General features: G+C 32.7%; 11 protein-coding genes and 1 pseudogene across 20 annotated transcripts; 8 read left to right on the top strand and 4 right to left on the bottom strand.

The window, feature by feature from the left end:
* Positions 1-6,473: 6,473 nt before the first annotated feature.
* LOC143915956 (uncharacterized) lies at positions 6,474-7,430 on the top strand. The gene is made up of 3 exons (XM_077436777.1): positions 6,474-6,615; positions 6,707-6,900; positions 7,020-7,430. The coding sequence occupies exons 1-3, from the start codon at positions 6,474-6,476 to the stop codon at positions 7,428-7,430; spliced, it is 747 nt and encodes a 248-aa protein (XP_077292903.1).
* A 23,980-nt stretch (positions 7,431-31,410) lies between these two features.
* Positions 31,411-34,633, top strand: LOC143915664 (uncharacterized). Of its 2 annotated transcripts, XM_077436380.1 has the most exons (6): positions 31,411-31,525; positions 31,638-31,796; positions 31,880-32,076; positions 33,149-33,232; positions 34,175-34,425; positions 34,507-34,633. In XM_077436380.1, exons 1-6 carry the CDS (start codon positions 31,411-31,413, stop codon positions 34,631-34,633), a joined length of 933 nt encoding a protein of 310 aa, XP_077292506.1. The 2 variants fall into 2 exon arrangements, with proteins under 2 accessions (XP_077292506.1, XP_077292507.1); XM_077436381.1 differs by lacking the exon at positions 33,149-33,232.
* A 4,424-nt stretch (positions 34,634-39,057) lies between these two features.
* Positions 39,058-40,204, top strand: LOC143915052 (uncharacterized). The gene is made up of 3 exons (XM_077435464.1): positions 39,058-39,390; positions 39,457-39,588; positions 39,655-40,204. Exons 1-3 carry the CDS (start codon positions 39,329-39,331, stop codon positions 40,010-40,012), a joined length of 552 nt encoding a protein of 183 aa, XP_077291590.1. The 5' UTR covers positions 39,058-39,328; the 3' UTR covers positions 40,013-40,204.
* On the bottom strand, positions 40,141-48,841 carry LOC143915051 (uncharacterized). 2 transcript variants are annotated; one of them, XM_077435462.1, is made up of 9 exons: positions 48,300-48,839; positions 44,571-46,155; positions 43,923-44,480; positions 43,689-43,840; positions 43,419-43,607; positions 43,094-43,336; positions 42,523-42,577; positions 42,050-42,162; positions 40,141-41,964 (listed from the first exon to the last, which is right to left on the bottom strand). In XM_077435462.1, the coding sequence occupies exons 1-9, from the start codon at positions 48,660-48,662 to the stop codon at positions 41,806-41,808; spliced, it is 3,417 nt and encodes a 1,138-aa protein (XP_077291588.1). In that variant the 5' UTR covers positions 48,663-48,839; the 3' UTR covers positions 40,141-41,805. The 2 variants fall into 2 exon arrangements, with proteins under 2 accessions (XP_077291588.1, XP_077291589.1); XM_077435463.1 differs by lacking the exon at positions 42,523-42,577 and having other exon boundaries at positions 40,247-41,964; positions 48,300-48,841.
* Positions 48,842-51,209: 2,368 nt separating this feature from the next.
* LOC143915955 (uncharacterized) lies at positions 51,210-52,905 on the top strand. Its single transcript, XM_077436776.1, has one exon. It carries the CDS (start codon positions 51,210-51,212, stop codon positions 52,548-52,550), a length of 1,341 nt encoding a protein of 446 aa, XP_077292902.1. The 3' UTR covers positions 52,551-52,905.
* On the bottom strand, positions 52,695-56,811 carry LOC143916058 (ribokinase). 4 transcript variants are annotated; one of them, XM_077436942.1, is made up of 7 exons: positions 56,524-56,811; positions 55,616-55,700; positions 55,019-55,151; positions 54,482-54,766; positions 53,464-53,591; positions 53,241-53,391; positions 52,695-53,164 (listed from the first exon to the last, which is right to left on the bottom strand). In XM_077436942.1, the coding sequence occupies exons 2-7, from the start codon at positions 55,672-55,674 to the stop codon at positions 52,967-52,969; spliced, it is 954 nt and encodes a 317-aa protein (XP_077293068.1). In that variant the 5' UTR covers positions 55,675-55,700; positions 56,524-56,811; the 3' UTR covers positions 52,695-52,966. The 4 variants fall into 4 exon arrangements, with proteins under 4 accessions (XP_077293068.1, XP_077293069.1, XP_077293070.1 ...); XM_077436943.1 differs by having other exon boundaries at positions 52,707-53,164; positions 56,280-56,524; XM_077436944.1 differs by lacking the exon at positions 56,524-56,811 and adding an exon at positions 56,243-56,497 and having other exon boundaries at positions 52,707-53,164.
* Positions 56,812-67,045: 10,234 nt separating this feature from the next.
* Positions 67,046-74,591, top strand: LOC143916057 (cytochrome b5-like). Its single transcript, XM_077436940.1, has 5 exons — positions 67,046-67,205; positions 73,287-73,491; positions 73,789-73,877; positions 73,958-74,035; positions 74,122-74,591. Exons 2-5 carry the CDS (start codon positions 73,375-73,377, stop codon positions 74,201-74,203), a joined length of 366 nt encoding a protein of 121 aa, XP_077293066.1. The 5' UTR covers positions 67,046-67,205; positions 73,287-73,374; the 3' UTR covers positions 74,204-74,591.
* LOC143915954 (histone-lysine N-methyltransferase SETMAR pseudogene) lies at positions 67,217-67,594 on the top strand (annotated as a pseudogene).
* LOC143916056 (uncharacterized) lies at positions 68,564-71,093 on the bottom strand. The gene is made up of 4 exons (XM_077436939.1): positions 70,739-71,093; positions 70,329-70,585; positions 69,679-69,810; positions 68,564-69,599 (listed from the first exon to the last, which is right to left on the bottom strand). Exons 1-4 carry the CDS (start codon positions 70,881-70,883, stop codon positions 69,171-69,173), a joined length of 963 nt encoding a protein of 320 aa, XP_077293065.1. The 5' UTR covers positions 70,884-71,093; the 3' UTR covers positions 68,564-69,170.
* Positions 74,450-235,135, bottom strand: LOC143916055 (alkaline phosphatase-like). 2 transcript variants are annotated; one of them, XM_077436938.1, is made up of 10 exons: positions 235,093-235,135; positions 78,726-78,874; positions 76,549-76,751; positions 76,289-76,481; positions 76,025-76,188; positions 75,720-75,933; positions 75,486-75,619; positions 75,213-75,411; positions 74,890-75,120; positions 74,450-74,815 (listed from the first exon to the last, which is right to left on the bottom strand). In XM_077436938.1, the coding sequence occupies exons 2-10, from the start codon at positions 78,793-78,795 to the stop codon at positions 74,625-74,627; spliced, it is 1,599 nt and encodes a 532-aa protein (XP_077293064.1). In that variant the 5' UTR covers positions 78,796-78,874; positions 235,093-235,135; the 3' UTR covers positions 74,450-74,624. The 2 variants fall into 2 exon arrangements, with proteins under 2 accessions (XP_077293064.1, XP_077293063.1); XM_077436937.1 differs by lacking the exon at positions 235,093-235,135 and adding an exon at positions 82,855-82,913.
* On the top strand, positions 89,670-94,872 carry Sym (symplekin scaffold protein). Its single transcript, XM_077436931.1, has 13 exons — positions 89,670-89,853; positions 90,357-90,550; positions 90,625-90,820; positions 90,905-91,098; positions 91,177-92,705; positions 92,793-93,044; positions 93,116-93,307; positions 93,404-93,510; positions 93,595-93,697; positions 93,783-93,901; positions 93,982-94,128; positions 94,212-94,430; positions 94,500-94,872. The coding sequence occupies exons 1-13, from the start codon at positions 89,800-89,802 to the stop codon at positions 94,596-94,598; spliced, it is 3,405 nt and encodes a 1,134-aa protein (XP_077293057.1). The 5' UTR covers positions 89,670-89,799; the 3' UTR covers positions 94,599-94,872.
* LOC143916054 (uncharacterized) lies at positions 176,329-283,336 on the top strand. Of its 4 annotated transcripts, XM_077436933.1 has the most exons (11): positions 176,329-177,077; positions 177,862-177,918; positions 195,427-195,483; positions 213,897-213,968; positions 215,925-216,012; positions 216,183-216,306; positions 270,853-271,027; positions 274,388-274,408; positions 279,443-279,591; positions 279,661-279,939; positions 282,372-283,336. In XM_077436933.1, exons 1-11 carry the CDS (start codon positions 176,756-176,758, stop codon positions 282,708-282,710), a joined length of 1,683 nt encoding a protein of 560 aa, XP_077293059.1. In that variant the 5' UTR covers positions 176,329-176,755; the 3' UTR covers positions 282,711-283,336. The 4 variants fall into 4 exon arrangements, with proteins under 4 accessions (XP_077293059.1, XP_077293060.1, XP_077293061.1 ...); XM_077436934.1 differs by lacking the exon at positions 274,388-274,408; XM_077436935.1 differs by lacking the exon at positions 177,862-177,918 and having other exon boundaries at positions 176,392-177,077.
* The last annotated feature ends 5,022 nt before the right edge of the window (positions 283,337-288,358 follow it).

Here is a 288,358-nt window from a genome sequence, read left to right as displayed (position 1 = left end):
CTAAATATTCATATGATAGATAGTGCTCAGATCTTTTTTTGAACAATTTTTTTATTTGGTAATTAAAACATTTGAGTTCAGTTGGTAACTTATCTTTGTCTATTTCTGGGTATGCCGCCAACAGAAGAATTCCTTTTTCTTCTAATTATTCTATTGACAATGACATTACGCCTTTCTGAAATTAAGTTAAACAAAAAAAATATAAATCTTCCGTTATCTGTTGAATACAGTGAAGACGATTATCAAAGTTTATTTAAAATGAATGTTGTCTATAGATGAATGTGATCATGTATCTATTGTACTTCAGGTTCAAAATCATTTTGAATGTCATTGGTTTGGAAATTTCAATTTATTTAACAATTTTCAATAGAATCGATCATTTTTGCGCGAAAATCCAATTTTAATTGTAATTGTAAACGTAATTGCGTAAACCTTTAATAAAGGTATCGTACATATGCCATTTTTCGTCATAAAAAAGTTTTGTTTTACGCTCCGAGCGCCCTTTCAGATTTTTGCGCCCTTGGCAAATGTCCCGTTGCCAATGCTATTTTACGGTTCTGCAATATACATATGTACATATGCGTTTAAAATGCACCTAAATATTACGTACATATGTATACGCATACATATGAATACACTTGTAGAAAGATTAATTGAATTGAATTGAATAATAAAAGCGTTGTGAGTGATGTGATTATGGATGGGATAGTGGTAGAAGTAGTATGTGGATAATATTATGTATTTAGGCATTTATTTGGATTTTAAATAAAGTTTTAAGGTGCACGCAGATTATATTATTAAAAAAAAGTTGGTGTACTTTGTAGGTTAAGAAATTTATTAAGTATAAAAAGTAAAATATTAATATATAATTGTATTGTACGGCCTCATACAATTATATATTAATATTTTATTATAACAATTATATATGTATATTGCGCTACAGTGCTCAATCTATTTAGTGAATTGTGTATTGATAAATTGCAGAAAGTGCAGAATAGAGCAATGAAATGGTTGGGTATTAGAAATAGTGTATAAGTATATAAACTAGACAAGAATCTATTACCCATATATTTTAATAATCACATAGTTAGGAATAGAGATATACATAATTATAAAACTATAAATAGGAATAAATTAATTATAGGTAGAGTTAGGAAGCAAAAAGTGCAGGAGGTGTTTTTCACAGAGGTGTTCAAATATACAATGAATGCCCTTCCTGAGAGCATTAGAGGTGCTTTAGAGGTAACATTCGTGCTTTCTTGGGGGGTGTTAATGGATACCTCTGTGGAAGATGACGTCATTATATTATATGTAAGTTTAATAAAATGCTATGTTTGGAATTATATTATACTAGTTGTTTTACCCAGCTTCGCTCAGTATTTGTAATAATATTTTTAAGCTTAAACATGGCGAATTTAATAGTAAATATTCATTTGTTTTTTTATTAATATTATTTTAATCGAAAAAAATATAACATTCCACCAATTGAATTGGCGTCATAGAAAATTTGTTTGGTTTTCGAAATTCACAACCAAAGATACAAACTTAAATACAAAGTCTTTTTCGAAATTATATATTAGATTATTTTAGGGTTGCTAATTACATATAGTTTTGTTTGATTTTGCTAACTATATTATAGTATAGTTGCTAGTTTTGGTTTAAAATTGTTAATTGTTAAATAATTCATTTGCAATTAATTTTCAATTTAATAATAAATAAATAAATAAACTATTCGGTTACTTCCCGCCACCTTAGAGAGGGAATAGAAAGGAATTCATGGAAGAAATAACCATCTCCAAAGTTAAACCAACAAATAATCTAAAAAAATCAAAGTCAAACTTTGAATGCATCAAATTTCATGGCCGAGCCGATTATCGAAAAAGAGCGATTATATTGGAGTATTTGAATAACAATAAAATGTTTAAAAAGTGTCATTTAAATCCAGTTACATGAAACGCCATAGCTTCCGAAGTGTTTGCCATCATAGCCTTACCTATAATATATTATACTAGCTTTATTACCCGACTTCGCTCGGTATTTGTAATATAAACCGCTTAAACATGCCTAATCTAATAGTAAACATTTTATTGAATTTATTTGAATAGTTTTATTTTATATAAATTAATTTGAATACTCCTTTGTTTTTTTTATTAAATTGACTGTCACTAACAAACAAACATATATAGTAAGTCTCTTATGAAAAATTATATGTACACCCCAGGGCTCCGCCCTCAGCGTCTGCGCCCCCTAGGGGACAAAACCGAATCCAAAACTTCGAATCCTTTGAATCGGAAAAAAAGGAATTATTTGTTCGATGACGTCATAACAATAGACTGTTGACGTAAAATACGTAGGTACATAAATATAGGAACAAACTTTAGTGTTTTATATAGTAGATACCTATAATATGTGAATATCAAAATAAAAGTGAATAAAAGTGAACCATTTGGTAAGGTGGGGGTGGTTATTTCGCTGAAATTAGGGTCAACCGGTGTAATTGCATCCGCGGCATGGTGTCCACCTGATTTACGTTGCGCATTCTCGGAATACAATATTAACAGAATACGTCTTGTCGCCGATGACAATATCGTAAAGCAGCCTTGCCGTGCTCATATCGGAAATAAGCCACGGCTCACAGACACACATCTCTGAACCAAACCCAACCCGACCCGACCCGACCCGACAGCGATGCTCAACCGTTGCGATCTCCAAATTAAATCCTATACACACATACATATGTACGTGATGATGGAGGGTTGATCAATTCCTCTCGCCGGTGAAAGAGTACGCGCTTCTCAAACTGTCACTCTCGAGTTGATCGTTTCTCGTGTGTGTGTGTGGTGTGGGTATTCATCTACGTATGCATGCATGTTCGTACACATGCACAGGAGATGTCGTAAATAGTGTGTAATGTATGTACGTCTGTATACATTACATGCGATTCGAGCACATGGACATGGAAATAATGTTTCAGCTCTGTGTGGTGATTTAATTTATATGTGACAACGAAATAAAACGTAAACCACTCGCACGCTTTACTATATATGTATGTACATACTCATGTATCCATTCAGGTAGAGTACGTATTTCATGTATGATTAGTGTATGTACCTGCATTTAGATACCTGTTATATAATATAATACATTGGGGTATCGTTACTCTATTTTACATTCTTAATTAACAACAGAAACACCTTACCATCTACATAAATATGTGTGTATATTCCATGGCACTTGATGATAAAAATCTATTATATGTACATATTATAATTATTAAAATAAACACGAGAATATGAGGAACAGTTTTAATATTTCGGTTCCATTATATTTATATACATATTTATATAAAAGTATGCTTACATTTTACATGTACATGTAATTGTGCATTTTCAGGGTAAGCAGCAATTTTCATCACATTATTATCACTGACTAATTTTTATCAAACAGTCATCTGTATTTATATACATATAATTATACATATGTAAATATGTTTATTTTGCAAGACACTCCCTATTATGTATTGAGTTTATTTGATATTTTTATTTTATCGGCTATTATTACAATGCTATTGTTTTCTTGTGGATTATGTACATATAAATGTATATGCACATATAATTTTGCACAATCAATTAATGAAATAATTAATCAAAAACTGAAATCCTGAATCCTTTGAAATGGATGAATTGATACGTAATGCAGATTGGCAAATGTAGGACATTTGTAAGGTATACATTCACACAATAGGTTTGATTTAAACAGGTTTTCAATATTCTATAGAAAAATTTTTCAATGAATTAACAATAAAATTATTTAACTCCATCCCAAGCCGCATAACCTTCGGCTAACTTGATAAGCATTTCGTACATATCATCAGCATCCGTCTCTTCCCATAGTTCCCTCTTCCTCCTTCCGTAAGTAAACTGCGGCTTTTTCTTCTTGACAGTACCAGCCAGGACCATAACAGGCTGTGAAGTGGCAGCCATCGAAGGATCATAAGGATAACTCTTGCTCTTGATAGCCTGAACGATCAAACACAACAAATAACCACCAAAAGCCAAAAACGCCAAAGAAGTCACAGACAAAGCGAAGAACTTGTTGATTTTACCACCGCCACCACCTTTCGTCTTGTGCAATTTGTCAGTCCTTCGGATCGGATATTCATCGTCCGCGCTGAGTGCCAGAGCTTCGGTGCCTTCGATTTCGACAGCATCCACGGGGACCGTTTCGTTGACGTCGTTGAACTCTTCGATCGAATGCTTGACCTTAAGTAGCTTTTCCAGTGACAGTTGAGCCAATATCTTCTGGTCGTCTTTGTTCAACTCGTCGTAGGAGTTATTTATTGTGACGTTGTCTTTTGTGTGACGATCGCCTACTGCACCACCTAGTATTCCGAAAATTGTCCACATTGTCATGACGAATGCTACCGAATCCATTTCTAATGACCTTAAATTTCCATATATGTACGTATGTACGATCTTATATGCAAATACATATCATATATGACATAATGAACTTATTCGCTATTTACGATGTTAATCACTTACCGATTTTTCAATGCCATACAAAAACGATGACTAATCTTGTTATATACATTTGTATGTATAAAAAAAAGCAATCTTTGTCGCACGAACGTTGCACTTGTTCTGTGTAGAATTGTCGTAATGTTAACTGATCGCGAACAAACGGTAAAGCCTATGAATGCGTAATAAATTTTCAGTGGCTTTACATAAGAGGCTAATATTTAATATTAAAAAATATATATCTATGTAAATACATACATACATAAGTATATCCTACCTATACATATTACGTACAAATATCTAAGACGATGATCTTGTAAAATTAACTAATTTTGGCCTTCCCCGTGACACGTCTCATCCTCTCGCGTTTCCTCTGCGTCTAGAGGTTGTGATCGAGAAATCTTGTCTCGAGATTTCTCGAGAATTCTCGAGAAATTTTGATTCTCGTTTCTCGAGAATATTTTATTGTAAAATTTCGAGATTCTCATTTCTCGAGAATATTTTACTATGAAAATTCGAGATTCTCATATCTCGAGAAATTGTTTATTAGAATCTCGAAAATATCGAGAATATTCTTAATTTATCACTACATGTTTTTGTTCAATAAACTGACTGATTTGTATACTTTTTAACTCGTAAATAATTTTGTGAAGTATTGTTATATGTATAGATGGTCAGTATTTTTATTATTTGTCCGGTAAGTTATTATTCGGTCATCATATAAGTACATATACACATGTTACAACGAAATCACACCATTTTTAAGTTACATATACATATGTATGTGCATGTAGGTACTAGTCACTAGTGCGAAAGTATTCGGTTATGATATCACTAAAACGCTAGTGAAAATATATTTTCACTGACAATATGACCCCACTTAACACACATAAAACAAAGATTTTTGATTTATTATTTATTTATTCCTTAGATATTAATCAATTTAAAGTCAGTATTTTAATATGCATAGATTGTCAGTATTTTTATTATTTGTCCGGTCACAATAACACGGGCAAAGCCGGGTAGTAACACTGGGAATTTTATAAAATTATTTTTTACATATTGTTATTTTTACTATTTTAAATTACTTTTGTATATTTTTATTTTCTTTTCATGCCTTCTTTTAAAATATTTTTTTTATATAATTTTACTTTTTTTTCTATTCAATGTTCTATTGTATCTCTCTATATCTTTCTTTCGTCATGTCTTTAATAAAATTGTAAGCCCCTGATATTATATACATATGTAGTGTTTGTGTCCTTTTGATTTTTGTATGTTGTCAAAAAAATCAATTCATTATATTAAAAAAAAATTATACTTTCTCGAGAATTCTCGAGAATCTCGAGAAACAAAAAAAAGAAAATCTCGAATTCTCGAGATTCAAATATTTCGAGAAAATAATATTCTCAAATCTCGAGATTCAAATATTCCGAGAAAAGGAGATTCTCGAATCTCGAGAATCAAAAAAAGTCGAGAAATCACAGCCTCTATCTGCGTCGCCTCGCTTCCTACAAATTTCATATTGAATTATTGGTTTTTCAATTCTCCAGTGACATTTTCCGATACACATGTGACGTTTTCATTTTTTATAGACATTCTTATTTCATTTCATCAGCTCTTTCCAGTGCTCACAAAAGACCAATATTCTTCCCATATTGACTTCTAAATTTCATGAGCGTTACCCGGTCGAAACTTTTCCTAAATCTAATGCAAATTTCCAATTCTGATTAAATTGCAAATATTAGCAAAATAATACTCTTATTATTTAAGAATATTTTTAAAAACTGTGACGCTGGATAAAACCGTTGAAGTAAAGTGTCGATTAGTGAATTTACAGAGCGTGTGCTTAGGACAAGTTAAATAAAACGTTACTTTCACGGTCACAGCACGCTAAAATGACAAAGGCATGGGTAAAATCTTCATTTTAAAATCAGTAGAACAGAATCTTCCGAGATGAAGATACACAACACTCTTCTCACCACAATCTTCATATTTACAATGATAAAATTGACCAAACAACAAGCGCAGGTGACCAAAGAAGACGGTGTAATCAAAAAGTTTCGCAACGGGCTACAAATGGCTGGAAAATTATTGGGTAACTACATAAATATGTACATTTCGGTTTGTTTCAAAAAATAAGTATAATTACATTTACAGTTTTGAATTTATATCGTTCGGTTGTAAAGGATTAGATGCAGCTTCCAACGTTGCTCAGTTAATCACCGAAGCCTTCAAGAAAAACAACGAAAATGAAAAATTGAAAGAGGACGATGATCCAAAGACTACAGGACTAATAACAATTTTACTAAAAATGTTAAGTTTTGACACGACAAAAATAAGCGCAGTTGTCATCAATGCAATAATTTTCCTCGCACAAATGGTAAATATAACTTTGTCATTACATATGTATTTTATTACATATATTATAATATTGTATGTAAGAAAAATGTTTGTCTTTTTGAACGACATCTATGTAGACATGTACGTATTATATTGTAGATCAGCGTGTCGCTTACTTCGAAGAAACCTGCTTTGCCCGAACCAGCCGAGCGTCTGAAGAAGATAACAGATGGCTCACCGATCGAATGGATCTTGGAGAACAAATCGAATCGATTGAAGAGCTTGATGGAAACCGCTGAAGACAACAATCTGACGGATAAGGTATTAGAAGAGGTGAAAAATCGCAGCAAAGACACGGCTTGCGTCCAGCAATTAATATGCAGGATATCTCCCTTTGTATCTGGGATGCAAAAGGCATTAGTCGATGCAAAAAATAGCGATAATAAGAATCAGGAACCGGACACCAAGCGTACGAGTGCCTTGTTCCGGTATCTTCCTGAAATGGCAGAATTCAAAAAGCGTGGTGAAGAATGCAAACACCAGCATCAGGAATGTAGACTATTGGATTAGGCTAAACGACACAGTTAGAGTGTATCTATGTACATACGTACGAGTATGTGCATATGTATGTAGGAACATGACACGGTTGACGGCTTTGCATTCCGACACAGGACTAGGTAAATTATTATACATACATACATACATACATATGTGGTTATTACTATTTGATCATTTTCGCTGAAATTTAACAAGCAAAATCGGTGTAAAAACGGGTTTAGCGAATAAATTTTCGCCGAGTGTCTGCCACTCGAGTGGGAAATTTACCGTTCCTACAATGAATTACTAGATTCCCGTTCATGTCGAATCGTAAGTATGCATTTTTTAAATTTCATCATAAGTACCTGTGCATACATGTGTATGTATGTGAAAAGTCACGTGATTTCACAAGATTTGATGCTTTGATTCAAATTTTTAATTTTCATTGAAAAGTTGCTAAAAAGCCAATTATTATTTACAGCCCACTCAATTCCCATTTATAACTAAATATCAGTATGTCAGTTCCATACATATTCAGATATTTCTACAATTTTCGCTAATCGGGACTATTAGGTATAAGCTATTGCCACGCAATGCTCAGTGTGCTGAAATGATAAGTACATAATTCTAAATGCATCATCATCCCAATTTTATTTAATTTGTTAGATTTAACTTTATTTTTCTACGTACTGGTGTACATATGTACTAGAGTTTCTAATCCGAATATTCGAATATTCGAAAATTGAATATATTCGCCCTATTTTTAACTTTTCTTTATTCGAATATTTGAGCAATTATTCGAATAATATTCGTGAAATTTTTTAATGAAATTTTAATGAAATACAATTTTATTTTTAACTCGAAATGTGTAACACAAAAGTGTATTGTGTGAAAGCCGTACTAGTCGTCGATTCGGAGTCATTTTATCGCCTCAGTGCAATGGATTCGTAACTTGACATTGGAATTCCTCGCTTTAGAAATTGAACTTATGTATTTTACGAAAGAGAACTCATTGCAGCGTTTATTTGAAACGAAAATACAGTCCAAGTGGAAACGCAATTTTTATGGATAAGCAGAAATATTTCGTTTCATTTATGTTGTTTTGAACTTCAGTAGGGTTTCGGAATTCGTAGTGACACGTTTTCGATCCGGGTATTTTTTCTCAAATTAAATAAATTGATTGAACGCGCGTGCACGTTATAAAAGTTTTTGTTTTTTAAACTCCAAGATAATTCCAAAAGGTTAAAAAAAGATTTCGAGTACTTGGATAACTTTAAAAAACGAACCGAAGCTTAAGATATCCTTCTAAAAACTTTATTAACAATTAAGCCAACGTCAACTGCTACTGAAAGAGTGTTCTCCACAGCAGGAATAATAAAAACAAAATTAAAGGCAAGATAAACGCATTATTATTTATAAAATATGTATTTTTAAAATTAAAATAAAGTTTATGTATGACGATAAATTTACTTTTACTTTTTAATGTATGTGGACCCCAACCCACTCATTTTAATTATTTTGAATTAATACTTCACACTGTTTTCTATTGTTTAAAACTATTCGAATATTATGAATTTTACTATTCGATATTCGAATAGTTGATGAAGTCGAATAACTGGAAACACTATTATGTACATATGTATATTTACGCACATTCAAACTCTAATTATATCATTTAAAATACTTCATGGATATCAATCCTAGATTCAGTTTGATAATAGTTTTTAGTTTCCATATATGTACATACATATGTATATATATGTTTTGAATCAATGAAATATATGATATTATACGTGTGTATAATATTAATATTATATATGTACATATGTACATATGTATATATACATATAATCTAATGTTTCGATAGTATTATATTATACATATAATAAACCAGATCAATATGTATACATATGTTCAACTTCTTAAATCTCTAAAAACACTGTGTAGGCAAAATCAGAAATAAAAAAGTACCTATGTACATATATAAACTGAGCTTTCAGCGGATTGAGCGGATGTCGCGGTTATTTTTCGTGGTGTAGCCTGTAGATAATACATATGTCGATTGTAGCACGCGTGATTGCGAAACTTTTTTTTTTCACACAAATTTTATAATGTGTTTATTGTTCAACATTTGTTGGAGTGTGTCAGAGACAATGTTGCCCCTGATGTCCCTTGTCGATTACCAAACTGACAATCCCGTACGTGACGTGTCAACTCTCATAATATGTACGTACATACATACATAAATCTAGTGTTTCCGCCAACGAGTGTGCTTTCTTTCAACAGAATTCAATATTTAAGTAATAAAAAAATCATTCTACCAAAGCTTACTTCCGAATTCTTTTGTAATTTTGTTTAGTTGGTCAATCGAGTTTCAATAGTTGGAACTGCAACAGATATTAAGACATCGAAGTATTTGATACTTGGATGTGGAATATTTGAGAGCCACGGTTACAAGGAGGCCAAGTCCTGTATCCGCATTGCGTAACGCATCTGGTAAACGAAGCGAATTAGTGCGTCACAGGTGTGAGTGAACCCACACACGAAACTCTCTCAAAGTGATTCACATTCCGGCGAATGCCTTCCGGTTCTTCCTTATCGATTCTCAAACCACTGACTCGCCATTTTGCACTTTCAAATGTCTATTTCATATTGTACTAATAATAATTGTTTTAATACCTAACAATTCTTTGATACACATACATATTTAGAACTAATATACATCGCTATATATGTATGTACATAAATATAGTTAGTGCTTACACAACGAACAAAATAATCTCAATGTTATACTTATTACATTTTTTTCATAAAACCAGCCACAAGTTTTTGAGTTTCGTCATGTGTATGTATGTTCATATGTACATTGTATGCACATACTACATATATACATATGTATGTACTTAAAAGATGGAAGAATTTTAATACGTTCACTGACCATATAAAAAAAATACCACTTAACAATGAAATTGTCTTCTCGATTTTAATGACTAATTAATTAATGTTCATCAAAAAGGTTCCATATATAATACATATTTGTGATATTTCAAACGTTAGAAACTGATATTTACCGAAACTTATAGATAGATTTTGCTATTATACATATATGTATATATAAAATAATAAACTTTTAAGAATAATTATCATATCTTAAAACCGGATCGTGTGTTTAGAATAAAATTAGCCCAACCAATTCAGAATCCTGCAAAATATTTTGGTGAAAGTTTAGTTAAAAAATCAGTCGAAACGTCACGAAGCTCAAACCTTTTACATGTTTAATATAATAATAAGTATTATTGATTGAAGTCGTTTTTAGATATACCTCATAAAGATGGTTCAATAACTTTATCAACTTTAGATATACACGTGTATGTATGTATATGTATATACACACATGCATAAATTGTATGTGACCAACCCGACCGACACAAAGTAACGAGCCGGCGATGAAAGTGAGCGTATTTTCCAAACGACAGTCCAGAGAATCTGGTCGAAACCTTCGTACGAGGATGTTCGTTTCGAGGGTCAAACGAAGACTAACTTTCCCGTCAACTGGTTTATTTTATCACCTTCGTCCAGCTCCAATATATGTATGTACGTATGTCATATGTATAAGAATTTAAATATTCCATCAAAGGATAAAATGCAACGATAATTGAAATCGATCAATTACCTGTTACATATGTATGTATGGTAGGTGTAAGTTGAAGAGAAGGCACGTTGGAGCCACAAAGTCTCAGAGTGCAAAGCCCTTGACCTTGTTCGATTGTGGTGGATTCTTGTAAAAGGCATTCGACTTCGACTTGGAGTTGACCACAAGAATGAGAGCGTTGACCGCTCGTCCGCCGAATTGTAATTAATTAAACCCAGGGAAAGTTCCCCTCGCTGAGGCATTCGTTAAGAGTTTTCGTTATTTCAGGTATACAGAAATGCTACATATGTACATATGTATACATACATACCAGTGGCGGACGGTGGGTGTTAATACCGGGTGTGCTGTGTATGCCGTAGGGCATAGGGTATAAAATTAGCAATTAAAAAAAAATACTCGTTTTGCATTACAAAAATGTTTAATTTATTAGTTATTTATACATAAGTTCAATGCGACGTTTCTGAGACATAAACTTTTCAATCACGTCTGCATAGAATGTGTCTTTCTGTTTTAATTCCACCAATAACTTTTTTTCTATTGAAATTAAGCTAAGGCCACATAATCTATCTTGACCTTGCGTACCTCTATAGCAAGTTTTTATTCTTTTCAGCGCCGAAAAAGAACGTTCTGCTGAAGCTGTACTGCTTGGTATCGTTAATATTAATTCTCCCAGCTTAAACACCTCTTTAAAACCAGATTTGAGGTTATTTTTTGTCATGAATTGTATTAATTCATGAACAGGTTTCTCTGAAAATTCAGAGCTGGAATATAGCACAATGAGTTCGTTTTTCAATCGAATATAATCAAACAGTGATCCATAAAAATCTTTTAATTTATTAATTAAAACATTTGGAAAATTTTCTTTATATTCGTCATATTTATCATTACAAAGAAGGTGGAAATATTCTAATTTGGAAAGTGAAGAATATCTACATTCGACTTGTGCGATTATGCTATCAACTATTTTGAAATATAATTGACGAAATGAAGTTTTATCTTCTACTTCTGAATAATTTTTTAATCTTTGTGGCCTACGATCATGATCATCATTTTTTTCATTTAAATAATTATTCCATAACATTTCAAAATTATTATCCCTTTCGTATTTCAGTTGCTGCAAAACATCATTAATTTTTTTACAACAATATAAAACGTCCGAAGATTTAGATTGAAGAATGTTATACAAAACATCAGTTATTCCAAACAGTTTTGAAAAAATTTGAAGAAGTTTAATTGTTTGAAAATCCTCTAAAAAGCCTAAAAACCCTCGTGCTTTTATAACAGTATCTGTGTCCCATAATTCACAATTTTCTATAACATGTCGAAAAAAATCTGTAAATTGACTTCTGTATTGTTGTACTGTGCTACTTAAACGAGATGTAAAATTCCACCTTGTGGGTGCTACAGAGGGAAGTCTTTTTGTCACAAATTCCTGTAAAGCGAATACTCTTTTGGAAGATTTTGAAAAGTATGTAGACAATCCATTTAAAGTTTGAAAAAATGATTTACTTTCTTTAATATCAGAAAGACCTTGCTGCAATACTAAATTCAATACATGAGCATAACAGTGTGTAAAAAGAGCAAAAGGATAAGCATTGAGGACTTTGGATTGCAAACCATTTACGTGTCCACTCATTACACTTGCTCCATCATAAGTCTGTCCAACCAATTTGTCTTGAATTTTAAATTCTTCAACTATGTTCACCACGTGACGGAATAGACCATTAGATGTTTTATCAGCACTAACGTCTGTAAAACTAATAAACCGTTCATGTACATTGCCTTTACATACAAAACGTAAAACTGTTGAGAGCTGTGATTTTGTCATTATATCTGAAGTTTCATCGAGAATAATAGCAACAAAACTTGCTGACTCTACTTCATTTTTTATATGAACTTTAATAACATGAGCGATTGCTTCGATTATGTCATTTTGTATACTTGGAGAAGTACCACGAAAGGTAGTAGCAGTATTTAAATGAGTATCTAAAACAGAATCATATTCTCGAAGAGCATTTAGATATTCAATGTAATTGCCTTTGTTTACGGAATTACATGACTCGTCGTGACCTCGCAGGGACAGTTCTTGTTTTCCTAGATAGATTATTGCGTTAATAATTCGTTTTAAAACATCTCTATTTTTATTTACTTGTTCATTATGTCGACTTATTTCGGCTTTACGTTGACTGTCAATTAATACGTCGATTCGTTGTTTGCCAAACATTTGTATGGAAAGAAATGATTGAACGTGTGCCTGCGATCCTTCGTGTTTCTTCAGTGCTGCTGTCAAATGGTTGAGATCAGCAAATCCTTCTTTGTTCCACACATTAATATCTTTGGAGAACAATAAACATGGCCAGCAGAAAAGTTTGGATCGAATTTCACAGCCTGTAATCCATTCGAATTTTTTATAATTTGAAACGCAAAAATGTCTAGTGTAAACTTTTGTTTTTTCTTTATGCAAACTGGATAAATTTGGAAGAGACGGACACGGTTTCCCATATTTAATTATTTTTAATTTTATCTCAAAACTTCTATTTGAAAACGGAATAGTTAAAATGTCTTGAACACTGTTAGCCATTATTAGTTATTAGAGGTAATAATATGACCATAAAAATACGAATGTGCGAAAAAGTACGAGAGCACGTGTCGCATCGCATTCGGTCAATTGCCGAGTGGTGCGGTGCGGTGCGCGGTGCTCTGAAGTCGTAGCACACCGTGCGTCTTAATATCGCGAACAAACCTATACAAGCGAATATCCGCCTGCACACTCCAACCAAACCCACCAATTTGCTGCACGGCATAGGTATTCTCTCGTCGCGGCGCACAAACTACATACACACAACACGCTGCAGACTGCACACCACACCATACACGACCAAGCGCACGCGGTAAATACACCATACACATCAATGCCTGTTTATACAACAACACATTATTTTGTATTAAAATACTACTTTATGTGGTCTTTGGTTTTCACGGGTGTGCGCCGCACACCTAGCACACACCCAATATACGCCACTGATACATACATATGTACATAATTATGTATATGTAGTTTTGTTTATAAACATTCATTCTACAAAATAAATAACATGGAAAACATCATTTTTTTATTTGAATCCTCTTTGTTAATCATTAAAAAAGTTCTTTTTGAATTATTGCTTTCAAAAATGTCTATACATATACATATAGCCAGCAGTATAGCTCAGTGGTTGCGTTTATGTTTAGCACCAAAAGATTATTGGGTTGGATCCCGAGCTAAGCTTTAATATACTGCTGGTTAATCCAAGTAGATCGTTTCTTATCAGTAAAGCCCGGACCCAAAGGGTGCCGCGTATTGTTCAAATGTTGTAAATGCATTGTTAAAGGTTTGCCGAACCTTTTTTACAAAGGATTTACAACAATGGAACAATGAGCGGCACCTTGGCTATCCTACCTCTACTTAACAGAGTTTGTCAATTTTATCTGATCATTGTTGAAACGGTTCCTTAAAATTGGCAAAAAAATCATCATACCTTCTGTATTAATGTATGTAAAATTTGTAAAAAATTTCTAGTCTAAAAATCCATAGATGTCTCCATGGATTAATTCATTAATTAATTAATTAATTGTTAATTTCGTGATCTTCAGCTTCTCCAAATACAGTGATTTTTTTTTATTATTTTACATAGATTTATACCAGGAAGACCCCAATGTGCCTTACTGGACAATTAATTAAAAACAATGCAGCATTTTTATTACATGATTTATGTAATAAAAATGCTTCATTTTTTGTAATTAATTGTCCAGGAAGGCGCATTGGGGTCTTCCTGTCCAGCCTTCCTGGTATAAATCTATGTAAAAAATAAAATAAAATATGTATGTATGAATGTAGGTATAGCATATAAAACCGTAATAATTCGTCCGAGTTTTAAAAGTCCAGATTGAACGCATTAGTTCAAAAATTTCTAAACATACATATTTCAGTATTCATTAAAATTACTCAAATCATATTATAATTGGTTTCAATAGCTTTTCCTTTTTTTTTGTATTACTACAGACCTTCAAAAAAGATAACCTTCAGACAATCTTATACATATAAAGGTGCATGTATGTACATACATAGGATGTATATATGTATGTATATGCCGACTAATAATACCGGTCTCAATATTATGTACATAACACGATAGATTACATAGATGAGTGTACATACATATATTTAAAACATTCAGTAAAATTCTCGATTGTTATATGTAACCCTGAAGATATAATTTTATAAAAACTTCATCAAATAATATCCTTAATCAAATATTTATAATAAAATAAGTAGTGTAACATGGTATTCTATTATGTATGTATGTACATATTTTATTGAAATTGGCACACATACAGAATAAAATATAAAAAAAGAAAGCAGTACAGTGAGACAAAAAATATACAAATATAAATGAAAATATAATATTCCATGTACAGTGAGCACCACATGGTAATATAAAAAAAAAAAACAAAAAAAAAAATTACAAAAACATATTAAAATTAATAAACATTGAAGGACAATGAAGGCGAAGAAGCAAACCAAGCACAGATTTGCTTCTTCACCTTAGCCCTATAAGTACTGAAAGAGTCGGGAAAAAAAAGGTCGGGACAATCATCCATACCATCGTAAAGACTATTAAATGTACTACTAAATGAAGTGTTGTTATGACAAATTAGTGGATAGAACAGATTTCTACATCTAGTGAATCGGGCATTAACGTTAAAATTAATTTCGTTCAAAACAGATACATATGTCAAGGATACCATTAGCAATCTTGTATAAATCAGAAATCCTTCTGCGATGAGACAAACTAGTGATATTGAGTAATCTTACAAGACCAGTCTTATGGGATAAATGGCGCAGAAAACGCTTCTGAATTGTCTCTAAATGATCTATGTACATATAATATATGGGTTTGGTAAAAAGGAGACCATATGAAGCATACTCCATATTACTAAGAACCAAACTATTCACTGTAAGAGCAATATCAGAGTATGCGGATTCTTAAACGGCTTCACAACTCCAATAGCTTATATGAATTAGTGACTACACATATGGTTAAAATGCTCATTAAATGACAGTTTGCGATCTATTAGAATACCTAGAAGTTAGAATTAGAAGTCTCTGGCACAGTTTTTCGCTATAAGGTCTTCGTTATTAATATTGTAAATGAAGTTAATTAGATTATGATTTCTGGAAAGTGTCAATGAGAAACATTTTGAGATATTGAGATACCCAAGGTATACACTATATGTACATACATACGAGTATACATATATGTATATTATAGATTGGCTTTCATAAAACTTTCTAGTTGATTACGTTTTTACAACAGTTTCATATAAAACATTGATTTCCATTTAAAATAAAATTTTACACATTATATTCACATATGTCATGTACATATTACATATGCGGTCTTATCCGATCGTTTTCATACTTTGCCACATTGCTCATTTTGGTCATCAATATAAGTAAATGGATCGTCCGCCATTACGATAGAGATAAAATATCGTTTAAGACGCGTTTTAAGTTTGCAAATTTTAAATCTAGGTGACGTCTTTGTAATCTTTAGTTTTATACATAGATGGCGGTAGTAAAATAAAATTATTGGTATTTTTATTCAAAATAATAATTATGACAATATGTATGTGAAATAGTCCGTTTACCATGCATACATTATTTTCGATCTTTCGGCTTTCGACTTTCGATGCAATGACCCAGACCCTTAAATTTGTATATATGTATATATACATATATTTAAATGGAATTAAGAAGTACATATGTAGAGAGCTATTAGAGTGGTCCTCGCGTGCAGAGGAAGTCTGGCGTGCGCAAATTACACTTTCGGCGCAACTGTAACTCACTCTCCTGCCCGACCACTTTTTTTTACGATAGAAATCACAATCAATGAAACCCATGTGCAAGAAAATCTGCACACGCTCTTCACTATCCAGCAAATGACCCGTCACAGAGGGTATCAACCCCGAAAACCCAAAACACCAAACATCCTACACACTATTTCGAAAACTCGCATCTATCTATATATGTACAATATATGTACATAATTCATATGTATGTATATTCAAATATTGTTATGTGGCAAACCAAATGTAATACAATGTCTAAAAGTGCATACATACATATGTATATCTATGTAATTACGTACATATGTAAGTACGACTTCAATACAAAGAACAATCGCACATTTTTCCGAAAACCCAGCGAATTTCCGTTCCTGTCTTTGTTTGTTTTGTTAACTTCCTTAACTTTTTACATAATCTAATATTTAGAACGACAAAATCGTTCAAATAAAAATATATGTATGTAGTAGCACATATTTCTAAAACAAAATATTGTATTGAATTAATCAAAGCATAAGAACGTATAAAACGTTTAATAAATAAAAATTACATTATATCGGAATAGAACATGCTTTTAGTGTTGCTATGACGTCAGAACTCCAATATTTGACGTCACAATACGTACAAAACTCAACTTTCTATTGTGTATTCCGACTTTATACTTCAATATGTATGTATATATACGAATTTTCGTATTCGCGTCAAATTAAACACGCTCAAAATAAATTATAAATTACTAATCGTGTAAGATTAAAAATCGAACAAAATCAAAATTTGCATCCACTTTCCCATACGCTTAATTTTAATGTTCTCACTTCACACTTTTTTTATTTATGCACCAATGCATCAATTTTGATTTCAAATTCAATGCGCATTAAATTTAAACATTTTTTGTTTCCAAAAAAACATATGTACACACATATTTTCCACGTATGTGCATGTACATACGTAGGTATGTATGTAGATATAAATTCACATGGAAGTGAGTGCGAATAGTCTCAATAACACGTGATTAGGTACCTTCCACATTACAATTAGGTACAAACGTTCACAATTACATACATATATACAGGTAAATGTTATAACATTTCTCTGCATATACATATTTATGTAGGTATATGTCCAATGCCTTCGCAATTCATAAGCAAATTATGCATTACATTATCGGACGTATTACGGATTATAATTACAGCGTACAGAGTTAATCATTGAAAAGGGTAAAGTATGTACTTATGAATTGTACTTATAGATAATTGAGTATAGATATATGTATATGTATGTATTTAAGTGAGGTACCTACTAAGTACATAGGTACATATATTCGGATGAATATTTCGAACTTTCACGAAACGCATTACGTTAATTTCATCATGCCCCTCGATACCCACCGATCGAATTAATGCATTTCAATGCATCGTTCAATACCAATCGAACAAAATGCATTCGTGTCCGACACACAAGAATTGGACCGCACAAGAATGTACATTTTACATTTATGTATGTATAATATACATACATACATAATCTATACACACTCCTCACATAGAACCATCTTGAGGCGAAGAAGACTTTCATTTCGCCAACGAATATTCATTCTATACGATGATGCACCTTCTAAAATGCTTTGCGGCTTTTTTTTCTTTTCAATACGTTCACTCGAAAAATGCAGTATGATGAGATATCATTTATAATTCTATATAGATATATAGGTACATACAAATGTAGTCTCAATTAAACGCACAGAATTACAATACATATCTCTCCAAGTTACTGCCCGAATTTGATACATTCCATATTTAATAAACATGGAATATATAAAAAAAATTAAAAATGGCTGAAGATTGGTATAGGTGCATCCTTTTGAAATTCACCAGCAGTCAGTCGACTTACTGTTACTGTTTTAATTGGGCATCAAAAACGGATTGTATTGGGCTTGAAATTTTATTTTCAATGGATTTTTTTTTATTTTTCATACAAAACTGTTCCGTTAAATTGGTATTTAGCCTTGTGTATGTACATAAGAAAAATTAAAAAAGTCATTAAGCGTTTTAAAAAAGCTGCAAATAAAACGTTTGACAATCTCCATTGTGATTTTATTTGGCGCTTATATAAAATTGAGTGAGTGCTACAATAAAAATGGACTTTTAATACTTGTCATATAAGCGATCGGTCTTTAGTTTTACGCCTAAACCTTTCTAAACACCCATTGAATAGTAAATAATGAGAAATTGAACCACATCTCGAGCGGGCGTACTCTCGAAATATTAAAAGCTCAAAATTCATACGAAGAAAGTGCATATGGTAATTTTTTTCTACCATTCTGATCACACACCCAAAAGAGCAAGTATAATACATATACATAAGTATGTACATATGTACACATAATAAGCATACGCGAGTGATCGGGGAGTTCGATGACCGGTAACATTACAGATGGGTGGCCTACACGCAACGGTATCGAAAAAAAGTGTAATGATAATGAATTAAACTATATCATTTTTTTTTTTTCGTGTTTGTGAACCGTAAGCGTTAATGCATACGAACTTGTCAAAATTCACACAACAAACAACAATGAGATTAATTACGGTGAACATAACCGTACTGCAGCCGAGAAAAGTCTCTCACAACATTGTTCACCGAAATTAATAATAGATATAATATATTTAACTGCCAATGGGAGACTTAAATTAAAACGACAATAACGGCAGTCTAATTCAACCGCAACGGTACTCGCATATTAAGGTATTTTATATTTTTCGAACGGCGCCACCTCGTTCAATAATAAAGTTGTACAAATCGGATGGAATTCAAATTGAAGGTTCATGAACAAGGTCAGAAGAGATAACGTGCAAATGGAGAAAAACTGGTTAACAACTGTGTATGTAGTCTACAAAAAAAAACCAGTAGAAAACCCAGAACTAAGGGCATCCAAACACATATGATAAAATTAACACACCTACACTGATTCATCAGTGAGTTACATAGAATGATTATCTGTAAATATATATGTATGTAGCTAGCATTTACTACAATAAGTGACAATACTCGCATTTTACTAGATTACCATTTACATATTATTTGATTTTCATACCTCATTTTCAGATTTCCTGCAAAAGTTCGACAAAAGTTAATCCGAAGATTCTATAGTCGATTATTTACAGGAGGTTAAAATTAAATCAAGAAGACAATTGAATTTTACAAGAGTTAAAATTAAAATTTTAAAGGACATTCAAATAGACAATAGAGGTTTAATCTTTTAGTCACGATTTAATATTTGTTTTATAAATCATAAAGTTTCTCCTTAACACATATGTACATATGTATGAACATAGGTATTAACGTACTGATTATTTGCAGTGATAAATTTAGAACAAGGTTAAAATTCGTTTACGATGACAATTCATGTAAGGTTCCGATTTCAAATAAAATAAATTGTCTTTAATGATTTGATTTGATTTAATGAATTATGTACATACAATATATTTTTCGATGATAAAATTAATATTGTCATATATGCATGTAGAAACATCAACGCGCGGCTACATAGCAAACCCGGTATATTTTTCTACAATTATTTCCATACAATAATGTTCAAAAGAACTAACTAGTGAAAAACAAATTAATTAAGCAACATTGACCTAAAACGCGTTGGGAACGGTTCTTTCGTGTGAAATGAAAAAAAAATCATCTGAGCCTGTTATACCTAATACACTCGGGCTAAGTGTGAGGCAACAGGCAATAATTGTGAAAGTAAATAATAACGGAACACTGGCCGAGTAATTTCGCTAAGGATATATAAATCGGATCGCAAATTGGGTACTAATAGACACGCCGAATAAACATTGTACGTATTGCCCGGGGTATGTGGGACGGAGGCCGATGTGTTCGCATTCGTATCTGACCAAAAGAACAAATAAACAATTATTGCATATATGTATGTATAATACATATGACATATACCCACTGAAATAGGTACATTTATTTCCATTGCGAATCGCTATAAGTAAAGTCAAGACCTCTTTCAAATTTACTAGATTTTATTTTATTCCAAAAAATACAATATCAATTCAAAGTGATTTCAAACAACATGGACATTATCAATTATAAATAATTTGGGTCAAAAGGAAAATCTACTTCTCGGAAATTAAAATAATACTATGATGTACAAACACGATTTCTTTTCGTTTGCGATTTCAAAATATTGGTATATTATATCCCTTAAAATTACTCTACATTCAATTTTTTTTTAACAAACGACCACATCCGCTCAATTTCCTGCCAATGAATTCAAACAACCCGATTTAATTTAATCAAAAATAATAATCTTCAATCATTTAATAAATACATTAATTATATTTACTATAGTAATCAGATCCAACATTGGACAGTTACAATTCTTTTCAGTGACTCATTCACACGAAGCCTTTTTTTTCCTTGTACATATGCATGTATTCAACAATTCAACGATCCGATGGCCCATTTCATGGACTATAAATAAATAAATGATTTATTAATTTCACTTAGGGAGAGTGATATTACAAATTTCCTACATTTTTCATTCAACTATAATATTACTAGTGGGTACTTACCATTTCACCGTTACGGCAAAAATGTTTATGCAACACACGCTATGATCATAAAATTTAAACGCATAATAGCAACTTGCTTAAACCTTTTTTTTTCAGCATAACTACAGTATTCAAATGATAATTTGTACATAAATAATGAATTCGAACTCTGAAAAAAGTATTTTATTATATATGTATATATGTATATATATATATATATATATATATATATATATATATATATATATATATATATATATATATATATATAATATCTGTTTCTTACATAAGCTTTCCTTTTTCTCTACTATTTCACATCAATCCTATATTATAAAGCTTATTCTTAAACATATTAATATTATCAGAAATTACAATATTATTGGGAAGACTATTCCAAACTGAAACCATTCTGTTTGAAAAGACAGAATCTCTGATCAATTAATTAGATTTGTCTTTTTGTAGTCTAAGCAAGTGACCTCTGGAGGTGAGTGTTTTCGTTGAATGTTAATAAGATTGGACATATGACATTTATAATGATTATTTAGTATTTTAAAGACTTCGATTAAGTCGCCTCTTATTCTTCTCGTCTCCAGTATAGTGAGAATCATTCTTTTCAATCTTTCAATTATAAGAATGTGAATTAAGTTCAGAAGGAATCTTTGTAATTCTCCTTTGCACCCTTTAGATACATATAATATATTTTTTAAAAATGAGGATTCCATATGCTAAAATATGTTTATGTTATCTTTTAGGACTATTCCATATTCATTTCCGTACAAAGCTATAATTGTTAAAATATTGTCAAAAGAGACCAATAAACGTATTAACATATTGTTTATATCTCAAAAACTAGAGTAAAAGTACTACTTCCGGTTCAGATAAAAATATTAAAAAAATAGATATACAAGGTTATAAAGATTATTACTTCTATCACAAGTAAAAAAAAATTCAGTCCGATTCAGTTAGCGGTTTGGGAGATAATTGAATTCAAACACTTAAAATAAGGGGAGGTAACATTTCCGGTCAACTTAAAAATTTGAAAAAAAATGTACATCGTGTCGATAAGAATTTCAGTAACCGATACTAAGTTTCAGTTTGATAGGACTAACGGTGTTCAAAAAATACTCAATATTTTTTCTAGATCATGAAACCGTGATCAGTGATCGATGATTCCGAGTTCGAATCAGTCAAAATCTCGAGTTCGAATTTTCGCATGATCACAAAACTTCATAGATTGTTACTACGTACATATGCAGATAAAGAAATAACACGATCTACATAAGTTTTAAAAACTTTAAGCTATGATTATCTCCATAATAAGAAGACCCTTCAAATAGCACGGACCTGAGGAATTTGTCGTCTCCCTCTGATCAGGCTGAAACAACACATTGAAATGCAGATGAGATAAAGAGTCCCGGACGGTCCACGACGAGTGGTCCGCCGAAGAGGCACCTGAGCAGGTAAGGTAAGGTAAGGTAAGGTAAGGTAAGGTAAGGTAAGGTGAGGTGCGGTGCATTGCCGCCAAGAAAGTGGGTCACACTATATATAGACAAGTTCAAGGCGGTGCTCTCTTCATTAACAGTCGGCACGTCGTACTCACCTCACGCGCTTTCTTAACCCAAACGCGAGTTCTTTCACTGGAATCACACTCCCCCGTACAACACACACACCCACCCCTGCAACAGGTAAGGGCATCAACCCCCACCATCAACCCTCACCCACCCTTGTCAAACGGAAAAGCGGAAAAACAATATGCACATGTATTTAACATGCATACGTACATTCGTGTAATTTTAATTATTCATAAACGCATTTTTTTCACATTCATAACGAATCGCTTTCAGTGCTGTCGCATTTTACTAATAAATTATGTAAATTTTATGACTCAATCCAAAAACATAGTTACTACGACCCATAATTAATAACTAGGTTCATTCATTGTCATCAAAATTAACTACTGCCTAATATAGTATTTGTTTAACGTAATACCTGCATATTTATGTACATATGAATAAAGTTTCAAATATTCACCAACTCTGTGTTGGAGATTTGCGTTGTAAAATTAAAACATTTAGCAATACATTGTTACTGAAATGTAATAAAATATCACACATACATATGTATGTGGTGATACATATTTTTTTTTTGACAGTCTTTTTATTTTAATTGTCGTCGAGAGTAATTATGGCGAGGCGAGGCGACGACACGTAAAGTGATAAATCAGTGTTTACATTAATGGCAAATTGACTAATGAAAACGAAGTAATACAACTCGAAAGTGAATCACACACAACGAGAAAGTTTCAAACGGACTTTCGAATGACATCAAAAGTTACGGTGCGCGAGCGAGCACGCGTGCACTCGCCGAAAATGCACTCGCACACACACACGCACTTTTCTTTTTGCAAAACTTTTCGAATCCAAAAATTAGCCTAGCCGCCGTATATTTAAATCTGAATACAATAAACATTATAATATAATATAAAACGTGCACGAACCGTGGCCGTGAAGTAAAATTCATTTTCACCGCGTCGAAGAAAGCTGGACGAGCGTGAAGAGGCAGCTTCTCTAGAACGCGTTGCTTACTTACTCTGAAATACATATAATACATACATACATACATGCATTCGCATATATGTATGTATTTTTACTTTTTTTTACTTCATCAAGAAACCTTGACGATAAAAACCTGTCTCCTAGCGGTAGTATCCCGGTACGGATTTCGATCTAGCGGTATAAATGTATTGCGATTGAACATCATCGTGTGTCGATATTCTTGCAATCCGTTATGCATGTAAATCATACATACATACATACATATGTACCTATACATTAAAAAATAGGAAATAGAAAAAAAAACACTTTTGAACTTTTTATGACTACCATTGAAGTTGTAGTTTTACATTTTTACATTTAAGAACGGAAATCCTTTCGACTATTTAAATACAAAACTGGGTTATCTGTACGCCTAATCGAAATCCTTCAAATGTTTTAATGCACCGATAAGGTTCACAGAAATTAGATAAAATTTTGGGCAGGTACCTAGAGTACCTATGTAGATATTTTAAGAGTGACTATACGCATGTATTTATATATATAGAAACACATCCAAAGAGCCGAAGTTCTGCTTGAAATTGCCTGCTATGTACATTATAAAAATTACACAATTTTTATTCTCTTAATAAAACATCGTTGAATTTACGTATGTAGTCTTTTTAGTTTTTTTTTAATAGAAAATATTTCTTTTTTAGAGAGGATTGCAGTCTTTTCACCATTATATTGTAACCTTTTAAACTTAAGCTTATCTTGCAACCTTTGACGTTAAAGTCGATAATTAGTCTGCTACAGTTTATTAAAAACGGTGTACATAGATATGTTTTTTCATTATGCACGTATGTATGTATGTATGTACCTAGAAAGGATAGTGAATTTTGTATTACTGGCAAATTAACTACTTTTGTTCCAATTTGTAGCACTTGCCACGTTTCAAATTTAGAAATCACACACATCGAATCGATGCAACAATCAATAAGCAACAACAATAACAACAAAAGCGGTCTCAATCGATCGTGCACTTTTCAGCAGCAATTTTGCATCGCGAATCGCGTCTGAATTTCATCGTAGACATGTTTTCGCACGATACGTTCTCCCATTTGTAACGAAAGTAAAAGCGATCCATTATGATGCGCGCTACAAATCGCCAGATGATGATTATTCACGGTTCGACATAATCGGAATCGAATATATTTTTCTAACCCCATGAGATTTATTACATATGTATAGACGGGTGAAAGCGTGAAAGACAATGGACGAATACGGCACACGTATGCACATATGTATGTATGTATGTGGATATCCACACACATGTGTACATACGTACGTGTCCCGCTAACTGAAAGCTTAGGAGAAATCCTCACCGATTGACGCTTTCGCTGATGGCCAGTCGCGAAATTTTAAACGACCTTGCACGTCTCATACAAGTACATAATAAACAATAACAACAAAACACTGGTACAACTATTGACTATTCAATCTTAAACACAATATCTTCCTACTTACTTACATTAAATTGTAATATAACATATTGAGGTCAAATGTACGCTAATGAAATAAAATAGGCAGTCGTGAATTTTCATGAAAATATAATACACATAAAACTATGCAAATCGAATACATATGTACATATATTAGTTAACTCTCACTCAAAGACGTTCTCTCTGTTGTATAATTACCGATGAAAAATATAACATCACTGCTGCTAAGCGAGTGATGTAGTCGGGCCAGGTACTTACATATTTTTGAGCCCTGGTACTTTTGATATAAAACTTGTTTTTCGAGTACATTTTAAAAATATATGTCCTTATATTTCATATAAAATTTTATATATCAAATATTGTGAGAAGAGTCGTTTGAATATTTGGTGAAATCGAATCATCTAACAGAATTTTCAGAACTGTATATTATATTGCAAAAAATAATAAGCCTTACTCATACAATTTTGATTGACTTTTCAAGTTAATTAGTATTTGATTTTTTTATAAATAATTGTACTACCAATATTAGGATACATATTTTTTAAGTAACGGAAAAAGCGGGGGGTGGGTCGTTAAAATAAAACACCACCCTGGTACTTTTTCATTTGGCACTACACCACTGATTATAACAATAGGGTGGTCAAAAGTCTTCGGTGATGTAATAAAATAATTCATCATGAAAGATGCTGCAGAATCTGAGATGAATTGAATGAATAAAAACGAGTGTGCGATTGCATCTATGTACATGCATACATATGTACGTATGTATGTATGTACATATATCGCACGGTCTGTTGCATTCGAAAGTGTTCTCAGTAGTTGACAAGTGACTCGATGGAGAGTAATGTATTATTTTTTATCGCTCGATATCAATGGGTATCAAATTCAAGGTCACCCATTCACCATCACATCGCATTCATAGAATCGATGTTGTTCGTATTTTCTAAAAATAAACTTTTCAAATTTAATTTGTGATTCGTCTTTTTAAGACTTACGTATACACTAGCCTTATGCATTATATGTATTTATTTATAATTATATACATACATACAAATATATAAAAATGTCACATAAACGAGGATACGGTCGCTCTTCTGAATAATTAAAATTTCAATTCTCTAAAACAATAATGCACCAACTACCACCTGTTTTCCTGAAACTAATGTCAAAAATCCCAAATACAGGTATCACGATGATGCGTCATCAACCTAAGAATTTAAAGTCGTGAATTTAGGGCATCTAGGCAAACATTGAAAATACGTGAAGAATTTTTTAGCCCAAACTTCATTGACGGGATTCTCCTTGGAGAGCAGTCGTTGTCATGTCAGTTGTATTTTTTTCAAAACGATTTAGTCTTACATTAACAATCGATTTGAAAGCCTTCCTACTAAGGCTACCAATATTCAAATAGTAAAATCATTCAGATGAAGTTTTAGAAATATTATTAAAACCCCAATAGAATCCTAATCTGGTACTAAAATTAAATTAAAAAAGTATTCGAATACACGATTATGTACATATGTACATACATGTGTAGTAGATACTTAGTATTATTGGCGATCTAAAAACTCTTTTCTTTATTTCTTTGAACTTCAACATCTAATCCAATACCGTTAGCAATATTTTTCATATGCTAAGAGAGTGGACTTGCTAATTTTATCAACCGGTACTTACACCGAACATAAAATTATTTACACATCGCATTCTACGAAAATAAACGGAAATCATCTTCAAAATCTGAACTGATTTCTTCTTGAGTCTGAATACCGAATAGCATGAATTTAAAACGATTAATTGGTAATTGGTAATATTATGTTTAATCTACGACCTCACTTGTCAGTAATGTTTTTCATCGCGTTTTATTTTCTAGTTTTATACTCAACATATTATTTAATACTATTATATATGTATGTATGTATGTACATATGTATACACATTAATACATTTTTGACAGTAAATAAAATGTTTGTAGACTTGAAAACATATTATTAATACATTCATAAGTGTGCACATATCTATGTATGTTTATACATAATAGTGAGTAATATTACACACAATTCAAGACAAAAATAGAAGTCGAAAGAAAACAAGGTGACAAATTCGTCACATGGTCGATTGTAATCCACTGACACGAATTCAGAATTGGTGTTCGAGAGGAGCGATAAGGAAAATTGCACGGGTCGTTATTCGTGTCGTGGTCTCTTCGGGTATTCGTGTCGAATAACAGGACAGCATTTGTCGGTCAAATTCAACGTTTCGTTTTGGTTTTAGTTTCAACTCTGCGGCCTCCGATCGACCTTTATTTCACGGCAAAGGGCGAGAGTGAAAGTACTCGGATATAATGTCATTTATATGTAGTATATTCGATCGACCAAAATTCGAATTGTTGCAATTGCAAATTACCCCACATACCACATACCGTGTACATTGTGATGTACATATGTACCACAGTCATCACACATGACAATTAGGGTTTTTCCATACATATATACATACATATGTAGGTCGTAATATGGACTTGCTTATTCAAGTGTTTAATTTAAAACACATATGTATGTACATAAAAAGCTGCAAATCTATCAAACAAATACTTAATCTTAAAGCTTCTTAAGATTACGTCTTAAAAATTATTTAGACAAACTCCCTCGGCCAAAATCCATGCGCAAAGATAAACCAAACACATTTGAAAATAATTAAACGAAAAAAAGGCAAAAGGTGGATCGTTGCCAAAAGGTTACACAATACAGTAACTATTATAAAAAATGCATAATTGTACAAAGTTCGGTCATCGATTGTACATTGATTGTACAACGTTGAAAGTGTAAGTTATCCATGTTTACTAAATACCTCACCGACTAACGGAGCTTCCGCAACTTTTTTCGCGATAAATTAACCAACGCCCATTACATAGTGTAATCGGTTCAAACTGGTCGGCATACAAAAAAAAAACGTAAGGAATTAATCTAGCAAATTCTCCATTTAAAATTAACATTCGAAGACAATTTTCAGATTTGATATTTTGATCACCTATGTATGCAAGTAGGTGCATTGGTATCGGAATCTTATGTATGTATTATATGTAATTGCAAGAGCAAGAGCGTATGCAAGTGTGTGCATCGCATCGACATTGCCCCGTGCATTGGATCAGTTTGTGGGTCGCCTGCGCTTCGGGCCTCTGACACCAATTCTACAAATATGGTCAGAGAAAAAGTTCCGTTACACCACAAAACAGTACTTACTCAGCGATCGCAAATCTACGGTACGCGTAATCATCCCGCGAAACAAATCTACGATTGACTCGTGATAATAATTCTGAACTCTGAAAAGATTAGCAACATTGCCATTCTACTGTAAAACCCACGTACATATATGTATATACACTCGTTGTTTTACCCGGCTTCGCTCAGTCTTTTTAATATAAACAGCTTAAACATGGCGAATATAATAGTAAATATTTATTAGTTTTTTTTTTATTAAATTTATTTCAATCGAAAAAAAATAATATTCAACCAATCGAATCGTCTTAATAGAAACTTTGACTTGTTTTCGATGTTCTCAACCAAAAATACTTACATGCAAAGTCTCTTCCGAAATTATATATTAGATATTTAGGTAAATAATTAAAAATTGTTAATTTACCAGTTCAATGGGATATTATAATTTAAATAGTAAAATTTTTCGTGGTATGACATCAGCTAAATAAAAAAAAATACTTGCATTGAAGCCTAATATTTAATAATAAATTTCATTTAACTCGAAGTAAACAATTTTTATTGGTAAATAATAATAAAAAAATGTTTACAATCTCTATCGAAACGCAGTGCAAGGACGGAGACGCGTCCTCATTTTAGTTGATTTCTTCCGTACTGACCTAAGCTGGTTAACAGGTAGAGTGTAGACCAAAAGCAGGTGAAATACGATTCATTCATACAGACCGAACAAACCATCAATTACCTTGTTAAAAGCGCGTAAACAAATTTAGCGTTTCCCATTATGTCAAAGCACAATCATTATGTATGTACGTAATGCATGGTAATAACCTCGATACTTTGAATGATTGAATATTCTTTAACTGTACCTATGTACCTTTTGTGCCTATTAGTTAGTATTTCCTTGAACAGTGCGAATACACAGAATTGCAAAACGACCGAAAATTCACTAGTGGGGAATTCCAAAAATGTACGCATGTACATAGTAAGCGTGTACGTTCGTCGAAATTCGAGATGCATGGAAAGGCAAATGTGGAGCATTTCTCCGCCGGGTAAAATTTTAGAATGTCCAATATCTTATTACGTGGAATAAAAGCTGAAATCGTTCAGTGGTCATGGAGGCCGACACGCTTCTCTGAACAATCATCTGTTTATTTCGATTTTCAATCCCAAAGCGTACTATTCTGACCATTTTTCCCTCATACGTACACACATATGTATGTAGGTATAAACAAACATACAGTACATATAATGAAGCATGAAGGACACGTGCTGAAGTTTCTATGCTCTTGTAACAAAACTTACATAAATAAAAATGTTTATTCTATGGTTAGTTCATCTCGATGACGACGAGCTGTTAAGACACATGTGAGCATATAGTGGGTCGATAACGGACCGTCGTATTATCATATCGACCCGAGCACCTGTTAATCAACCTCGAATACCGGTGCAAACAAATCTCCGTGCTCTAAGATGCGAACCAAAACGCGATCGTGCTAGTGCTCCATTAACGCACTCGCTCTTACGGTAAATCGTGGCAACCGTTCATTGGACACGTACATACATATGTACGTGTGGTGATAACGTGTGAACAGATCCACACGATAACACTCATGGAATCTCTTCTCGCGAAAAATCAATTAGAGTTCGCCAATTAAATTAGCGCCACGTGGGTATTTATTCGTAAAAATTTAAGTATTCGATTCATAAATTTATAAAAAGGCGTAAATACACATGACAAAAGGCCGAGAACAGAATTCCTAATTTATTAGTCTTTTAAAAGAAACGGTGAAACGTTTCAACGGTCATTTGTGTACATTGTGCAGCAATAGAATCTGAAGAAGCAAATCGCTAAAAGGTGAAATACGAAAACGTAAAGGTAAAAATAAAAAGTTCGGCGCCAGAAAGGTAGACTCAAAGAATGCGGCTAATTGAAGTTCGCTTTGCCATTGACGAAACGTTGCAGGTAATCATTTACCGGTAAATCTCTTTTTTGCCGAAGCAAGTGCCGGAATGGTTCTTTATCTATTATATGTACCTAGGTAGGCTTTGAAAGTGACCGACTTGTATTTGAACAATTCAATTATAATTGAATTACAGAGATCGCTTCAAATAGACACATTTGTCACTTCGACATAATCCCCATTGAATGGGTACGTCGGTCTACGCTTCCTCGACTTTTACCCGCAAAACAACTAGGAAGACCGTTCGTCATTGTCCGGGTGAAGTACGCATAACGAAAAAGCCATTGTTTGTCATGATAATGTATAGACAATCAAGTTCCTCGCGCGGATGTTTGTCAACGATGTACATATGTACAAAATTTCGAACGGCATTGCAGAAGAGAAAATATTGTGCTGTGGGTTGCGATATATACCGTTCGTTCAAGTCTCTGTGGAAAAACCCGATGAATAATATTTGATTTACGTCAAAATTTAAAACTTTCTGCCATTCAATTTCACATACATATTTTATTATGCAGCTTCGCCACTCTAAAAGTTTTTACATGTTATAGTTATATGGTTGCAAAAATTTACTCAATACAAATTTTATTAAATTTAGAAAAACTAGAATTTTAGACGTCCAAATCCTTTAAATATGTAAATATCCAACTACATATAAACCAAGAAGTGTGAAAAAAATAAATATATTTTAACTTTTCAGAATGTTTAAGCAACAAGCAATGGGCTGGACTCTGCTGGCCCTCATCAGCAGTAATTGCCTACTAATGACCTTCGCCTACCCTCAACAAGCAGTTCAAAATGCACAAATCGCACAGAGTCAAGTAAGAACATGGAACTACTAAAATTTCAAAAATAAAATTCGTTCCAAAGTGAAATAAAAAAAAAATTGTATGTTAAACTTTTCAGCCTGTCGCCGCACAGGGAAGAGCACTGCCACAATACTACGGCAATTCCAATCAAGCGTTAGACGCCGACAGGAAATTCGCCGAGAAACCTAACGCCATGAAGAAAGTAGCACTGGACGACATCGACGACATACAAACGAACCAAATCTCAGAGAGTGGATTCTCATGGTCCAACATGCTCGGTAAATCGAACTCGAATTCAAAAGTATTGCACTACCTAATCTCACAACGTAACAAAATTGTAATCGAATCGTTTAAAACAAAGGTATGGTGATGCAAATGTTCTTCAACGGTGGCCCGACCGGTCCCAACAAGAGCGACAACCTGGACACGGACGTCGGAGTAGCACCCTCCCCCTGGGCCAATTTGCTATCAATGGGTCTCAAAATTCTCACCGCCATTTTAGGAGGAGGTGCTTCCAACGACGGGATCGACAAAGTCGACAATGGCTCTCCAATGCAGGTCAGAATTCAATTGGAACAATAGTAAAAATGCATTTAATACACTGCAGCAATCATACACTCATTTTTCGTGCGCAGGCGATCGATGTGCATTCGCATGTTTAGACCGAAGCGACCTCCAACTTTTCCACGTGTGGAATTCAATTTTCCAACGCTACTGCTTTTCTGCTATACCTGCGTATGTAGCATACATATAAAAATGTAAATTAAAACAGTGTGTGTGTGTGTGTGTGTGAAATGTTGGACGCCGCTGATTAGATCGATCGCCGATGCACTTATATATTTATATATCAATTTCACACGATTTAATCACTATATAGGTGCAATGGCTTATATTCCCATAGTGTATGCATTAACAACATAATTATTCAACAATGAATAAATTAAAATCCTATATTGAATAAAAACAACACGCTTTTTATACATACATATATTATATTATACAATAGTTCTTACTACACTGTTCTACATTATAAAAACTAATATTTTTCTCGCCATTAATTGAATAATTATTCATAAGCGTTGAATCTGAAGTAACGTCGCATACTTCGACAGCGAAAAAATCGCATGATTGCCATCGAAGTCGATCGAATACAAACAAAAACCAAAAAAAAAAAAAAAGAAAAGCCGCAAAATATACCGCTTTCACCGGTCAAGTGTCCAGTGAAAGGTAATAAATATACTTGAACAATAATCTTTGAAATCCATCAGAAAAAATATATAAAATTCCAGAACACATACATACACATATGTATTTATTATTATTGTACACACAATGTGTGTATTAACGATCGTTTTACTTCGGATTCAAACGATTATTAGTATATTATTAAATAGTTTTTAAGTACCTACATATGTATGTACATGTATGTACGTATAATATAGTTACTAAATACATAGTTTTACGATAGTTTCGCGTTCCGTTTAGCAGTAGATAGATCACAGTAGAAATAATTTCTTTCGAATCACTCTCTCACACACACACACACACACACACACTATTTCTTAGAATAATTCTGTACATAGACATGATGTGGTTACGGTACGAGTTTGCTTTATTTCGATTGCTTCAGAGTATATTGGCTGCTGTCCTGTCGGCCGTACTGGGAACGAAGGACCCCGATCAGGTTTCAACTATGGCCAAGCAAGCGGGAGAGGTATGACGACATATTATACATACATACATACATACATATAATTAATTTTAATTAAATCAAATCGATATGTGATATGTGTGTATACTACCTATACCTGCATACATAATACGATTACCTACGTGTAAGTTTCCGATCGAAAAGGCGATTGTCGAATCGCACGAAATCGATATTGGCTTTTCGATCAAGGCAGTGCCTCTCAAATGTCACACTTTTACAACAAAAATGTCGAAATCATCAATATACGAATATGTATAAGACCTAATAGAGAAAGGTTACTCTAGCTCATCGGTGTAAAAATTTCACTAATGTAATATTACGATCACCATACACAATTTGAAAACCAATTATATATTTGACGATGGAAAATTCAGTCGTCCTTTCAATAAAAATGAAGAAAATCGAATAGTATCGATAAGAATTTTGTATTCATAATAATTAACGATGATCCTAAAAAATAATATGAAATCAAATATGCATCCCAAACCTTTTGTTCCAATGGAAGATTTAATTTTCGATATGGACTTGTCACTACAGCTATTATAATATATGCATGTACATACTTGCAATATCTCTTCGAGTGAAGATACATTTCTGAAATTAAAAAAAAAATTAGCCATTGAATTGCTTCCTCCAATAAAAAATATAATATATTATTAATTGCGAAAATAGCATGAATTACATTTGAGCGACACTACCCCGAATGTATGTGTATATGTACATAGTGTGTATAAAAAATATTAACAAATGGAATGGTTATTTAGTGTATGAAATTTACCTACTATAAATTTAACGAATCACTAAAAACATTAAAATATTATAATATACATTTGTATATCACGCTTCATTTCAATCACACGACACTAACGTACTCAAGTACCTGCCTATCGAGCAATTGGGGCTAGATTTAAACGAATAACGATTGTTTTAATATTTTATGCTCAGTTCATCAACATCGTAGTGAACCTTTTGGATGCCCTGAAGACATCTTTCTCCCATCGATCGATGGCAGCTCGCTCGATCGGCAGAAAGGACTCGACCAGTGATGCCGCCATCGCTGGCATCGCCATGCTGAAGACATACGTCAAATCTTTCTCCACCAACAACGACAACTGCCTGCAGAAGTACGTCTGCGAAGCCAGCACTGAGTGCTCCTCTGATGTGGGACCCAAGAGCGTCTTCTGCCAATTGGGAACGTGAGTACCTACCCCTACCCCTACCTACTGCATTTCGTTGTGTTCAATCAAAATATTGTAACGAAAATGTACCTTCCACAGATACGCAACCAGTTTCATCCTGGAAAGGCAATCGGGATCAACGTTCGACCAATATTACGAAGCGGGACGACGAGGAAGATCGGGCGTCGACTGTCGCCAACTTTACTTGCAGTGCAACGAAGTCTAAAAACAATAAGCCGAATTTAATCAGAAGAAGCCATCATTTCTTTTTCACAATAAAATCACACAACAATAAATAAAAAAGTCAAACCAAATATATTAAAAATATGAAAGAGCGACCAAACAGTGCGATCGATTCGTATGCAAGCCGAAATTTTTTGAAGTTTCCTAATCGTTCGGGATGTGCGTGCATTTACTTAGAGAGGAATAAAAAATGGTCGTTCGTCCATCGATGTCGAATCTTAGTGATATATAAATAATAATAATTTATTTAATTATTTATTGACGGGTGTGCGGCCGGCGACACTACTTTCCGGCCGTGCCTGTGTAGTTGTAGAGATCAGGTATTTTGTTTAGATGAAGAACGCGTCAAACATTTCTTTAAATTATATACATTCATACATATATATATATATTTATTTTTTTCTTTTGTTTTCGAATGACTGATTTACATATGTAGGTACATATATCGAAAAGAAAGCGAAATATGAGCGACGATGTATGAACGAAGCGCAAGAGTCAACGATGAATGAGTGACGATTGAATGTGTCATGTTTTAAATAAATTAATACAAATGAATTTATTGAACTTTTATTTGAACACACCCCGTCACAATTTTCCATATTCCCAGCACAGTATGATTGCAGCAGCACAGCAAATTAGAAATAGGCATTTATACAAACACCTTCCAAATGACGATAGAACTGATTTTTTTTTATTGTAATTTTTTCCGTTATTGCTTCTATGAAAATTAGTAAAAAAGAAACAATTGAAAAGCATTATTGAAATTTCAAAGTGAGAGAAATTATTCAATTTACAGCCATATCCTAAATTTTAATTCCAACAGAAAAAAATATATACATCGATATACACACATACATATGTATATACTTGATGAAAATAATTTATGTATGTACACACTGCTAAATAAAACTAATGATAATAACGTATTTTATATCATACTTAACCCGAAAAAAAAATCACAACTTGTATTTTAATCAATCAAATTACATGATTAAATCCATATTTACCAGGGCTGTGGAGTCGGATCAAAATTTACCGATTTCGACTACGACTTTATTTTATGATTCGACTTCAACTCTCATGTAACCCAATGTTTTGAATTATTGGCAATGAAATATGAATAAATAAAAAGTAAGTACATTCTTAGTGTACGTGTATAAATTTCATACAATAATAAATCAATGGAAGTAAAAATCAGAATAAAAAAAAGTCTGAGACGGAGAAAACAATGGGGTTTGGCCACAAAACATTAAAATACGTGCAATTCAATGACTTTATTTATAATGTAATTTAATATCATGATTTTTATAAAGAAATTATTAAATTTAAATTTATTAGATTTACTTCGATAAAATTGCAGACTAGTTGACACATGCCGCAATACTATTAATTAAAGAAAATAATAAAGAAGGAGTCGGAGTCAGTTGATTTTTTACGACTCCACAGCCCTGATACTTACTAACCAACTACGAAATATTCTCATTTATTGATTTTGAAATTAATACATATGTATTAACACAGTGGCGGACTGAGACCGAAATCAGTGCTTGCCAGGAGTCAAAGGGGGCCCACACAGGGTTAAAAAATTTGTCTCCCCCCCCCCCCCCTACATAGCAAAATTTTCTTCTTTCCATCACGCTAAAAATCAAGAGTAAAAATAAATAAAATTTTCAAAAATACACGAATCAAAAATTAAAAGTGCAATTATATTTTACAATTTTTTTTATTTTTATTAATTAGAATATACAGGTACTACACTTATTACTGGCAATCAACAGAAATACAAAATTTATATAGGAAACAGAAATACAAACCTATATACATCGATTAATATTAATCGAAAATCAGGCTTTTGGGAAGGGGGCCCCTATCCTGTATTTCTATATATGTACATACATGGATGTGTCTAGATTAGGAATAGATTTTATATTCGGAAACCGTGATTATGTATTTAATTCTTACTATATTGATTAAGTATAATCAAATGCTATTTTGAAAGTATGAAGTAAATTTAAAAAGATGGTTGATCAACCAGCGTCCTATTAAAATTTACATTTCGATCCTTATAAAAAAAGTTAACCGATCCTTGGACTGTAAAATCAGGTATTAGCTCTTTGTGTATATCGTAAGAAATTAACTTTGTTGAAATACCCAAAGTGCAATATCCTGTAAATTTTTACACACGTAAATATAAATATTTAGTAAAGTTATTTAATTTTACTGAGGGCCCATATTTTCTAAAAGATAGTGGGGCCCACTTGCCATCAGGCAATGTCGCTTGTATGGCCATTCCACCACTGTATGTACATATATGTAGGAGAAAGCAGGGTCTAAAGTACATAAGTCGTGACATTTGTGTTCGGTGTGAAAAAATGAATAAACCTAAAATAAAAGTGATTGCTTGTTAAAGTAGCTTATATAATATTATGGGGGACAGTTGGACCCGACTATTCAATATGACGGGCGGAAGGAAGTAAAGTCACTCCACCAACATGGTCGAATCGGTCCTAGGGTTTCTGGACTCAACTCGACCCGGCCGGGTAATGGATTCGGTTAAAACCCGGATTCGGGATCCGGGCTTCAAAACCCACCGGATCCGGGTATTTAAAATTTCGAGTATTAACGTAAAAATTAAAAATGATTTTCAGTCGATACATTGAAAATATCCAAATATGTATGTGTTATTTATAGATTCTGCGTGTACATGATTTATAAATGACCTTATTTGTTCGAGAGCTTGATTTTAAGACTTGTGAGTTCTGAGAAAACTGCGAAAAATGGAACGGATTTTGCAAATACTGAATAATATAATACTATGATTACTAACAAAATTAAATAAAAATTGTAAAATAGAAAATGATCAGTAGATCAGTAGCTATTAAAATAGATATATTGTGAACATAATTTAGTAATAATAAAAAGCATTTGAAAATCAAAATATACTGTATTATATTTGTATTTGTTTATTATATGTTTTTTATCACCTTCTATATTTTTCCAGAATTGTATAATGAAACAAAATAAAAAATAAATAAAATTTGAATTTAAAATCTGGTTAAAAGTTTTTGATTTTGATTTTGGATCCGGATCCGTTGGGCTTTTAGAAACCCTAATCGGTCCCAACTCACAAAATAGTCCCAAACTCGACCATATCGTATGGCCCCCACAATATATTTGTTAATTATTCTAGATATACTTTTTCTGTTTAATTATAGGCATTTGGAAGCTACGGACGATTTTCAAAGACATTACCAGTTAGACATTGTTATTTTGTAACACATTCAGGGTCGAAAGTAGCATCGTAAAATATTCCATTTAACCGAATTAAAAACAAGAATAATATCAAATAATTTAATACAAATGTCCATGAATATAGTGGAAAGTAAATGGAGGTTCACCACAGATTTGACAAAAACATATCAAACAAAATTACAATATACAAATTATTCCGATTTAAAATTCAGGCATTTATAGTTGATTAATCCCAGGGTGTCAATCTTCATAAGCCCAATCCTTACAATCAAGATATTGGATCTATTTTTCTCATGATCAACTAGATGTGTACTTACATATATGTATCTCTGTTCATCTATGCTTTGTCAATCTTCGCTATCCTTTTATATTTATATTTCTAAACATTCTGAAAAGAAACAATCATAGCAATCAGGCAGGTTGAAGTCAGAAGTGACGCAGAGTTCAAAGTAATACAGTTACTTTGGACCCCAACCACCCTTTGTCCGATTTATATCAAATTATTGAAAAAAGACAATTGTTATGTTAAATCTGAACACTACTATCGAAAATAACATGTAAGACGCTAGAAAATGAAACTTTAGATAAGATTACCAGTAACTTGTATCTTTGGGTATTTTTTCACAAAAACCGTACTTACCCGAGATGTCAAAATTCACAAAATATAATCAACACAACACGACTGGTGATTTATTGGCAGTGTGGGCTTATGAAAATTGATTCGACCATCATAGTCGCTCCGACTGTTAAGTGTACATTTACATACATATGTGAAGAGATAGAGACGTTGTTTCTTTCGACCCTCTCCCTTACATGAAATATGAATCAAAGAATTCAATCAACTTAACGTGTTTAAATTTAGTAGGCTGAAAAATAGATCCGTTTGATTACATAATACCTAATTACAGAATTCAATTTTAAAAGGTAATTGATAATCACTGAAAAACATATCCTTTCCTATAATACTTCATTATGTAACACAATGTCACAAAATGGTCAATTTCTTAAAATTTACCTTCTCGTGTGACGAATAAAAATCAGCCGACCTTCAATTAGAGAAGAAACAACCGAAAATTATGGTACGTAGCCCTGAAATCTTTTTTGTGGAAAACGACTTCACTAAAAAAGATTGTATGAAACGGCTATGATCGGTATATTACTATAAAACTTGGGAATATCTTGAAGTTAAATATATAGATGTATGTACATATTGAATTAACAGCGTGTAACGATTTGAGATAACCTGTCACGGTGCATTGTTAATGTAAAGGGTACAGTTTAAGATCAATTAGTTCCAGCTAAATATGGATGTCGGTGAACTTTGTTGACATGGGACAGCTCACTCACAAGTCATTCCAGAGTTTTCTCTCGTCGAGGAAGGACAAAAACTTGGCTGATCATACAGAGACGTTCGAAGATTTTTAAAATGACAATTAAAAATATACTCCAAAACCCAGGATTGAGTGGTGTAAAAAACGCTTTCGATAGGTAATGGTGTTTTATTATTTTATTTCCCACTGAAAACGTTTTAGTGTAATTTAATTTCTTGAATAGATTTCATCATAACGCTCCAATGGATCATGGTTACTACGGAGGTCCAAACAATTATAATGGAGGCCTCAATGGTTATAATTATCACCCGCCTCCGAGCTATCAGGCTCCCCCAGCAGGACCGATTATCAAACAGTAAGTCGTTTCAAGCACAAATAAAACTTTTTTTAAATAATGTACATAACTGTTCTTAAATTACAGTTACAAACAATCTTCCAGTGGCGGAGGAAATAAAGGTGCCGGAAGTGCTGCAATGTCGGCTTTAACGTTACTGTCGTTCTTGTTCTTTCTGAACATTTTGCAACAGTGTCTCAAAGATCATATGATGACATTAAATCCCCAAGTGACAATCATGAGTGCCGGCAGGGAAGATCCCCAGTTGAAGAACATCAACGTGAGGACGAGCACGCACATTGAAAACTCTGGCGAACATACCTTGGGTGACGGCATAGGTCGTGCGTATCCATCGGAACTCAATGAAGATGCCAAAGATGTCAGAGGACACGAAGTTCGAATCGACGCGTTAAATATAGAACAAGCTACGGGTGAAATAAAATAGAAGAAATGAAACTGACTCGTACAGTCTTGAATTTTTCTTGTAAACTTGGGGTACATATGTGTGAATTTGAATCCAAAAATAAAAATCATAGTGTTGGTTACATCCGTAAAACAAAACTAAATATGTTTGTGTATCAAAGCGAATTGAACGTATGTATATTTTTAATGAGACATAAAATATAATGTTACACGCACTTTTTGTTTTCTTTAATTTAAGAATCAAACAATTCGTTTTTAAATCTGTGAAATTTTATTATGACACAATGTAAACATGAAACTACATATGTATGAATAACATTAGCTTATTGAGGAAGATACAGCGAAATATTACTTAATCCTGCAATACACATTATATTATAATATATAAACTTACGAACGACTAACGAAACTTTACACCCAAACCTTAGCAAACGTAGTTTAGTTTTCAAACGTACATTCTTTAGTCTAATTATTATAATTAGATTCGGATTTTGTATAGCTTACTCACCATTGCATCAACTCAAAATAGCGTATGAATACAATTGTACATGACTCTTAAAACATACAATGTAATACTAAAATAGTCGTTAGTTAAAAAAAATCAATCTCACATCTAGTTAAAACTATCATTGCAAGATGAAAATAAAAAAAATATGAGTAATTTTTTCCACGACGACACAAAAAATTTTTACGAAACGTTCCATATATGTAATACTTATGTTCGAAACATTTATCAGGTAGCGTTACGATTATTGCTAGATTCAAGCACTTTACTTATAACCAAACCTAAAATGAAAAGAATTTCGCAAAAATTCATACGGCTTTCCCATAAAACGACCGTTTATCTATTTATTTATTGAATAACATATCGAAGTGTACTATAATATAATGGAAGATGTCAAAGTATACTGTATGATCCGTTATGTTGAAGTAAAAAATATGAAGGAAGATGAAACACGATCACATGAGCTCGAAAATTTGTACTTGTCAAAAACACTTACAGGCGCTTTTACCATACGAAAAGCAAGTAAAACTCTCAATTCTTAACATTTTAACGTTGTACAAATAATTATATTTCATTGAAATATAAAAAAGCTACTTATGTTACTCTAAGTGTCGAACAAACACATTTCATTCAACAATAGGAAGATTGTATCACTTACGCAATTATGTAACTTCAATACATGATAGATCTTCATATGTACATACATGCAATATTGCAAATATAAATCTGAGGATATTCACAAATTTCATTTAAAAACGTTGAAAAAAAACGTTGCATACAAAAATACTTTTTGTGTTTATATTACATATACATATGTATGTATACACATGTATTAAATGATCTTTAGATGCGAAATTTTCTATATTGATTAATAAGCACATGCACTTTTTTTTTGATAAAATGTGTTATTAAAATCGACTAAAATGTTTTCCTATACTAAAGAGTGTACTAATTCTAGCAACAAATTTGTTCAATCTATATCGGAAGGATTGGTGAAAAATTACATATTACATATTTTATATAAAATACACTCTAAAAAATTTGTGTTTCTTCAATATTTCATATGTTAATTCATAGAATGAAAGAAAAAAAAAATGGCCCAACATACTGAAAAATATCTTTATATACATACTGTTCTGATTTAAAATCTATTATGTATATATGTATATGATAAGCGTATGTATTATGTATATGTAAATTACAGTTTTCAACATACCGAAAAAGAATAAAGACACAAAAGAGACAAACACAAAACATAATCTTTATGTACAAATGAGCGCAAACTTTCAGTTCACTTGTTACAAATGTGTTTAATATTTAGGTATACGTTCTATGTATTTAGTTTGGGTTAAAGCGCTGGAACCCTGCGTAGGATCGGTCATCCTCTGCCAATCGGTTTGACCGACGACGAAACCTATGGCTCGCATTTTGTCTTGCTGGCGCCGCTCTTCGATGTCAGCCCACCTCACCTGAGACAAGAGAGAGAGAGCAAAAGCGTAAACTTATTATTCTATTATTCAATGTGGACAATAAATGCGATACGAAGCAACTCACAGTCTTCTTTCCGGGTTGGGCATTCTTCCCGAGACCCCATTCGTCTAACTGGAGGAAGTCTTCCATGGTGCCTGTTGTGTGTCGCAGTGGTTTGCTAGTGCCGTCGAGTCTCGCTACAACAAAAATAATCTTCATTTAATGAGTGTTTTCAACACACATCGTAACGATACTTGAAAGCTGAAAATATAATTTTTCACACACGCACACACATAATATAAATTTGCAATCATCATTCATTAGTAATTGTGTCTCAATATCTCAATAACATTCTCGAAATTTTTACAAAAACAGGTTTTTTTAAATAAAATAAAATTTAATTATCTGGTACCACTCGTACATAGAGTGGAGTACATAGAGTGGAATACAATTAAAATAGACGACTTAATTTTTTTCATTGTTTCAAAAACCTTGTTTAAGATAAGTGTTAGATAAAATGACATTGAATAATTTATTCATCACTATCGAAGACCTACCTAATTTGTCAGTGTCATCCATATGGTCCCACTTTGAAGAAAACGGAGCCAGCACCTGTGTGACATCTCGCATATTTAGCTTTCAAGATAGACGCTAAAGATTTAGTGGATTATATAAGGGTTACGATAAATATTGTTAGATATAAACTGCAAACTCAGGGAAGCTATAAAAAAGGATTATTAAAAACATTTCTGGCAACGACTGCTACCCCTCTGCAAAGAGTTTGATCCTGTGATGTTGAGAATATACATATGTAAACAAATTTTCATAAAATTATGCCATACTATCCTCAAAGCGTACAAATAAAACTTGAATAGATTGAAATGAAGAAGAAAATAAAAAAAAGAGAAATCAAAACTTGATAATTAAATATGTATGTATATGCAACTTGATAAAAGAAAGAATATGTAGTTAAATGTGACCGCTTAAATACATGTGTATGTATCAATATAAAAATATAAACCGAATATATATATATATATATATGTAAACAAACAGTAGCAAATGTCATGAATCGTGATGAAAAGAAATGATTCACCTCTGCTTTGGAAATTTTTGAAAATAACTTACCTCTTCTTCGTCATTTGGGGTGGGTTCGGGCGGCTGATCGTCTATATCGCCATCTGAAACATCTTCCATTTGTACGTGGTCAATACCGGCGACTTGCAAAAGCGTGGTAGTGTCCAACGTCGTGAATCGGGAAGGAATTGGACTCCAATTGCTATTCAGCATCTCGATATCTTCCAATTTTCTATCGTGAATATTTCGTTTGTGACAGGTGTGAACATCTACGTCCATTTCACAAATATACACCTGCAAACGTGCAAACGCAAAGTTGTAAACATTTTAAATGCGATTACATCGATTTCCGCACACAGCTCTGTTTTAACGGTACCTTAAACCCGTACTGTTTAGCTATGTTATCCATTTCGGCGTAATGATCGTATTGATCGTTTATACTGTCCACAATGACAAATGGGAAAAAGCCATCGGCAATAGTTCGTTTGAACGCTTTAGCGAGCGACGATATATAAACTGCTTCCATGGACTCGTCGTACTCGTACTTCATCTCGCGTTTTTTAGACTAAAAAATAATCACAATTAAATGGTGTCTTGGTTTGGAAAAAAAATACATTAATGACGATTAAAAAATTTCAGTCCATACTCTACGACCGGTGTCGGGATCTTCTATACTGACTTCCGTTTCCGACATAAAGTAATCGTCCATCGACAGAATGCGAGGTGCCGAACCGCCATTTTCAATCTCTCTGTCTTTTATTAGTTTAGCTAAATACGATTTACCACTTCCGGGTAAGCCTGTAATTTTCATCGTCGACAAATTCTCAATTGTTGTACAAATTAATAAAATGCAAAAAAAAATCACTCAAAATTAAATTACCCCTCAGAATAATGACAATTTTTTCCGGCCTCACTTCTCTTCCGGGCGATTCGAGGATGTCGTCAATCATAACTACATTTTGGAGATCCATCATGTTGGACATTTTATCATCTTTTTTATCTGAAAAATCGTCTCTGGGACTTTGTGATTTGGCGTCTCCCGGTTTTTTGAGCGTTCGTTCTTTAGAATTACTTTGCCTATTGTATTTATCTCTTCGGTCTCTGTACCGATTACGATCCTCGTTGTAACGGTTTCGACTCCGTTCATCTCTCTTATCGTAGTCTCTATTTCGGCCACAGTTTCTGTCAGCCCTTCGAGATCTATCACCATCGCGGTATCTCTCTTCAAGATTCTTCGTTTTATAATAACTGTTATCGTTTAAATTGTCGTTATCATTCAACCCTCTATTTTGAAAATCATTGTTTTTACTATCGTTCTTCTTATGATTGTCGTATTCCGACCAAGAAGAATTGGATTTGGTGTCATCTTTCGCGATACCCTTATTACTAGACATGTGTCCATAATCGAATGTCTGCACAGGCTCCAAAAAATCTATGCCTAAAAAATATAAATCAGAAATGTGAATTGGAATCACATGCAACGTGTTTTATCGCACATCCATATACGTATATAATTAAAAGCACTCACTCGGTCCTAAAGATTCGTGTTGATAGTCTACTATGGTCGCCGGCTCCAAAATTGGATAGTCCATCCAAAGCGGTCTGGCCGCTGGCCCGATATCGTTCGGAGGCCTATCATTATCGACGTTAAACGAACCGTGATCTGCCTCTTCGTAATATTCATCCTGGTTTCCGTATTGCTGATCCGTTCGATACGCGTCATGTCGATACATACTGGGTTCATTGTAATCCATTTCAGAAGAGTCATTGGCTCGTAAACGAGACTGCGCACTGCTGAATTTATCGGCTTCGGGCTGAGCCGAAGTTTGGTTGTTGTTTTGTAAAAACGGCGGTGGAAACGGAAGCGGGTCGAGAAGACTCGGTATTTGACTAGTATTACTGTAAGACGTCTGCGGATAAGATTGTGCGGGAGAATCACCGTAGCTGTACTGTTGCGTCGTGTTATTCGAATACTTGGTTTGTGAATTACTAGAATTTGCATTTGAAATGTCGTCGATCCACCTGGATCCGGGTCTTTTACTACTGTGTGCATTGTTTCCATCGTTTTTGTGTTGACTCACGATGGAGAGCATGTTGAGTAGCTTTTGGTCACCGAGGATATTGTTGATGCCTTTCGATATCGCTTTCAAATCTGGTCTTTTGGAAGACGCGGGTTTGTCGTCGGTGATGTCGACGATTTCAGTCACGTTATTTCGCCGAGAATACTCTTCGGGAACTAAATCTAATCCGGGAATACTTTTGCCGATCCCCTGTTTGCCGAAGACGTTGGTGTTATCGGACACGTAATTGTCGACGTTGTCTCCTCTCATGGCGTTCGAATCGTAACTATGAAAATTTTTGTCGACGGAGCCCACGGAGCTCTGTTTCGATACGAAATTTTGATTCGATTGATAGTACGGTATCGCCGTCGAATTTCTCATATGGTCGGGGATGAGCGGAGGCTTCTGAGACATCATGGTCGCCATCCTCTTTGCTCTCATCTGTTCTTTTCTCTCCATGAGTTGAGCGCGACACGCTTGAAATTTTTTCTCGTATTCTTGATAGGCGACTTTGTCCGGATGATTGATATTTTGCTGTTTCCACGCTTCGAATTCCTCTTCCCATTTTTTAAACTGTATATCGAACTGTTTCTCCTCTTCGGAGATATTCACGACGTTGTTTTGATATGCGTACGTCGCGGCCGCCTGGGTCTGATTATACCACGAGTTATCGTTCGAATAGCCGGCTTTCGCGTATTGATGATAATCGTTCTGTCTAGTGTCGATTTTGACCGTGCCGTCTTCGTTCCACTGCACGCCCTCGGCGTATTTATATTCGTCGGGCGTAGCGTTCTTTCCTTTCTTGGCTCCGTACTGAGGTTTCGCCGTCGACGTCCCTTGATACGAATAATAGGCTCGGTTGGAACCGTTCGCAGAATTGAAGCCGTGCGCCGTCTGATTCTTCGACGGGTCTGGGCCGTCTGGCTGTTTTGGTATTTGAGGAGGCGGACCGTCCGGAGGCGGCGGAGGTCGAGCTTCCGAAGGATTCGCCGGGGGCAACGGCGGTTGAGTTCCGACTGCATAGTTGTTCAATGTGGTCAATTGCTCCGAGTACTGAAAACGATAAAACGTCTACATGAAAATATATATTGGACTGAATTTCTCTGTCGATCGTGAAAATCGTCATTTTTATTTACTTTATGTATGTTACACGAGATATTGACTTATTCGATCAAGATTATTTGAATACTGTTAGTTCTGCCGAAGTGAGATTTAGTATCAGTTATTGAAATGTTAATTGACGTGATTACTTTCAAATTTTTAAATCAAGTCGAAGTAGTACTTTCCCTAAAAATTGTCCTCCTAAGATGCTTAACAGATAACAGAATTAAAACTTGTTTATGGGTATGATAAATTATATAAGCTAATATTTTTACTTCAACTGAAAGTAGAGAATGGAGATCTTTTGAGATTTTCCCTGAAACTTTTCATATTTAAAAAGTTTTTGCTTAATACCGAGTTATATATACAGCCGCAAGACGGCGAATTGTGAAAACTGGTCGTGAGACTAATGTGCACTCTGTGAGTCTTGGAAGATAATAAAAAATGGCAAAAATAAGTTCATTTTTTTGTGAATGCTTTCTTATACCCATCTTATTTACGTACAAAAGTTTTTATGTACAAGTATTTTTATATTTGATCGGGTGAGGAGATTCATTTAGTACAGACTATGCGAAAAGAGTGTTTGGAAATCGAAATGGGTATTTTTGATTTTTGTATACATATATGTATATTTACTGAATATTTCAAGTAAGTTTTAGTGTTTCAAATTTTAAAATGAGAAATTATCATTGTTTTTTTTTTAATTTCTAGTAAAACACCTTCTTGTTATATTATATATTTTTTAGATCAGAAAGAATAGAGATTCGTCTACCCAAAAATTTTCGAATGTTGCAATGCAATATATCGCCAAAAACGAAGGAGTTAGCCTAACTGTACGCAGGGTGTATAATGTTCACAATTCGCTGACCCGTGACTGTAAAATTGAATTTTCCTACTATTTTTATTTTATTAATTGAAAAATCAACAGACAGGATGTACATAGATATGTATAAAAAAAACAAATAGTAAATAAATAATATATGTAACATCCGAGTCCAATAATAGATTTTTACAAAAATGAAAAAGATAAATATAAGGAAAACAAATTAAAAAGTAAAGAATAAAGGCATGACAAAATATGTAGAACATTGCATAATTAAACTATAGTATTAAAATATTTGGAAAAGGTTATAAAATAGAATATAAGAAGAAATTGAAATTTACAAATATAAAACAAATGAAAAAGGTAAATACAAAATAAACAAATGAAAAGGAAAAGAATGAAAGCTATAATATGATTAAATAGCACATTACATAACTAAATTAAAGTATAAAAATATTGGAAATATTGGAAAAATAAAATAGGAGAAGAAATGAATCAATCGGTCAAGATTCTCTTGATGTTAGACCTGAATTGATGTAGGGAAATACCAAACAGATCAACCTCATTCAGCTCTCTGTTAAACATACGATAAACGCGCTGCAGATAAAAATATTTTTGGGAATTAGTATCGAAAGGATCAAGTGAAAAGAGTGTAACGCGTCTAGAGTACCGAACTGGGATTCTGAAATTAACCTTATTCAGTAAATCAGATCAATCAAGGAAACCATTTATGAGCTTAAAGAAGAATATAGCATCAGTATGTCGTCGCCTGACAGAAGGATTTTTAAAATGTCAGAAACAGTAGAATGGGTATAGGTAGGAAAAAGGTAGCGTAAGGATTTAATAAATTTAAGTTGAACTTTCTCAATACAATTAATATGGGATAAATAAAAAGGTGACCAGATAATTGAGGCAAATTCCTTACAAAGGAAAAATAAAGTAATTTTAGTACATAAGGATCATTAAAGGGTTTTGTTGAGCGGAGTAGGAATCCAATCTATGTTTTAGACCCTCGTATTCTAACCGAATACGTCGTTCGATAACAAAAATAAAACATTCAAAGTGCACATAGTGTGTACATGTATGTGTGTATAAAAATAAAGTTTAGCCGAGAGTAAAAGTTTTCATACTAAGTAATGTTTCGATAGGCGAACGTCCCGTATGTATTTTCGTGTGTCGTGTGTGTTTTCGATTGGCACAAACGTGACCTCGATACAATTGTGTACTAGAGTAGATAGTGGTGTGGTGTGGTGAGGTGAGGTGTGGTGAGGACCTTGTCGCCGTACTGCATCTGCCAGCGGGCGTACTGCTCCTGCCACTGCGCCCACTGCTGCCAGTTCTGCTGCTGCAGCGCCGCCCACTGCTCGGCCGAATAGCCGGCCATCGATCCCATCATCAGCGCGGGGTTCCAGACGGGCCACTGCATCGAGGCGGCGGTCGCCGATGCCGATGCCGATGCCGATGCCGATGACGATGACGAGGCAGCCGCAGCAGAAGTGGTCGCCGTCGCCGTCGCCGTTGCGGTCGCGCCGGGCGCTCCGCCCCCGTAAGCGGCCGCGTTTCCCGCCGCCGCCCCCAACGACTGGCCCAACCCGGAGGCGGCAGCGGAGGAACCGCCCGCCCCGACGCCGCTCATTCTCTGTCGCCTCGTCTTCCCGCTTTCCCGCCTACCCACCTACCCGTCTCCAGGGTCTTCGGGGCCGGACACGAGACGAGAAGAGACGAGACGAGCGCCAACGCCAACGCCAACGCCAACAACGACAGCGACAGCGACAGCGCCGGCCGCAATTCGACCGACACACCCCCTCACAACTCTTTACACGGCCATGCTCGACACACCGCGACATGCATCACTACACTGTCGACGATGGTAAACGGATTGGCGAATACGGAATACTCGAATGGCACTCGAGTTCTCGTTAATACAATATGTACTTTTCGGATGCCAGATGTTCCGTGATCGAGATTTTAATGACGTGTGCGAGATCGTTTCTTGCGAAATAATCACCTAGCCATCGACGATGAATTAAACTTAAATTTCAACGAACGCGTAAAGAGACCCATAAACAAGCAACATTTCCAACAAAATATATTTTCTGTAATATTACAGTAACGTAGTCATGTAGCCCGACGACATAGTCGCGTTGCCGGCAGCTATTATTCCGTACATTTTCCAATTTAAAGTTCCGATTTTAGGGGAAAGCTGCGATGGGTGTCAAGTATTTTGGGGCGCTACTCCATGTGCTTGTGTAGCGCCCCAAAAGGCCAAAAGCGAAACTTAAATTTATAGGGGATGGAACAAATGAGACGACTGACATGTTGGTGCACGTGCTTTTATTATGGAAATCGAAAGCGAAGTGAATAGCAACTCTGAAACACGGGCGAGTTGGTCCCAACTTGCAGGAAGATGACCGAACTCGACCATGTCATATAGCGAGCCTCCACAAATTGATTAAAATTTATCTCTGGTCTACAATGTCACAAAATAGACATTCAAATTTTGAAATTCTATCTACTGAAAATGTTGATTTTTTCAGCTTTAATTAAAGATTTTGCTGAAAGAAAGGCTCGGAAAGTTCACTTCTAAAAAACATTTTTTATATTTATTTTTAAATCCACCTGAGGTTGGGAAACCTTGTTAACCACTTTGCTGCCGGTCTCAAGTTCAAGTCTCTGGAAAAAGGAGAATGATAACCCATTAATATATAACATATTGGGACACACATTATGCGTAAAATATTGCTAGTTACTTGTCGAGTTGTTGTTGAAAAAAATGATTAAATATTTTGTTCTCTTACGGGCATCCTGATATTTTTAAACTGCATAATTTCATCACCTAGCAAAAAATTGTATATTACTTTTTTGGAAAAATTCTGTTTATTTAAAATATTTGGATACACCCTCGGCTATATCCGAACGAATTTATCTAAAGGAATGATTGGTTTAACTAGTCTAGCATCTAGTCGTATATTACGACACATTTTGTGTACTTTGTTGAATTATTTATAATCTACCGATTCTTCAAGAATTCACTTTATATGTACTTAAAAATTATTTTACAGTATACAAACAAGTGTTATCGCCTATTGTTGCGAAATCTAGCATTCTCTTCCATTATCCAATATGCACAATCATATAGATGGATCTCGACACTTTTAATATGACTTATGGTCACTTTATTAGCTCTTTACAACACATTGTTTATGTTTTTGTTTTAGGGCGTCTGCACACTTGCCGGATCGGCCGGTGCGGACCGGCCGCAGCGGTTAGCCTCAATACAAATGAGCGGTAGCCGCAAGTCCGTCAGTTTGGCGGCTATCGCTCATTTATATGAAAGCGGACGTACTAGCCGCAACGAACGGTCCGGCAAGTGTGCAGACGCCCTTATATTACCATGTGGTGCTCACTGTATTTGGAATCTAAATATTTGTATTTTGTTTCACTGTATTGCTTTCTTTTTATATTTTTATTCTGTGTGTGTGCTATTAAAATAAAATAAATTGTACCTAATAATGTATATTCGTGTAGCGACAGAAACTTTCAAAACAGCATACAATAGAAGAATTCCACTTCGAAGAGGACAGTCGCGTGGTGCTGTTACCTCAATGCACGCACCTGACCGCACATGTACTCACCTCAGTCTTATTCCATTCCAGTGAAAGTAGTAAGGATAGTGCGTGCGGGATAGAGGCGAGCGTCCTACGGCGGGACATGGCCGTGCACGGGAGTGTTAGGTTCGGTCGTGGCCGTTGTGGCGGTAGCGGCAGCGGCTCGTCCCGCGCTCCGTTGACAGATACTCGCATTGCCAAGCACACTCGCACACATTTGGGCATTCGTCTCGCCACATAACGTTCGCCACGGGAACATAAACGGCCGCAAACTGGCGGCCACCGCGGGTCCTCGCCCGCTGGCGCTGCACAGGAAGGGGGGGCGGCAGACGCGTCGCCAGGCGACGGCCGTCGCCCGGATCCGACCCCCCGCCGCCGCCGCCGCCCCCGCCGCCCCCCGCCCCAGCATTGCCGCGCGCAAGGGTCGCGCCGCCCCCAAGCAGTACCGACTGCCGGCCGCCCTGGCCCGCCTGCAGCCGCCCCCGTCCCAGCGCCCGCGCCCGCGCCCGCCCCCGCCGCCCTCCCTGTCGCTGTCGCTGTCGTCGTGCAGGCCGTGCTCGGTGAGTCTGCACCGGATGAACTTCGAGCGCTGGTTCCGAGAGCGCGCCTCCTCCCCGACCTCGTCTCTGGAGCGAGACGCCTCCGACAACCGACTCGTGAAGCAGGAGAACGGAATGGTGCTGCTGCCGAGGACTTTCTACAACAAACACCCGGCCAAGGCGGTGGCGCAGCGGCGGACGAGCGCGCGTCTCTTCGACACGCCGCCCAAGAAGAAATCCCCGCCCAAGAAGAAGCAGTCGCGAGACGTGGAGCCGCGAGACGCCGTCTACGAGTGCGAATACCGTCTGGTGTTTTGCGACCCCCACCGAGAGCCGGTCGAAGCGCCTCCCGCCAACACCGACTTCACGCTCAAGAACCTCTCCGAATTGATCGACACGGAGCGCCTCCCGTCGTCCATGTGGGAGGTCGAACGCATCCCGCCCTTGATAAACTTCCAGGGAAAGACGGACAGCAGCTACGACGCGATAGCCGCCGAGCTCGAAGAACTCATGGGCGAGTCCAAGAAGCCCGAAGAAGAAAAGATGGAGGTGGAGCCCGCGCCGCCCGAGCTCGAGGTCGTCGCCGATAAACCGGCCGCAGACGCGCCTCAGGATCCCCCCGCCGAGCCCGCCCCCAAATCCGAAACCGAAAAGGTGCAAGACGATTACCCGTCGATTATGGACATCCTGAACGAAATTCCCAAAGAACCGAGCGCCGAACCGGTCCAAATCAAGTCGAACGACGCCGATGGAGAGCCGGAGAAGGCTGCCGAGCCTCAAATCGAACAGCCCGACGACAGACCCGCCGAGACCGACGTCGCCGACGAGCCGACGGAAGAGGCTCGAACCGATTCTGCGGAAAAGTCCGACGACGTTGTAGAAAATAAATTAGAAATCGACGTCGCCCCGGTGACGGATTCGACGAGCGAGCAGATTCCGAACGAGAACGACGGCGAGACGGATGAGAGAGAGGCGGTCGAAGCCGAAGAGGACGCGCCCGAGGCCGAAAATCTCGATACTCCTATGGAAGTCGAGTCTTCGGTCGAAATCGATAGCGTCGCAGAAGAGACGCTGCCCGCCTTGGAGTCGGAAGTTACGATCGAAGTCGACGTTCCCACTAAGACGGAGTTGGAAAACAATAACGACGATTATTTGCTGAAGAGTGTCATTTTCAGGAGACTCACAGAAGATAAGCAGACATACGACCGACTCGTCACCTTCCAAGAAAATATGGAATATTTTATAGCTATCAATGATAGAAAAGTTGAACTTTTAGGTGCACCCGAGTTTATAACTAGCATAGACGATTTGCAAATATTATTACAAATTGTAGACGACGTAACCTTGAACAGCTTCAACGTGATCTGTATGAGTTGAAAGGAAAATTTTATTGTAAATAGATTTTGTTGAAATCTAATAGGTTAATATACCGCGTACGCGTCCACTTTATGTGCAGATGAAACAGAAACATTATTTACGTGAAACTTTGTCGTGAACACCGCAAATACAAAAATATTACATGAAACATTCTCCAAGATGGAAATTCAACGAGTAACTTTTATTTATTAAGAAAATTTTTACCTAATTTAACTTTCAGACTCTTTTATTTAATCAATTATGTATGTATATCGAAGTGAATTACAAGTTTTAAAATAAAATTAAGGTACACGTCTACATTTAAGATAAGAATGTATTTTATATAAAATTGTGAGAGTCAAACCAATCTACAGTTTCGATTAAAGAAATATAAATTACCTCACGTCTATTACAAACTATGGTCCATTTCATAAAATTCATAGAATTTTTTCAAACACGCATTTGTCCGACAACAAGTCGGCACACGGAATGTGAGGATAACTAGTTTGGGTCCCTTCTTTAGTGACGGACACGGACGCCACTTTGCAGGCTGATGCTATCGCATTTTTCAGAGGTGTGTCAGGGTACACGGCTAATAATGCAGCCAATGCGCCGAGAAATGCATCTCCTGCACCCTGGAAACAGAAAGCTGTCGTCGTGTAATTTGTCCCTCTCGATGAAATATAACAATACCCCGATTGTGCAACTCACGGTTGTATCGACGGCGGTGACTTTGTCGGACATCACGTGAAGCGGCTGTGGGTCATCTATTGACGCAAACGCGGCTCCGTTCTCTCCCAAGGTTATTATGACGATTTTGCAGCCGAGTCGCAGCAGATCTTCGATGGCTTTTGCGATGTCGCTGAATGATGCTACATTTTAAATTCTGTACAATTATGATACTTAATGGATGACAATTGTTCATGCCTCATACCTCATAGTCACCGCTGGGTTTCCAGTCAGTACGGAGGCTTCAGATTCGTTTACACAAAGTATGGTGGTCAGTGACAGCAGTTCTTTGTCCAGGTGTGATGCTGCAGGAGCGGCATTTAATATTCTTACCTACATAATATTCGAGCTGATATTATTCACGTCTACATGTTTTTTAATCGATGTATGCTTGAACAGATGACCATATAAAAATATTGTATGTATATAATTTGCATTAAAAAATCTTCAATTATATTTATAATAAATTGTAATCGCGCATTGATTCAAACATTTAATTTTTATTCAAATACGTTTTCTTTTTTTTTTCCTTAGATTTATTACTGATTGTATTGTAAAAATAAATGATTTTATATACGCTGTTACTGTTAACCTTTTTGCTGTCGATGTCAAATACGAAAACTGCTTAACCTTTCTATTAGTTAATATTAATTTCTGTATATAAAAATGCTTATATCAAAACATTGTATGTAAATATTGCACACGTATTATTTAATAATATTATAATAACACAATTTTTTTAATTGTTATTTTTGAAAATGGTTGGGAAATATAATAGTATTTTATAATGTTTTTATTATACATAACTCTGCATGCGAGAAAATTTATGATGTAAAAGTTTATAAATATCATATTGAAAATAATGTAACATATTACAGAAATGTAAATCGTTAACAGTTTTCGAGCGAGTGTGTTATATCGACCAGTCGGCAGCGAGAAGGTTGTGGCATTTAATTTTGTATTTAAGTTACTTTTGTAAAATAAACCTAAGCCCTGGAAAATTATACTGTTTAATAAAAATGGGTAACTTGGTTTCACTTGAGTACGTTTTATAAAAAACTATTTTCTTCTTTTCTATTACTTAATCTTTTGACCATCTGTATATAGTCCAGAAAATAAATTCTAGAAGTACAAATATTTTAGTATATATCTACATTTTATGTATAAAATTGGGGTAATTAAACTAATCTTATTATGATATATATCATTAATATGTAACTCACCCCTTTGCATAATTGGAATGCTTTTTTCGTAGCAACAATTGGAGTTTCCAGCTGGCATAATAACACAGAAGCGTTGCAAATCAAATCTTTTGCTATTTCAACATCATCAACCGACAACACATCGTTCGCTCCGGCCACTATCACTATTTGATTTTCTCCCGACTTGCTGACGTTTATCTGTGCTATGCCGGTTCCTCGATCTGACGTGATGTGAACATGAGTTGTATCGACGTTGAATTTTTTTAAATTTTCCACATAGTCATTTCCCCATTTGTCATCACCAATCTAAATATTATAGTTACATATTATATATATATAAATTTCATTTATTATGGAATGATTCTCTATTGTGTTAATTGATTTGAATGATTATTTTTAAATAAAGATTAGAATAAAATTTTGTTGCTTTTTTTGTGAAATTTCACATACGCATCTAATTCTTAATTAACCAGTGACCTTTCTCCTTTGAACAATCATAAGCGTGATTCTATGTAGTGGTATCGTAGATCTAATGATATTTGAATAGTGGAAACGTACCCTCGCCACCATAGCTGTGTTTCCACCGAGCTTTGCAGCTGCGATACATTGATTTGCACCTTTTCCACCGTAGCTGGTCGTAAATTTGTAGCCATGGAGCGTTTCGCCCGGTCCTGGTAATTTTGGAGCATATCTAAAAACAAACACTTGGATTAGATGATATATAAAATTTAATTACAAATAAATAAAGGCCACGAAACAAACAAAAGCTTAGCACATCTATATATGAATGTAGATTTGCAAAAATGATTCGAGCCACGTATGACATGAGTAGAATTCGGAATTCCCTAATAGCCGTAAGGTAACAAGATATTATTGCTACTGTTCTTGTTATTCTTCCAGAATTTTTCAAGTTGAAGTTTTACTGAACAGAGAATATATTATTATTATATATCAAAATATTATTCATGCTTTGAATTGTTTTTGCATAGCTACACACATGTGTATGTCCAAGTAATGCCCAGGCCATATAATACAAAACCAATCCTATAACCCTATATATACAGCAACTTTCATGAAACGCATTCACAAAAGGCGCACTTGACTCAAAAGAAAGACACAAGACATTTAAACGTATTTCATAGGCTAGAGACTTACGTAGTAAAATCAACACTACAGGATCCGAGAACAACAATTCTGGACAAATTGGCAGCCATAGTAATTAAAAAGATACAACGCACTTCTATAATCAAAAATTAAATCAACAATACAAATGATTTATTTGGTTTGAAGTTTAATTTGTAAAATTATATAAACTAACATTATTAATATTCAAAGTCAAACATTAATATAGATTTGATATTATAAATCTTATACATATATGGCTTCTATATCGTGAATAACTTTCAATTTTATGTTGATTGATATGTAGAGCTATACAATAACGATATGAATAATGAAAATTTAGTATAGAATAGAATACAATATTTCCCATTTGTATGTATAAAAGAAGTTAATCAAAATAGTCTTCCTTCCAGTTGTATAAAATCTTCTTGAAAATGAATAGAAGGTACAAAAAAAGTATAAAAACAATACTGAATCTGTTGTTAATTTAATAATAACATCCAATCGTTTGCTTTCATATATGTATTGAATATTTGAAAAATGTAATTCTTTTGTTTGTGTTGTAAAATAATAGATAATGTATGTAATATAATAATTTAGTTCCCCCCCCCCCCCCCCCCCCCCCCACCCCCACCCCTAGCCCTCGGTTATAATTAAAACCTTTTCGAATATTGGCACAGACGTCAGAGCAACCTACATAGATGGCAACGGTTTCATAGAAAAAAAATATCTGGCATTATATAAGGCGAAGCGCAACGTCACTGCGAGACGCGCCTGCGAACGTTGCCGAGAACGGCAGCCATTGGCGAAACATGTGACATTGCGTTCGCCGTTCGTGACGAAGAAACGGGGCGCGCAGTGAGCAAGACGAGCCGTACACGATCGAACATGACTCCGACGAAGCCATCGTGGCTCAAAAATTTATTTAAAATATTAAATACCATCGGACGAGGGAGAAGACGTACGCACCGGCCAGGTGCTCGGAACCTTTTTTCCGATTCGAGAGCCGTATCCTGACCGGTCTAATGTTCGACATTTACGCGCACATATACATCTTCAATTGTTGATCGCAGGTAAAGCGATCCGAATCTACGAGAATTGAAATTAGATTGTTCTGTTTGTAAACTGTCGCTTTAAATATCATTCAGAGGAAGAAGACTTCTTATTTTGTGATATTCTGCAATTGATAACATTTTTACTACTTAAAATCAGTCAACAAATATACAACTAAGCATTGTTGTTAATCATGGTTTGTATTTTGGTAAGAGAATAATCCAAGCTGTCTATAAAAAATAAAAAAAAATATCACACTGTACTTAGAAGTAGAAATTCAATATTACATTGTTTTTATATAAAACTTAAAATTTGTAGTCAAATTCAATTTTGAAAAAACCACTATGTAGTATTAGTTACGTGGATTTTTAAATTAAAATCAAATTTTATATTTCTATCGATTTATAATGAATGAGAGTACCATTGTAGTCACATATAGCTTCCCATGAATACTATTTTTCGACTTAAAAATCAAAATATCATAGATTTCTCTCCAAAAATAAATCTATATTGGGAAATTTCGTTGAAAAAGATAGTTGAAAAATAATTTTCAGAATGCCTTAGGATGGCTTTCCGTAAAATAATTTTCTCCTAAGTATCAGTTACATAAAATACTAATGGGACAACCCTGGATCCGAGAAAGGGCTAGGTTTACTAAAGAAGCAAAAGGTAGGTCTGCAAAAAAACCAACAAAACTTAAATGTCCACAAATTACCCCGCATACCAGCCCAATTTAACCTGCAGCCCACTAGCCGCATGCGGCCAGTGGATATTTGCCACAGGGACATAATTTCAGCATTATCCAGGGGGGAGGAAAAAATTTGGCCAGTTTGTGGTTGTTTTTTATAAATACAATAGTAAAAGCGAAAAGAATACTTCCTATTCAAGTTACAAAGTATGTAAAACTATATTCTTAATTTTAAAAACACATATATTTAACTGGAGGTATATATTAGAAAATCACAGGTTTTAGTTACTGCTGGCCTAACTTTTAGTAACGAATAATCAACTTGATTAATATTCATAGTATTTCATCAAATGACATGCATATTCCTGGCCTGGCATAATGTAGGGAGGATAGTAATAATCTGGCAGAATCTAGGCAAATGTCTCCCCCCCCTTTTAACCTTAAAAAATAGATGTTTAAATTATTATAAACTAAACAAGATGGAAATAAAATGACGGACCAGATGTCAAAAAGTTTACTGTATTTCTAAAAAAGAATTTAGCATGATTAAGTTTATTCAAAATTTTAAAAATGTTTGCAATTTTTCCTATTGCGTATTTTTCTTTTTTTGACATTTTTCCAGTGTGGAATTATTCGCTCACTCCAAAATTTATTCCTTTTGTTACTAGTTTTAGATATAAAATTATTAATCGTTATAAAAATTCTTCCAAAAGTTTTGAACATTACAAAATACTTTCTTCTAAAAAACTTTATTTATTTTTATTCCGGAACTGAAACAGTAATCGAAACTAAAACAGTAATCGAGGGTGCCTCCCCGAATCTGCCGGCTCGAGGCTGCCGCCTCGGGTGCTAGCTCTGAGGCTAACACCCGAGGCTGCCGCAAATCGAAATCGGAACGGGTGGTGGTTCCGAAAAGAATTGACACACGAATTAAAATAAAGTGATATGTTATATATATAAATATAATGTAAGGTAATCTATAGGCGCGCGCACGCACGTATCATATAATAATAATGTATATATACAGGGCCATAGATAGATAATCCGGGCCCCGGTGCAAATTTTAAAATCCGGGTTCCCCCCCTAGACCCATTTTAGAAAAAAAAAATTTTTTTTTAAATATGTAAAAAAAGTGATGTGGGTATTTCAATAAATATCGTTGCTAATAAATAAAAATATATTTAATATTAATTTATATACATAAATACAATACAGTGAAACAAATTAAATTAATTAAATACAACAATAAACTATAACAACACATATGTTAAAAATTAAATAATTAAAACATATGTATACACACGCTAAAAAATAGTTTCATTTTAAAAAATAATGCTGTCATACATGAAATAAAAATTAAACATTTAACATAAAAAAACCTGTAAAATATCAACTTATATTATCGATAAAAAATAGGTAATATTGTATTGAATTTGGGATGATTTTTTCTGCGAGAGTTTTTTAAAATGTCTCTATATACATATACATAGGTTGACACATGTTCATTATGGGTTAAAATAATCAACATAGAAAACAGTTGAATAATAAAAATGAATTCGTAAACGACAAATATTATTAATTTTAAAACTAACTTTGATTTGAAATATTCTAAATTCAGTCTACCGTTCGCAATTACACAGCAAAATTTTAAAGCGGGCTCTTCACTCGCCCGTGAACATCGCACCGCGACTCAATGAGTGTGGTGACATCTTTTTACTACTTTTTACTAACCCTTTAGCGCCAATGGCGTAGCTAGAAAATTTGGGGCCTGATGCAAAAATTTCTCCCCAATTCCTGGCCAATTTGTTTGCTCCTGATTTTATTTCTTCGTATGAATTTCGCAATTTACTAACATTCTCATATATACGATTCAACACGAAAGTGATTTCGTCTAGACTTTAAAGTAAGATCTCGTTTCTGCAATATTTTCGTACTCGAGCGGCTACACGCCTGATTTGTTATTGACACGCCTACTTAGCTTATACATATGTGTATAGCAGTGGCGTACGGTGAAATTTTTTCATATCGAGCATTTTTTCATTCTGCGCAATGGTAGCTACGCCACTGGACTTCGCGCAAAGTTCTCCGCTAAAAACGGGGATCTTCGCAAAGCGGTATGCGACAGCTCGGCGACGTGATTCCTTCGTCGTCGTGATGTGGTCCCTTCGTTGCGGGACAAAACACGGGGGACGCCGCGAGGCGCGAACCCGAACGCGCGAAACGCACACACTCACATTTCGACTCACACGCATGGTGTTCACTGCCGCGCACGGCGCGAGTGTAGAGCCCGCTTAACATGTTTGAATAACGTATTTTCGTAAAGTCGAAAGACAAACTGATACTTTAAAGATTAAAATAAATCATTTATTAGTATACTTTGGTTGAATTATTTTAGGAATAGCACGTGCATCACATTCGCAATTTTAAGTTAAAAGTTTCATAGAAAATTTGCAAATAGTTAAATGTGAAAGATTTTTTATCTTATTATGGATGTAAAAATGTATTAATCTCGTACTTTTAACTGTCCGCTTATTATCTGCTTGAATCGGCCAAGGGTTATTTTACTAATTTGTTTTGGATATTGTGACGAGGGAACTGACCATTTTGAACACCATATCTTTCTGGTGTTCAGAATGGTCAGACCATTCTGAGCACCAGAACAGATCTTTCCCTAAATTATATTATGCCATAAGTAGGTAAAATCCGTTACTCGAACACAGTTATCCCATTTTGCTTAGTGTCCAAAAAACCCTAAGAGTACAAAGGCCAAATAATGCTTTTATACTTTTGCTAAAAATGTATATATTATTTGCGGGGGCCCCGGGCCCCCTTCGAAAGCCGGGCCCGGGTTATTTGCAAACCCTTCCTTCCCCTCTCGTTGGCCCTGTATATATACATATATATATAAAAACGGTGTGTCGGTAAATATGTATATTTGTATGTATATAAATATGGCAGAACGTGAGGACAGTATGGGGATTTCGAAAAAACAAATTTTAGAATACCAGGAGCATATGCTATGCAAACAGGTGTAGCGCGATACTCCGCTATCGTAATGCAGGGTAGCGGGGTAGTGTGGTAGCAGTGATGCAAATGACGTACCACTTCGTAATTCGTAATTTTTAATTCGTGTATCAATTCCGTTCCGAAACCACTCATTTCGAAACCACCACCCGTTTCACCGAAACCACCCGTTTCGATTACGATTTGCGGTAGACAACGAGGCTGCCGTCTAGGGGCGGCAGGCTCGCAGTGATATCCTTGGAGCGGCCGTCTAGGGGCGGCAGGCCAGAGGCTGGCCGTCTAGGGGCTGCGGGGGCCAGGGGGTGGCAATAGAGGAGAATGAGAAAACAGAAAATGGGGGTTAAACGTGGAAAAATTCATCCACTAAAACATTTTTCCCGGAAGGCGCGAATTGGCGCCTTAATAATAAGTCTAATAATAATAAATAATAATAATTTAATAAGTCTAATAATAATAATTTAATAAATCTAATAATAATAAATAATAATAATATAATAAATCTAATAATAAGTGTAATAATAATAATTTAATGTCTATTCAAGGCGGTTGGTGGAGTAGTTCCATCCATCGAACATACAATGAAGAATGCAAATGAGAAGATGCAGCAGCAAGAAGACAATTAGGTGATAAAAATATACGAAGGCGTAGAGAAGCCGCTCTCATCCTGAGAATGGCTTCAAAGTGAGGCACATGCCCTTCCACAAACATTTGCGACGCGCTGCAGCTCCTAGGTAGCCCGAAAAGAGCACGGTAGCAGTTGTTGTATTATACCTTTATCTTTCTCATCGTCTCCCGCTTGTATCTGGTCCATAATTCACCAGTATAGAGGCTAGTACAAAAGGACATAAATAATTGTCTCTTAAACTCTACACTGGAGTGGAAAAACCGTCTAGCCAGCATATTTGCCCTTACACAAATAGCTCTTCTTTGTCTTTCGATGTCACGGTCATCATAGAGATTCTCCGTCAGCAGGTGTCCCAGATACTTGACTTCCCTAACGGTTTCAAGATTACGCCCATCTAAAATAATGTTGGGGACGAAATGAGGACCTCGACCGTATCGGAAAATCAATACTATGGATTTACTCGTATTATACGATCGACCTGGAGTAACAAATATCTAAGTCTGACCAGCAGCACTACAGATATACCCAGAAAAATTATTTTAAATCGAGTTCAGCTCATGGGATCGAACCCGGCTCCTCTCGGTGTTAGGCAGAAGCTTAACGACCGAGCTATGCTGCTGGCTAATATGTACCCCATTGTGCCCTAGTGGTGATCCCGTTGTACCCCGGCCCTGGGGCACAACGGGTAAAACGTACTTTCTGCCATCCTTGTTTTTTTTTTTATAATCATGCTTTTACTTAATATTATAGATGAATAAATAAAGAAGAGATATGAATATTAAATTTGTTACATTTTTTATTACTACCCCCCATTTTTTCCATTTTCCCTTAGGGTGTCCGTTATGCCCCGGGTTCCCTTATATGATTGTTGATAGGGCTTCCAAGCTGCTTAAACCGAAACCGAAAAACCGGCTTTTTTCAAAAAACCGAAAGCCGGCTTTTTGGCTCAAATCAACGGCTTTTTAAGGTTTTCTTAAATTAATGTTTTTTTCCTCAAATTTCTACGAAAGATCAAAAATGTGTATATTTAAACTCTCATTGGTAATAGGCGTATATTTCAACAACAAAAAAAAGGTACAGCACTTAGCGGTTTATGTGAGATTTAGTAATGGACGAAGACCAGGTCATAAATCAATAAAATATTATTGAATGTACATAGTTTCAATAAACTACACAATTTCAGGTATAAAAGTTTATAAAACATTACCTTGTACTTGACAACAAAAAGTCGGCGAAAAAAAAGGAATTTCCGGAATATAATTTTTCTTCAGAGGAATTGGAAGCAAATTAAATTTCGAGGCCACATACTTACTTTTTATTATGGTTTTAAAATGTTTGTGATATGCCGTTTCTAATGAATTCGTTTACGAAATTTGAAACAGTTTGACAAGCTTTTGAATTTTTAAGCTAAAACAGATGCGTAAAAATATCTTTGAAAGATGGAAGTTTTCTGATGGTCCGTACGCACCAAACCAACGACGATTTTGGGCCAACTTTTAAAACCAGTAGCGTACAAAATATTGAAATAAAAATTAAATAAAAATTGAAATAAAATATCAAAATAAAGCTAACGAGCGAGATTGAGCTAAAATTAGATCATCGTTGATGTTTTGAATTACAACAATGTTTTGAATTACGACGATACGCATTACAACCAGAGAAATAAAATAATTACGAGTGAAAAAATCCTTGTTATTGTTTCTTATAAATCGTCACGACACACTACTGTGTTTCCCCCTTCGGAAATATTTAACCAACGACGATTTTGGGCCAACTTTTAAAACCAGTAGCGTACAAAATATCGAAATAAAAAAATTGAAATTAAATATCAAAATTAAGCTAACGAGCGAGATTGAGCTAAAATTAGATAATCGTTGATGTTTTGAATTACAACAATGTTTTGAATTACGACGATACGCATTACAACCAGAGAAATATTACACCCTTTTTTTTCAATATACTTATACATATATGTATTATAGTTTAATATTAATTAAAATACGATTTTATAAAAATTTGTCATGCCTACTATTGTATGTATAAAAGTTTCAATCCAATATATGTATCGGCTTATGAGATATAAAAAAAAGTGTAGACCCTCATACATATGAGAGAGGGTAATGATAATTCATCTGCAGAATTACTATTAATTCAGAGTGTATCAATAATCAATAATGTAAAATAAAATGGATTATTTATAAGATATATAAATACATACATATAATGTTAAGTAATCTATAAAGCGCGACGACGTATTAAGGTTAGAGTTTCCAATCCGAATATTCGATATTCGAATATATTCGGCCTATTTTGAGCTTTTCTTTATTCGAATATTTGAGCAATTATTCGAATAATATTCGTGAAATTTTTTAATGAAATCTTAATAAAATATTTTACAAATTTAGAATTTTTTTAACATAATACAATTTTATTTTTAACTCGAAATGTGTAACGCAACAGTGTATTGTGTGAAAGACGTATTAAGGTCTGTTCATACTTAACAGCACTGCACGGCTTCAGCACTGCACGACACCATTTCAAATATGTCATTTTATTACATTTCTATTCATATCTACCTACACGTCGCGGTCACGTCATGTTAACAGCAATTTGGCCGAATGCAAGGCAAAATCGTCTTACTTATACATTAGAGGCGCAATATTGCTTACGTCGTATTGTCGAGTACTTGCAATATGAATGCATACACGTGCATTCGTAGCTACGCGTCAGAATACAAGTCAGTAAAAATATTTCGACGTTTATCGAACGAAAAATTATGTATAATCGCGCTGTTGTTGAAAGAAGAAGCTCAAGAAGGCAATCAAAAAGCACGGAGGCGTTTTGATGTGCATCCCATGTTAAAAAATAGAAAAACCGAAGGAGAGTTTTGGACACTGTATAAGGAGCTTGTGTATGATGGACAAAATTTTTTTAAATATTTCCGTAAAAAATTAAAAATTTTTTTAATATTTTTTAAATATTTGCGCCAAAACCATGTCGAAAGATTGAACAGCTGTCAACTATCACTATCGATAATTGGTTCAAAACAGCAAAGCGGCAGACTCAAGGCACGTAATTCGCGTGTATATTTCCACGATGGCCAAAAAAACGGATATGATACGTTGACGGATGTTGCTTTAAGGTATGAACAGGAAATGTCGGGTAATGCTGTAAGCCTGCCGTGGCATAAACGTGACGGTTGGTATGAATATACCCATACAAAATGTACCAAAGAATACTTTTCGTACGGCCGGATAACTGCTGAAGTCGGTACGTGCTGACTAGGTATTAACAGACCTTAAGTCGTCGACGCGGAGTCATTTTATCGCCTCAGTACAATGGATTCGTGGAACTTGACATTGGAATTTTTAGAAATTGAACTTATGTATTTTACGAAAGAGAATATTTCGTTTCATTTAGGTATGTTGTTTTAAACTTCAGTTGTGTTTAGGAGTTGCACGGAGTGACACGTTATCGATCCGGGTATTTTTTCTCAAATTAAATAAATTGATTGAACGCGCGTGCACGTTATAAAAGTACGTTTTTCAAATTCCAAGATAATTCCAAAAGATAATTCCGAAGCTTTAGATATCCTTCTAAAAAAATTTTTAACAATTAAACCAACATCAACTACTACTGAAAGAGTGTTCTCCACAGCAGGAATAATAAAAACAAAATTAAGGGTGAGATTAAATTTTGAAACATTTAACGCATTATTATTTTTAAAATATGTACATATTTTTAAAATTAAAATAAAGTTTATGTATGACGATAAATTTACTTTTTATTTTTAATGTATGTGGACCCCACTCATTTTAATTATTTATGTGCCGGAGGTATCGGGGACAGTGGGGGCAAAGCCCCCAGGGCGTCGGCGCTAGGGGCGAAGCCCCCAGGGCGTCTTAGGCGCTGGTGACGTCAGTGATGCACAAAACGTATCACTTCGTAATTCGTAATTTCTAAAGGTCTGTTCATACTTAACAGCACTGCACGACTCCGTTTCAAATATGTCATTTTATTAAATTTCTATTTATATCTACCTACCCGTCGCGTTCACGTCACGTTTACAGCAATTTTGTTTAGAAGACAAACACACACATTCATTAATCATTTCGAACGGGTGAACGGGTTGGATCGGTGAGCGTGTAGTGCGCGCACTCAACTTTTTCTATTAATACGTGCGCGCGCGCCTATAAATTACCTTACATTATATTTATATATAACATATCATTTTATTTTAATTCGTATATCAATTCCTTTCTGAAACCACCCGTTGAAATCAACGGGCACAACACAAGTATTGCATAATTACAGTTCGATAGAAGTAGCTAGTATATTTTCTATAACGATATTTGAAGAAACGCTATTAATTTGAGTTAAAGAAATTCATAATATTTAATCTCTAATGGCAAAAATAAGTAGTCTAAAGGACTGAACGCACTATGCGTCAGTCGACTGCTACGACACGGCAAAGTTAATATAAAAGGCAACTCTGTCGCGTGATGTCTTATGGTCCGTACGCACCAAACCAACGACGATTTTGGGCCAACTTTTAAAACCAGTAGCGTACAAAATATCGAAATAAAAATTAAATTAAAAAATTGAAATTAAATATCAAAATTAAGCTAACGAGCGAGATTGAGCTAAAATTAGATCATCGTTGATGTTTTGAATTACAACAATGTTTTGAATTACGATGATACGCATTACAACCAGAGAAATATTATAATTTCTCTGATTACGAGCGAAAAAAACCTTGTTATTGTTTCTTTTAAGTCGTCACGATATACTACTGTGTTTCCCCCTTCGGAAATATTTAACCAACGACGATTTTGGGCCAACTTTTAAAACCAGTAGCGTACAAAATATCGAAATAAAAATGAAATTAAAAAATTGAAATGAAATATCAAAATTAAGCTAACGAGCGAGATTGAGCTAAAATTAGATCATCGTTGATTTTTTGAATTAAAACAATGTTTTGAATTACGACGATACGCATTACAACCAGAGAAATATTATAATTACGAGCGAAAAAAACCTTGTTTTTGTTTCTTATAAGGCGTCACGATATACTACTGTGTTTCGCTGTCGATGAAATATTTAACAAAAAAAATTTCGGTGATTTGTCAAAGGGTTTTTTTTTCTTTCGTCGAAATAAAATTAATAATCACACATTATCCGACAAATTTTACCTCTGAGATGGATTTCATTATTTGATTTATTTCGACGAGAGAAACAATTGAAGACATTATCCGATAAAATTTACCTCTGAAATGATTTAATTAACTGATTTATTACGACGAGAGAAACAATTGAAGACTAAAAAAATTTCGTTTGATAAACCGACAACGTGCCGGGTTGGGACCATCGCTCGGTCACCCATACTAACACATGATATATTCTCAGTAACTGCGCATTACGGAAAAGTAAAAATAATAATTCTTTGATTTTTTTTTCGATCTTAGTGCGTATCTTCGTAAGTCAAAACATCTTCGACAAACAAAAGTCGAGGATTACATGTATGTGATTGTTGATGATCTAATTTTAGGTCAATCTCGAAAATTTATTTAAATTGGGCATGTTCTGTTTTAACTTTCAATATTTTATTTTAAATTTAATATATTGATTATAATTTTATTTTGATATTTTATTTTAAATTTAATATATTGATTATAATTTTATTTTGATATTTGAATTTAATTTTAATATAATAATAATATTTTAATTTTGATATTTAATTTTTATTTCGATATTTTGTACGCTACTGGTTTTATCCTGCTGGTTAAAACGTTGGACCAAAATCGTCGTTGGTTTGGTCCGTACGCAGCATTATACAATTTCATACAAACAATATTTGGTCGCGTACTAACGTGTCGTGTCGTATCGTCGACTGACGCATAGTGCGTTCAGACCTTAAAAATGTTAAAAAATAGACATTGCTCGATGGTTGGCTACTACTGTTGATGAAACACGTCAATCTAAAGACGAAAAATTTTTAGGGGTAACATTACCAATATGATCTCATACATATATTTCTTTGTTTTTACAAACCTTTTTTTTCATGTATCAGGTCAGTCCGTAAGTTCGTGCGCATTAATAACACGTGATTCGCGATGACTCATTACTAAATCAAAAAGATTTCGAACCTGTCGAAACTTGTCATCGCTTGACTAATGTATTAGTCAGTCTGTCACCAATTTTCGTAAACATCGGATGCATATCAGTACCCATAAGTATGTAAAAAATGAATATCGATAATCAATACAAACGTGCTGTTTTATACTTTTTATTTTCGTGTGGCGAATCTGCCAGATCTGCAGCGATAACAATTAATAGTGTGCATGGTGAACATACTATCAGTGTAAGGACTGCCCAGAAATGGTTTAAAAATTTTAAAGTTGGAAAAAGCAGCATTCATGATGAACCCCGTTCAGGACGTCCTGTTAATTTTGATAACGACGTTCTCAAAAATCTTGTGGAGTCAGAGCCGCAATTAACAGTGGATCAGATCGCAGAAAGGATAGATTCATCTCATGGAACAGTCCTTCGTCATTTAAAGGAGATTGGGAAAGTATCTAAGCTTGGAAAGTGGGTACCTAGGGTTGTCAGGGGTCCCGATTAATCGGGATTGTCATCAGTTTTAAATTCCTACAGAAGTTTTTAACTCAGAATTAACATAAACTATACACAAAAAGTCGATGTCTAGACCAGAAATGAACTATTTGTCTCTGGCTTATACTTTCTGGAGAACTACGTGTAGAAGGGAGACAAAAAATGTGTATCAGGCATCAACCAATTTATCTTGCATCGATAATTTTCTCACACAATGATTCATCACACGCAGACGCAGAATAGACACCGTCAGAATAGAAAGACTAAAAGATTTCTGTGATTTTGATAATATTGAATATAAAAATCTACTCTCACAATCAAAAACTAGGTGGCTATCACCTGCAATAGAACGCACTCTAAAGCTATTTGAAGCTTTTTTTTTAGCTGAAGAAAAAGCACCAAAAAGGTACCGCATGAGCTACCTGAAGCCAATTGCCAGCAGCGAATAAACATCTGCACTTCCCTTTTATCACGCTTCGAAAGAGAGCCATTTTTAAACCGTTTGGTAACAATTGACTAAAAATATCCTTTGTATTTGGTGGGATACGTACGGTGTAATTTATTTTGAACTGTTAGAACCAAATCGAACCATTAATGCAGATTTTTACAGTGAACAAAGTCGTTTAAACTTGAATCGATTAAAAAATGCCCGCAATTGGTGAATATGAAGAAAGTGTTGTTTTATCATGATAACGCTAGACCGCATACGACCCGAATGCTGCAAAAAAATAGTTAATTTAATTGGGAGCTTTTGTCGCATCCTGCTTATTCCCTGGATATTGCCCCAAGTGATTTTCACTTATTTTGTGCCTTACAAAATTTTACTAGGGAAAAAATTTAATTCAAAACAGGATACACAAAAATGAGCTTTCAAGCTTCTTTGCATCAAAACCAGTCTTTCTACACCAATGGAATTAAAAAACTACCTGTAAAGATGGCGAGAAATTGTAGATAATGGAGGAAAATATATCATTGATTAAAATGTTAAATTGTTTTATTTACACTATTTAAAAATTTCCTGAAAATGCGATCGTACTTATGGACTAACCTGATATTTACCATTGATTATATTTCATTAGTTATTGAATATTTTGATTGCAATATAAGAAATTAAGCACAAGGTACCTGTTTAAAAAATAAATCTTGGATGATAAACAAAATGGATCAATCTTAATGCTGAATTTTTAAAGTCAAAATAAATAATTCTGTGTAGTTCAGAAAAATATTAAGTTATTCTTTTTTGATTTATGTGAAGGGTAAAATTCTCGTCATAATTGAATATTTCTCAATTAAAAAAAAATGCCATTACTTGTAGTATATATGCGTATTTGTAATTTTAAAGAATTAGACACATTAACACCAAAGGTACCCTCGATACCGCACCCAAAAATAAACAAATAAAAATAAAACCAGAAACTTGGTTTTTAGAAAATAAATCAAGATTTTCCAAAACCAATTTGACTCGAAAATTTTTAAACTGAAACTGATTCGCAATTGTTACAAGTCAGGAAAGATAAAGTGTGTTTGAAAAGCACAATCAAGCAAATGTGATTAGATATAATTATTAAAACAAAGAAAATTGAGTTTCATTTTATTACATATAAATACATATCGTGAAAATCGGCTTCAATATCGTCATCCAGTAAAAGCCCATTTTCATGTTGGTGAACAGGAATAAGTTTTAACCAGTTTGAAAATTCTTCATATATATCTAAGGATACAAATGTTTCTTCCACAGAAGGGATGGTGACTACCAAGCAATTTTTTTTCAAATTATTTTTCAAAAATCGCCAAATAACAATCTGCTGATTGGATTCTAAGAAGAATTCAAAAACGTTATTTAGTATAACTATGTCAAAAGTATCAATAATGTCCCCTTGATTCAAGACGTCATCATGAATCACATATATTCGATCATCCATTTTGTTAAATTTGATAATTTCTTGTTGAACATTACATAGTTCTTTATTCATTTCTATTCCGTAGATAGTTTTAGCATTTGAATAAAAATATGCCTGAAATTTTAAGATATCGTTTAGACATTAATTACATATATGTATAAGAATTATAATAATAAAAATTATATAATCATACTCCATAAAGAACTGCGCCAATTCTAGAACCAACATCCAATATTTTTAAATTACTACAATCTAATGGCAGCATTACATTAAATAAGTATTGAAGTTTTGATCTTGATAATGAATGTGATATAATTTCTGTGTCCTGTAAATATGTATAAAAGTATCTATTGAAAAACAGCGAAATAAATAAAAAAAACATAATACACATGTATGTATGTATCGGTGGCCGTCACTGATCGAAAGTCGAAAAACCAAGATTTTTAATTACAATATGTGAAATAGTCCGTTTACCATGCATACATATGAAGAGCGGGTTGTATTACCATTCATATATGGTACCGTTTACCATGCATACATTCTTTTCGATCTTTCGGCTTTCGACTTTCGATGCAGTGACCCAGACCCCAAACGATGCTAATAACCAGAACCCGGTCCTCGAAAGGACCCAAGCCATATTTTATATTTAAATTATAGTGAATTTTTATGCGAAAAGCTTATAATTAAAAAGTCCGGAAAAAAACAGCTTACGGTTATTGAAAACATAAATAAAATTGTCTTGTGTATATGTAATGAAAAAAAAACAGAATGGTTTTTTAGTTACACAAAGGCCCAGATTTGCTTGATTCAAGATTCTTGTTGGTTCTACTTATACATACATACCTTAATGTTATTTGATTCACAGTCTTCACAGTATTTAATCTTTTCAAAGAAATGCTTTTCAAGATCATCATCATCATAAAGGAATTCATCGACATGGAGCGTATGTTTCATATCGCAATCAGAATTCGGTCCAGATGTAGGACCGCAAATATTCTCACTCGGCAATATAGCATCCGAAGGCATCGTCTTTAAAAGTTGTTTTACAATAGAATCCAGTTTTTTTTCAATTTCATTTTTCTTCTGCGCTTTCTCCAAATCTATATGATTTTTTTTAAATAAATGTATTATGTATAGTATAATAGTAAAAAATAGTCGATAATTTTTTTTTTGTTCTCTTGTAATGGAGAGGTCTATGTCATTTTATGGCGGCACCTCTGCCGCCGATCTCTGATAATAAGTATTAGTTTTACCTGAAATATATTCTCGAGAGGCTATCCATTTTTCAAATGATGATATTTCTTTATCGTTACATCCCCCTTCATAATTTTTGAGCAAATCGATAACTTTCTCTTTAATACGATTGATTTTAAACTCGGATTTCAATTTGTCAGTCATGGTCCGACAATAAAGAAAAACTTGTGTATAGCAAAAAATTCCAATCACCACTCCAACGAACCACGAGGTTTTGACGTTTCGATATTATATATTTGGTCGAAATTAGTATTTTTGCCAGCCAAGATTTGTTTTGAAATACCAATTTTAAACCTAAGTAAAAAACTGTGCAAAAAAAGCTGTAATTGGATTATTAGTCACATTGCGGTGGTCAAAAATTATAAAAAAAACCGATTCTCAATCAAAAAATAGTCATACTGACAATTGAGATTTGTTACTAACCATTTATGAAATATAATATTGATTATTTTTTTGATTAATACTGACAACATTTTAAAAATATACTTACATATTTATGTTAAATTTTCTACTGAAATTTTAGTATTTTTTATAATCAGATTTTATATATGTCACAGTGAAATCATATTAAGTGAAAATATTGTAGGAATCTCGTCGTCGTCATCGTCATCGAAACCTTCGAGAATATACCGCAACAACAAAATACATCGAGCGGAACAGCATCAAGCATTCCAGAAAATTGGACGCCTCGACGAAAACAAAATTCCTCTCGTACGCGTCAATAACCACTTCCATCAAGCATTCCAGAAAATTCGACGCCTCGACGAAAACAAAATTCCTTTCGTACGCATCAATAAACTAAATGCTCGTACGACCACTTCCATCAAGCATTCCAGAAAATTCGACGCCTCGACGAAAACAAAATTCCTCTCGTACGCGTCAATAACCACTTCCATCAAGCATTCCAGAAAATTCGACGCCTCGACGAAAACAAAATTCCTTTCGTACGCGTCAATAACCACTTCCACCAAGCATTCCAGAAACCATATAAAAGGAGGTACAACCCAAACAACGCGAGTCGACCCACAGCAGCAAGAGTCGACCCACAGCAGCAAGAGTCGACCCACAACAGCAAGCGTCGACACACAGCACCAGACCAGTCGACCCACAGCAGCAAGAGTCGACCCACAGCAGCAAGAGTCGACCCACAGCAGCAAGCGTCGACACACAGCAGCAGACCAGTCAACATACAGCTCCTGACCAGCCACCACTACACTACGCGGACTTGGAAGATCAACCAGCCGGACGAGCCAGCAACACACTGCCGTATCCAGAGACCTTCCGTACATAGCTGAATGCTGAGCCAGCGACACTCTACCATATCCAGAGACCGCTGAACGACATACTTTTGCCCACAAATACCATACCTTTGTACAACCATAGGCAAACAATAAAACTTTATAAAACTAGCACAACAGTGTTTCGTTAGGCCGGGATACGGTCAACACACATGTAACCCGCCTACATTGGTACTAATCCGACGTGATCTACGCAACCTTCTGATCATCCAACAGCGCTGTCAACACATCGCTACCCCGCCTACATTGGTGACCCCATCTTTGAACCACACAACAGTGTTTCGTTAGGCCGGGATACGGTCAACACATCGTACCCCGCCTACATTGGTGACCCCGACGTGATCTACGCAACCTTCTGATCATCCAACAGCGCTGTCAACACATCGCTACCCCGCCTACATTGGTGACCCCATCTTTGAACCACACAACAGTGTTTCGTTAGGCCGGGATACGGTCAACACATCGTACCCCGCCTACAATATATTTTCACTGACGTTTCAGTGAAATCATAACCAGTTGCATTTTCAGGATTGGTTTTATTCATTTAAGATTAGATTGTTATGGTTGGTATTTTTTAAGGGTTAGGATAGGTTAGGTTAAGTAAGGGTTGGCTCTATTAATTTAAGATTGGGTTGTTAGGGTTAAATTTATAGAGTTAAACGCATTGATGTATAATACAGTAGATGGGCTCAGACGTGTTATTTTGGTCGGAGATCTTGTCTTCACTAACTGAGGGGTGCGGGGGGTTTAACTACCGGGGAATTTGGGTTTTTTTGCCTACGACGCAGCGGTACCTACCTACCTACTTAGAGAAACTGTGCATGCGCCAAAAGGGAGACAAGTATAACACGTGAGGGCGGATCTAGTGTATTCTAGATTTATGGTTAAACGTTTTAAATTAATTGTTTGATACATTTTCACTGCTTGAATTGGTGAAAATATATTTTCAATAGTGAAAATATATTTTCATTTGAAATATGCTTTCACTTCACATACATATAATACTGATAATTTTGGAATAAAAAAAAATACTGATCGTTAAAAAATATGTAAATACTGATCAAAATATATTCATCTGAAAATAAAGTAACGTGTTCTTATATAATGAAGAAAATTGAATGAACGAACCTAGAACTTTTCAGTAAATACTTGCTGTTTTTTTTAAACCTGCAATCTCTTTCTGTAATCGTTGTATCAGAAATATTGTTCATAAGTTGAAATATCGATTTAAATTTCTGATTGTTGGTAGAAGTGGGAGAGTAGGATGACATTTGAGTGCCGAGCAAAAGTCAAGTTCTGGGTTAGATTTGTGGCAGCTTCTCGTTTTCGCTTGAAAAATGGCAGAAACCACTAGGAAAATTTCTATAGAAGAGGTCCAGCGCCATAAAACACCTGAAAGCCTCTGGATGATTATCTTTAATTCTGTCTATGACGTTACTGCTTTTCTTGAAGAGGTATAGTTTCATCGAAACGTATTTGCACTGTTGATTTTTTTTTGTGGAGCATGAGAAAACCGAGAAAAATGATCCTTATGTACATGTACTTTGAGATTTTATTTGTTCAACCCGTTCGACTAGTGTTACGATGTGTTACATTTTACATACTTTAAATTCGCATAGCAAAAAAACCATAGCCTGAGGCTTGTGATGATTGTATGTATGTACTGGTGTGAATTTTGTTTCGAACTGGTTCTGACCGCAATACTTTCACTTTGTTGACTGTTAATCAAATGTGCACTATTGATATTTTAGCATCCAGGCGGAGGAGACGTCTTAATTGAAAATGGTGGTATAGATGCAACTGTAGCGTTTGAAGATGTCGGTCATAGCAGCGATGCTAGGTACTTATCAATACTTAAATCCATAATTAATATATTAATAATTAGTTGTTGTTTTATATGTATTTATTTTTAATTTTCAGAGAATTGATGAAAAAGTATAAAATTGGTGATCTGATTATAGATCCTGCAAAGTGTAATAGCAATTTTAACGTTAAAGAGTAAGGCATTCTTCTAGTTCATTTTGTGTACTAATTTCATATTTTCTTTATTCTAAAATTTTTAATATTTACTTTTTACCTTTTAGATATATTCCTCATATAATATTGGCCTTTGGAGTGGGTATAACAATCGGTTATGCAGTCAAGCGTTTCTGCTTTCAAAAGTAATCAGACCAAACGGGAGACAGGGTAGATCGGATGTTAGAAAATTTATTACTATGTAGTAGACAATATGATGAGACTCGACTGTTGAGTATGTATTTTATGATCCTGTTGGATATTTATTTTGCTATGGATATTTCTATGCATTTGTTGTTTTTATGTATAAAATGAGCAAAGTAGCAAACTGCAATAGTGATCAAAAATATAACAAATTAATGTGTGTGAATATAAGATGATGGATAAAAATTGTTTGCTTGCTTATAAAAATTGTGTTGAATATTTAACTGTTTATTGTTTGTACTTTATTGTTATTAAAGGAATATTCATTGGAAGCAACGAAGATTAATTATAACATTTGGTGTATAATATACATACATATATTGGATATTTTAAAATGAAAAAGACTCGTTTTATTTCAAATCGATTCCTAATTAATAAATAATTTTACAAAGTTGACTAGTAGACAGAGCAAAACGAAAGTCATTGTTAAATTATTTGATTGTAGAGTTGCACTGCTGGGTCTGAACTCTATGTAGTCACCAATTCCGGCTGCATAGCTCACAGCATGCATTACATAATGCTGCTCATGCACATTATGAAAAAGATGTCCAAAAGGCCCTGGAATTAATCAGACCCATTTCACAATAGTATAATGCAATAATATATCACTCACACACACTATTTAAATTTACCTTTCGCATATACTATTACATCACCGCCACCATGCGTATTCTCATCTGTGAGTATTGCTGCTTGTGATACATAATCAAAATCTGTGATGTCGTCTTGGCTAGGATCTCGTCTATCAACGGTCATACCTTCGCTGCTATTCACAACTGTATATTGAAAAGTGCCCGGACCACCAGTGGCATAGGTTAAAGTTGTGTAGTTTCTACCATCTGCTTTTGAGGGTGTAGACAAGCCTATTGTGTATACAAGACTCATTTTTACTTCGTATTCAAATTGCACACTTGTACAAGATTTCAAATACTTGGCGAAATCTGAATGTTCTTACCAAAAATATTAGCTCCTCGTTCTGCATAACCGTTTATTGATAATGTATGTGTATGATCGCTCGTAACTACTATAAGTGTATCGGATGAGTCTGTAAGTTCTAATGCTTTTTTTACCGCCTCGTCCATTGTGGCTGCTTCATTGATAGCTCTTTTTGCTGTGCCACGATGATGAGCCATATCGATATTTCCACCTTCTACCTAATAAACGAATTATTTATTTTGGCTGTTGTGGCATCGATCAATGATATCATGTCAAAAAAATATATATTTACCATTAAAAAGTATCCATTCGGATTGCGTTCTAATATTTTTATGGCAACCTCAGTCATTTTTGTTATAGACGGCATTCCCGTATCATTTTTATTCCGTTCATGTTCCATCTTCATATGGCCGTTTGCAAATAGTCCTATTTTGGATTAATTGTGACAATTATTCAATGAACATTAACTGCCTTATAATTTATATTTATGCATCATTTGTTTTATTATTATGTACATATGTATTACCTAAGAAATAATCAGTTTCGTTTGTGGGTGTGGTTTCTAAATCTATATTATTCATTGCGACTGCATGACTTACAGATTTCAGTTTCTTGTCTTCGATCCATGTTTCAATTAAATTTCTCCCATCTTTTCTAGAACAAGTCCACGAATCGAGGGGATCATCAGCAGTGATTATTGCGCTTGCAGTCAAACATTGTCTACCTCCTCCCATAATAACCTATAGTAAAACTATTTATGTATTCTACAATATTCTTCAAATAGAAACTTTGAGTTGATGGTTGACTTAGTAATTGGACTTAAAAATTTACATTAATATTTTTGCCTGGTTCATCTTCGATTAGTTGCCGAGCGATATCCTTACAATTTTCTGTACCTGGAGGCATTTTCCCATCACATTCCCATTTCCTGCTAGCCGTGTGAGCATATAGAGCACTCGGTGTGGCATGTGTTACTCTCATTGTTGTTACAAAACCTATACGAATATTAAGTATTGTATGCATTGTGTCACACGAAGTTTTGTATTGTCAATAGAATTAGGTCGTATCTTCATTGTTAACAAGAAAATAAATTACCAGTACTCATTTTGGCCTCGATAGCTAAATTTATCAAAGATTTCAACTTTGGCTCTTCTTTCAGGGATGCTTCACAATCATTGAGTTTTACATTCCCTGTGACACCTGCAGTTTCATAATTTGTTTTAACACCCGTGAATAAAGCAGTTGCTGTGCTCGCCGAGTCGGGTACTTGCTTATCATTACAATATGTCTGAAAGTATCAAATGCTTATCAAAGGTACTAAAATATTTAAATTAAATTTTCTTTTATACACTCACCTTTAGTAAGCCAACGTGTGGAAATTTCTCGAAAGCTAATTTTCCACCTTCTCCATGTTTGAATATTCTCGTAGCCGTTACCGTGTTTGGTCCCATTCCATCTCCGACAAATAAGATTACGTTTTTTGCTCTATTAGTATTCCATTTTAATTTTAAGGCTTCTTCAAGCTCAACCGTGGCGATATCATTCCAATAGGAAACGTCTGAAAAATTTATTAAACCATACACCTTCGATTTAAATTGAATTTCGACGCTCAAATAATTATTTTCCTACAAAATCCTATTTTTTTGATTTGTAAAAAGCGGCGATTCTTTTACAGTTGTCACATTTATGAAGCCGCGTGTTCACCCAGCGGTCCCTAACTTTTGTAAATTTGATAGATACGATTTTTTAAAAGCAATGGCGATTTTTTATCGATAGACTATTTTATTCTATCTAATCTACCTATGTATGTACATATGTATATATGTACATACATACGTATATAAAAGGCTAAGCCCTCCGATCTGGAAAGTATAATATTTTATTTTTATTTTTTTTATTTAATTTACACCAAGAAGGCCTAACAGGTAAACCCAATGCACCTTCCTGGCCAAAGACAATTATATAAACATATATGTACACCATCCATATATACACAAATTCTTACACGTATACACAAATACACATACATACATTCATAAATATAAAAATACACATATATACATATACATACATATACGTAATATGTATGTATGTACTATATACATACATACATATTACATACATATGCAGGGCTTATTTAAAAAAAAAAAAAAGGTGGCGGAACTCATTTTGAGTTTGGCTTCACTCTTCGAGATCAGCTTAGGACGTTTCAAGAACATCAAATTGTACCGATATTTCCATATTTTATGTCGTCGTTTCTGTTATTGTTTTTGGCTTTTTATTAAGGGAACCGGGAGCAGCATTTGAGAAGTAACAAGATATTTTTTCATTTTTATTAAACTTAAATGCTAAAAAAACTAAAATGCAAAAAAAAATATTCGTTTGAAGCATAAAAAAAATGCCGAGAAAATAGGTCCCGGAACGCCGTTCTACCGAGTTATAAAACAGCCTTGCATATACATAGTATGTACATATACGATATTAATACTTTTTCATACTTCAAATAAAAGCGCGTTTCACATATCGTGGAGCTATGTGAAATATTCGAGTATTATTTTAAATATATGATATAGATTTAAATATATTTTATCTACAAGCACGAATTTTCGTGCACCTGACCACTAGTATTATATGTATAAGTCATTCGGTAGCCGTTTCCTTATATTTATCTCTAGTGCTGATTTATATCAATTGATGGAGACAGATTAAAATATATACAATGTGCGTACACATGTACACATGTTTACAGTTACTGGCTAAAATTAACATTGAGGCGTATTTATAAATTAGAGACATTACATATATTTATATAGGTACTAAGTCAAAGCTTCCGAACAGTTGTCTTAATTGAAGCTGTCACGAACACTTTCGAAGGATAATTATAATTATATACTTGGCCTGTCGATTTAATTTCTTCACACAGCAAGTATCATGTTTTAATATTTAAATATGTACATATATATTTATGTATACTAATTAATTTTTAATTGAATTAGTATTGATTACACTTTATATGAATAAGCGTGTTCATTTTATACATCTTTAATATGTCGTAAATTATATGCATTCAAATTTGCATACTTGAAATATTCGTCTTATCCATACGAATTTTGCGAAATAATTTGGACTGGTTAAAAAATATGTGCATAAGACAAGTGCCGACTTTAAATACCAAACAGGTCAGTCGATCATTGAGAAATTTTCAAGATATATAATTAAAAAAAAAAAAAGTAAATATGTACATATTGTAAATATTTGTTGATGATAATTTGAATGTTTGTCGATGTATTTTGAGACAAGTTTTATTATCAGATTATTTGAAAACCTGATTTTATATACGTACATATTTAGGTATGAGGCGTATGTAGAAAAATGATGAAATATTTGAAATGGATATTGATTTGAATTGAGCATTTGGTATTGAACGACGTGCCGTGTTGTTGAACTGAAATATGTATGAAAGTAGCGTTTTGCGCGGGAAATTCGTTTTTATCGGTTGTTGTTTGAATCTTTGATGATTGGCAAAAGTTACCTGGAGTATCTGCTGCGCAAACAAACAGGTAGGAAATACAGCAGAGCAGACCAACAACGAAACGGCACATGGTGGAGTCAATGACGTGCACTGCCAACTCGCGGACAACACTTTTTACCCCGTCTGTCCAGTGCACTGGGCCACCAGGCCTGTTCAAACACACACTTATTATATTTTATATTGATAATTTTTCAATCAATACTAATATTTATCTATAATAGAATTTATTTGTGTATCTATAATAAAATTTCATTTTCTGAGTTGATTATGGTAATACATTGTGGTAGAAACTAGCATTATCTATTACATACATACGTCCAAAATCAATTGAATTGAAAAAAAAAAAAATATTTATTTTATTTTAGTTAAAGTGGCACACATACAGATTAAAATATAAAAAAAGAAGCAGTACAGTGAGACAAAAAAAAAATCCAGTTCGATTTAGTTAGCGATCTGGGAGATAAAATTGAATTCAAAAACTTAAAAAACACCTATAAGGGGAGTTGTAACAGTGCCGGCCTTACACCCGATAGCGCCCTCAGGCAATGTTTTCTAAACACCCTTAGAAAGAACTTTCACCTTTGGCGCTCTAATCTAAAATTTTGAATGGCTTTTGGGGCTCTAATTTAAAATTTTAAAGCGCCTTTAGCTAACTTATTTGGCGCCCTCGGGCGTCGCCCAACCTAGCCCCCCCCTAAAACCGGCACTGAGGTCTGGTCAACTTAAAAATTTGAAAAAAATTTACCAATTCAGTAACCAATACTAAGTTTCAGTTTGATAGGACTAATGGTGTTTAAAATATCTCACAAAATACACACACATACATTTTTTTCTAGATCATGAAAACGTGATCAGTAATCGATTCCGAGTTCAAATCAGTCAAAATCTCGAGTTAGAATTTTCGCATGATCACAAAACTTTATCTATTGTTACTACGTACATAGATAAAGTAAAAAGAGATAAACATGTGAAAAAAATTACTTTTTTGAGATTTTTGTAGAGATAAATCAATGTGCAGTGCCGGTTTTAGGGGGGGCTGGGTCGGGCGACGCCCGAGGGCGCCAAATAAGTTAGGGCGCCGCTTGATGCGATAAAGGTGCTTTAAAATTTAAAATTAGAGCGCCAAAGGCGCCTCTACTTTCGAAACTAAGTATTTGTACTCGGAAAATTCTATTCATTGGGTGAAGGCGCATTCCCTTTTGTATTATAATTAACGTTTCCCTGTAGCAGCCACAATTTAAATCTTGTGCTATACTACGTTGCGAAATCTTCTGCAACATTGCAAACTTTTTTCGATATTCTCCAAATATCGTTTACATTATTTTCAGTTTCAATATATCGCTTGAAGATTCTAACTGATTACGTGCAATTATGATCCTAAAGAAATCCATTGGGTATAAGGCCGGCACTGATTAACGGTGTTCGAAAAATCCCCAAAATATACCGACACACACATATTTTTTCTAGATCATGAAAACGTGATCAGTGATCGATTCTGAATTCGAATCAGTCAAAATCTCGAGTTCGAATTTTCGCATGATAGATAAAGTAAATATACAAAAATAAATGAAAATATAATATTCCATGTACAATGAGCACCACATGGTAATATAAAGCAAACAAAAAAGAAAAATTACAAAAACATATTAAAATTAATTAACAATGGAGGTGAAGAAGCAAATCAAGCACAGATTTGCTTCTTCACCATAGCCCTAAAAGTACTGGAAGTGTCAGCAAAAAGGTCGGGACAATCATCGCAAAGACGGCATATATGTACGTGCGATTGTACTATTAAATGAAGTGTTGTTATGAAAAATTGGTGTATAGAATAGATTGAGATTAAAAACGAGATATTATGATAATTTATTCAAATTGAATATACCTGCCAGCTGTGAATCTCTTGCGAAATAGTTTTTGTTGCTTGTAAAAAATTGCATGCAAGTTTATAATGCCTCCGCATTTTTTTTTTAAATGACAAATTACAATTGAAAAATGAATTTTAGTGATAGATCGAAGTATTTTCAGGAATAGTGAATTTCCTCTTAGTGAGTTTTTGATAATTTTGATACACAATTGTGGATTTTCGTCGTTTCAGATATAAAAAAATTCGGATGTGACTAGCCCATGACTTTATCTATGTATTTGAGGAATATTAGAATATACATACACATTTACGCATACCGGTTATGAGATAATTTTCGATGCAAATTGAGCGTAAATGTAGGGAAACTTACACAAGTCAAAAGTTCTTCTTCCGGCTGTCGGATATTGTTCGAAATTTTTTTATTAATTTAAATCACTCTCATATTATTATACACATTAAATATCAAGCAGATAAAAATAATTTAAAATAATGAAACGTTGTTTTTAAAAAAAGTATTACTTCCGTCTTATAAACTTTGACCAAAGCCTTACCAACTCGCCTTACAAAGTTAGTACAAAAAAAAAAATACAAATATAAACATTTAGATCAAAATATAAAATTATATTTAGTAAATATTATACGAGAGAAACGATGTGGGACATTGATAATGGAACGGTTTTTAAATTTAAAAAAAATTGTAGAATTTTTATATTATTTTCTACGGATTCCGCATGACATCCGTAGAAACCAAGGCTGCTTCAAAATTTCAAATTTCGCTGTTTTCATTCTACATACAATTGTACATTGTAAGCAAGTATTCAAACAATGTAATCTATATGACTATTTTTACCAGAAATAGATAACCATTAATAACTTACATAGGTATATTAATTAATGACATGATATGTAATCTCTTTTTGTATTGACTTCTCTGGTAGGTATATACATACATACATACATAGATGAGCGAATTTAGCATACTTTTAGCAATTTATGAAAATAGTATGTACAAAATAAATATACATATGTACATGTACATACATACAGGGCCGCTGAGAGGGGAGAGGGGGGAAGCTGGGGTTAAAGTTCCAGGGCTCGGACTACTTGAGGGGCTCCGTGCTGGGACGTTCGACTGATCGATATTGATATTCTATATTATTCTAAATAAAAATACATATATTCCTTTAATGCTAAATGTTCATTATTTTTCGATCCGCGCATTCGTACCTATTATATTAATACTTTCGTATTTGATTATTTCAAAAAATAACATTTACCATATATGTAGGTATTTTTCTAATAGTTCTGATAGATTTTTCACATATTAAAAATAATATTTTTTTTCTGTTTATCATAGGTAAAGGACGGCGCTCGGGTTTTATTTTCCAGGAAAGAAGGTTGATTAATATTATCCCTACAAAGCTAGAGAAAAAAAAAGGTTAACAATAGACATTGATAATCATGAACCCATTTTTGTATTCTGGCGCCAATCCTTAATCATAGGGTATACGATTTATTTTTCCAGAGCCCGGGATTCCTCTCGGCGGCCCTGCATATATGTATGTATATGCATTTATGTATGTATGTACAAATATGGATTATACATTTGTTCAGTTATTCAAGTCCGACTAGTTTTACAAATCATACGTGCATGGAAATTTATTTAATATAAACTTAAAATTTGAAATCGCGAAGGTTAATCAACAGATACTATGGGTATGCGTTGGGGACTACGGGTATGTTTAAATTGTTAATGTACTTTAATTTACAAAAAAAAAATGCCGTTGACTTTTGAAAATAAATAATTTATTTAAATAGAAACATAAAAAAGGTCAATTTTGTGGGGTTGATTCCATAAGCCGTTTGAAATTGGAGGCCAAAATTTGGGCCAATGCAAAAATGACAGCTTATGGGAAATGTCCAGTGGGAGGGAATTGAAGAGTGATGGCTTCAGGAGCGGACGTGGGGTCTGTTCGTATATTTTAAATCCGTAGTCCTTCGCAAGACACCCACCGCGTGGAACACACAATGGATTAAATTGGACAAGTTCTCCCATTCATCGCATTGTCCCACACGATCAACTAGAAAATTGTGTGTTCACTGCGACACCGTTTTCATTACCAATTCAAATGCACACACTAACCAACCGGTAGTACGTACACAGCTTTGTGTTGCGAAACACTCCCGCCAATTTAGACCAATCAAACAAGAGTCAGATCCGACTTGACCTATCATGAATATGTCGAAGACGTCTTTAAAACTTACCCGTAATGATACGCTGTTGTGGAATGCACACACGTGCAAAGAGATTCAAGATACCAGACATAATTAGCCGCACAAGCAGGGCTGACCCAAGGAACGAGTACTATGGACACGCTGGCCGCTAACTTCGAAGGGATGTGCCATTTATTTATTCTCGGTTAGTTTTAACCAAAATCAAAGAATTTATTGAAAAAAATGTTGAAAAACGAGCAATTTTCAAAATAAAGCACCGTTACATTATCCGATAGCGATACTTGGTAGTGCATCGATACCTGATCCTGTTCACGGTAGTGTTTCCGGAAACCTGTTGTTGAAAATCAAAAGTTTCCGGAAAGCTGTTGTTCGAAATCGGAAAATTCCAAAAACCCGATATTATTTTTATAATTATACCAGGCGCGTAATTATTATGCCGCATGGGCATGCGGTGCATGCAGACTATTTAGATTTTGGGGCCTAAAAGGTTTTTAAATAAAATGATTCATATTGCTAATAAGAAGCACTATTTAAAAGTTTATACTCCAAATTTGCATGTCGAATTTTCACGATGTTATACTCCTTCTCACGATATTTAATAGTTTTCCGTTATGGTACAGTAATAATAATTGTCTGGGGTTATCTATAAAAACGATGTTAAAATTAAAAAAAGTATGGTTAGTAAAATATTTTCGTTTCATTTGTTTGTATTGTGAATCTTCAATTTTCTTTCGGAAACGCCAGAGACACATTTTCGCATTTTATATCGTTCGAGATTTTTGGATAGTTATTTTATTTTAATTGAAATATTCGATAATGTTATTTACTAGTGTTTTTTGTTTAACATAATTTTTGAATGCCTTTTCTTCTCAATTAATAAAATAAATTCAATGAGTCAACTCAAGCTCAGTGAATTAGGAATATTATTGATTGAACATGAAGAACCTTCTAAAATGTCTTTGAAAGATGAAATTGCAGAATTTGCGACGTTGAAAGCGAGGAAAAAGAACATTTAAATTTTGTGATTTAATTATCAATTTAATTTTTATAAAAAAAATAATAAATAATAAAAGAGGGGCCTTTTGCTAACTTTTGCCATATTTTTATACGTAATTTGAACTACAAAAATAGAGTATGAAACATATTGTTCAAATTGTACGGTTTAGAACGGCCATTTTTGAAGTTTTAAATCTAAAATATGAATTGTTTATCGTAAATCACAATAAATGTCATGTGCGTGCGCATTCTTGCAATAACTTTTTAGACATGTAATTTTAAACTCCGTGAAACGTCGTGTTGCATAAAGTTTCTAAGAATTTTCCTATTTACGACGAATACATACGTTCTTTCAATATTGTTCAAGGCGTGTATAAAATATTATTTTGTTAATTGATTCTGTCACACGTTTAAAGTTACATGTTCGAATTTTGAAGTAGAAATCATAATAAATGTCAGTGATAAGCGCTAACTTCTTTATTTCTCTATTTACAACAATTGCTTTCGCTTGATAAAGGTATTTCATCGTGTAAAACCACTCTGTTACTAATACACACGAATTGCTAACATAGCGATTGTGTATGAAACAGTTGAAATGTATCTACCAGTTTTAATATATTTTGACTAGTTGGAATATATTACATCTCACCTTGTACCAACTACCGTTACACGCATTTGTTTCCAATACATAGATAAGACTTCATCAGCTAAAAGATTTTCAGGTTTGCACGAATCAGTTGACATTTTCTTCTCGGTTTTCTTGTGGAAATCGATAATAAATTGTAATTATTAATGATCGTGGTGGCGATTCTGCTAGGATGCTACACCGGAATTTTGATACTACGCAATTTACTTAAAAAATTATGGCCTACATATACTACTAATTGCACGTCACTTTTAATTGCAGTGGTTTCCATAGGTTTCCCGTTGCTAAAAATCAAAAGTTTCCGGAAACCCGTTATTTAATCTAAAAATTCATATAATTTTTGTCAAAAATTGTACAAGTTAGACGACAAAATATATTTTCAAAATAATTTTATTTTGGAAACCGGCTGTTCCAAAATTGGGGTGACACCACTGCGTAGGTAATAACAAAAATGTCCACAGAAACGATCACAAAGGCAAGGAAGACATTCAAAGTTGATTAGGTTTGGTGATGGATAATAATAGAGTGCATTTAATGTGTTAAATTCTGAAAGGAAATGGTTCATAAAACATTATTAATTGAATATAAAAGATATAGGATTGTAAGCTGGACCGTTGAGAACGATCCATATAGAAATGGGGATCTGTCTTGTACAAAATAACTGACTTTTTACAAACCTCCTTTACGTTTCACTTACGATTACAATTCAGGAGAAAATTTGCCTCTTATCCGATCGTTTTCATACTTTGCCATATTGCTCATTTTGGTCATCAACATAATTATAAATTAAAATAAAAAGGCGATCCTCTATGCAAAACTGTTATAAATTTAATAAAAGATTTTAGAAACACGTGATTAATTTAACAATGGTTGTTCTATTGAATTTTGCAATTTTCTCATTTACAAATTTATTTTCATTAATACTAGATAAGAGATCATGGTAGTTTTGAAGTTATTTATGAGCAAAATACCATTTTAAGGATAAATATTATAAACGTAGAGTTAATCAACGCGGGTGATTTCGATATAAATGAATAAGTCGAAACGAAATGTCGATTACGGAAAATTAAATTAATCGATAGTTAAAATAGGGCTTAAGTGAGGGTACTGTGAGTAGGTTTTTAATTAATTACAATAAAACAGCACGATTCACGAGGCCTGCGGGAAGCGGAAAGACGAAAAACTCTCACTTGAAGGAGACGAGTCATAAAACGTATCGTTTTGCTTCTGCTTTTAAAATTAGAGACGAGGTTTGTGCTTCGACGTCTACAACAGTAAGTATAATATTAATATTAATAGGAGGCAAAATAAAATTGGATTTCGAGCGATGAAACCAGTCAAAAAGCCAGTCAAAGTTGTAAATACATTGTTAAAGGTTTGCCGAACCTTTTTACAAAGCATTTACAACAATTGAACAATAAACGGCACGCTTCCGGTCCTACCTCTAGTTATAAGGAAAGTTTAGAAATTAAATCCCTTGCCTGGCTTGAAACAGTCCTGACCTAAACATAATAGAAAATTTATGGTTGATTTTGAAAAGGAAAGTCATGGAACATAATTTAAAAACGATTAGGGGCCTAGAAAAAAACCATAGAGAACACATAGAATAACGATATAGCACGAAATGTTATAAATAATTTGTATGACTTTATACTAAGAAGAATTTCATGTGTTACTAAGAATAAGGGAGGAATAATAAAATATTAGTTATATTTTAATAAAAAAAACTTAAATCCATTATTTAGAATATATATAATAATAATAATAATAATAGCTTTTATTCCAGACGATGAGGAGAATAGTGCAATCCCCAACGCCTATATAAATAAAATATAGATAATAAAAAAAGTATTGAAAAATAGTAAACAAAAAATAAATAAATAAATACATAAGTAAATATATAAATATTACTGATAAATAATAATAATAATAATAAATAATAATAATAATAATAATTATAATAATAAATAAATAATAATACTAATAAGTCTAATAATAATAAATAATAATAATTTAATGTCTATTCAAGGCGGTCGGTGTAGCAGTTCCATCCATCGAACATTAAATTATTAAATTTAATCGAAACCACCCGTTTCGATTACGATTTGCGGTAGACAACGAGGCTGCCGTCTAGGGGCGGCAGGCTCGCAGTGATATCCTTGGAGCGGCCGTCTAGGGGCGGCAGGCCAGAGGCTGGCCGTCTAGGGGCTGCGGGGGCCAGGGGGTGGCAATAGAGGAGAATGAGAAAACAGAAAATGGGGGTTAAACGTGGAAAAATTCATCCACTAAAACATTTTTCCCGGAAGGCGCGAATTGGCGCCTTAATAATAAGTCTAATAATAATAAATAATAATAATTTAATAAGTCTAATAATAATAAATAATAATAATTTAATAAGTCTAATAATAATAAATAATAATAATTTAATAAATCTAATAATAATAAATAATAATAATATAATAAATCTAATAATAAGTGTAATAATAATAATTTAATGTCTATTCAAGGCGGTTGGTGGAGTAGTTCCATCCATCGAACATACAATGAAGAATGCAAATGAGAAGATGCAGCAGCAAGAAGACAATTAGGCGATAAAAATATACGAAGACGTAGAGAGGCCGCTCTCATCCTGAGAATGGCTTCAAAGTGAGGCACATGCCCTTCTACAAACATTTGCGACGCGCTACAGCTCCTAGGTAACCCGAAAAGAGCTCGGTAACAGTTGTTGTATTGTACTTTTATCTTCCTCATCGTCTCCCGCTTGTATCTGGTCCATAATTCACCAGTATAGAGGCTAGTACAAGAGGACATAAATAATTGTCTCTTAACCTCTACACTGGAGTGGAAAAATCGTCTAGCCAGCATATTTGCCCTTACACAAATGGCTCTTCTTTGTCTTTCGATGTCACGGTCATCAGATAGATATGTATAACAAATTTATGTAGTTACGTTAATGTATGTAATTAGAGTTCGTCAAAGATGTGTGCTCTCAACGCTACTGTTTAATTTACATATATTACGAAAATATTATTGCTGAAGCCTTGGAAGAAATGGATTCCGGAATTACAATAAATGGCACAGTATAAATAACATTCGGTATGCGGATGATATTCAGCATATATCATAGCTCTAGAGCGGGGTTGACACTGAATATAAACAAACCAAATGGATGATATTCAGCAAGTTGACGCACAATATGGTCAACTCTCATATAAAGATTAATAACAACGTGGTGGAAAGAGTAGATAGTTTCAGATATCTTGGGTGCTATCTGGGTGAAACGTGTGAAAGGAAATTTTCGTTAGAGTGGAGCAAGCAAGAGATGCATTCTTAAAATTGAAAAATGTCCTAATCACACGTGATCTCAGTATAGCACTCCGACTTTTTAGACATCTACGATGCTACGCAGTTCTTCAGCATCCTTCTGTATGAGACAGAAGCATGGACTCTGACAGATTCCACCTGTAAAAAACTACAGACCTTTGAAATGTGGACATACAGAAGGATGCTGAGAATCTCATGGATGGCGCGTCGTACCAATGCCGAAGTGCTAGCCCTGATGGGAAGGCTGTTTCTTCTGAGTTATAACTCATAACAGTCATAACGCTGTGTTTGCTTGAGCGCGAGCGTAGTGAGTCATCATGCGTACGTGCTCCACTAGTACGAGTTTTTAGCTCGAAATTTTACCGATTTAAAATTCAGCACACTTTTACAATTAACTCTTTTAAACGAAAACAAAAAATAGTGTGGCCAGAACACTATCCCAATAAACATGTTTCAATAGAAAATAGTATTAACAGTGGGAAAAAATCCTTAGTTAAAATACGTACTTTTGGCTTTTGATTTGAACTGGACGACTACTTAGAGAGATTTGAAAGCTGAAAAGTACGACAAATGAAAGATAAAATACCCGACAATAGATTACAATATTCACTCTGAACAGAAAATTGACAGATTTTGAGACATCGACCGAACAACACCAAGTTATAGAAAAATCGCGCAATTTAAAAAATACATATATCGCCGAATCTCAAGCCAATCAACATTTTTTATTACCAGATTCGTGTTTACTGGGCATAGATCTATAATAAAAGTCATATTTCGTCTCTGAACCATTTTTCGTATCGAACAGTGTAATCCAGGGGAAACTCGTAGGCCAACGTAGTCGGGGCAGGCGGAAAACATCTTGGCTAAAGAATCCTCGGCAGTGGTACATCCTCAGCACCCGAGCACTATTTCGAGCAGCCGTTGAAAAAGTACGAATGCGACATCTACATAGTTGCCGACGTTCTAAAAGCATATGGCACGCGAAGAAGAAGAAGTTAAATGAAATAAAAACGCTTAAAAGTCCCAAAAACCAATAATAGATTTTCCGAAATAAATTCAATATCTAAATAAACACATTGATACAATTCATAATTTGCCTTGTTATAATCCTAGTTGTAACGCGACGTTCTCCCGAGTGTCCCTTCAGTTGACAACGATAGTAATACTTAGGGTGGCGTCCATGACTTTACCGCGCCAACGACTATGCTCATCTCGAGCGCCTCGAGAGCGAGCCTCTCTACCGCCATCCCCCGCCGAAGAAGGATCTCTCCTGTGCACGTCTCCACGGGGAGACGGGGCCCAGAGATCCGCCATCTTGCTGAAGAACCGCTGTGAGGTCGAGTGCAGCATCACTCCCTCGCAAGAGTTCCAGCCAACGTCCTCGTATTGCTCACGCCGTTTCCGGAGATACATCAGACGCGAGTGGACCGTTTCGAAGTGCAGAGCCAGCTCCCGACCACGAGGAAGCTGTTATCAACGAGACGATTTGCAGTTAGGAACCTCCCCGACTATATAAACTGTATCCCAAGGTTAGTTCACGTTTCCCTATAACCCGACCCTTGGAAGAAGAACGACGTATCCGCCCTCTGGATCTCCCACCGTGAGATCAGATAACGCGCGTAAATCCGTTCGTCACATAGTTATAATTTAACACCTTTTTATTTCAAAAATACTGCTGCAAACGAAATGAGATTATTCGAAAATTTTCGAGTGCGTAGGTTTTTGTGTTGCTCACGGTATAATATGTATATTATTTTTTTTCTCTCTATATTATATTTTCGACCATTTTAGTGCATTGAGAATTCCAATATAATGCCATAATCATCCACCAATGGACTAAAATAAAATAGATATATGGGCGTGGATTGGTGTGTTACGGCCATCGGCGTGCTCAGCTGGTTGACATTACGGATCTGGCGTCTGGCAGTTGGCGTCGGAGCCGGTTTCGTCTTATTTGGGACCATGTTTCGCAATATTCACCACTTCTGATTCCACTAGCTTCAAACATGGCGCAAAACATGGACACTGAAGATGCCACTAACGGTAGCCCCGAAACTCAGGTACGCTCTTTGGCGGGATAACCTCAATTATTGTAATACAAATCCTTCAATGAGTAGCCGGATTCTTAATCAATATGACTCCATTTTGTTTATTTGGTGCAATATAAATTTTAATATTGAAATTATTTATTTTTTTAGAGCTGTACAGCTCAATACAAGTGATCATAATAAAGATAATCTTATTTGAAGATACCATGCCACCCTTTTATAAATTGGGCCATTTCTTTTTATTTTTTTTTGTCATTAAACTAAATTTGATCTTTTAATAATATAAATATTCATAAGATAAAATTTTTGTAGTATTGCAAGGCATTGATTAGTATTGCCAAAATGTGTTTGTTGTTTTCGGGGACTTTCACTGCGCAATTTTTTTTTTTAATTAATTGCCATATCTTAAAGCGTAGTGATTTCCAGTCTATTGTGTAAAAATGTTCAAGGATTTGTTTACTTACATATAAATTTTTACATTTAGCAGTTATTTTAATGTATTTTTTTATTTCTAGGTCGTCGAGTGGATTAATCAGCTCGATTTTTCTGCTCCTGGAAAGAAGGTGAACCTGTTGAGAAAAATTCAAGAATTGCTCATACATCAATGTCCTCATGCATTGCCGGGCTATTTGGATGATGTGCTGTGTCATGTAAATGACCGTAATCAAGATGTCAAAAAACTTCTCATCGGTTTTATGGAAGAGATAAGGTTATTATAATAATATACAAATACTAAAAAAAAAAACACAAAAAAATTAATCCAACGATTTTTAAATATTTCAGCAAAATAAAAATTGAACTTTTGCCACGGATGCTAGGAAATTTGCAACTGCTGTTAATGGATGCTTCTGTCCAAGTGCAGAAAAGAGTAATACAAGCTGCTAATATTGTATATAAAAATGCATTTGTTTGGATTTGTTCGTCTTCCGATCAAGATGATAATATGGAGAAGTCGTGGAATATTCTCAATCATATCAAAGTGTGTTCAAGTTTTTACTTTATTTTTTGTGTATTGTCGTTCGTTTTGTGCATGTTTTTTTATCATTTTTTGTTCACTTTTCAGCTAAATATTTTGAATATGGTCGATTGTGAAAATGAAGGTATTCGTACGAATTCGATCAAGTTTTTGGAAGGTATAATAATTTTACAAACATACCGAGATGAGAACTGCGAACGGAAATCTGGCGATTACGCTCTCGATGACATTCCCCCCATGCTAAGTTTCATACAAAGAAGAACATTGGAAGAAGAGTCAAAGTAACGAATGATTTCTATTAATTTTCTGATTGTTTAGCGAGAATTGAGTAATATATTCTATACTTATTGTTGTTTCAGCCACATTTTTAATTTGTTGTTGAAATTTCACAATTCTCAGCATATATCAGGTGTAAATTTGATGGCTTGCATGTCTGCTCTGTGTGAAGTTGCCAAGCTCAGGCCGAAATTTTTACCTAAAGTAATTCAATCGTTAAGTTCTCTTAACTCGTCATTGCCTCCAACGCTCTCCCAATCCCAAGCGAATTCAGTTAAAAAGCATCTCAAAATGCAAATTTTAAATTTGGTCAAACATTCGTCGACAAATGAAATGCTGCCTCAATTATATCAGATATTGACAGATTTAGGCATGACTACACAAGAATTGGCCAAAGCTCTGCCCAAGGGCGACAGACGCTACAAGCGACTCCTCGATATTAAAAACGGTGAAGGTGTTGCTAAAAGAGCGAGGATTGACTCTCCACAGAGTAACAGCCAAAGCAGCGATAAAAGTGATGTCTCTGCACATTTCGAACCGACAAACGAAGACGCTGTGGATAATGTTACGGAAAAATCTTTATTGGAAGGACTGAAGAATATCGACAGCGTAGTGAATCTAGTTATAGTGACGATGAAGAACGTACCCGATGAAATACCACAATATTTTCCAACGTTGTACGAGCCGATTTCAAAATCTGGAGTTATCGTCCAGCAGTCATCGTTAGCTAAGCTTTTAATGCATGTCATTAAATTGGACTCGAAAGACGCGTCTGCGACGGATACGGCTAAAATCACAGACGAAGAAGAAAGGGCGAAACTGAAAAACGCACTGGCGAAACTCGAATCGAGCAAACTTGAGAGCAAAATCGAAAGCGTGCTCAATAAGATGATAGATGATAATAAAAATGAGGAGTCGGCTAGAGATAAAGAAGTTTTTAGCAGTTTCGATAAAGACAAAGGTGACAAAGGGTTGATTTGTCCACCCACTCCGACGATACCTAAACTGAAGCAGCGAGTCAAAACGATCAAACTTCACGAAGTGACAAAACCGTTGTCTCGAGAGGTTAGAGAAAAGCTGATCAACGGTGCCGTAGAAAGAGTTTTGCGCGCCGAACGACCAGCTCAAGAAGGCGGTGCCACGGCATCGAGAATGAAAATGCTCGCAACTTTTGCCGTTTCATTCGGCGACCAAGTGCGAGAAACGATCCTTTCTTTCATATTGGATGATATTGCTTCCCGAATTGATCTCGCCCTGTCATGGTTGTACGAAGAGTATTGTTTCATACAGGGCTTCAATAGGAAAATTGTCGGCACGACAAACGCTTCCAAGATCGACGAAAAATCCTTTCAAAATTATAACAACGTACTTTGCGCTTTAATCACCGATATAGCTGAACTTACAGATCCTTCTCAAGAGATTCTCAGGGAAAATCTATTTCGGCGCGTATATTTAGAAGCTCCGTTCATTACGGGAGATGCTCTCCAGTACTTGAAGCAAGTATCTATTGAACCTGACAAACATGCAATGGGATTAAATTTGCTGAGGGATTTGATCATGTATCAACCGCCGAAAGCTACAAAGCACATTTCAGCCCTATTACCTCTTACGAGTAAGTTATAATGTTTGCTCAGCTCATTTACATATTAATGGAATCGTTTAAATTTCGATAGGTACGTAATATGTGCATTTTATGTAGTTGTTAAAGATAATACTGTGCGGGAGGCTGCCATCGATAAGGTTGTCAGCATTTACAAACAACCAAATGAATTTACCAAAAAAGCTATTGACAAGCATGCCTACTTGCATTTGGGATTCATCGCCCTGCCAGATCCGCCTAGAGATCTCATGGATATCGGTTCCGATAGACCGATAGTGTCTTGTATTTGGGACGATGATCTTTATAAAGTTTGTCTGCAGCTGTACTTGTCGCTACTTCCGCACAATGATGGTAATTACACTACTGTTGATTGATTGTCATCGAGGTAAATGTAATTTTACATTGGTTCGGTCTTCTTACAGAGCTATTAGTCGAATTGTGCAGAGTGTATGTGAGCATAGGAGCTGATGGAAAGCGATGTGTTTTACGTCTCCTAGAAGCTCCTGTCCGCCTTTTAGGGCACAACAATGCTGCTTTACTTTCGCTCATCGAAGAATGTCCCAAGGGAGCTGAAACTTTAGTGACGAGAGTCATACATATTTTAACTGAAAAATGTTTGTCCAATATAATACATATAATACATACATGTTTATATTTGTATACCCCTGATTTAATATGAATTTTATATCATTTCATTATTTTTTTAACAGCACTTCCTTCTCCAGAATTGGTTTCAAGAGTGAGAGATTTATATGCAAAGAAAGTACCAGATGTTAGATTCCTCATACCTGTGATAAACGGTTTAACTAAAGCAGAGGTAAATTTGTATTTCAATAGTACATATGTACAATTTAAAAAATCAATTTTAATCATAGTTTAAATGATATTATATGATTTTTAGATTTTATCTGCTTTGCCGAAATTGATTAAATTGAATCCGAACGTGGTCAAAGAGGCTTTCAACAAAATATTGTATACACATGGCGAGCACCGACAGTCACCTGGTATGTTCGTTAAACTTACATATCTATGTACAATCTAAATATAAAACATAATTACTAATCATAATTTTCTATTATTTTTCAATAGTATCTCCAGCTGAATTATTAGTAGCTCTTCATTTAATAGACACGACAAAGACGGAGCTCAAATTCATAATTAAAGCGACTTCGATGTGTTTTTCTGAGAAGCAAATTTATACATGTGAAGTCAGTTTTGTCATTTGTTTTATTACATGGTTGTATTATATACATGTGTACACATATTAAAGTGTCAACTTTATTTTAAGGTTCTTGGAGAAGTTTTACACGAGTTGGTGGATCAGCCCCAACTTCCCGTACTGCTTATGCGTACGGTACTTCAAGCAATGAGCAGTCATCCGACTCGACTGTCTTCTCTTGTTGTCTCTATATTGCATCGTCTTATAAACAAACAGGTGTTGATTTCATTAAGAGTTCTGTGATGTTGTGATTTTTGATATTTGACATACATATTGTAATCGATGATTTTAATCAACAGATATGGGAGGAGAAAGTCGTGTGGGTCGGTTTTTTGAAATGTTGCCAAAGATTAAATCCGCAGTCTCTCAGTGTCGTGACTATGTTGCCACCGGAACCGTTGCGACTTTTATTAACAGCATGTCCAGACATATCGACGTCGTTAAGGCAAGCTTTGCCAAGTATGACCAACATTCTACCACACGTCAATATTGTACTATCGGAGTGCAGCAGAGAGCCGGTAATTAATATTTTATCCTTTCTATTTGAAATTTGTACATGTTTACTATATTTTTTAATACTTTTATAGGAATTAAATTCTACAAATAATATTGAAATGTTGAATAAAATTGATACGGTGATCGATGTGATGATACCGAATGAGCCGTTGCCACCGGGAATGGATTAAATATTTTATACATTGTATGTGTATTGTGCATAGAACTAATGACGTTAAGCACTGGTGTTATTTTGTTAATTACGTGTCTTAGTTAAGTTATATTCATGTAATTGTGCAGTATTAGTTGAAGAGTAGTAAATATTCACGAATACTACCTTTGAAATATACATATTTAGTAATTTGTTATAAATTGATAATTGTCATTGTTTATCATGGTCGATTGAAATTTGTACATTTTCATTTTTAATAAAAAAACAAATATTCATATTTATTTTTATGAAGGAAGTATTATTAATTTTAACCTAAGTATATACCTATTTATTTTAACTTTCATAATCCAAAAATTATTACGTTTTCTTATTCATATCATATGTATGCATTGAAGTATAATGTATAGAATAGTCATTCCTAACAAAAGTATCGCTTAAAAGCGAGCCATCGAAGAGAGAGACAGAAAGTCAGAAGAGAGACAAAAGAGTGAGGAAAAAAAATTCGTGGAAGTGATCGTCCCTTACAACAACTGGACAAAACAGCTGACATCTCGGGGCACACAGATATTTTGTGGCAACATTTTTAGGGCTGAGAGCAATTCTATGCATACTACTTCAATGTAGATAAAGTAATAATAACTGTTTTTCAATTAGTGAGGCTGGTCCGAACATCTAGCACGTGCACATACAGATGTTCGGACTTTGTCGAACTAATACTACCACACAATTTCACTAGTACAGCCTATTTCAAAGAGATCCTACTGCTACAGAGTTTAACAATCAACCGAGCAAAACAGCCGAAATCTCCGTTTGCAAGGAGTTTTTGTAGCAAAATTTTTGGAAGCTAAGAGCGCTTCTACCCATTCTACTTCAATGTATGTATGTATATGTATTTCGAACCAAATATGGCTGACTCTCTTTGGCGAAGCTCCTTCAACAAAAGTTTGCTTTTCCATTAAGAGGAAAAACGTTTTATAATGCATGATACGGTATTCCAGTGCGGTTGCAGTTGATCATTGAAAATGTATAATTTTCCCTTTGGCAGAATTTTTTTCGTTGTTCAAATACAATGCTGAAACAAAGGGAAATTCACATATGATAATGAGCGCAAAATTATACAGCGCTACGTTACAACGCTTAACGTTTGAATATGCAGCAATCAAAGTGGGACATTGTCTCTTTAATATATTCGATGCACTATATGTACATATGTATGTATGTATGGAATTCTTAAAGCGAAAACTCCTATTGTACACTAGTTTTCAATGAAATCTGTTTTTCTTTTAAATAATAATGATTTTTTAACGTCTATTGCATTATTGATATATGGCAAAGAAAAAGCACCCGAAAAGTACATAGTGACCGATGCGTTGCTTTTACGAATCCTGAGGAATGAACATTTCTTTCACCATTTTTTTCATATTAAACAAATATAAATATAAAATTAAATACATTTAAAAAATATTTGAAAAAAAGTGTGCCGCGTGCAGAGAAATGTTATAATAATAGAAGTGCCTTTACGAATAAATAAATTGTGTCAATAATACGCGGTACGTCTCCATAACTACGCTACAACGCACGAAATATAATCAGGGTCATCACATATTTACTACAGAAATAAAAGTTTTATTCTCATATAGATTTATTTACAATTTGAATATATGGTGGTGTTGGGCGTGGCGGCCAATCCGTTTCTTTTCTCAGTTGGTGGATTATTTTCATCCAATTTTTTGTATTTGTCTGTCCTTTGGGAAGTCTTAAATTAACGTGTATTGTATAGTTTCAACAAAAATATGTATAATATAAAATGAACGATGTTTATATTAATTAAACTTATATAAATGGTTATTAATATAATTGAGTATTCGGCGCTACCAAGAGAAATGTTTTTACATTTATTTAAAAATAATTTTTACATTTCTCTGGTGCCACCCCTGAAATTTATTTAGAATGCGGGCGATCGCCATGACACTTAAAAACTGTCAAACTATGATTTTAATTGAATAATATGTTACTTAAATGATCAATTTACTTATAAAAATGTATCCCATGTTGTTTATTGTGTGTTCTTGAATGCATTGTGCAATTTTTAACGATGCACTTGCCCATCTTGCGAGTAATATAAACAAACAGAGAAGTTTTTATGGGATATATGTACGTCGAGCACCAAGCGATTCGGTGATTACTGGTCACAAATTACTCGTCACAAAGTCACTAAAATCTCTATAACGGAACATCTGGCAGCCGAAAAGTCCATCATACTAACGATAACTATCATAGTAACGAGAACTTGAGTGCCAAATATTGTGTATTCGCGATTTTCATGGCAAAAATTGTCTTTGTGACCACCCCAATGTGACGAATAGTCCAATTACCGCACCAAGCATCAAACATGACTGACGCCAAAATTATTTGAAAAGGTCTGTGGACATTCCTCACTTGACGTCTAAAGGTCTGACCGCACTATGCGACAACCGAACGATCCGACTCTTCACAACAGTACGTGACCAAATATTGTTTGTATGAAATTGTATGAGACATAACGCACTGCGCGACAGTCGCATGACGTAGAACGACACTTTGCGTCAAAGTCGACTTTTCGATCAACTTTGACGCAAGTGTCGTTGAGTGGGGGTTGCCTTGCGACAATTATTCTCCTTCATATCGTGACTTTGAAATAGCATGTAGCCATAATCTTTTGGTTTTTCTCGACTGTTCTTCTTCCTCGCATATCAAAGATACTATAATAGCGTCCGTTACGTCCATCTTGCTCCGAGGTACCGAACGAATGATTGACATAATTTACTGCGTAGTGTCGCATCGCTGTCGTTCAAGTGCGGTTTACCTAATATTGTCGCACACTGTTGTGAAGTGTCGGATCGTTCGTTTGACGCATAGTGCAGGCAGACCTTAAAGCCACTTCTATTGTTATAACATTTCTCTGACCGCGTGCGGATCGAACACAGGACCGACACCTTTCTTTTAATTTGTTATTTATTTAATAACTTAATATGCTAACAGCCATGCGATGATATTTCATCGGGTACTCGAACTCTGTATTCTAAAAGTGTTAAATAAGTATTTATTCAGCGTAGGTAGGTGGTAGATGAATAAAATTGGCGATGTCGAAGTGTGACGGAGTGTGACGAGTGTGTCGTTATGTGCCACCATGTAGCCCGAGGTTGCCCCGTTCATTAAATGAACAATTACGTTTAAAAAACACTTGGGCACTTCTTTTTCCCGACATACCGTGGCTTGGAGTGGGTGAAATGGGAGGAAGGGTGGGTGGCTTGGAGTGGGGTGGGTTCTGCTGGCGCTCTTGATTATGATTTCGCACTTAACCCCTTGACGCCTGGCGCCGCCTCGGTTTGTTGTGCTAACGGCCTGGCCGTTGACAATGGGGCTCTTGACGTGTTGAACGTGTCTTATCGTCATGGAAAATTTATCATCAGACCTAGCCCAATCCGAACAAGCGCACGCCACTCCTTATTATCCTATTGCTTTGTGACGTCTTGTGCACTATGTTAAATGTATTGAGATAGTCTAACTTTATTGAAAAAATGGTATATGCCTGTCTAATTAAGATTGAAATTTCATTCTAACACACAGAGACAGATTGGGCATATCAGGAAGAGGAAAATTTTCCACTGATCCTACTGAAATTTAGCATACAAAAGAAATATATTGACTAATTCTACATACTACCCAGAGGATTTTCCAAAAACCACAATTGGAGATTATGACAGGATTTGACTTACATATGAAGAAATAAAATTTGTACGTACAGGTCTGTTACTGAGAGTTGGCGCGTTCTCATACACAGACAGAAGCGCGTGGAAGGGACAGAGTGTTTTTTCATTATTGAATGCAGTGTGAAAGTGTATTCACCGACACAACACAAATGTATTTGTTCGCGCCAACTCTCAGTAACAGACCTATATGTATATGTAGGTATATTCAAGGCTTTTTTTTTGAAAAAAAAGGTGCCAGAACTCACTTCTTGTCAAGTTTTTTTACTAGAAAAGATTATATTCAAACTATATCATATTGAATACTAGTTTTTGTTACTTTATTTGTAATATAAACAGCGTAAACATGGCGAATCTAATAGTAAATTTTCATTTGTTTTTTTTTATTAAATTTATTTGAATCGAAAAAAAATAATATTCAATCAATCGAATCGTCGTCATATAAACTTTGACTTGTTTTCAATGTTCCCAACCAAAAATGCTTACATACAGTTTCTTTCGAAATTATATATTAAAATATACATAGATTCGTTTGAAACATAAAAAATGATGAGAAAAAAGGTGCCTGAACGCCGTTCCGCCGCGTTACATGAGGAAAAAGTCCTGGGTATACTTAATTTTATCACTGAAAGGGTGAAATTCTATACTACTTATCTACCAAAAATGAAAATAAATTGATACTTTCTTGTAACGGTCCAATGGGAAAATTTCCTGGTCGTTCAATTCATTTTATGAAATGTTGAACTTGATATATGTATACTGTTTACGTTTTTTTTTCATTAGTTAGGTATCTTCGAAAGTTTTCATCGATATTTGTATAATATTAAATTTATGAGGCTTTCTTTTGAATGATTTATGATTTAATTTTAAAGTACTAGTTATTGTTTAGTCATGTACGTACATATGTACATATATTCTGCATCGATTCAAAAAGGCAATAGGTTGGAGTTGGTTGATGAACATGGGAACGTTTTAGGGTTTTTGATTTGGCGTTCACATTTGCGAATAATTAATTGCGTGTCTATTGTGTGAGGAGACAAGTCCCCTTATAAATATGCAAATCAACATTTGCGCTCTCGAGCACAGCCCGGCTGGTGTCTCCGTAACTCCTGACGAAGGGGGACCTTCCATCCACTATCGTCATGTGTACGTACATCAACTATGCATGCATGTGTATCATCAATTTGCTTTAACACTTTCGGTAGTAATGACCACTCGACACTTCGGCAAGTGTGTCAGTGTCATCCACTAAATTGCTCATATTTTAAAAATAGGTAAGATGATATTTAATTACAATGAAAGTCAATCTATTTTGGAATTAATTCGTACCAAAAACTTTAATTGTTTTGTAATATAATCCATTTGAACGTATGCATATATAATACATACATATGTAGTGAGAAAAAACTATATTGAAAATGAATTAGCTGGGGAAGTACCTACTACATATGTACATGCATAATAGAGAAGAGAATAAAGGGATGAATAGATGATCATTCAAAGAACAAGTGAGCTTAATGGTTTCTCACAATTTTCAACAATCGTTGCTCTATTTATAGCATGAAAACTATAAATTTACATATTATTATTGGCATCAGATTTACTCGATGAACGCCAGTAAAGCATTTAACCTTTTAATTTTATGATTACAACGGAGTTTGATTCAAGATACGTTTTAAATCCTACATTATTAAACGAGCTAATCTTGTGCATACGTATGTATATAAAATTATACGTATTTTTAATTTATTTTTCTAAAAACTGGACTAATGATTTTGCTGAAACTTTTCATTTAGTCTAATTTTGCCTTTAAATTTCAATGAAATATGTACATATGTATATCGTATAATTCGAACAATATTTTTAAGAAGCGTTTTTAAAACTAATTAATTATTATATCTAATGAAGCCGCGCATCTAAATACATATGTACGTACATGACTTTTTATCGAAGACAGACTTTTGAAATAAATTAATTCATATAAAGTTCGAAAATGAATAAATATATGTATGTAAATTAAAATTGATTGCTATTCGGATGGTCAATAAATAAGATTTTTACTAGCCTCTTCTACACTTCGTAATTGATTCAGTATATTTTCCTACAGTCTTCCGATCGTTTTGATACTTTGCCATTTTGTGCGGTTTGGTCAATGATAGTTCGATGGTGAGAAATAATCGTAATAATCACGTCCAAATTAGTGAAAATTTTGATCATGGTGACGTTTAGTAAGTAGTTGCTGTATTTTTATCAACTAAGAACGCTCTAGTAAATTATCGAACAATAATATCAACAACGAAATATACATTAAACAATAAATCATATAATTTAGTCAAATTGCTCAGTTTTAAAGAAAATTTTGTATGACATCTTTTTAATATAACGAGATGGTACACACATTTTAAAAACAGTTATGTGTATAGTACTGTTATATAAAATTTGGTAAACCTACTCTCTGACAACTTTAGCGAGCGATCTTTCAATAATGTGATGTTACATATATTAAGAAAATCATAAATTTTATTTCAATAGAACTACAATAGATTCTTGGAAATATGCAACGAATAAATTTTTGAGGTTCAAATAGAATCAGTTCAAAAGTTTATTCAATTTATTACATGGGCATAGAATTGCTTACAATATTTTTACTTTATCTATGTACGTAGTAACAATAGATGAAGTTTTGTGATCATGCGAAAGTTCCAACTCGAGATTTTGACTGATTCGAACTCGATTACTGATCACGTTTTCATGATCTAGAAAAAATGTGTGTGTGTCTGTGTATTTAGGAGATTTTTTGACCACCGTTATTCCTATCAAACTGAAACTTAGTATCAGTGACTGAAATTTTTATCGACACGACGTTTATTTTTTTCAAATTTTTAAATTGACCGGAAATGGTACCTCCCCTTATAGGTGTCCCCCCTTTTTTAAAGTTTTTGAAATCAATTATCTCCCAAACCGCTAACTGAATCGAACTGAATTTTTTTTACATTTAATAGAAATAATAATAATTATAATCTTATATATTTTAAATATTTTTATCTGAACTGGAAGTAGTACTTTTACTCTGGAGAATCGAGGTTTTTTATGTTTTTCTCAGAAACCTTTTGGTTTATTGAACCGAGATTTCATATCTATAAGTTTAAGCGTAATAAAAGTTATGTATAAATTTTGGTAAGCATCTCTCAACCGGAAGTGGCAGTTTACTCTTGTTCGATTTTTCTTCCACTATTTTTTTCGACCCCCTAAACATGTGTGTTCTTCACGAAAAAATTCAAGTATAATTATAATATGAATGTGATGAAAATAAAAAAAAAATAACTAAATTTTATAAACCAGAAGTGGGATTTTTTCCTCTTAGAAAGGTCAAAAATGTTGTCGCATCGATTCTGTCCACACCCCTGAACGTATCAAGCTGAAAATTTATATTTGTATTATTTATTTACTAACTTAGAGCTGATAAGGTTTTGGTCAGGATTCGCAAGCCGGAAGTACAGTATTTTTTTAAATTGAATTCAACCTTTTTCTATCGTATTTGTTTAATAAAAAGATTGGTTAATAAAAGTTGACGACGTCTAACGTTCTTCCTAAATCTTATTCATTATCCATCATCATCTGGCTTCCAGAGAAAAGAACGATTAACACTAGAGCGTATTATTTACCAATAATTGTAAACAGTTATTCTATTGGTTCGGATAAATATTTGATTATATTATGTTGTGTGTATGTTTAGGTTCGTAAGACATTTGAGGGTCCATGACACTTGAGGCTTCTCCCCTATTGTCGCCGCACAAGAGGTCTACAAATTGGGTTGGCGACACCTGTTAATTTGCCGGCACGAACGCCTATGCATAAATTAAGGCGAAATTGCCCCGATTATTTTTTCACACTCATGCTATGCATGGATTAAAGTAAAGGGTCGGTCATATCGATACTGCGAAAATGTAATCACCAAGCATTCAATAAATACATATATTGTACCTATATAATTCAATTTTATTTATTTGAAACGAAGATAGTATCTACTGAACACAATATTTTAAATTAAATTTATGTATATGAAAAATTTGTATATTTAATCATTGAAAACTTATCAATGCGGCAATAGTTGTTATTTTCAAAAATAGTACGTAGTATTATAAGATATACATACATACATATATCATTGTATTATGAAGTTTTAATTAATTCAATTATCAAATTTCCCTTAATTATATGAACATATGTACATATATGTATATCAATAAAGAAAATGATGTATTTTTACGATATTTAAAATTTCGATGTTCTTTATAATGGCCACTTCATGTGTATGTATGTATATATGTATGTACGATACATATATATTTATTTACATATGTACATGTACCTACCGAATTATTTATTTATTAAAATACGTGGGGAAGGTGGCAAAGCCGATAGGCACTGTTAAAAAAAATACCTTAAAACAGTAACGTCTAATATATAATTTCGAAAGAGACTTTTTATGCATATACATATGTATGCAAGTATTTTTGGTTGTGAACTTCGAAAACAAAATAATGTTTCTATGACGACGATTCGATATATACTTATTTAGATTCAAATAAATTTAATAAAATAAAAATGATTATTTACTATTATATTCGCCATGTTTATGCCGTTTATATTACAAATACTGAGCGAAGCCGGGTAACAACAACTAGTTTTAAATAAAATAAAGCAAAAATATAGAAATATATTGGGAAAGAAGAATTACAGAAATCACAAAAAGTTTAAAAAATACATCAAGCTTTCATAAAATATGTACTACATTATTGGAAAGACTATTCCAAACTGAAACCACTCTGTTTGAAAAGAAGGAATCTCTGATCAATTTATTCTTTGAGATGAGTGTTTTTGTTTCTAAATGTAATTTTCAAAATCTCCAGTTATTCAATAAATATTATACACTTTATTTTATTTATCATGACAAGAGAACTTTTTCAATTATAACATTTTAATGTTCCATTTAAGCGAATAGAACCTTCAATTTTAGGATCATCTCTTTGCTTGGAGATAATTTTTGAAATAAAGTTAAATACAATTTTAGGGCAGCATAAGAAGTATAACAATTATTTGGAAATAGTTATTGAAGAAAATACGAGTCTTTGTTTTTTGCTTTGCTTATAGATGTTTATTAATATTAAATATTATCAGCATCTCACACAAAGCTATATATGTATGACTGAATAAATAATTAACTGGATATTACAGTAGTAAGTAACATACTGGTTATAATTAGAATATATTTTATCTGATTCAAATGAATTAATTGCACGAAAATCTTCAAAGTTTTTTTTTCAGTATTAATATAGCAAATAATTCATTTTTCTTTCAACATTCAATGTAATGTATTGCTAGATTTTGAAGTGATTCAAAATTTTATTTATTTACGTGCACAATAAGTATGTTACGATTTTGTAAAGATGAATTTTCGATATATTTGTTGCGAATTTTCCGGCAAATCGGAGCGAACTTCGCATGGAAAGGAAATCGGTGCATATTTTTATTATGTCGACTTCGAGACTTGAATTTATTTCAATTTTCCCACAGGAAATTACTGGTGCGTTGCATCTTTATATAAACTGCTCCGTGCAGATTCTTTGAAATGGAATGAAAACCAATTTTAAATAAATTTAACTTTTTTTTACTTAGTTGAATAATTTAGTTGATCGATTTGCGAATTAATTGGACGGTCATGATTTTGCAGGCGATAATTATTTATTAAGAGGTCGTTAATATTGTGCCGGATGATTGCTGCCGCTGATGGTGCAATCAAATTATTAAAAATAATTAATGCGGCCTCTGAAAAATCTGCATTTTCCAAATGGTAGTCGTTTCAAACTGGATATTTTTAAAATTTTAAATTAATTGCTGAATACCGCTGAACACTAGTCCTATGTACAAATGTACATATATGCATGCTATATACACTTTATGTGATGTGATACATATAATATTAATTCATAAATATTTAATTTTATATTTATTTTTACTTTATTTATGTACGAAGTTTTTATATTCGTTAGAAATTTTTAAGATTTTAGCGGACAATTTCAATACAATTTTTAGTTCGTTTTCCGTTTTAGCAGACATAATTTTTGGATTGTAAATTTCAATTAAAATTATAGCGTCTTATCCCAATAAATAATTGAGATTTACTGAAATTGACTTACATAATATGTAATCATTTAGTGCAATTAAATATACAAAAGTGTGTAAATGATACAAATGTAAATTTAATTGAAATTATCATTATTTTTAAGTAATTTGCAGGGAACCTTTATTTTTTTCATTCCAGTTCGGTAAAAAAAAATCGGTCTAGTTCCAGTTTTCGGTTTTCGGTTCTCTTGTATTTAAATATTAGCAAGTAATGTATGTAAATACACCCACCCCGTCTATTTATACGGCTTTTCGCTTTAACTTATTGTGATCATATATATAATTAAAATGTCAAAGGAGAATATTTCCTAGTATGTGTAGCTTGCCGCTGGTGCACTGCGGAATAGAGGGCGGATTATTATGTAGCTAAAATGCGGAGAAAATACATTTTTTTTCTTCACAATTAATTGCCTTTCTCTAGACTTGTCAATTTTTCACCGGGCCCTACTCTTAGGAACAAAAGTGCGACAACAGATTAGAAGGAATCTAGTAGTTTTTTTTTATTCTAGAAGTAAATTTTTATAAATATGGGTGTATTTACTCTTGCTTTTAGTTTAAATTGCGCACTTTTGATAGCCAATTTATAATGTATTCATTGATATCTATGATATATAATGAGTTCAATGACAGCTCACGAGCTTCACATATAATTGTATTTAAATCAGAATCGTTAATATAATCTTTGATTGCTAATTGTGCCACACATTTTATTCCGATGAGAATTGACGGATAGAACAGTTCTCAATGGAAGGTAGCATACATAGCATGTATTTGCTTCATAGTCTCTTTCATAATTAATGGTTTTCTTCATCTATTTCGGTTTATAACAAGTTGACAAATTTGATCATATTAGCTCCATTATCTGTTGTAACAGAGTATATTTGTTTGATATCGATATTATAATTTTATAGTATTATATCTTTTCAAAATGTAAGTCTCAAAAATATATATTTTTATGTTTGTCCATTAATTCTATCATTCCCAAAGTATATACATATATTTATTTTACTCTCGGTTTTCGGTCTCGGTTTTCGTTCCGGCAAAAATAACCGTTTTTCAGTTCAGTTCCGGTTCGGGTCCCTAATAGTTTGTGTACCCTCAATGTTTAAACTAAATGTTTAGTCTAATGGTTCAATGATTTATTTACTTTATCAATAGATCAAGTATTGTGATCGTGAGAAACTGATTCTTTGAGATTTTGACTGATCACGTTTCCATGGTTTATTTGTGTATTTTGTAGATAAAAATCCACACCGTTAATGTACATACTTATTAGTGAAATGCTAATAATTAGATATGCTGTAAATTTTTTTCCAACCTTCCCTTATACATAGATCTGCCCTTTTAAATTTTTCTGTGGAATTTTACTTATTTACATCAGTATTTACTATAGGTACATACATATTTCCTTTTTGGCAATTTAATTTGAAATGGTCGAATTTGATTTATCCACGAACAGCATTTATAGAAGGGCTCGACAACGGTTGCGTTTTTGTAAAGATTAATGAAGAAATATAATGATATATTTTATGTGAATATGTACGTATAATATCGTATACTAACTATATTACCCGGCTTCGCTCGGTATTTGTAATATAAACTACTTAAACATGGCCAATCTAATAAATCTATATACTAAATATTACATTTATTTGAATAGTTTTATTTTATTTAAATTTATTTGAATAGTCATTTGTTTTTTTTTTATTAAATTGAACGTCACGGATTTTATGATCCAAACAAATATACATACATTCATACAAAGTCTCTTTCTAAATTATATATGTATAAGATAATAATAGGTACTATTTATCGGCCCGGCAAATAAAAATAAAGACCCTATCTAAAATAGCTCGCACGACATTTTAGATAGGGTCCAAAATGTCGTATAAAAAGTTGCCAGTAAAAAAATAAAATTTGACAAAAATAAATACCGACTCTAGCAACCTAATCTTAACCTAACCTAACCTAACCCTCATATAAATAAGTGTTGGCTGCCAAGATATTACGATTACCAGTGAAAATGTAAGTGGTTATGATTTCACTAAAACGTCAATTTTTATTTTTGTTACTTTGATTTGATTTTGAAAGATTTGACGCTTGAGCTATTTTAAAGATGTTAATTTGACATTAAATGTCGTTTTGACATTTGTCGTGTAATTTATTTTACAGCCGTGCCTAAAATATTATCCCTATAATAATTGTCTAATGCGTGCGTAAGTTAAGGGTTGAGGACAACCCTCTACCATTAGGGCCGGGCCGCACCGTGCAACTTTGTCGGCCGACTAGTTGCGCGACACGAAAAAATGTATGGAAATGTGTGCGACAAACAAGTTGAAGGGTGTGGCATGTCCCATCTACCTGTATGCATTGGTCTGGTCGTCCTTAACCAAGTCGCTGGCAAGTCGCACGGTGCGGCCCGCCCATATACTCAACCATCACAAATTCGTCACTGTATGATACCATCATTATGACTCCTTCATTGTCACATGATGTGTAATTAACATTAAGAATAAAACGACTAACCAGTAGAGATAAGTCACACATAATTTGTTCGACACATTTACACATTTCAACTCGACACTGTTAGAGTTTAAGTTAGTCTGTAATCAGCTCTTGTACTGAATATCATAATAATAAATTATTATTTTTATTCAAACCGTTCGTCTGCAATTCTTTATTCGTGCGTGCGTGCGTACGAAGTACTCGCTGTTAACACCATGCTCTGTCTCTCTCCTTCTCCCCTTGGAATCGTATATCGTGGAAAGAGGCGCGGTATATCACTTCACAAAAATTAATTAGATTTGAAATTATTAATTCCGTTGATCCGAATTGCGATATTTTACCGAGTGCACAATGATGTGCACACAGGCCACTAGTACTATATATATATGTATATAATATTTAATAAAGCGGTGTGTGGGGGTCCCGTAGTGAAGCCAGCCGAGCATAAGTAAAAAATCCCGCCCTTCGTTTTAATAATCTCACCGCACACCACCTTCCCTCCCAATTATATCCCTCCAGCCTTCTATGTACCTATGTACATACCTTCCACCACCATCCACCCGTCTCTCTCCAACACAGAGGCAACCCTCTACATCTGTCTCTTTTCATTCGATTCCACAGCAATATGTCTCATCGTCCATGTTTAAAAAAGCAAAAAATGAAACCCCACTCACCCCCTGGTTATCACGTCGTCTTTTTCCAACGCAGTGCATACGAGTGAGCCTCCTCCCTTCTTTCTCCATCTCTCCATTTGCGTCACAATACCACCTATTTTGCGGCACATCTCCTCCCCCTCGCCACCCACACCCCCATTCACAACTCCCTCGACGAATAGCTTGATGATTACTGTCATAGCAGAACCACATTTCAAGAATGTCACAATGAAATATTATTCCTCTCTCACGAATTGTTACATTTATATATTTTTTCAATTTTTCACAATTTTCATATTGTACATACATACATAGATACACATGTATATAAATCCTATTAACACACTTGTGAAGAGTCTCGGTGATTACAACAAAATGTCTATACCCTTCGGTATAACACACAGATTACCTAAACACAATCTGCTTTAGGTCATCGACTCTCTAAAGAGTCTTTAATTAATATTATGTATTAGATGTATTATGAGCATTTATAAGAATTGTAATTGTAGGTTTTTGAGCTCTTTTTCCTATTATGCTGTACATAAACATTAGAATAAGATAGTATTATGATTACTAACAAAATTAAACTAAAATTGTAAAATAGAAAATGATCAGTAGATCAGTAGCTATTAAAATAGATATAAGATGTATTGTGAACATAATTTCGTAATAATAAAAAGCATTTAAAAATCAAAAAAATATATATAAATCCTTCCTATTTAGTAAATCCATTTTTATATTTTATGAATATTTTAATTGAATTTTTGTATACATATCTACTAGGGCTTCCAAGCCAGCTTAAGCCGAAGCCGAAAAACGGAAGATGGCCAAAAAACCGGTTTTCCGCTTTTTGGCCATCTTCCAAAAAACTGAAAACCGATTTTTTTGGGTCGATCAACCAGGTTTCCTTTAATTAATGTTTTTTTTCCTCAAAACTAACAAATACATATGAATTTCAAATTTCTATGAAAGATAAAAAAAATGTGTATTGGATCCAAACTTTCTTTGAACAACAAAAAAAAGGTATGGTAAACAAGGCCTTTCAGAATTTCGGCAAATTGGGTTAAACATAATTTGTAGTTTCGCTCGTTCTTCTTCTTGATAGTATCTTCAAGATCTGCCATTTTATGGCTGTGATATTTATAATAATGATCTTATGAAAGTTCATAATGTTTATAACTCAATTTAATTTTTAAGCAATTATTTTTTTAGCAATTATGTATTAAAATATATATTTACAATTTTTTTCGATTTAAAATTTTTTTTACAAATAAAAAGGTCAACCGGCTTTTTATTTGTAAAAAAAATCGAAAACAGGCTTTTCCTTTCGGTCGGTTTTTTTGAACCCCTACATATCTACATATGTACATACATTTAAATTTATAATATCAAAGTACATACAAAATATTAAATAATGAATGAATGTTTATTTGTCAATTTTCAATTATATAGATTTTGGAAGTGACCTTTTTATAAAAATTTCTAAAAAGATTCAAATATGTATTGAAAAGATTGCGAATAAGGTGGATTCATTGAATTTACTTATATATTTGTTTTAGTTATGTCTTTATATTAATGTATTTGTTTTAGTATAGTTTTCTCAAAGATGAGACCCATTTCGTCAGAATTTTTGAGCTAGAAATAGGGAACGTGAAACTACACATTTTAAAAGAATTAAATTGACAATCGTGTTATATGTGTACATACATACATATGTCACATACATTTTTTTTATTTACATAATAACAAAAAACTAACATTACAGATATCCTCAAAACGTCATTTTGATTGAATTATTAAAAATACAAATTTAATTACATGTAGATACATATAATGAATATCTATAGATATACAAATAAAACGAAAACAAAGAAAAATAGTCAAAAAAAGTTCATTAAAAAAAAAGATTATAAAAAGAAAAGTTTCTATCACAACATAATTTTGTAATAATAAAATAAAAAGTACAAGATGTAGCCATAGGCATCTGTAGTTGAATTTATGAGTACATAAAATATTGTTTTGAGTTTAAATATGAATTTAAACTTTATGAATTGAGAGTTTGTATACATGTATGTACTTACATATATTTGTACTTACATATGTATGTATGTTTGTATATGTTATATAAATCAAAATAATTATATATACCTGTTTGAAGATTTTAAATTCGAATATGAACAACATTCTTAATCCACAACGCATATCTCATTGCAGATATTATTAAAAAAGTGATTTTATTATACGTATGTACATATGTATGTAAGATATTAATATTTTAATTATTTAGGCTTTGAAGAATTCCATTCAGTATTATAGAGTATGAAAATACATACTATTATGAGCATAGTTTAAAGTGTATCAAAGAATATACATAAATTATCAATGAAAATATGCAGATCAGGAGAAAAATATTATTTATGTGTATATATGTATGTATCACAGTGAAATTATATTTCAATTGAAAACATATTTTCACTGACGTTTCAATGAAATCATAACCAGTTGGTTTTATTCATTTAAGATTAGATTGTTAGGGTTGGTATTGTTTTTTTTATTTTTATTTTTAAATGCTTTTTATTATTACGAAATTATGTTCACAATACATCTTATATTTATTTTAATAGTTAGTGATCTACTGATCATTTTGTATTTTACGATTTTTATTTAATTTTGTTAGTAATCATAGTATTATATTATTCTAATGTTAATGCACAGCAAATAGGAAAAAGAGCTCAAAAACCTATTTACAATTGTTGGTATTATTTAAGGGTTAGGATAGGTTAGGTTTAGTAAGGGTTGGTCCTATTTATTTAAGATTGGGTTGTTATTGGGTTAAATTTATGTTTTAAATTTATTGTTTGATACATTTTCACTGCTTGAATTTGTGAAAATATATTTTCAATTAAAATATGCTTTCACTGTAACATATATAAAATATTACAGTTTTCTTTCCAAACTGATGGCATATGAAAAAAAAGAGATTTTATATCAGATATTAAATAGGTTGGAAAAGGAGTGTGGAAGTGTGGAATAAATTTGAATTATCAATAATATCGTTTCTTCTATTAAAAATAATTGTCGCTATGGAAAATTAAATAAATAAATAGTTGTTCTTTTGTTCAAACATAGCCGAGTGTAGTTTTACGGTTGTTACAATAAAATTTAAATTAAATAGTGCCATTAGTGTGAGTTGAGTGCGAGGTAATCGAGATGCAAGCTACTGGTGTTTTATATCTGTAATATAAATATTCATCAGCAGCTTCTTCAAGAGCCAGTATAGAAATCTGAACCAGAAAGGTACCAGAACATTCTATTCGATTTAGTCCAACATTTATATTCGATTTTACATTGAATTCTATGAAGTAATTTTAGATATTTTTAAAAACCCAATAACGAATTTCACGTACCAAGTTAATGTTGTATTATTGGTTTAAATAAACCGTCCATAATGTAAATTTATTGATGTATACGTACATATGAAAATAGATACGTGTTTGTCATGAAACAAATGAATTATTCGAATAGTGCATTAAATGTGTTGATATTTATTTTTAGCTTGAGAAACTGCATGTTTTTCATAATCCTAATAATAGTCTTAATTATATTGCGACTCAAAAACCATCAATATGTGAACATACATATGTATTGTAGTTTTGCATATGTGACATACATATGTATGTATGTTCATAAAAATGTAGTACTGAAGTGTACATAAATATACAATATAAACGAGTAGGCTTTCATTTGATTATTTTTTTTATATATGTACATATTATTATTGTCTGATATAGTTTGAATAGTGTTTGTGAATGATAGTTCTTCTTTTTAAAAGGTTTTTATTTAAAATCAATGCTATATAGGAAATTTTAATACATGCATACAAAAATTCGATAAATATTCATCCATAAGTATGGAAAAATCACAATTATGTAATAGGAAAAACATCCGACTATTTATTACAATACTCACTTTAGCGTATTGTAAAAATTGAGCATTTTTTTTAAACGTTTATATCTTATAAACCTACAAAAATCATTGTCATATTTGAAGAATTAAGGTGGATCAAATTTGATTGATGTCTCCACTCCGGTAATTTTTTTTTGTTGCTCAATGTAATCAATAGATTTGATAAAATTTATGAATTGCATCTTTAAATATTTCGGCGTTATTATTTTCAGCGACAGTTGATATTAAAAAATAAAGGACAATGGGGCAAATTAAGAAAATGAATAAATCTAAAGGAGAGGGCAGTGAAATAAAGGACGTACCGTAGGTTTGAACAAATGCATTTTTTGACATTCACATGTTATTATGCATAAAAATTGCTATTATACAGTACGTATGATTCGTACAGACCCTCATGCAAGACGCGATACAAGAAATATTAAAATTACCCGGGGGGGTGAACGCATTTCGGGACCCACAATCAGCTGTCGGCGCCCCTCCCATTGGGATCCCATCAATTTGATTGGTTATTTTGTTGCGGTGCACAACCCCCTTCACACCCCGCATATTCACCCCTTGCCTCATCTCGAACCCCCCCAGGATTACATTCCTCCTAGAGTAATTCATTAGTAGTGACATTTCAAAATTGAACAACTGTCAAATGCAAATGCACGAGATTTATGTACGTTGAAGTTATTCGATTTTCGTTAATAATTTAATGTGTTAATTCGCAGTGAACATTGACAATGGCGAGAGTGTCCGGAGGTTTTGTGGTTGTCGACAAAAGTTCTTTGTGAGGTAGGGTTTCTTCGGGAACACGTCGAATGTGTTGTGACATGCACGTCCCTACAGCCGCCATTGACACTGAGGGTCCCCACAAAAGAGGGGCCCCCGTCAAGTTGTCGGGACGTGAATCGCGCATTCGGATTGTTGTTGTTGTTGTCGTTGTCGTTGTCGTCGTCCTCGTCCTCTGTTGATGTTTGTAAGATGATCCGTGTTGATGGAAGAAAAGAAAGGCCAAGTGTGAAAACGCTCGAACAAAGCGCGATCGCGACCCCACTAAATACACTTTTAATTATATAATACCTATACATAAATACATACATACATATATTCCCCAATAAATAGATCTTCCGTTCCTCGCTTGAAGCTCAACATATTCAACGTCATCAATTTAGCTTGTTTGTCGTTGTTGTTGTTTTTTTTTTAATTGAATTGGATTATGCTATCAAAATTTATTTGTATACACACACAAATTAATTTATATGAAATCTACCGTACTTATGTATAAATGAACGTCGCGTTTGATATATTTTATAAAATATATGATAATTAAATTTAGATTAGTCAACGTAATACAGCGTTTTAGTGGAATGTTATATTATAATCTTATGGGTTCTCAAATAATTATACACAATTATGGTTGCATTACGGCACATGTAAGCATATTTGAACGGTCTTATTTTCCAATATCATTATAAAAAAACCAAATGGTATAAATATTTTTTGTCATGTCTAATTTCTTTAGTTTATTGTTTTGTTTATTTTTTTTTTATATTTTTGACCATTGTGGCGCATTCAGAATTCCTGTAATGCTGCAATGGTCCAAAATTTAAATAAATAAATTTTTAAACAAACTATGCCAGAACCAGAAGATATGTGTATACTGTAATTATTTTTTGACAAGAATTTGAACTATGTAAAATCAACTTATTAAATGTTCAAATGTATAGATAGACACGTGTCATTGTATGCTTTGGAAATAAGCACATTAATATATAATATTTTGATTTGAACTATAATATATAATATATAATATTTTGGGGTGACCTGTAAAGACACTGTGGTGTACTTGTATATTAAATAAATAAATAAATAAATATTAATATAGTTCAAATCGACATATACATATTTCCAAAATATAAAATGACACATCTATACATTTCCACATTTAATAATTTGATTTTAGTTTACGGAAGTTTTTTTAAGCAGAATTGTAATTTATGATTTGTTTGTGTATAAGTGTAAAAAGTATTTATCAAAATTTGTTCATTCATTTAATTCAATATAAACGCCCGCCCACTATAAGGGTAAACTCCTGTTATAACAATACGTAATCAGTCTCGATTATTGCATTTCAAATATTTTTTTTTATTAAAAAAAATCATAAACTTATAATACTTACATGTATTATGTATGTGCGTGTTAATATTCTGGTTAAACTATTTTAGTAAAAAAATTGATTGATATACATATGTATATGCACATATTTTATTTTTATGCATCGGAAATATAGATGAATTCTTTCAATTCTGATTGCTGCATAAATTGTATTTTAAATGCAGAATTATATATTGTATAAATAAGACATATTGGTCATATGAAAATTAAAGACAACTATCACTTCCATCATAATTCACACTATCTACAAGTATGAATTTTAATATGTATGTATGAGAAGTGTCTCTTAAAAAAAAAGTGTCCCGCCACAGGATAATTTAATCCAAATTCATCGAACTCAATCGAAATGTCGATTCGAACTGGCGTATTTAAAGAGGTGCACATTTTTCATTAAAGCCCCGTTTTGATAAAAAGCGCAATAATTATTCCTCGAGGCCATAATTATTTTTAAGGGGTTCGAATCCAGGCGTGCGTAATTTTACGCCTAAGGCGAGTGTGCACGTAGGTGTTTTTCGCATTGCAATATTAGATAATGGAAAGATTGCTACCCTCGCGACAAACCAGAACCACCCTCATTACCATTCGAAGGGTACTCTTTTATATTCCAAATATTACACACACACACACACACACACACACACACACACACACACACACACACACACACACACACACACACACATACATACAACGGAAATTGTGCGGATAACGCGCTCACAGCCGACCGATACGATAGTACATACTATGTATGTATGTATGTACATTGTACTAGTAGCTCATGCATATACATATGTATGCATGTATTGGACAAGCGAAATCTTGTAAATTTGTTTATTTGGCAATCGAACGTGACAGTTTCGCCGTACCCGTGTCAAATCGCAACGATTCGCAAACAATATTGCACATTTTCGAGTGTTCTTTTTAGCTTATATTTTATATGCATGTACATATTATATGTATGTATTTTTTTTGCTGAATCGTATTCAGGTATATGTGATATTTTCCTGTCTCGTACGGATGCGAGAACCTAAACAAGGATTCGCTTTTATAATGCGCCTGTCAACAGACGTGAGCTAATTAGATTGTTCGGCGATGAACGAAACCGAAAACGTGTTTTCGAAACGGAATATATGTATGTATGTGTACACATTATTGTATATATATTATTTATATTATATATGTGTGTGGGGGGGGGGGGGGACAAAGCCGTGGCGAGAAATGGCGGGCGTGATGATCCCACAATATGCGCTTTATCTATTGTATTGTATTATTGTCGGACACGTAAATGAATAATAACATAATAACGTGTTTTAACACATCTGCCACCACCGTCGTCAAATAATATCAAATACACATAATGCCCGTATGTACCGCACACTATATTGGATTATTGACAATAAAATGGGCCGCGCGACACTCTTCGATGTGTGATTTTTTTTCTTCTTATTTATTGTTCGTGATGATTGTAATAAAATGTGAGAGGTGCTGCTTCATATACATGTATATATGTATATGAAGCGGTCAACAGAGGACATAGCTCAAATTCGCATTGATGTTATTTGCAGGTACAATTTCATGTCACATTCTTTAAGCGGAATTTGAGAGCAGTATATATGTATGTATATAAAATTGAATGTCTGTTGGTTTGTCTTTCTGTCTCGTAAAGGCTCCTAAAACAACTCAACCGATTACGATGGAACTTTCAGGATTTGTTGTATGCATGTCCGAGAAGCTTATTGTGAAAAAAAAACGGGAAAAAACCTCTTAATAATAATATTCGTAATATGATTCGTATAGTCGAGGAAATGAGTTCGTTGGTTACCACATCATTACCAGTTGCTTTATGACGACACGGCTTTGAAGAGACGTTAGTTCACTTGAACCATCACTCGAAACTTGCCTTATTCTGTCATTGAAACGCATATCGGGTTCAGCTAGTATTATTTAAATTGTGATGCGGCTGTAAAAGAGTATTTAAGACAGCATGAAAACCTTATAAGAATATTGTGAGTGGGTTTTTTTATTAAACATAGAAATAAGAGATATTTTATAAATATATTATTAACTAGTGGCTTGTGGTTTCAGTTTGGAATAGTCTTCCCAATAATGTAGTAATTTATGAAAACTTAATACTTTTAAAAACAAGCTCGATGTATTTTTTAAACTTAAAGGATTTCTGTAATTCTTCTTTCCCGATACCTTTTCTATATTTTTGCTTTCTTTTATTTAATACTAGTTGTTTTAACCAGCTTCGCTCGGTATTTGTAATATAAACAGCTTAAACATGGCAAAACAATCTCATAGTAAACATTCATTTTTTTTTATTAAATTTATTTGAATCGATTCCGCCGTCATAGAAACTTCGATATTCCCAACAAATATATAAGATATATATATATATATATATATATATATATATATATATATATATATATATATATATATATATATATATATATATATATATATATATATATATAAGATATAAATATATACATATACATATATATATATATATATATATATATATATATATATATATATATATATGTATGTATATATAAGACTAGTGGTTTTATCCGGCTTCGCTCGGTATTTGTAATATAAACCGCTCAAACATGGCTAATCTAATAGTAAACATTTTATTAAATTTATTTTAATAGTTTTATTGTATTTAAATTTGTCATGGATTCTACGAACCAACGATAGTAACATACATTCTAAGTCTCTTTTGAAATTGTATATTAGATGTCATGAAATCGAATTCAGGATATTTTCATATTAATCAATGAGGTATGTGTAGGTGTTACTGTAAAAGCTCGAAAGTAGAAAATTTACAGATTTTATCCGCAAGCTGTAGTAGCATTTACAATAGTAAAAGTTTACTGTTTTGGGTTTTTAATAGGCTCTAGGTAAATTGCTCGAAAGCAGTTGCTCAAAACTTAATTGAATATACCATTTTAACACAGATTACCTAAGCATATTCTGCTTTAGATCATCGAATTTAGAGAGTCTTTAATTAATATTATGTATTAGTTGTATTATGAGCATTTATAAGAATTGTAAATACACAGGTTATTGAGCGATTTTTCCTATGATGGTGTTCCTATTTCCTATGATTACTAACAAAATTAAATTAAAATTGTAAAATAGGAAATGATCAGTAGATCAGTAGCTATTAAAATAGATGTAAGATGTATTGTAAACACAATTTAGCAATAATAAAAAGCATTTAAAAATAAAAAAAAAGAATATACCATTTCGGTAAATGTTAGCATTTACTTTTTCCGTGGAAATTAATTTATTAAGAAGGGATTTTTTTTTAATATTTGATAAATTTTATCAGCCGGTCTAAATTGTCGGTTCGAGTTCTCGCGTCGCTGATTCCACGGCTTGATTAAAATCGCATCTCGTACACATTATAGGTTTCAAAATCAACGTCCCAAAAGGATTAATTCGTCTGGAGCATATTTTCGTTCTCTCTAATTAAGAAGATGCTGTCGATTCCGCAGAAATGGATTTCAACGAGATAAGTGAAATTGAAAAGTCTCTTATATTTCTCAACTATTTTTTTGTTTTGCGGTCTCCCTTCTTCCTCTCGCACCCTCCTTCGCTTCACACCCCCCCCCTCCCACCCTCCCTTCAGCGTCGGTTTTGAGGGGAGGGGGTTCGAAAGTACCACGCGGCGGGCATGTGAATGAAATAATTTCCACGGTAAAATTAGTGACGATAATAATTATGAGTAATTAGTGGAAATGAGACCCGGCGACGGGGCGCTCGGCGGCCGAACGACGTAAGCGACCCACGCCGCATTCAGGCCAACTTCGCCATTGCGACGGGGTAGTTTAAGTGCGATTTTCGCCGGTCGCGATTGAGCGAGTGTTGAGAGCCGAGTGGTGTAAGTACTTTTCGTACACTTTTTAATCACCTGACGATGGCTGCAGTGAGACGTGGTTACGTGTATGCTCGCTCGTATTATTTTGTTTTAAATTTTATTCGAAACACTCATCATGTGTGTGTATATTTATACAATACATACTTATGTATATTACATACATACATATGTATGTATTTTTAGGATTTCAATTGTCTTGAATGGCACCAGCCTAATTAAAATAGTTTAATCAAAATATAAACACGCACACACATAATACATGTACGTATTATAAGTTTATTATTTTAAAAAAATATTTGAAATGCAATAATCATAGTTTATTACGTATTGTTATAACAGGAGTTTACCCTTACGGTAGACGGGCGCTTATATTGAATTAAATGAATGAACACATTTTGATAAATACTGTTTACACTTATACACGAACAAATCATAAATTACAATTCTGCTAAAAAAAAAATCGACCGTAAACTAAAATCAAATTATTAAATGTGGAAATGTATAGATGTGTCATTTTATATTTTGGAAATATGACTACTATGTATGTCGATTTGAACTATATTAATATAGTTCAAATCGAAATATTATATATTAATGTGCCTATTTCCAAATCATACAGTGACACGTGTCTATTTATACATTTGAACATTTAATAAGTTGATTTTACATAGTTCAAATTCTTGCCAAACAAATAATTACATGCGATATTCACATTAGTATATATCTTCTGGTTCTGACATACATAGGTTGTTTAAAAATTGATTTATTTATTTATTTAAAGTTTGGACCATTTTAGCATTACAAGAATTCCTAATGCGCCACAATGGTCAAAAATATAATAACAGAAAAGAAACAAAATAATAACTTAAGAAATTAGACATAAAAAAAACAAAACATATACCTATATATACACAAACAACACATTTAACACAGTTTTAAAGCCAGCTTTAAAGGTCTAGGAATTTGACACTTAAAGCCCTCAACATTAGGTCAACCCCCCCCTTTCCACCCAACGAATACAGTCTAAGAGACCCTTTCGTTGGAGAACGAAACGGTTGTTCATGAATATCGCACAAGAACAATCGCACATCACATCATTTAACACAATCATAATAAAATAGATTTTATGTATGCTCTGCTTTTGTGTGATATCATAATATGTACATAGTTTGATTGATCCGCCGGCAGCTAAAAATAATAAAAACTATATTTCTTATTTTGTATTTGCGGACTTTCGTGGAACGGAAATGAAATTTTGATGTATATTTTATTGTAAGCGCAAAAATATTGTCTAAACTCTAAAGTATATTAAATTATAATATTGAGCACTTGAATACGTTAAGATTGTGCATACATATTCATACATTCAATGTATTGCTACGTAAAAGTATACATGCATAGTTTGCATACTTGAGGTTCGTTACGGAAAATTGATAGAAAGTTTATGAGCAAAATTATATTGAGTACGTTTGTAGAATGTAAATACATACATAAATATATAAAAAATATATGTCGATATGTAATATTATAACATTATGTATGTGTTTAGAACAAGTTGATGAATGATTACGGACTGAATATGAGAATTATTAAGTCATAACCTTCCGACGGCAACTAATTCTTTTACATCCTTACGATTTTACATCTAATTTTAGAGTTGTTTTATTGAAATTATTTTAATAAGACACGTTTATGAATTCACTCAATTAAATAAATCGAGGAGTGGTATATACATACGTATATATGATTGCGTTTTCTTAATTGGACGACGAATAAATAGCTTCTAGGTACTTCAAAATTATAATAAAACTTACCCTTACTTTTATTTTATTTTTCATTGATGATTAACATAATAGTCTGGTTTTGAAATTTACTGGACATATTTTTATAATTTAGTTTTCGTATATATGTACATATGTAAATACGCTTTTATAAAACTGATCAGGTATATTATATATGTAGGAACATATGTATAATATTTACCTTGTATGTATACTAAAATACCAAAATTTGGTTCAAACATTGATATTTAGTGTTTGGAAAATGTGAAATGTAAGAAAATAAATTTAGTTTAAATGTGGCACATTTCATGTGCCATCTTTGTTTAGTCGATTTAATTTATTCATAAATAAATATACCCACTAGGAATTTAATGAAAATGATTGAATTTTCAAGTTTTTTGTTTGTTAATATTTTATTTGTATATAACTTTATTGAATTTATTCAAAAATTGATGTCCGCATTGCGTCGCTATCATAATTCAATCGCGTAATGTAAAAATCTGTGTTATTTTGTCTGAACAGAATTGAATTAAGCAAATGCGTCAATTTTATTTACCATCGCATCGGGGGAATGGGAACGAGCATGTGTTGTTAAAATGTTATTAAATTTACGACACATCCTTAACAATCACTCGACATTTGCTATCTGATTCTTTATCTACATACAATGTGTACACAATTTCCTTCATTTAATGATTTGATCCCGATGTCTAGATAGCGTTTTGTTATATTTTTTAAAAGGTTAAATTGACGTTTGCCCTTTTATGCGTATTTTATATGGCGTGAAAACGATTTCAGTTTATTTTTTTCATACGAAATTTAACAGGCAGGCGTAAACAGAACATATGGCTCGGACATTACATAAATATATTTCAAATATTCTCGTTATCTGATTAAATTATTATGTTATATTATAGAATGTTTATTTTAATAAATAATTACATATAAATATATAAATTATTTTTAATAGTATCCAATTGCCACAATTTTATTTGAGTCTCTCACTTTAGCACTTATTTTAGCTTACTCTATTTTCTAAAAGTAATGAAACATATTACAAGGTTTTTTAAATTTAATTCACAATTTAAATTTAGTTTTGATCATATACAATATTTCGATGTAAAACACACCCGAAGTCAAATAAAATTTCATTTTTTAAAAATATTTGCAAACATTTCAATTTAAATTCAATACAAATAAACTAAATTTTTAATTACAAATATAATATAATACACAAGTGTTTAATTTTACAGTTTGGCTAAATGTATGTACGAGTTTAAAAATATTAAATAAATACATTTGAAAAAATTTGATTAACGTTTTTAAAATTAGTTATTATAGCAAAACCATTTATCAATGATTGAATCACACCATTTTATTTTGTTTTTTTTTTTATTTTTGAAAGGTATAGATAATGAAAATATGTTAGTCCAGTTTTAAAGTCTTCATTTTAACCGAGTTCATTAAAATGTTGGTTTATGTACACACATTCCTATGTATAATATATATGTATGTACATATACATATCTATCTACACATAATATATGTATATAAACTAACAAAAATTTTCATATGAATTCATATAATGAACTGTTGGGGAAAAATAAGTACTCATATAAAACTATTCATATGCACTCTTATTATATTTGTAGAAAAAAAATGTCATCATTATATGCATAATATGTATTTTCTCCATTCGCAGCGTGCGTATGTTGGGTAATGGATTCAGGACGAGTTTTCCCTGTGGCTAAATTTAACGGATAGGTGTCGTCCAAAATTAATATTTTTTATATTCATTTTATGATAATAATTAAAAATATATATATTTATTAGAAGACGTCTTCAAATTTCTTTATAATAATCATCTTTATCAATTAAATTATATTTAATGTGTGCTTATTTGTAATATCGTTCTCATTGAGCACTCATTACATTTTTACTTTATTTACATGTAAATTCATATAGATATTATATTCGAAATGAAAATTTACGTAATCAAAATCAAACATAATAAGTTTTCTATTTCTCTAAATAAACTGTTTGATAAATTTCATAAATGCATACTTTAATCCAGCAATGCGTTTAAATATCAATATATTAAATCATTTCTTGATTTTACTAAAAGCTTTCATAGAAAATCTCAAAGTTTAAATGTTTTTGAAAAGCAGTAATAATGAGGACTAATTTTCTCGTTTGATTTTCTTTTTACACAATTCAAAAATTACTGTTTTTAGCTTACAATCAAAAACTCGGTTGAATTTCAAATTTATTTTGTAAAAGATCATTTAAAAATATATACATATGTATATGATTAAGTTTAGGAATGTTTCTGTCATACAAGCATGTTTCTGTCATGTTTCAGTAAGCCTTCTTTATCAGTTCAAAATAAATCATCTTCAGATTTATTTTTTAGCTATAAATTAAATTTGACACTACGTAAGGAAACATTAAAACACGAAAAAAAAACATAAAACATTAAACCAAATTAATATTGTATGTATTTTACATCTTAATATATTTTTTTTAAATGTACATATGTATGTTGTTTTTCCCCGCTAAATAAGAAAATAGTGATTGCATTATCGATATTTGTAGGCACACTATGTATGTATGTATTTACATACACATGTTTTAATATGTGTATGTTTATGTCACAGTGAAATTATATTTCAAGTGAGAATATATTTTCACTGACGTTTCAGTTGGCCCTATTCATTCAAGTTTGATTTGTTAGGGTTAAATTTATAGAGTTAAACGTTGCGAATTCATTTTTTGATACATTTTCAATATTGGTTGAATTGTTGAAAATATATTTTCACTTGTAAAATGCTTTCACTGTAACATATATATACATATGTACATATATAAAAAAATTAAACAATAGATTTAAATTTTGTTTCAACTCCATAGTATTAGTGCTACATACATATGTATATACCTGTAATGCTTTTTGAAAACATTTTTATATATTCTTATAAATATATGTATGTACATACTACACCCCAACGTTCATTAATGAAAATGTATGGGGGGTGGGTGGGAGGAGGAGGAGGGATAGCGCAGTGGGGTAGAAACTCACCGCGAAATATAAATATGGCTTCTTTCGCGGAAAGCAGTTGTAATGCCTTATGTAAATTGCGGGCTCGCTCATTAGTACATACCGACCAATATGGCCGCCGTCCGTCGCCATCTTTGTTCGTCTCCACTCCACTTACACGCTTGGTCGCGGAAATTTGTCGACTGTTGGAAAATCTGCGGAGGCCGTAAAGCCACTCCGCGGGATCAAGTGGTACATATCATTACATCAAGTGCTCGTCTAGGGCACAGGACATGTAATGAGAGGGCCTTTGCCTTTTAGTTCATTCACGAGTGTCCTTCATTATTTTCCTCTTACCTATATGTATATTTCCGAATGAGGTTTCAAAGGCCAGCCGTTTAAAAGTCGTTCGTTCCTATAGTGAAAACTTGTTTAAGTAATTGCTACGAAATGATAGTTTATTATAAATATAAATATATACATTATAAATATAATACAAACAAAATGAAAGGTCTGATTGTTTTTTTCCCTTACACGAATTAACAGTTTTCAATAATTAGGACCACCAATTTTGGGTATCAGGACATACTCCAGAAAAACATACCCCAGGTCAAAAAAACCTCCTGGACATTAACCTCCTTGCAACAAACCCCCGCCAAGTTTAAATTACTATACACGTGTCTTTCTTGGAGCTTGTGATGGATGACCGGCAAATATTTTACACTTAAGTTATTCTTATTTATTACTTTTAAATTATTAATTATTTATTACCGTGGTGGGAGATATTTGCAGGGGGGTTGTTTGCACGGGGGGTTAATGTCCAGGGGGTTTTTGACCGAAGGTATGTGTCCTAGAACCCCAAATTTTGGTATATATTTTACCACTACTTTACATAGTATTTTAATATACACAAATATATATATTGGTATGTACATACTTGGGCAATTTGGCGATTATTATAGTTATAAAATGAAAGCTAAAAGTTTCCTGCTAATAATAACCGTATCAGGTCAAATGAAATACAATAATTTGTGATGGTTTTGGGTTTTTAAATTTGTTGCACGTTCGTCGCTAAAATGTATTAAAATATGCATAGTAATAAAACTTAAACTTTATAAATTGGGTAAATAAATACGTAGATGCTCAGACACAAATGCTTTTTCAAATGCTCAGATACAAATCAAAACAATTCAAAAAGTATTGTTTGAGTATACATATATTACATAATTTTGAAGTCTTCTTCAGTTTGGTCTGACCTCTATATATAGTTACTACTATTAAACCATTATGATATACATATGTTCATATGTAATACATATGTAAATGAAATAATGTAAAATAAGATGAAATACCTAGGTATATACTAATCAAATATATTTTTGTAATGCATTTGTATTTACTAAATTTGTATATATATGTAATTCTGCCAAAAGATAGATGTAATGTGAATATCAATTATAGGTACATGTGTACATATGTATATTTGATTTAAAAGAGTGATGTAACTTTTAACGTTACCTACAATATGTATAACACAATTCTCCTTATTTATTCCTTCCTTTACGTTAGTCATTAAATAATTTTCCAAAAAACAACGACTTGTAAACTTATTTCATTTTTTTGCGACCAAATTTTCCTTTATACCACAGTTACAGTTTTCAAATGTATTGATAAATTTCAAACATGAATTTATATTTATGTTGTATATACCTATACATACATACATATGTTACAGTCGATGTGTATTTTCAGTTGTAATACAATGTTCCAACTGGCGTGTTTTATTTCATTCATAATCGAATGCAATTCAACTAATAAATTATATATCTATGTATCTACAAGTGAAAATATACTTTTAACAATGTGCGCCAGTTGTAATATAACAGTTAAGTTTTGACAGCTCTGATGTTTTTACGATTGCTTTAGAATTCAATAATGCGTTAATATTTGCTAGATATTAATAATAAAGGTAATGAGTATCGCATTACGATAACTCGATAAAGAATGTGAATTTCCAACTCAATAACTAGTCGAGTGACGTTTTCACGTACACCTAATCTTTCCATCTATTTATTATTGAAGTAGATTTTCAGTTGTAATATAAATCGCCATTTGAATCAGCTTATGTGGCTTAGAAGGAATATATTCCAACTAGTCTTAATATATTAAAACTGAACATACACTTCAACTATAGCAGAAGTTGGTTCCAGGTTAGATGGAATATATTTCAAATATGTAGTCGAAACATATTACAACTGAAAGATGCACTTCAATTGTAACATATACATACATACATATGTATAGTATAATATTTTCAACCTGAAATATTTGGTGATCATTAAATTTGTAATTCCAGATATTCATAAATAGTGTTTAAAAAACTATTCAATATGTAATATACATACATGTGTATGTACATACCTACATATTCATACATACATATTATAAGTTAGTAATTAAAAAACTACCCAATCGATTACACGCGGGTTCGAAATTATTTGACTGTATATACTCGTACATATGTACATACTAGTTATGTTTTACAGATGTGAAATAACTGTAAAAGTGCAACTAGGTACAGTCAAACACAAAATAATAATTAACGGAGAGTGTAGTTTTTGATGATTTTAAAATAAAAGATAGAAACTCAAATTGCAAATTAAAAAAGTACTTATTTAAAATAAAAATTGAATATTCAATGACACCATCATCGTGTATGTAATATCTCGCACCTGTTATAATTAAAATATAACAAATATTAGTTTAGTTCATAGACATCTCACTTATATGTACGCATGTAATGTAATTATTAATATTGGCTATGAGAAATTGTGTGAGAATTATTTCTTAATTTATTGATTTATTAAAATTTTCGTTTGTTGGATTTTTTTTTAATTGTCGTTTTTTATTTTAACTAAAAATGAAAATTGTAGGAATTTGGAACTAGAAAAAAATCAAAAGCAGGAGTTATCTATTCATGAATATTTGTTATATGTGTTTTTTGAAATATCCAGTGACTTATTTATTAATTCAAATATATTTTTTAAACTTTTTGATATCAATAATATAAATAGTGTAACATGTACAAATATTGTATTAAGTACATACATATTCTGTTAGTCAACTAAAACTTTTGATAGAAAATTATATTTTACAGCTTTATTAAAGGTTTTATATTGGTTCCATTTTGACGATGCTTTAGTTATTTATTATTAAAAAAAAAAGAACAGAATTAGCATCAATATACTCATAAGCTCCAAAACATAACTAGATAAAAAATAATTCAAATAAGCATCAGTATTTGTATTATTAGTGCGAAAACTATTTTCAATTTGAAGAAACAGTACACCGATTAGTGGTTATATTTTTAAATATTTAAATCTGGTTTATTATAAAAATGGTTAATATCGCATAATGTCGCCATGTCGATATATATTTTTTCGACTTAAGTTTTCTGATATGTGTACATATGTATGTATTTTGAATAACCGTATTAAATATAATAAACCGAACATGAATTTAACTCTATTTGAATTATTGACTTACATATATAAAAGATTCTGAAAATTGTTTATTAAAAAAATCATAAATCAAAAATTATAATGAAGCCGAAAGTTTTAGATTTGTAGATACTATATATACTTGTAGATCCTATAGATATAATAGATATTTGTAGATACTATAGATATTATATTTGCAGATACCTTTGGATTGATAGATACTATTCCCAAATATTTTTCATGACAACATATGTATGAGCATTGCGTTTAACAATATTTGATTTTTAAATGCTTTTTATTATTACGAAATTATGTTCACAATACATCTTATATCTATTTTAATAGCTACTGATCTACTGATCATTTTCTATTTTACAATTTAATTTAATTTGGTTATTAATCACAGTATTATATTATTCTAATGTTAATCTACAGCATAATAGGAAAAAGAGCTCAAAAACCTATTTAACAATATTTAAAAAATACTGGTGGCCTGTAATACGTTGATTCTGCTTTTCCGAGATTTTGGACAATTTGTGAATCAAGTCAAACAGAAATATGGTATTTGGAACTGAAAATTGGATTTCGGCCACTTTCAAATATAACGGCCCATATCTACTTTATTTCTTTAAATTTCCATTAAAGATTTCCAGTGTGCAACTTATTGTACTGTGTACCTGTTTTGTTTCTTTTAGATGTAATAGTGATTGGTATTTGGTATTTTAATTTGTGTGATTTTTTTAATTTACATTTAGGGCAGTAAATTCAAGCGTATAATTAAAATCGACTGTTATTGAATTATTTCAATGGTGTGATTTATATATTAAAATATTTTATTCTGGTCAGTGTCGTGAGCACTGAACGAGAATGTGTTCCTGAGGAACATTAAGATTCTTTTCCACGGTTAAAAAAATAACGGACGAAGTGAAAGAACGAAAGGCATCCATCGTGGAAAGTCGAAAAATTTCCATAAAAATCGCAAAATAAGAATGCTCATGTTCGTTTCCGCTTATTTTTATTCAGATTTATCCAATACACGACGGAGATTGCGGGAATGGGTCGGATGGGGATCGAGAAGAAGGAGGGGAGTGATGGTGGCAGAAGTAGGAAAAAGTAATGGAGTCGCTTGAATGATAATCAAGAACCACCCCCGCGCAGCCCTCGAGCTCACCCCGTTTTGTACCTTCTTCATTTTAGGCCCTCAGGGCTCTGATAGAATTCACTGTGTGTCGTGCATTATACACAATCGCCACGTTACCGCTTCATAGGGACTTATGTAAACACGCTTTCCGAAAACATGGTGTTTTAGTAATAAATTCAAAATAAATACATACGTTCGTACATATGTATGTACATATGTACGTAGTGTGCTTGGAATGTTGCGAAAATTTATGACCTTTGAACGTCGCGTATACGTTTAATAATGACTTAATTGCTCAAGTGCTTTTACGATCAATTCGTAATCAATAACGCCGCAAATATTTGAGATAACTATCGATCTACTGTATTGTTTGAACAATTGATGCATGTACTCAAGTATTAGTTTTTTTTTTTTTAATAATGCATCGAAATGAAAATATTATGTATAATATAATATACAGATGGGGTTGGTCATTGATTTATTCAATGCATACATATGTACACATATGTAAATATGAATATAAAGCATAATCCGAATATGTAGGTACCTATATATGTAAATCTATATCTGAAAGTTTAGTCTAAATTTGCCGAAATAATGTATTTGCATATATAATACAACATCTCGTTTAAAATTCTATATTGACGTGTTTTGGAGGTATGTATGTATAAAATATACTTTTCGTCTCAAATAAAAAAAATATATTATGTCTGAAGCAAAACAGTCCTCTAATTATAAAAATGTTCTGACAATATAGTTTTCTTATTTCCAGAAAAGTTTTTAAAGTAACCTTTCGTGTACAGATATTAAAAATTTTCTTAATTTAGGACTTGATATCTAACTAGTGGTTTTACTCAGCTTCGCTCGGTATTTATTATGTAAACCAATTAAACATGGTTAATTTTATAGTAAAAATTCATTTGTTATTTATTAAATTTATCGAATTAAAGAACCAAAAATATTATATTTAATAACAGAAATTAATTGTTTTTTTTATACGTATATAAGTGAACCGGAACAGAAAAAATAATAAAAATAATCCTGATCCGGAACTGAAACAGGAATCCGGATCCGGAACCGGAACTGAAGGAATCGGGATTCGGAACTGAAACAGTAAACGGGATCCGGAACTGAAACAGTAAACGGGATCCGGAATCGGAGAAACTTCTCGTTAATTCGTTTCGTTCTCCAGCTATTGCGTGGTAATACGTCATGCCCGTTGTTGCTGGAACAGTTGGGACTTAATTATGTGCATGGTAGACATCATCATTTGATGGTTGTACCTGCTGCTCGCACAGTTCTTTTTCGAATGGCTCCTATTCCAAGAGCTATTCGACTTCTCAATGAAATCGTTGCTGCTGTCCCTGAATGTGATATTTTCCGCCTTGGGGAGCGTAGATTATCAGATATTATTTTAAGATATTTATCTGGTAACCTGCGCTCATCATTACTTTCTTAATTTGAATGTTATGTATGAGTGGAATCTTAATCTACTCTCTTCCATTTGGGCCTCGCTGTGATTTTATTTTTTATTCATATTTTGTTTTATTTTATTTTACTTTTTCTTTCTCCTTTGTATATTTTTATATACTATTTTAATTTTGTTCAGTGTAAACAAAGAATGGGATTTATGGATTTTATTTTTGATTTTTACACTTTTGTTATTTTTTTTTTCCTCTTGAATGTATGTATTATTTTCCTTTCGTTACTTTTTTTATTATTTTATTTTACCATGTTTTCTGCTTTTGTTTTTTTCCTTTATTTACAGTTTACTTGTTTTTATATCATGTTTTTATATATTTTTCAAATGTAGGCCATTGTGGCGCATTAGGTTCTTTCTGTAATGCCACAATGGTCCAAAACTATTAAATAAATAAATGAAAGCATTTAAAAAATGAATACTTTATAGGTGAAATCTCTCAACGAAATTCGACAACCTTCTGGTGCAGGGTGGTTGTTAAAATTTTGGATGAGAATATACAATAAATTGAATAGGATCGCGCGTGTGGCCTCTATGGCGTCGCAACAGGTCGATGATATCAGAGCGAGGAAATATGCGATTCAAAGTTGAATACAAATGAAGTGGGGTGGTGTGGGGTGGGGGAGAACGAGAGGGGGTGGCGGGAGACGTGTGTATGAAGTCAACGCCCATTTTTTATACAACTGGTCGTCGAAGGGAGGGATGTGTGGGGTGTAGGATGTGGGGTGTGGGCTGTGGGGAGACGGGATATTATCATAATTATAATGGAGCCATCTAGTCCCACCCGTCGAGAGCGAGATGCCAAATGATTTTGGCGAACGCGCGTGAAAGAGATGGAGCGCAAGGTGGGAGGGGCGAAGTACGCGCGCAAAATTCAAATCGGACCCGAAGCGGCCATTTTTCTTTTTACATCATTATTTTAATGCGCTCGTAATATTACTCGAGTATAATACACGACATCGAAGCAAATATGCATTGGCGGAATGTGTCTCGAATTTAATGCGCCAACTCGACGACACTCTACCCCAATGCGCCTTCCTGGCCAATTACAAACAATACAGCATTTTTATTATACAAGTCGCTGAATTATGAGACACACTAAAAACTCGCAAATTAACGACACATCTATGAATTGTACATACATTTTATTGTATATTAATCATACTCAAATAGTGGTGACATAGTAGGTAGGAAGGAATTTAGCTAATTTTTAATCGGGAACCATTTCAACAATGAAATCAGAGAAAATTGGCAAACTCTGATAGGAAACGATCGACCTGGAGTAACAAAAATCCAGCGGTACTACAGATATACTCAGAAAAATCAATTTTTCAATCGAAGTCAGCTCATGGGATCGAACCTGGCACCTCTCAGTGTTTGGCAGAAGCTTAACGACCGGCTATGCTGTTGGATAAATGTATGTAGATAAATGTATGTACTTATTATGTATGGGGTTACGCTCGCTTTTAGTACGATTATATAGAACCGTGGAAAACTTCATTTTTCCCGTAAAATCAGTTATGAAATTGAACTTTTTCTTATTTAGATACAATAATCGATTGCTTGTAACGCTTTTTGAGCTTTTGTAATTATTTAGAAAAAATTATTAATTATTTTTAAAAATGTATGAAGAACTTATTAGCAATAAGAATAAGTTTTCTGATAACTGATAACTTTCCTTTGCAATTTCATTAATAGAATATCGTTAGTCGAATTGTTTAACTAAGTATTGTTGTAGAATATATTCTATAATTTGATAAAAGCTTTCCAATAAAAGCAAAATTTTCCATAAAAGATGTCAATATTTGGAATTCAAAATGATGCAATTCGATTCTGTTATTACGTTAAATTCTGATATCATTATGCATATGAATATAACATACAACCTATTCCAATTCTATACATTATCAATGTTAAGCTATGTATAAATCTGCTAGTTTATTTATTTCTTATAATTTAAAAGAAATGTATTTATTTTTAAGAAAATTTAAATGTCATTTATTATTTATTTACATATTTTTTGCCACTGTGATAACAAAATAATATACTATAACGCGTCTCTGTGACCAGACATATAACTATAATACAAAAACTATATATGTATAATAAAACAGATATACATATATGCATAATATAACTACTATTTACCTATAATAATTAGCGATACATATATGTACATATGTTATAAATAATTATGGATTATTATGAATTTACATATAAAAGTGTTCTTTTAATATTGATGTTTGAAGAAATTCAGACAAGCCCGATTTACATAATATACATATGTATGTAGATGCAAATATACCTTCGTATATTTTCTCAAAAAATTAAAGTATGTCAAGAGAACATACATACATATGTTTTTACATATAAGAAATGTATAAATTTTAATGTTCAATAAATTAAAAGTGCGTTAACAATTTAAATTTAATTTATATATCTTTAAAATACGCAGATTTCTTAGTAATATGTTATATTTAATTGATTACTTGTAATTTTGAATATTTGGAGTAGTTCCAATTCGTCACTATGGCTAAACAAAAAAAAAGGATACAGTGAGTAGAAAACAATAAAAAAAAAAAAAACAAAAATTAGCAAAAATATAAAACAAGTTAATATCTCAAATGAAACAATCCCTCAACCAGATCATCCCTCAACATTTGTTGCATGTCAACCTTTTCGAAAATGGGACCCAGTTTAGTGTTTCTTATTTCTCGGCATTTTTCATTTCTCGAGAAACGAAAATCCTCACTTTCTTCACAAAAAAAAGAGTTGTCCATTCGAGTACGATTATAATAAAGTTATAAAATCATTTGTAACCGAAAAATTAGATTAATTTTTAAGTAGATGTGGGTTATATCGTAGATAATGCATCTTTCAGTTGCTGTTAATTTTCTGTCCTTTTGCCATTTGTTTCGAGTATATTAAACTCTTTAGCTAGAGACCGGTATTTATAGGCGATATCGCAATTATTTCTGTGTTTGAATTCTTTTAAGCTGTTTGTTATGGATAAATTTAATTGTTCTTTAAGAGACATTTCACTATCACCAATCGATAGGTTTTGTTCTACATAGTCGTCATCAACTGATTCAAAATTATTTTCGTCGCTTCCAAAGAATCTGTTTAATATTCCTCTCGATATATTGTGTAAATCTTTTTTAGATACAGGTTTAAAAAAAATTAATCTTCTTCCTGTTGATTGATTATAGTAGGGTTTTGAAGAAATTTTTACAATGATACAATTTTATTTTTTCTTCTTTTGCTTATCTCATTTTTAGTTTTATGAAGTATGTAGCTCCGAACTTTCATTTCTATCGTTTTGAATAGTTTTGAAGTATTTCAGTGCTCTTTTTGCAGATAGCAACGTCTCATTTTTTCTGTTTAAAGATTCGATTGTTATTCGAATGGGCTTCAATGTTCAGTGCTCTTTTTGCAGATAGCAACGTCTCATTTTTTCTGTTTAAAGATTCGATTGTTATTCGAATGGGCTTCAATGTTGTCATTGACATTAAGGCACTTTCAATAAATTCCTCATTCTACATACATATCACCAATATTCAGATCAAGTAAAGCCCTTTGAACTGGTATTTATATTCTCAAAAATCGTTCAAGCATCATCTCCATTGTATTCCATCTGGTTTTACAATAAAAAATCAGTGATAGCTCTTTTTTTCAATTTCTTTCACATATTTTTGTAATGTGTAATTTTTAAACATTTTTACAATCTTTTGGATACATTTAATTGAATTTTTTATTGTTTTTCGCATTTGGACATCTATACCCTCTATAATTTCAACGTTAGAATTATTAGAGACGTATTCATTATTTGCATCTTCAGATCTTTTTTCATCATTTTCCTCATCATCAACATCGGTATCTTCGTTTTCGTGATTTATCGACTAAACATAAAATTTCTCGAGAAATGAGAAATAAAAAAACAAAAAATTCTCGAGATAGAATTCTTGAGAAGAAACACTAGGACCCACTTTAGAGATTTTCCATTGATCTGGAAAAACTACCGATTTAAGACACAAATTATGTACATACATATATTGTACTGTATATTGCGCTACAGTGGTCAATCTATTTAGTGGATCGTGTATTGGTAAACTGCAGAAAGTACGGAATAGATCAATGCGTGCAATTTTTAATTTGAGGAAACGTAAGAATGGTAGATGAATTGAAATGGTTGGATATTAGAAATAAATTTTTATATAAGCTAGTTAAGAATCTATTACCCAAATATTTTAATAATCATACAGTTAGGAATGGAGATATACATAATTATATAACTAGAAATAGTAATAAATTAATTATAGGTAGAGTTAAGAAAGCAAAAACTAAAGGGATGTTTTCCATAGAAGTGTTCAAATATATGTATGTACATACTGAGGCTTCCAATCCCAGGATCCCGGTGTTTTCTGGTACCGTGAATCCCGGTGCTGAAACTAGTCTGAATACCGGGATTACGGTGCTGGCAGAAATTTCTTTAAAAATATTATTTTTACAAAAATTATATGGAAAAAAACATAAACCAACATTATATAATGAACAATGGTGGGATGAGCAATGAAAGTCATAGTACATTTGTTTACCACCCGTTTCTTCCACCCGTTTCGACGCCGGCTTGCCGTTTCCACGAAATGGTATGAACGGCCTGTATTGAGTCGCACATATTGTGCTCAACCGTAATGATATTTGAAGCATATTTTAACTGATTCGAACTCAGAATCGACCACTGATCACGTTTACGAGAAAAAATGTGTTTGTCTGTGTTTCTGTGTGAGTGTCTGTATATTTATTGTGAGTCAGTGTATTTTGGGGACTGTTGGTCCTATCGAACTGAAACATATTGGTTACTGAAATTTTTGTCGATACACAGTATTTTTTTTTCAAATTTTTAAGTTGACCGGAAATGGTACCTCCCCTTATAGGTGTCCTCTTTCTTTTTAAGTTTTTGAATTAAACTATCTCCCAAACAACTCAACAAATTGGACTGAAATTTCTTACATGTAATAGAAATTATTAATATTATACCCCAATATTTTTTTCCTAAATCGAAAGTAGTACTTTTAATTTAGAGAATCAAGGTTTTTTGTGTGTTTCTAAGAAATCCTTTTAAATTTTAGTTACGTATAAAAGTTGGTAAACATCCGTCAACCATGTAGAATGTAGCCAAACTCTCGAAATTGGTACGCCAATATGGGAGTATTTTTTGCGTGAAACATCGGGAGAGTTGCAAAATGCAATTGAACGTTTTTGAAATATGAAAACATGCAATTGAACTTTTTTTTTCTTATACATTTGAAATCCCGGTGCTAGCACCGGGATCCCGGGATCGGAAATTCCCAGCACCGCAATCCCGGTGCTGAAGAAACCTTCCGGGATTGGAAACACTTGTACATACAATGTCCTTCCTGTGAGCATAAGAGGGGTGTTAATGGATACCCCTGTGGAAGATGACGTAATTAGATACATATGTTAGTGTAATAAAATGCTATGTTTGGAATTATATTACATTATTTTAGGGTTATTAATTATAGTTTTGTTAATTTTGCTATGTTATATTATAGTTGTTAGTTATAGTTTAAAATTGTTAATTGTGAAATAATTCATTAGCACTTTGCTATTTAATAATAATAAATAAATTAAAATGTGTATAAGCTATATATGTATGTATGTATTTATTTTTGAAAAAATAGTTTGTCGCAAGTACATATATAATAAATAAAATGGATAGAACGATTACGCGTAATCGTATTTAAAGGCGAGCTATTTTATTAAGGCATAGCGTCTATCTATGGACACACTTTATCTTTATTAAATTTATTTATGTTGTGTGTGTGTGTTATGTGCAGACATTCTCGGTAACAAACACCCTCACTCTGCGGGTGTATTTTCTTTGCGAATTTAGGGGGACATGGTGTGTGTGTGTGTGTGTGTGTGTGTGTGTGTAGTAGTAGTAGAGAAATCCACTATCGGTTGGAGTCGTCTCACAATAGAGACATTCTGGTCGAAGCTTGTGTATCGATATAATGGAGAGCGGGCGTACAATCGACATGAGTCGATTGTGGCCAAGACATTCTATTCTATTCATGTCGCAGCCAGCCCCGACGACTTCAAATAAATGCGCCACCGAGAGGTTCCGCAACTTTCACAATATCAACAACGACAATTGTTGCTTGTCAACCAACTCGACGCATCTGCACGCCAAACCTGCAAATCGTCACAATCTGGAAATTTGCAAATCGAACCGATAGGTACTTATGTATATCAATGTAGTCGACTAACCTGTAGAGATAAGACACACCATTGATTTGTGGCACACTTAATTTAATAAGTAACACCATTGATTTATAGCACACCTTAAGCACCGACTAACTGTATGTATGTGTGCATTTGTTAACATTTGTGTCAAAATGGATTAATTAATTATTAATTTTGCGTTTTTAAGCCTCTCGAAATACAGCGATTTATGTAATAAAAAATGCTGCAATGTTTGTAATTAATTGTCTAGGAAGGCGCATTGGGGTTTACATGTTAGGCCTTCCTGGTATATATCATGTAAAAATAAAAATAAAATATAATAATTAAATTGCGTCAAAGTTATGACTATAAATAGCGGACCCAGAGCGCGCTGTTCATTGTTGACATGTTGTAAATGCATTGTTAAAGGTTTGCCGAACCTTATTTACAAAGCATTTACAATAATGGAACAATAGACGGCGCGCTTCCGGTCCTACCTCTAGTTATGAGTAAATTACTATCCTAGGCGAAACTATTGTTGATTTCAATGATGGTCACGAAGCACACGTCCAATGGTAATTGAATTTTCTGCAAGAAGTTCAAAACTAGGATTTACGTACACCAAGTGAGCTGTTTTCGGGGGGTAGTTTATATTTTGGGAGTTTTGTTTTCGATTAATATCAGTCAAGAAAATGTAATTATTCTCTCATCTTTTGAAAAGAAATAACTGCAATGAATAAATTAAAAGAATTTTAGTACCTACTATACCCATTCATTGAGACTATTTTTGTATGCAATTACTGGTAACTAAACACTTTTTTCTCCGGGCATTTGGCTTCAAGCAGGGATTTTCATTTTATTTCAAAATAATACTCTAAAAAGAAGCCGAATAGTTAAAAACAGGGTAAAAAACGTTTATTACGGACGGAAGGACTGATCTCGATGAATATATGTAAGTGCAAGCTTAAATACAAAAGTGGGTATAAACCTCCCCTAACAAAGAGAAAAAGGAAACGACGGATTTTATCTAAAATAATTAACACGAAAATATTTATATCGTTGTTGATTTATTTTATTACAATACATAGTGCTTGTTTATTTATTTTATTTTCATTTATGTTACTAAAATATGTACGTATTGTATTTTATGTTGAAAACCTCCGTCAACTTCATCTATAGAAAAAAATGACAAATAAGACAAAGACTATAAAAATGAACTACGCCCAAATGCAGCTCACGTGGCGAACACTGACATACATACATATGTAGTTTAAAGAGCAAATTAATTTTGATCGTTAAAATTCAAACATTTATTTAATTAAAATGCCTTAGGTTTTGACTTCTTTGTTACTTTTTGATAGGATTCTTGTCATCTTTACAATTATCAGCATTGTATTATCCGCTGCCAGAAACTGGTCTTTCAAATTTGATCTGGTCTTTGAAACTGGTCTTTCAAAATCTTTCTTTCCCGTTATGTGAAATCTCATAATCTATTAATTTAACTCACTTCTTTTATACCATTTGATTTAATGTCGTATTCTTATCGTTTAGATTTCTACATATTTTGTAATGAGTGACACTCATTGGATCCATCGGCTTTGCCACCGTCTTAAAAGTAAATAATAAAGAAATAAAGTTTGTTTTGTTATTAAATTAATCGAATTCTACTCTCGGTTGCTAATGTTTTTGCTGTATCTATGTTTTTTTTAATGTCTTTCGAAAATTATTGCCAGAATGAAAGTTGGGCAAACACTTGTACTAAAATATCTTTATAAGATTTCTCACACAGGCATATATTCGAACACAATAGTTTATACACACACACACACGCGTGTGCCGTTTTCCTAGTCTAAATTATATCTACTTGTTCGGATTCCGGTGCCCACTGAGTAACCCGTAAAATATAACCACAGTACACCTTGTGCAATAAATGCCTACAACACCAAAATGGAAATTCAAAATAATGACATTCAATCCTCATTCCTCATATAAATTGTATTACAAAAATGACATAAAATCACTGGGTTTCCTAATAAGAAACTCTACCCGCTTTAAAAATATAAATACAGTAAAAATTGTATATACTACAACATATAGTAAGAAATCAATTAGAATAAAATTCTACCACTTGGTCACCTTATTCACTCAAATATATTTTAATTTAATAGTGTCCAAAAAAAGTTCATAGAATTTGTTAAATTTAAATTTTTTAAGTATATATGTATGTACTAGGGTTTCTGATTTCCCGGACTTTTTCAATTCCCGGGACACGGGACGGAGCCCAGGATCGTTCCCGGGATTCCCGGGATCCCGGGAAAAATGTAAAAAAACTTTTTTTTTCAATTTAATATATTTTTTATTAATAAAAAAATATTTATTTATTTACAAAACAATACATAATATATCTATTAACTTGAAAACATGTAATTTTAAAAGTGAACTTATTTAAAGTAGCTTCTTAAGAATAATAAAATATTTAAATGAGAATCCGAAAGTTTAATTCTAGATTTGGTATAAAAAAAAAAAATCCAGCAATGGAAAAAATCTCTTTCGGTTTCGGTCGCAGTTGGTTTTATTGTTAAAAGGGACGAACAAAAATTTTACTATCCATTTCTTATTTTAAAGTATCGGTTTTTTCTCCTGTCAGCATGTATATTTTTATTTTTTAAGTCGAGGCTATTTTTATTTACGTTATTTTGTACATTCGTATTTAACTCCGTATTTAATTCTTCATTCATCATCAAACACACAATTGTTTCATCTTCATCCGAATCTAAAAGAGTTTCTTCCATTGTGGAAATAAGGATATACTCACTTCATAATAGTTTCACCGTAAGATTTACATTCGCTTTTATACAACATTTAAAGAATGTTTTGTTCGGTATAAAATCAGAATTATTTAAAATTTGTGTTAATAAAATCAGTTTTAGGTTTCTTCTTTCTTCGATTTTAATTTTTGAGAATATTTTACGATTCTTTGAGAATATTTTACGATTCTTTGAGAATATTTTACGATTCTTTGAGAATATTTTACGATTCTTTGAGAATATTTCCCTTCGTGCAGTCGTGAAAATGTTTTTTAAATCCAATTCCCGGGATTAAAGATAAGAATTCCCGGGACACGGGACAACATAAATTCCGTGAATTCCCGGGAATGTGTCCCGGGTCGACCCGGGTCAGAAACCCTAGTATGTACATATGTAACTATCATTTCAGCAGCATTATCATTTATAAAAAAAAATATTTGTCAAAATTGTGTGACAGAAGAATGATTAATAATAATAATGTTTATTTAGCTTTCTTAATGGCATGATCGACTGTACTGAATTGGTGAGTTTAATCAAATTCCATGTACCAGGCAGATTAATTAGATGTAATCATATCCATGTAAATATGCCTAGGTTTACCACTCAGTCAAGATTGCATAGACTGGGTAATGAGTTGAATTTGTTTGATTTATTTAATGTCAGTCGATGTAAGTAAAAATGTGATTTGTCCAAATGTGTTTCTAACGTGCTGTAGTTTTTTTTATCTTTCTTTTTATTTTACGAAAAATTTTTATTGCACTTTTTTTCATATTTTTTGTAAAATGGTTATATATTTTTTAACCGTATAAATATATAAATAAATTGAAATATTCGATATATGTAGGATCAACTCGATTGTATAAAATGTTTCATAAAGTGAGAAATGTTTACGAGATTCGATTTGAATATCTCGTAAATTACATTTTTATTTCAGAGAAAAATGATAACTTTATTATTGGCCGTTATTGAACTTATTCTACGGATTTTTAATGTTGTAGAATATGACATAAAAATAGCTAAGAAATTTCCAAAATTTAGGGGTTAAGATATGATACGATTTTGGTGACTATTAAAGTTTTAAATTATGTACATATGTATATTAGTATGTAATAAGTTGCTAAAATGTAAATAATAGTAGATATATTATAATTGTGAAAGAAATATACGTGATAGTATTTTGTGTCGTTCGGTCGCATTCGGTAAATGCGGCTATACCCGACTTAATTCAATCTATTTTCTTATAAAGAAATCGACGGGCGGGCCACGATTTTCCTCGATTTCCCGACCACTCACTTACCGCATTGCTTCACCATTTCAATCCTCCTCCACATCTTCACCTCACCTCCCTTTGCCGATTCCACTCCACCGTTTCATCCCCTTTTCATGCGGAGAGTTCTTAGCGGGAACGGTTCTTCGGTATTCGAAAACTCGAAAAGGAGAAATAATTCGATGACATCGTCTGCGAAGAAGGTATTCCGAGGGAAAAAAAATCGCCATGTATTGTCGGAAAACTCTAATATTCCGCATTGTGATCGGAATGGATTTATAGAATATTAAATTATTTCGAGCATCTATCATTCTATGTATATTTTCAGTAAATATCATGTAAATGTAAATGAAGCTATCACTTCACAAGGAAAACAACAATACTGGTGCAAAAGTTAAAATCCAAATTGACAATTGGATTCTTGATGAATTGCATAATAATAATATGTGTGTTCTGTAACATGTTGTGTTAAATAAAGCACATATATTAAAAAAATATATATTTAATTACTTCTCTTGCGATGATAAAGACTTTCAGAGGGAATAATGTATTTCTAATTTCCTTACAATCTACATACATATGTATGTCACAAATAACTTACGAACTAACAACTCCATTAAAAACAGTAGGTTTTAACGCCATTTATTATTATTTAATTGAAAAACAACAACGGAAATATAATTTATTCTGAAGTTTTGTATAACTACAAACGCTTTTGATCGTTACGAACAAAAGCGTTTGTATTTCAGATAAACTTGAAATTATTAATCTATTTAATTTTCATACATTTTATCAAAGTTAAAATATCTACATAAAATTTTTATACCCTTCAGGTATAAACACAGATTACCTAAATACAATCTGCTTTGGGTCATCGACTTTAGAGAGTCTTCAATTTATATTATGTATTAGATGTATTATGAGCATTTATAAGTATTGTAAATAGGTTTTTGATCTCTTTTTCCTATTACGCTGTAAATATTAACATTATAATAATATAATACTATGATTACTAACAAAATTAATTTAAAATTATAAAATAGAAAATGATCAGTAGATCAGTAGCTATTAAAATAGATATAAGATGTATTGTGAACATAATTTAGTAATAATAAAAAGCATTTAAATATCAAAACCAAAATATCTAAATATGTATGTACATATATATGTATCTACTACGTATGAGAGTCAATAGTAAGCCATATCATATATGTTATTTAATATATTATATTTATTTACTTGATTGACTTGAAACATTTTCGAAATTAGTCCGTTTTCAAACCTGCGCTATTTCCGAGAAAATAATCTCTTCATTTAAAAAATGTTGGTGATAAATTTACCTTTATAAAATATTTAGGTATAAAAAAAGTTAACTTAATAACCCCCCCGCTTTGCAAATTACAGCGATTTCCCGCAATGAGGCCTTTAAGGGCTTCGAGCGGGGCTCATCAATCAACACAATTGTAATGAGACAATTTGAAAAATTGAAAATTCAGCAATTTTTGCGTCCATTCACGCGGAGACTTGATTTCTACCCCTCGGTGAGTGCGGTGTCAGGGGGATGGATAATTTTATTTCAACTATTCATGCATAGAAATTTCGTAAAAGTCCCTCTCTCGCTCCCTTCTCGCTGCTCGATTTGCCTCCATCCCATCCTTCGTATCTTTCGTCCTCCATTCCTTCGTCGACGTGCGCGCGAGTGGGTGGAAAATGCAAATTCTACACCGGATTATCCATTTATGCCTCCGATTGAATTTCCTGCATTAAAGAGATTTGATTACGACCGACGGAACAAGTTATATTTTTGCTACCGTTTCCATCTAGGGATTTTTGCCTCTGTATACACACAGGGTGTCGTCCAGTTTGTTTTCGATATAATTTACATTTAAAAATAAGCAGACATGTTTTCAGAAACCTTACATATAGCAAAAAAATACAATAATCCCATCATATACATTTCAATAATGTAATTTTTCAAATTTTACCATTTTCATGTTACATTTTGTGATATAATTTTCAAATTCAAAGATCAATTCAATACACTATCAAATAGATACATATGTATACATATATATACATATTATCAAATAGATACATATGTATACATATATATATATATATATATATATATATATATATATATATATATATATATATATATATATATATATATATATATGTATATATATATACATATTATCAAATAGATACATACAACATGATGTATCTATTTACTTGTAGATTTAAAATTACGAGCGTTTGTATGTTTTAATTTAATTTTGTTAGTAATCATAGTATTATATTATTCTAATGTTTATGTACCGCATAATAGGAAAAATAGCTCAAATGCCTATTTACAATTCTTATGATATACATACTTATGTATTACTCGGTCTGGATTGTATCATTTATAACTTGTATTTCATATGTGACTTTCAATCCAGTAGTCTTACTTTCACAATTAATATATCTCTCTTCTATCTATCTATCTATCTATATTGCCAGCAGTGTGGCTCAATGGTAGGGTGTATGTTTAGCACCAATTGATCAGTGGGTTCAATCCGCTATACTGCTGGTTAGATTTGGGGGTATTTGTGACTCCAAATGGATCGTTTCTTATCAGAGTTTACCAATTTTATCTGATCTCATTGTTGAAACGGTTCCTCAAAATTGGAAAAAAATCATCTTTCCTGTTGTCACAAATCTTCTGTATTTATTGTATGTACAAATCTAAAATCCATAGATGTCTCAATGGTTAAATTCTGCAATTAATTAATTGTTATTCGTGTTCTTCAGCTTCTGGAAATACAGTGATATAAAAATAAAATGCTGCATTGTTTGTAATTAATTGTCCAGGCAGGCGCATTAGGCTCTTCCTGTCAAGCTTTCCTGGTATATATCTATGTAAAATAAAATAAAATACTTCGAGTGTAGTATGTAGTACATATGTATGTACATACATATATTGCATTCAGTTTTCAGTTGCATCTGTGCACACTTCCTCCGGTGATTACTGTAATGCACGCCAGAGCAGGTAGCTGCTCAACTAACGAGACCAAACACCAAAATAAGGGGGATAATGCATTCCGCACAAATTGCACAACTATATATTTATCTATACATGTGTACACACTTTTTAATAACCACGCCTGTTGGAAAACTTGGGCGGAAAAACCAGGAAATAATATATGGTACTTTCTAAGCTTTCTTTATATAATGTGGATATGGACATATATTAGACATACCGTCTGTATATAATGACGCGTTGCTGTGATAACTAAAAATATAAATAAGCAAGTACATCCTTGATTAATTTTAATGTGTGTAAAAATATATGTAGACGGGTTATTGAGTATTGGAATTATCATTATAATTTAAACTATTGAACGATATATGTACATATGTATGCCATATATAACGAATCAGTTGGACAGGGTGAGGTATCATACCTCAAATAAATTTTAATGTTATATGTTTAGAGTTTAGGAAAACTGTTAATTTATTCCAAATCTTGATATCAAATCAATAACTCAGTTTATTTTTATGATATAGTTATTTTAATGTACAGTGTATTTCACTGTACATTCATATGTATAGTCACACTGTATTTTTTTATTTTATTTTTTCTCTTGTAATATGTAGTAATTTGATTTTTAAATGCTTTTCATTATTACTAAATTACGTTCACAATACATCTTATATCTATTTTAATAGCTACTGATCTATTGATCATTTTCTATTTTACAATTTTAGTTTAATTTTATTAGTAATCATTGTATTATATTATTCTAATGTTAATGTACATCGTAATAGGAAAAAGAGCTAAAAAACCTATTTGAAATTATTTAATATGTAGTATGGCAATAGTTCCATATTGGGAAACTGTTAAGCTACTACGGCATAAATTTTCAAACTAAAATAAAATACGTATATGTTGAATATAATATTATTAGTCATTTTTAATCACAGATTTGTATTTGGAATAAATTTATCCTTCGGAAGTTTATATATTATATTTTACTCTTTTTTATAAACGTAAAGTTTAAGATTAAAACGAATTAGGAAGAATTTAAAATATGATATCATATCCTTCGAATAATTGTAATTAAAATTCAAAGATGTACATACATATGATATTTCATTATATCGGGTAAGTAACACAAGTAGCTTGGTTTGATATAGTTACTATACAATTTTTTTTTTTGGTTTACATACATATGTTCACGTTTGTACGTATGTACATATTATTATGTTTTGAACTTTCTTCTTCAAATTAAAAAAAAAAATAGCGAATCAAATCTAATTACTTAGTTTGCATACAAATGTCTTTCCATACAAGCATTAAATTCATCACCTGAAAAATACAGTGAAATAAAATATAAAATATTTTTTTTGAAAGATTTTGAGAAACTGTCGTAAGCAATGCAATATCGGACGCGTATTAATGGCATTCGTTAAGGAAAAATCTCTCTAGATTTTTCCGAATCGTACTATTTAATTCTCGCATTCATTAAACACCGTCCCTGGAATGATTTCGAAATATGCAATACCCATTAAAAAAGGGAAATATCCGTGACTCGGATCGTTAGTTAAAGCGCTATACTGCACTCTCGAATAATTAATATTTTTTCTTTCACTTGCATATCCGTCGTGGGGAAGTTGTTATCCCGCTTTTATGCACCCTCAGCGAGCTAAAGCATGTATATTTTCGTTTTCAGTTTGAACATACACACTTAATTTCAATGTGCAAACCTCCCCCCGCCCACACACCACCCTCTTTTTCTGTACACTTTTAGCATGGTCCAATTCTATCCCTCCAAACGATGCACGATGCAAAAGAACGTATTACAAAATGGCTTCCACGATTATATTTTTTGCCACATTTTATTTTACTTATATATTTCATACATATATGTGCATATTTGATGCGTAAGCAATTTAAATCTACAGACAGTGTACCATTTTAAAATATAATAAAACACATTGCAAGTTCCATCCGGCTTTTGGCATGTTTCAAGACGAGAGGGGAAAAATAGTCATTCCAGAAATTGCGTAACCGTCATCGCCAATCTATCGAATACCCGGTCTAGTGTGGTGTGTTTCATGGCCTCCCTTATTCCCCCATCATCGAAGGCACCTTCAGATTTTTGTGATTGGTTCTCGATTATTGGATAAGGGTAAAAGCGCGCTCGCCCTAATCTCATACGGGCGCGAACACTCGAAAACGTGGTTAAAATACCCATATTCGATCAATTTGTACCTACATACATACATACATCTGTACATATCTACATATCTTTCTACATATACATGTTTGTATGTCAAAATATCACATTTATGTTTTTTTACTTAATCTAAGTACAGTATAGTTGAAGTTTTGTGATCAAGCAAAAATTCTTTATTAATCGCATATTAATTTTAACATGTTTTTGTTGCTAGGGTAAATTCTAAGTTAAATTTCACTATACATCACATATTTTAGTGGCTCAAATAATAGGGGTACCGGAAAGAAATCCATTTTTTTGCAGATCAACTTAAATATTCAGTTTTTCATTTTTTTTTGCACATTTTACTCCAAAATATAATCTCCTCTAATTTTCATGACTATATACCATCTTTTTGTCGATATTTCAATCCTTTTCTTGAAAAATCTTGCCAGTTTTGAATTAATAAATGTTAATAGTTGGTTTACCACATCACTCACGCTGTTGAATTTTTTTCTTCTTAATGTGGCCTCCATGGAACTAAATAGGTAATAGTAAGAAAAAGCGAGGTTTGGTAAATAAAAAACCATAAAAAAACCATATTATGGTTTGAGGTATAAAAAGGATAGCGTTTTTCCCTGAAAAATGGAAAAAGAACCACGTTTTCCATCACTCTTCTTTTTCGTGCGTGCAGGACAAAAACCATTGTTTGTTTTTCCGATCCTTTAAAATGTTCCTATATTCTCTGTGATAGTTCTGTGGTAATTTATAAGTTTCTGTGATAGTTCTATAATTCGATAATTTTTTGTGGTTATTAAAAACATAGATAGAGTAAAAATGGATTTCTTTCCGGTACCCCTAATATATGTACATACCTACATATGTACTTTATTATGTTAATACTCATGTACATATGCACGTGCAATTTTTCCACTGAACAAATTCCAATTAAAGGTGATTCATGTTCTTTTTTCGTATTACATTAAGAAAAATGAACATTCAAGTTCGATTCAAAATTTGAGCTTTGGAAGTATCGCATTTTTTATCACTTATATTATTTCATTCATTTCGAAATTTCACTCAGCAATTATTATCTGATTTTAAATCAAAATCACACGTACGTAATTCGCGCAAACTCGATGTAAATTTCAATCGCCGACTCGGCGGATTTCTTTCGCATATATTATTATGTAATAAATATTAATAAACCGTCGATTCACGTCGGATTTTCTTCGACATAATTTCGCATTTTTATTATTGTCATTATGTGCGAACCGCTCCACTGCGGTATTAACATGACAAAGGACATCGACATCGAGGAGGATCCGTCCATCAAAAAAGTAAAATAGAATAAAATTCGGAATATAAGTGGCACGAGGCTTTGTAATCGGGACGCGTCCTGAATATTTTCCCGAATGCTTTCTTTGTGACGCGCGAAGTGTATTCGAGAGACCCTCGTCTGAACATCCCCGAAGACGCGGAAGAAGAGGAAGGGTGGTCCGTGGTGATGCCGGTGGTGGTTGGTTGTACGTAGAAGGCGAAAAGCGGGGGAAAAAAGCCGATATTTTTATTCAAACACGCCACGCACGTCATTTTGCAATTTGTATGGGTGCCGGTGTGATGCTCGTGAGTTGAAACGCGTAAATAAATTGAAATATGAGGTGTGTGGAAATTGTCAAGGGCCAAGGGATGATGGAAGCGTCGCGAAGGGGGTGAAAAGTCGGAACCGTTCGTTCGTTGACGCGGAAGAGCAATATTCGCACATTTCGCCTTATTGCATTAGTAACCATCGAATGCGAATAAGTGTGCCGCTACGCCCATTTCGAAAAATCCATTTTCAATGTTGCCGTTTTATTGATCGTTTGAGGTGGAATTTTATTTTATTTCGAATAATTTTATTACATTTATTTAACTGATCACGAAGACATGTTTGCGAGAGATACGAGTATATATCCATGCACATAGTTTGAACACCGTTAATTTCACCACACCGATTCTTTGTACTAGTTAATTAAATTTTTATCGTTACGTTGTAATTTTAAAGTAGTAAAGATCCTTTCTCTTTAATTTTTTTTTAAGTTTTAATGTCCGAAAATGCTCAATGGATCGAATTGAAATTTTTGTAAGAAATTTTTTATTCAGGTTGATAACTTCCAGTTAGTTTGATACAATGACATAATTGCAGTTACATACGTAGCTATGTATGTAATTTATTTATAGTACCCATAATAGATATGAAGGCAAATTTTATTGTCTTTGTTGTATGTATAGGTGCATTCTTATTTATGTATATTTAATCCGACTCTTATTAAATATTTTATTATGGTATACGATAGCGTCACGAATAAATGAGTTTGAAAATTTAATTATTTTCCATTTCAAAGTGGAGACCTTTGTGAGAGATTTTCGCGCGCGTAAAAATCCTCCAGATTCAAAAATTTGAATAATAATCCCTTTAGTTTGCAAATGAGCTTTGCTTTTTCGCACCGGTTCACTAATGCGGCGTTTTGTCGCACGATTTTAAAAGCCGATTTTTATTTTTAATACTGAAAAGCGGACGAGAGGGATGGAACGATTGAGAGGAACGCGGAACAGGACGTCTTTGTGCGATTTGTACGAGATAAGATCGTCGAGCGAAAAGGAAATTTCTCGTTTGCGAGGATTTTCATCTTTCATCTCCCGCCATGATCAAAAGAAACGACTAATGACTCTCGCCGCCTCCACTTCTTCTTATCCGCAAAGATGATTTCCGCAAATGTGTGAACCTGTTGTTTATTTTGCCCTTCAGGAGCCACCTCCACCACACCCCTTCTCCTGCCTCCTCGTCTTTCTCTCTCTCTCTTTCAACAATCCCTACTTATTTGTCGAAATTGAAAAAAGCGTCTTATTAAAAAGTATACTACGAGTGAGTGCCTTTGAGCTTAGCAATCTCACTATTTCGTTCCCTTTGAAATGAGAAAAACCCGAATTTTTGTTTACTGTGACGATCCTCATACTGTTTTATGCATAATATAGATATCCAAGTTTTATTGTTTCACATCTATAATATAATACATACATATATATGTATGTAGATACTAATTTTAGTTAGCATCTAGTAGTAGATTAGTATACAGTAAATGTCTATATACCCCACTATTGGAGATTCGATAACCTCGAGGAAATTTTCTTTTCAATCTTTTCACTAGTTTCACAGACTGTGTCTACATTTGAAACTACTTTCACTTTTCCAATCGCTTTGATATTTTACCAAAATACGGGGGATTAATGTAAGCAAATGTCGCCGAAATAACGCTTCATGAATTTAATCATTCAGGAAATCATCAAAATTTCATCAGAATCGAATGTCGGATCCATTCGACGACAACCTGATCGCCTTCACTAATAAACTTCGCAAGTTAATTTATATTATTTTATTTATATATTTATACCAGGAAGACCTAACAGGTAAACCCAATGCGCCTTCTTGGCCAGTTAAAAAAAAGTAATAATCATTGAATAAATGAGAAATAAATATAGTTGAACATAGTTGAAATATACGTAGTCTTATTGAAATATTATAATATTTGGATAAAACTGGTCTAAGAAATATATAAGAACTACTTAACAACTGAATTGAAAAATGTTTTTAGCAGAAAGATTCATTTGATTATAGATAGAATTAGTCAAAGATAATTGTACGGACACTTACATACATATTTGGAAAATATTATTATTAACTTAACATTTATGGCAGGTTTTACTTGACTGGTGTTTTGATACGATTATGTATAATTTTTTTATAAAAACTTGCAATGAGTGTAAATTTGTAAATCTACAATACATACATACATATATGTATGTACATATGTATGTACGTAAGTTGATTAATTATAGTGCTAATCATATCAAACCTGATCGCAATGGTTTTGAAATGAAAGCACCAACAATAACATAAATGTGCATAAGGTTCGGAGTGGATTTTCGTTTTAACCCTTCAGAGATCGGATTGAAGGGCTTTCGTTCAGACTTCTGATGATTTCTTTACAATCACGTTGCTGTAGAGCCGTGAAACGGATATCGTTATACAAAACTGTTCCTCTCGTATTGTCTTTATATCCTCTACGGTGTTTTTTCATTCGTTTATCATTTATTTACCGAGGCTTGACTTCCTTCTGTCAAAATAGTTAAACAGCGACAGCGGTGGGCTTACCCTTTCGACACCGGGGGCTTTTAACACCCCAGCTCCCAGATTGTCAGATAAAGTACAATGAGCGTAAACATCCGGCGTATGTGTGAGTGAGTGTGTGTGAATTTTTTTTTTTGACGAACATAAAAGCATCTTCCATCCCCTTAAAACGTCATTTAAAATTGTGTAACGAACATTTCGGCGTTTCTCCCGGCACACGAACCAACAATTATATTTCAAAAATACGAAATGGACGAATTCATACAGTCAATAAACACTAGAAAGCATAGAAAGAAATAGTAAATAAACATAGTCAATAAACACTAGAAAGGATATTAACAAAAATAGTTCAATTCATAAAATTCACATTAAATGTAACGCATAATGTTAAACTACGAATTTAAGTTCATAACAAAAACATCAATTGAAAAATTGTCAATTTGATTTTGATTTTTAAATGCTTTTTATTATTACGAAATTATGTTCACAATACATCTTATATCTATTTTAATAGCTACTGATCTACTGATCATTTTCTATTTTACAATTTAATTTAATTTTGTTAGTAATCACATTATTATATTATTCTAATGTTAATCTAAAGCATAATAGGAAAAAGAGCTTAAAAACCTATTTACAATCCTTATAAATGTTCTTAATACATCTAATACATAATATTAATTAAAGACTCTCTAAAGTCGATGACCTAAAGCAGATTGTGTTTAGGAAATCTGTGTTTATACCTGAAGGGTATAGACATTTTGTTGTAATCACCGAGACTCTTCACAAGTGTGTTAGTATGGTTATTAGTGATTCTGTCATATAATCTACTGGTTAGTTTGTTAGTAATGTCTGTAACAAACGGAATATTATATATGGCATGCAGTTTTTTCAGGTTAGTATATATGGGTGTATTATAAATTATTTTTAGGGATTTATTTTGTATTACTTGGAGATTGGAAAGGTTAGTATTCGAGGCGTTATTCCATACAGGTGAAGCATTGTATTTTATTTAGCGTTGATAAAGAACTATGGCGATTAAATATTGGATATATTGAGGATATACCCCGCATCGCCTTGCATTTCGCTGCCTCAATGTGAGGTGCCCATCTCATTCTTTTATCAAACGTTACTCCTAAATATTTTATTACTGACTGCCATTTCAGACTTTCTCCAGAGTGGATTTTCAGATCTGAACTTGGCTTATGCTTTCTAAAACTAAAGAATATGGCGTCTGTTTTGGTTTGATTAATTTGAATTTCCCACTTAGTGAAGTGTTCAGTCATTGTTTTAATTGCAAATTCAAGATTTTTAAGAATAGTGCCTGGTTTTTTTCTACTTGTGAAGCAAGCTGTATCATCTGCATATAGGGCTATGTGATACCCATTTCTCGCAATATTCGATTTTTCAGAATCGAATTTCACTGATTCGTATAAAAATGCTGGATATTTGTCCATAAATGTCTCGCAAATTACGAGTTTTTCAGAACCTCGTAATTTGACGATTTACATAAATATATAAAAATGCTGCGAAAATGTAAGTTTATTAAAAATTTGTCAAAATTTATCCATAGCTGCTAAATTATTCTAAAAATTATACGTGTATCGATGTTTGTACTTGGCCAGGAAGGCACATTGGGGTTTACCTGCTAGGCCTTCCTGATACATATATAGATATGTATATAAAAACAATATTTCAACTTATTTCTGCCTAATATCACTTTTCTGGAAATTTTTCATAGATACTTTTTGCTCGAAAGTTCCTGGTTAGAACAAGTGGTGTTTTTATGGTATTCGATTCATAATAAACGGTGACTCCATTAGTAGTGCTCATTATGCAATAATTTCAACTGGTAATTACGATGGTTATTTGTACATATGTATGCTTATAATAATTCTAACACATTAAACTAAAGCGAATGTGGGATAGATATATTATACCTATATTTTTTATTTTATGTGATATGGTATGTATGTACATTCGGCAAGCAACTAATGGTGCCAGTTAATTTTTTATTTGACTGATATGGATGAACATATATTTAATATAACTTGAAAAGTTTTATGTTGTGTTTTTATTTTTTATAAAGTATATTTTATCCCTCTGCGTTAAGTAAATATGAACGTGTTGTGCAAAAAATGGCGTCCGTCGCACACAATGAGCGTTGGTGCAGATGCGAGTGAATATGTTTTGCTTATCATTACTATTGGTGGTTTGTTGATGTCAAAATACATTTTCAGTGACAACGACTATATAATGGAAGCGAAAGCTGTCAGTCGTTGACAGTTCTTTGGTCGCTTTGATGTTGTTAGCACTTTTTGGAATCGTGGAAAAAGGTCACCATATTGAAAATAGGCCGGCACTCGTTTCGTAACCGTAATTTTATCCCTGAGGGCTTAGCACATGTACGATTCCCATAGATTTTCTTTTTAATTTTTGTTCTCATTTGCTGTCGTGTCAAAATACTGGTGGCTTTGAAAATTAGTCGTGGCATTTTATTTCAAGTCTGTGGAAAATGAGTAAAAAGCTTTCGATTTTAATAGACGTCTTTGGTGTGCTTAGTCTTTGGTTTGCTTAATTTTTTGAAATATTAAACGACGAATTTATTATGTAATTTTAATTTTGTTTAAAATGAAGATTTTTGAATTATAGATAAATTATTTATAAAAATTTAAAGAAATATTCGTAATATCTATGGTGTATTATGATCAATAAAATCTATACCCCTACCTAAATTAAAAATTTAAATAATGATATTTTCCAACTAGAAAAGTTTGATTTTCTTTCCAAGCTTTCCGAATAACCAATGAGATTAAAAACATATTTTTAATAACCTCTTATTGGATTATAGAAAAGTTTGTCAGTTTACATACATACATACAAACATAATGTGTGTATAAAATGTGATTTAATTTCAATTAATTTAGTTTTGCAATTAGGCATTATAAATTTTTTCGCTATTTTCTGACATAAGTTATTTTAAAATTGTAATTTTTAATACTCAAACTTATCTTCGACTTCTCCGTACGATATACATATATAAATACATACATATTTTCTTATTGCTACAGACCCATATTCTTGTATTTTGATTTTTAAAAACTTCTAACTGTTCATATATGTATAAGGTTTACAATACATCTTAGATCTAAAAGTTAGCATTAAACCAGACACCATTTGTAAAAATATTGAACGTGCAGTCGAAAAACTGAGGAAGCCCTTCACCAAATGGAAAATTCAAATGGACGCGATAGTCTTAAGTGTTCTAGTTTAGCAAACTTCAGACCTGAAAATCCTTTCTTGAGAAAATCAGATGGCAATTAGTAAAAACAACATCTACAAATAACGTTTGTGACAGCGAAATGTAAAGCAATACGTGGTGTTCAACAATTCAAATTGTAAATTATATCTCTACAAGCACAAATACACTTTCGACAATGTGCGTCAGTTGTACATAATATATCAGTTGAATTTTAACAGCTCTGATGTTTTTACGAATGCTTTACAATTCAATAATGCGTTAATATGTAGTTGCTAGGTATTACGAATAAAGCTAATGAGTACCATATTACGATAACTCTAAGAATGTGTCGACTCGACATTTTACTTATTGTTGACCTGAATCAACTTACGTGGGTTAGACGGAATATATTATATATTACAGTTCAACTTCAACGGCAGTTTGTATTAGGGTTGATGGAATATATTTCAACTAGACAAAATATATTACAACTGGGAGATAAACTTCAACTGTAAGATATGAGCCGTTATATTTTAAAGTAGCGGAAGTCCAATTCTCAGTTCCAAAACCAATATTTCTGTTTGGCTTAATTCACGAATCGTTATCACTTATTTTAATTCGATATGTCCAGAATCTAGGAAATTTCCTGGTTGAGTGAAGTTTTCATGAAAACTTAAACATTTAATCTGGTGCCAACTTCTAGTTGAATTGTATTTTCTAGTGTACTTCTAGTTGGAATGTAATTCGACATATGAATCAACTTCGTGGGTTAGACAGAATATATTCCAACTTCCAACTAGTCAAAATATATTACAATTGAAAATAACATTCAACTATAACTTTTAATTATATAGTTGGTAACAGGTAAGATGAAATATATTCCAACTATTCAAAATATCTATATTACAACTGGAAGATACAATTCAACTGTAACATCAATACAAAATAAAATAAAGTTACACCGCGCGTTTAACTTATGCTGCACTTGTATGGAATAATGCCTCCGATATTTTTTCTTGTATTTATAAAATTATCTTATTGTAATTTTAGTGTTTTAATAAGACATAAGTACAATTCTTGCAATTGTTCATATTACAATTTTTATTCTTTTCTTTTTCATTTGTTTGTCTATATGTACTAGATATATGTATTATGTATTTTGTAAAAATCTATAATTGGGCTCAGATGTTATTTTGTTATATTTATTCTTTATTTTTATGAATTTCTACATCTGAGGCCTGTTGATTTTTCAATGAATAAATAAATTAATACATGTACCTACTTGTATTATTTCAAACTAACGACTTCTCAAACCTATTGATCTGAAGCAAATAGTTTTTGGTAATACATATTAGAGTTGATGCGTAACGGATTATAGCATCGGTGATTATAGAATCAGTGATCTCCTTGTGAGTTTGTTAGCACGGAATGCTATTTTGAGACTGTATACTTTTCGAGTTGGTATAAATAAGCGTTTTATAAATGATTTATTTTGGATTTCTTGGTTGATTGGGATCGGTTGGTATGGAAAGCATTATTCCATTCGTTATTACTCTGAGGGTCGAATAGTCAATAGTGAAATGAAATATATGTACATAGACAGCTTTGAATTGAAGAAATAAATTGGATGCGTTTGACATTCACTGGGCTAGGAGAGTGTGGACTGCGTCCCCCAATTTGAGAGTCAACGACGAGGATGTTTAGCGGCCGTCACCTGCATCATAAGCGCGGTTATGAATGTGCAAATGTGCGCACACACGCACTCGAAAAGTAAAAAAATGATTCGGCGGGGGAATGACGTTGACGTTGACGAGCTCCCACTATAGTGGGCCACATGTCGAAGGGGCATAGGGGCGAGATTTGCACGACATCATCGAGTTCATGATGGAGTCGCGCGAATAAATTAATGGCCCTCGAGGGCCGGGCCCACACCGCGTTACCTGCACCGGAAGGAGGGGGAAAAACGGCGTTACCGCATTCAGATGCATAAAATATGCAAATGCGCGCATTTTTTGCACGACGGCCATTGGTGCCTGCCCGGACGGAAGCGACCGCCTATTGGTCCGAGGAAAAGTCATGGCGAATTCACTATTGTGCCTTATCCCGTGGGACTCGACGCTGACGACTGTGTGTGTGTGTGTGTGTGTGTCATTTTTTTCATTTTCATTTTATTTTGTTCTAATTGTATGACTAGGTTTAGCATGCGGTTCAATTTCGACGAAATCGCTGAACTCGCTCTTGATTGTATCATTTATAACTTACTATTTCATATGTGACTTTCAATCAAGTAGACTTACTTTCACAATGAATATATCTCTCTTCTATCTATCTATCTATTTACATATATCTATCTATCTATCTAGTGGTGAGTGTTGTATTCTTTCGTGCAAGGTGTCACGGGTTCGATTCCCACTAGAGTATTGTTGTTGGCCAGACCTTGGTTTGTCGAGGTCGATCGTTTCTTATCAGAATTTGCCAATTTTTATTACATACCTCCTTTACGTTTCATATGGCTTTCGTGTCAGTGGTCATTTTTATCTCTTATCCGATCGTTTTCATACTTTGCCATATTGCTCATTTTGGTCATCAATACACGTTAATGTATCGTCTGCCATTACGTTGGAGATAGAATATCGTATACAACGCGTTTTTAACGAAGTAAATCTTCCTGACGTTTAACAAGCGTTGTTTAATAAGGCGTAAACTGTTCGTCATTATCAGATTTTAATTGTTTAAACGCCTATAATTCACTCTATATTTTATGAAATTTGCTCTATTGGTTCTCGTTATCTCTAATATATAAATATTTATAGTTTTAACTCTCATATGTACATATATATGAATTTCAAATTTGGCGTGTAGCTTCTTGTAGGGTAATACACGATATATATTGATTTTTGGCCAAATATGTCAGCTTTGACATTTCATGGCTAAAAGTATATCTCTTCACTGGGTTTTTTCTGCGAGATAAGTATTCAATAATAAGTTATGTTGTATCTAATTGTTAATATGATTTACAATAAGCTTACATACATTTAGTTTTCTACAATAAGCTTATTCTGATTTTCTTTGAAATGTTTCCTGTAAAATTAGCTTTTCCTATCCAATTTTATATTGCAAACCTTGAGTTATTGTTATATCTCAGGTTTCGCCAGATTTCTCTTCATTGATGTCTCTGTGGATGATTATTGAATGTAAAAATTCGTATTGTTACATGAAAAATGTTATTGATCGTATTGTTTACGATGTTTGTAATGTCTGACCGTAGATGTCTTGTGTCTTACCCCGTGGGACTCGACGCTGACGAGTGTTTCATTTTTATTTTTTTCATTTTATTTCTGTTCTACATAATTGTATGACTAGGTTTAGCATGCGGTTCAATTTCAACGAAATCGCTGAACTCCCTCTTGATTGTATCATTTATAAATTCTATTTCATATGTGACTTTCAATCTAGTAGTCTTACTTTCACAATTAATATATATCTCTTCTATCTATCTATCTATCTATATTGCCAGCAGTGTAGCTTAATGTGAGCGTGTATATTTAGCACCGAGTGATCAGTGGGTTCGATCCGCTATACTGCTGGTTAGATTTGGGGTATTTGTGACTCCAAATCGATCGTTTCTTATTATTATTTGCCAATTTTATCTGATCATTGTTGAATCGGTTTCTCAAAATTGGCAAAAAATCATCTTTCCTGTTGTCACAAAATCTTTTGTATTTATTGTATGTACAATTTGTACAAATCTAAAACCTAGATGTCTCAATGGATTAATTCTGTAATTAATTAATTGTTATTTCGTGTTCTTCAGCTTCTGGAAATACAGTGATATATAGGTAGGAAGGCACATTGGCGTCTTCCTGTCAAACCTTTATGGTATAGATATACATATCTATGTAAAAATAAAAATAAAATAAAAATATATAAAAATAAATGTCTGTTTGTTTATTTAATCTACAAATTTCTTAAGTACATTCTGAATAAGCGATCGTTTGTAACATATGTATTTAATTTTTATATTAATTAAGTAAAATGATGATTAGTATAATGCTTAGCACATGTTGTATGATGATTATGTATTTCATGACAAAAAGGCATTTTTTATGTATTAATGTGTAATTGAAAGAAAATCTTATCTGAAAGTAAAATAATTTATTAAGCCTATTCACAACTTTCCTTATCTGAAGTGAAAGTTTCGATAAATCAATGTATTGCATTATTTTTGTTAATTATTAACCCCGTTAAATTATTTTTTTATCCAAGAAAATAAATTAAAAATTATCAAGTTGTTTTCTTTTGATGATGATGATGCTTAATCGCCGTGTAATTTTTATACGATGGAATTTGATCTCAAAAGAAACGATACAATGCTGTAATGAAGTGTACCGGAAAATATTGAAAAAGCTCGAACACTTTTCTAATGGGGGGCGAAAGATATCGTTGACTTTGTGTTTCGTATAATGATCGGCAAGGATCATAGCTATTGAAATTTTATTATCGTCTAATGAGCGATAAATAATCGTAAAAAAAAACATAATAAGAACGTTAATAAAGTACAATCGATATTACTGGAAATGTTTTATTATTGAAACTGAAACTGTTTACAAATACATTTTAATTGCTTTGAATATAGAATTTCCATGATAATTTAAACAAAACGCGTATTTCTGTAAACATATTTATATATATATATATATATATATATATATATATATATATATATATATATATATATATATTTCATAGCAAATACGAATGTGTAATATCACTCGTTTAGTTCGAATTTCTTAAAGGGAAAGGTAGGGAAAAATGAAGCACAATGGGGATGCTCGGCATTGTTACAAAATGAGCAGATGAGATATGTATCTATGTAAAAGCTGAAAAAATCCATTGAAGGATGAAAGGATGTGTCTGTTTTGTGCGAATAACGATGAAAGGCTACACCACAAAAGGCATCACTATGTGTCTCCTTTAAATTAATGCATACATTCTTCAAGAAGGACAAACATAATACTTACGTAGGTACATTGATCGGGAAAAAATTGCAAATGATATTTTTTTTATTTACGGAATGTACTCATGATAAAATCGGATTGTCATATTATTATAAACTTGGTATAATATATAAAAAAAAAGTTTTGCGTTGTAGAAGGTGAGGCGTGACTGAAATATATCCAGGCTTATTAAATGAACGAGGGTGAAATTTCAACTGAGATTCAATTTTTACTAAATAAACAACTTTGATAATGATCTTATACGTATTTATTTGATACATAATTATGTATATTCAAAGCGATGATTTTTATTGATGACGTTTAATTTAATGTCAAAATTAGCTTGAATGGTTAGTCACTTAGTACCTATATATGTACATACGTTCAAAAAATATATGTTTATATAGATTTTTCTTCAATTTTATACTCTATAATTATGGAATATGAATTACGTAGATATGAAAACATTAATAATTTTATTATTTATTTACATATGTAGGTATTGTAATTTTTTTAGTAAAATTGGACATTATTTGAAAATTTTCATCATAAATCATTCTTACATTCCAATATAAACATCCGGAGCGATCACTTTTAAAACCAATTGCAGTTGTGCAAAGTTAATTATGTGAAATTAAATGTCTTTCCCGTTCAACAATCCATATTATATATGGATTGTTGTTTTTCAATGACATTTTGACTGATCTAAAACACAATTATTTTAAAATTCTCGTCATTTATCATTTTTGTTTGTTTTATTATATTGTAATTTATCAATATAAACATCCTTAGCGATCAATTTCGAAACAATTTGCACTTGTACAAAGTAAATTTATATTCAATTAATTATCTTCCAGTAATGCAGTTTATGTAGTTTGAAAATATAACAATTTTAAAACTTTTATCATTAATCATTTTTACATTAAAATATCTACATTCGTAGTGATTAATTTAAAATTATTTCACGTTTGTACAAAGTTAATTTAATTACATGAAATGTCTGTATCTATGTACATAATATATCTATAAATAGAATTGTGGTGCATGTCAAATTATTTGCGTGAATATTTTCAGTCATTTCATAAATTATGCTTTATGAAGATTTTATGTAAAAACAATTCTGCTTTATGAAATTTATATACGACAGTTTGAGATGCAAATGAGCGTGCTCTTCGCGATTATCATAAAGACGCGATTTTCCCATTTCGAACGATTCTTGTTAGCAACGAGATCGTCATAACTTTTCCCATTGAGTTATTCGAAGTTTTTCCCCGCGACCGAGAACGAAATAAATAACCTTCGTTTGGCGAGAACGGTGTCACCTATCCGCACGCAATAATAATAACCGAAAAATGAAAATAATAATGATGGGGTGAAAAACCACCCCCGTCGAAAATCAAAGGGCGCGCCCCGTGTAATCAATCCGACATCTTTGACTTGGAAAAGCCTCGTTTGAAAAATATACAGATATGTATCATTGAAATTTAACTAACGAATCTACTACATACATATGTATATTATAATATTTCAATCGAAAGGATTAGAAATTTAAAATATCAATGGAATATAAATTAATTTCCGACGGCAGATTTTCTGTTGGTTAATTTCGTTTTTTTATCGTATAATTTGATGTTTAGTCCTAAGAATGGTCATGGAGAAAGTTGTTTCCTATCCGAAGGGATACGATTTGGAATGAAAAATTAAGCAATTTTTATTGTTCATATACAATATAATGTTGTTTACAATACATTTTAAGCATAGACTTATAATACTATTAGAAAAGTATTATTTTCTTATTTGTATTTATTATTTAAAATAAAATAAAATTTGAAGCAAAAAATAATCATCTATTTAGTTAGTTAGTGGTCGAGGCATAATAGGAAAAAAAAACTCAAAAAATATTTATTTATTTTATTACTATAATTAATATACAAAAAATGAATAAAGAATAACAATAACAAATTAATAACTAATGTGACCTTAAAAGTTTCCCCAATGCGCCAGTTTTACAATAGAACAGGAATAGTAGGAAATTAGTAATCATGCATCTAATTAAAATAGACTTGTGTTTGAATCTCATGAATATTTTATTTTACTGTCTATTTTATTTCTATAATAAATACATTAACTACAGACGTAACCTTAGACTCATTATCAATTTAATAAACCTTCTTAGTTTTTCTTGGCACCATTTGACGTCAATATATCGATGGTTGTCTATTTTTATTCTCAAAGTATACAGGCTAGTATATCGATATATCGTTTACTGTGAATTTTCTTTTATTATATAATAAACAAAGGGAACTATATAATTATTTGGTTAAAATGGAGAGGGGGTCAATATTTGTTTGTTTGTGAACGATGTTCAAGTTCAAGCCGGGTCAAACACATATCCGAGAAAGAGTCAGTCCAAGGGAAAAAACAAAAATCAGGAAGACATTAGCGTCAACAAGTGAAAGAAAGCCAGTTGAAAAACGAACACCAGTGAATGTCAGATTTTATAAACGGGTGATCCGGCGTAAACAAAGAAACGCATGCGTAAGGAGAGTACACTATCGAAAACGATCCGATATGGCAAAATTGCCATATTCATCTGTCAGAATGCGTAAAACTGATCATTTATTTTCAAATCTTATCATTTCGTTTTATATACTGATCATTTTGGTTTAATTACTGCTCATATTATCTAAAAAACTTATCATTCTATTTAATAACTGATCAATACAAACTGTTCATTTATTATATTCACTGATCAATCCATTATTTTTACCTACCAAATGTTTTTTTTATTGATCAAAGTGTGATTTTTTTACTAATCGGTTAAATAAATAAATAACAAAAAGTTGCGATGTCAAAAATTACTCACGTGGATTAATTTCATTAGGCCAAAGGACGTCAATATACATAAGCTATGTGTGCATACATACGTACATATGTATGTATATGAATGAAATTTAATTAAATTGTCGCAAAATGATGGCATTCCATCGAAAAAGGGATAAATTGGTTTACGAGCGCGTGAATTTAAACAGGGGCGCGTAACCTTTTTGCATTGCGTTGCGTAGGCGATGGCTTAATGGAACGCGAACGCTCGAATTTAATAGTGAAGTTAATTTGAGCGTGTCACGCGTCACGCGTCACGCGTCACGTCTCCGTTGATTCGTCGAATGGTATCAGTGCGATGGGTGGGAGGATAGGGGCCTTAATTGGAGTCAAGTGGCCCCCTTTCGGAAAGCGTGTGTCGCCCTGGGGCCTATCGCCACCCCCTCCATTACCACCCACTCATCCTAAACGTTCCCGTGGATGTGCTCACTCGAAAATTTATCGAGGGCGAATAAATGGACACATGTTGCGATGTCAGAGTCGCCAGGGGTGACTCACCACACACACACACACCAATTACATATTTTCATTTTACTTCGATTCTACATTTTTTATTTTTTTATTTATGATTTTTATTATTTTTTATGTTTTCTTTTTATTTATGATTTTTATTATTTTTTATGATGTTTTTTTTATAATTTTTATGATTTTTATTATTTGTATTATAATCACATTGACGCTTTGGGGCAACCTGTCAAGTCTCTGTGGTATTGATTTTTTTTAAAATAAAATAAAATAAAATAAAATAAATAAAACACTCACTTACTCAAATACTAAAATCATCAATATAACCAATATTTAATCGCCACAGTTCTTTATCAACTCAAAATAAAATAAAATTATATCGCGCGCTCATATTACCATTATTAACCTATGCTTCACCTGTATGGAATAACGCCTCGAATACTAACCTTTCCAAGCTCCAAGTAATACAAAATAAATCCCTAAAAATAATTTATAATACATCCATTTATACTAAATTGAAAAAACTGCATGCCATATATAATATCCCGTTTGTTACAGACATTACTAACAAACTAACCAGTAGATTCTATGACAGAATCACTAATAACTAGAGGTAGGATAGTCACAGCGTTATTCATTGTTCCATTGTTGTAAATCCTTTGTAAAAAAGGTTCGGCAAACCTTTAACAATGCATTTACAACCTTTGAACAATACGCGGCACCTTCTGGGTCCGGTGACTACTAATAACTCAAGCCCGGACCCAGAGGGTGCCGCGTATTGTTCAAATGTTTTAAATGCATTGTTAAAGGTTTACCGAACCTTTTTTATAAATGATTTACAACAATGGAACAATGAGTGGCACCTTGGCTATCCTACCTCTACTAATAATATTCCGATGTTTACAGACATTACTAACAAACTAACCAGTAGATTCTATTACAGAATCACTAATAACCATACTAACACACTTGTGAAGAGTCTCGATGATTATAACAAAATGTCTATACCCTTTAGGTATATACACAGATTACCTAAACACAATCTGTTTTAGGTCATCCAATTTAGAGAGTCTTTAATTAATATTATGTATTAGATGTATTATGAACATTTATAAGGATTGTAAATAGGTTTTTGAGCTCTTTTTCCTATTATGCTTTAGATTAACATTAGAATAATATAATACTATGATTACTAACCAAATTAAATTAAAATTGTAAAATAGAAAATGATCAGTAGATTACTAGCTATTAAAATAAATATAAGATGTATTGTGAACATAATTTCGTAATAATAAAAAGCATTTAAAAATCAAAATCAAACCAAAATGTTGCTCTATAACAGTAATATGGAGTATGTTTCAGTCATTTGATCTCCTTATTATCAAACTCGCATATATCATTTAAAGACAATTCAGAAGCGTTTTCTGCGCCATTTATCCCATAAAACTGGTCTTGTAAGATTGGTGCCAACTTATAATGACAGACTCTCTTTTTCAAGATTGCCAGTTTGTCTCAGCACAGAAGGCTTTCTGATTTGTTACTTTTATACAAGATAGTTTATGATGTCCTTGACACATCTGTTTTGAACGAAATAAATTTTAACGTTAATGCCCGATTCACCAGATGTAGAAATCTGTTCTATCCACCAATTTGTTATAACAACACTTCTTTTAATAGTATAATCGCACGTATATGCCGTCTTTACGATGGTATGGATGATTTTCCCGACCTTTTGGCTGACTCTTTCAGTACTTTTAGGGATAAGGTGAAGAAGTAAATCTGTGGTTGATTTGCGTCTTCGCCTTCGTTGTCATTCATTGTTTATTATTTTTAATGTTTTTGTAATTTTTTCTTTTTTTTTTGCTTTATATTACCATGTGGTGCTTACTGTACATGGAATATAATATTTTCATATTTATATTTGTATATTTTTTGTCTCACTGTACTGCTTTCTTTTTTTATATTTTATTCTGTATGTGTGCCAAATTAAAAGTATGGAGTCTTATTATGCATATGTCATTCTTAATTGCATTCTAATGTTAAAATTATGTATGTGGGTATTTCCAATATAATAAATTCGTATTTCCGTTTATAAAACGATGTATCGAAAATAAATGTAAAAGTAACGAGATTGTATGAGGGGTACGTATCGGGTAATGGGCGCAAAGTCACAACATCTCAATTTTGCTTGCCTTTTACATTTAATAAACCAAATTTGGGATGCCGTGTCACGCCATGGCCCATTCGTTACCGTTACCCTATTTAATTGCAAAGGGCACGGGTTCGGCACGTTTTTGCCCGCCAGCGGTCGTACGCGTTGCGCGAATCCTCCACACTCAAACTGTGGGACGCGATATCCTACCTATTTATGTACATGTATATACCCATATATCCTCCCCTACCATCCCCTTTCGTTGTACCACAGAGCAATAAATTGTAACCGTATCATTCAATACTTGTAATTTTTTACATTCAACGCAAAATATGTATAGTGGTAATACCTATCTAAAAATTTGATTTTGATATATTTTCCAAAAAACATAACTACATATAAACCAATATTTATTGCATTTAGAAATTACCTTCTCCATTTTACAATCAATGTTTCTCCGTGGAATCAAAATATATATATATATATATATATATACCTACTATGCATATGTAGATAGTAAATGGAATTTGTTGTATGGAAAATATATTAATTTTACATACAAGTAAATAGCCCTTAATAATAACTATCATCATGTCAAGTCTACGTTCATATACAATCCGAAGAAAAAGAGACCTACCACTTAAATCATGAAACGTAGGTACTTATTTAATAAAATCAATTGTATTATATATCGAAGGATAGTATATTAAAATCCTATTTATAAATGGTATCAGGACATGTGCATACTCCCTGGACACATACCCCCCGGACGTATACCCCTGGTCAAAACTCCCCTGGACATTAACCCCCTGAAAAATAGCCCCCGCCATGTATCTATAATAAAAAGTCAGTATTAATACTAGTTTATTTCAATCAGAAAAATAAAATTCGGATAATACTTCAGAAGCACCGACAACTTCATCTATCGGAACAAATGCGAGAGCTGGTATCATTCGTAATTTCTTCTTGGTAAAGTCGTTGCATCCCATTCTCTATAATTTTCCAATAGATGTTTTGACTCAGATGAAAGAAACATCCTTTAATTTCGCATTCTGAGAAGCTTATTTCTAAACTGTGCCAATTCAAAGTCAACCGTGATGCTGGTTGGACTCAAATTGGCATTCAATGTCTCGAACAGTTTATCCCGTCTTTTTTATAGTAAAACATAAAGTTAAGGAATGGCTCGGTCATGAATAAGTGCATTAATCGTGTATAGTTGAAAAATAACGCAGGAGCAGTTTTGAAAGTCCCATCCTAGAATCAGTGCGATATTGCTTCTAACAGTCAGAGACTGTTACATGTTCCAAAGATTAATATTCGATTGTTATCCTCTCGGCTGGAATCATTTAAATTTATTTACTATTTTTAAATAATTTTCATCCGTGGCGGGGGTTACTGTCCAGGGGGTTTTTGAACGGGGGGTATGTTTCCTAGAACCGTATCTTTATATTATTTGGACATCTATTATTAATAATTAATCGCAATTTTAACATGTCGTTAGCTTTTTCATTATTAAATAGTGGGCTGAATTTTCCCAAGTGCGCGTTTACGAAACATCCTGGCATTTGTTTAAATATTACCGTTTGACATATAATGGATGGCTTCCGCTTGTAGCACACTTCTTCATTTTTTTATCGTCTGTATAAATTTTTCGGCAACGTAATCGTAAAACATATGTATGTATTAAGTTTAAATATTTGTGTCGAAATTGCGTTAAAATAAAGTTAACCATTACCGAACGTCGAACTATTTATCACTCATTATAAATTTCAAGTCGATTATAATCGATAATATGCTCAACCAATCTAAATTTGCACATTTTTGAATTTATAATTTGCAATGTTGATTATTTTCAATAGATTGAGTGAGGAGTTGAACCGAATTTAATAAAAGCTTTCGAGGATTGCCGATAGATGGACAGTGTTTCGAATTAACTTTGCTAATAAATATACCGAGTAATATAATTAAACAGTATTGTTTAATGATCACATAATTGTTATTAATCATATATTATTATTTATATTAATGAACGTGAACAATTTTCATGAAAAATTAGCTAGAAAGTGACGGTCGTTCTTGACCCTTATTTGACGCACAAATGTGACAAATAACATAATGATTAATAATACCAGTTAGCACTTTGACCCACGGCTACTATATTTATTGAGAGATTTAGTGAACTTGATTGAATCAACGTGATTGAATTCAATGTAAAAATAATTAATGTAATTGATCGATTGATCATTGGATACAAAAATGGTACATTTAATATGTGAGAACATCATTCATTAAACGTGTTGTAATTGTTACGGGTTTCTAATATGTTATTTTAAGATACATCCTCTTATATTTATCGAGTGCCTATCGAGATGTTTCCTAGTCACTTTATTTGATTTTAGACCACACATTTAGAAAAAGGATACTTCAGATTTTTTCCCTTTATATACATATGTACATATATATGTATGTACCTTCCTGAGTATGAATGTATGTGTAAATATTGTACTGTGTTATACACGATTTTAATACAAATTTTCCGTTTGCAGACGAGTCTCAATATTGCAAATTGAAGTTCTGTAAGCCGAATTTCGCAAATTATAATTTTCCAGTTTAATATCATTAATATTCATACGGATTTGAATCGGAGGCTTGTGTGTGTGTATGTGTGTGTGTGTGTATCTTGTAGCAGCTACATGTGTATATTAAATACTCGCAGGATTGCTTACGAATTGAAAACGTGATTGAAACGAAATCGGCATTTATTTGAGGATTGAAGATAAACGAATGTTCGTACCGGATCTCGCTGCGAAATTGTGCTTATAAAGGAGAAATATTATTTAATCTGTCCTGCGGCTTCCTTATAAGCGATACAAATGTGAAAGTATTTCCTTAAGTAAAGTTCCCGGAAAGAAAGATGGGGCGCGCCGCAAGTAATTCCATTGAATTCCATCAATGCCCGCTGAGTGTTTCATTAAGGAGAAAATCCCTATTCCTGTTTCCTAGCAAGGGGGAAGAAAATCCTTACAGACACTCTTTAATAATATCCCGCTAAAATAGGCTATTGACACAATAAACGAGTTTCGTTATTATTATATTACATTATGTACATATATCATGTAAGAAACGTTTATCCGCGCGTAAAACGATAGATACAACTTCTTTAATATCTTCGTTTTTAATTGTTATACTAAAGTAATAAACTTAACTTACATATGTATATAGTAAGTGATGTATTATATGTATGTATTGTAAAATTAAAATTCATAAATGAAATTAATTCAACATAATATAATATATCTATGTATACCTTTATTTCAATCAATGTTGAAACTAGCTTCTTATTTTAGTGTAATAAAAATAAGTGCACCATTTTGGTTAAAGGTTTTTTTATTATTTGAATATGATAAATATGTAATTCGATTCAAATTAAAGTTTGTGTGGTATATTTTTTATCCAATTCGATAACATTTTCAATATGCAAATAGGATTCAATATCATTTAAAAGTCAGAGGGGCTAACGTGGTCTAGACGTTAAAACCAACTGCGAAAACAATAAAATTCATCGGAAATAATAGATCACGCCTGCGATACGCTTAAATTTATTTTTTTCTGCGAAAGAAATATGGCGGCGGGTGCGATTTGCTAAAATGGCGTCTTTTCGTAAGAACGTTTGTTCTGAATTTCGATTTAGATTCGAGGAAAATAAAGAAACGCGTAGGAGAAAATCGTGATCGTATTTTAGAAGTCCTGTCCGAGATTTCATTAGATTTGGGACCCCCCGTGCCAACGGTTTATTGCCAATGTCAGTCATAAATTCAGTTCTTGTCGTTATTTGTTTCCTAAACAAACGTTTCGAAATTCGGTTACAAACTTCTAACAATGTATGTACATTAAAAAGTATTATTCAAATCCGTAGAAAAAGCTGCAGGATTTTCAATACTTTCTAAATAAGCACACATAGATATGCAATTAGAAATCAATACTACTTTCATTAGAAAAGTCTTTTTAAATCTTCCAAATTAAAAATTAAATATTTTTTGTGTTAAAACCATTTTTATGATGTAAATAAGAAGAGGCATGTAAAAATGGTTGTGAGCAAAAAAAAATATGATTTCGGTTTCATTTTTAAACTATTTATTGTTCAAAAGCACACATTACACATCTACTTAATACACATGCCATCAAAACACTTATCGAAAATGAGGTGTTTTTATTTTTTTACAATGCGTAATGATTTTGTAATCGAAATATAACATTTGATAATCTGATATACGGTAAGATAAAATACATACATGTAAATAAATTAAATTAACAACTATATTCTACCATAATAATGTACACTTAACGTATGTAATATATTTAAATACATATGTATACTAAGGTGTGTCCCATAAACATACTTTAGTAGTTTTGTTATCATTATTGAATTTAGCGGTTGTTTTAAAATTTCTTAAAGTACATAGTACATTATGTTTATTCATTGTTTCGTGAAATTGTCGCGTAGTGCAAGAAGTCATTGGAAACGATTTTATTGGGCAATCTCATATTTTCAAAGACATATATAAACATATAGCAAAGAGCAAAGTAAATAACTCATTCTATTGTTTGGCGAATCGTTTGGTATGTCGGTCGGTGTGTTTTTACAATTGTGAAATTTTCCCAACAATGGCGTTTCTTTAAATTGTCGACATTAAATGATAATTTCACACTCGGCATACTTTCTTTTCGCGGTGTACACAAATAAGATTGCATTTTTGTGCAATTATGGTAAAAGTCAAATTGTCAAGCGGGAAATTATTCTAAATAATATACCTACATATCTATGCATTACATATGTTTACGTAGGTACCTAAATAAGTACATCTGCACATACGTACTCAATAATGACATATTTCAAGAATGTTTATTAATAACTATCATTTTAACACTCTATATTAGAAAATAAGCTTTGAGTAATGTAAGGAACTATAAAAACCAGTCTCAGTCACTAACAAAAAATCAATATTTATAAATCTAAGTTCTTTAAAAATATATAAAGATAATCTTAATCAAAAAATTATGCGATTGAACCTTTCTCATTCCTATCCTCGACAGTTCAAAGTAAAACGAATCTAAGGAGTTTGTTTTTATAATACATATATCTACCTACCCTTTGTACCTATATATAATGTATATACCTACATATATTTATATATTTACATACCTGATTTTTTTGCTGAAAACAAGAAGTTATGTTTAGTAAAATAAATTTTCCAAATTAGTTGCAAATAAAATTTTTATCTCGTTAATATGTTTATCCATACAATTAATTGAGCAGCTACATTTGAAAGTGGCAAAAGTCCAATTTTCAGTTCCAAAAACGTTATTTCAGTTTTATTTAATTCACAAATTGTTATCACTACTTTTAATTCGATATGTGCAGAATCTTGCAAAAGGAGATTGAACTTATTACAAGCCACCAGTATTTTTAAATATTTTAAAACGCAAAAAAATATATTTAATGTTTTGATATATTTCTCGACTTCTGACTTACGCCACTTACAAATATAACGACTCAAATAATACTAATTTCTACATATTAATGCAGAAACTGTCTAATTATTTGGCAGATGTGTAGATATAAGATACACGTAATAAAAAAAATCATTTAGTTAGAGATTTGATTGAATACCAGAAAAATTAAGTTAACCTTTCTATTTACATATTTTCCAGCAATGTATTATTTATCTTTATTATATTAAAAAATTAAAAATATATTTTTTTGAAAATTATTAATGTGTATTCAACTTTTTGTAAAAGTTTCTCATGCTCTTTTACGATGGCACAATTTTTAATAATTGAATACATAGATCTAGAATATACTAGATCTAGATCTAGAATGTATTATACATCTATGATTGAATACGAATAATTTATCATTCCATACAACCCAAGTAAGTTGAAAAATAGTGGTATCCTTACGGGTAGGTACTACAATTTCCGGTCGTTTCTCAATCTTAATGATTTCAAAGTGTGCGGTCGAAAGACTCCCATACTTTCGTTAATATCAATGTTTATCATTGAAACACTTGTGAACGATTCCGACTTCCTTTTTTATTTGTTCTAACGTACCTAGAGCCGCGTTTGTAAGCCACCGAAAAGATTCTCACGAATGTCTTGTTAAACATGGACACTCGATGACAATAGACTTTGAAGGACTGAAAAACCATCCGCTCAACATCAGAAGATGGCCGCGTCTCAAAAAGAAATATTTAAACAAATAGAAACAATGATACAAGTGCGCCAGAAGCGTTTGTGTATAAGCCGACGCGACTCGAACGATTCTTTATTAAAAAAATCTCACCTCTCTTCTAAAAAAAAAAAAAAATAAACCTAGATGTAAGTACAATATTGAAAATACCGCGTGTCCTTTTTTGGTCGTCGTGAAATATTTTTAATTAGTATTAGACTTATTGAGATTTCGGGTTAGGTAGTGAACTTCCGATCGCACGAATACTTCGGACAATAGATGCGAAACGTAATTTAATATTATTCAACAATTTCGCTCTTGTTGTTTTCGCCGTGCAAAACGTTTTATTGTGCAGTTCGCTTGCACAAAAGTGCATATCGATTTTCAAACGGCAATTATTGACGGCCGAACAAAAACGGAACCTATCCGTCAATGAATATTAGATCTATTATATTGTGAGCGCGCATTCATTTCGTTTTTTATTTTACTTTATATTATTATTTTTCACGATCTCATTCGTCCTTTATATCAATTCAATGTCGTTTATTTTATTATACCTACCATATACAAACGATTGAAGGCTTAATTAAATAATTATTTAAAAAAATGTCTAGTACCTACTAGTTTATATCTAGTTTCTATTAATTTTATCGAAAATAAAATTTATTTGATATATACATCACCTGTCGAACATTATATTATGTATGTATACCTATACATAATATAATGTTCGACTTATTTACAGTTGCAGTTAATTACAGACTAATGTTTACAGTTCAAAGCGAATAAATAAGAGTAAATATGTACCTATACTTGATAAATAATAAATTCTCAACAAGTACAAAATAAAAATTTAATATTATTATGATATACTTCATTTTGATTTTTGATTGTTAAATGCTTTTTATGTATTACTAAATTATGTTCACAATACATCTTACATCCTATACTAATAGCTACTGATCTACTGATCGTTTTCTATTTTACAATTTTAATTTAATTTTGTTAGTAATCATAGTATTATATTATTCTAATGTTAATGTACCGTATAATAGGAAAAAGAGCTCAAAAACCTATTTACATTTCTTATGATATACTTATGTATATCATAATATATATTACATAGTCAGCATGGCTTAATGGTGGCGTGTATGTTTAGCACCAAGTGATCAGTGGATTCGATCCGCCATACTTCTGGTTAGATTTGGGGGTATTTGTGACTCCAAATCGATCATTTCTTATCAGAGTTTGCCAATTTTAATTTGCAATCATTGTTGAAACGGTTCCTCAAAATAGGAAAAAAATCATGTTTCCTTTTGTCACAAATCTTCTGTATTTATTGTGTGTATAATTTGCAAAAATTATGTACAAAATCTAAATCCATAGATGTATCAATGGATTAATTCTGTGATTGATTAATTAATCAATTGTTATTTCGTGTTCTTCAGCTTCTGGAAATACAGTAATTTATGTAATAATAAAATGCTGCATGGTTTTATATGCTTTACCTATACATATATATTTTATTTTATTTTTTACATAGATTTATACCAGGAAGGCTTGAAAGGATGTGCCTTCCTGGACAATTAATTACAAAAAATTAAGCATTTTTATTATATGAATCATGTAATAAAAATGCTGCATTTTTTGTAATTAATTGTCCAGGAAAGCGCATTGGGGTCTTCCTGTCAAGCCTTCCTGGTATGTATCTATGTAAAAATAAAATGTACTTGTAGATAAATATTGGTTTTTCTACAGTAGAGAATCATTCGTTTTGTTAGTTTTTCTATTTATTTACTACTGTAACGGATTTCTTTCTACTAATTCCATTTCATAACGAATATTCCAACGATCGTAGAGGAGTTTGTAATTTTCCGTTGTAGCTTTAATAACAATATTTTTATAAAATACCGTCACAATATTTAACAAATGTAACGGATGCATGTATTGTATATCTATGGTGGTTTATTGAGGTGATCTGGAATTAAAATGCAGCGGTAATAAAATGAATGCAGTTGAACACCATTGTACAGTGTGCAATGGTGTGCATTGTTAAAGCGTAGGACGTAGGTCGTACATTGTACATACTACATATGTATGTATGTATGTGCATACATATGTAGGTAGTGAAGTTGATTCGAACACTCGAAAGCTTCGTCGCAAATGAGCCGGTCGGTTTCGCCGCTAATTTCAGTTACCGGCCAATCAATGGCGTCGAATTGGCGCACCCGTCATCTCCCCGAGCACCATAATTGGTGGAAGCCATTAATTAACGGGGACTCGCCTGGACACCCTACCGCGAAACCGTTTAGTTTTAACCATGACGTTGACGCGATCATTTCATTCGTTTTTCCCTTTTCAAAATTTACCGTGTTTTTTTTTAAATTACCTCACTCTTTCAATATTTTACAATTTATTTTCAAAGTGCTAATTTTCGCCATCTTTCTCACTCCACGGACATTAAACGAATTCGACATTTAGTTTGGTAAATATGATTTTTTATTTACTTGTTTTTTAGTATTTAGTTTTTGTGATTTTTTGAATTTTAAATGCTTTTTATGCTAAAACAATGACATCTCCTAGTAAATACACGAATTTATCTAACCACTATTCTGGCGAATACTAAAATACATTCAATAATTGAATAATATACACATACATACAACGGCTCGGTGATTACTGGTCACAAAGCACTCATCACAAAGTCACTAAAATCTCTATAACGGAACATCTGACAGCCGAAAAGTCTATCATACTAACGATAACTATCATACTAACGAGAAATTGAGTGCCAAATATTGTGTAATCGCGATTTTCATGGCAAAAATTGTCTTTGTGACGAATAATCCAATTACCACATACAACTTATCCACGTTGTTCTCTCATTAGATATATCTGATTCATATTATTAGATAATCATCCCAATTTAATAATTTTATGGCGAAGACACAATTATCAATATTTAGCAGTTCTGAGATAAAAGAGAGCCCATATAAATTAAAAACTTTTCAATTTCAATACATACATAGATAGATATAGATACGTATAATATGTATAGTATATTTTGATTGATTTTGACATGCTTTTTATTATTACGAAATTATGTTCACAATACATCTTATATCTATTTTTATAGCTACAGATCTATTGATCATTTTCTATTTTACAATTTTAAATTAACTTTTTTAGTAATCACAGTATTATATTATTCTAATGTAAATGTACAGCATAATAGAAAAAATAGTTCAAAAACCTATTTACAATTCTTATAAATGCTCATAATTAAAGCCCGGACCCTGAGGGGGCCGTTTATTGTTCAAATGTTGTAAATGGATTGTTAAAGGTTTGCCGAACCTTTTATACAAAGCGTTTACAACAATTGAACAATAAACAAAATACATCTAATACATAATATTTATTAAAGACTCTCTAACGTCGAAGATCTAAAGCAGATTGTGTTCAGGTAATCTGTGTTGCTATTTTTTAGTATGATCTTGTGACAGTGGAATAATTAATTGGTACACACAAGTATAAGATCAATCGTTTTCTGGAAATATACTAAAAGAATAACAACTTTGTGTATATTTAGTCAGTAAATAGATAACTATATCTACAAATACCAGATTTTTGTGTTTTATATGCTCAAATGCATAATTTATTTTTTATTAAAAAAGGGGACGTATTTTTGGCAATAATATTTTATTAAATCTTTTAATAAATTCGCTTTTTAAATATGAATCAATGATTTTTATCAGTTAGAAAACCCATAGTGTATAAAATATTGAAGCATTCTTTTTTCCCGAAAAAAAATCTGTAAATAAGATATATGTAAGTAATATTTTGACCAATTGAAATTTTTTTTACAATGTAAACTTAATGGTAATGCCTATAATGACTACTGCAATATGCTGCAATTAACTGATTGAAAGACTGATTTACAAAAAACAAGCTAATTTTGTATTTCAAGTTTTATTCAAAATATCTATTACTCATTATTTAAATATTAATTTTATCGTTTTAGTTATATGAAAGTATTTATATATTATTCAAGGAGTAATATCTACATATGTGCATATCTATGTAAGTACAAAATACTATCAACATTTTCTTTTTTTGGTACTCGCGTGTACTAAAAGTAATTATTGTTTTGAAACAATTTATTAACACTATGTCCAGATTATATGATATATCCAGATTCTTGGAAAAGCAGATATGATATGTATGTTAGATATACATATATGATAGATATGTCCAGATTCTTGGAAAAGCTGAATAAACGTTGGTATTATGTACTGGCCATCGGTATTTTTAAATATTGTTAAACGCAAGACATTATATGTATTTACTGTTTAATTTGAATACAAATATTTCATGTTTAGAATATTCAACATGATTTAAATAATAAATACTAATGAGTTGATATTATAACTAACTTATTCACTAGATACAGAAAAGTTTTAATATTATTAGTACAAGTATTCATATATGCCAATAATTTAGAGTATGGTTAAGATAATAAAATCATAAAAAATACACACATGTGTGATTTTTACCTAATGTTAAAATTGTGAATAGAATCAACATAAAACTACATTTATTTTGAAATTGCGATTTTTTCGGGGTAATCGATTTTCTCTATATTAAAAGATTCAGTTTGCTAATGATTACATACATATGTGTGTAAATACCTTAATTGCCAATTTTGTTCTATAAGTCTAGTTCGCAGCAATATGGCGTAGATATGCTTCGGTCGTATGGTTTCTATATTACCAAAGTCATATGTACATATATCTATTATAGATCAATTAGAGACCATTCAGAAGCGTTTCTGCGTCATTTATCCCATAAAGCTGGTTTTGTTAGATTGTTATCAAACTATAATGACAGACTCTCTCATTTTAAGATCATACAAAAGTTTTCTCATCGCAGAAAAGTTTCTGATCTATTACTCTTATATAAGAAAGTTAATGGTGCATTTGATACATCTGTTTTGGCAGACATTAATTTTAATATCAATACTCGATCAAAAGGAGGCATTGAAAAAAAAAGGAATGAACATGGGTCGTGTGATCCGTGTCATTCATTTGTCAACGTTTATAAAGACTCGCTTACACCGGAATATCTGAATTTATAACCATAGCAGAATTACCCGATGGAAATCCCTAACTGCTGAGTATTTTAGATTGTGGCTTTGAATTTAGATTGTGAGCATTACATTTTAACAACTATGAAGAAGATGGAACTAGTTTTGGAAAAATACATTAATTAATAGACTTCTTTTGTTTATTTTATATTGTTGCAAGATATATTAGAGAGCCTAAACACACCTTTACAAAACTCGTAATCCTCGGCGGTAGTTAGTAATCCTAGGGTAGTGATCTAGGGTTTGTTATAATTAGCTGCAATTTTTATACATGCTTTCTTTTGGATCTATAAATAATTATAGTAGGAAATGTTGGCGAAATTTTCAACGTGGCGGGCTTTCAACAGAAAAGACGTCAGCAATCAAAGGGTTAAATAAGACTAATCTTATAGCAAACATTTTATAAAATTTGATTTTTAGCATATAAGTAGATACATGCATATGTATATGGTTTTACCACCGCTAAAAGCAAATGTTTCTGTTGATACATAAATACGGGTTTGCAAAATCAAAGTTGTTGAAGAGGCTGCAGTTTGGATGTTTTTATAAAATATAAAAAAAGTCATAATTTCAACAAGTAAGAATATTTGTTAATTAGAATTTGACTTTTTTTTTATAAATATTTGAACTACCAAGTTTTTAAGTATTAAAAAAAGCGGGTGGGGGGGAGGGGTGATCGTAAAAATTAAACACTGAACTGATTATTTTTTATTTAGCACTACACTACTGGTGCCATTATGTTTATAGGTGCAGGGACGTTTTGTATTTGTAGCTTGGTCTTATTTATCGGAACAGGCTGCAGGTGCAAGACATTCCCTTCTTTGTATTTTTACAACTTATTAAATTGTCTTTGTATTTTATTACTCAACAAAATTTTCATTTATCCACTATTTTATTACTTTTTATGATTGTGTTTAAATGATGTTTTCTTTTTATTTGTAATTTTTTTTTATCTTATTTTTTGCTTTTGCTTTTTGTTCTATCTATTTATTTTTTGTTTTCTCCCTCTCTTGTTTCATTATCTAGGCGATTGTGGCACATTAGGTTCTTCCTGTAATGCTAAAATGTAATCCTAAACTTGATTTTGATTTTTAAATGCTTTTTATTATTACGAAATTATGTTCACAATACATCTTATATCTATTTTAATAGCTACTGATCTGCTGATCATTTTATATTTTACCATTTTAATTTAATTTGGTTATTAATCATAGTATGTATTATATTATTCTAAAGCATAATAGGAAAAAGAGCTCAAAAACCCATTTACAATCCTTATAAATGTTCATAATACATCTAATACATAATATTAATTAAAGACTCTCTAAAGTTGATGACCTAAAGCAGATTGTGTTTAGGTAATCTGTGTGTTATACCTGAAGGGTATAGACATTTTGTTGTAATCACCGAGACTCTTCACAAGTGTGTTAGTATGGTTATTAGTGATTCTGTCATAGAATCTACTGGTTAGTTTGTTAGTGAATATTATATATGGCATGCAGTTTTTTCAAGATAGTATATATGGGTGAGAATTTATATAAATATATACATATGTATGATTTAATTTTGCAAATATCTTTGAATGTCTGAAATAAATGGCATTATTTATTTGAGGGTGGGGGGGGGGGGGGGAGGCAAAATCAACCTCTGCCTAGGCCCCCTTTATTTAGTTGATCCGCCACTGTAAATACATACTTACATATATACGAGATCAGGTCCATTTCAAGGTATTACCAATATGGAAATGTCTAAACTCAACAATCGCATATGCCAATCTCACTCTAATATATTCAAGTGATGCGATCTTATTGAGCAGTTGCATTTTATTGAGATTATAATAAATGAATCAATCGTGATTTGCGGCTAAGATCTTAAAATATGTTTTAGATGAGGTTTTAAAATTTCCCTCGTTTTGTTTTATTTTATTGATTAATTGCAACTTATGCTCAACGCATATGACCTAAAGCAGATTATGTTTAGGCAATCTGTGTGTTATACCTGAAGGGTATAGACATTTTGTTGTAATCACCGAGACTCTTCACAAGTGTGTTAGTATGGTTATTAGTGATTCTGTCATAGAATCTACTGGTTAGTTTTTTAGTAATGTCTGTAACAAACGGAATATTATATATGGCACGCAGTTTTTTCAGGTTAGTATATATGGGTGTATTATAAATTATTTTTAGGGATTTATTTTGTATTACTTGGAGCTTGGAAAGGTTAGTATTCGAGACGTTATTCCATACAGGTGAAGCATAGTAATATGAGCGCGCGATATAATTTTATTTTATTTAGCGTTGATAAAGAACTATGGCGATTACATATTGGATATATTGAGGTTATACCCCGCATCTAAACTTAAATGTAATCCTAAAATTTTAAATAAATAAATAAATATTTAAAATAAAAATAAATTAAAAAGTTACCTATCGGAATATGAATTTTCACACCGGAATACGGTTTTCATCAATGAGAATCCGACGACGTACGACGGAACGGGTGCATGTGCAAATTTGTTGCGAGAACAAGTTCATTTCCACAGACTGTTACAAATCAAACATGAAACGGCAGGCGTTGGCGCGCGACTTTCACCCTTATGCTACGTGGGCGCAGGGGCTAAATCGGCGTACGAGACGTGCATGGGCGTCGACCGCCGTTCGAAATCCGGCCAATAGAAGCCGAGAAACGAATCTCGCTATTGGCCATTAGCGAGCTCCGCCCACCCCTCCGCGCGGGCTAATCAGCACCGCGCGAAAAAATTGGTAGGGGCCGAGCGGAGCCTCGGATCCAAAACGGCGCAAGTCACAGTCGCGTCGTATGCGCTCGCGACGTTTGGACAGCGGCGCGGCACGGTGCATTCGAATCTGGAAAGTTGTAGAGTGGAAGGAGAGGGGGTAGAAAAGGCGGAGCTTGCAGCTGTGTCGGTTTGCGGGATGCGAGCGAACCATCGCACATTCAGACGGCCATCAGCTGCAGCGCGACACTCACCTGTCAAACGCTACTTCTTCGACATGACACGCGCAAACGCTACGACAAACAACGCAAAGTGATCCTGCTCGAATAGAAAAACATTCTCTAAATCGCACTCGAGCCGTGTTTTTACTCTATTTACATACATACCTACCTACACACATATATACAAACATTTCGTCCTAGTGGTTTATTTGATTTATTTTTGTGCAATACGTACGGTACGGTACGAGTTCCTCGTGTTCGGGTGTGCGTTCGTTCATATCCGCCTAGGCGTAAATGATGGGGGTAAATGCGCGTGTGGTATTCCGTCGTCGTTGATTTGTCCGATTGATCCGATCCGTCGAAAAGATGAGTTCCGGTGGTGGTTCTGGCACCGTGCACGTGGCTGCGCCGTCGGCTGTCGCGGCTCGTCGCAGTCCCGGCTCTTTGCAGAGGTCTCCGTTTGCTATTCAGGAGCTGCTGGGGTTGGCGGAGCCGTCGAGGCCTCTGTATCCGGCGCCCCCGTCGGCTGCGCCCCTGGGGCACGCGCCCCCGCCGCCTCCGCCCCCTCATGCTCACCCCATGTCGATGGCCGCGAGCCGCGTGGCGTATTTCAACGCGCAAGCCGCCGTCGCTGCCGCTTTTCTGCCGCAGCATGCACCCTTAGCTCTCCATGCTGCTCCCCCGCCAGGTAAATTTCAATTTCAAAAATTAAATTAAGCGCAAATAAATCACTGTTAAATTTGTACACATAAATGCATTGGTGTGTTTACATAAATACTGAAAGATCTTTTATAACGAATAACTATGTACATACATCTTTAAATGTTGTACGAATATTAATCGTATAAAATATATTATCAATTTTAATTTTAGAAACATAGCGGGAAATCTTTTAATTGTGATATGATGTAATTTAATATTTATACTTATATATTCATTTAACTATTTTAGATTCAGTACAGATTTTGTCATGTGTTTTATTAAATAGACGGTTATTGGAATATTAATAAAATTTTGTTTATAATGCATATGTTTTCTATGCATATGTTGAAATAATATACTTAGTTGCCTTTAAAATTCGGGTCAACAAACCCAAATATTTTTCTTTGCCTCTCTCAGGTTTATTTGTTCAATATATAGTGAAGTAGGTTTTTTTATGCATATATGTACATATATGTATATATATGTATGTGTTTGCCTATATTTCGATCTATATAGTGTGTTCATCACCTGTGAAATCGAATAAATGTAGAGTTGAAATTTTGTTATCTCAAAAAAAAAAAAATTAATACTAATACATGTATTTTCTTAAATTTAAAGTTTATTTCAAATATTAAGTACATAGTTCTACATTTAGATTTATCGCTATGAATTTCTACTATTAAAAATGAAAATTGATCGTTTCTTGCCTTTTAATATTTTATGTCAATTGTGCAATGCTAAAAACCTTTTTTCTTTCTTGTCATATTTAGACAGTAGCCGACGGGAGTTTGGCTATCAAGTTTCTTCCAATTTATGTTATCAAATAGGTATAATATAAACACTTACTATTTATTATATTGAAATTTATTATTTCATCAAGTGCATTTAACAATTGTTTAACACCACAAATAACATTATTTATTGTATTTAACATACATACTTACATATGTACATTTCCATAACATACTACATTTGAATATTGTGTTTTCCTAACAGTTTTGAATTGACACTAACATTTGTAATGCCTACTTTAAAACCTTCTTGAATCGACACGGCTAATCCGAAGCCGGATGTTCTACTTATCGTTCTACGCACCATCATCACGAACATTTTCATCTCGAAATAATGAAATAACATGTGCGTTTTCTTCAAAGCGACAAAATGAACCGATTTAGCGCGCTCGCTATGGGAGAACAAACACAAACGGATCGAATTTTGCGCACGATGATGATAAATAAACAACGGACGAGTGGAGTGGCTTGCCCGAAACGAGACACTCAAAGGATTTATTAGTTTCTAATTATGAGAGCGCCGGCAGCGTTGATATCTCCACTTAGCGGCTTTTGTAGTACGCGAGTGGAAGGCTTTGAAGGGATTTCGCGTCTGAATAATTAGCTTCATAATAAGCCCCGCCGCCGCGCTAAAATATATCACATTTGTGCCTGGGCGCGCCTTTGTGCGCATAAATGACACCTCAAAAGCCCAAAAGCGAACAGAGGCTTTAATAAGCCCTCGCCGATGAGACCGAGACAATGGGTTTAGCCCCCATTGAAAAATTAGGCCCTCGAGAATAGTACGTACACGCCATCGCTCTCTTCCCATGACGCCGAGCTAAAGAGGCTCAACAACCGCGCACACACATTGCCAACAACTGCTTAGTGCCAATTTTGCACTTTCATATTCACCAAATATTTTTATATTTTATTTATTATTATGCGCTTAAAATTTCATCGGCAAAATATATATTTAATATGCTTTTCATATGCCTACTGTGCAATGTGTAATGCTTACTTTAAAAACTTTTTCATTTTCCTATCGTTTTTTCAGAGTTTGATTCACTCTTTGTAATACCTACCTATTTAATCTGCTTTGTAGCAACCTTGCGCATTAAATTTTCAATGAGTTTTCTGTTAGATATAATACGTATATTTTTAAAATATTAATTGATTTGCTTATAAAGTTTGATCGTAAATTTTCTAAATTACATCAAATTTAAATATATATGTTAAAAATTAACTTCAATGCTTAAATTTCACCTCAAGTTTTGGTGTGGAAAAAGAGAAAAATTCAATTACCACACACATATGTACATATGAATTATAAACTAGTCGAATTGCAAGGCATTGCTCGGGTGGGTAAAAGCTGAAAACGAAACCTATATATAGGACTACGAACCAATGTAAAAATCGTCTATAATAAATAAACAAGTTGAAGTAGTATAATATAAAATCTATGTAGTATATCAAACTATGTTTCAATATTACTAAACGGCGCACAGAAAGAGAGATGTAACGTTTCACTTTTAATAGGTTTAAACCATACAAATTCCCATATCACTGTTTTAATTGGTACCTTTGAATGCTTTGGGCTAATAATGAAAATTTTATTTCTCAAAACCACTAGTTTTTTCAGTGTGAAAATTCACTTATATAAACTAATAATCCCATAAACATTCTCCTGGGACGTATTCTCAAAGTATCAATCTGAATTTATTTATGGTGATTAAAATGGTACTACATCAAATTTAATACCACTCGTCTAATCGTTATCTCTTTTTTACTTTATTTACATATGTTCGAAGTAACAATAGATGAAGTTTTGTGATCATGCAAAAATTCAAACTCGATTTTGACTGATTCGAACTCAGTATCGATTACTGACGTTTTCATGAGCTAGAAAAAATGTGTGTGTGTCTGTGTATTTTGGGGATTTTTTTAACACCGTTATTCCTATCGAACTGAAACTTAGTAACGGTTACTGAAATTATTATCGACACGACGTAAATTTTACATATGAAAATCAACAGAATACTATCATTATCTGAATTGTTTATCGTAATCTATTATCGTCAGCATAGTCATAACTACATAAGTAAATAATATAATAATAAAAATCGGACAGTAGTCTTTACATTAAGATTTCACATTGCATTTGCATATAAGAGGATATATGTAAATTTGAACGCATTTCTCCCCCACCGTATAGTTGTACCAATACATATGTAGGTACATAAGTAAATATTTAACACTTTCTCCATAGTCGATTTAAATTTTATTTCGAACTTGAACTCGAACGCGCGTTGAAGTACTGATGAATAGCCACGTAGTACAGATGTATATATGTATGTTCGCGGGTTACTTTACATTTTGTTCACGCGTATTTGTATATTTTATTTGTGCAAGAGTACGAGTATTCGCGATGTTTAGTCGAGATGACGAGTCTAGATATGTATGCAGGGAGGGCAGGGAGAGTGTGAGTGTGAGTGGAGTCCTCTCGACCGACACCTCCGAACTGCGGCGCTCAAATGAAGCGAGTGAAAGCACCCACTTTGAGGAGCTGGCTTTGTCTGACGCGTACCCCACCTTTGCAAGCGCTGGAACGTAGGCTGCAGCTCCGTGGACGTGCGGTCTAGCGTTTTGGTTTTCCAAAAAAAAGTACATATGTATATACTTGCTGTAACGGCAGCGACAAAAATCCATATCAATTCAAAGTGGGTTGATCGATTTCGTTCGATTTTAATTCGTATTAATTAACCTTTGAAGGACGGAGCGTCGAGATTGAACGAGTGTCCCGAACCGGGGTCGAGCAAGAACCCAGTATTTTTTAATCAAAATATAGCTTTTCTCAATACAAATGGTTTATATATACATATATCTTATTAATCATTTTATACAACATAAAAAAGTTTTAGTCCTATAGCATGTTTTTGACTATTTTTGTATTAAAAAATAACGACAGTATCGACATGCAAACGCACATACGTAAGGCCAACAGGCGACTGCATTACTCAATAGCCACGCGCCAAAAGCGACGAAAACAATGGCTTGCGAAAATAAAACTGTCTCTTTCTGTCGCATTGATTCATCGATCAACAAGAATATGCAAGCGAACAGTCAAAAACATGACTTATCGCTACTGCCTTTAAATCATACTTTGGAACGTAGAAATGTATACATGTATTTTATTACGATGTACCCCTTTTCTAAATCATACAAAATCTATTGAAATAAATTGATTGTAGTTCATTCTAGGAATACAAGAAATTTAGGGTGTATAGCTTTGAAAACCACATAGTTATTATGAAAAACGTAAAAATTTTGGCACTTGCATATTCCACTTCGGTGAGGCAGGCTTAAATTTTAGTAAAAATGTTGCTGAATTGTTAAAGAGTGTTATGTACGAAATACAATGCATTTGGTTTGATTGCAATTTTTCACACTTTTTTGGTTTTTCATATTTTTATGTATAACCATGTGTAAAATTTTGTCTTATTATTATTATTGAGATCATAAAATATCTCAAACAATCTTATTCATTTGACCAAACTATACAGCTAAAATTTTTCTGTCAAGTATCACTTCAATGTGAGAGCAAAAATGATATCGTATATAATAATTGTCGAATGCGTGCTCACGTGCGTGCGTGTGAATGTCCGTTAACATGCTCCGTCTCTCTTTCTCGCCTTGGAATCGTATGTATAAAGTGTCGTGGAAAGAGACGCGAAATCACTTCGTTCACATGATCGGCCGACATAAACAAAATAATAAATTAAAAATACGATTATTTTTCAAAAACATTAATTAAATTTTAAATTATTAATTCCGTTGATCCGAATTGCGATATTTTACTGATTGCACAAGTATGAGCACACAGGCCACTAGGCTCCGATAAGATTTCAAGTAATTCCAATAAAAGCGCAAAGTATCAAGGTTCATCGTATAATGAGAATAGATATTCAAATATTCAATGTAAATGTTGAAGCTTTGTTTAAAATACACATAAATATGTAGGTACTTAGTTTTACCAAAATGTACATTTACTATAGATACACGTTTATTTCTACATAATTAGAATAATATAGCAATATAATAAGAGTAATTATATTTGATAGAGGCGGAAGTCCAATTCTCAGTTCCAAAAAAACTATTTCTGTTTGACTTATTTTAATTCGATATGTCCAGAATATCAAAATAAACGTATTGCAGGCCACTAATATTTTTTTAAATATATATTGTTAAGCGCAAAACATCATATTTAATGTTGTCAAAATTAAAAAAAACTGGAGTAATGCAACTTTTAATTATAACGGCTCATATATTGTAGATAAATGCGACTTTTTGTTCAAATTTAACTCTTTTTATTTATTTATTTATTTATTTATTTAATAGTTTTGGACCATTGTGGCATTACAGGAAGAACCTAATGCGCCACAATGGCCTACATTTGAAAAAGATTTAAAAATAAGTAAACTGTAAATAAAGGAAAAAAGCAAAAGCAGAAAACATGGTGAAATAAAATAATAAAAAAAAAGTAACAAAAGGAAAATAATACATCATTCAGAGAGAAAAAAAAAAATAACAAAAGTGTAAAAATTAAAAATAAAATCCATAAATCCCATTCTTTGTTTACACTGAGCAAGATTAAAATAGTATATAAAAATGTACAAAGGAGAAAGAAAAAATAAAATAAAATAAAACAAAATATGAATAAAAAATAAAATCACAGCGAGGCCCAAATGGAAGAGAGTAGATTAAGATTCCACACATTCATCACATTCAAATTAAGAAAGTAATGATGAGCGCAGGTTACCAGATAAATATGTTAAGATAACATCCGATAATCTACGCTCCCCAAGGTGGAAAATATCACATTCAGGGACAGCAGCAACGATTTCATTGAGAAGTCGAATAGCTCTTGGAATAGGAGCCATTCGAAAAAGAACTGTGCGATATTTTATATTAGTTTCACTTCGTTTTGACCTGTTAACATGCAAGGAAAAAAACTCCAAATGCTTAAAAATCCTTTGCACAATTCGAATAATATGGTTTCTTATGTTTCAAAACCGAGTGGGGGTTTAATACGATATTTTCAATAAGTTTCAACTTAATTTTTATCTAATTAGATACTGGAAATCTAAATGGGTTTAAGCAGTCTTTGAAATTTATAAAGATATTAAATTAATAGCGAGCACGTTATCAAATTCAATGGAACTTGGCACATCATTCATCTCGAGGATTCATTATTTAACACGCATTTAACGAAACCAACAAAAAAAACCCAACAGACCTTTTCAGTGCGTTGTCGACGACCTGATCGTTTTTTACACGATTTTGTTTACGCTCGATGTTGAAGTATTACGAAAGGGGTTTTTAATACCCATAAAATATTTATATACATATGTAGATATATATAGCCGACTATACATTTTGCCGTGTACAAAATGCATTTAAAAATGAAAAATAAACCGTTATTTTTAATTCCAAGAAGGCCACGTACATAAAATATTATATCGGCGGGCGAGCATGATTTTATTACACTGTCGGTCGTAGAGTTGCATTCGCGGTCGGTAATTTTATTTTACGGTTCTGCGTACGCCACTGTGCTGATGATGCACCGGAGGCAGTCATCGTACCGAGTCGCGAATCCCTGCCGTAAAATTAGACTTTATTGCGTTTTCCGCTGAACTAAGAATTAATGAAATAATTAAGAAATAATTCCACCCCGCGAACAAAGGGGGTGGGAGATTGGGAGGTGATGGGTGAGGGGATTTGTCGACTTCCATAGTCCCCCTAGCTCTCACCCCTCTTCCTCTCTCTCTCCCCCGTTACTGGTACGCGTCTGTCGGTGAGCGGCGGTACGAAATGAGGCTTTATTGTTTTCAATAATTATTAATTATTCAATATATTGTACTCTGAACGATCAAACCATATTAAACTATATTCATATTGTTAATTTTAGAATGTAAATAATACGAAAACAAACTCAAACGGAATATTTATAAAAGTGCCATTCAATGTTTAAAAATACACAGTAGTATATGTGTATATTTTCACCTTATTAAATGTAAATGAACAATAATAATACCAATGAGTAATTATTGTATAAAAAAACTATTACATACAATGAGTGACTTTGACGTCAAAACGAATAGGTAATCATTGGAAAATAATTGATATTTATTACTTTAATGAATCACGATTGGAATAAATGATTGACATGAGCCATGAAATATTATTAAAGATCCTTTGATTTAAGGTCACCGATGAATCAGCTAATTTTTCTCAAGCTAACAAAAGCAATCTCTCATTTAAATAAGTTACGTGTTACTAGAATTATTAATATTCTTAATAAAGAAGCTTTGTTTAAAATACAGATCAGTTCCCTTTTTTATTTTAACCCTTAATTAAGCCTCTTTTATATAGTCTATACGTGTATCGATTCAGTACGTATAATATGTACTACCCCATGTTGAATTTTAATAATTTATTGAATATCTACATATATTGACTTTTTATACGCATAAGATATTTCATGCATATATGTATGTATGAGTCTGAACAGTCGGAATTCCAAATTTTAAGTACATATCTATACAATATATCTATGTATGTACATATGTACATATATATTTAGGTCCTGCACGGTAGAAATAAATTGCGATCGCGTACCGCCACTGCGCCAGAATTGTACCAGAAGCATCCGAACAACCGGCAAAACCCCAACTAAGTTTATTAATTCTCTCGACTCTTAATTAAAATATAAGTAAAGTAGGCGCTGCGCCCGCCGCCGCTGCGTCGGCAACGCTATTTTGCGAGCCACAGTTTCGCAATCGCGGACCCAACAGAGAACATACAGACAAACACGAGAACATTCGCGAAACAATGACATCTCCTAGTAAATACACGAATTTACCTAACTACTACTCTGGCGAACACTAAAATGCATTCAATAATTGAATAATACATACACACATACAACTTATCCACGTTGTTCTCTCATTAGATATATATATGATACATATTATTAGATAATCATCTCAATTTAATGATTTTATGGCGAAGAGACAATTATCAATATTTAGCAATTCTGAGATAAAAAAGAGGCAATATAAATTAAAAACTTTCCTTCACACTTGACAATTTCAATACATACAATGTATAATATAGTATGGTAATTTTTGATTGATTTTTAAATGCTTTTTATTATTACTAAATAATGTTCATACTCTCATACGTAGTACATATGTATGTATATAACAACTTGATAGTATCCACTATGATACATATGGAGATATTTTGATTTTGATTTTTAAATGCTTTTTATTATTACTAAATTATGTTCACAATACATCTTATATCTATTTTAATAGCTACCGATCTACTGATCATTTTCTATTTTACAATTTTAAATTAATTTTATTAGTAATCATAGTATTATATTATTATAGTGTTAATATGTACAGCGTAATAGGAAAAAGAGCTCAAAAACCTAATTTCAATTCTTATAAATGCTCATAATACATCTAATACATAATATTTATTAAAGACTCTCTAAAGTCGACGATCTATAGCAGATTGTGCTTAGGTAATCCGTGTTTATACCTGAAGGGTTATAGACATTTTGTTGTAAACACCGAGACTCTTCACAAGTGTGTTAGTATGGTTATTAGTGATTCTGTAATATAATCTACTAGTTAGTTTGTTAGTAATGTCTGTAACTATTGGAATATTATTTATGGTATACAGTTTTTTCAAGTTAGTCTACATGGGTGTGTTATAAATTATTTTTAGGGATTTATTTTGTATTATTTGGAGTTTGGAAAGGTTAGTGGTGGAGGCGTTATTCCATACAGGTGAAGCACAGGTTAATAACGGCAATATGAGCGCGCGATATAATTTTATTTTTTTGAATTGATAAAGAACCATAGTGATTTAAAGATTTTGTTGATTTTAAATTTTAAAAAACAAAAAATTTATGCAATGAAAGTTGTTTACAATTTGTGTTGATATTTGATTGAGACATGTTGAATTTTAGATACGAACACGGGATAAAGACGCATTCACACGTCATCGTACTAATCTGAATTTATTCACACACACACACACACATATTCTCTGAAACGTTTTGACGAGCGAAAGCTCTCGCTGTCTCCCTCTGACGTATTTCCGGTTTGCGCGTCCTTCTCCGTCTCTCGCTCGCGACAGTCATTGTTACTTCATCTTTGAAGTTTGCTCGCCCGTTCGTTACCCCTGAAGGCAATTTGAGAGTCTACCGAATTTCCAGCTGAAAATGTTTTGTTTCAGCGAGTTCGCCCCGTTCGAGCTTAGGGTAGGTTACTTACGCCCCAATACATGCGCGCAACACTGACGATTTGTACACATGCGTTGTTATTCACAAGATTTAATCGAGTTCACATTTAGAATGTGGAAACTAACTTACGTAAAACGGCTGTGGAACGGTTTTTGGCGTTGAAAGTAACCATGTTGTTGTGTTTAAATCTGTCTCGCATCGTATGATTTTTTATTAAATACGTTTTTAGTAGGTACCCACATCAGTTTTAATGTGGGGTTTTGTTTTGTTTTTCTTTCTCGGTGTCTAAAGGTGGTTTGTGTGTGCGAGTGAGTATATTCTCCTTGTTGCGGACGAGAAAAGGTTGTCGACCGCTATTGTAGTGCGACTTTACAGGCGCCACAACGTGCGCTAATTAATTAGTTTACGTTTGAATCGCCCGGGGCGGTTTTCCGTTACAGGAGGACTATAGCAGGAAATGCGATTTTCCACCGTCGACATCTGCCTCTTTGCTGGGGAAAATCACAATTTTGAAAATTTTTACTCCTGGAAAACTGACTGCATTGTGTTTTCATTTCTTATTCGTGGTATAGCCAAATTGATAATAACACACATATTATTAAAAATAATATATTTCACTTCATTATTAATGCATATGTACATACATATATGTATCTACATTTATAATATTTTAATTTAATGTTATTATTAAAACAATGTGGGATTCATATAGCATAAATTGGAAATTATAATTCAAAATTTACAGCAGCATATATGTATGTACTACATATTTATATGTATGTACATAAGTGCATATGTAATTATTTTTCTGAACGTGTATTCAAATTTTACACTTATCTATATATCTATGTATCTATCTGTCATTATAATATCCACAAAATTGGATGACTACAGAATGTGAGTTATTTTTTGGGAATTATTCTGAAAATCATTCTATTTAGATAAATTTTTAATATTTCGGAATTTGAAAGTACAGTAACGGGCAATGAAATCGCATCACTTTCAATTGTTCGATTTTTTTTTTAAAATTATATCTACATTTCATTTCAAATATTTAACATGTTTCTAAAAAAGATTTTTATTTTATATTTTTAAATTAAGACGTGATAAGAATTTAAAAATATATGTCTATGTATGTACAATAGGGTAATTTTTTTATTTATTTAAAATGTCTCTAACTAAAATAATATTATTTTTATATGAATTAAAATACAAAGGCAATTGACATAAGACAATAATAAATAACAATCTAATATTTAGTAGATATATATTTAGTAGACTATCTAGTATTATATTTAGTAGTATGTATGTAGTTGTTTTCTATTACCATCTCTTAAGTATAGAATGAAAATTATTATAGAATCAATATAAATTCAATTTTGTGATATCAATTTCGTTTCAATTATCATACAATAGTCAAAAGTAGTCAAAAACTTTTAATTGAAAAAAATTGATTCCGATTAGGATTTTGATGAAATTTAAATCATATTAACTATGAAAATGGTTGGAATCTTTAGAAACTTAAAATAAATTTATCAACTGAATTAATGACCCTTTAGTTTTTAAATTAAAAAAACATTTCCAGATACTACAATAGATTTTAGATTGCATGAATTTATATAAAATATAAACAAATATGTAGATATTATAGTGGAAAAATTAATTCATAAAAACTTTTACCTATACAGTTAAAAGAAATCCATTGTTATATAATATTGAATCTACATACCTCCGTCTTCGGAGATTGACTTTCGTGGAAACATCACCGGGGATTTTAAAATTTAAGAATGAAATAAATTGGACTTAATTCACTTTTGTCAATCGATGATACGAAATAATTAAAATTTGTATGGAATCGTACGACAACATGACTCCGGCAAACAAAATTAACTCGTAAGTTACGCACTGTGACTCCTCGTCCGCCTATTAGACGCAAGCCGGTCCTTATAGTTAATTTTGTAATCGTCATTGTCGTTCAGGGATATTTAATCCTGGCACGTAATTATCCCCAGTGACAATTGAAAACTGCGGGGGTGAGAGAGGGTGGCAGCGACCCAGCGCTCGGCTCTTTATTACAAATACATTTATCACGCGACCGTTTGTGGGCGGAGGACGCGGTGAGGGTGAGACGACGAAGGGATGATGGGGATGGGAATGGAGGCGAGGGGTGTGAGTGAGGGGGGGGGAGAAGAAACGGATCGGTCGAGAAAAACATCCGTCTGGGATGGAAGATGCGCGAATGAAGTTATAAATCTCGTCTTTAAAGCTAAACCCTAATTTCGGGCCAACAAAGGGCCCATTCAGCGATGGCGGCATTCACGAAATATAATTACGCGCGCCGAGTGAGATTTTCGGTCTCGGAAAATTGAGGAAAATCGAGCGGCCGAAGCGGGAAAACGAGCGCGACAAAAACGAGAGCGCTGCGCAGCTTCACAGCTGAATTTAAATTTTATAAAAAAATCTCTAGACACAAATTTGTCTATTTTATTATCATACTGAAATTTTGCTACCAGCAGTGCATGTTTATATCTCAAACTTATTACATGATTCAAATCCATATGGATGTAAAAGGCAACTTGTCGATTTATCACCCTGAAAATTTCTCGGTTGCTTCAGAAATTTTCTGAGCAATTAGTATAACTGATAATAATTTTGTTCATAAACTTATACAACCGGAGAAATCATCCGGGTAAAAATCTAATTTATACTTAAATTATATTTTAAGTGCAAATTAGATTTTAGGTAATTAAAATGATTTACATAGGTAATTAAAAAAAAACCTAATTGGGTTCAAAAATGAATAATTTATTGACTTGGTATCAAAATAAAAATAGAACGTGCTTTAAATTGTATAAAGTTTTCATAAAAGCTAACAATTTAATCGTAAAAAAATATTTTTACATACATTTTTTTTATACAAAGAATGTCTTCCGAAGTCAGCATGTTTTAATTTGGTTAAACAATTATATATTTCTTTTTATTTTCTACCGCTTAATTAGTGGCAATTCCGAGTAAGTCACTATATAAAATAGTCCCTTCCAAAGGGGGGGAGAGCGAGAGCGAAGGAATGTGAAAACCGGGAGCGAAACGGGATTAGGGAGGGGAGTTGCAGGGGGGGAAGCGAGGAAGACGATGCTCTCCTTCGGGAATAAGGAATCGAGAGTAAGAAAAGCAAATTAAGTCATTTCGCGAAGGAGAAGAAAAAAATCCCAGCGAAAATAAGTCTGCTTGAGCCGGTAACAGGCTCGCTCGAGTGGCTCGTTCGTTATACACGTTCGAGCGGTCCTAAATTAGGGAAACACACTTACCCAAATTGAAATTGTCCGCATTTTGTATAGATACATACTCTGCATCATCTCATTATGTCGCATTTGCGTGATTCTATTCCTATTTTTATATTTTTGTCTCACTGATACAGAATTGTGAACTCTGATCGATCAGTGATCACGATACTCCCATAAGTAGTGTGTGTTTAACTCAATGACATTCTCGTAACTACATATATACATTTGTACATACATATCTATCAGTCAACAAAATCTAACTGGATTTGCATTAAATTTCACAATATTGTACAATAGATTACTTGACATACATAACACTGTTCAACACGAAAAATGGTTCAGAGACGAGATATAACTTTTCTTATAGATCTATGCCCAGTAAACACGAATCTGGTAATAAAAAATGTTGATTGATATACATATGTGTTTTTTAAATCGCGCGATTTTTCTATATCTTGGTGTTGTTCGGTTAATGCCTCAAAATCTGTCAATTTCCTGTTCAAAATGAATATTGGAATCTATAGTCGGGTATTTTATCTTTCATTTGTAGTAATTTTCAGCTTTCAAATCTCTCTAAGTAGTCGTTCAGTTCAAATCAAAATTCTAAAGTACGTATTTTCACTTGGGATTTTTTCCCATTATTAATACTATTTTATATTGAGTATTTTATATTGAAACATGTTTATTGGGATAGTGTTCTGGCCACACTATTTTTTGTTTTCGTTTTTTTTATTACCAGATTCGTGTTCACTGGGCATAGATCTATAAGAAAAGTCATGTCTCGTCTCTGAAGCAAAAAAAAGTAATTTTTCGAACAATGTAATTAGCTATTAAAAATTAGGAAGTTGTATTGCTCAGATATTATAGAAGAAAACAATAATATGTACATAGATCAAAAACACACATGTAGATTACATATATTTACATATGTATCTGATAGACTGATAATTCGTAATTATAGCTGGTAATTCGTAATTTGCTGACTGGTATTCATATGTCGATTTGGCTCTCGTTTCTCATCTGGGATAAGGTAAATTGACCGAATATCACATTGCTCACAATACAATGGCATAATTCCTATTAAATAGGCATATAAAAAGATTGGATTAATAGTATAATACAATAGTTTTTCAATACTTTTAAATTAAATTTTTTTTTAATACGTCACTTTCGTGCTCTTCAAGCTCTGCATTTTATCATACAAATTAAGACCGTGTCGAAAACTGAAGCTCGCACCTTCAAAATCCCCACTAAGACCTTATGAATTGGCAAATTAAATACGGGAATTCGGCGCGTAACGGCCTATCGAAATTTTTCGGAGCCCCCTGGTGATATTCATATTATGGGGAGTGCATTTAGGGATTAAGAGGGTGGCAGAACGATGCCAAATAATAAAAAAAAAAAACTTGAGTTGTCCAAAGTTTTGGCGCGACGATTCTGTTTCCAGTAATATTTTCGTATATCGAAGATTCTAATGTGGCAAGATGTTTCCATTGTCGGGGGAAATCTGATATTCGCGCGCACGCACAAAAGGGTTGTTAAACCTCACCACCTTTAGCGAGGACAATAATTCACATTGTCACGTTGGTTCTCTCTTTCGGTAATTTCGCCCATTATCCTGGTACCCAAAATATTTGGACGTGTGCGACAAAGGACGCCTCCTTACCAAACTGTTAATTTTCTGTCGATCGAAGGGGTGCGACTATTCAAAACCGGGAATGTTTCAACCCCTTCTTCGCGCTCACAAAGAAGCGATAGGGAAATAAAAAAAAGCCAAATGCGAGTCCGCTTTGAATGGATCCGTCACCTGATTCGAATCGGTGCTCCCCTGTGTGTGTTTTCGTGCAAGTATCGATATTTCGCTTTGCTTCTTTTTTGCATGGTGTTTGGGTGATGAAAACTGGCAGTTTCCTAGTCTTTATTTTGGCAGTATTTTTAACAGCTTTTAAAAGTGAGGTGAAGTCTTTGTACATAGTTAAATTAAATAATTGATCATTTTTTCAAAGAGGCTACATACAAAGGCTGCATATATTCATTTTTTGGTGTGTCCTTTTTTTATGCATAAACGATAAATTATAACATTTTCCGATTATAAATTATTTGATATAAAATGTAGAGGGAAATTTATATTTTTTTTTATTTATTTGATCCTACATATGGTCTTAAGGGCGAAATCACACAGGAAGGAACGCGGCTCATGGTTTTTTTGAGATACTTTTAAACATGGGAAAAAAATGTGGCATGCCTTGCACATATTCATGGCACGCCTAGAAGACACCGTCCCGAAATCACCCCCCTGGAGTGTTTCGGTAAAATTTTATCCTTGCTTGACAGTCATCGATAACGGTGTATCTCATATTTGAAGAAATGTAGGAGAACCCCCACAGCGGGGAGCCAAGCACACAACGTGCCGTTCTTCCCTGTGTGATTTGGCCATAATTGTTTTAATGAAATATTTCATGCCAACATATACATATGTATATGCAGTGTTGTCACCCTAATGGTTTCCATAGGTTTCTGGAAACCCGTTAAAAATTATACAAATCTTAAAAGCTTAATGAACTTTCATGTAATATGTAGTGTCTTGGACGAAAAAAAATGTACATAGAAGATATGATATGTAATTAATATTATAAAAACGTTTACATTTAATCGTAATTATCTTAAAGTTTTCCATGTTTCTACCTTTATTTCATAAACTAAAATCAAAAATGTGATTTATTTCATTTTTAACTAAAATTTCAAATTGGGATTGTGTGTATATATTTCGAAAATTAAATCCTTTTCAAAATTTGATCTCTTAAACTTCTCTACATATGTATAATATATGAATATCGTCCACGCGTTTGTATTGTTATCATTATATAATTTACTAGTTGTTTTACCCGGCTTCGCTCGGTATTTTAAAATAAACAGCGTAAACTTTGCGAATCTAATAGTAAATATTCATTTGTTTTTTTATTAAAGTTATTTGAATCGAAAAAAATCGACTCGTCGTCATAGATATTTTAACTTGTTTACGATTACCAACTTATAAACATATATATTTAGGTGCTACTCTAGTATGCGGTCTACCTTAGCATGCGATCTACATACCTTTGAATCGCAGTAGACTATTTTTTTTACTTTATTTTTATTTGTATCGTAGCAACGAAATTTTTATTACATTTTTTGTTTTTTCCTGCCGCCCCATAATGTTGTCAATATCGTCAGAAGATACATATGTATCTCTAAACCAAATCTCAAATGAGTAGAGCCAACCTTAACTTAACCTAATCTATCCTGCTCCTTAAATAAATAGGTGTTGGCTGCTAAGATATGTTTTTTGTGTGAAAATATTGATGAAATAAAACTTAAAAAAAAAGATATCTTAGCAGCCAACACCTATTTATTTAAGGGTCAGGATAGGTTAGGTTAAGTTAAGGTTGGCCCTATTCATTTAAGATTAAGTTTTTACGGTCGGTATTATTCAGTCTCAGTGACCGCATATTAAAGTAAAAACTTGAAGGTACATAGATCGCATACTAAAGTAGATATGTAAAGGTAGACCGCATACTAAAGAAGCACCTATATTTACATACAAAGTCTCTTTCGAAATTATATATTAGATGTAATAATAAGATGCGTTAGGAAGCCATACAGAAGAAGTTAATTATGAAAAATATGTTATTGATATAAATAATATTTGACCACTTAATCTCATGTAGGTATGTACACGTGACTGATTATATGCAGGTTATTATTTCACTCAATGAACATTCCGTTAGAACCTTTACGCTTATTGATGGTGTTGAAAAAGTGTTCTAAAAATCTCTTCACATAAGTGCGCACGCATGTTTACCCAACTATCATTCATACGTGCACTATGTATTTTTTACATTTTTGGACGTTCTTCGAAAATAAATAAAAAATCCAGGGAGATAAGCGCGCCCGGGGAAATATGTTTGGATTTCGAATGAAACATGCGTTAAGTGCCTCAATGATGTGTGCTCTGTCAACACCAGGGACAATGACGATACGATGAAATATAAGATGATGTTGACGAGCGAGAAACGAACGAGAAAGACCCAAAAAAATACACGGGTATGTTCATATGTACATATACATATATATTATAATGCGTACACACATACGTGAAATAAAAACGAAATAAGGGATCGTGTCTCCGCAACAGCGAGCGTCCCCAAAGAACTAACTTTGCACGCTGGCCTTTGTCGAACTGGCATTGTGCGATCGGATAAGCTGCCGTAATTCTATTATGTCGTTAATAGAGGTCCTTAACGTGGCCATTGTCCTGCCTTTTGTACGGGACGACATTTTTCGTCCAGGATCGGACAGGGGTCCGTGTCGTGCGGGTCGCGATCCCCCGATCCAGATTTCTACAAAATGTGTTCGATAAGCCTGGAATTAACTAGGACACAAGTGTTCCGAATTAATCACAATACATATATCTGTGTTATTATATTATCATTTCGAACTATAATATATTATTTTATTACTACGAGGCTATTGTGTGAGTTTCTTCAACGTTCGATGATTTGCTGAGAACGCGCATAACAATTTGTCGGATTCCCCATTCATCGTTGTGCATATGTATGTATGTATGTATGTGTTGAATATATAATACATAATGGCATTGAAAAGATTTTCGGTAAGTTGTCATCTCGAATAAGCTCATAGCGTTGGCATTTTTCTCTTGTAATATTTTGACATGCCCTCGCTAAATAGATTCACTTCTATGAATTGACCTGTTGTTCGTGATTGTAACTGATTCTCAACATGTTTTTGCAATTTTGATAAATAGTTTTTAAATATAAATGTGTACATTAGATTTATAACATACACAGGGTTGACATTTTTCAGTTTCTATGTACATAGAATTAATATAAAAATAAAATGTGTGTAACATCAATAATTGGATTTTGTGCAATCTTTCCTCAATTATAAATTAATAAATATTTTATGTACCTTACTTATAGTGTAAAAAGACACTATAAGTAAATGCATGTAAATAAGAACAATTACAGTATATTAGATAATAGTATTATATACTAGTGTTTTTACCCGGCTTCGCTTAAACATAAACCGCTTACATATGGTCAATCTAATAGTAAACATTTTATTAAATTTATTTATTTATTTTGTTGGGAAGTTTATTAAATTACATAAATTGATAAAAGAACATAATTATTTTAAGAAAAACCATTAAGAATGTATTTGAATAGTTTTATTTTATTTAAATTTATTTGAATATTCATTTGTTCGATGACTTCGCGGATTTTCGAACCAACAATACTTAAAAAATCTCTTTCGAAATTACATATTAGATATGTAAACACATTCTATGTAACTCCCGAGTTCAATTCAAATTTTATTAAATAGAAAAATTATTTTTTAATGATATTATTAATGGATTTGAAAAAAAATCTTTCTAAAAAAGAATAGTAAATTTGGTTTCCGTATGAATTATTTTGAACTTTGCTATTACTTTTTTTGCCATAAATATAATTTGAACACAAATGCATTTTTAAACGTTTATCAAAACACATATTCAATCGTCGTGCTATTTATTTATTAATAATAGAAGTTGTAGAATCAGCTGGGTAACCTAATCGCCTATTCCTTACAGCTTTAAGTGGAATTCTGCATGAAAAGACATAGAGAAGAGGAGCGCGTGACACAATTATGTTCGGTCTATTGAAGTCTTTCCGAATTTTTTTTCAACTGTGGTTTTGTAACAATAGGCGAATAAAATATTTATTACCTAGCTTTGTGAGATATTTGCTATTGCCAGACATTTTTTTTTCTGCTCTACAACTTTTGCATTTAACGTACCAATCCGACAAAAAACCAGAGTCGTATTTCATTAACCGTATTTTCATAGGATATGCGTATCGAATTACCGATGGACATTGAAAGTTGGCGTGTGATTTTTACTTTTTTTGTTTTGTCTTGTTTCAGGTTTTCCTCAACTGAAGTCGTCCTTCAGCTCTGCCGGACAACCTTCTTGTCTCTCCGGTGAGTTTTCGTGTATTTAAGTACACTCATACCTACATATGTATGTATGTACTATATGATATAAGATAATTACTGTTTAAGCGTTCGACAAATATTCTACATATTTGCATTGTTCGGGTTCCGCGAACGATTCGCTCCCGCTTGCGGACGATGAATCGCATAAATAAGCTGCGATTGATAAAAATATTTATTTGCCGTAAACTTGAATGGTGTTGTGTTCTCGTCGAAGAATAGTGTTGAGTATGGAGTGCTCAAAGGTGAGGTTTTTGTACTCGCGAAGGTTTTCAAGGTGAGATCTTCGAATGATAAAGTGGTGCAAGTTTGAGCGTAGTCAGGGTTCGCGTACAAATACATTATTATTGTCTATAAAAATTATAATAATCATTTTTAAAATGTACATAAATGCATATTCTAATAGATATGCCTAAATTAATTATATACTAATATACATATGTGCATATGTATTTTGATGTTCACAATACATCTTATATATATTTTAATCGCTACTGATCTACTGATCATTTTCTATTTTAAAATTTTAATTTAATTTGGTTAGTAATCATAGTATGTATTATATTATTCTAATGTTAATGTACAGCATAATAGGAAAAAGAGCTCAAAAACCTATTTACAATTATTATAAATGCTCACAATACATCTAATACATAATATTAATTAAAGCCTCTCTAAAGGGGATGACCTAAAGCAGATTGTGTTTAGGTAATCTGTGTGTTATACATGAAGGGTATATAGACATTTTGTTGTAATCACCGAGACTCTTCACAAGTGTGTTAGTATGGTTATTAGTGATTCTGTCATAGAATCTACTGGTTAGTTTGTTAGTGAATATTATATATGGCATGCAGTTTTTTCAAGATAGTATATATGGGTGAGAATTTATATAAATATATACATATGTATGATTTAATTTAGCAAATATCTTTGAATGTCTGAAATAAATGGCATTATTTATTTGAGGGTGGGGGGGGGGGGGAGGCAAAATCAACCTCTGCCTAGGCCCCCTTTATTAAGTTGATCCGCCGCTGTAATGTCCATTTCAAGGTATTACCAATATGGAAATGTCTAAACTCAACAATCGCATATGCCAATTTCACTCTAATATATTCAAGTGATGTGATCTTAAGCAGTTGCATTTTATTGAGATTATAATAAATGAATCAATCGTGATTTGCGGCTAAGATCTTAAAATATGTTTTAGATGAGGTTTTAAAATTTCCCTCGTTTTGTTTTCTTTTATTGATGAATTGCAACTTATGCTCAACGCCCCATCGAGCCGCTTTTCACTCCCCCTTTCACCCCTCCGTACTGCTACCCCTCCTCTAGTCCCGTTGCTCTCCCCTCTGTGCCCCTCACCCTCCCCTCGCCCGTCACGGGAACACAAGGGCCGTGTTTAACGCTTTACACCCAGCCTTTTGTTTCGACATAATGAATATGCACCAGTTTACCACCTCGACCCGTCCGCATCGAAAACGTCCTAACTGCCAATCGTCACCGCGAGCGATTTTGACCCTAACGACACGAGGCGACAGGAGCCCGTGTTGCAATTTTGAACTTTCCTTTCGATCCGATTCGCCCCACCCCGCTCCCCTCCGGGCTAATATTATAAGATAACATCGGAGACGAGTATTGATAGAGGAAATAAGCCTGTGTTATTATTTTCATTATGGTCGTTTTTTGTTTGCTATCTTTTGTGCCGTTTGCCAGTTTTGTTTTCGGTATCGATTTTCCTTTGGCTGCTACGCGAGCCCAACGAAAACATTGCGAATCTCCACCTCTATCTACGACTGAGAGGGATTTCGAAAGCTCTCTTTTAGAGCTCTCCAACATGCCATGGTATGTTTTGTGGATTATTTTTTTAAAACGATTTCATTGAATCAATCGTTCAATCATTGCTCCTGAATCCCGATAATTTATGTAGCTTATATGCTTTCATGTTATGTGTGATGCATATCAAGTATGTTTTATTAATATTTATGTACATATCTAAGTTAGAGAAATAACGAGGTTAGCTTGTTCTACGACGATTAATGTTTAGCATTTTATCGTTTTTGAGATTTAATATCGCTTTGGAAGAAATTTTACGTTATGTAAATGTACATAGATCATATGGTAGATAGTCAGAGCTACAAATATAATATTCAATTTAATATATGTATATACGAAATAATAATTAGGCGAAACTCTAATTATTACAAACATGGATAGCGATATAGGATTTTCAATTGGTATGATACATATGTATGTATGTACATACATTTGCACATGTGATACAATTTTGTATGGAGGCATAAAAGTTTTTAAACACTTTACAAGTACAATGTACTAAGTAAAAAAAATAACCTTTCGAGTGGTTATATATTCATTTATTTAACATACTTGGGGGAGGCGGCAAAACCGATAGACTTAAATGAGAAGCGATATTAGAAATTAAATGGGAAAAAAATAATAAATAAATAAAACTTTCAAGATTACAATAATAAAATTTTCAAGATACAATAAAAGAGAAAAAATTTAATAAGAAAAATAAAATACAAAGAGATAAAAAAAATTAGAACAGTAAAATGATAACTAAAAGAAAACGAAAATAAATATAGAAAAAAAATGAAGATATATATATAATTATTTGAAAATACGTCATTTAACACTTATTTAGTTGATTTTTATCAAACCTACAATATTTATACTGTACTGCTATTCATATATTCATCAACCTATGCTAAATATACCTACATATGTACATATGTATGTATAATAGAATAATTGTCCGACGTGATACTTTTATTGAAAACAGTCGCCAAACAATTTTTAAAATATACAAATCAACTGTTAGATTTGAATGACTTTTTCGTGTATAATAGAAGGGGTGAAGTCACATTCAATTAAACTTTAAATTGAATGTAAACAAAAGAGAAAGAATATGAGAGATGCAACATGCACATTATTTCGCATGCATTTAAAACGAAAGGGTCGTAAGAAATTCGAATATGAACCTGTCCATTGTTATACGGAACTCCTCAAACTGTGCATCAATTTGATATGTATTTTAGTATTGATGCATTATCTTTTTTATAATACATCTTTGGATAATTTTCCTCAGACATATTTTCTCAAATAATGTACAAATATAGCAAAAAAGTATCAAAGAAAAATCAATGTAGCAAATAATTTTATAAAGAAAATAGATTCTGCAGAGTTATTTAAACGTAGAATTTCTTTTAGGAATGAAACACCATAGTTGTTATTTTACAATGATTAATTTATTTCATCGTTTTCATTACTGTTTTCTTTATTTGCTCTATTAACATAATTGGAACAATAAGAGCTTCGTTTATTACGTTAATTTATTTAGGCTTCATATAAAATTTCATACATTTTCCGCAAGACTTGTTTGACTCAAAATTGCGGACTGGCTGTAGGGTCAACTTACATATTACAATTGTTAGATACTCGCACTATTCGACGACAATCCATGATGGAACTTGTAAAATCGAGAAAAGGAAAAGAAAAAGGGATTCAAATACAATTGATATTGGAGTTTTGTATATTTTGAAATATTATTATTGATTACTGATTTTTTATTATTGATTATTTATAAAGAATCTGATATATGTATTATTAATATATATCTGTATTTCTGAATATGCATTTTTCTGGCTGAAATAAATTAGCATTGATACTGACTTTTTATTAAAGATACTGTCAAATTTTATAAAATACTAGTTATTTTACCCGGCTTTGCTCAGTATTTGTAATATAAACAGCTTAAACGTGGCGAATCTAATAGTAAATATTCATTTGTTTTTTTAATAAATTTATTTGAATCGAAAAAATATATATCACGAAGTTCCCAATCAAAGATACAAACTTACAAAGTCTATTTCGAAATTACATATATATGTAGGTATATTAGATGTATTATACCAGAATCCGGCGGCCCCCCCGGTGCCCCCGGGTCTTCACCCCCGGCACCGCTCGGGGCCTTCGCCCCCGGCACCCCTCGAGACCTTCGCCCCCAGCAACCCCCGGAGTCTTCGCCCCCCGGCTCCCCAAATCGTCATAGAAACTGATTTGTTTTCGATGCTACGAACCAACATTACATATTTACAAACTTAAAAAGTCTCTTTCGAAATTATATATTAGATTTTTATCCTTGACGGGGGGGGTTAATGTCCAGTGGTTTTTTGAAGTGTCCTAGAACCATCAATCTTGTCGCAATACAACCCACTGACTTTACGTGACCAGGACAACTAATGTTATTGATGTATTTTACATTTTAAGAATTATGTAGTTGTACGTCAAAAAAATGAGGATTAATTTGATGTGGTGGCTAAAATGGAAGCGCAAAGAGGCGACAAGTGTCGTAAAGTTTGAGAACACACACACACACACCGGCGACTACATATGGCGGCCATTTGTAATTCAGGCGAATAAATAGGTGGCCCAGCAGTCAAGTGCGGGTCGCGCCCCCCGCGGCCCCCTTTGTCGCCCCAAAACAATAGGACCGCGGCTTGGGAGCACCTGCCGTGGCCCGGCCGCCATCGCTGCAACAAGCCCTGGCTGCGAAACAAACACGCCCACCATTTGCATATTGTTGTTGCCCAACGTCAAACCTTGGCTCGCGTGCATACGCCACTTATTTCATATCTCAGGCTCAGCCTTACATGTTTGCTTCCCTTTAATTGATCGTGTTACTTATGTTATGTATGAGCTTAATGCTATGTCATTATACTGTTTGCTTTGGGTTAGTGAAATTTTGCCCTTTAAATTTGTTACCGATTTTGGCACGTGTCGATCTCGTCTTAATGGAATTATTTCAAAGTTTATCGTTAAGTGTCATTTCAGTGTGATGGAATTATCCAACCCTGAAATAACCAAATTTTTGAAAGTTTCTTTTTTAAATACCTATTAGGTTTTGAATTTAAAAATACATAGCTAAGATTTATGCATTGATGTATTACATAGATATCACAGCCATTCACGATTCACCATCCAACACGCTTCCACTCATATCTAGTTTGCGCCACACTCATCCATCTCACACACACATTTTCCTTATTTCGTCTATCCATCTTCCATGCGGTCTTCCTTTTACCCTTTCGCATTCTCTCGGGTACCATTCAAGCACTTCTTTTGTCCACCTTTCGTCCATTCTTCTAGCCACGTGGCCCGCCCATTGCCATTTCAATCTCTTTACTATATATACTATGTCAACTATCCTTTTCATACTTCTCATCCAAGTGTTCCGCTTCATGTCGATCCTCGTTATGCCGAGAAAAGGCAGGAATTGGACCATCATAGCATTACAGATAATTCCTGAAATGTCACAATGGTCAAAATAATAAAAAAAAACACACACAGAAGAACATAACAAACGAAAAGACAATAAAAATTTACAGCATATAATCAATTAAAAATAATAATATTAGTATAAAAACAAAGTTTGAAGGGCCAAGTGGACGAGAGACGAATATCTTAAACCTTGTTTTCCAATGAAAATATGTAAAATAAAACTTTAAATAATATTTATCATACACATATGAATATCTATCAGGGATCTCAAATCTGTGTTTTCGAATATGTACTTTTTAAACAAACATTTTTTTTATTTTCAATCTACAGCACATTTGATTCTATTTGAATAGGATTCTTTTAAAATTTTAATAATATCTTTACCTTTCTAAAACTTAGTCTAAATATTATACTTTAAAACTAATATTCGATATTCGATTTTCAAATATTTGGTAACCCTAGTAGGTATCTATACTAAAATATAAGTATGTATATAGCACGCTTCGATTATTTGACGACATTTTTATTTGTGAAATATAAAAGTATTTCAGTCTTGAGGGGTGTCGTTAAAATGCTCAATTCGTTTGGAAAAAATACACATAGTCAGACATAATAATGACATACATATGTACATAGTTTCCGTATTTTCATTCAGTACTAGGTATTTCTGTGAATAAAATAAAATAAAACTTTTGTCTTGAACGTAATGTTTCAATTGAATGAATTCGACCCGTACGATAAATTCTAATAATAATTTATTGGTAACCTTCAAAAACACTTTCTGATTAATTGTCTCGGCTTAGATTCGAGGTTCTAGAACAATTTAGTGTTTATAATGTACCTCGGAACGTGTCGTTTTGTTCCATAATATTTAATAAGCGTAAAACGAACGAGGGAAAATTGTCGAAAAGGCGAACACACAGTGAGTTAATTGAATTGTGGTCGGGGGTGTCCGGTTTCACCCCGTTCGGTCGTAACTTGTTACCCACCGACATAGCCATATGTAACCACTTAGCCGACGTCAATTAGTCGCTTAATACACACACAAACACCCCGTCTACTGGAGAGAAAATTTCACGGAAAGTCTTGTAAAACTGATGACAACGTTAACGTGTTACTTACCGACTACATGTACATTATTATCAGAGCTAACGACAACAGGGAGGGTAGTGGGCAAATTCCTGGGGAACGTTTTACTTCTAGATAAAATCATAGCAATTCAGCTGATTTATTTATGGCACAAAAGTTCGGCAGCTATCTGGGATGGAATTCAGCAGTAGAAATTGTAGATCAATTGGTTAATATTCACTTAATAAATAATATTAAAAGTAACAATCAAAATGCAGATGCTTTTCAGTCAGAATTGAAATATTTTCTCATGATGTTAAAAAAAATCTGCAAGCACGGTTTATATTGTCATAGGGTCTGTAATTAATATTTATTCAGGGCTCTCAGGTTTACTCTCGGCGGCCCTGTATATTACATATACTTACTATAGGGTATGTGTTGGATTGGTTTTGTAAACGTCACGGAAAACGCGGTCTCTCGACTCGGTAGCACTTGGCGGTGAGAACAAAGATTTTAGGAAAAAATGTGTATCTTGTCATAGTCACCGTTGACAGACGGACGTCGACACTTCCGCAAGAAAGTGTTGTTGTTACTGTTGGTGCCTTCTTTGTCGGTGAAATGGTCGATGGGGTGAAACCGGACCCGCCTATGTGACAAATTGACTATGAAACAAATCGAGACTAAATTGATCTTAAAAGAAATATTAATAAAGAAAATAGGCGGTGACAGCTGCTAAGTGAGCGCTTTATATGATGCACACATGTCGGAAATCATTTTTGTGTTAATCTGCTATTTTTGTTTGACTCGTTTCATATTTTAAATTTGGGCATTGGAATGTTGAGGCAAAATAGGTACCTCTTTCTGTGGCTATTTTAAATTTTAACATTAATTGAAATCACAAAATAAGATAATCAAATAATTGCTTCCCAAGTTATCAAATTTTTCTACATCATTTACAATCCCTATAACATGTTAAATATGAAATTTATAATCATTATTACAAATGAATAAGAGGATTCAAAATTTTGGTAAAAGAAAAAAGCTCACTAACGAAATTAGTAGAAGCAAACATAACTTTCAAACAGAGTGGTTTCAGTTTGGAATAGTTTTCCCAATGATATTGTAATTTCTGTTAACCTTAATATTTTTTTAAGAATAAGCTTGATGTATTTCTTAAACTTAAAAGGATTTCAATAATTCTTCTTTCCCAGTATCTTATTTCTGTTTCTTGTTTACTTTTTTTCTCTTATTTTTATTTTTTATTATAATATTTCCATTTTGAATGTATTTCACTTATTTTCCATTTAATTTACATATACATATGTATAAAACAAACCCCTTGGGTCTATCAGCTTTGCCGCCTCCCCCAAGTATGTTAAATACATAAATAAATACCTTTTAATAATTTATATAAACTTAATTAGAATATCTGTGAAAAATTGAGAATATGCCTTTACTTTGAATAAAAATTAAACGAATACTTTATACATTTAACAATAACGTTGTTTCACTGATAACTCTCTGATCAATGGTTTGGTATTCATTACAGATGGTAAAATTTGTGGTAATATAAGACAGTTTTTCGTTTTAAGTATACCTACATACCAACTGCTATTTATGTATTTTTAAAATACTGAATTCATGCACGGATAATCAGCACCCTGATAATCGAGAGTAAATTTTTCTAACCACATATGTGATATGCCTTAAATAATTCAATTTAAATAAAATAAAATACGAAAAATTTTAACAAATCTTTGAAGAAATGTTAAAAGAGAAATTGAATTTTATTTTATGTAAATTGGCACACATACAGAATAAAATATAAAAAAGAAGCAGTACGGTGAGACAAAAAATATAAAATGAAAATATTATATTCCATGTACAGTGAGCGCCACGTGGTAATATAAAGCAAACAAAAAAATTACAAAACATATTAAAATTAATAAACAATGATTGTGAAGAAGCAAATCGACCACTGATTTGCTTCTTCGCCTTAGCCCTAATAGTACTGAGAGAGTCAGCAAAAAGGTCGCCAAAAAAATCATCCATACTAATTCTGTGGGAAAAATCATAAATACCTCACAGACTATTAATTGAATTTGCGATGCGTATCTGAAGTTGTCGTTGAAACCGGTAATCGAATCACAGTTGAATATTCTTCGATGCAATTGAATAAAATTAGGATCGGAAAGTTGCATCCGCCGCAGCTTCTCGGGGAAGGTGAGAGGTGTCGGATGTCGAAGCGGCGCCACTTACCCTCATATAATGTTACACCCCATGTAACTAAATTGTCACAATATTTAGTATGTAGCAGCCCACAATGGATACACGAAACACGCGGTCGAGATGACGAACCCGGTGCTGCACCGTAATGATGCCTTGCTTGCGTTTAAAATAACATTTTTTTTCGACCGGCACGCTATTGCGTCGATTATGTACGTATTTATTATTTTTATTGTCGATTAATTGTGCACACTCGAACGTGAATGGGTTAACATTGTAATGGAACGCAGTAGTCAATACAAGGCATTGTATGGTATAATAATTCGTGCCGTTTAGATGCTTGAAAAATTTCTTAACCGGTTGCAGAATATACGGAAGGTGACTGTGTTCCTTCAATTGAAATTCGTTCCAATGATTTGTTACTTTGGAATACATATGTTGTGTGTAATTTAATATTATAAAATGTGTGTTGTACGATCACATTTTTACTTTCTCTGCATGAAGTAAGTTTTTGATAATTAATTTCTAATAATAACAACTTAATGTTATTTAATATTTAATCTCATATGAGTGTTGACTAAGAATGAGGCAATAATTTAATTCAATTACATATATCCAACATTGCACGATTATTTTTCTTGGCTTTATCTAAATTTTACGCTAAATTTAAATCTTTTTTAACATTTAATTAATTAATTTAAATCTATTTTATCAGTTTAAAATTAAATTATAAATTATATAAATCTAAACATGTTGATATCAGGAATGTTTGCTAGTAAATGTAAATAAAAGCTTGTGCTAGGAGAAGCGGACAGGAATATCTATATTTTATATTATTTTTTCGAACATTCAATATTTACCTATCTATTGTTCATGCGATTTGATATTCACATTCTGACGTGTCTGAGAGATCCCTGATATAAACAAATATGAATAATATTGTGTTTTCAATAATCAACCTTCAAAAAATTTACAATAACTACATACATATGTGTATGATTATCGATTTTTGAAATTTGGAAATTTCCCAATAAAAAGTATAATAAATATAATAAAATTTAAAGTTGGTAATACATTTGTGCATTAATAATGCATATGTATCAAAAATCCTTTTTGAAATAAATTTCTTCCAAAATTTTATAATTATCTTTAGAAAAATGTTTATAATTATTTTATTATGTAGGCCACTGTGGCGCATTAGGTTCTTCCTGTATATTGGTCAAAAACCATATTGGTCAAAAACGTTAAATAAATAAATAATTATGTTATGATCTTATAGTATTGTGTACATTTTCCGGTGGTTAACTGTTAAATGATTTTGGCGGGAACATTTGATATAAGTTCTTTGAGGATACCTACATTTGTACATCTGTAAATGATTCGCGACACTTTAATTATAACTAAAAATAATTATGGTAGTATACATTCACTAATCTGAGTTGGTTTGACCTCAATGCCAATCGAAAGCTTTTTAACGGTTAAATGGGTATCTACAATATGTATGTAAATATTTGAATGAAATAAAATATGTACATAGTATTCAAAAAGGCGTTGGCTCGAAACAAAAAAAAAAGGTAAAAAAGAAATATTGACACGAATGCTTTCCAAAGTAAACTATCTTAATGCTTTCGTTGTTATACGCTCGATTGGTATATATGCGTGAAATGCGCAAGTTTACGGGCAATTTGGCTCGCAGGTGAGGCGCGCGCCCCACTTTGAGGCTCACAACACCCGCAAGACATCCATCCCTTTGAGGGCAGCCCTTAAGGAAGCTTATGCGTATTTATTTACGTGTTGCCGCCGACCGACTTGTTAGCGCAAAAAAGAATAAACTCAAAGGCGAAAAGAAAAAAGCGCTCAGCCGCGCGTAAAAATATAATAGCCAAGCAAACCGGCCCGGGGAAGAATGGGTAATTGGAAATTTAACTTTGTGCACACAGCCTTTTTCGCCGTTTTCCACAAACCACCACCTTCTTTTAGACATTCGTTTGCGATGTACACTTACACTTGTACAGATATTCGTGTACCTACACCTCTGTATACCTATGTATGTATGTATAAATGCGCATGTGTGTCGTTTCCTTCGTCTTATTCTTTGCTCGAGCTTTTCTTTTTTAAACTTCTTTCCTAGACTCGAGACTAAGTGACGGAAAATAATTTGCCTTTTGTACGTCACTAACGAGAAAATCTACCAGGTACTTATCTCTATGTTTCTACACATTATTATAGGCAGTATAAATGAGCGACAATTAATAAAATTATTATTGGAATTAAAAAATGCACTATTGTGAAAGCATTTAAAATAATTGTTAGTTAAAATTCAATTTCTACTCCAAACATATTAATAACATAATTATATTTTTTTAAATAATTTATTTGAATGATATTGCTACATATGTATGCTCAAATTTTTTTTTCTACAAATCTCAAATTTTTGCGTAGATTTTTTTGTTGCTGATAAAATCGTGTATCTTTGTCATATGGGAAAATATTTACCAGGTGCCCACTAAAATATTAATGTAAATAATGATATTGATTTTGATTTCTTCAAGTTGACAGTGTGTAAATATTATACTATGTCAATAGGCATATGAAATTAAGAATACGTACACGAATATGTATTCCTACATCCTCATGCTTATACTTATACATGTGTATATGTAGATATATATATTTTTTAATTATTTTTTGTCAGCAATGTAATTGGAGGCGTATTTCCGTTTAACAAGCCGGGGGCGTTAAAAAGTGGCTCAAGAAAAAGTGATTGATACATTTTTTTTTTTTTTTTTGAGAGAGAGAGGAGTCCTCTCGAAACTCCCCACCTACCCCCAGGGCAACTTTTAATTAATATTGTTTGACGACACGTTTTTTCCCGCCATTTTGAAGCGGAACAAGAACATCGACTCTGTGTAACAACCCTTAACGATTAACACTTTCGCGTAATTAACAGTGATAATAATCAACGGCGAAAAGAATGTCGCTAAATTTCTTTCAATTAATTTTAAATTATCCATTTTGTAACGGTACCTATGGAACGGTGATCAATTTTTTAACGGAATTTTTTTTAATTTGATTCAATATCGACACATCTGCATATGTACATACAAATGTATGTAGGTATATATGTACATATTGATTGACATTGCAAGACAAAATACTACCAACAAAACTCTACATAAGTATCATCTCTACACATTTTTTTTAATATTACACAAAAGAAGACATATGTATAAACATAACATGAAAAAATGCGCCGATGTCGATATATTTCTTTGAAACTAAATTTAATATAAATAAAAACGCAATATCATTTTTGTAAATTAAATATCGTTAAATTTACATGTACAAATATATAAGTATATGTCTTAAGAAAATTGTATTGATCAAATGAAGTCTTCTATCATCAATAAATAAAACATAACATCTGTTACCTGCATTAGAAATATTATTGTATTTTAAAATGAGCTAATTTGAATTATCCATGCTTTTCAATTATCCGTGATACCCTCCCCCATCATTACCATAGTCGAGAGTACACTGTATGTATGTATTTGATTTGATAATGCACCACCAGTCGCATTATTCTCGATAGCTTATTACACATAATGGACATACTATTTTTTTGATATACATATTTTCATAAAATAATACACAAATACAAACGCGACGTGCACGAATAGTAATCGTGAGGTGTATAGTGTGCTCTTGGTCTCAAAATAAACGACAAAAGGGCATGTTTGTGCGTGTGCATGGGGACGTGTGAATCTTTCACACCTTTTCACTGAATCTCGACCAACATGGCCCATTGTGTGACCTGGACCCAAAAGAGCACACCACAATGGTGACATCCGACGACCGTTCATTATTTATTTACACCCATTCATTTATTTATTTGTTTATAAGTGAGAAACTGAATGAGGCACATTATTTATGCCCGGAGCCTTTCGATGAGCTCTTTCGTGCGCCACCTTTTTCATTATACCTACATATATATGTATAATATAATATAATAATTCGGCGAAAACAAAAGGAAATAAAAATACATCGGGTTCGATTCTAATCTGAAGCAAGACAACCTTGAAATGTACAAATAATATAACCTATGTGTGTGGATGCACATTGTATGTACGGTTGGATCCCTCTCCTTGCAATTTACCCTCTCGAAAATACTTTTAATTAATCCATAATCCCCTACAACCGCATTGAATTCCTTTCCGGTGACTGTCACTGCATTATTGCAACCCCACGTTTTGCGTGTTCACATTTTAATTCGAATTGCTCTTAACACCAGTGTTATAATTAGTTCTATTAAATATTAAATCAACGCTACACATATATTCCTCGTTGAAATACCTATTCGCTAATTGAAGGTAATCAAGTGATTCATTAAATATATTTATTGAAAACTAAGAAATTTTTAATTACCTTTTCTAAGTAATTTCGATATTAATTTATTATTTTTGGTTTATCGATAGCAAAATTGAATGATTAATAGTAGACTACGAAAATCTTCAAATCTATCATTGGTGTATTCTAAATTAATTTTCGGTGCGAAGATTATATATGTATGTAGCCAAATATATAACTAATGGATCTATAAACTGAGGCATTTAATGTAATAAAAACTAAAATTTCAAATAAAATCATATCATCCCTTCTTTTTCAACTTTTATATCCCTTCCAGAAGGCAACGGAGACCATTGGAATGTACACACTTCACTGTGACATCAACCCTACACATAATAAAACGCACGACACTTTAAACCCTAACATAAAACCAAAAATATAACACATGAAATCAGTTATCTTTATAGACATTATTAAAAATTATCATAAGCAATTCGTTGAAAGTGAGTTCACAATAAATGATTTAAATCAACACGTTTTTGATTAGAATTAAAAAGGAAATTTATCGTTTTAACACATTTTTATGCAGTAATTTTTAAAAAATTGTTTCGCGATTGCGTTTCGAATTCGAATCCAATTTGGGAGTATATATAGTATGTAGTATGTATGTATGTATATGTATATAGACAGTGCAGTGAGATAATGTCGGCGCGTCATCGTGTCGAGTGCACGTCTGTTGCACTACATGTGTGCAGTGTGTTGTAATCCGCAGCACTCGAGCGCGCTCACACTATATACATATTTTCAGTGCAGTTTTTCAGCGTTTTCAAGAATTGGAAGTATGGGGCTAATTACGGCCACAAGTCGCGCTCGTTGACATCAAACGGCAAATACGCTAACGCGAATATCGACCTTAATACACAAGTTGATAGAGTTCAATTTTGCATACGACGCGTGTCGCGATATGCCAGCGCATGGATCGCAGGGCGCAGCCACATACATTTGCATATACGAATGTGCGCGAGCTTATTATATTTTATTTTTAAACTCGATTCAATTTTTTAAAATTAATTATAACATGGTTTTATTCAACTTGACTGTTCAATGTTTTATATTCGTTACATATGTAAGTACATAAGTGGAATTTTTTCATATGTAAGACACGGAATTTTTTCTATCAATTTTTGCCCATTTTCACCGAGACAATTTGCTTGAAATTTTGCGTGGACATATAAATATTTCCTATACAATTTTCTATTTAACTTAAGTTGACACCCCATCGCCAAAAAAATAACTTATATTTTATTTTAAATATAATAGATATATGTATGCCAGAAAAGCCTAACAGGTAAACCCAGATATTTGTGACAGCAGGTAGGATGATTTTTGCCAATTTGATGGAGGAACCATTTCAAAAATGAAATTAGATAAATTGGCAAACTTTAATAGGAGACAATAAACTTGGGGTCACAAATATCCAAGTCTGACTAGCAGTATTAAAGAATAGGACGGGATCGAACCCGGTAGGCTCTCAGTGCTAGTTTTGAATCATTAATGAAGCTATGTTGGAAAATGTTTCTGTTTACCATATAAATGTGAGACATTTTGCATTGATTTAGAGATTATGTATTTAAGCCATGTTTTTACAAGGTATTTTTTTATTATAAATTTCAAACATTGAAGTTTTAATGTGATGGCTATTGATACGAGCGCCGGATATATTTGTTAAATTGTTTTGGTAATTTTTCAATTTCAATCATTCCGATAATAATGAAATATATTTTATGGCTAGACATCGGATAATAACTGTAGCACTATCGAATGATATCTGCAAGGGCAGAATAGGCTCTTAAAATAAATAAATTATAAAATGATTCTATACTTTTTTTTTAATCATAAAAGTTCAACTATATATGTATGTATATAGTTGAACTTTTTTTTAAATTTACTACATAAATACTACTTGATCTTACAAACGCTCCATCGACTAAGCTATCATTTTATTACTGAGTAAATATATATTTTTTATTGAAAAAGGTTTTTAGCGACCTTGACGAGTTGTCGTCTGTCGTTAGCAGCTGTCTAATTTAGAGGCAATTTTCGAGCGGTTCGTTTGTCCCAGCTCGTTCTCGAACACGAGTTCCACTACTGCCAATCTCCCAACACCCTCCCCCTTCTCCCCAATTCGCCTCCCCCTTCCTGGGTAATAGGCCGACTCCTACCTACTCCTACCGGTTGTGGAACGAATCCGTTCGTTGTGTTTGTGGTGGTGGAGAGTTCTACCCCTCCACCTCTTACCACCCCAATCACCCACCTCCTCCTCCCCTTCCACATCTCGAACACCCCGTCCTCTGCGCACGCATATATTCGTCCACACGTGCATATTCTTGTGTGCGAGACGCACAGTCGTTATAGCTGTAAGTGACTCTACAATGTGCCACTGAAAGAGCTACTACATATAAAATAACATTTATTTATTGATACTTAAATTTAAAAAAAATCTTATTTATACTAATTTATTAAAAACTTTCAGATTATTTTACATAATATATCTTCTTATATTTTCGGCAATGAATTAAGTACAGTGAATTTGCAATTAGTGAAACAAATTAAACGTATACTATGTATGTATGTCAAGTAAAGTTTAAGACAAAAGTTAGCAGTCTTATATATTGTGTATGTAATTGATGAACATTACTAATAAACATTCCGTTTAGATTAAGATATTTCACATAGATATCTTTCACACATATTGATGTAACTAATCTGTATTAGGTAAATATTTATGTACATATATATGAACACAATAATTGAATGAATGTAATATTCATGTATTACATTTGTTTATATGTAATCCAATTTTTTTTTTATTGTTTGATTAATTATTTTATTGTCGAATAGAAATTTTATTAAAGTTGACTATAGAAGGTGTGTAAAGGGTTAAAGGAATGGTATTCTCCCTGTGAATTTCCGTAGCTTTTCCGTCGCTTTTCCGCACACGGCACTATGTCGTCTGTTTCGTCACATAACACACATACACACACACTCGAATACGATACGAACACTTCAGTTTGCATAATTTCGTATATTTTCTGAGACTGAGACGAGTGCATAAATATTAATGCGCGCATTGCAAGCTCTCGTGTTCGACTCAAAATTTAAATTAATTCGAGTTTTTTTTTTAAATTTGTGTGTGTATATTTTTGAAGCTCACCATATGCGCTGAAAAATATATACTTAGATGGGGTGCAGTTGAAAAGTGAGGGTGAGGATTTTTCACCGCGAATGAGAAGAAAAAATACTAAAATTTACCCCTAAATATCAATTATCTTTAAAGAAATTGAAGAACGTTGTGCGGCCAAGACTCTCCTCTCCCCATTTTTATTTTCCTCTTTAGTCAACGACCATCTTGGGGGATAGAAAGCATCTTTTGTACGTTCACAAATGCATATACATTTCGTTCATTTGACAGTGGAAAAAAAAAGCTGATACTATTGACATCGAGATCTTGTCCGACGTCTACTCCTATTTAGTGTATTAAAAATATAGACCCCGAGTTCTGGAAGCTTCCTTTATTTTTTATTTTTTTTACAAGTATATCCCAAGAACCACCGAGGGGAGAAAAACAAGTAGAGCGATATCTATCCGGTCGGTTTATCTGAGCTAAAGAAAGTACGAACATCTTTACTTAACCGCATTGGAAAATTTTTCTCAGAAATGCTTCTGCAGATATCTTTATTTTTTATACACAATCTATATAATATTTCTAAGTACATAGATAAATGTTTTTGATTTAGATTAATATTCTTTATAGAATACCAATATTTATGGACAGGCAAACGAAAATGCTGAATTCTGATTTCGATGACTAAACTACATACATATATGTACATACGTATAATATATATGTTCTAGTAAATTTGAAAAATTCATTAACACTATAACACTATAAAGTCATTCAACTAACAAAATATATATGTACATATATGAAATATTAAAATTAAATTAGTAATAAATAGCAGGTAGATAAATAAATAATATGAAATAAACATTTAATTATTAAAAAAAAGTAGGTTTGTATTTTAAAATTGACTACGAATAACTATAGTAACTAATTGTAAGTATATTGGTTCATATATATCTATGTATATTAGATACTTGTGTACAGTTTAATCTATTATATTTTCGATTGAATTAATTCGCGTTAAAAAAACGCGTTATGTAGCCGATTAAGTGTAACTATAACCCTCAATTTTATTTATCGTAGGGGATGGGAAGCGTCTAGTGTCCCTGTGGGATTTAACAGAAATCCCTGGACACCCAGCATCATCCATGCTGAATTCGTTCAATCTAATCGCTTTGAGTGTTACTCGAATTCACGAAAAAAAATCTAATTTTAATTTTAATAGCATGTATTGAAATAAAAATCGATCATCGCGATCCAGATTAATATATCGTATTTATATTTTGACATTCATGGCGCGTATTTTATGCCCAACGGATAGCGCTGCTTTAATTCCAATTATAGAAATATTTCATTTGGAACGTTGAAAAATGTATTAAATTAACTAGCGTCCGAAATTAATTATTTATTTGCTAAGGGTTGGCAATAAAACACGAGTGTGTAGAAAGGCAAGAGAACCAAGGCCACTAATCCTGATAATATGTGAAAAAGTGAATTTTCGATTAACCCCTAAGCTTTGGGGTGATGTGTAATTTTGAGGGCAAATGCTCCAAGGGATGTGAGGCTAAAGTATATACATCCAGTGTTTCTATAACAGTTTTTTTTTTTTGATAATCGCTATATTATTTATTTTCATTAATAAAAAAATCACCCGAAAATAATAATAGCAATCGTTATTTATACCTATAGATAAAGTTAATTGCATGTTTTGCGAATATATTATTGACTCATATTGTCATTAAATTTATATATTATACATAGATTGTATAAATAATTGCTTATAGTTTTTTTTTCGTCGTAGAAAATTTGTATGTTTAAATTAGTGGCAGTTAAATTTCAAAGAATATTTTGTACGTTTGGGAATCGGCGATATTGAAAAGATAGAAGGGTAACGCGCTCGTACATACACCAACAGTATTTGAACATTTAATTTGGAAACATTACGTCGGTTAATAAATTAAAGTGTGAAGTTTGGTTCCCTATAAATTGGTTGTTTTGGGCAACACATTTGCTTCGGACCGAAAGGGTTAGCTTGATGGGAGTTCTTGTTACGCACACGCAATTATCTCGAACATATGTATGTACATATGTATCTATTCTATAATTGCAACTATCTAGCTATTACATTATTGTTTTTTTTAATTATTATTTGTGATTCTATTTAAAATTGAAATTGTACTCACAGTATATTTAAAAAAAATCTTTTGTTTTTTATTATTACTTTTATTTGATTGCATTTGTTATTTTTTTCTAATCGATGTATAAATATTCCTTACAGGAGACAGCAGGTATCTCGGAACGTCCTTGCTACCGATTCTCAAGCAACACTCTCGACTTTTTGACGATTCAGGTATTATGGCATTTAATTTATTCACCAACGAAAATTCCCTAATTCTGTATTGTTATTATTTTGATGAATATATAATTCCTAGCGATATTACCCTCCTCCTAACCCCCTTAATAGAGTCAGCTTCCTTTCAATTCGTCGATTTCGGTATTAAATTTCCGACTCACGACCGTGACAGGCAAATTTGGCGACCGTATAAATTGAAAATCAATATTTCGACTCGTTTCCACGTTGGACCGTAGTCGTCGTCGACAACGCGTTTTTCCCTGGTTTTTCCAATCGTGCCGAAATTTCACCCGTGAAAAGCTTTTGAAGACTTTCCTTACAATTGCAACGTTTATTTTCAAATGATTCCTTTGCATTTCATCAAAGTGTTGAGATGCAATCGGAGTAATAATTGCGTATCAAATCTCCCTGTATTTAATCAATTAAATTTGTTTGTAATTTAAACAGCATTTTCATTTATATTTACATATAAATATGTAGGTAGTTGTATTTGTGATATATTTTGTTGGAAATTTTAAAAGTGAAATATTCCACATCTTATGTACATATGTGGGGGAGACCGGGTCTAACTTTAATTGTAATCGAATAAATAAATTTTAATTAAAAAATCGTGATAGATAAGTACATATGTGCCTACATTCTTTATGCACAAAAATACACTATTTTATTTATATTTTTCTATTTTATGATAGACGATATAGTTTGCGTTTACCGTTGCAAAAATAAGGTAAAGGGTGGTAGATATACATACATACATACATGCATATATTTGTGGCTTCTCACGTCTTGTGGATGTGTGTTTGCATTTCAACGGTGTAAAATTGCAAATTGGCTATCGACATATTGATTTCGACGAATACCCAGAGGCGGCAAATCGAACTCGCAACTGTTAAGGTACGAAACGGTGGATTCCCACCCCATCCTCCCCCCCAACGAGAGGAAACGAGCGTTACACGAAAATTGGCAATTTTAGATTACTGCCAGCGGAAATTCGCACAAATTGGTGGGTATTGCCGGGCTCCAATGGCGAATCAAGTGCGCCATTAAACGGCGAACAACGATTGTCGTTGCGCAAACGCGTCATCAAATCATGTCAAAATACGAATATTGTATTTTTTGTTATTTAGAGAAATATGCAGGTAAATTAAAATTTTTTGCCTCAATGCAATATTATGTTTCAATTTACCAATTTATGGATATTCTAATAAAAGATCTGAAATTCATTAATGAATTCTAGATGTTAAGACTATTTTTAATAGATATTAATATATTTTTGTACATTTAAAAGTCAGAATTTTGAATTGACAATTACAGAAGCATTTAATTGAATATGATTCTGTTAAATACTCTACTCTTGAAATATATGAAAAATTTCCTCCCTAAATTTAATTTTCAATTAAATAAAGTATACTCTCAGTAATATCGGTGGATTATCCGTGTATAAATCCAGTATTTTATCGTAAAATTATTATTTTTTGATAAAAAAAAAAACAATCTCAATTTATTTAAATTCTCAAATAGATAAGAAAATCACGGATTTTCTTAATTTAAACCTGTAAGCCTGATAATCCGCGCATTCCTTCCCACCATTTGTATATTTTATCCCGGGATTTATTCTTTGCTTTAATATAATTACTACGTACATTTACAAGTAGATATGAGTTTATTATTATTTTAAATTTAAATTATGGTTGATGTAGCTTTTGCGGATATTTTTTTATATATATAAATAAATTAAAAATCAATTGTGTCATGCTGAAATATAAATGTTGTTGACAACGTTAAATGTAAAATGTAGCCCATGACGTTTTTAAGTTTAAAAAAAATAATTTGATTTGCAAAAAAAGCATTGTTGGTCATTTTTTTATATATGCCTAATATCCAAATGCATGTGTTAAATAAGTCACAATTTTAATAAAAAAAAAAATAAGAAAAAACTTGTTTTGTTGATAGGTATATCGCCATTGGATTCAAGCAAGGATTTCACAGTAGATGGTATCACAGGGTTTAATAAAAAGAAAAAGAAGAAAAGGCGTCATAGGTGAGTATATCGTTAACGAACTTAATATGTTCAGTTACTACATATATTCTGTTCAATATTTATTAAAAGAAAAAAAATAATTTATATTCTTTTAAATGAGGCACATATTGTAGCCCCCAATATATTGTTGTACACGTATAACTACCCTTGCGCTTTGCACTTTGCGGCAGGACGATCTTCACCTCGTACCAACTGGACGAGCTGGAGAAGGCCTTCAAGGATGCTCACTACCCTGACGTGTACGCCAGGGAGATGTTGAGCTTGAAGACCGACCTGCCCGAGGACAGGATCCAGGTGAGTTGATCGCGAAAATTCGATATTTGCACCGCACACAAATGTGTACATACATATGTACCTACGGGAACAAGAGCGAGTTGAATAAAATACAAAACGTTAAAGAATTTTTTCAAGGATCATTCATTGAGACCGGACTACCTGTCACTTATCGAACGAGGGAAAAAAATAATGTGAAACGGGACGAATGCAAAAAAAAAATATAGAAAAGCTCGACCCTGTAGACAAAAGGATACGTGTTTGTCTTTATATCGCTTAACGACTCGTAACACGATACGTTCTCACTTCCTTGTATGGATGTGGCGAACGTAATTTTATAAATATTTTGAGCACAAAAAATCCTCGATAAATAAAACGTCACTCACACACGAAAATTGTGCGTGCGGAATAGTGCCTTATTAACGAGAATGATTCAGTGTATTTTTCCGTTTGTGTGTGTGTGTGTGTGTGTGAGTGAATGCGTGTCAAGTTCTAAACGAGTCCAATTATACGCGTTATTATTATAATCATCATCATCGAGAGCGGTTAATGTGATCGTTGCTTTCGAATTAAAACATTATTTAATATATCGTGTCGAACGATAGTTACGTGGATTAATGTAATCAATTTGTATTTGTACAATAAATAAACACTTGTAAGTAATTATGTCGAATATACATACATAAATACATATGTATGTATCTGGTATGGATTTTAATTATATTTAAATGGCGTTTAGGTTGCGGGATGGCCCTCGCCCTTCAGCTAGGGCCAATCGTGCGGCTTATTCTAAAACTTTTCATTCTTTTGCGAGGCTTTCTTTAGACGATTTTCTCCCCCGTTCCACTCTCGTCTTCATCATGCGAATCGCACCCTCTGTCCCGCTCTCCTCCCACCACCCTCCCATTTTCCGCCCTGCCTCCCCGCCGTGTCCTTTCTCTTTTCCTCCTCATTCGGTGTTGCCACACCGCCATTTTTCCGTCCGCAAACACACACTCGTGCACAAAAGTCTGAACCAAATTAAAATTTCATAACTACTCATCCACCCTCCACGTACACACCCCAACATAGTCGATTCGTTGTAAGATTGCCCATTCATGTAATTGGGAATGTATATAGACCATTCGGTGTATCTATGTATCTATTAATTATGTACATAATTATTCGCATTAATTAAATAGTGCCTTTACATCGTCGAAACAATTTATTTTTTATAACAAAGTGAAACTAAGTAAAATCTTGTCAAAATAAAGTAAGAATTAACCAATTTTTTTTAGAAATTGATCAAAATATAAAATTATTTCGAAATAATATCATATTTTGTCAATAGTATATGTGAGTAACGACATTTATGTAACATCTATGTATGTACATAAAATGGACTAGACTTTTTAGGTTGTATGCGCGACAAAGTTTCAGATGTTTTTTCATACCTTAGCAAAGTGAAGAAACATCCCATATTAAGTTTTTTAATGTTAAATCATTCCAATTATCGTGGTGAGATGAATTGAAAAAAACTACTAACAGCATGCTTAAATAAAAAGATAAAGTAAAAACCTTCGAAAATCGGTAAAATTTACGATTTTCACCAACATGAATGGGTTGGTGACAATGTAAATATATTTTTTTGAATTTTTATATTATATTTCACTGATTTCCCATAATACTGACCATTTTTCCAGCTAGATGTGTTTCCGAATTGCAAAATTCGCTGTTTTTAATGTAAAGTTATCCATAAATATACATTTCGTTCCAAGTCTTAACATTCTAACTTCAAAGCAACATAACAAATTAACAAAAAAAGAAAGCTTTTAATCAAATAGATATTATTTAATAAAAATAATAGATGTAAATAGGTACCAACATATATATGTGTATTATATGAAATAAAATAAAATATTTTCATCCTGAACGAGTGCATCGCGATATTACAGCGAATGTACTATACTCACAGTAGGTAATATACCCGCTCGCATACAACATCTTGTAGGTACTGAGAACGGCATTTTCCGCATTGGCTGTTGGGGGAAAAAATTATTGTATACGATCCCGAATTTAAAAGACGCGAATGAGGATTGTCACGCATCGAGGGTAAGACTTGTGTGTGTGGGTACAAATTTCAATTAAATTCTGAAAGGAAAATATAGTATAAAATTGGAGTTTTCCAATTACGTAGTGATTATATACTCAGTTCGCAGCTCGAGTTTTCAATCAAGACGTTTCAGATCAATAAGTGCTTGTTTATGAAATTTCAGAGATTAAATTCTGCGTGTATGTGTGTGCTCTAAAACGGTAGCGTTTCGCACTCAATGCTAATGATTCGTAGATTGACTTACCCGTAAACAACGGCACGATTGCTTATTAAACGCCCCAACGGCCACTCCCCATGATATTCAATTTTCGGCCTTAAGCACGGCGCGCTGAGAGGGTTAATTGCCCGCATGTCACGCAGTTTGTTACAAACTAATTATGTCTAAATTTTCACCCGGGCAAATTATGTCAGCAAATAGCTTTCAGCGCAACAACGGTTGCCAACTCGCTCGCCGCACCCGCGCACAAACAGAAAGCGCTCGAATTCTGCGTTTAATACTTTTATACGGTTCACATATGTATGTACCTGTACATACATATATTCATTGTATCATACTTATCGAGATTGTTTTTGTTTTTCGTCACTCTTTGTTGGGGGGTGGGAATCATTCATCGAAAGACTCGGTTGAGTGTCTGTTTAATTTTTGAATTAGTTTACGTACATAGGTGCTGTTGCTGTTGTTGTTGTTGTTGCTGCTGTGTGTTTGCGGGGAATGAGATATATGGAGGAAGAACGCATTTACCCGGAATTAGCAAAGGCGACATTTTCTAACAATTTATGGCGTAAAGGGATGACATTTAGTGCCACTTTGGCTGCGGTAAGACTCCGACTACAATTTTAGCTGCAACTTGTATAATATGTATGTATGTAGATGGATGTACATTACGAAAATTTTACAGTAAATATAATGAATGTTGTTTGTGTATTTGTGATATTTTATATCCGTATTTTTCTCTCAGCGTTGAATATTTTGTACAAACCATATAACTATGTAAACTTTCAAAAGAAATAAATTTCGTGTGTGCTTGCCTAATTATAAACACAAATTCACATTAAAAGTTGGAGTTCTCTTTATATTCGTCGATAATACCTTACCGAATTAGGTTTTCTAGGTACGGATTGTAATGAAACTGTAATATTTTCGGTTAACATAAGTATTTATTTGAATTCAAATCTATTATTTTTTTTATATTTTCTTTTATAAACACAAACAGTATAAGGGAAGCCTATTTATTATACTAAGTTTAATTTGAATTCAGATACTATAATATTATGACTTATAGTGTATGTAAGGAGAAGAAAAAAAGTACATGCCCAATCAAAGAAAATATCAATTTAACCGTAAATTTTCCAAAATAAATAAATTACGTTCATATTATGTGTTCTTATAGCTAGTTAAAATATTTTCTATTTACCATATAATGTTAACTTGGGAACAGTTCTCCAGTAGCTTCGTATTTCTTTTTGTACATACAATATAAAACCTAAATTGAGAAGAAGATTTGGTTTTGACAGTGATAATTTTCATATATGTAGAAATGAAATAATGGCTGGTTAATTAAAAAAAATACAACAATGACCGACCCAGAATTTATAATCATCCAGATTATTCATCATTAACTCTAAATATTGGCAAGCTTGATCAAGATAGAGTCCTTTGAAATATGGTGTTACCGAAGGATGTTGAAAATCTAACGAAGGGAGCATATGAGGAACGAAAAGCTTCTTGGCACAATAAAGCGCCGTAAAATGGAATATTTTGGTCACGTTATTCGTGGCCCCAAGTATCGCCTTCCATAAAACGATAATAGAGGGGAAAATAGAAGGCAACCGGTGACTTGGGAGAAAGAAGCTCTTTGGCTCCGGAACATCAGGTCATGGATAGGAATCGGATTCGAAAAATTGTTTCGGCTTGCTCATGATAGAGCAGAATTCCCATAAACAAAGTCTGCCCATGATTAGTCGTCTACGTCCGAATACGGATTTGGCATTAGAAGGAGAAGAATTCTAAATATCAAATATTTCGAAAAGATTGAAACTCTTCCAGATAGAATTTTCATTTTCATATTAGTATTTGCAAATATTTCTACAATTAAAAATTTGAAATAAAATTTCATCAGAATTTATCTAACCAATAACATAAAATCGTAATAAATTATTTACGTTTGAGTAAAGATACATACATACATATATGTATATATCCAGTGGTGTGGTCGGGCCAGGTCGCCGCCCTGGTACTTTTTTTTGGGCCAGGTCACCGTACTGGTACTTATTTTTGAGCCAGGTCGCTACCCTGGCACTTTGTTTGATATAAGCATTGTTTTTCAATTTAAAATATTTTGTACAATTTAAAATATTTTGGCTAATATTTGATATAAAATTTTGTATACCAAATATTGTGAGCAGACTCTCGTTCTAACATGTTATGACCACAACTGAATAGTAATCTGAGCATAGATATTCAAAACATAAAAGATGTTTAATTAATGAAATGTTTGGGCTTTTTTTTTACCTAAAACCACCCAAAGCTTCGAAAGAAAACATTCTTTGAACTATTGACCATACGCACTTGAGGATAGATAAAATAAGGGAACTCAGCTTATATAAATAGTCACCTCTAGATTGTTAAAATTTGATAGTTTTTCGACATATACATATACGGTTTTAGCATTGCTAAAAGTAAAATGTTGCTTTAGACACACTAACACGGGTTTACAACATCAAAGATGTTGAAGATGATGCAGTGTGGAAATTTTTATAATTTCAACAAGTAAGAATATTTGTTAATTAGCATTTGATTTTTTTTATAAATGTTTGAACTACCAATATTAGGATACATGTTTTTAATTACTGAAAAAAGCGGGGGGGGGGGGTTAGTAAAAATTAAACCCTGGTTCTTTTTTATTTACCACTGTACATATCAATAGATCGTAATCTGACAATCCGCTGTGGATGTTTTTCTAATTAACCTCGTCGATAATATGTTTAAAAAAAAAATACAACCACAGACGGTTCTAATTAGATTTTCATTTATTCATCAGAGAGAGAGTGAGGGAGAGAAAGTGGGCGGGTGGGGGAGCAAATAAACGTAAATTCGGCCGACAACACAACACAACGGAGCGAAATAATTAATTTTTGCTTTGTCGGTACACACGCAAACGAGCGTAGCCGCGATCCGAAATTAATAATTAAGATTTGTACGCGGAGGAGGTGGGTGGTGGGTGGCGGGTGGAGGGTGAGGGGTGGGCGCGCACAATTCGCGTTTGCCAAAAATCTAATTAGAGTTATGAACTCTTATTAGAAGCCAAGTAACACCCGCCCCCCTTGCCAACCGCTGCTGCTGATTGGCCGCGCGACCATCCCCGTCTCGCTCTCACAAACGCAACACAACCACCCCACCCCACCCCACCCCTCCTCTCCTCCTACCCCCACCGACCGTCTCCCCCTCCTCCGCGTCCCGCTCACTCCCTCCCCCTCCGCGCTTCCCCCCGGGCGCGGTCGTCTCTCCCCGGTTGACGGGGGCTCATTCATCGCGACCAAATCCCGGAACACGATACGATTCTACATATGTAGTCTCTATGCTTACTAGGCTTTATACAAATATTATTATAACCGGAATCTAAAATCTAAATTTAATTTTATCGCTCAGTTAAACCATGGGTAGTTGACTCAGTGTGTTGTTGTAATTCAGGGCGGACCCCGTTCATATGGATCGTAGGGCTGACGCACATACTGATACCTATTTTGCCTCAAAAGCTGAGTTTATTTTCTGGCCACAGTGTCATATTGGGGTAACCTGTGAAGACACTGTGGTATACTTGTGTATTAAAAATAAATAAATAAATTTTCACAATTTATGTACGGGTCCCAAACCAGTTAGATAAATATGACGTAGCACTGTGGAGTCCTTACCTGGAGTCCTTAGGCTAGAGTTGTCAGATTTCATGTCGGGTCAAACCGGAACAAACCCCCCCCCCCATCCCCAATATAAATCAGATCAACATTTTTTTAATTTATATTAAATAATTAAATTATTAACTTAAATAGGAACAAAAACGTCTAAATTAAAAAAAAGTCCGCATGAACACATTAATAGGGCTGGTATGTCCATACCAACGTATTAGACTTCTCCCTTCCTCAATTATGGCACTAGAGAAATTAGTTTTTAATATGCTATTTATATCCACTATAGGCATGTTTGCCCATTTGTAACAATTTTTGAATTATAAACATCTCGAGTTTCGCTGATTCGTATCAAAAAATGCTGCAAATTTGTCCAAAAATGTCTCGCAAATTCCGAGTTTTTCAGAATCTCGAAATTTGACGATTTATATAAAAAATATACCGAAAATATAAATTTATCCATAGTTGTCTCTATGATGTTTTGTTGAAATTATTCTAAAAATTGTATATCGATGTTTGTAATTGGTCAGGAAGGCACGCCGCGGTTTACCTGTTAGGCCTTCATGGTAATTACATAAATATGTAAAAATAAAATGTATGTCCAGGTCGTAGAACACTCCAATAAACTTCTCGTTGAAGTTTTCCGAAATTCTGTTTGCAGTGAAGTATTTTCTGGGAATCTAATTGGAATTTTTCCTATTCTTATTAGTGTATTTTTTTTGACAAAATAAGTTCCCATTTTGATTTACAAGTGTCGAAGATTCAGATTCATTTGAACTCACGACTTTGTATGTACGTTTGTACTGTTATAGATATCATTTCCGCCATTAATTACATTTATTTCATTTCAACACGCGTTTGATAGTTTTAAACAAAATCGTTTATGATAGAAACTTCATTTTCTTAAATGGTTCTTATTTGATAATATATGATATTATTCATTTCAAAATTCTGGTAAATAAAAGCTGAATTGTACATCATGTGAATGGGAAAACAACGTCCCAATAAACAAATGTCGTGGTTAGTTTTAAATTTAAATTTGATAAAAAGTATCCCATTGATACACATTGAAATACCTACATATGTATGCACATACATATATACTAACTTAGGGTCAGTTAATGTATAAAACTAAGTCTAATCAGCTTAACAGGGTAAGAAACAAGTGTATCTATTTGTACACATGTGTACGTGCCTGTCTATTTGTACACATGTGTACGTGTATGATATTTCAACATTTCCAAGATGAGTGTGTTAGAGATAAACTGTATATGTATATACAGGTAGTCCTCGACTTTCGACGGTTAGACTTATGACAGTTCGCAATTACGACTGAAAAAACATAAAAGAGGTATGTAAATAATATGTTTTTTTTAATTAATTACGCACGACGGTAACAAACTCGTATGGTCATGTTAACTGTTCGTTATTGTTTTCGGATGTTGATTTTTTCAATTTCGTGTTGATTAGTGCTCAAATTTTATATTTATAAGAACATTTATAATGTGTGCTCATAATGGCTGATAAAGAAACTCGTGTTAAAAAAAAGAGAAAGATGATAGACTTAAAAACATATACATATATAGATTCGACTTACGACGGATTTGACTTACGACCGAGGTTCAGGAACGTATCTCCGTCCTGTCAAGGAATACCTGTAGGGGAGAGTGGTGTACCTGTGGACAATTTTCGCTTTTTCACTCATAGCTCAGTAACTTTATTGTTTTATGCAAACTTTTTAATGTCATTAGATAGGTTGAATATTCAAGATTAAAATTAAAAACGAAAAATTAATGATAGCATAACAGTTTTTTATTTTTTGCAAAAATAAGAGAGACAAAAAAATTGTCCAAAGGTTCAACACTATGTTGAACCTATGGACAGTGTATGTTATACCTTTGGACAGATATGATAATTTATACAAAGTAAGCTATTTCATCCAATGTTGAAATTCTCAAGGTCTACATTAAATTGCAACTGTGATTTGAGTCTCCCAGACTGGCCTACCACTCGAGGAGGAGGCAATTTCCCAGAAATTTCCTCTTGACAAATATTATAAATTTTGTCAAGAGGACCCATTTGTCGATATTTTCTTGTAATACTTAATTTCAATATCATTTTCGATTGGATTATTCATAACTCCAGCAACATAATACTTGAAAGTCTTTTTGGTTGTTAATTTCACAAGAACCTCTAACCTTAACCTCTGGACGCGTCCAGATAAATGTCCAAAGGTACAACAAAACGAAATATTCAACTAATATTAAAATACACTTGTTTGTGGTTACGTTTTAACACAGATATCGTCGTTACCAAATAGTTAAATAACCACTATACAAAACTAAATGCATATCTTGTATGAATAGTTATTTTAATAAATATGAAAAAACAAACAGTTCGTTGGTAAATATTTACTTTTGGGTCCCAAATAACGAAATTCTCGAAAAAACTCGAATCTGGCAGCGCGCGGCACCAAAAGGTGGATTGAATGTTGCCAATATTTGATGTTCATAATTTCCTAGAACATTGTGTAGCAAAAATATTTTCCCCGACCGAAATAAAGTCATTGTCCATAGGTACACCACTCTCCCCTATAGGTAGATACCTACATGCATGTAGCTACCTATGTATGTATATTACAAAATATATAGGAAATATATGTAGTTAATAGATAGTTTGTCATGCTTGTTATCGCACCCGTGACTTTCAGAAAGTAAAAATAAATAGAGAGAAATGAAAAAGTGCACAATATGTTCCCTCGCGGTGTTGCCCATTTGACGCGACGTTATTAGATCATTTCGCCAGATTCCACGTAAGCTCAATCCACCCCCGGGGGCACACGGTCTCCCCGATCCGCTCCTGCAAATTAGCGCCATTAGGGCTGGGGCGCTCCGGACGGATGTTTTAACAACCAACTTGCTCCGGAGATGCGCCGCATCCATCCACCCACCCACCCACCCCTCCCACTCATACAACCACCCATCCCTCTCCGAGGAGAAACATCCTCGACGCCGAATATCACATTTCATGAAATACTCCCAATATTCCACTACCACGTATACCTACCTACTTATGTATGTACGCGCCGTGTATATCGAAACGTTCACTGTGGGGAAAAAAATGCTACCTTAAAGATTCTCACATAGGGTGAAACATTGAAGTACATTCAGTGTACTCTTTATTAATCAGTGTATTAAGGGAGTCACGGATAATTATACTAGCCATGTTTAATTTCGTTTTAAAGTGTAATGGCAAGATATGTATAACGCTGACAACAAGCATTATATTAGGGGTACCGGAAAGAAATTCATTTTTTTTACGTTCCTTGTTTGAGATTGTATCGGTTTATATTTTAAATCATCAGATTTGTCTGTCCCATCTCGGAACAGACCTCTCACTCGATGAAGTTCTATGGTTTTTTTTTACACTGTATGTGCATTTAATGACACACTCAGCGGGCAATGGCCATTTTAAATTCTAATATGGCGGTCGAGTATTCGCCACAGGCCACCCCCACCCCCTCCCCCTTTCCACGTTCTGAATCGCTTCCGCCATATAAATCCGCATCCGTCGGTGTAATGAAGCCCCAATTTGTCAGTCATCCAATTAATTACGTGGCAATTTGATTGCACTGCATGTGCGCCCTGATTTATTCGGCTCGATGACGCCATCGCATCATCCGTTCGGATCGCGTCAAGCAATCGTTTGCTATTTTCCAAGTTCGCGCCATCAAATATCAATCGTTATAATGTATGTATGTATGTATTGTGTCTGTTTTTTATGTTAGATTTTCTTTCATATTGAGTATATTTATTTATTTATTTACTAGCCACAGTGACATTACAGAATACTCTAACGCGTCACTGTGACCAGACATAATATAAGCATAATACAAATTTATATGTAATAAAATAGCGAGACATCTATGTATGTTATACCTATAGGTAATAAACTTTTGAAATCATATTCAAATAGTGGTGATATGTATAGTGGGATGATTGGTTTTTGAAAATTTGATGGAGGAACCGCTTCAACTGTGAAATCAGATAAACTCTGGCGAAATCTGATAGGAAACGATCGCTTGGAACAAGTATTCAAATCTGACCAGCAGCATTCAAGATTATACTCGGAGTAAATTATTTTCAATTGTGGTCAGCTCACGGGATCGAAACAGGCGACTTCTCGATGCTTAGTATCAACGCAACCATCGAGCCATGCTGCTGTATTATCTATACTTACGTATTTTTTTACATACATAATACGTTGAATTTTTTGTCAGTTTATTTTATATCGAAAATTTTGGAATTTAAGTCCAAAATATATTAATAAATGCCAAACATTCTAGAAAACACGATAGAATTCAAGTAAATCTAACTCCTACTTCACAATATCCATATTTTTTGTTGTTTTCCATTCAGATAATGAATTGTTATTGGAAAGTGATTTACGTGGTCTTTTTACCTTCAAAATAAAAATAACAAAAAATCGGAAAGGATGTATGTACATTTTTTAAATTAAAAATATTTAAGTATAGTCTTAAATTATTTGTTTTTCATGCCTTTAATTTTTCCGTATACACAAGGAATTGGAAAGATGAGAAATCGCCGAGTTTACGTAACAAAAATAAATTGGAGTAACTGTGAGCTTTGATTTTGATTTTGATTTGACAAATATGTCAATATATACATGTATTATAGGTATACATACACTATACATCATGTACATATAACGAAAAGCTCGTGCTTTGTTACATTATTACATATTTGTACGCTCGTTACTTTTTATCCCGCTGCGATGCTCTCACAAAAGTTTTCGCTAATTATTACGAACATCATGTTACAATGCAAAATAAACCATTCATTTACAATACGTCACATATATATAAACACATGTTTAAAATGTGAAAACGTGCCTTCGACACCCTTCCGTTTTAATGCAACATATATGTATATGTATATACATATGTAAATGCACGCATCGGGGCAAAAGTTAGATTTTAGTCTCGTGCGAGATTAATAACAACAGTGTTGCACCATTAAATATGTACGAGGCCATAGTAGGGGGGTCTCGGCGACGGCAAATAGCCGGTTTTCCGCAACTTTCCTAACAAGACATAGACCCCAATCTATCCCCATGAAATATGCACGAACCGTCGAAAAGCGTCGACGACTTTTACGAGCGGTCGTCAGCTCCGAACCGCGGTTTACTATTCGAATAGTCACCAGTTTATCTGAATACGTGTGTGCGTGTATATATGTATGTATATATTATATCTATGTAGCATGTAATCGAAAATTCTGCGAAATCGTCCGCAGGTAGGTGCATGTACAAATGTTTGGAAATTAATTCATATTTCGCTACAAAAATGTCCGTTTTTAACCTATTGCCCGGACGACTGTTGCGGACGTTTCCATCTGTTTCGCAGCAGGAAGTCGCGGAAGCTCTTCCGTCAATGGAATTGCTGAAAAGGCTTCAGCGACCGGATGTGACGTGTGTTGTCTGCTGTCGAGTCCAGCCCCACCTCCCTGTAACGCGACGACCCCCTTCATTCAAATTTGTTTCGATTTTTTATTGTATCGATGCGAAAGGGTAAATGGTTATGGGGTTGCCTAACATTCATACTTATTTTATATACGTACGTATGTATGTATATTACAATATTTATAGACTATAAGATTTGAAACTTTGTCTCTTTTACATTAAATATTGAATCTTATCATAGTATCTACACATCCCGGTTCAGTAAGAACTACATACATAAATTCGAATAGGACTACATTAAATGTGAAAGATACATTCGATTTAAATAAATCTATATATGTACATTTATATACATACGTGGACAAAAACTTGGCTTTCAACTTTACATGTGAAGAAATGCTCCATACTGCACCTTGGTAATAAAAATCCAAGTTTTTTCTACAAAATAGACAGTCGTTTAATCAACTGTGTCCAACAGCAAACTGACCTATGTAAGTACCATCACTGCTTGTGACCTAAAATGGACTTCTCATATTAATCATATTGTGAATATTATTTATTTATATAATAAAACGTATATTCAATGTCCAAACTCATTACGTTCAATGAAAACATTCATCTTAGAAGTAACACTCTCAGACTCCAAAAAGAAAAATCTAATTAATTGATCAAAGATTTCTTCTTTTCAAACTGAGTGGTTAAAGGTTAGGATAGTCTTCCCAACAATGTAGTAAATTGAGAAAATCTTGATATTTTTAAAAACATGCTGGACGTACTTATTTCTTAAACTTAAAAGGATTTTTGTAATTCTTCTTTTCCAATATCTTTTCAATATTTTTATTTTCTTTTAGTTATTATGTTACCGTTTCAGATATTTTTCTTTTGGTATTTTCTCTTATTTCGTATTGTTTTCAGTTTTACTTTTTTTTCTTTTATCTTTATATTTTATTATTTATATTACAAGTTAAACACACGTGGGTCTATCGGCTTTGCAGCCTTTCCCGTGTATTTTTTAAATAAATAAATATAGAGTACACAAATAAATATTATTTTTAAATAGATTTGATTTCAACTACGTGTATTTATAGAGTTCAGCTGAGCCGCAGAAACTTTCAACTAAAGGTCACCCGTAAATCTTGTATTAGAAGATAATTAATCTTCAAGTGCTAATATTAAATTTCTTAAGTACATATATGTTAAATACGCCGATATATGCTAAGAGACAAATACGAGAAATACATGAAAATGTACCGGAAAAATCGGTAAAATTTATAATTATATTGGTTGGCAGCTAAAAATATACTAACCGGAATTTTGCAATTGATTTGATTTGTATTTGCCGGTAATACCGATTTACCAAAAATTGGAAATGCTTACCCTGATAACAAAGCGATCGTATTGAAAAAAATATATTTTTAAATTTTAATCACAAAGTAGCAAATTACTCTATAAATATTATTTCTTATATTATTATTGTATGTATTATCAGCGCAATTGATTTTGAACATTATTTTATTTTATTTTTTCTTCAAAAAATTGTTTTCTGCGTGTTTTTCGCACAGTAACTTGTATTAAATTCGATTTTATCGAATGAAGAAATAAAATAAGTACGTATACAAATATTGTATGTATATACATACATATGTATGTGCATATGTTTTAAAAAATAGCTCTTCGATGGTTCATTTGTGTCAATTTTTTTTAAGCAAAAAAATTTTAATCATGACAAAAGTGAAAGGTGTTCGACCTTCAAATCGATTTAAAACAGCGTATAGTTGATTTCCCGGGTGTGAACGACAATACGCGTAATTTACGGAAATGATGCCTTTGTAATTCTCAGAAGCGAGGGTTGGTACAAGATGAAGATGCGTGTGAAGGGGTGTGTGTGGGTGTATTTGACTATTTCTTATCGGTCGTCGGTATGTGTCGGGTCTTGATTGGATCACTTAATTGTCGGCGCCGTGATGAGAACATTATCCGGAGGTATAATGAAGCAGGTGGGCGGGTGCGTCGGTGGGTGGGGGAGGGTCTGACGAAATCAGCTGATCCGGATCTGTCTGGTCGGATGTGTAGGGGGTGGGTGGGTGGGTGAGAGTCCGGAACATTGGAGTCTGAGCCCGGAACATTAGTCAATTATATTGCGGGACACGGCGCTCACTTATTAACTCTCGCACATACATATGTATGTATGTATGTGTGTAGGTATGTAATTCTAAACGCAGGGTCGTATCAGACCTCATTGAAAATACAATACGGGCATATATTCGTTAATTTGCCAAATTTGGACTAATAGGGATAGTCGGGTTGCAGTTATTATTACTATTATTATTGCAGAGTCGGGACATTTAGTAGTTGGAAAATGCAATTCATTTATTAATAATTTATTGTGTATTAAATCATTGAGAGTTTTAAACATCAACAATATATCAGAAGCTTGTGCTTTTCATTAACGCGCTTGGTTTGTTTTCGATTATCGAATAAAAAATGGATCAGATACAATTGTAACATAGAAGTATCTATGTCTTTTCGTGAAGATATTTACATACATACATATAAATGAGAAAAATCACTATTTATTCGAGATTTTGTCTTATTATAATACATATGTACTTTTTTGATTTTTATTTTTTAATACATACTTGGGAAAAGTTGCACAGCCGATGGACCCAATTTTATGTTTTCCCATTATGCTTTTATCAGGTTGCCCCTGAGCGACACCTGTGGTATTAAACTTGTGCATATGTATGTATTTAGATTTATAAATTATACATAAATATACCTATTATATTTTAATTTTTGTATGATATTTTGTAAATGATCGCAACATTCGAAATTATTGTTGATTAAAATGGTCCTCTCAGTGCACAAAAAATTGTGATAATGATGAAGTAATTGGATATTTGCAAAACGAAAATTCTAGTATTTTCGTTTTCACAATAAATCCAGTGGTGTCACCCCAATTTTGGAACAACGGGTTTCCAACTTTTTTCAATTTGTATAAAGGTATACATATATATACATATATATTATATTTATATTTATATATATATCGAAAAAAAAAATTTTCTTTACCTGCTATGTAATTTAACTACGACCTTTTCGAAGTTGTAACCGTCGAAAACAATTTTCAAGATTTGTATAATTTTTGACAAAAATTATATGAATTTTTAACGGGTTTCCGGAAACTTTTGATTTTCAACAACGGGTTTCCGGAAACCCATGGAAACCATTAGGGTGACACCACTGAATAAATCGCAAAGTCAGGTTGTGCCTATATACATACATATCGTCGGCTTAGTTTTAATCTAATAATGCAACTTGGTAGATTCATATTTGACGTAATTTAAAGATTTCAATACGAATCAAGTTAGTTACATATACATATATGTCCTCGCTTGTTATTGGAAAGACACTACAAAAATTCTTGTTAATAATTTAATCGTATACATAAATGATTAACACATTTCATATAGTGGTTATTTTAATGAATAATGATTTAGGTCACAAAATGGAAAGCTTCAAAAATCTTGATTTTCGAAAAAGTCAATTTTCTCATAGCAAGGATTTTAACTTAAAATCTTCTGCCGCTGATGACATGTATCTCTTGTTTTAAACATACCAGGCGTATTCAGGCGTGACATAAATTTTTAGAAAAGATGAAACTTTTTTTGTATTTTTACTTTTTATTTTATAAACTTGAACCGGTTTATTAATCACATAAACCGACCCTAACTGGTATTCAGTTCTAGGCGTGATGTTTTAAGCAAAAATCAAAGAATAACAAAGGTCGCCGCTGACCTTTCGCCGTCGTGGCAACTAATCGAAGCGTCAAAAAATCGCTTAAAATTCGCAACATCCGGTAAAAGGGTGTCGGCGTAATTGAAATTAAAATTGTTGTAAAAGGGCGCGGGTGCGGCCCTGCGTGCTGCGCTCGGCACGCGTGGCATGCGGACTCCGCCGATATAATTGACTAATTCCGCACGGCACCAGCCCCCTTCCCTTCCCTTCCTCCCCTCGGCCAACATTCCGTGCGCCCCCGGAGCCTTCGCCCCTCGGGGGCCTACTCCCCACGACCCATGACCCACCTCCCCTCCCCGTTCCAACATATGAAACTAATTTCTGGTGTCGACGAACAAAAGCCACCGCTCGCTAGTTCAAATTCCTATGCAAAATAAGCAGAAATGCACTCCTTATCCCCCCCTCCCCCCCGCTCCCTCTTCCACAGTCGTAAATCTGATCGTATTTTTTACAAACCGGTCTCATTTTGAATGTCGTCCAGAAAATGTAGATATCCGTGTATTTCTTACTGCGGCGATTACCCATCTCCATTCATAAGGATATTTTCGTATGTGAAATCGCATAAGTATACTCCCGATTAAAGATGAAGAATGGAGCACCAATAACTAAAAAAAAACTTTTTAGAACAACAAAAAAAACCGTCAAAGCGAACACTGGTCAACGAACGGTTCAATTGCATTCGTTTAATCTATGCAAATATAATTCCGCAAGTAAAATATAATTACTACATCTCCCTAAATCTCGTCAGATCTGAACATATACATACATAGTTTATTTAACAGCCATATTCCATTTTAAATATATTTTTACAGAAAACTTCCAGAAATTGTAGAAGTGCTGACGTCTTTTCTGTTGAAAGCCCGCCACGCTGTAAATTTCGCTAACATTTCCAACTAGAATTATTTAGAAATCCAATAGGAAGCAGGTATAAAGATTGTTGCTAATCCAAACAAACCGTAGATAACTGCCGCCGAGGATTTCGAGTTTTGTAAATGTTGTGTTTAGACTCTCTAATATATCTTACAACAATGTAAAATAAAGAAAACAAGTCTATTGATGAATTTATTATTTTTCCAAAACTAGTTCCATCTTCTTCGTTGTTGTTAAAATGTAATGCTCACAATTTAAATTCTTCCCTCGTACATATGTACATACATACATACATATATCGAAACTTCAGTTTAAGTAAACTCACTTTTAGATTTTTACTTTATCTATGTACGTAGTAACAATAGATGAAGTTTTGTGATCATGCGAAAATTCGAACTCGAGATTTTGACTGATTCGAACTCAGAATCGATTACTGATCACGTTTTCATGATCTAGAAAAAAAGTGTGTGTGTGTATTTTGGGGATTCAGTACCCGATACCAAAACTTGGTATCGGGTACTGAAATTCTTATAGACATGACGAAAATTTTTTTCATTGACATTGAAATTTTAGAATGAGTAGGTATTTATGTACTATTTATATTCATATATTATACATAAGTATATTGTCTACATATGTACATATGTAAATAATCCTTTAATCGAAACATGGTTTGAAAAATTGTTAAAATTTGTGAAAGTTTGTAGTTTGTACTGAATGAATTATCGTTGTTAGAAAAAATATATACATAGATATGTTTCTACTAATTCAAAACTTTAGCTCTTGAGGGTCTATTTATTACGGATGATTCTATGTAGTTATTGTTTAATCAGATGTGCCAGTTTGTGACTGGCTAGGTCGTTTCCCACACATTTTCCAAATACGAAGCCAGATGCCGTGTATGAATTTATCTCTGCTGGAGGATTACATATGTATGTATATTCGAATGCAAATTTTCAAATGAAATTGTTCCAATCGGTTTTGTACTGACGTTCGTACATTCGTAATATTATACGGGGCGTCATTTGATGCGCAGGTTGTGTGTAGTTCAGAGGGAGATAAATATCCAATAATGCCTTCTCTCTCATCCGAAGAGAGGGTAGCAGGGCCATAGATATATTGAACCGACTACTGGACCACCTGTACAGCTGGCTCAAAAGTCAAACTGCACCCCTAGTTAAAACCAATTCTTAATAAATAACAACTTGGAGCTAGATCGTATGCTAATTCTATAAATATTTAGGTTTTATATGATTTATCTCGAGAAAATCACGGTCAAGGAATGGCCGGCCACTAAATATGTGGACACAGAAAATTGCGCACATGAAAAAAAGTCGTAAAACACCAAATTGTATTGTGTTTTTTGACTTTAAAGAATGTTCTTATGAAAAAGTAGATTTTTGATTTTCAGTATTTTTTTTATATCAGTTCTTTCGTGACCGCTATTTTCATGTCCAGGTTTTCCTGACCGGTTTTATTATATGTATGCATAATAGAATAGATAGACAGCAAGTTATTTAAACATATGTTTTTCTATTTATATGCATTTAAGATAACAAAATGAAGTTTTTGTAGGAAGCAGAAGATTAAGAATAATTCACCTTTTCAAAAATATATCCATATCAATTGAGCGTCTTGATGTAGGTATTTTTTATTTATACTTAAACATTTGATTCAAATATTTATATAAACTCGTAAAAAATAAAAACTAAATACAAAAATATAAATAAATTCTGTGCACTTGAACAAAACATTGGTTTGCATGGCTAATAGTTGGTATATCTGAAAGAGTGGTTTTATGAATTGAGTGTCTTGTCAGTAAAGTGGCCTCGTTACAGAGTTAATTAAAATAAAAATACATGCAAAATATTAAATTAGAATTTAACTTTCGGTGCACGTGTAAAGTCAAAGGCCAGTCGTTAATGAGCGACAGCTCCGGAATGTTCGCTTCCTATTATCATTATTATGGGCTGGCGATATGTGGGGATCTACAAAGGGGTAGGTGTAGAGTAAGGGGGCGAAGACCTCGAAAGCCCCAGGAAGCCGGCACACGTGAAAATAATTTAATTAACAGAAACAATACGACCGGAGCGAATTTAAATTACTCCGAAAACGATACGATCGACATTTCATACAATGTTTTAAATTCGCGGGAGTTCTGAAAATAACAGCATACATATGTACATATATATGTAGGTACATATGTATATGGATTACAAAATAATAAAAAATGTGTGGTTTTTTTTGTTTGTTCAAATTAACCCTTTGTGCGGTATGCGGGACTCGTCTCAAAGGACCGATTCTCATTATATTCATGACACCGAATATCCTATTAGGAGTTTATTAACTACTTATTATGCGGACAATTCGCGTGCTGCTCCCCCAATCGATTTGCCTCGTATTAATTTCACAGGGGACCTTTCGAACGAAGCCCCCCACGCGTTTAATAAATTTCGGAATGACCTCAAGGGATGATTTAATGAACGCGGAGAGCAATATTCTCATAGTTTCGTCGGTCGAAATTTGCGTGAGAACTGTTTTCGAATAATAATAATAAATAAATACAAATACACAAGTAGGTATCGCATCTATTATACATAGGCAATTAAGAATGTGAGTGTGTTATTTCATGTAGTTTTACATTTAATTAAAAATGTACTCACCATAGAAAAATAGATGTGTGACGGGATGTTTTATGCAAATTGATAGTGTAATTATGCGAATTTTTCACCTCATTATATAATGTAAAAAATATGTTTGCACACACATATACCCTCGCGTATTTTAACGCTCTATGTGCGCACACCGGTGTAAACTTGCTGAAAAATATGTACGTTTGTTTAAGTGTTGAAAGTTAAACAAATTTTTCGTGCAAATTGCATTTCTAAGAAATTATGCCAATTACGACGAGTTTGTTTGAATGTCTGCTTCGTCAATGCAATCGAGTTTACATCAGCTGTTAAAACGCTAATATAGATATCATCGGTTTGATCATTTAATCAGCGAGCGCTTCTTCATTGTACAATATAACGTATTTAATATATGTACAATATATGTAGGTAAATATGTAATATTATGTACATGTACAATCAAATTCGAACGTTGCATATTCATAGTCTGTGTATAAACGTAGTGCTATCAGAATTGCAATATATTAAATAGTATTTTTCAAATGGATTAGTTGGACAAATAGTCTTTCAGTAGTGACTATCGTCGAAATACTGATGTATATCAAAGCCAATCAAACTGCCAGCCAACAAAGAACGAGCGTGTTCCAAGACGCACCTGTGCCAATAAGACGTTCCCTGATAATTACGGAGAACTATTTATTTGATTAAAAAATATTTTTTCATATGAAAAGCCAATTGTTAATATACCACCATAAACAAACCAATTAAAGGTGAAAACATATGGGGTAAAATAATGTGGAACGAGTTATTGTTAGCATAGGTTTTATCAAATTCGTTGACGTCACTAAAGCAATCATCATCAGATATATTGGTAGATTGATTAAAATTACATTTATGAAAATATGCATTGGTTAAAAAATATTTGTATAAATTTAAGATTGTACCAATCAAAAGTTTAGTCGAATATACATATCTATCTATTATTTTAATAGACGAATCGCCTCTCTTGCGCATTGTATCTACATACAATTTGTATACAAAGGGGTGCAAAAGTCACGTGTCACATCCAGCTGTGAGTTACAATAGTGAATATTCGTTAAACCATCCCCTCGAGGGTTTTTTTTTATTTTTTAGTGTCTCCCCATAATCATTTATGTATACAGTTTTATATTCACATAACTTGTGCTGATTTGATTTACTTCCGAGGAATATTATCGAATGAAATGCACCACCGATTTTGATCATTAATTATCTTTTCTCTTATACATATAATATGTTCTAGTACTTTTTTCCACTCTGATTTTTTTTAAATTTAAATTTAAGGATTGAGTTTAGGGTGACTCATTTCAATTTGTGCGGGATACAGTGCGATGCTGCTAAGTACCTGCTAATCCTCAAACAAGCGAATTTGGTCTCTTTGTGCGACGGAACGAAAACCACTGGTTTAGTGCAACCGAACCGTACGACACACGTTTTGTGTGTTTGTTTTTACGCCTTCGAATTTCCAGGGATCGTCAAACTACTTCAAACATACGGTCAATTGATTGCGTATCCAACGATTCTTACTTACCTAATTTATTTAATAAGAAATATATTCGTTCGAGTATTAACAGATGTTTTTGTTTTTGAGTTGTACGTAGTATTTATTCGCACTTTAATACTTATGTGTTAAACAAAGATGTGTTCATAAGACGCATCAAAAACTTTTGGTTTAATAATTATTAAAATACGCGAAAATTTATTGTTATTGTTTGAGTATTCCTTTTTAATAATACTTGAAGTGCCCAAAAGTATTAATCTCGCGAAAAACTTTGTTTCGAAAACGGCTTGTATTTCTTGTTATATTTTCAAAAATATTTTTTTGTTCCAATCTATCGATCTTTTATATGTATCATACAAATATTTGGTGACCGGAAAAATGCACTCGATATATGTAGTTGCACTCTCTAGACATCCAAACTTTCAAAGATGCTCAAAGAGAACTAATGCAATAGAATTCCGCAAAAAATTGTCAAGGGGTATTTCTATGTTATCCGAAGATGCTAACCTTTTTTTGTGGAATTCTATTGGGTAAGTTCTTTTTGAGCGCCTTTGAAAATTATGACATCTCGAAACTGCGCTACTATTCAGTGCAATTTAGTGCATCTTTCCGGGAACCAAATGTTTGTATGTACATATATATATACATAGTTTTATTTTTGTTTTAAGTTATTTCGGTCGTTTAGCATATTATATTTTGATGATATTTGCATACCCAAAAAAATGTAGTAAATTAACTACGAATGTACACATCAACAAGAATAAAATCTGTTGTTGATTCATCGTCCTTCATTTTTTTATTTATATTTATTATGTTTTTTATTTTATTTTTTTATATATTACCATGCGGTGCTCACTTAAATAGGAATTTAAATATTATCTTTCATATTTGTATTTTTTTTATTTCACTCTAATTCTCTTTTATTGTATTTTTATTGTGTGTGTGTATGCCATTATATTTAAAATAAAATAAAAATATTATTGAAGTAAATTCATTCTCCATCGAAAGAGCAGAATTTAACAAAGTCTCACATTTACGCTATCAACATCAAGTCCAAAAGAACAAAATTTAATTACATTTTCAACTCTCTAATGAAAATTATTGATATAATGAAAATGTATTAATATTTTAAAGCCAATAATATGACGGGCTGAAAACCAGACTGGTACAAGTGAAATTTAAAAAAAAATCTGGTTTAAGTGCTAAAACAATAGCATACATGAAATGCTATTACATATTTTAGCACTCAAACCAGCTTTTTTTTAAATGTCACTTGTACCAGTCTGGTTTTCAGCCCGTCATATGTACATATATATGAACCAAACTTTATTCCAAGTTGTTTTTAGAACTTTTTACACAATATAATATTAACTGATTATGTACGTGCATAGTTGTAAAGGTCAATAAGTTTTCGCTTGGACATTGCCAGGCTATGTTTTATATTATATTTAAAGGCAGCGATGGTGCAGCGTGGGCACGTGTCAGACACGTGTCGCGAACCCCCAATTACCGCTATCCGCGCTCTAAAACGCCAATGCATCCTTTTGTAGTTCTTTTGTGCACAAAACCGCAACAAAGAGGCGTTGCACCTCATTAGTTGCTCACAGCTATCGCGTGCCAAGCCCCGAAATGCCCCATAATCGTTGGAAAAGCACGCGTACGCGAATATCCCTCTTAAAATACACATAATTATTTATCAGCCGGTTTATTCGAGATGTGCGTCGGTGTCGGTAGTCGATAGATACATTTGGAGACATTATTCTCAATTTGTCGGCGGGTCCGCGGCCAGGGGCGACCAACCCCACTCACAAATCAACGACCGAAACGACCGCCAAAAGCGCAAACGCTCGCCCGTGGCTCGTAAATATCAGTTTGCGGACGTGGACCCAAAGGATAATTTGATAAAAATTTCCCGGCTATGGTGGTCGGAGAGAGGGCCGAGGACGTCTCTCGACATCTCCTCGAGAGTCCACTTGTTTTTATTATTATTGTGTATGCTCGGTTGTACATATGTAATGTAACAGCGATGTGCGCAACTCGAGTGTAAACATATCGTTTGAATATTTATCTCACTTTTTTCCTTACTAATAATTTAATCATATATATTAATATTTACCGTATACATTCTTCTTTCTTTATTTTTATTCGTCATCGCTTTTGAAAAGGTTTTTTTCAGTGACTCAAATACATTTTCTCAACTATGATCACACACTTTGTGTACGTGTGTGTACTTGTTATGCTTCAAATTTTATTTAAATGTACGTATACATCCATATACGAATCCCCTCACTATTATTATTGTTCGATACAATTTTTAGCACACAGTACTTAATCAAAGTATTACAGTTACATCTGACGTAATATATTCTGTCTTAAATTAACTTATTTATTATTTTTATAATAATAATATGACCAATGTGACCTGACAGGTTGCCCCAAAGTGTCACACCAGTCTTACAGAAAAAAGAAAATAACAAAAGAAAAGAACACTAAAAATTACCAATCCTCCATCTCATTCAAATTCAACACAAGTCTATTGACTTGTGTTAAATCTCACGAAACTGACCAGCTCATTAACATGACAATTGAACAGGTCCAAATGTTCATCTATCATATTAAGGAACCGGGAAGCCTTTAAAAGAGACGAGTTATTGAAAGGAGACGTTTTCGCAGGAATGGGTTGGAAAAGTAAATGATGACGCAAAACCACATTCAGTAAATTTAAATTCCAATAAAATCGATGGGTTGTCAATTCTTTCCTTTAATACTCTTAAGAAATATTTGGAAATGGCAATAATTTTTCTCGAAGATAGTGAGTCAAAACTTAGGATACTTTGTAAAAAGGCAGTGGGAAATACATAGGGATAATATTTATAGAAACTCTTTCGATCAAGAGAGAGAATTTAATTTCAGTAGGACTCCAAATTATAGACCCAAACTCTAATATGCTCCGGACAAGCGAACAATAAAGCAACACCATTATACTTGGATCTTGGAAGTAGTGAGCGTTGCGCAAAACCAATATTTATATTTAATCCAATAATTTTGCAATGCTAGTGTACAAAAATAAATCACAACAAATATTTTGACCAGTGTGTGTATGTGTATGTGTGTGTGTGTGTGCATCTCAGGAATTCTAATGAGACCATATCGTGTTTTATACGACGGGAATATTGTGTAATATAATATCGCAGACAGTACGCAAAGTCTTCAATCCAAAATAGCCAAGTTTTAAAATGACTGATTTTCAAAGGTCAATATTTTAATATCCAATTAAAAAATGATTTGGATGATTTGTAGCAGTTGGCATTTTGACAGTGGAGTGTTGAGACGCAGCTGCGTGTTTGTCAGAAAATGTACCTAAGTATGTATGTGGGGTACCTACGATACTTACATACATCGCATTATTTATCGATCGTCATTCGGGGTCCTTGAGCTAATAACGACAAGTGAAAGAACACTCAAACAAATCCTCTTGGCAGAACGTGTATCGTTAACCCCGATTTTGGCCGCGCAAAGTCGCCATTTGTTCAAATTTGCTCAGCGTTGCGTCGAATCGAATATCTCCGCGGACTCTCCGCCACAATCTGCTTATAGTTAAATGCGGAATCGCCATATAAATCCGTAACGAGATTAGGAAACGAAACGACAGTAGGAGAGGAACACGAGAGAGACCGCTCGCTAACCGCTTGAGCGATGGAAACATTAGTGAAAGTGGAAAAATAGAATGAAATAAGAAGTAGCGGGGGAAAAAAAGTCAGCAAACTGGTTACTAAATCTCAATTAAATTAATTGATTTGTATTGTGCGCGGATGTTTCTCGAACATTTAACATGCCATAAACGCGATACACAATGGACATTATGCCGAATACAAAAGACATTAGTGGAGGAGGGGAGGGAGTTAGATTCGTCTACTGCACACCCCTTCGTCTCCATCCATCCCCCCGGCCGCCCACTCTTTCTGCAGGGGGTGGGTTAATGTATTTATGTTCGGCTAAGCTGCGATTAGATTACCCGTTCCTTAGATCCAAAAACGGACTTCTGTATAGTTATCGGAACTATAATAATACCATTTTCTGGACCGCAGAACAGACTTATGTACGTACATTATTCACATATAATATATGTGAATATACCTTATTGATGTTTGTAAGAAATATTTTAACCGTATGATTAATGGGAAGTCAATTATAATGTGTTGAAATGCTTCTAATAATTGAAAAGCTAAAATTTAGCTGTAATTTTTCACATTCATGATCAAGCAATCTTTGGTTTTAAGGGTGAACATTTTTTATATATGTATGTACATAGGCAGTGGCGGATCAAGTAAATAGAGGGCCCCAAGCACATTTGAAATTTGAGGCCCCCATTACAGTAAAAAATATACTATCATCGTTTACCACGGTTTTTCATTAGGATTTTAAAAATCCATAGTTTTTTATTTATTTACTATGTACATATGTATATGTACTGTAGCAGTTTTTGGAATAAAATAGGATATATTTTAAAATACTATGTAAAATAGGTATTAATTTCATTTATTTTTGGCTTACGAACGTATTGTGGATAATGATAATAATTTGTAAGTTGTAAATTTTGGTATCAAAGGAACATTTCTAGGCCCCCAAGATTCGGGGGCTCTAAGCGCGTGCTTATTTTCAATATATGATAAACAACCACCGCTGTACATAGGTACATATAATGTACAAACGTATGTAATACCTATAGTTTTTTTATTTTATTTTAGAGGTTATTCGATTCAAATATTATTTTAATCGAAACTAAAGCTATGCAGTTATTGCGATCAAATTGCTCGAATAACACAATAGTTTTAAGTAGAAATTAACAGTAGTTTTATTTGATTAGATATGTACAGTGTTTCATCTCATTAAAACGTATTTTAAGAGTTATATTTTGAAGTTTATAAAAAATATCAGATATTAGAGCATATGTGTACATTTAATAATGATTGAATCAATATATACTTTTTCACTGACAACATATTAAGTACATACATATTTTACACATGTATCATGCTGGAGGTTTTTTTTTTTGTGGTTTTAATTCATTTTTAATACCTTTTTGTTTATCATGGCGCGTAGTCCATATACAAAATTAAGTTAGAACGCGCTTTTCGTATGACGTGACAATTATTGAATTATATACACGCGATTTATGTAATAAATCAAATTATGCGTTGAAAACGCGCGAGTCGAGACGACACGTACCGATTCGTCGCGTTTGTATCCATAAAATAAATATAATATGCTATGTACACGTTCGATATGCATCACAAATTAAACACATACATACATAACTAACGACCGACGTGTGAGAAATTTGTTAAAAAATGTTCGTGTACATACTACGTAGGTATTGTTCAATTATAATGGGTGCGCGGTTTTAATTGAAAGTTTTCGTTTTGTGTGCTTTTGCAGTGGCGCCGAAATTTTCGCAGGACGTTTTAATTTAATTAAGAGCTCGTTATTCGAGTGACCGAAACTCACTGTCGACAGTTAATTAACCGCAAAACGTAAAAATAATTAAAACACAAAAACGGATTAAACCCGCAAATGCCGTTCACTAATAAAATCATAGAGCGCCCGTCGCGCGCTCACCAATTCATTAGCGAAACGTTTATTTAACGCTCGTATTTCGCTCAAATTAGACGATGGATACGAGTGCTCTTCAAACTGTGTTTCGTGCGATTAAATTCATAATATTTTTAGCGTGCCTTTGCCCCTTTCAGTTTTGAAAATCGCATAATTACAATGAATTCTGTGGAGATGTTTTAATTCATTTATGTACGAGTATACTTAAGGCATGAGATAGCAATAGCTTATTAATAGACTTTTTTTTTCATTTAATTTTAGCACAATAATTTTAGCATTTTCTTGTTTCATTTCAATGAATAGAATGTTCAATTTTAGTACATATTTCTTTTAGATATAATTAAGCTATTTCAATTTAAGAAATACATAAATATAAAGGTAACATCCATCTATCTATCCATGTATATGTCATTCTGTGTGTCTCGAATAGGCTCTTAAGAGGGCTGTACACCTGAAACCTTAATTTTGTTACCGTTCCTTTCTTCGATATAAATATTGAGTGTACTTATATATTGAGTGAATGCGACAATATATATCAATATATATATTGAGTGAATGCGACAGTTGCGCTTCGACCAGATAAAACGTATTTTAAATTGACAAAATCGAGGTTTCGTATTTTACTATTTTCTCCTCCAAAACTGGACCAATTTTTAAAAATTATCATAATCGGTATAAGAAAGATACTTTCTGTGCATCTATTGGCGTATTTTTTTAAAAATCGACCGTTAAATAAGCACGCTGGACTCGTTTCGTGGGTGTAAAAAAGAGGCGATTTTATAGATGTTTGGCGGCTCCTAGCTCATATAAAAAATAATTAATCAAAAAAATAAAACGATAGATGCACCTCAATGGTGGATATCCATAGCATATTAAAAAATAATTTCTCTAGTGCCATAATTGAGGAAGGGAGAAGTATAGTACGTTTGTATGGATAAGGCGCTGCTGTCCAGCCCTCTTAAGAGGGCTGGACACCAGCGCCTTCTCCATACAAACATATTACACTTCTTCCTTTCTCATTTATGGCACTAGAGAAATCATTTTTTAATATGATATGGATATCCACCATAGACATGTTTCTATCTTTTTATTTTTTTGATAAGTTATTTTTAATAGGAGCTAGAAGCCACCAAACATTATAAAATCGCCTCGTTTTTACACCCACGAAGAGTCCAGCGTGCAAATTTAATGGGTGATTTTTAAAAAAATAAAAAGACAGAAAATATCTTTCTCGATGATGAAATTTTTTTAAAAATTGGTTCAGTTTCGGGGAGGAAACTGGAGAATATGAAACCTCGATTTTGTCGATTTAAAATAGGTATTTCCTGGTCGAAGCGCAACTGTCGCATTCACTCAATATATATATATATATATATATATTGATATATATTGTCCCATTCACTCAATATATACATATATCAAAGAAACGAACGGCAACAAAATTAAGGTTTCGGGTGTACAGCCCTCTTAAGCCACTGAACCGATTACGGTGAAACTTTCTGGATTTGTTGTATGCATGTCCGGGTAGATACTGTGAAAAAAAACGGAAATTAGTGTCATTTCAACGAAAATAAAAGGAAAAAACGGGAATTAGTGTCATTGGAACGCCATAATTTCAAATGCTTTCGCAACGCGACCAACGTGTTCGCTGCCTGCGTTTTTCAGACAAATGGGAACGGGAACAAGAACGGGAACGGGAATTACATGCGTTATTGTGGCATTCCAATGCATGCCGGGTTCAGCTAGTACCAAATAAAAAATGATATTTTATGATAATCATAAGTAAAAGCAAATAGCGAATTTTTAACGATCGCAAAATGCTACAGGCAGACAACAAAATTGAGTGATTGCTTATTAACATTAAAATTGAAAGGAAAAAAACAAATTTGGAAAAAACAAATATTTACATCGGCGGTTGCTCTTGAGACGTCAAATCTCAAATACTCTCGTTTGGAGTATTAATTATTTTAATTTATTATTTATTTTACGTAACCTAATTTATTAAAGTCTTATGTGAATTTTGCAATAATTTGATTCAAAATGACGACTAAACAAAAAAACTGTCATAATTATTTCAATTGAATTTCCAAAGCTTTCGAACATAAAAGGGATGATACTTTATAAAAATTACTTTCCATACCAGCAACTGGGTTATTTATCATTTTTGTTCGGCAACAAATCTGAGAAGCGACTACAGACAGTTCCCCTCCCCCGAATGAAAATTTGGCCGCGACACGCGACTTTGTCGAGCATAAATCGCTGCTTTATCGAATTACGTCTGAATACTAATATCGGTCGACGGGTTTGTTTATTCGATAATGCGTTTATTTAATAACATTTCGAGTCATCAAACTTTGTTTTGTGTCGTTTATTTTTTCGTCGTCGTCGTCGTAATCTAGTTACGAGCGCCGTTTTCAACCCTCTGAGAGCGAGGGGTGGATTGCTGAATTTACCCCCACAGTATCCGATACTAGCGCCCATTAGATACTCTATATATGTATGTAGTTATCAAATTATAAATTTTCCATGCATATTAACATTGAAAGCACCTAGTATTATACATTTTGCCCCAGAATGACGTACATATGTATTCTAAAAAATTCAGCCTTTCGACGATACGAAATTAATTAGTGTGCACATATTGATCTCACATTGTTGTTGAAACAGTTTTTAAATCAACCCACCAGTTATAAATATAATAGGTATATTATTTAACGTGCGAGACATATAGGCCATTGTCGAAACGAAAAAAATAACGTGTTTGCGCAAGTGCCAATCATTAGGGTGAGCACGCACTCGAAGTAATTTAATTAAAGTTTAAAACAAAATTACAGCGCCAACTCGTGATTATATTATCATATTTTTTATACGCGTAATAACTGCCTTTTTGGCATTCGATTTACGAAATATACATGCACGCGCGCGCTCACATTATATCAGATATAAACACTTGCATTGGCTTCAATATGCCACTCTATTCGATTCGACCGATCGAGCAAAGTCATTCGTTTTAATTAGCGACACTCGTGTGTGTGTGTGTGTGCAAAATTGTACGTATATCGAGACAAAACGTGGTGCGAGCCCGTCTGATTAGTACTGGTCAAAATAACCAACGAGGTACATTTAGACAAAAAAAAGGCCTTATGTTCGTTGGATTTTGAGGCACTTGAGAGGCGCGAAGACAGGCATCGAGGTGTAACAACTTAAATGCCAATCAGTTATCCAAATAAAGAGGCTTTGTGTCGGCAGCAATCCACCTCTCGGAGACCCACTGCATGTCATGTCTGCTATGGTAGAACGTCACAAAAAAATGTTACGCTTCAGGTATATATTATAAGTAATGTGAAGAAGCATCAAATAAAGAAATCAATTGATAAATAAAATTCTTATAATATTATGTACATATGTATTAGATTTTTGATGGTATTGGATTTTTTTCCCGTGATAATTTATATTAATTGTATATGTGGTCGAAGCTTCATATAAACCACCGTTAAATTCACTATGGGGATGTTGTTTTTGTTCGTAGTCGACCGGTCGTTATTTTCGATGTGGATTATGCGGAAAGTCAGATCACCAATTATCTACTCACCCGAAAATGTGCTTGAACGAAAAATGAAAAATAAAAGACGAATGAGGTCTGGGGCCCAAATCGTAAAAAAAAACCGGTAAAAGCTGCTCGACGTCCTGAAGGGTTGCCTCCCAGCTCCGAAATTGCCTCCTTCACCCCACGTCCAGTATAAATAGGGTTTTCCTGAGAGTATAATTTTATGTTTTCAACAAGAAGAAATCCACACAATGGACCTGAAAAGCGCACCTACGCGCCATACACACAATGTATAAATTCGAATTCGAATATATGTTTGATACTATATTTACATATATATTTATAAACCAAAGTATCGATGAAACTGTAACTAATGGTACTATTTAAATATTTGTTTCATTAATTCAATTGATTTATAATTTATTTAAGTTTGGACCATTGTGGCATTATCGAAATCACAATGGTCGAAAATATAATAGGAAGAGAAAAAAAAATTATACACACAAAAATACATTAATAAATAATCATTTCAAACAATGGCATTAATAATAGTAAAATAAAACAATAAAAATAATCCATAGTATGGAATGTCCAGCAACAATATATAAGAACCAGTCGTAAATAATGAAATATCTAAGTCAACATGTGCATTAAAAATTATGTAATCAGTTGAGTTTTTATATTTTTATAATGTTAGTATAAAGCAGTAACGATTACTAAGATGTTTAATATTATATATAATCTTGAACGCTGTATGTACATACATATATTTGAATGATTTGCCTGAAATGTAGGTGAACACAACATGAAGTTGTTTTTTATGTCACTTTTCTGTTGTCAAATAATGATATTTCATATTTTTTTTAATGTTGAACGACTACGTATGTAAATTTTAAATTACAGTTTTGCTTGGGCTTTTATGCTTGAATTTTATATTACAACAAATAATATAAAATTATCCTTTTTACAAGGCTCTTTTATGTTTTACTACAAACGATTGAGCTGAGATTCTTACAATTTTCCGATCGTTTTGAAATTTTGCCATTTTGCGTGGTTTCGTCAACGATGGAAATTTCAATCGATTTTTATAGTTCGACGGTGAAAAATAATCGTAATAAACACGTCTAAATTTGCTAAATCCGGTTTCATCTTGGATAAATCTTTGTGTGACTCAAATACGAATACTTGGTATATATATGTATGTATGCATGTATAATATGTACATATGTATAATATTTAGTTGTACAAAATAAGTTTTTTTTTTTTTTATACAGCCATCCCTCGACTTGTGCGATAAATATAATGTTCCACAAAAAATCACGGTTGTCCTTCGATTTTACAGAAAATAAAAACATTTTTCTGTGTTATTTCATCCGAGTTGATCTCTATCATACGAACTATACGAACACATATTAAAGCTATTTAATGAAAAATTATCCATTTTCCAAACTACTCAAAAAAAGTTCGCGTAAATCGAGAGACGTGTTTATGTAGGTACATATGTACAAAAAAAATCGTTTCTTAAAATATGGTTGAGAATAATTATTTATGAAATAAAAATAAAAGTTTCTAGATAAATATATATGGACATATGTACATACAATTAAAAATATTAAAATATTTATTCGTTATTATTATTATTTTGAGTGAGGGTACTGTGGGAAGTTTGTGTACGTGGGGCCGTATAGAGTGGTGTGAGGATTCGAGTGCCTTAAGGTCAGGCTCCGGGGGCAGGTAAGCGAGATGGCGAGTTGTTTGGGCTACCAGAACCTCTCCAGGTCGTCTGGGCGCCTTTTGGCGTCACTTCAGCACGAGTGGTGACCCCTCTTCAGGGAAGGATGCCCCTAGAATGGAGCGCGTATCGCCTACCCCCCAAAAAACCAGCATTACGCGACCAAAATACATGCCCATTCTACCGAATTGATATTTTCCCCAATTTTCCATGATTCGATCGTAATACACGTGTACTTGAACTCAACGTTATATACGCCTTCAGATGATGTATCTGCATTCATTATACATACATATAATGCTTACTATTACTCACATTGAGGCAGTGAAATGCAAGGCGATGCGTGGTATATCCTCAATATACCCTATATTTAATCGCCATACTTATCAACTCGAAATAAAATCAAATTATATCGCACGCTCATATTAACATTATTAACCTGTGCTTCACCTGTATGGAATAACGCCTCTTATACTAACCTTTTCAAGCTCCAAGTAATACAAAATAAATCACTCAAACACACCCATGTATACTAACCTGAAAAAACTGCATGCTATAAATAATATTCCGTTAGTCACAGACATATCTAAAAAAAAAAGTAATAACCAGTAGATTCTATGACAGAATCACTAATAACCATACTAACATACTTGTAAAGAGTCTCGGTCATTACAACAAAATGTCTATACCCTTCAGGTATAAACACAGATTACCTAAACACAATCTGATTTAGATCGTCGACTTTGGAGAGTCTTTAGTTAATGTTATGTATATTAGATGTATTATGAGCATTTATAAGAATTGTAAATAGGTTTTTGAGCTCTTTTTCCTATTATGCTGTACATCAACATTATAATAATATAATACTATGATTACTAACACAATTAAATTAAAATTGTAATATATAAAATGATTAATAGACCAGTAGCTATTATTAAAATATATATGTATAAGATGCATTATGAACATGATTTAGTAATAATAAAAAGCATTTAAAAATTAAAATCAAGTATGTAGATATTTTCCAGCATTTATATGCATACATTATTGCGTCAAATAGTGAGCTTATGTAAGTGTTTTGAATTGCAATTAATATTTTGTGCGAGGTTCATGACAAAAATCGTCGTCTAATACTGCCCACTGAAATGGATTGAAGTAAAGCTTTGCCTTGGAATTATGCGAGTGCTTGAAACATTGCATTTTATAAATGCATTTGGTAGGAGGCAAGTCACCAAATGATGCATTTTGCCGGGGGAAAATGATAAAATTATGAAATTCGTGCAAGGACAATGGCGCTTGTTCCGGCGGATGACAGGTGTCAGCCACATCCGCTGAGTTGCCAACTAACAATTGTCGGTGCACACCACCCACTAACCCCTCACACACACACACACACACACACACACACACACACACAAATACAAATTTATTCGTTTATATATGTATAATATTATTATATGGATCGTGTATTGTGTGCATCGGTAGTTGCCGGCTCTCCGGCAGCGAAGCGATGAGTCCGTAATTGCTATATTAACTGGACAACTTAATAACAATGTTGCGAGGTCGTTAAGAAACTTCAACGAGAGTATGAAAAATGAAAATAAAACGTATGACAAAGAAGGTCGGAGATGGAGGGGGAGTGAGGAGAGAAAAAAATAAATTTCTTTATTTCCGAGAAATGAAAGTCATCCTTGACGCAGTGTCGCTTCGTGTCGTCGTTTATAATAGCAACATGTTTTTATGATATACTTTTACATATTAAAACTGACAACGAGTAACGAAAACAAAAATATATCTACATAATTATTTTAAGTAGGACAAAATCGTTATAAAATAATATAGCACAAATTCAATATAAACTGAATAAATTACATACGTATAAGCTTGTTATTGACAACAATTTTTGGACTTGTTTTTCAATTCGTGAACAACCTTCAAATTTAGCATACCATATCTTGGTAATAAAACTTAAATCAGACTACAAAATATCGGCATAATTTTCATTAAATGCACTTTCAATATGTAGAGACGATTAATAATAGCAAAAGACAGAGAAGATTTAATGAGAATATTGGTCCTGGCTCTTCATAAGCTTTTCCAGGAAAAATATACGACTGGTTCAGATTTTTTCGCAAAAAACGTACATACTTACATAGATGTTCATCATAGAAAACATTGCTTGGATTACTCCGATATAATAAATTACTCAATGTGTCGTGAACTCTCCGAATAAGATAAAAACTGTCTCAAATGAATCTACAATATAGAAAAATGACCTTAGGTACTACCGTCGAGTCCTTATGCTTTTGTTGCGAGCAGTCTTAGCAATATAATTGTGTTGTCACAAGTGTTACAAAACGGACACAATAATTTACATTGTGTATTCTATAAAAAAAAAGCATAGGTACATAATATTTTGTATCACCAATGTGTATGTATAAGATTCACTTCGGCATGCTGGGAATCTTCAACAGTTGGCATCGAGATTCCTCAACATCCACACACATACATATACCGATACATATACACATCAAAATGTGGGAAAAGATCACTTTGCGCTTGCACAAGTGTCCTTTCGACAAAGGATCCTCGATCCTGACGATATCCCACGGTCGTCTTTGTCTCTGAAATAAGCTGCGCTCGATGAATCAGCGGAAACCGGATCCTCGGATTAAAGGATTGTCGATAATTTTCGCACTTTTTTTATGCTCGGTTCAATTTTATTTTTCGTCTCGATTGAGCCAATCTTATTAATATAATGCGCAACGGTAGCTCGGTAACGAGACAGTTCAGAGGCCGAGTCTCTCGAATTAGGTAATCCCGTGATTATAGTGTTCGGCGAGTGAATTGTGATAATATCGTTTAGGCCGTGTCCAATTAGAGACACACACGTAACGACCGAAAACGGATAATGACGATCCTTAAGTGTGTATCCTTTTTGTTGGACTAGCTTGCCTCACTGGCATCGTTCGATTGTCCAAAAGGCAACCAATCGCTTCTGACCATCTAATATTCGGCTAGGTACGTCTATACGGGACAGGTGGACTCAATTTTATTTATTAATAAAATGGATTTATTTTTTCATTAATTCGTTTATTTTACTAATAAACGAATTAATGAAAAAACGCCTAGTGACTAATTTGGTGATATCTTAATAATAATAAGAACAATTTTATTTTATTTCTGCATATTAAATACTATTTTCTAGCTGTATGATTAAAATTGAAACTTGAAACAATCTTTCATTTGTTTAATTTGAAAAGTGCACCCAAAAAAGTATTTTCTTTCTGATTATAAAGAATGTTAAATATACGTACATTTTGGAACAACCTATGATGCTTGAAGTTTCTTATAAATTAAATTCATATTCTTTTTTATTTTAAATAACAGATTGACCAGAATAAAAATGTGCATATATTCAATAATCATTTACTAAAAATATAGCACTGAAAACTTCTTCATCTGTCGCTAGTTAATTTGATTCAGATTTATCTTCGTATGATCAGTTACAGAATTGAATACTGATCTGAAAGCATATAAGATTGTATCGTAAACAATATTCCAAAAAAATTGATTACATATTAACAAGCAGCGTAGACTAGTGATTATCATATATCTATGGTTTCGAACATAGTGATCACCACTGGTTGTTGCTGGCCAGAACTTAATTTTATGCTTGAGGTCGATCGTTTCCTATCAGAGTTTGCTAATTTATCTGATTTTCATTGAAACGGTATAACAAATTGGCAACTTTTACCCATTTCTCGCAATTTTAGAGTATTCAGCATCTCTAATTTTGCTGATTCGTATAAAAATGTCTTGCAAACTGCGATTTTTTCAGCATCTCAGCACAGAAAATGCAAGTTGCAATGTCTCTATGATGCTTTGTTAAAATTATTCCAAAAATTATATATCGATGCTTGAAATTGGCCAGGAAGGTGCTTTGAGGTTTACCTGTTAGGCCTTCCTTGTATATATGTATATATGCATGTAAAAATAAAAAAAATAAACACATATTTGTGTATATTTAAAATTTAAAGAAAAATCAATCTATAATGGATAGCTTTCCAAGTCAAAAATATATCAATAATAGCTTACAAATTTTCTATGAAAGGCACTAGAAAGAAATAACTATTTGAAATTTTTGCTCTGACAATCGAACGATGTAGGTACGCATTTTTACTATAATTATTAGTCACCGGACCCAGAAGGTGCCGCGTATTGTTCAAAGGTTGTAAATGCATTGTTAAAGGTTTGCCGAACCTTTTTTACAAAGGATTTACAACAATGGAACAATGGATAGCACTGTGACTATCCTACCTCTAATAATTATATTTATGATATAAATAATTAATAACTTTATTTTTAATATTTCAATAACTTTATTTATTTTTGATTTTTAAATGTTTTTTATTATTACGAAATTATGTTCACAATACATCTTATATCTATTTTTAAAAGCTACTGATCTACTGATCGTTTTCTATTTTATAATTTTAATTTAATTTTGTTACTAATCATAATATTATCTTATTCTGATGTTAATGTACAGCATAATAGGAAAAGGAGCTCAAAATTACTATTTACAATTCTTATTTATCAATCTGTAATAGCTTTCCAAGTCAAAAATATCATTACAAAAAATATATCAATAATATTGTAGCTTACAAATTTTCAATGAAAGATAACTAGAAAGAAATAACTATTTGAAATTTTTACCCTGACAATCAAACGATGTAGGTAAGCATTTTTATTTTAATTATATCTATGATATAAATAATTAATTAATGACTTTATTTACGTACATATGTAATTCGTAAAAAAAATCACGATATGTAGATTAATATTGACCTTTAAGTTCTCATTATAAATAAGTGAAAATTGTTCCGTTTGCTATTATAATATTAAACGATCATTTTGGGTATCTTTGATCCGATCACGACGCGACGTTTGTCGAACGGGTCGAGTGGCCATTTTGTTTTATTTACTCGTTCGAATTTTCCATTGATCGTCCGTTGTTGCACAGGCGAGGAATGTCAGTGTAACGATCGAAATTACTATAATTTTGAGCGAATTCAATGAACCTACTTATGAGATTGTCCGAATGCCGTGTGTTATTTATTTATTCGGAGCTATTCTCTTTTTTTACACGTTGGTCGCACTCGATAACGACTACACGCCTAAATAAACACCCTGTAGGTGTGAATTTAGTTTTGAGTGTGTGTGTTTGTGCAGGTACGAGTAGGTAGCCGGTGGCCCTTTTTCACACCCGCCCATTTCGTTCAATTAATTTCGTATGTGTATAATAAAATATTATATTATGCGTGTGTGTGGAAAGCTAGTGAAACAGCTGGCCATCAACACCCAATACCTACTAGTCGATTCTCAATCTTTTGTACTACTAGTCATTTTTAACAATGTAATCAAACAATATATGTATTATACATATGTATATTCTTTCCTACATCTGAAATTTGATGAGTCGAATACAAATGGAATATTTGAATTTATCTAGGTAATTAAAAATTTATATTTACCTATGGCCATATTTGTACGTACACATAATTTATACACACCAATATAGTACTTTATACGAATTTATAACATTATTATTATAAATTTGAAATTATATTCATATAATGGTGATAAATGAGGATAGGTTGCCAGTTTGTTTGGGACTTTTTCACCAATGAAATCAGATAAATTGGCAAACTCTTATGGGAAATAATTTAACTGGATTCACAAAACATATGTATATCTATCTATCAAAGGTCTGGCCAGCAACACCGGGCCAGGCATTGTAGCTATAACCCTTTAGTTGATAGCATTTTACGCTAACCACTGATCTATGTCACTGGTTATATTTAAAAGAAAAAAATATCTATGACAATGGATTTGTAGAGTAATGAAGAAAAAATTAAATATTAAATGATTATAATCACGTAGATTTTAATTATATTAATAGATTGATACACAGTGGATTTCAATCAATTAGGCCACCGATTTCGGAATTTTTTTTTATGGAAATAATCGTTTAATTAAAAGGAAGATTATTTTTATTTTCTTTTAACCTTTCAATAAAAAAATACAGCTTCTCACCAAAGGCAATATTTAAGTTCAGACTAAACAGGCAAAATTTCTTTTGAAATTCCGTTTTGATCCTATCCTTATTCGTCATATTAGCCTAGTCTGGATAGGTCTTTATATAATACTATCTTTAAATACAGAGCTTTATATAAACATGTAACATTCAATCGAAATGAGTGTTTGTTAAGATATATGTATGGTTCAAATTTTATTATTTTATTGTAGTTTTTATTGATGATATTATGTATGTATATTTGTGTTTACGAGTAGGTATTTTTATATTGGAAATTTTGATTTTCCCGGATACAAATAAGCCGCGTGCCATATTTGAGCGTTGAGTTCTCGGTTTAAATTGCGGAAAATCAGCCATTGCGCGGTCGACTGATCGGAAAATTGGATTTTCCATTTTGGTGGCCGATTCGAAGCGTAAATATATTACTGGTTGAGTCGGACGTTCGATCGAAATTGACTTGGGCCAATTTGTGTAGCCAAGTGGCTCGGATCGAATGTTGCCGAACTGATGGAAATCACACAACACCTGCACTTATTCACACGATTCACTTCCTCTTGGCCGGGCCAATCATTGGTCGCCATTTTTCCAATTTTCAGATATAAATACTGCGACATGCTTATATTTTACGTTCGGATACGTTGAAAAGAGGGTGGGGTCGATTTTGCGGCCGTTTATCGTCCTCGATCAAAACTCTTTTGTTGCGTAAAATAAAATCGATGGTGTGTACGTCTTTATTTCGATTCCTCCTTGTTCTTGCCATCTTCCCTCTGGGGGTGAACTGAGGGCGAATTATCACCAGTCACCGTGAAGGGATACACTTGCTGGGGGGGCCAAGTCGTCCTATCGGTTTTCTATTATTGTCTCGCTCTTGTTTTATTCGCAAAGAGGGCGCCAAAAAGAGACGGAGATGTTCGGCTTTTAAGATTTTTTTCCGTGCAATTAATTTTATATCTCTTCGCTTTAAGAATATAATTTGTCTACAATGTCTGCAGATTGCGCTAACATCGGAGATAAGTTGATAAGCAAGTGGCATGTGGAAGCAAAGTAAATAAAATATATTTTTTATTTCTTTCTATATTATTTGTAATCTAAAGAATTCTGTCCATCTTGTGATTATTATTCAATCTTTGATAATCAAAAGCCTCTCTGTTGTGTTTTACAGTTTTTCGAACAACTTAACACAAGATGGGTAAACAGGAATTTCTTTGTTTTTAGAAACTTACATACATAAATATGAGCCGTTATATTGAAGAAGTCCAATTTTTAGTTCCAAAAACACTGTTTCTGTTTGACTTAATTAAAAAAATCGTTATCGCTTAATAATACGATATGTCCAAAATCTTGGAAAAGCGGAATAAACGTAGGCATACAAGCCAGCAGTATTTTTAAATATTGTTAAACGCAAAACATTATATTTAATATTTTGCAAGATATTTCTCGAAATAAGAATAGTGGACTTATGCCACTTTCAATTGTAACGGCTCATATGTTATAAACATTGTAATGCTGTTTGTTTAAATACATAAATACATTATATTTACATTTATATATAGTATACGCTCATTAATATTTATTTCGAAGATAATTTCAAAATAAATTACAGCATAATATTCGAATTTTAAAATGTTTAGAATTGGGTGAAAGTATTTCACGTTTTATTAGTATCATAATTTGTTCAACAACCTGAATTTGAACCATGAAACTTTTATCCTATAAAAGGTTTTGACTATGCTTTTAAAAATGGTAACTGCTTTCTTCTGGTTTTTATTATGAAGTAACTTGTTAACTAACATTTGAAAATGTTGGTATTTGAGCATTTTAAAAAAATGTATACAAATTTTAATATTTATTTTGATAATTATTACTTCTAGTTCTAAAAGTGGTAACGTTTTTTTTAAAGTGATAAAAAAATCACAAAGAAAATAATTCCAATTTACAATTTGTTTAATTTATTACTAGAAATACTTTCTGCCACATATAATACATATACATAGATGCATTAGGATATGCATTCAATGTATTATTTTTCAACATATATCAATATGCAAGCGAAAACATATGATCACTTGTTCATATTGTCAATCGATGCCAATTAGATTTATTTACTTACTATTGAGTTTATTTTTCATTGTTACTCGCATTTATGTGATTGCATATGAGTACATCGGGATTTCAAAAAATGTTTCCCGTATTATAATCTTATGGTCAACTGGTCAACTTCATATCATTGGCATCACGTAGACTGGACTTATGTATGTTAACGTCACACCTTTTCCGATGACAAATCATTCGAATGTCTACATACATAGATATACTTACATATACATATAAATACATAAATAATACGTGGAGCGATCGTATTTTGAAAAATGAATCTATCATAATTTTAGCCATACGCAGTTGTATGGGTTTATTTTTTTTGAGATGTCTCGCTTCGTGTTGGGTCGGGTGTACGTTTTACAGTGCCATTCCGCAGATGAGTTGAGCAAACGTCGTTGAAAATATGGCGATTGTGTTGTAGCAGTTTGCCGCCGTTGTGAACTGCTCACTTAACTTGTTCGTCTTGTCGTGCCTTGTCTTGTGTATTCATAAATAAGCACTTATTTTGCAGCTTAACTGCTCCTCTCCTCGCAGCGTACCGGAAGTATTGCGCAAATTCATCAATTTTCCAAAGCACAAACGAGAGCTTATGTTTTCTATTGTAAGCTTATTTTTATATACATATTATATATTATACGTATATAAGCGCATGTTACATTTTTTTCTACTATTTAATCTTATTGGTGTCATCTTAAAATAATTTAGATTCAGTATTAGAAACAGCTCTTATATTTATTATCGTTTATTATACATGCATAAACATGTATGTATATAGCACTTGATAACAATTTCAATAATAATATACATACATACAATATAGCTAGCAGCATGACTCGCGGGTTGCGTTGATACTAAGCACCGAGAGGTCGCCGGGTTCGATCCTGTGAGCTGACCGCGATTGAAAAGAATTTATTCTGATTATAATCTTGAATGCTGCTGGTCAGATCTGGATATTTGTGACTCGTTTTCTATCAGAGTTTGCCAATTTATCTGATTTTATTGTTGAATGGTTCCTCCATCAAATTGACAAAAACCATCCTACAAACTATGCCACCACTATTTGAATATGATTTCAAAAATTTATTATCTATAACATAGATATCTCGATAATTTACTTATATATAGTATTTGTATTATGCTTATAAATATATGTCTGGTCACAGTGACGCATTATAGTATTCTATAATGGCACTGTGGCTAATATGTAAATAAATATACGGAATGTATGAAATTAATCGTGATGTTGATATTGGTCGTAATCGTAACGTTTTTATCATCTGAAATTAAAAAAAGTAAGGCAGATTCTTCGTTTTATACCCTTTTTTCTATTGATGGCTGTAGTTCTAAGCAACTGAATGACTTTCAAAAAGTCAACAGTCAATCATAATGACTTACATATATTGCTCACACTTAATTTTCTATTTAGTTATTAGTTATAGTTTGATATTGTACCATATGTTTTCATGGTGATTTGTCTTAACTTTTTATTTCTTTCTGTAAGATTTTCCTGCATTATGCACCTACATTTCAAATGTACAATATGTACCTACATTTCAATTTGTAGAGGTTGTTTATATCAAGGTCTTTGTAGAAAAATTCGTAAAGAAGCAACAAAGTCTTCAAAATGTATATGATAATAAGTCTCTATTTACAATTTAATGGCTTTGGATTGCGGCGGATAATAAAATTAAGAATGTCGTCTACAAATAAAGTCCCACAGTAGCGATTTCGGTGCTTTTTTTTTGTCTTTTCTTTTTTTTATTTCCGCTTGTATATTTGAAATCATTTCGAACGATTTGGTTTAAGTGGCCGATAAATCTGAGCAGTAGCCGGCCGTAAAGCGAAATATAATAGAAACGTCGTTCCGTCGCGCTTGTTGGCAACCCCTGGCGTGCGATTTATTGGCGCATTTGTTTTATGAATTACGTTTGAATTATTCATGACAATGGACGCTAGACAAAATTCACTATTTGTGTCGCATCACACTTACATATGTATTATAAGTTACATATATACATATGTACATACGCACGAACCGCAACTCTTTTCAGAGTAATTGAATTTAATAACGACTATTATTTTATTGTACATTTATTATCTAGTGTTGTATCAATCTCTATCGAACCTGTAACGTTGCAAAATTCACCCTTTTGCACGATACCGATGGGTTTTGGGGGTGATAAGTGAGTACTTAGCGATCCGCAACACGCCAAATGTCCAGTGATGGCACCCCTCTCAATGCAGATCTTCTCAACTGTCACTTTAAAAGGTTTTGGGAATATTACATACATACGTAGGCACAAAAATATTGAGGACTCCTATTTATGAGTTAACTAAATATATCGCTATTACGTATTAAATGAAACTTATGTAAACTTCATTATTGATTCACCGATTTACCAGTAAATTCACTGGTAAATGGAATTCTATAGATGTGAGCCAAATATGTAATTTTTTTATCATTAAATATTGGTAACTAGACTTGCTGTTTATTACGTGTAATATGTACGTATAAATTGATCATTTAGTAGATGATATTTCGAACTATATTATCAGAAATCATAAATTTTATAACAAAAATTAAACTGATGATCTGTTCCTTCCCTATCTGTGTACATATACTGAGAAGAAATTTACACTAGGGTCTGTTAAATTGACCTCACCCTGAAAGACAAACTGTTCTGGTCTTTTTGTGCAGAGCGAACTACCACCAAATTGATTGTCGTCCATATTTTGTAGCGAAACGAAAGCTTTTCCAGGGGAGAAACCGTTGAAAATATTCGGCAAATATAATATTAATTAAATATTTAAAAATTTCAATTTTACGCACACGCAAAACAAGAATGAGTTTATAAAAATAGCAGATTTATTATTTTGATTATTAAATTATATCAAACATACAATGCCTCGTTATTCTGCGACTGTTTTCCTTTATAACTCACTCGTTTGGAATTGTGTATGTGTTTTTCGTTCTGCCGCCATGTATGTACATATGTATTATATGTAGATTTTTAAACCTATATTATGACGTACATACATATGTCATAATATAGGTTTAAAATGTTACTATTCACATTCTGTTAAATGTTAAGATGCATCCCTGTGTTTACAATGTATCGCACCCCATTCGGATGTAGCACCCTTGCTCGGGAAGGGGTGGGAAGGGTGTGAGACACACGCAAACAAATTATATCGGTCAATAAAATCTAGCAGACACTTGACTACGACAAACACTACACTGCGTAATTGAATAATTTGCAAACTATCGCGTTACACCGACATAAAAATACTCACAGCCACATATACGCAAAACTTTTACGAACGAGCAAATCAACATACATATCTTCATAACATGTATGTACATATGTAGATATAATATTTTTGAAAAACAATATTCACCTAATTCAAACTTGAAAAATATAATATTACATAACTGAATTAGTGTGCATTGCAATTTGCAATACAATATGGTTTTTGACTTAGTATTTTTTAATGCGAGGGCTGTTGTCTAATATTAATAAATAAGATATGTGTATTATATATGATACTAATCTTCAGATACAAATCTTTTGAAGTGGTTTAATGACTTTTTTAGTCTGAAACTACCCCAGCTAAATTTGTATCGACATAATTACATATACGTACATATATACTGTGTATGCAGGGGTGTTTTGTAAAATTCCTAACCGACTCGCTTTTTATTAATACTATAAAAAGTCCCAAAGTAGAACTTCGATTTTTTCTCTTCCTCTTCCCCCCCCCCTCTGCTGAAAAAATTAGACTACAGAAATATAAAAGGAAAAAATGCGCCACAGTTGAAAGTTTTTTGATTGACTCTTTCTTTGATTATATTTGGCAAATACATATGTACATACATAAAATACTAAACATTCACAACAAACAGTCGGACTTTAAATCAATAACTACACAATTAAAACTTTAACTAGAAAAACATTAAGAGAATTCTAGCAAGATATTTTTTAAAATTTCAAAACGTCATATATATTTATATTCACACACTTATTAAATAGATACGTTCATATCTACATATAATATATTCATAAATTATTTATTTTGGAATGACGGGTTTAGTTAATCTTGATTCTCGTCGTTGTATTTTATTATTACGACAGATGTTCCTTGTTCTTCGTGGAATTATTTATAATCTACCGATTCTCAGTGAATTCACTTTTTACGCACCTAAAAGTAATTTTAGAGTAGATGCGTAAACATGTTCTGTTTTCCCCTATTATTGTAAAATCTAGCATTCTTTTCAATTGTCCACAATTATGCATAGCAATGGGGTTATTTCATCATATAGCTGATCATACGGACATCAACATACTATTTAGTGTGCCTTATGGTCAGTTTATTAGATCTATTCAGAAGATTGTTTTTCCTTAATTTTATTAGCATCCTCTTATTTTATCTTATCTATGCATTATTTTTTTACTATTTTATCATCTACCCATCTTCCCAGCGGTCTTCCTTTTACCCTTTTGCACTCTCACGGGTACCATTCTAGAACTTCTTTTATCCATTCTTCTACCCATGTGGCCCGCCCATTGTCATTTCAATCTCTTCACTTTATCCACTATATCCATTACCGGTGTCATACTTCTCATCCATGTATTCCGTTTCCTGTCTTTCCTCGTTATGCCAAGGATATATTTCATATTTCTTTGAGTGCCATATTTCTTTGAGTGCATTTGACTTTGTGTAGCATTCAATGTCCAAGTTTCGTATCCATACTTCATCAGTCTAGGGTTTCTGAAAACCCGGGTTTTCAACGGTTTCCCCGGATTCGGGCCTAAAATCGAAATCAAAAAATTCTGGAAAATATTATAGAAGGTGATAAAAAAACATATAATAAACAAATAATAATAAAAATGCAAAACAGTATATCATAATGCAAAAATATAGGCAAAATTACAATAAATTAAAAATTTTACTTTGTTTTCCTTATTTTAACACAATAATACTTTAGAAAAACTTAAGCATTGAGAAACTTATCTCCTATGTGAGTGAAATTTAGCCAAATTTTAGTACGCTGTATCGTTTTCGGTATTTATTTTCAGTATTTGCAAAATCCGTTCCATTGTTCGCAGTTTTCTCAGAACTCACAATTCGTAAAATCAAGTTCTCGAACAAATAAGGTCATATATGAATCATGTACATACAGAATCTATAAATAACACATACATATTTGGTATTTTCAATGTATCGACTGAAAATCATTTTGAATTTTTACGTTAATACTCGAAATTTTAAATACCCGAATCCGGCGGGTTTTGAATCATCATCATTATGGTTTAAGTCATTACCCTGCCGGATCGAGTCCAGAAACCCTAGTCATCAGTGATGACTCATCACTGGCAAAACACATTGATTGAACATCTTTTTCTTCAGGCAAAGTGGCATTTTTTATTTAAAACCGCATTAATTGGTTCAAATGCACTCCATACTAATTTCACACGTCTCTTTGTTTCTTCTTCATTAATTGTTAATAGATTTGCTCTGTGTATGTATAATATAATCAGACTTTATTTTTTTCGTATGTGTGTAATTGATTACTTTTCAAGCTACGGATCTGGCCGTATTCTGTGTCCCCGTCGACCGCATTTTCCACTTATTCACTTCGGGGAATACATTTTTGTCTCGCGTAAATAGCAATTGATTGAACATTTGGCCTGGGAGGGCCACCAACACCGGGCCTCCGAGTAATTGAAACATTCTGTTGCGTCGTTTTCCCCTCTTTTCGAGAGGACTTTACGCGCGCGCCCGAAAAATTCGATGGATCCGATGCGAAAATCGTATCGTTCCCTCTCGCTCGCACCCAACCACCCTTCCATACGGCCATCCCTTTCTGCCACCATGAGAGATGACGATGTTGTTATTTATTCCCAAGCGATTATGGGCAATTCATTAGATGTTCCTTGCAATGGACATGTGTTAAGTGTATTAAACCTCTTATTGTTGGCCCTCTTCATTCATTCGCTTATACATGTATACTATGTATAAGTACATATGTATATACAATCCATGCATGATTCGATACAATAGTTTAAATTAAGCCTTGTCCACGCTGAACATCTCATACCAAATGATAATATTATGTAAAATAGATGCGATACATTGATTACGTATCAATTTTTTTTTACCGCAATTCCATAAGATAAGAACACTAGCCAAACCTGTATGCACATATTATATTTCATAGAACATGTACACTCGCCTTTACAGATCACTTAAGTGCACTTAAACGGACACAATACAATCCAATATACGTACGCATTTTATACAATGCGAATTAATGCAAACATCCACAGTTTCATCTGTGGAGAAATTTTTGCAGCATTTTATAATCAAATTGGCGAACCTCGAGACGCTGAATAATTTGATATTAGCAAAAGAGATAGGAAAGGGGATGCCAATATTTAACAATAAAATGAAAATCAGAAAAATTGCCAAACTCTGATAAGAAACGATCTACGTGGAGTCACAAACCAAGGTTTGACCAGCAGCGGGACTCGAATCCGTGACCACTCTGCTCGATAGCATAATATGTATTTATATAATTTTAGCTATTTAGCTAATTTAATACACTTTCTATTTTTACTGAAATACATTCTTAATTACGTAACTCCAAAATTTTATATACATATATACTAAATTTATATGTACTGTCTCTCACAGGGGTGTTTCCTTGCACCTCGCAAGAATGCATCCACTGTCTTAGAAGACCAGACACCTCCAGCTGTCTTCTTTTTCCTTACTCTACCTACAACTAAATTGTTATTATTTCTAGTATAATAACCAAGGATATCACTATTTCTTATTGTATAATCCTTAAAATACTTGGATCTAACTTATAAAAAAATGACAATGTACTAAGATTTAAACTATTTCTAATACTCATCCATCCCATATATATACAATATATTTAGTCAATGGTGACAATAATGAATAATGAGAAGGTACGAGTCAATTTGTGAGGAACCGTTTTGACAGTTCAATTGACGACATACTTTGGTGGGAATTGATTGACTTGATTGAATTGATGTCACAATTTATCCAAATCTGACTAGCAGTACCACATAATTTCTTCAAATGACACATTATAAGATTTTTTAAATCCAGGTCTAAACTGGGACTTCTCAGTCGAATGCTGTTCACGCTGATATCACTGCTAGCAAGATTCGAATGGTTGTCAGAACTCGCCAATTTCATCTGACAATGATTGCTGAGACGATTCTATAAAAATCGTAATTTTTCTCTATTCACGATCCAAAATGCAAACAGGAAACTACTGGAGATAAAAAGCTTTCCCAAGACAACTTCACTACATGGTGAATTGCACAAAAAATTGACTTTGTATTTTTTACGTCTGTGTGTTTTTCCCAACACTTATGTATAAAATCTTTTATATTCGCATTAAATGCAATTGGAACGTCAAGTGTGTGGCGAGTAAAATTGGTTCGTAGAGTGTGTATTTCTATTTATTGTTTTGTCGATTAATAGTACGCAGAACAGGACGGTCGTTGTTCGTACGGGTTTGTGTGTTTCGACCCGATTTCAGAGTAAACTTCATTAGGCGGAACCGAATGGAACCGGCCGGCAAAACAGGACACTAAACAAGGAACACAACACCCTATACAGCCCCCACGGGAACACCCTCCGGCATCTCCCCGTTCTCCCTCTCACCCCATCGTCACAACCGACTGCGACTGTTCTATTCAAACAGTTAATTTCTAATTTAATTTGTTAATTAAATCGCTGCCCCCGACGCCACTGCGCTCCGCCACCGCGCTCGGCCAGGGCTCGGCACAGTAGCGGCACGCGAGCTCAATATTGCATCACACAAATTAATCTATTCATATTAAATTGTTTTCGATCTCATCTGTAGGGCCACCGCACTTTACAATATTATGACGTGGAATCGACCAAATGGCCCTTCCACTCTGTTCAATTTCGATGAATTGATATAATTTTGATTCACGCTATAAGCATCACTTTTAAATTGTCCAATATAACGCAATAAATAAATAGCATAATATATAGAATTTCACTCATTGATTTAATTTGTCGATTGATTAAATTTCGCTTATTGACTCATATGATCCAATGAGAATTACATTGGATTACAATTACGAATTTATAGTATTCTTTCTTTTTTATTTATTATGATTTTTATTTTAATCACTATATCGATTTATTTACTTTTATGTGAACTTTTTATTTATTTATTTTGATTTTTAAATGTTTTTTATTCTTACTAAATTACATATGTTCACAATATATTTTATATCTATTTTAATAGCTACTGATCTACTGATCATTTTCTATTTTACAATTTTAATTTAATTTTGTTAGCAATCATAGTATTATATTATTCTAATTTTAATGTAAAGCATAATAGGAAAAATAGCTCAAAAACCTATTTGCAGTTCTTATAAATACTCATAATACATCTAATACATAATATTAATTAAAAGACTCTCTAAAGTCGACGATTTAAAGCACATTGTCTTTAGGTAATCTGTGTTTATACCTGGAGGAGTTATTCCATACAGGTGCTGCATAGGCTAATAATAATAGTATATGAGCGCGCGATATGATTTTATTTTATTTTGAATTGATAAAGAAATATGGTGATTAAATATTGGGTATGTTGAGGATATCCCCGCATCGCTTTGTATTTCGCGAAATACATAATATAATGAAAAAAGTAGTGCCTGAAATCCAGATATAATATAATTAAATAACATGAGAAACACTTATTGTAAATTGAAATTTTTACTACATTTTAAGTGTATTTTGTATATAAATACTACTTCCATTCTGTATTAGGTTTGATCAACATTGTTGATTATGTATGCATTTGTTTAAAGCTTGCTATAAAATCCAGTCGTTTATTTATGCAGATAACAAATTTGGCCACAGTTTATGCGCATTCATAAAATTGACCCTGCCAAATGAATAAATAAATCGGATCAGATCGTAGAAAATTCTACGACATTCGATCTAAGAGTTTTGGCGTCAAAGGGCCATCAAAAGGCTAGAAGTTTATGCGCGATTTGACCCTCGGTGACGTAAAAATTTTCCTAACACTATAAAATAAAAGGATATACAGGTAAACATTCACAAGATGGTAACACGTGAAACAGTAAAATTTTCGATCTATTACAGTCACTTGTAACACGCACAAAAGGAAAACTTGAAAGGAAAAGAAAAAGAAAACTTTGTCTGATAATTTTTTACAAACTACTAAACATTATTATGTATTTTACTTTTTGAGTATTTTTTCCTCAACGTCAATTTTTTCGAATGAAATTTTAGATATATTATATATACATTGCAATATGAATTTTTATTCTTCCTTTTAATATAGTAATTCCACAGTTTGCAGTTTCGATTATTCGTAATCAAAAAGAAACTGAAAATTTTACGTAGCGACAGCATTTATCTCTTAACGATTGCTGATCGTTTGACAAGCACCCTTTTACTTTTATGTGCATTTGATCAAAGTGTATGTATATATGAACATCCATAGAATTCTGTAGACATATCCGAACCCCATGTTTTGAATGGCCGCTTAGTTTCATTATATGCGGTTTCGATATCCGCGCCAATTTCCAATAACATTACCGCGGCGTATAACGAGGGATGACTGAACTTCCCTATTAACTCAATACGTACATTTATTTATTAATTTATTCAATTAATCATTAAAACTCATCTTACAGATCGCTGCAATGCGACGAGTGGTACTATACTGATCAAGAAACATACCAAATTATATATTAATACATAATTATTATATATTTTTACATTATACATGCCATCTATGGTCAAACATTGCAAAAATCGTATATAAATACGATCAATATGCATTTATACAATAATCATCCACATAGACATCTATGGAGAGAATTTTTTGCAGCATTTGATATACAACCCGGCAAACCTTGAAACGCTGAATAACTCAAGATTTGCGACAGAAATAGGGGAGGGAAAGTCAATTTTGCAGGAACCGTTTCAATGAAAATCAGAAAAACTGGCAAACTCAGATCGACCTGAAGTTACAAACTAAGGTCTGGCCAGCAGCAACCAGTGGGACTCGAACACCCGTAACTACACTGTTCATAGCAAGATATGCTAACCACTAGTCCATGCTGCTGGTTACATATTTTAATGATTTTAGATTTGTATTTTATATTCTGAAAAAATATATTAATAAAATCAATTTGAAATCAGTGAAATAAATAAATCTGATGAAAATAAATTTCCAAAATATATTTTTAAGTAAACACAGTAAAAACAAAATTTAAAATACTTAATTGAATGGCATCGCTAACTCACCTTACCAATTAACTCTCCTCATTGTATGTATGCACGTAATTCGATTGCGCTCGGATCTGGACCGATTTTGACCGCTTCCTCTTTGACTCACGGTCGATTTTTGCATACCTGGTGATTGTCAAACACCTTTACAAATGCACGCAAGCCATGCAATGTGTGTGTGTGTGACAAGTGAGTGTCGGCCCGCCCTTAATTATGTGCCGTCGCAGCCCCGCCCTACGGTATTGTGCCCTTAATTGAATTGGGCGCGACCAGTGCACCGCGCACACTATACAACACACAAATACACACATTAAGACAAATCTGATCTACAATCATATTGATTAAATTATAGCGTAACTCATCTGAGAAGACATTCTTGTGTTTACGAAAAAAATCGCCTCCTCATATTAAAAATATACGGCATGTCATCATAATGATTGTCAACAATGAACCATCTACTGTTGAAAAGTGGTTTTCGAGTGAGGCTATTACATACATATATGATTTTGCTGCGGTCACCAAACCGTGAAAAGTATACGAGTGGGAATTGAAATAAGCTGGGAAAAATAATTCATAATTCTTTTTTCAACATGCACACTTCTAAATTGAATTTTTGTATACTTAAATTATCCTACAAAATGCTTTAAAGTTGCGCTGATCGAAAGATAGATAAATAGATGGGTAAAATGCTAGAAAAGTATACATTTATATTTTATTTTATTTAAATTGGCACACATACAGAATAAAATATAGAAAAGAAGCCGTACAGTGAGACAAAAAAATATATACAAAAATAAAAGAAAATATAATATTCCATGTACAGTGAGCACCACATGGTAATATAAAGTAAACAAAAAAGAAAAATTACAAAAACATATTAAAATTAATAAACAATGAAGGACAATGATAGCGAAGAAGCAAATCAACCACAGATTTGCTTCTTCACCCTAAAAGTAACGAAAGAGTCAGCAAAAATGTCCGGACAATCATCAACTATTAAATGAAGTGTTGTTATGAAAAATTGGTGTATACATATAGAATAGATTGCTACATTTGGTGAATCGGGAATTAACGTTAAAATTAATTTCGTTTAAAACAGATGTATCAGGGATACCATTAGCAATCTTGTATATAAGACCCTTCTGCGATGAAACAAACTAGCGATCTTGAAAAAAGAGAGTCTGTCATTATAATTTGAAGTAGTGAATGAAAATATGTGGAATGCAATAGATGAAAATTGTGCAACATTAATTTCTCTTCCTGTCCAGCTGTGAATGGTGAAAAGCTGATGATAATATTAATTTGTGTGACGATTATCGATTGGCGTAAAGTTGATGGCGTGAATGGGGCACGCGTCGTTGATGGGGTTGTGTAGCTTCATGGGTTGGGGTAGTGGGAGGGTGAGGCGCCTTTATTGCCTATTAGAGCCTGTCAGAGGCACAAGGCGCCCGAATTATACATGTAACGAGTTTTATTTACACGTGAGCAAGGTGGATTGCCAATGTCTTATTGTTGGCGTCGTACCCCATTGTCGTTCGCTCCCCTCTCGCCCACCCTCTCAGGGGTGTGTAATTTATTTATTAAAATGACAATGGTAATTATAGTGTCCGCTTGATTGAAAAATGGTCCTTGGAAAATAAAAGTGTAACGTTTATATCGCGTTTCGATCTATCCATTATGGATAGGCTTTCGTGCTATGTTCAATGTGCTATTTAAATTCAAAACAATTTGTGTGATTTGATAAAAAGCTTCTCTAATTGTTTGTCTAATTTATTTTCATTCATTATCTTTCTTTCGTTATTGATTTTAATCATCTACCTTTTTTCATATTTCATTATAGAATTATCAAACGAAAAAAAAACAAATTCAAATGAATATGTCTTTTGTACTGCTATTCAGATTTGGATAATTGTGAAATTTAAATGGATCGTTTTGTATCCAAGTTTACTTGGATTGATCTTATTTAATTGTTGAAACGATTATTCACAAATTGGCTCATCTATCTGTCCATTATTGTTACCATTGCAATGTGATTTGTATCATGTACAGTTTTGCTACGATTTTTCTGGAAATTTGGCAATAAGCTTTTTAATTAATACATACTAAATCAATTAATTTACGATTTCATTTATTTTAGGTCGCTTATTTTTAAAGTACATAGGTTTGTAGTATTCCTAAAATAATTTAAGCGACAGCTAATTTACAACACAAATATTTATTATATAATATATAATATTAAAAACGCATTCTTGTTTTTCACATTACTAACTCGTGTTAAATTTTTCTATATTATTACAAAAAAATTAAAAAGAAATTTTAAAAAAAAATACACAATTGCAATTTTTATATGTATAGTATTCACATTGTACAAGTTTCATCAGCGTTTTATCACTTTTTAATCTGTTTCTTTTCTTTACAAATCTTGCATATTTCTTTGTCTGGAAGCTTTCCTATGTTCGTTTAATAACGAAACGTTTTCTTGTATTATTTTTTGCAAAATAAATATGCTAGAATTTATAATATTATATCTACAATAGGTATGTCATATTAAAAGACATATATCAAGTAATCAGTTTGAATTATGAACCACTATTAGAATTTCAAACACATTTATCTCTCTAATTACACATATGTACATATGTGTACCTTTAGAATGAATATTCATAATGCAAGTCCACAATAGTGAGAATACTTAGACATCGGCGTGTGTCTAGGAGACTACGTTAGAATTAGATCTGCGTTCGATCGATCTGATAAACCCAATAAACCTGTCACACGGTCCGCTTACCCAATCCATCAGGGGTCTCGAACACCCCCATCCACGCCACTTCCATCCCTGGCAAATTAGGAAATTAACCCTTCCGACAATCGGCGCATAATGAAGCCGCGACCGGTTAATTCCCGATTCCCTATCGGATACTTCGGGGCCCGCAAATCCTAGTCGAAACGTAATCGGCCCGTCATAAATCTGTATTAGATTAGACGTACATAACCGATCACCACCCTCCCCTCCCACTCATCTATTCTGACATCTACCCTTATTTTCTGTTTATGACCGAATTCACGTATCATTATTGTGGAATAAATAACGACGTCGTACATATTGTATGAGATGATTTAACAATCATAAAACAAACCGTGTATGTATGTACATACATACATACATGTATGTTTCAATCGAAGTGTATTTCAGTTTTAATATATTCCAACTGGCGTTTTAGTTCATTCATATTCGAATACAATTCAATTAGTAAATTATATCTCTACAAGTGCAAATACACTTTCAACAATGTGCGCCAGTTATAATGTGACAGTTGATTTTGACAGCTCTTATGTTATTAAGAATGCTTTAGAATTAAACAATGCGTTAAAATTTGCTTGGTTTTACGAATAAACGTAATGAGCACTGCATTACAATAACTCTAATAATACATATGTTCAAACCAAAAATGTGACTTTTCAACTCAATTTACTAGTTTTCACAAAAAGCTAAATTCTCTATCCTACCTGGTACCAACTTATAGTTGAACTGTATTTTCAGTTGTTATATATTTTGACCAGTTGGAATGTAATTCATCATATGATTCAACTTACGTGGGTTAGACGGAATATATTCCAACTATTCAAAATATATTACAACTGAAAATACACTTCAACTGTAACATACGAGTCGTTATATTTAAAATTCCAATTTTCAGTTACAAAAACACTATTTCCGTTTGATTTAATTCACAAATCACTTTAATTCGATATGTCTAGAGTCTCGGAAAAGCAGAATAAACGAAAAGAAAACAGAAAAACAGAAAACCAGTCCACCAATATATTTAGATATTGTTAAATGTTAAACATTATATTAAATATTTTGCGAAATATTTTTCGAGATGAAGAAAAGTGGACTATTATAACGGCTCTATATGTTTATTATATTTAAAATGAATACAACTTTTTAAGTCAAACTCCACTGTACCTTCAGTTCCGTTATATAAATTTTATATAAATTATTTCTGATGGAAGACGGAATTGTTTGATTTGTATGTAAACATGTGTGGTTTTAAACATGTGTGGCATTTCATTAACCAATACCAAACTTCAGTGTGATAGAATTAACGGTGTTTAAAATACAGACACACACACACACATTTTTTTTAAAAACCATGTTGATACTTTATGTATATGTAAATAGATGAAGTAAAATTATTGCGTCGGTAAAACAAAACAGCCGTAAATTTTAGATTTTATTTTTCTGAAATCAAAGCTTTCTATAAAATTTTGTAGTTTTCGTTCAACACAGCGTACAGATTTTGCTCTAACGTTTCCTATTAAGTCTATGTATGTAGGTTAAATTCAAATTTATCTACATACATAATACTTGGCGTCGTCCTATCCAAAAAAAAGTATTACTTATAGTTTTTCCCATATCCGATTATACATATGTACATACATATATGCAGCGTATTTTTTTTTATTTATTTTGTGGCTTACTGGAAGACTTTTAATGCGTCCTCCGGATTCGAGGCCGCAGACCGAGAGGACGGGGGCTTTCCAACGAGGAGGGCCTCCAGCTCCAGATGCCAACAGGAGGTGGAAGTTTCATTTGTCAAGAGTTGGCCGGTCGGGGCGCCAACTTGGGCGATAAATCCTCGGTTTCGCCATCCCCCTCGCGAGGGGTGATTTTCACCCTGAGATAAAGCCGACCCACTTGTCGTCAACTTCGCACCGACTTATCGCATCCCGACCTAACGACCGTGCGATTTTATTTTTCATCGAATTAACCACCGGATTTGTTTGTATTGATTGTAGTTTTTGATTGTCGACAGGTATGGTTTCAAAACAGGCGAGCGAAATGGCGAAAGACGGAGAAGTGTTGGGGCAGATCGACCATCATGGCCGAATATGGCCTCTACGGGGCCATGGTGAGACACTCTTTACCCTTGCCCGAGACGATATTGAAGAGCGCCAAAGAAAACGAAGCTGTAGCACCATGGTTACTCGGTAATTTTATTTATAATACTTATATACTACTTTATTTATATTTAGGTCAAATAATAGACATGTCCGGTAGTAAAGAAGAAGAAATAAACAGACGTATGAAATTAGGATGCATTTGGATTTGGACGAATGAATGAGGTTTTTAAATAAAAAATGCCACTTTGCCTGAAGAAAAAGATCTTCCATCAATGTGTTTTTCCAGTGAGAGGTATGGATGCGAAACTTGGACATTGAACGTCAAGTTACTACACAAAGTCCAATGCAAACAAAGAAATATGGAACATTATTTATTTATTTAATGAAAAATCAACAGGCCTCAGATGTAGATAATCATAAAAAAATAATATAACAAAATAACATCTGACCCCAATTATAGATTTTTACAAATGTAAAAGAAAAGAATAAAAACTAAAATATGACTAAATAGGACAATGCATAATTTAACATAAAGTGATGTAATATAATTAGATAAACTTAAAGTGATATAATATATTTGGATAAAGAATATAAAATAGAACAGAGACGAGTGGAAGCGTGTTGGAGAGGCCTTCATCCAGCAGTGGATGAAGGCTGTAGATGATGATGATGATATACTTTTTATAGAAATATCGAAATGCAGCATAAACATGAGATATCCAATTGAAAACAATACTATAATTTAATCAATATATAAATAAAATTCTATTCATTAAATTATACATTACTGTTAAATCACTTTTTTGACATCTCAGTAGTAGGTATAGTTTATTTAATGTGCTTTCATTTAAATTTTTGATTCCACCAAAGAACGGCAAAATTCTATTTGCCTTTTTTCTGGAGTAGACCAACTAGGAAAAATTTAATTTTAAAGGAAAACAAAAAACACACCTTATAAAATCTGGGAAGTAACATATTTCACTTTAATAATAACTATGTAGAGCCCCGTATTTTTATCATTTTGCTATACATGCTTATTTTTGCATATATTTGTAAATTGTTTTCTAATAATTATACATAATTTAATATTATTTTTTATTTGTTACGTTAAGTTTAAATTGTATTATACATTATGTTAAAAAGTATGTATTGAAATTGATCTTTATTTTAAGGATTATGTACATACATATGTCTAAAAGAACTATATACATACATATATATAGGTACATAGATGCTAAAATTGATAATACTAAAATCGAAAATAGACGGGTTTCCGGTTAGAATAATGAAATTTTCCCAATAATTATTTAAAATAACTGCTGAAAACATAAAGAAAATCGACCTATGCATACTTTAATATTCTTTTTAATAATAAATAATATTTATTTATTATTTATTATTTATTAATAGTTTTGGACCATTGTGGCATTACAGGAAGAACCTAATGCGCCACAATGGCCTACATTTGATTAATATATAAAAACAAGTACAATTAGTAAAAAGTAAAAAGCAGAAAACATGGTAAAATAAAATAATAATAAAAAAAAGTAACAAAAGGAAAATAATACATCAGAGAGAAAAAATGAACAAAAGTGTAAAAATATGATATAATTCATATTAAACTGAATAAAGTTTTCATTTAAAGCTTTTTAAATTATTAAATATATAGGAAGCTCCCATTTTCCTGCCGCTTTCTTAACTTTTGACCTACAAATTATTATATTCACCTAATTAGAAATCGACATTGGAATCAAACTCTATTATGTACTATTTTTAAATATGCCACTGCACCGATCTTAACCGCGAATCCGTATAGGATAAAAATAATAATAAAAGACAGGAAAAAATGGCCACCCTCAAACAAGGGGTAAAACTCGGCATCTGCACGGTCGTCGTGATGGAAAGAAAAGAGAGAGAAAAAAAAGGCAAAACAAACAACGCGCATAATTACGAACCACTAGTACTCGGCGATAATCATACTCCTGTCCCTGTGCTACAAGCAAAAACATTCAGAGAACTCAAACCTTTTTATTTCATTGTACACGTACATAAGCAACAACACTGCGCTATTCCACTGTAATTACACATCGTCGTAACTCAATCGGATTTCACACTTTTGCCCTATTTTATTTTTCAGTTGAAGGCTGTGAAGTATAGCAATTCTTTATTTTATAAAACAACCCAAGGAAGTTATCAATTCGAAGTCGTTTTTTAAATCAAATGCATACGTAATATTATAATATTGATTTTTAAATGCTTTTTATTATTACTAAATTATGTTAACAATACATCTTATATCTATTTTAATAGCTACTGATCTACTGATCATTTTCTATTTTACAATTTTAATTTAATTTTGTTAGTAATCATAGTATTATATTATTCTAATGTTAATGTACAGCATAATCGGAAAAAGAGCTCAAAAAACCTATTTACAATTCGTATGTAAATGCTCATAATGCATCTAATACATAATATTAATTAAAGACTCTCTTAATTTGATGACCGAAAGCAGATTGTGTTTAGGTATACCTGAAGGGCTTGGACATTTTGTTGTAATTACCGAGACTCTTCACAAGTGTATTAGTATGGTTATTAGTGATTCTGTCATAGAATCTACTGCTTAGTTTGTTAGTAATGTCTGTAACTAACGGAATATTATTTATGGCATGCAGTTTTTCAAGTTAGTATATATGGGTGTGTTGTAAATTATTTTTAGGGATTTATTTTGTATTATTTGGAGCTAGGAAAGGTTATTATTCGAGGCGTTATTCCATACAGGTGAAGCATAGGTTAATAATGGTTGTATGAGCGCGCGATATATTTTTATTTTATTTTAACTTGTTAAAGAACTATGGCGATTAAATATTGGATATATTGAGGATATCCTCATCCGTATTATAATATAGGGTAGTTCGTTTCAATTAAATCCATTTCTCTGTTTAAATATGAGTTGAGTCGCGGTGGTAAGCCTGCTATGTAAAATGAAAATAAATAAATGGGGAGGGGAGGAGTATTTACAACCACTAGAGCAGAGAGAACGTTCATTTGTAGACAGAGCCAGCCTCCGGTGCATTCAAAAGACATACTGAACGAGAAGGTAGACATCGGAAAACAAAGGGCGCGAGGGAAAGGGTGAGAATTAACCGCGAGAGCCAGATTGAGGTGGCGGGCGTTAACGGGTTAGACGTGATGGCTGCTAATATAATGCGCGCATGCGCAGATCATTCTTCTTCTCGTGACGCCATTTTTTTAAATTCATAATTTTATTTTAGTTTTTTTTTTTATCTTACATAAGTTCAATTTTTTGACTCTTTGAGTTTTTGGTTAGCGAGTCTTTGAATTAATCTCTGTGATCAATTTTTCATATATTTTTTTTATTTTATTTTACATGAATATCAAATAATTTCAAATTATTTGTCAATGGGAATGTCTTTCACTGGCCAGGAGAGGGGATGAACTTTGCTGGTCAGTATTATTTTTTTTAACATAGATAATTTTCACTAGGGGTGAATTGAATTACTGAGTTTATATTGAATCAATTTCCTTATAAAATACAGCACCAATAAATTGTTCATTGAAAATTATTTATACTTAATCAAAAATAATATTCCCAATAATTTTACTATTTGCATGTCTATGTATTTTCTCACACATAATTTTTTTTTTTTACAATTTTCTTTTTATACAAAATTCATATTATTGTAATTCATTTATTTTTAAATTATATTAAATTTAAAAATTTATTTATTTATTTAAAGTTTGGACCATTGTAGCATTACAGGAATTCCTAATGCGCCACAATGGTCAAAAATATAACTTTAAATAAAATGAAACTATTCAAATGAATTTAATAAAATGTTTGATATTAGATTGGCCATGTTTAAGCGGTTTTTATTACAAATACCGAGCGAAGCCGGATAAAAACACTAGTAAAATATATTTGTCCCACTTCAATCAATTAAAGTGGGTATTTTTTTTTTAGTAAATCAGAATAATTTAATACCATTTTGAAGTAATTGACATTCTTATACTATATATGAGAATGTCAATTACTGTATATTCTTATACTATACTCTAGATAATATAAAAAAATCAAAAAAATTAAGCAACGATGTAAAATGCATTAGAATAACTCTTCTTTAGTAAGGAAAATTAGGTTTCATTTATTTATTTATTTAAAGTTTGAACCATTGTAGCATTACAGAAATTCCTAATGCGCCACAATGGTAAAAAATATAACAAAAAAGAAACAAAATAATAACTAAAGAAATTAGACATGACAAAAACAAAACACAATCATAAAAATAATAAGCAATATAATAGCGGATTATAATAATAACAATAATGAAAAATTATAAAAAAACAACAAAGAAGGGAATGTCTTATAAAAGAAAAATAATATACATACGTATTTGTTTTACTAATTCCTTGTAAATCGAATTTTAATCGAATCGAAAGTCGGTTACCTAGATCAGAGTTCTCCAAATTGTATTCTATGAAGCGTGTGCTTGTATTCCGTGAAAAATGATGAAAATCAATATGCGTCTGAAATAGTTTAAATGCTAAAATTCAAGCACTCGTTTTGTTTATAACTGCCAAATACATAGAACTACCAAGATTTTCCGTTAAATTTTTGGATCATTGAAGTATTCCGTGGAAGAAAATTTTTGAATTCCTAACCTAGAAAACGATGGGTTTGTCTACTTACATATATGTGGGATAAATCAATGACAATTTCATCCCCAAGTGCGTTTTCCTTTTGAAATTTTTGGGCGAAATGAAAATTTTGGCAAATTCTTTAGCCTAGTTTTCGAGAAGAAGGTGACAAATTTACTAAGAATTATACAAATTTAGGTCGATTAATAACATTTTACTTTATATTTTATATATAAAAGAACATTTCAATTCCTTTCCGTGTATGAAAACATATCTATTAGATATCTACATAAGTATGTATGTATATAAACATAGATGTAAGTTAAAATGCGATTTATTCAAATATTTCTTTATATTTTTCAAAATTTTATTACTAACTTTATTTGTATTGTATTTTTTTTCTTTTCTTTGTAAAATATGGTCATTTTTTTGACCGTATTAATACATAAATATCTACAAAGCGTTACGCTAGTCTTAAATAATAAAAATAATTGAATACTTTGATTTTTGGCATAAATGTTCATATCTATAGAACATTACTGATTAATATATGAATATAAAAATAATTCAAAACTTTCAGACGTACTTAAAATTCACACTTGAAATGTTTAAAACGGAATAAATGTATCCCCGATAAGAAGTGGAAAATGAGAGCGTTACAAACAGCGAAAATTGCAATAAAAGAACCATCTTCTACACTTTGCAATTTTGCACAAGTGCAATTTTAACGACACCCACATACATATGTATGTATATAATAAATCCTTTGTTACACACACACATCCTCGCATACACATTTAAAGTATACCTTGAGTGCCTTTTAGCGTCGATCGTTCGGCAATAGCCGAGATCATTATCCATTTTGCATAGGGACGGTCACAAAGCGAGATCGGGCGAGCCGAAATTAAAAAGTGTCTTTTGACAGCCTTTTGCGGTGATCATCGTCGTCGTGGTCGTCGTCGTCGTCGTCGTTGGATGACGATTATCATCAGACGAGGAGGAGGAGGAGATGCGCCGTAAATCAAAGGGATTTATGGGGGCGGGGGAGGAGAAGGGGGTGCACAACGATCGTAATGCATTTAGGCGTTAATGGTCTAACTTTGAGCATACATCGCGCGTGCCACACTCCCAGCTTAAAATGTAATTTGGGACGTACACTTGCTACAAATTATGGTGGCTTTGTGTCGTCCTGATGCACTCCACGTTCGGTGGGTTTCGACTTACAGAACTCAACCTAGCCATTGGCATTCGGTCGATCTTTACACATAAATGTGCATAAAATGCACCTACAAATAAGCCTCTATTCAAACGATCAGTAAAAAATTCACATTTTGATCAGTAAAAAAAATATTTGGCAGATAAAAATAATGGATTGATCAGTGAATATAATAAATGATCAGTTTGTATTTATCGGTTGCAATGCGATCACTTATCAAATAGAATTTATTTATTTATTTAATATATGTACTTGGGGAAGGCGGTAAAGCCGATAGACCCAAGGGGTTTGATCAAACATATTTTAACAAATTATACATACATTGTATATGCAATTAAAATGAGAAAAATTAAAATACATTAAAAAACAATATTAAAATAAAAATATATAAACAAACAAAAAAACAGAAATACGATTATGGGAAAGAAGAATTACAGAAATCCTTTAGTTTTAAGAAAAGTATCTAGCTTATTCTTAAAAATATTAACGTTATCAGAGGTTACTATATCATTGGGAAGACTATTCCAAACTGAAACCACTCTGTTTGAAAAGAAGGAATCTCTGATCAATTTATTAGATTTTTCTTTTTGGAGCCTAAGCGAGTGAGTGAGAATGAGAGCAGTGGTTAAACCAAAATGATCAGTATATTTATTTTTTATTTTACATACATATTTTTACATACATATATACAAATATACCAGGAAGGCTTAACAGGTAAACCCCAAATGCGCCTTCCTGGTCCACATAATTATTACATAGATACATGTAAATCTAAGCAATATCTGACATCTATGGTCGGATATTACAAACATCGTATTAATACGATAAATAACGATGAATAACTTTCATGTAACAATACGAATTTTATATTCGATAAACAACCACAGAGACATGTATGGTGAGCAATATCGCGAAACCTAAGATATAACAATAACTAAAGGTTCGCAACAGAAAATTGAAGGAAACGCCAATTTTACAGGAATCGTTTCAATGAAAATCAGAAAAATTGGCAAATTCTGATAAGAAACGATTGACCTTGATAAACCAAGGTCTGGCCAATAGCGAGACTTAGCGGGAATCGATCTCGTTACATCAAGTACGAGATAATTCAACATTCACCACTAGACCACGCTACTGGTTGTAAAACGAAATGATAAGATTTTGAAATAAATGATTATTAACAAATGAAACGACCAGTTTTATGCATTCTGACTGATGAATTAGAGGCAATGTTGCCATATCAGATCGTTTTCGCGAGCGTTTCTTTGTTTACGCTGGACAACGCGTTGATAAAATCTGATATTAACTGGTGTTTTGATTTCTCGTTTTTCTCCTAGACTTTGAATTCGTTTTTCAACTGGCTTTCTTTCACTTGCTGCCTACTGGCTTCCTGGTTTTTGTTTTTTCCCTTGGACTGACTTTTTCTCGGATATGCGTTTGACCTGGCTTTAACAACTTGAACATCGTTCATAAACAAATATTAAACAACTATCCGTTTTCAACCCCTTCGGTCCTCGCCCCTTGCTCCAGGTTCATTTCAGTCTCACTGTCTCAGTTCTCGGGTGTCTGTTAAATTAATAAATACTGACCCTAACAACCTAATCTTAAATAAATAGGGCCAACCCTAACTTCACCTAACCTAACCTGACCCATTAAATAAATAAGTGTTGGCTGCTAAGATATGTTTTTTTTTTTAATAAATACCGACCCTAACAACCTAATCTTAAATTAATAGGGCCAACCCTAACTTCACCTAACCTAACCTGACCCTTAAATAAATAAGTGTTGGTTGCTGAGATCTAAGATGGGCGACACGCTATCATCCAACTGTCAAAAATTATAATGTATTTGGATTTACTTATCATTTATATTATTTATCTGATCACTTTTTTAATAAATTACTGATCATTAATCTTAATTTGTAACTGATCATTTTAGTTATTTTTAACCCACCAAATAACACTGTTCGACAAATGACGACTTTTTTTGGTTCAGAGACGAGATATGACTTTTCTTATAGTGAATACGAATCTGTGCACAATACAGTGAACACGAATCTGGTAATAAAAAGTGTTGATTGGCTCTAAATTCGGAGATATATGTGTTTTTTAAATCGCGCGATTTTTCTATATCTTGGTGTTGTTCGGTCGATTTCTCAAAATTTGTTAATTTTCTGTTCAAAATGAATATTGAAATCTATAGTCGGGTATTTTATCTTTTATTTGTAGTACTTTTCAGCTTTCAAATCTCTCTAAGTAGTCGTCCAGTTCAAATCAAAAGTCAAAATTACGTATTTTCACTTGGGATTTTTTCCCACTGTTAATACTACATTATATTGAGTATTTTCTATTGCAACATGTTTATTAGGATAGTGTTCTGGCCACACTGTTTTTTGTTTTCGTTTAAAAGGGTTAATTGGATGTGTGCTGAATTTTAATTTCACTGGGCATAGATCTATAAGTCATATCTCGTCCCTGAACCATTTTTCGTGTCGAACAGTGTAATTAGTCCCCCTACAAATATAGCCAATGAAAATACATATGAATGGAGCTTGCGTCTACAGTTAACAGTCTAAGATTTAATTTTACTCCCTCTTCATCGATTTTAAGAGTATATTTATTCTTCAGGCATGCACCGCAAGTCTCTGGAGGCAGCTGAGCATTTGAAGGAAGACGCTGCATCGTCAGATCGTGAAGATGCTGGTTCCAGGACAGACACCAGCGATAGAGGTGCACCGACGCCGACGCCTCACCAACAGACGTCGTCACATCCACATGTAAGCGTCGAATAAAACTGCCTTAAAATTGAAATAAAATGGGTTTTATATCGTTGTTTTGATTTTCAGACTCCTACTAGCTCGTCTCAATCGCAGCAACATCAACAATCGCCTGTTCAACAACAGCAGCAACAGCAGCAACAGCAGCAACAACAACAACAACAACAGCAGCAGCAACAACATCAAACTGTCCAACAGGGTAGGTCGTCCAGTCCTGAACCGGTTACTAAAGATCATCCGCACTACAACGAAGATCCCGAAGCATTTAGGAACAATTCTATAGCTTGCTTGAGAGCTAAAGCTCAAGAACATCAAGCTAGGATATTAGGATCCGGTCTACTGTTACAGGTAATTCATATTTTTTAATTAAGATAAAAATTTGCTAAACGTATTTAAGATTCGTTGAAATTATACGTATGCAGTTTACTCCAATCATCCGGGCTAATGACAGGGAAGTGGGCATAAATATTTGAAACAGATAATCCAAAGTATTGATTTTTTTTTAAATCGATCCCGTGAGTTGAAAGAATTTATTCTGCGTATAATCTTTAATGCTGCTGGTCAGACTTGGATATCTGTGGCTTCAAGTCTATCGTTTCCGATCTAAGTTGCCAATTTATCTGATTTCATTGTTGAAACGGTTCCTTCATCAAATTGGAAAAAATCCATCCTAATTTGATTTATGTACAATATGTAAGAATTATGTACAAGTTTTAATCCATAGATGTGTCTATGGATTAATTCATTAATTAATTAATTGTTAATTTCGTGTACTTCAGCCTCCTGAAATACAGCAATTTATTTAATAAAATTTATAATGTTTTACAATTTTAAATAAATCTATAATGTTTGTAATTATAGTCTAGGAAGGAGAATTTGGGTCTGCATGCTAGACCTTCCTGATATATATCTATGTAAAATAAAATAAAAATAAAACTACTGATCTTCTGATAATTTCCTATTTCACAATTTCATTTTATTGTTGCTAAGAATTATATAATTTGAATGTTAATGTACAGCATAATAGGAAAAAGAGCTCAAATACCTATTTAAAATTATTGATTTTTATGGTTTAAAATATATGATTTTTGTGTATTTTTTAGAATCTTCGTGTTAACGATTTTCTTATATAAATAGAAATTTAAACAGTTATTGTACCGTTATATTTGGATCCTTGTCAGTTGATTTAATCCTACAAATTTTCAACAGAAGTCAGTGTCATGTTGTGATTAATGCAATTGGTTATTTCTTTTTCACTTTTATATCGAAACTCTAATCACTTCTCGATGTTTCCAGCATATTTTTATTATATTAAAAAAATGTACGATTCTAGATTTAATGACGGATAATTGAGAGTACACTGCATATTTTTCTACGAAGAAGTATTTAAAAAATATATGATAATTTATTCAACTAAAAAAATCATAAATATTTTACCCGGAATCTCTAAAGCTCTGGAAGCAATTTCAGAAAACATATCAATGTATAGGATTATTATAATATGTAGATACGAACTTATTTAGAACTTCACATAACAATTGATCAGTACGTAAATCTTTGATCGCATTGATGCAAATTTACTCTTAGACATTAAATTAATTTAAAATTAGAAATGACAATGTTGGCACAGAAAAATTATATCGCTACATTGGTTCGGTGATTATTCATGTCACTAAAATCTCGATCACGGAACATCTGGCAACCAAAAACTCCATCAATTGAAAGTATTCAATTGATGAAGTTTCACACGAAATATTCTACTAACGAGAACTCGAGTTTGATTTTTGATTTTTAAATGCTTTTTATTATTACTGAATTATGTTCACAATACATCTTATATCTATTTAAATAGCTTCTGATTAAATTATATCGCGCGCTCATATTACCATTATTAACCTATGCTTCACCTATGGAATAACATCTCCAAAACTAACCTTTCCAAGTTCCAAATAATACAAAATAAATTATAACACACCCATGATACTAACTTAAAAAAACTGTATGCCATACATAATATTCCGTTAGTCACAGACATTACTAACAAACTAACCAGTAGATTCTATGACAGAATCACTAATAACCATACTAACACACTTGTGAAGAGTCTCGGTGATTACAACAAAATGTCTATACCCTTCAGGTATAACACACAGATTACCTAAACACAATCTGCTTTAGATCGTCGACTTTAGAGAGTCTTTAATCAATATTATGTATTAGATGTATTATGAGCATTTATAAGAACTGTAAATTTGAGCTATTTTTCCTATTATGCTGTACATTAACATTGAAATTATATAATGCTATGATTACTAACCAAATTAAATTAAAATTGTAAAATAGAAAATGATCAGTAGATCAGTAGCTATTAAAATAGATATAATATGTATTGTGAACATACTTTCGTAATAATAAAAAGCATTTAAAAATCAAAAAAAAAATAGCTACCGATCATTTTCTATTTTACAATTTTAATTTAATTTTGTTAGTAAGCATAGTATTATATTATTTTAATGTTAATGTACAGCATAATAGGTAAAAAGGTCAAAAACCTGTACGAAAACTCGAGTGACAGATATTCCGTTTTCACGATTTTTGTGGCAACGATGTGCGAAATAATCCGTTTACCGGATACATTGGTCTTCTTTTCATTCGCGTACTATATTTACATATCATATTATATTTACCTATGTATACGTAGATACATATATTGCAATTTCCTTATAAAGATCTCAATATTTCATATGATTTATATATTATATTTAATGTTTACCCACCAGCAAGTGAGAACGTTGGCCAACTTGCAATCTTCGGGAATAAGTCCTCCTGGTGGGATTTGCGACGCCAACGCCAACAGTCTCCATCATCACATGGTGACCCATCATGAGGCCATCCTCAACAGCCACAGGGAAGCCATGGCCAACTTGACTTCGAGCCACAGGGAAGCTCTGGCGGGACTGACTTCGGCCCACAGGGATTCGCTGGTAGGGATGGGAAACGGACATAGGGACACGCTGAGCATGAACAGCAGGAGTCAGGACTCTCTCGGGATCAACGAGGATAGTCATATAGAAGTCGGCGTGGACAGCACGATGCAGTCGTCTTCAGAAATGTTCTGACAACCACCGAAGGCGGAGTCACCCGATGTGGTCACTTAATTCTGATCATTTATTTATTTTTCGACCATACATGACTCCTCCTTTCAAGACCGCACAATAATATTCAACTTCATATATACATAGGTACTAATTGCAATTTTATATATGTATGTAGGTTCATGAATAAAAAAGACTTATTGTGTATGTGATTTAAACACCTCGTCGACTGTCGATTTTTACATTTACTTTACTATCGGAAACAATATTATTTCGATCAATTTTCATTTCTTTCGAAATGAAATTCAATCATAAAATTTTTCAATCTGTCGACGAGGTCTTCAAATGTATGTAAACATTTTTGGAATAAATTGTATTTTTATCTTATAAATCAAATTTAATACTTGTCTATAGCAACTTCCAAAAATTATCGAGTGCTTAATAATCATTGAATCATTTGAAGTTTTGACCCAGCGATACAAACACAAAACATTCCAAAATAATCAAACACAAATATGTAAAATAAGAAGTTCCTGTGTTTTCTTTTTAATTATATTCGCATACGAATATAAGAACTGTGTAAAATCAAAGGTCCTATTTAATTCTACATAGTTTAAGTCAAAAATATATGCATATGTATGTATGTACTTAACAAAAATGAAGAGACATCGAAAATTAACGGTAATAAATGCGACGATTCCTCAACTACGTGTATAGCCTAAATATTATTTTGATATTAAATTATTGGTTTCACGACTAATTTTAAACAGAAGAGGTTCAAATTATGCGAACATAGGACTGAAGACGAATGAAATTAAAAATTGCTGTGTTTTGCGCGTGAACGTTCATGTAAATATATAATTAAAAAAAAGTATAAATATATTTATAAATGACTAATTAGCGATGTATTTGCATCATAAATATAGTGTTAGTTTGCATCATAAATATTTTTTTTGTGAAAAGTAGTATAGTGCATTTAGTCGATAAATAATTGAACTATTAAATTATTAAGTCTCAGTATATAAATAAAGTTATTATTAAATAGTATTGGAGCATTCAATAAGTGCAATATTGGCGAGCGAGAGTTTGTATAAAAAGAATATTATTTGTGTGTGTATGTATGTATGTATGTATGTGCGGATGTAGTGGCGAATTTATTTAATTATATAAGAATTATATAAATAAAGAAATGAAAGTATCATTTCAATTATTTTTTTTTATGAAATACATAGATATTGCATATTGTGTTTCGATCCTGTAATATTCCGTGCAAACCGTATGATTGTTTTATTTTTAATTATTATTATACTGATTATACATATATTCAAAGATGCAATACGAAGATAAATAATTGATTTATTATTATATATATTAATTGACTTAAACAAATCTGTATATATTTATATTAAATTAATAATAAATTGGTCGAAGAAACTATTAACAAATTAACACAACGACTTACTTTATAATATACGTAAAACATGAGATATGTATCAAAGGCGTACGATATAATCACAACAAGCGAAGCTAAACAAAAAAAAAAAGAAATAGTTGAATAATTCAGTAATTGTACGAATTAATTTGACGCTCATACGCCTCTGACATTCAATGTAATAATGAAAATACATTTTCCAATTTAATGTACATATAATCAAATCAATGTACGTTTTTGATGCTTCACGATTTTCTGTCAAATGAAATAAGTTATGTAAACGGCGATAATGTATGTAACACACTTAGTTTTAACTGATTATTGTAACAAAAATATTTCAAAAATTACAATATAAAATATTTACAATAAAAAACAAAATGTTGATTTTATTTATATCCATTTGAAAAGTTTTCTCGACAATAATACGATTTAAAATAATGAAAACACTACAATCCTCACTTACATATTTCCTTCTAATACTTCATTTATCCAATCCTGCAAACTTTTCAAAGCTTGTTTCTTACAGTGGCGTACGGTGGGTGTTGATGTTGATCGTGTTGTGTATGAAAAATTAATTTTACGAATGTGTAATTCAAAAATTCATTTCTAAAGAGCTAAGAATCGAATTAATGTATAAATAATAATAAAATTAGCTTTAAAAAATATTACTTTTTTTTTAATTTTTCATATAACAGCACACCCAACATGAACACCACCGTACTCCACTGGTTTCTTACCTCATATGTATGTACATATATACATCTTACTTGGAAATCCCAGAAATATCATTCAGTTGCGATTCAACTGAATTAATCTAACAGATAAGTAAGTATCTAAAAGTCATCATACAAAATGTACAAATTTATATGCATATAATGGCATCAATATCTAAAGTTTTTCAATACAGCAATAGTCAAAGTGGTCATTCCATATGCCGATATGTTCAGGCAGCTTCTAAACAACGTTGAGATTGTGAGGTTTAAAGTCCAAAGATATTTTATGTTTCTTTATAAATCTACACTAGAATAGTATATCCATTACCCAATAGTTTACCATAAGTCGATGAAAATTCTAAAAATGCTCGCAAGCTGAAAATGACGCAGCTCGGGCGAAAACTCTTTTCTATTTATCATTCGTCCGTAAGTGTGTGAGAGACAGGTCTTTCTATTCATCGCAGAATACATTTTTCAGGCGTCCACATATAAATCATTGCATTTCCATCCGATTAAGCGGTCGTCTGTATTCATTTATTCGGAGGGGGATGGGGGTGTGCTCCTCGTGTTTTCAGCATTAAATGGTAATTTCAGTCGGAAACTATGAAGTCACCATGCTCTGGCCAGCAGATAAAACTCCCCCATCTCTATCGTTCGAAAACATCCTATTATATTTTTCACACATGAGTAACTGATTCAAATACGATAATAGCGCTCTGTGCATACATTTTCAGTATAATATAATGCGAAAGACACAATATTACGATCTCAATCAATACTGTAGAGTTGTATTAAGAATACACATCTCATACACGTACATATGCAAATATATAACTAGTATGTATATTCATTTTAAATAATCTAACACGATTCAAGAGTAGGAATTGAACTACGTATCTTCGATATTCTATCAATGACTTCTATAATATTAACTAACTCGTAATTTTATAAACATAATCGATAAATAGAACATAAGTATGTATACATATTAATATATATTTTACATATCTACATTAGATATTTTGAAATGTATTACTTTCTTCGATGTGTTCTGATTTTTGTAATAAAGATAAAGAAAAGGTTTTTTAAAAAATGCAGTAACTTTAAAAAAGTTTTCTTGTTCATTTAGACTCATATGCTCGCCGTTTAAGATCTTAGAAATTGAATATAGTTTAAATTTAAAGTTTTAGGGTGTATATTGAAAGTTCTTTGTAGGGAGAGTTTTCAATGGGGTAAATAGATTTGATAAAATTATCAAGGCATTTTAATAATTTTCATACGTGCTTTTCAGCCGGTGAAATTTAGTGACATCTATCGGCATTTTATTTAATAAATATAATTTTAAAGTTGAATAGTTTCTATTTTCACTCACAGATGCCAGTTTACAACGTAAAAATTCCACATTATTTTTTGAACTTCTTATTAATTTCTGATGTAATTTTATAAAATATCAAAAACTGAACAAGTTATTGCTCACAAGAGTACTGGATAATATCTGGTACAAATCGGGATACCTAGAATATCGAAAAGGATATGTATATTCTTATTCATAATTACAAACATCACTAATTTTTATGATACCTCTACAACACATATTAGCAATAAAAACATAAAGAAGGTTTGTAAAAATCGAAAGCAAGCTGAAAAGAGAAAAAAGAAAACCGCTTTAAAGTTTGAAAAAGACTACATATATATGCAGATAGATTTTATTGAATTAAATTACGATTGAAATGATCCTTTTATCACGAAACATTCAAAATATAAGAAACAAATGAACATTCATAATTGTAATAGTTAATAATGTATATTTTATTTATATTCAAATCACACTTTCGTGACAAATTTATGGTTCTGATTTTCTATTTTCTAATTTGCTATTGCTAAGATATGTTTTTTTGTGAAAATATTGATAAAATAAAACTAAAAAAAAAGATATCTTAGCAGCCAACACCTATTTATTTAAGGGTCAGGATAGGTTAGGTTAAGTAAAGGTTGGCCCTATTCATTTAAGATTAGGTTGTTAGGGTCAGTATTATTCAGTCTCAGTGTCATACGCGAAAACTGAGACTGTGAGACCGCATATTAAAGTAATAACATGAAGGTAGATCGCATACTAAAGTAGATATGGGAAGGTAGACCGCTTACTAAAGTAGCACCCAGTTTTCAACGGAATGAATCATCTCAATTATCTGTTGTAACAGCGTAGATTTATTTGATATCGATATTATATATTTCTAAAAGTTTCAAAAACATATTTTTACTACACATTCCTGTATGTTTGTCCATTAATTCTACCATTCCCAAAGTATATACATATCGAACCGTAAAAAAATATCGGTTCTATTTCGGTTTTCGTTACAGCAAAAATAACGGTCGTTCCAGTTCGGGTCCCTGCATTGATCATATTATTTCACATACAGTCGTGCCAAAATGTGCAGATACTTACCAAAGATAACTTTTAAAATACAAATATTAATGGCTACTAATTGATTGATAAATATATACCAGTCACATTTTATTAAACATCCAACTTTATTAGGTATCTGATCATTTTTATTTTCTTTATTTATCTTTTTGTAGATGTTTTATTCAGATTAGAAATAATAAAACACTTGATCGTTTTTAAAATATTTAATGAAATCAAATATATATATAATATATATAAATAATATACATATATGTATAATTATATGATATAGTTTTACACAAAAGTCTACCAAATGGTAAAAATATTTACAAAAATACAAAAGCCAAACATACCAATATATAAAACTATCAAAATGTTGTATGTTACACGAAGTTCGATTCAGGTTTGATGGGAAATTTGTGCATTTTGGAAAATTAACATAATCAGTCAATTCTTACGCTGACTTATTATTTACTGGTTCGAAATACATTATACTTATTCATGACTAAAGCACAACAATTTCGATACGACATTTATTATTATTTACTGGGGACGCTCATAAGTTCAAAATGATGCAGATATTGGCCGGGATATATTTTTCGCGTATTATCACCATTGCTACAAGTAATTAACACGTTTTGATATTAAAGCACATTTTACGTACACATATAATATAACAGCGCTATTAGATCATAAGATGAATGAATTTAATTTAAAAGATATGAATTTATACTCTATAACAAAATGAACATTGACTAGTTTAGAATTTTTTTAAATTTGAATCGAAATACAACGAGTTATTCCAATTGATGGAATTATCTATGTAGTTTTACCACAACATTCACTTACTTCTTACTTCAATAAGCCTTTCTAAAAAAATGTCTAATTAATATTATACGATAATCTGAGTATATAATATAAAAAAATGGATTTTCCTGCACGCTTCTTAACAAAAACGAATCATGAATATTTAAAACGTGTGAATACATTGCTACACTGTTATAAAAACACATTACAATATTATATATTAAAATCCAAAATAATTTTAAAATGAAAAATTCCGTATTTCAATTCATAAGTGTTTACATTAGCAAATTTGATTATAAACATTCACCCTAAA

Source organism: Arctopsyche grandis, chromosome 8, assembly GCF_051622035.1.
Source record: "Arctopsyche grandis isolate Sample6627 chromosome 8, ASM5162203v2, whole genome shotgun sequence".
NCBI lineage: Eukaryota > Metazoa > Arthropoda > Insecta > Trichoptera > Hydropsychidae > Arctopsyche > Arctopsyche grandis.
Note: the sequence above shows the minus strand (reverse complement) of the source record. Positions and strands in the feature narration are given on the sequence as shown.

Bases quoted from the DNA above. Each gene is read 5' to 3' on its own strand.
- LOC143915956 (XM_077436777.1), top strand. From the start codon at position 6,474: ATGAAGATACACAACACTCTTCTCACCACAATCTTCATATTTACAATG. The intron at 6,616-6,706 runs GTAACTACATAA...TCGGTTGTAAAG, and splicing joins AATGGCTGGAAAATTATTGG to GATTAGATGCAGCTTCCAAC. The intron at 6,901-7,019 runs GTAAATATAACT...ATTATATTGTAG, and splicing joins TAATTTTCCTCGCACAAATG to ATCAGCGTGTCGCTTACTTC.
- LOC143915664 (XM_077436380.1), top strand. From the start codon at position 31,411: ATGTTTAAGCAACAAGCAATGGGCTGGACTCTGCTGGCCCTCATCAGC. The intron at 31,526-31,637 runs GTCAAGTAAGAA...CACAGGGAAGAG, and splicing joins AAATGCACAAATCGCACAGA to CACTGCCACAATACTACGGC. The intron at 33,233-34,174 runs GTATGACGACAT...TTTTATGCTCAG, and splicing joins TGGCCAAGCAAGCGGGAGAG to TTCATCAACATCGTAGTGAA.
- LOC143915052 (XM_077435464.1), top strand. From the start codon at position 39,329: ATGACAATTAAAAATATACTCCAAAACCCAGGATTGAGTGGTGTAAAA. The intron at 39,391-39,456 runs GTAATGGTGTTT...TTTCTTGAATAG, and splicing joins GTAAAAAACGCTTTCGATAG to ATTTCATCATAACGCTCCAA. The intron at 39,589-39,654 runs GTAAGTCGTTTC...CTTAAATTACAG, and splicing joins GCAGGACCGATTATCAAACA to TTACAAACAATCTTCCAGTG.
- LOC143915051 (XM_077435462.1), bottom strand. From the start codon at position 48,662: ATGAGCGGCGTCGGGGCGGGCGGTTCCTCCGCTGCCGCCTCCGGGTTG. The intron at 44,481-44,570 runs GTGAGTGCTTTT...TATATTTTTTAG, and splicing joins ACACGAATCTTTAGGACCGA to GCATAGATTTTTTGGAGCCT. The intron at 42,163-42,522 runs GTAGGTCTTCGA...TTTTTGTTGTAG, and splicing joins GGATGACACTGACAAATTAG to CGAGACTCGACGGCACTAGC.
- LOC143915955 (XM_077436776.1), top strand. From the start codon at position 51,210: ATGAACTTCGAGCGCTGGTTCCGAGAGCGCGCCTCCTCCCCGACCTCG.
- LOC143916058 (XM_077436942.1), bottom strand. From the start codon at position 55,674: ATGGCTGCCAATTTGTCCAGAATTGTTGTTCTCGGATCCTGTAGTGTT. The intron at 54,767-55,018 runs GTACGTTTCCAC...TATAATATTTAG, and splicing joins ACACAGCTATGGTGGCGAGG to ATTGGTGATGACAAATGGGG. The intron at 53,165-53,240 runs GTGAGTTGCACA...TTCTGTTTCCAG, and splicing joins TCACCGCCGTCGATACAACC to GGTGCAGGAGATGCATTTCT.
- LOC143916056 (XM_077436939.1), bottom strand. From the start codon at position 70,883: ATGACTGACAAATTGAAATCCGAGTTTAAAATCAATCGTATTAAAGAG. The intron at 70,586-70,738 runs GTAAAACTAATA...AAAATCATATAG, and splicing joins CTCTCGAGAATATATTTCAG to ATTTGGAGAAAGCGCAGAAG. The intron at 69,600-69,678 runs GTATGATTATAT...TTAAAATTTCAG, and splicing joins TTGGCGCAGTTCTTTATGGA to GCATATTTTTATTCAAATGC.
- LOC143916057 (XM_077436940.1), top strand. From the start codon at position 73,375: ATGGCAGAAACCACTAGGAAAATTTCTATAGAAGAGGTCCAGCGCCAT. The intron at 73,492-73,788 runs GTATAGTTTCAT...TTGATATTTTAG, and splicing joins TTACTGCTTTTCTTGAAGAG to CATCCAGGCGGAGGAGACGT. The intron at 74,036-74,121 runs GTAAGGCATTCT...TTTACCTTTTAG, and splicing joins AGCAATTTTAACGTTAAAGA to ATATATTCCTCATATAATAT.
- LOC143916055 (XM_077436938.1), bottom strand. From the start codon at position 78,795: ATGTGCCGTTTCGTTGTTGGTCTGCTCTGCTGTATTTCCTACCTGTTT. The intron at 76,752-78,725 runs GTAACTTTTGCC...TAAATTTTTCAG, and splicing joins TTGCGCAGCAGATACTCCAG to ACGTTTCCTATTGGAATGAT. The intron at 75,620-75,719 runs GTAATACATATG...AATCCAAAATAG, and splicing joins CGAAACTGATTATTTCTTAG to GACTATTTGCAAACGGCCAT.
- Sym (XM_077436931.1), top strand. From the start codon at position 89,800: ATGGCGCAAAACATGGACACTGAAGATGCCACTAACGGTAGCCCCGAA. The intron at 90,551-90,624 runs GTTATTATAATA...TAAATATTTCAG, and splicing joins GGTTTTATGGAAGAGATAAG to CAAAATAAAAATTGAACTTT. The intron at 93,308-93,403 runs GTTTGTCCAATA...TTTTTTTAACAG, and splicing joins ACATATTTTAACTGAAAAAT to CACTTCCTTCTCCAGAATTG.
- LOC143916054 (XM_077436933.1), top strand. From the start codon at position 176,756: ATGAGTTCCGGTGGTGGTTCTGGCACCGTGCACGTGGCTGCGCCGTCG. The intron at 195,484-213,896 runs GTGAGTTTTCGT...TATTCCTTACAG, and splicing joins ACAACCTTCTTGTCTCTCCG to GAGACAGCAGGTATCTCGGA. The intron at 274,409-279,442 runs GTCAGTATTATT...TTTATTCTTCAG, and splicing joins AGAGGGGATGAACTTTGCTG to GCATGCACCGCAAGTCTCTG.